We start from the raw sequence: 206,803 nt of genomic DNA on the forward strand, positions 1-206,803 counted from the left end.
GAATATTAAATGCAAAATCATTTACAATAAACATAGTGTAGTTTGACTTTTAATTACGATTGATCATAAAAGTACATAGCTACCTTACCAACATATGTTGTCTTACAACATCAATCCACATAAACGACATTGGATACGCGTCAACAGCTTGTGTAGTACAATATTGCGATCGTTTAAAATGCAAAACAAATCTTCTGTTCCGTCCACATTAGCATGTATATAAACTGTTAAACGTTCGTATTTTAGCGTAAACGCAAATGTGAAACTGTAAAGTATGATTTATCAGCGCGGATATAAACTAGCTCCATTAGGAGGTTCACTACAGGAAATACGTACCATTTTACAGCTCCAAGTGATAGCGCGAAAAGCGCTAAAATAATAAACAAGAGGCCCAGAGGGCCTGTATCGCTCACCTGGTTTGTAATGCCAAATAATTTTCTGAATACAGGTTCATTGTTTCTTTTCTGAAGGAATTTTAATATTAACCTCTAAATCCCCTATTGGGCCCCACCCCTCCTGCCCCCTGGGGGTCAGAGCCAAAATTTATACAAGTTCTGTTCCCCTTCCACAAAGAATGTTTGTGGCCAAATTTGGTTACAATCCATGCAGAACTCTATGAGAAGTAGCGATTGATAGAATTTACCTCTATTTCCCCTATTGGGCCCTGCCCCTCCTGCCCCCTGAGGGTCAGAGCCAAAATTTATACAAGTTCTGTTCTCCTACCCCCAAGGATGTTTGTGGCAAAATTTAGTTACAATCCATACAGAACTCTAGGACAATTAAGTAGCAATTTATAGAATTTACCTATAATTCCCCTATTGGGCCCCGCCCCTCCTGCCTGGGGGACCAGAGCCAAAATTTATACAAACTCAGTTCTTATTCTCCCAAGGATATTTCTGGCCAAATTTGGTTACATTCCATGTAGAACTCTATGACTAGTAGCGAATTAAAGGATTTACCTCTATTTCCCCTATTGGGCCCCACCCCTCCAGCCCCCGGGGGGCCAGAGCCAAAATTTATACAGGTTCTGTTCCCCTTCCCCCAAGGATGTTTCTGGCCAAATTTGGTTACAATCCATGCAGAACTCTACGACTAGTAGCAATTTATAGGATTTACCTCTATTTCCCCTATTGGGCCCCACCTCTCCTACCCCCAGGGGATCAGAGCCAAAATTTATAAAAGTCTGTTCCTCTTCCCCCAAGGATGTTTGTGGCCAAATTTGGTTACAATCCATGAAGAACTCTAGGACAAGTAGCATTTGATAGAATTTACCTCTATTTCCCCTATTGGGCCCCGCCCCTCCTGCCCCCTGAGGGTCAGAGCCAAAATTTATACAAGTTCTGTTCTCCTACCCCGAAGGATGTTTGTGGCCAAATTTAGTTACAATCCATACAAAACTCTAGGACAATTAAGTAGCAATTTATAGAATTTACCTATAATTCCCCTATTGGGCCCCGCTCCTCCTGCCCCGGGGACCAGAGCCAAAATTTATACAAACTAAGTTCTTATTCTCCCAAGGATATTTCTGGCCAAATTTGGTTACATTCCATGCAGAACTCTATGACTAGTAGCGAATTAAAGGATTTACCTCTATTTCCCCTATTGGGCCCCACCCCTCCAGCCCGGGGGGGGGGGGGGGGGGGGGGGGGTCAGAGCCAAAATTTATACAAGTTCTGTTCCCCTTTCCCCAAGGATGTTTCTGGCCAAATTTGGTTACAATCCATGCAGAACTCTACGACTAGTAGCGATTTAAAGGATTTACCTCTATTTCCCCTATTGGGCCCCGCCCCTCCTGCCCCCGGGGGGGGGGGGGGGGGGGGGGGGGGGGGGGGGTCAGAGCCAAAATTTATACAAGTTCTGTTCCCCTTCCCCCAAGGATGTTTGTGGCAAAATTTAGTTACAATCCATGTAGAACTCTATGACTAGTAGCGATTTAAAGGATTTACCTCTATTTCCCCTATTGGGCCCCGCCCCTCCTGCCCCCGGGGGGTCAGAGCCAAAATTTATACAAGTTCTGTTCCCCTTCCCCCAAGGATGTTTGTGGCAAAATTTAGTTACAATCGATGTAGAACTCTATGACAAGTAGCGATTTAAAGGATTTACCTCTATTTCCCCTATTTGGCCCCGCCCCTCCTGCCCCCGGGGGGTCAGAGCCAAAATTTATACAAGTTCTGTTCCCCTTCCCCCAAGGATGTTTCTGGCCAAATTTGGTTACAATCCATGTAGAACTCTAGGACAAGTAGTGATTTAAAGGATTTACCTCTATTTCCCCTCTTGGGCCCCGCCCCTCCTGGCCCCGGGGGGTCAGAGCCAAAATTTATACAAGTTCTGTACCCCTTCCCCCAAGGATGTTTGTGGCAAAATTTAGTTACAATCCATGTAGAACTCTATGACTAGTAGCGATTTAAAAGGATTTACCTCTATTTCCCCTATTGGGCCCCGCCCCTCCTGCCCCCGGGGGGTCAGAGCCAAAATTTATACAAGTTCTGTTCCCCTTCCCCCAAGGATGTTTCTGGCCAAATTTGGTTACAATCCGTGCAGAACTCTACGACTAGTAGCAATTTATAGGATTTACCTCTATTTCCCCTATTGGGCCCCGCCCCTCCTGCCCCCGGGGGGGTCAGAGCCAAAATTTATACAAGTTCTGTTCCCCTTCCCCCAAGGATGTTTCTGGCCAAATTTGGTTACAATCCATGCAGAACTCTACGACTAGTAGCAGTTTATAGGATTTACCTCTATTTCCCCTATTGGGCCCTGCACCTCCTGCCCCCGGGGGGTCAGAGCCAAAATTTATACAAGTTCTGTTCCCCTTCCCCCAAGGATGTTTGTGGCCAAATTTGGTTACAATCCATGTAGAACTCTATGACAAGTAGCGATTTAAAGGATTTACCTCTATTTCCCCTATTGGGCCCCGCCCCTCCTGCCCCCGGGGGGGGGTCAGAGCCAAAATTTATACAAGTTCTGTTCCCCTTCCCCCAAGGATGTTTGTGGCAAAATTTAGTTACAATCCATGTAGAACTCTATGACTAGTAGCGATTTAAAGGATTTACCTCTATTTCACCTATTGGGCCCCGCCCCTCCTGCCCCCGGGGGGTCAGAGCCAAAATTTATACAAGTTCTGTTCCCCTTCCCCCAAGGATGTTTGTGGCAAAATTTAGTTACAATCCATGTAGAACTCTATGACAAGTAGCGATTTAAAGGATTTACCTCTATTTCCCCTATTTGGCCCCGCCCCTCCTGCCCCCGGGGGGTCAGAGCAAAAATTTATACAAGTTCTGTTCCCCTTCCCCCAAGGATGTTTGTGGCCAAATTTTGTTACAATCCATGTAGAACTCTATGACAAGTAGTGATTTAAAGGATTTACCTCTATTTCCCCTCTTGGGCCCCGCCCCTCCTGGCCCCGGGGGGTCAGAGCCAAAATTTATACAAGTTCTGTACCCCTTCCCCCAAGGATGTTTGTGGCAAAATTTAGTTACAATCCATGTAGAACTCTATGACTAGTAGCGATTTAAAGGATTTACCTCTATTTCCCCTATTGGGCCCCGCCCCTCCTGCCCCCGGGGGGGTCAGAGCCAAAATTTATACAAGTTCTGTTCCCCTTCCCCCAAGGATGTTTCTGGCCAAATTTGGTTACAATCCATGTAGAACTCTATGACTAGTAGCGATTTAAAGGATTTACCTCTATTTCCCCTATTGGGCCCCGCCCCTCCTGCCCCCGGGGGGTCAGAGCCAAAATTTATACAAGTTCTGTTCCCCTTCCCCCAAGGATGTTTGTGGCCAAATTTGGTTACAATCCATGTAGAACTCTATGACAAGTAGCGATTTAAAGGATTTACCTATATTTCCCCTATTGGGCCCCGCCCCTCCTGCCCCCGGGGGGTCAGAGCCAAAATTTATACAAGTTCTGTTCCCCTTCCCCCAAGGATGTTTGTGGCAAAATTTAGTTACAATCCATGTAGAACTCTATGACAAGTAGCGATTTAAAGGATTTACCTCTATTTCCCCTATTTGGCCCCGCCCCTCCTGCCCCCGGGGGGTCAGAGCCAAAATTTATACAAGTTCTGTTCCCCTTCCCCCAAGGATGTTTCTGGCCAAATTTGGTTACAATCCATGTAGAACTCTATGACAAGTAGTGATTTAAAGGATTTACCTCTATTTCCCCTCTTGGGCCCCGCCCCTCCTGGCCCCGGGGGGTCAGAGCCAAAATTTATACAAGTTCTGTACCCCTTCCCCCAAGGATGTTTGTGGCAAAATTTAGTTACAATCCATGTAGAACTCTATGACTAGTAGCGATTTAAAGGATTTACCTCTATTTCCCCTATTGGGCCCCGCCCCTCCTGCCCCCGGGGGGTCAGAGCCAAAATTTATACAAGTTCTGTTCCCCTTCCCCCAAGGATGTTTGTGGCCAAATTTGGTTACAATCCATGTAGAACTCTATGTCTAGTAGCGATTTAAAGGATTTACCTCTATTTCCCCTATTGGGCCCCGCCCCTCCTGCCCCCGGGGGGTCAGAGCCAAAATTTATACAAGTTCTGTTCCCCTTCCCCCAAGGATGTTTGTGGCCAAATTTGGTTACAATCCATGTAGAACTCTATGACAAGTAGCGATTTAAAGGATTTACCTCTATTTCCCCTATTGGGCCCCGCCCCTCCTGCCCCCGGGGGGTCAGAGCCAAAATTTAAACAAGTTCTGTTCCCCTTCCTCCAAGGATGTTTGTGGCCAAATTTTGTTACATTCCATTCAGAACTCTATGACAAGTAGCGATTTAAAGGATTTACCTATATTTCCCCTATTGGGCCCCGCCCCTCCTGCCCCCGGGGTGTCAGAGCCAAAATTTATACAAGTTCTGTTCCCCTTCCCCCAAGGATGTTTGTGGCAAAATTTGGTTACAATCCATGCAGAACTCTATGACTAGTAGCGATTTAAAGGAAATGTTGACGGACAGACGGACGGACGGACGGACGACGGACGGACGGACGGACGGACGACGGACGACGGACGCCGCGCCATGACATAAGCTCACCGGCCCTTCGGGCCAGGTGAGCTAAAAACGAATAAAAATACGCATTCTAACGTACGTTTTGAAATGTCATTTTAGTACTTTCATTTGAAAAACGCAGTTAGAAGTTACAGTCCTCAATCTTTTTTCGAAATTATTTTTTTTTATTTCGGGAAGAAACGAAACAAATTGCGACACATTGACAAAATTAATTGGCGTTTGTGAATTGGTGTTGCACCATTGAAGAACAGACGAGCAAAATGGTGATCAGCGACGGAGAGATTGAAACAAAATATACAGCGAGGCGAAATAAAGAAAGACAGATATCAGATATTACATGGTCCCTATCATACACCCGGACTATCAGCAAATAATAAAGAAGAGTATATATATAAATAAAAAAAAAAATAGTTGAGTTCTTTTTTAGTTTTTACCAACAAAAGACCTTACGTTTACACTAGGTACTAGTTATAACATAGAGATAATTAAAAACACCTGTTGTGCTACACAAAACGTCAATATCGATGTGGTTTCATACGTATAACTCGGAAATTTAAAAAAAAAATCAATTTATTTTATCAATACTATGTAATCTATTTTGAAGCGAGACTGAATTGAATTACATGTACACTCTTTTTCTTAAACCAAATATATTTTCTAAAATCCCCAATTATGAAAAGTTTACACGCAGTTCAATCGACATTTTACGGAATTAATACAATCGATTGAAGTTCGACGTAGTTATGGTTTTTTTCACCCTGTAATTGATAAAATATGTAAATGAAAACATCCGATTTAAATATGTTCCACCGCCGACAGGCCATAAATGATACTCATCATTTGAACAATAATTGGCGTTTAATCGTGTTTAAATATGTCTAATTAACACAAAAATAATATAAAATATTTTATTTTGTTTTTGATGCATGCGCAATCAGAACTTCATTCTATATATAACATATTGCCACGGATTTTTTTTCAGGATGCAATTAATTATTTCTAATATTTTTATCTTGAAGTGAAATTAGAAGCTCAAACTTTCCAATGGCGGTAATGGTGTAAAGAAAGTAACATTGGTAACTGCAGAAAAATACCCAATCGTCTGATCCTGTTTTTCATAGTGAAAAAATACCATTTGTCAGCGTTGGAGCATTTTAAGCTATATTTGTTATATATAAACTATATAAACAAGTTCTGTACCCCTTCCCCCAAGGATGTTTGTGGCAAAATTTAGTTACAATCCATGTAGAACTCTATGACTAGTAGCGATTTAAAGAATTTACCTCTATTTCCCCTATTGGGCCCCGCCCCTCCTGCCCGCGGGGGGTCAGAGCCAAAATTTATACAAGTTCTGTTCCCCTTCCCCCAAGGATGTTTCTGGCCAAATTTGGTTACAATCCGTGCAGAACTCTACGACTAGTAGCAATTTATAGGATTTACCTCTATTTCCCCTATTGGGCCCCGCCCCACCTGCCCCCGGGGGGTCAGAGCCAAAATTTATACAAGTTCTCTTCCCCTTCCCCCAAGGATGTTTTCTGGCCAAATTTGGTTACAATCCACGCAGAACTCTACGACTAGTAGCAATTTATAGGATTTACCTCTATTTCCCCTATTGGGCCCTGCACCTCCTGCCCCCGGGGGGTCAGAGCCAAAATTTATACAAGTTCTGTTCCCCTTCCCCCAAGGATGTTTGTGGCCAAATTTGGTTACAATCCATGTAGAACTCTATGACAAGTAGCGATTTAAAGGATTTACCTCTATTTCCCCTATTGGGCCCGCCCCTCCTGCCCCCGGGGGGGGGTCAGAGCCAAAATTTATACAAGTTCTGTTCCCCTTCCCCCAAGGATGTTTGTGGCAAAATTTAGTTACAATCCATGTAGAACTCTATGACTAGTAGCGATTTAAAGGATTTACCTCTATTTCACCTATTGGGCCCCGCCCCTCCTGCCCCCGGGGGGTCAGAGCCAAAATTTATACAAGTTCTGTTCCCCTTCCCCCAAGGATGTTTGTGGCCAAATTTGGTTACAATCCATGTAGAACTCTATGACAAGTAGCGATTTAAAGGATTTACCTCTATTTCCCCTATTTGGCCCCGCCCCTCCTGCCCCCGGGGGGTCAGAGCCAAAATTTATACAAGTTCTGTTCCCCTTCCCCCAAGGATGTTTCTGGCCAAATTTGGTTACAATCCATGTAGAACTCTATGACAAGTAGTGATTTAAAGGATTTACCTCTATTTCCCCTCTTGGGCCCCGCCCCTCCTGGCCCCGGGGGGTCAGAGCCAAAATTTATACAAGTTCTGTACCCCTTCCCCCAAGGATGTTTGTGGCAAAATTTAGTTACAATCCATGTAGAACTCTATGACTAGTAGCGATTTAAAGGATTTACCTCTATTTCCCCTATTGGGCCCCGCCCCTCCTGCCCCCGGGGGGTCAGAGCCAAAATTTATACAAGTTCTGTTCCCCTTCCCCCAAGGATGTTTCTGGCCAAATTTGGTTACAATCCATGCAGAACTCTATGACAAGTAGCGATTTAAAGGATTTACCTCTATTTCCCCTATTTGGCCCCGCCCCTCCTGCCCCCGGGGGGTCAGAGCCAAAATTTATACAAGTTCTGTTCCCCTTCCCCCAAGGATGTTTGTGGCCAAATTTGGTTACAATCCATGTAGAACTCTATGACAAGTAGCGATTTAAAGGATTTACCTCTATTTCCCCTATTGGGCCCCGCCCCTCCTGCCCCCGGGGGGTCAGAGCCAAAATTTATACAAGTTCTGTTCCCCTTCCCCCAAGGATGTTTGTGGCCAAATTTTGTTACATTCCATTCAGAACTCTATGACAAGTAGCGATTTAAAGGATTTACCTATATTTCCCCTATTGGGCCCCGCCCCTCCTGCCCCCGGGGTGTCAGAGCCAAAATTTATACAAGTTCTGTTCCCCTTCCCCCAAGGATGTTTGTGGCAAAATTTGGTTACAATCCATGCAGAACTCTATGACTAGTAGCGATTTAAAGGAAATGTTGACGGACAGACGGACGGACGGACGACGGACGGACGACGGACGGACGACGGACGACGGACGCCGCGCCATGACATAAGCTCACCGGCCCTTCGGGCCAGGTGAGCTAAAAACGAATAAAAATACGCATTCTAACGTACGTTTTGAAATGTCATTTTAGTACTTTCATTTGAAAAACGCAGTTAGAAGTTACAGTCCTCAATCTTTTTTCGAAATTATTTTTTTTTATTTCGGGAAGAAACGAAACAAATTGCGACACATTGACAAAATTAATTGGCGTTTGTGAATTGGTGTTGCACCATTGAAGAACAGACGAGCAAAATGTGATCAGCGACGGAGAGATTGAAACAAAATATACAGCGAGGCGAAATAAAGAAAGACAGATATCAGATATTACATGGTCCCTATCATACACCCGGACTATCAGCAAATAATAAAGAAGAGTATATATAAATAAAAAAAAAATAGTTGAGTTCTTTTTTAGTTTTTACCAACAAAAGACCTTACGTTTACACTAGGTACTAGTTATAACATAGAGATAATTAAAAACACCTGTTGTGCTACACAAAACGTCAATATCGATGTGGTTTCATACGTATAACTCGGAAATTTAAAAAAAAAAATCAATTTATTTTATCAATACTATGTAATCTATTTTGAAGCGAGACTGAATTGAATTACATGTACACTCTTTTTCTTAAACCAAATATATTTTCTAAAATCCCCAATTATGAAAAGTTTACACGCAGTTCAATCGACATTTTACGGAATTAATACAATCGATTGAAGTTCGACGTAGTTATGGTTTTTTTCACCCTGTAATTGATAAAATATGTAAATGAAAACATCCGATTTAAATATGTTCCACCGCCGACAGGCCATAAATGATACTCATCATTTGAACAATAATTGGCGTTTAATCGTGTTTAAATATGTCTAATTAACACAAAAATAATATAAAATATTTTATTTTGTTTTTGGTGCATGCGCAATCAGAACTTCATTCTATATATAACATATTGCCACGGATTTTTTTTCAGGATGCAATTAATTATTTCTAATATTTTTATCTTGAAGTGAAATTAGAAGCTCAAACTTTCCAATGGCGGTAATGGTGTAAAGAAAGTAACATTGGTAACTGCAGAAAAATACCCAATCGTCTGATCCTGTTTTTCATAGTGAAAAAATACCATTTGTCAGCGTTGGAGCATTTTAAGCTATATTTGTTTGGAAAAATTATAAACTCAAGTCAGCAATGTTCATACGGACACAGGAGTAATCTCCCTTCGCTGTTTAGCTTTTAGTTGTACAGAAGTTATCTTTCTTGGAATGTTTGAACATTTTCTGAACTGTAATGAAAATATATTAAAATAGTGAAAAACAAAATATCAAACAAAGCAATTCCATCATTTACGTCCTCGATACTCCAGGGGTTCCGATCACTTATAGTGATCGTAAGTGATCGGAACCCCTGGCGTATCGAGGATGCACCTTTGAATGATATGTCAACGTATATTTTATCTTTCCTCCTCTTTTCCTCTCCTTCAAACATTCCATAAACAAGATATTTTGACAATTAATGTCACCATGTAGATTTAGTGTGTAGTTTTTTAATCCTATCCTCGGTATTCCAGTGGTTACTATCACTGTCATGTATCCACTCCTGGACTTTGTCGTAGCAAAACTGAATGCATTTCGGGAGAGAGAGAAAAAATGACCAGTCACAGGCAAACAGACTTCATTTAAAGCTTACAAAGAGCGAAACTTCAAAGCCATACAGTGTACCGTAGCTTGAGATAGTATGGCCCTAACACCAGACTTAGACATTGATGACAGCTAGATACATGTCTGGTGTATGGTGTACCGTTATTCAATCCTTTTGGTTTGTATTGGAGCGGAATTCAAAGACTAATTTTAATAAGATTGTGTGCATACAATGAGCAAACACCTGTCTCATCAACAGCTGCACACACAGATGCTCCAGGTTTGCTATATGACATAATCAAGTGATGGATGGAAGGAGCCTGTCGGTCATGTTTTTATTTCGACGGTGATTATGCACAGCTAAAAACTACTGAATAAGGAACTCTAGCCTACATATAATATGAATGATATATGAAATTAAGGTCCGTTTGATTTAACGTCCTAACCAGAGTGATTATAGAAGGACGACCCATGTTTAAGAGGCGGAAGAAGGCCGGAGTGCCCGTAGAAAAAACACCATTCAGCAATTCATGGCAAGAACCACACAAGAAATTCGAACTCGCGACCCATAAGCAAAAGATCGTGATGATTTATATGTTCCCTCTCTTCGTAGATAACCGATGTCAGTCACTTGGCGTTATATATCATTACGTTCCCCTTCCCTTACAGTGCTAACGTCGACATTGATGTGAAGTTACTTCTCTTTTGTCGGTTACATGTTATAGTTCCCTAACGTTCTACATTCATTTAGCGGTTTAGATTGATCGTCGCTATTTTATTATATTATATAATAACATGATATAATTCGAAATGTATACCATACGTAGCAATTTGTAAGTGTGAAAATGTTTCTGATTACGTCACATAAAGTATATATATATATATAATATCACAAGGATAATTAACATATACGGTTCAGTGCATGCGCAGCGACAGGATGAAACATGTCCATGATAAGTCGGCAAAAAAATCTAGACTTGCCCTTTCTTGGAATAACATTAGTAAAATTTCGTAAGATACTAAATAAATCGAGCGTACAAACTATAAAAGAAAAAATTCGTTAGACAATCTTTCATCTCCGTGGCAAGACAGAATAATACGTATACACTAACATATGACTCGGTTGTCTGTTCCGGAAACAACATCTTCACCGACGGATTCAGTTTAGTGTAATTTTGTAGCACCAGGGACCATGGCGGTTGGGACATACATCTTTAATGTCGTTCTCTTCTCCATTATTATTGCTGTTTGCTTCACAAATCCAGGTACTGTTGTTTTTATTATCATGTATTTACGGAAATTTTATTTACGGTTTGGGCTATATTGTAGCAATAATGAAAAAGAAATACAATGGGTATCAAACTTGCTGAAAACGTTTCCTATTGTCACTGGAAAGTTTCTTTATAAATATATAAGTAATTAATCGCTTATTACACAAAGAATTTTTTTTTTTTGAAGATTAATTCATAAGTTAAACGGCATTGCACTTCATCTGTTATAGCCATAGGCAATAGCGGTTATCGGAGGCAGTGTACCGTTGAAACCACGTCTACGATACACGGATACCATATTAATTAAATTAGATAATCGACAGCATTATACATGTAATTGGGTGTCATCCTCCAGAAATTCACCTAAACATCCACGGATTTGGATTTTCAGATTTTTTTTTTAATTCAAATTACTTTCCACGATGTTTATACATGTATATATTCTCGTGTCATTCCATAACATTTTAGCACATTTTATTCTCATGAAATTTCTTTTCGGTGTGCATGAATTATGTAATGTGTTATTATGTTTCGCATGAAAATTACTAGCATTTGTCAAAGTTATTTATATATTATGTACACAAACTGTCGTAACTAATTAATTTTTATGAATATGTTTATGTATTAATTGTACCATTGCTAAAAAATAAACATTAAAAAATAAACGATTATAATAATGATGATGATAAAGACGTTAATTTAATTTCTCAATTTTATGTGTATAATACTATATACTATGTGTAAAATCAGCTATGAGTTTACTTTAATGTGCGAAGTGTTTCCATCCAGTTTAACTCGACCAAGAGGCTCATATGAATGATAATTGCTTTCGCTGAAATTAACCTCTGTATAATTAGTTTCTTTGAAATAATAAAGCGTCCGTGTCAAGTTCATTTACGTAGTGTTTCACGGTGCGAGCAGTCAAAATCATTTGTTTATTTTATGTTAGAAATACAACACAACTTGCAGACGACAATGTACACAAGCATACCACAGGGACCGGTGCAGTCGTAATTTTCACCTTCGTCATGATTCTTATTTCTCAAAATAACACAGGGGCTAGTCACGAAATTGACCGATCGCCAGGTGTAATATAGCCACGCCTCGTGCTCACAAACGGACTATTCAATGTCGGAGCAAACATCGTAGCACACACAATACAAAATACAAAGTCACGTGCGGTTTGATTGACAGCTGGCGATCCGTCAATTACAGTATTTTGAATAATGCACAAATCTGCCATACGAATCGTGATTTTTTTTAGGATCAACTTGAGTTATGGAGATATAACATAAAGCATGTCATATGTGTATTATAAATAAACCGTGAAGCAGATTTATGAGAGTACACTCGGAAGTTTTTTTTTATATCTCAATAGTCAATAACAAAAAAACATATTCAAATTAATCCTCATAAACCCAATTCACTATAAAGTAAACTCTTCAAAAATGCAAATTCCTTCAAGGATACTTTTTTCAATGGAATCATGACGTCGTTGTCTCAGCCAATCAAAATAACAGACGAAACCCCATCCATAGATTTCAAGATTTTGCTCTTTGTTATGGTAACAAATTAAGGCACTGTTCATTATCAACACGTAAACTTAATTTGTATCTTTGAAAAAAACGGCACTTTTCAACCTAGCCTCGTACCTTTTTGTGAAACAAATAATATATTTTTACTGTCACGTGTAGATATGAAGTTTGATGGTGTTAGGTAATGACACATGTCTGAGCCACATTTCCGTTCACAGGCCTTGCATATCACCGGAAGTTGTCCCCATAAACACACTGATCGTACGTGTAAACTGTAAACAGCTTCTCTCAGATAAAGTGCGTTTCGGGTGGATAACATGCTTTAAGGCAGTTGGTAAAATGCATGATGTGCAGTGATATAATGTGCGTTGCGGATGGATATAACTTGTGTTTCGGTGGATAAAACGCTTGGCGGCCTTCGGTAAAATGATGTGCGGTGGTATAAGGTGCGTTGGGGATGGATACAGTGCTCTGCGGATGACAACAAAGAGGATGTGGAAGTCACTAACCATGAAGATTTTACATATTTCATTGCTTTGTAAACTACTTAATTTTGTAAATGTCCTAAGATATTACACTATTCTGTGGTTTATTTTTATGTTATAAAATCAAGTCAAAGAGACGAAACGTCGATTTTCCTACACGAATGTTACAGACATTTGTATCGTGTATGTAGGAACAGTATAATGCTAGTCTTCCTAAAACATTCTCAAAATATCATAAAAATACGTTTGTAAACCATAGTTGTTTTACAGAAGTTGTTAATTCGCTTTAAACTAGGCTTATGATCAGCGTGATGAACTAGACCTGAAAATAAAGCAATAGTCTTCATATCATATACATTGTAATATGATTTTAAGAATGGGTTCGTTTGTCTTAATTACTTCGTCTATAAAACTGTTCGTCTGTGACCTTGTGACCTTTGCTTCACACTTACCACATCCACATACATGAATCAAACATTGTATTATACACTGATACAGTAACGAGCTATTTCCTGGATTATCTTGAAGTGACTATTTGACCGGGAGAGTTTACGTACCGTCAGGATGTCATTCGGCTGTCTATACTGTCCCTAAAAACAACCATCCTTTCACTTTTCTAACAATTCTTGTTTTTGCTTCTTTTAAGGTCTTTTAGAATTATGAACTTCTGGTTCGCAAAGGTTATATATTTGCACTTCCATTGCATATCTACAAGATAGGATAGCTGTGCAAACCCTTACTCATGGTGATTCGGCTTGTGGTTGAATTCTAAATGAGAACTATTTGTACAAAAGTCAATGGTGCTTCGGGAAATGAATCATGAAATCAATGGTAGAAAATAGGTAAAAGTGTATCCTACGGTGGCTGATTTGTGCCATTTCGTCTTTTCGTCTTTTCGCCCCGAAAAGACGAGAATTAAGAAACCTTAATTTTCGTCTTTTCGCCCCGAAAAGACGAAATTTAACAACTTTAAATTTCGTCTTTTCGCCGCGAAAAGACGAAAAGACGAAAAGTCAAACACGAAAAGACGAAAGTGATACACGCTAATTAGCGACTTTGATTCTCGTCTTTTCGCCTTCAAAATTCTCGTCTTTTCGTCTTTTCGCCCCGAAAAGACGAAAATTAACAAACCTTAATTTTCGTCTTTTCGTCTTTTCGCCCCGAAAAGACGAAATTTAACAAACCTTAAATTTCGTCTTTTCGTCTTTTCGCCCCGAAAAGACGAAAATTAACAAACCTTAATTTTCGTCTTTTCGTCTTTTCGCCCCGAAAAGATGAAATTTAACAAACCTTAATTTTCGTCTTTTCGTCTTTTCGCCCCGAAAAGACGAAAATTAACAAACCTTAAATTTCGTCTTTTCGTCTTTTCGCCCCGAAAAGACGAAAATTAACAAACCTTAATTTTCGTCTTTTCGTCTTTTCGTCTTTTCGCCCCGAAAAGACGAAATTTAACAAACCTTAATTTTCGTCTTTTCGTCTTTTCGCCCCGAAAAGACGAAAATTAACAAACCTTAAATTTCGTCTTTTCGTCTTTTCGCCCCGAAAAGACGAAAATTAACAAACCTTAATTTTCGTCTTTTCGTCTTTTCGCCTTCCGGTCTGGTGTGGAAGTCATTTTGAAATCTTTTTATCTTAATATTGACTTAATTGTTCAATATAGAAGCATCAAAGTAGTTTATGATAACAATCGATTTATTAAATTGATAGTATTACAAGTATCTTCATCAATAACTAAGATTAGAAGTTTTAAAACAGAAGTCAACATGTTTGTTTACAGCAGTTACGTAGATTTCTCACACGTGGCATATGCCACGTGCCACTAACAGATTCATCATTCCGCAAATCCTTTAGCGTGATTGATACATTTTTTTTAAATTCATTAATATCTTATTTTTTTGTGTTCTAATCGCCCTTTTTAGCAATTACGCTTATCAAAACATTGCCGTGTATATGTAAGGACCATAATGAACTTAAGATGCTAAACATAGCATTTACAGGAGTTGCCTCCCCTACACAACTTGGGAAAAAAAAGTTGTCGGCGGGTATTATTTGAAAGCGTTTGAACCACGGATAAACTTGTTAACAAAATAATTTATGAAAGACAACTCGTGAAGACTTTGAGTTTAAAGGAAGGACTTGTACCAAGAAATTGCTCAAATACAGTTAATTATAACAGTCAATCAGTAGGTACAATGTACTGTGTATTATTTGAAAAGACATTTTGACTACATACATGACATGGTCTTCATCATAATTGTACATTAGAAATTACATTATAATCTCCGTCGTATATGATAGATGACAAAGTATATCTGTAATTTGTATTTTTTCGGGGCGAAAAGGCGAAAAGACGAAAAGACGAAAAGACGAAAATTAAGGTTTGTTAATTTTCGTCTTTTCGCCCCGAAAAGACGAAATTTTAGGTTTGTTAATTTTCGTCTTTTCGGGGCGAAAAGACGAAAAGACGAAATTTAAGGTTTGTTAATTTTCGTCTTTTCGGGGCGAAAAGACGAAAAGACGAAATTTAAAGTTTGTAATTTTCGTCTTTTCGGGGCGAAAAGACGAAAAGACGAAAATTAAGGTTTGTTAATTTTCGTCTTTTCGGGGCGAAAAGACGAAAAGACGAAATTTAAGGTTTGTAATTTTCGTCTTTTCGGGGCGAAAAGACGAAAAGACGAAAAGACGAGATTTTTGAAGGCGAAAAGACGAAAATTAAAGGCGCTAATTAGCGTGCTTCACTTTCGTCTTTTCGTGTTTGACTTTTCGTCTTTTCGTCTTTTCGCCGCGAAAAGACGAAATTTAAATTTGTTAATTTTCGTCTTTTCGGGGCGAAAAGACGAAAAGACGAGAATTAAGATATTTAATTTTCGTCTTTTCGGGGCGAAAAGACGAAAAGACGAAATGGCATAAATCAGCCACCGTAGTATCCTGTATGTACTTATGTATTCTAATACAAATACCCTTCGGCACAATTCATGGTAACTACAGAAAATGAAACAGATGCTCCACCGGTGACAGAGCATAAACACAATCATTTTGACAATAGTTAATGTTTTCCTTATGCTTTTGTTGTCTGCACAATCATACCGAATGCCATATTGTGCATATGCCTAGTATTATGGATTTTTTTCGGATGCAATAAATTATCTTAAACTATTTTATTCTGAAGTGAAAATAAGAAAACCGAATTTTTTCAATAATGGTAACAATATTAATTTAGGTAAGTTATCATTAGATGCACAGACAACAAAGAATTTCAATTTTGGATTTATGGTCACAGCTTTAATGAATATATACATATGGCGGCACGGTCCATCAATAGACCATAATGGCACGCCATCAAACAAATTCAATCAAAATTGCAACACAAATTAATTGATAGATTCTGGGAAACAGTAATCCACCAATTAAGATGGCCGCCGGTCCATCAATAGACCATAATGGCAAGCCATCAATCAAATAAATTGATTGATTCTGGGAAACCATCCTCAATCAATTAAACAATAAATTCAATCAATCAATCAATCAGATGTCAATAGTGATCAGTGATACTGGGAAACAGATATCAACTGATTCACGTCAATATAAACAGCATATATAATCAATATGATGTCAATCAATCAATATAAATCATTAATATGTACCGCGAAATCTGCAACACCAGAAACTGCACGGAAAATTCTGTCACTAACACAAAGTCCAATGAGTTGTGGAGTAGTCTTTTGATAAAAACAGTAGAACCATGGGCGATGTCCAGGAGCCGTGACGATCCTGTCTTCTACTACCATGGCTGAAACACAAAAAAGAAAACAACAGCAGAAACAAAAACCAACAATGGGAGGGATTTCAGGGAGGGTGAAGAAATTGAGTGTTCAAACCAATTTTTTTTCACATAAACTTAGCCTCTATCAAAGCTGTCATTGTACCAAGTTGTCTTCATTTAAAAAGGTGGAATAACTCGTCAGCAATTCTGACATAACTTTTTTAGGTATCACGCTACCAAATCAACAGGTGCCCTCCGATAACCGCACTATATGGTTTATTGCCATAAGTGCTATTACTTTTGTTACTGAAGTAAAATACTTATTCGTCAGCTCCATGTCTTAATTGATATATTCTGTATTTGCATATTACAGAGTTATGTGCCCTTGCGGGTAGGTCTTGATTGTGACGTCATATGCTTGCAAGCGCAACGTCATACTTTTCGGAGAAAACGACGTAAAATGCGCTCACAAACTCTGTAATATGCAAAGACGGAATATTCGTAGACGGTGTAGCACATTAACAATATAAATATACATTCCGAAAGTGATTTTTCATACTCGACATTTTCATACTGCTGATGGATCCTCGAGTCCCCAGTCCCCAAGCTTTCTCATCACAATTTTTAATACTATTTAGTGTTAAAAATGTATAAGAAAAAAAAGCAATGTGTGTCTAATAACCAATACATCTTCAATCAGAAGCCTTTAGATTATTTTCTTTTCTTCAGGGTTTTAGACATGTTCAAAGTTGAAGACTTCATATCTCTCCAGTTTGGATTGATTATGGTTATAGACAAGTGGTCGGAAATGACGAAACGTTTCGTCTGGTTTGTTTGGTGTAAAATAGACAGTTCAATCTAAGAGAACATTAAAATTTGCACATATATCAGACATAAACCAGTTCTAATGAAAGTGAGATTAGTTGGTTTTACTGTGATATGCCAGAAATGTTCAAACTCACTCGCTGTCCGCCATTACACATTGTGGTCGAACGCCTTGTATGCCTCGTGGAGTACTGCAACTATTTCCAGAACTACTCAAATCGCTCTTACAATAATGTATCTGTCTTATTAGGTAAATTGTCTTGCCAAAAAATCATCTCATCAACTCCTCAATGGTTATATATTTCATTTGTTTAACGTACGTGACTATGGCTCGGGTGTTGGTATAGCGTACATGTTATACCTTCTTAATGGTATTGCTATACCATTTGGAATTTCAACTGTATTAATCAAAATACTTAACAATGACAAAGAATTTGAGAATACTATATGTTATATGCTTCATACGGAATGTAGAACAAGGCATTTATGTCATATTTTGCCCCTTTAAAGGGACATGAACATTAAATAAGTTATTCTGTATGCTTAGATATGATTTTCAGATGTTTATTGAATATTTTATTATAATTATTGGTTATCTAAAACGATAGGAAAACGTGGGGAATACCTACCCCAAAAATGATAAAAATAGACCGTCATATTCTATTTTTGGAACACAAAACGAAAGCTGGTCGATAGCGAGGTTATAATGAACAACAAACTTGCTGACACGACAAGGAATATAAGTTTTCCACATTTAAAGATGATTTTCTAATTTACAATCGTTGACATATGAAGTAGAAGCCATATTTGTTAATATTCGTAATAAAACAATTAGTATTTAGCGTACTTGAGTGATAAGTCAAAAGTCAAACGAGACTTTTCATTCGACGGGGCACCGCGCAGGGAGGTTCCTGACTTATTGCACACATGTACATCACGCAAGTATGAAGTAGGAAGTTGCTTCCGCCTCTTGCATTGCAGCAATCCATTTATATTTACCTACTTTCCCAATCGTGCACGTTACTGACTCTTGTCGTAATCCGTTTTCTATCGGAATTCGTTTGGGTTCGCCTCACCCACGTTTTCGACACACCATTTTGTTTACGTTTATGTAATTTGTGCAGTGCATTGTGGGAGGTCACTAAAGTTCAACACTATTATATGCAGTCTGCGAAATTCGACCGGGCCGGTTCAAAATAAAGAAAGATGGAATTTCCATTATAACTATTTTATTTGACACATTTGCACAATAACTGATATATTTTACTTAGTAAGGTACAGTATCTGACACGTCTTAAATATGTATTTTACTCAATTCACGTGGTTTATTTAGGTTCATGTCCCTTTAAAATCTTACTCTAATAGCCTGAACCACTCAGGCACCGCGGCCCCTGGAGAAATGAACATGTCTTTATCAGGGTCAAATAAAACTTTGTGTAACTTTTGTATTTCTCTGCTTAAAGCGATGAAATAGGTATAATCTTCATGGTTAGTGACTTCTACAACCTCTTTACCTGTCATCCGCTGAGCACTGTATCCATTCGCAACGCACATTATACCACCGCACATCATTTTACCGACGACTACAAAGCATTTTATCCATCAGCTTTCACCTTACACATTTTATCAGCGTGCTGTTGTATTCACACAGGAGAAGCATCAACTTGTAGTCCAGAACATCATAAATGCGAGATTTCAACAGACAAATGTATTCCGAAAAAGTGGGTTTGTGACGGGGAACGGGACTGCAATTCCGGATCGGACGAACTGAGTTGTTAGTATAATTCATATTCTTTGTGATAGGGTACCTCATATTAATATGGCTAAATGGCGTCTCAGTAGTGACCAATAACCGCTATTTTTTCACATACATATATATATTTTTTTTATATTTTATATTTAATTTTTGCGCATTTTGATCAACCAGTTACATTCAACTTCGCATACGAGATTTGGAGATCGAAAAGAAATCATAGTTAGCTTGACTGATGTTTTTTTTTTATACTTGTGAAATCCTCTCGTAACCAAGTTATAGTTGGCTTCACAGAGATCGATAAAGCTAACTATGAAAATACGGAATATTAATGCACTATACTCTTCTTTACTTGAAACGAAGGTCAAGATGATTTATTCAGATAAACTTGATATAGAATCTACCCCACTAATGTATACTACAGGTACATGTACATTGTGCTTAGTCAGGCTTCTTACTACTTATATCCCCCACTTTAGATAATACAAAATAACAATTTTACTTTGTTTGTTTGTTTGTTTGATTTATTAACGTCCCATTAACAGCTATGGTCATGTAAGGACGGCCTCCCATGTATGCGGTGTGTTGCGTGTATGTTGTGCGAGGTGGGTGTCCTGGGAGACTGCGGTATGTTTGTGTTGTGTCTTCTTGTGTAGTGGTACTGTTGCCCTTTTTCACTGAAGCATGTCGCCGAAGACACCAAGCAACACACCTCACCCGGTCACATTATACTGACAACGTGCGAACCAGTCGTCCCACTCCATGTATGCTGAGCGCTAAGCAGGATCAGAAACTACCACTTTTATAGACTTTGGTGTGTCTCTGCCAGGGGACAGAACCCAGAGCCATTCTCACAGGGGCGAACGCTCAACTCAAGGCCAAAAGTGAGGCGGTGCCAAGGGAGGCATTAGGAAAGATAAAGTCAGTTAGGAAGAAAAGAAAGGATAAGATCCTAAATTTAGTCGCCTTTTACGATCATGCAATAGGGGCAGCAGGTACAATTCTAACGCCCTACCTGCAGGGCAGAACAATTTTACAAAGAAATGTTTGTTTTGCATTCTTTATTATAATTTTACAGAGAGTAAATAGTGTTTTGACATTTAAATTATACGTTTTTAGGTCCCAATAAAACCTGTACAGACAAACAGTTTATGTGTAAAACGAGCAGGATGTGTATCGCTGAAGCGTGGCGCTGTGATGGACAAAGTGATTGCATCGACAAATCTGACGAAGCTAACTGTGAGTACTCAAGACATCAATCGGGAACGTCCGACACTTTCCGTAAACGAGAAACTGAAAGTTCTCGACTGAGTTAAATAAACACAGAATTTTTAAACATTATCTTCGATTTGATAAGTTGCTGTATCGTATACACTGTATTTGCATATTAAACAGAGTTACGTGTATCGCTTCAGGTCGGTATTGATTATGATGTCATGAGTTTGTGTGCGTAACGTTATACTTTTCAAGAAAAACGACGTGAGTTTCGCTCACAAGATAATGACGTCACAATTGATGCCTACCCGCACGGGAGGTAAACTTGTAATGTCATATGCTAAGACGAAATACTTTTCCAACCAAGCATTAAGCAAAATAAATTCCTTGCATTTTAGTACCGACCGTAAATAACAAACAATTTTATAAATTGGACAAAAAAACTGTGCAGATGGTTCTGACAAAATTAGCTGTAAGTCCTAAATGTTTAATGCAGAATGTCTAAATACCGCTATAGAAAGGAGACATTGTCAAAGACGTAGTAAGAAAAAAATATTCATCAATAGATGGCTTAATTAACCCATTAACCCCTGAACATTTATAATGAACTGTTCAAACCTTTGAATTGGGAGAGTTGAAATGTGTCTAAAGGGCTAAATGAGTAAAATATCAAGATAATGTTTGTCAGTAAATGGTCTATGGAAGAAATCAAGGCAATGACTTGATAAGTTCGAATTATTGAAGCTAAATCGTATATTCCTCTCCAGCCATTATTGATAGTGACGTTTTGTGTTTTGCGAGCGTAACGTCATAACTTTCAAGGAAAACGAGCGAGACCAAATACGACGTGGGTTTTGCTCACAAAACAATGACTTCACAATCGATAGAGGTCTGCAAAGTCGAATACTTTTTTTCGGCATTCAACAAAATAATATGTGCATTTTAGTATCGGCAAATATCAAATAGTTTTAAATTTAAAAAAAAAATAGAAAAAGAGGTTATTCGCTTTTTATTTTCAATTTAGTAAACAAGTGGTAATTGAAATATTTAGGTCACAACAAGACCTGTACGGAAGACGAGTTTATGTGTAAGACCGACCAGAGTTGTATCTCTAAAACATGGAAATGTGATGGACAAAATGACTGTGCAGATGGTTCGGACGAAATTAGCTGTAAGTCCTAAATGTTTAATGCAGAATGTCTAAATACCGCTATAGAAAGGAGACATTGTCAAAGACGCAGTAAGAAAAAATATTCATCAATAGATGGCTTAACCCATTAACCCCTGAACATTTATAATGAACTGTTCAAACCTTTGAATTGAGAGAGTTCAAATGTGTCTAAAGGGGATAAATATCAAGATTATGCTTGTCAGTAAATGATCAATGGAAAATATCAAGGCTATCCAATTTATTATAATATCTAGAATTCTACTTTGCTTGAAGAAAGATTTTTTTTCAGTTGATATCGCCAAAATTGAATCACTGCCTCTTTAATTTCTCAGCCTTAAAAACTGCATCGCTGAAGGATTTATCTTACTTTACTACGGAAGGTCCGAGTCAAACATGGTTTATTGAAACAAAAAATCCTTTATTTATGTCCAGGTTCCTTAAATAAAACATGCCCGGATGAAGGATTTTTGTGCAAAACAAACCAAAAATGTATCCACAAAAACTGGCGATGTGACGGTGACAGAGACTGCGTTGACGGCTCGGATGAACTTAACTGTACGTACCTTTCGGTTTCTTTTATCACAAAATGGTACTCAGACATATATACGGAAGTTCATATCCAATGTTTATATTTTTCTAGGTTCAAATACAACCTGTGCTGCTGATCAGTTCATGTGTCAAACAAGCAAGAAATGTATGCCCAAGAGATGGCTATGTGATGGGGAATCGGATTGCCAAGATGGCTCAGACGAAATAAACTGTATGTATTTTCAATTTTTACCTGCCGCAGGTTTTATCACAATTTATAAAATACTATTTTCAAATTATCAATTAATATACGATCATAAAGTTTATCAATATACATGTAAGTATATGTATTGTAAGACAGGTATTTCAATTTTTACCTGCCGCAGGTTTTATCACAGGTTACAAAAATGTATGATCAAACAAAAAAAGTGTCTGTTTAGGGTTACCCGACCGACCCTTATTTTTTACCCCCGACACTAATGTTTTCCCCACTTTTCTATGAAAAAAATTTTCAAGTCGCGATTTCGATCTCATACGCCGGTTCCGGCCATTATTTTAAAGTGAAAAAACAAAAATCAACAAGAGGCCCATGGGCCATAACGGTCACCTGAGTTAGAATATATAATCAAACAAATAATGAAAATTAAATACATACAAACACTATATGCTGGGCCTTGAAGTTTGTCAGTGATTTATAAATTTGACTTTTTAGACTATGAAGAGTATTTGCTTCCAACAAACCTGTGAACTTAGAGGTTTTAATCATTTTTACCCTGTTTGGTCCTGCCCCTCTGGTCCCCCAGGGGGTCATCGAGGACGGATATGGATGTTGAAATGCTATATCTTAGGCTAATATATAATTCTAATCAAGTTTGACTAATTTCCTATGAAAATTGGGCAAATAATGTTCACAAATATGTTTTTCCTATATAAACTAAAGTAAACTTGACCCCTCCCCAGGGGGTAACGTGAGATCCCAAGGTCATATAAATCACAATTTTTATAAAACACCTTAAGACTTTTCCATCTATAATTATTTGATTCTACTATTTGCAGAATTTTAGAAGATTTTTGAAGTTTTAGCCTATTTGACCCTTTTTTAGCCCCGCCCCTCTGCCCCCAGGGAGTCAGTCAAAGAAAATTTGTTAATAGGATTCAATGGCCATCTCATACTGATAATTATGACAACATTTGACTCATTTCCTATTACAAATGACCAAATAATGCTCAAAAATGTGTTTTCCCAATATAAACTATAGTAAACTTAACCTCCTCCCCAAGGGGAAACTAGAGACCCCAGGGTCATATAAATCACAATTTTTGTAAAAGACCTTAAGCCCTTTCAATTTATGAAAAGTATTTGATTCTACCATTTCTATAATTTCAGAAGAAGATTTTTGAAGTTTAAGCCTATTTGACCCCTTTTGACCCCGTCCCTAAGGCTCCTGGGGGTCAGTCATAGAAAATTTGTCAATAGGATTAAACGGCCATCTCATACTGATAATTATGACAACATTTGACTCATTTCCTATTACAAATGACCAAATAATGATCAAAAATGTGTTTTCCTAATATAAACTATAGTAAACTTAACCTCCTCTCTAGGGGGAAACTAGAGACCCCAGGGTCACATAATTCACAATTTTTGTAAAGGACCTTAAGACCTTTCTATCTATAAAGAGTATTTGATTCTACCACATCTGTGAGTAGAGAAGAAGATTTTTGAAATTGTACTCAATTTTACCCCTTTTGGCCCCTCCTACAGCCCCCTGAGGGTGGGGACCATATAATTCACAATTTTGATTGGGCTTATGCCTTAGAAGGTTTGTGCAAAATTTCATTGAAATTGCTTCAGCAGTTTTGGAGAAGAAGTCGAAAATGTAAATTGTTTACGGACATACGACGCACGACGACGGACAAAAGGCGATTAGAATAGGTCACTTGAGACTTCGTTCGTCTCAGGTGACCTACTAACAAAAAACATGCCGACCTACCGACCCTACTTTTTTGCCAATGTAACCCTAAACAGACATGTTATTTTTTTTGCCTTAAATTAAGTTTATATTTGACCAAGATTGAAATTCCTGTACAGGTAATGTTACAACCGCGACCTGTTCTCCCAAGGAATTTATGTGTGAATCCAAACCGACACATTGTATCCTTAAAGCGTGGGCGTGTGATGGCGACCCAGACTGTCCGGATGGGTCAGACGAGAAAAACTGTAAGTAAAGTGTGGGGCATTGGATCGGATTCTAAAGTAGATAGTAAAATATTTGTATGCAAGTCCAGTAAAAAAAAAAAAAAAAAAATGTACTCATTTTACAGTCTCTGCAGACATACATATAACAAGTAACTCGGAGTTGTTAAAGGATATATTTTTTTTCAGAATTATTAAAACACAATAACTAATACACGTATACAATGTACACATGTAGTTATAAATAGTTATACTGCCAGTTACTTTAGAAATCAGTGATATCTTACACAAACAAAGCGCAAATTTGCGTGGAAACATAAAAAATGTATTTAGATAAAAGTCGTATTTAAAGTTGACAAACATATGTCGTTATTTTAGAGTATAGACTTCTGTAAAGTTACTGTTTACTACCACAGGCTCTCAGATAGTATGCTCCTCAAACGAGTTCCAGTGTAAAAACCGGATGGCCTGTGTCCTTCTGTCGTTTGTATGTAATGGAAACGCCGACTGTAAAGACGGATCGGACGAGTGGAACTGTGAGTAATGATTGGATAAAATTGTGATACACAAGCTCAGTGGATCAGTTTCGATTTTGTCTCCTTAACGGTCACCTGATATTGATAGAAATTAGTTATGTAATTTACTAGCCAACTGATTTGAACTTTTGTTCACGAAATAGGAACATACATGTACATCTAATAAGTCTACATAAAAAGCTTCACTAACCTCGGTGAATATAAGTTACTGTCGAATCAAGCTGATTTTCGAAGTCGTTCGAGATCTTTCAGTGTTAGTCTTCTCACAAATTTCCATTAAGCTCGGTTTATATTTACTAAAGTTATCGCGTTCACAGGGTCCAATAATAATTATTGGTTCATTCAAATCAAGCCGATTTTCGAACTCATCCGAGATCTTTTCAATGTTAGTCTACATATAAAGTTTCTTTAAGCTCAGTGAATATTTACTCAAGTTATCGCGTTCACAATTATCGGACGTCGTACGGCGCACGGCGGACGACGACGGACAAAAGACAAACTTTCTTAACTTTTGTATTTTTTACTGTGGATAACCTTAAATAATGGGGATTTTGCTGAAGTTTAGGAATGTTAGTGTTCATTCCACATTATCCATTGCAAGTTCGCATGTGTGGCCTTTAGAGAGTATACCTTAGCGTTTTCACAGAAGATGGTCCTCAGGTCATCTAGCAAGTTTGCATAGTTCACTCCAGTTTTTTGTACTTATCTCTGGTAACAGTCCAACACACTTAACAGCTTTTTCAGTCCAAAAACTGTAGTCATTACCATCTTGCCAGCAAATGGCTGGGTCTTTTTTTTTGGACTCGGTTCCATCAAAAATGAGACAGGCGGGTTTCACTTGCCCTCGTACATAATCAATAAGAAGGTCTAGGTTTCTATGAAATTCTTGATTCACACAACAGGTACAAAAGTTGTCACATGTTCGGAGAATCAGTTTAAATGTGACAACGAGACGTGTGTTGACGCCGCCATGAGATGTGATGGTACCAAGGACTGCTTCAACGGAAGGGACGAAACTGGCTGTCAACCTGAAGGTAAGGTGTCTACCTGAAGGTAAGGTATCTACCTGGAGGTAAGGTGTCTACCCGGAGGTAAGGTGTCTACCTGAAGGTAAGGTGTCTACCTGAAGGTAAGTGTCTACCTGAAGGTAAAATGTCTACCTAAAGGTTAGGTGTCTACCTGAAGGTAAGATGTCTACATAAAAGGTAAGTTGTATACCTGAAGGTAAGGTGTCTAACTGGAAGTAAGGTGTCTACCTGAAGGTAAGATGTCTACATAAAGGTAAGGTGTCTACCTGAAGGTAAGGTGTCTACCTGAAGGTAAGGTGTCTAACTGGAAGTAAGGTGTCTACCTAAAGGTAAGGTGTCTACCTAAAGGTAAGGTGTCTACCTGAAGGCAAGGTGTCTACCTGAAGGTAAGGTGTCTAACTGGAAGTAAGGTGTCTACCTAAAGGTAAGGTGTCTACTTGAAGGTAAGGAGTCTACCTGGAGGTAAGGGGTCTACCTGAAGGTAAGGGGTCTACCTGAAGGTAAGGTGTCTACCTGAAGGTAAGGAGTCTACCTGAAGGTAAGATGTCTACCTAAACGTAAGGTGTCTACCTGAAGGTAAGGTATTAATCTCATTACAATATACATGTAGATTCTTATTATCAATTCGTTTCATTGAGGATCTGACAACATCCTATTAGGGGTCACGTTTTGGTGACCTTGTGATTGGGCCAATTGGCCAATCATATTGCTACTTCCAGATTACTGTATGTAAAATTTTGTGAGCGAGATAGTTTGCATGAACTGTCAGAATCATTTTGTTGTGTACGTAGTCATCTCATGAACACAACATAGCAAAATTTATATGTGAAACGGAAAGAAATGTTCTTTTCTGTTGATATAGCAAGATGGAGGAAATGCATTTGAACTTCAGTGCAGGGAGTACCAGGGAGGGCAGTTACCACATTTTATCAGTTTGTGTTACTATTTCACTGTATTATCTATAGTTCTTCTAACGTGTTTTGTCTATGCTACAGTCACTGAAGTTCTCCTGGCGGACAGGAACAGTCTGAAGATGGTCACCCTTTACGGCAACTATAAAAAGGCGGTGTCTCGACGTATCTCCCACTCGGGGACACAACATGCCATGGTGGGTGTGGATTATGATTACGACGACGACTTGGTGTTCTGGACAGACAACTCACAGAGCAGTATATTTTGGTAAGGGAAACACAGAAAACATCTGGTATAAAATTGGTTTAATATATTTATTTTTGCAATGCTTACTCCGACGCAGAACAAATAACTTCCCAGATCATTATTTTAAAAAGCGGGATCACACGTAATTGTATATATACTCCATTTGTAGTATGTCCCCATCCATGATGTTCCAGGGGTTACTATCGCTGTCGTTATATCAACCCTTTGACAATGTCATAGCAAACATGAAGTCATTTCATGAGTAAAAATACCAATCACATGTCTACAGACTTCCTTACAGATTGCGAATGCCCAAATTCAAAGATATACAGTATACCGTTTTTCGAAGCTTTTTGATTTAAATCAAAGGATTAAACTACTGTCTTATCTGTTGGCACATACGGAGCCTCCAATTTAGTTATAACACAGTCTATCGGTAGATATAACGACAATGATAGTAACCCCTGGAATGAGTTTGCCCCTAAGAAGTTAAAAATATTACACCAAATGTTAAATGTAATTAGCTAAGCATATCACAAAATCTTGAACAAAAGTTTGAATGGTCTAATCTTTGCATTTTGTGATCAAATTATGTAAACCCAAAACCTTAATGTTTGTACCCAAAATGCGATATTTTTTATTGTAACAATGATGGAAATCGATCACTTGGTTAGGTCAAATCTGTTCACATGCCACTTATATTTTGGTCTCATTCCAAATTGGGCTGGTTTTGCTCTAATATAGAGATTAGGTGCCAACAAGACCGGAGAGCTTGCAGACGACACAAAATAAGATGTCAAATAGTAAATACAACCCTTAACAAATCAGCAATGTTTGAGGAGATATTAGAGAATTTCTGATATAATATCAAATCAAATCCTTCTAGTACAAATTAAAACAAGGACATAGTCATTCAGATCCTCCGCCAATGGAGATATCAAAGCTAAAGTAAGTTTGATTGTTGAGACTTATGTGTATGGAAAAAAAACAGGAAAAAGGAAGTTGAGCTAAAGAAAGATGGAGTATCATTCAAGTAGAGCGGGACTGCAATTGTTGAATCAGGTATACAGCCTTGACATTTATATTAGACTATATACACAAAGATGGGTGGAGTTTTGCAAAGTAACATTTACCATTTACCATGATATTTTCAGCAATGTTTCCATGGTACAAGAAAAAGTGCAAAAAAATGAAAACCTAAAAATAGCAAAAGGTACTACTAGACCATAAAAAGAATGTGTCTATGAAGTTTCGTGGAAATATCTCTGCTGGTTTTAGAGTTATGCTCCGGAAATGAACATGCTAAAAAAATATGATATTTTCAGCAATGTTTCTATGGTTACAGAACAAGAGCTGCTGGAGAACAGCAAAGCTCGCCTATTCAGAAGAAGTTGATGTTCAAGTATTTACTATTAAACATGGAAATATGACAAATTAACAGACTCAAAAAAAACCTAAAGGGCCCCAAATTGGTTGTATTGTCACGTTCAGCATCCATACACATTAGGAAAATAAAATCATAAACATTTATGATGACTTATTCTTAAACAATTGACAAAATAGAAACTTGCTCAAAAACTTTAACATGGAAATATGACAAATTAATAGACTCAAAAACCCCCTAAAGGGCCCCAAATTGGTTGTATTATCACGTTCAGCATCCATACACATTAGGAAAATAAAATCATAAACATTCATGATGACTTTAGCTTAAACAATAGACAAAATAGAAACTTGCTCAAAAACTTTAACATGGAAATATGACAAATTAACAGACTCATAAAACCCCTAAAGGGCCCCAAATTGGTTGTATTATCACGTTCAGCATCCATACACATTAGGAAAATAAAATCATAAACATTTATGATGACTTAAGCTTAAACAATTGACGAAACAGAAACTTGCTCAAAAACTTTAACATGAAATGGGACGCCAACGCTGACGCCGACGCCGACGCCGGGGTGACAACATTAGCTCCCCCTATTCTTCGAATAGGCAAGCTAAAAAGCACAAAAAGTGAAAACCTAAAAATAGCAAAAGGCACTACTAGACCTTAAGAACAATGTGTCTATGAAGTTTCATGGAAATATCTCTGCTGGTTTTAGAGTTGTACTTGCTCCGGAAACGATTCTTACACAAAAATCCGCCATTTTCAGCAATGTTTCCATGGTTACAGAAAAAAAATACAAAAAGCGAAAACCTTAAAATAGCAAAAGGCACTACTAGACCATAAGACTAATGTGCCTATGGAGTTCCGTGCATATATCTCAACCGGTTTTCCAGTTATGCTGCGGAAACGAACCTGGTACAAAAATATGATATTTTCAGCAATGTTTCCATGGTTACGGAAAAAGTGCAAAAAATGAAAACCTAAAAATAGCAAAAGGCACTACTAGACCATAAGAACAATGTGTCTATGAAGTTTCATGGAAATATCTCTGCTGGTTTTAGAGTTGTGCTCCGGAAACGATTCTTACACAAAAATCTGCCATTTCAGCAATGTTTCCATGGTTACAGAAAAAAGTACAAAAAGTGAAAACCTTAAAATAGCAAAAGGCACTACTAGACCATAAGACCAATGTGTCTATGAAGTTTCGTGGAAATGTCTCTTCTGGTTTTAGAGTTATGCTCCAGAAACGAACCTGGTACAAAAATATGATATTTTCAGCAATGTTTCCATGGTTACGGAAAAAAATGCAAAAAATGATAACCTAAAAATAGCAAAAGGCATTACTAGACCATAAGACCAATGTGAGTATGAAGTTTCGTGGAAATATCTAATTTTGGTTTTAGAGTTATGCTCCGGAAACCATTCGTACGGACGGACGGACGGACGGACGGAACCCATTTGTATATCCCCCGCCAACTTCGTTGGGCGGAGGATAAAAAATATCAACTTTGTCCTTGAAGTTCTCGTACAATAGGCAGTATACGCTTACACATTAATCATCGTTTAAACTGGGATAGAATTTTAACTAACTATAATTCACTAAAGTCAATGTTTTTGTTTCCTCGTTCAGTGCTAGATTTCTCAATGCCTCCTCTTCGGTTACTGACGAGAGAGTCGTGCAGGACTCAAATATAGATATACCCGACGGTATAGCGGTGGATTGGGTGAACAACCTGATTTACTGGACAGACACGGGCCGCAATGAGATATCAGTCTCAAACTATAATGCCACGATGAGAAAAGTATTGGTCAGTGAAGACCTAGATGAGCCGAGAGCGATAGTGGTCAATCCGTTTACTGGGTAAGGGTAAATAAAATATTGCTTTAAATGTATATGTAAGCGCTGACTCAGACATTTCGAGAACATATCCATAATCAATCAAATTCGGCCTTTATCAATACAGCGCGTGTCATTATTAAATAGTATATGTCTGCTCCTCCGTAACGCTTGGTCCAAATATATTTGTGTACTTTTATGTTTTTAAATTTTCTTTTAAGTTTGTATTAAATTACTTCTAATATTGTTTTACAAAGTATTACAAATATATACTGAATCACAATGTGTCGTATCTATCAAACAGGTGGATGTACTGGACCGACTGGGGAAGTCAAGCCAAGATAGACAGAGCCGGGATGGATGGTCAACAAAGGAGCACTATAGTATCAACCAACTTACAATGGCCTAATGGCATCACAATAGGTACATCCTCGATATCCATGGGGTTACTGTCGTACAGTTGATTATCACTACACTAGACATAAAAACAGCGAAATGAATCTTCTATGCTGATAAGGATTACACAGATAATCTTACATTTTTTTCTTGTTCTTGTTTCGAGGAAATACTGTTTTCTGTCGTTCCTTTTCAATAACGTTAACAAATAAAAACACGATTTCTCTATACTTGGTTACAAATAAAAGAAAAATAAGGAGTTTGTGGTCATCAATAGGCAAAAATGTGATCTTGTAATAAATGAAAACAATGCCGTTCTGCTATTTCTGTTTGCTAACTGGCAAATAAATGCATGTATCTGATGGAAGTAGCCTCAATAGGGTTTCTCTGAATTAGGTTCTAAAAGTGGGCAACGCAAACCCTTTGAATTCGTGATTTTGTTTATTGAAAATTTGGAGGAAGGAAACTGTAATTGATATACAGTTTAAGGTGTTATCTGTTTAACTTTTACAGATAGTTATGACGACCGACTCTACTGGATTGATGCAAAAACGAATACGGTTGAGTCGTCACTGACGGACGGAAGTGACAGGAGAGTTATCAGCAGTGGGGTTATAGGTCATGGCTTCGCTGTTACAACATCTGAAGTAAGTCAGAGTAATAGATGTATGTTCATTTAAATAACATCAGAAGAATACTGTCGTAACAGTAAAAATCATATTGGAGCTAAAATGATATTTAACAAATTAGGACAACTATTACAAATAAAACAGACATAGTTACAGTGGCGTAGGAAGATGAAACATAATGGGGGGGGGGGGCAAAGATCCTCAATATTTCTTAACACCCCCCTCCCTTCGCGAGCCCCCGCACCCACAAGAGATACTTTTTTTCATATATCATTACATATAATTCTTGTACATATCTATAGACAGTGGCGTCGCTAACATGAAATTAATGATAACGCAAATCAGCGTGCGAGTTTTGGGGGTCCTGAATATCCACTGGAAAACTATTACGAATTAGAATGGCTGAGATGTGTTTTACGATGTGTTTTGATGATTTTTAAAGTTACCTGCATTTAGAAGTGTCGTCATACCATTTTGCAACCAAGCTCGATCTGAACATACCGGATTCACACCAACGGCACATTGTTGTGTAACTCAAAATCATAATGAATTGATTGTCTTGCTGACATATAAACAAACTAATCTTTTAAGCAGCATTTTTTGAAATAGTATAATCCCTTGATGGACACTTTTTGTCTAGTTCGTGTGTATTGAATTTTCATTATTAAAGGTTCGAATATTACATGCTTGAACGTTTTAGGAAACGCGCCGCGAAGCGGAAAGTTTTCTAAAATGAAGTACAAAAATGTGCAGGAGGGCACTTTTTCTTTTCAAATGTGCATTTTAAGAACATTTTACTAAGCGAAAATGGAGTGGGGGAGGGCAAAAAGATATGTTTGCCCCCCACTCCATTTTCGCTTAGTAAAATGTGCATTTTAAGAACATTTTACTAAGCGAAAATGGAGTGGGGGAGGGCAAAAAGATTTGTTTGCCTCCCCCCCACCCCCGGCTCAGGTCACGAGGTATTAACAGAAGAGCATTATCAGAATTAAGATGTCAATAAGTTCAGCGGGCAACAAACTTTCGAATTCGTTCTGAATGATTCTTTTGTCGTTTAGTCATATGAATATCATGTTACTTGTAGTCATCAAGGAAAAATGAAACATTATGTTGAGTAGAAGTTAGTTGATACGAACTCCGATAACTCGATAACCTGACTTAATACGTTAATTTTTCTCAATATTCTTCTTTTCTTTTTTTTTAAATCGGGAAAGTCGAGTTCAGAAAAGAGTTCAGAAAACTTTGTATACTATATAATGTATCAGTGACAACCATCGTGTTTCATTTCTAGTTTAACATCTACATTACGTCATGGAGGGATAGAGGTGTTATTGGAGTTTCAAAAGTAGATGGTCACGTGACGAATTACATCAACGAGATGTCAGATTCCATCGTTCAGCCTATGGGAGTAAAAGTATACAACAAAGCCATGCAAAGACAAAGTAAGTTCTATTTTATCTTAATCATACAGTTTAACGACTTGAATAGGAACAGCTTTGATTTTCAGTTATGAACCATACTTTTAAATGTTAACTTTCACAAACCATTTGCTGATGTAAATTTACATATCCACCAAACAAATATTTTATGTACTAATATATAACTAAACTTAGCTCTTTAGAACTATAATTACATAATTTAACAAGAGGGCCATCGGCCTTAACGGTCATCTGAGTTCAGATACAGAATAAAACAAAGACATATGAACACTATATATTGGCCCATTAGGCCCTTGAAGTCTGTCAGTATTTTTATAAAGGAGGTGTTATAGACTGAAAATCCGCCCACGATAATTTTTTGATTTTTGAATTTAAATTAATTAATTGCATTAATACACATATGTCTATAATACTTAAAACCCGATTGGGCCATTATTAGGACTACAGCGCCTCCTACATTAACACTGGTAAATTTAAAGCCTCTTGGGCCTTTTACCTGGCATAAGTCATAGTAAAAACACTTAAATCATGTTTTTCTTATGATTAAAAATACCACATAAAATTGCCTTTTTAACGACATATCACACTTGGCTGTATCCAATATCATTTTATCTCAAATGGAACGTAAATATCAAATTTGACAAAAAATACGACTTTTTGAAGTTTTCAATTTTTCGTTTGAGCAACAGAATAAGTAAGGCACTGCTCGAGTACCCTAAAATTTTGATGTTTTAAAATTATATTCAGGTTATCATCGTTTCACCATAAACAGCTCAAATGGATGAATCACTGGATATGCCACGTTTTTTTTTAGGTTTATTTCGTCTACCCCCTGTATTTTCCATAATATCAAAGTACTGAGAGAGTACACTGTAATATTACCGACTTTACTGTAAGAGTAGAATGTGATGATGAGTTGCGTATTTCAACCAAACCTTGAAATTATCATCATTAACTCATGTTTATAATATTTTTTAGAAATTCTACTTATCCGTTTTGAAACAGTGGGACATATAATACTGACAGTTATGATTTAACATATATACAATGCCATGTTGCATTCCAGAAACTGTATAAGCATTAAGGTAATAAATATGACAGTATGTGTCCTTTGCTTATTGTTAACGGGAACCATCAATGTTGCCATCGTCTCAGGTAGGGTGTTAGAATTGCACCTGCTATACCCATTGCATGATCGTAAAAGGCGACTAAATTTGGTATCTTTTCTGCTAGCGTCAATCAGACATCAGACGAGGCGCTATGTCTCATTTTACCTTTAGTATCGCGAAATAATACCATCAAAAAGTTTGCCAGGTACTGATTACAAGTTATAAGTTTTTCCTCATCAAACATCCTTCATGAAAGTGCATGCTTTCTAGATTATCTAATGAAAGTTCTAGAAACGCTCTAAAAAGTTTTAGAACAGTTTTACAACTGTTCTAGAACAATTCTACAACTGTTCCAGAAGGGTTCTACAATGTTAAATGAGACTTTTTCAGAAATGTTCTAGAACTGCTCCAGTTTCTTAATTCCAGAATAGTTCTAGAATTGTTCTAGAACATTACTCTAGAACAATCTAGAACACTGTTCTAGAACAGTTTTAGAGAATCTTTCTAGAAAACGTTGTAGAATGATTCTATAATTCCTTTAGAATAATTCTAGAACACTTCTAGAACTCTTTCCGGAACCGTTCTGGAGCAGTTCTAGAACTGTTCTAGAAATCCTTGCATAGGTATAAGCAACACATTCCCACTCAGTCACATTATACTGACAACATGCGAATCAGTCGTCCTACTCCCTTAATGCTGAGCGCTAAGCAGGGTGTAACGTGTGTCTCGGCCAGGTGACAGAACCCAGAGCCTACCTCACAGGGGCGAGCTCTCAACCGAAGGCCAAACGTGAGGCGGTGTCAAGGAAGACGTTAGGAAATATAAATTAAGTTAGGAAGAAGAGATGCTATGATACGATCCTAAATTTAGTCGCCTTTTACGATCATGCAATAGGGGCAGTAGGTACAATTTTAACGCCCTACCTGCAGGACCGCGTTTTCATCGTTAGTTCATTTTAATGTCGTAACTTCATCTAACCCTAAGGGTCAGGATGACCTATAGTCACCATGCTTTGTCCATTGTCATGCGCTGTTCGCATTTCGTGGTTCGTATAAACTTTTCATCGAAACGACTTCTTCTCAACATCCGAAAGGCCCAAGAAACTGATATTAGGCATGTAGAATGCTGGAATGATTGACCACCAAGTTTGCGGAAATAAATTACCTTGACCTTCATTCAAGGTCACATAATTCAAAAAGACTAAATCTTTAAACGATTTCTTGTGAATAACTAATATACCTAGATACCTGATATAAGGCCTGTAGTATGCTGGCACGAAAGACTACCACGTTCATTTAATGTTACAAGGGTCAAATAGGCTAAAACCTTTAAACGACTTATTGTGAATAACTAAGAGGCATTGGAATCTGATATTGGGATTGTAGAATGATAGCTTAAACGACTACTTCTTGTGAATAGTTAAGAGGACTAGAGACCTGATATTGTACATATAGCATGTTGGGGTGAAGGGCAAATGTTCCTAAATCATCTTGCCCGATAGGTCAGGGTGACCTATAGTGATCGTACTTCGTGCGCCGTCGTTCATAAACTTTTCATTCAAACAACTTCTTCTCAATAACTGAAAGGCATTGATACATGTTAGACCTAACGTATTCTCAAATAAAGGGCTACAAAGATGTTTGTCAAATGAATGACCTTGACATTAATTGAAGATCACAGGGTTGAAATTGCCAAACATAAACGACTTCTTGACAAAAACTAAGACGCCTTGCAGTATGCTGGAATAAAGAGCTTCAGACAGGTCAAATGTATGAAAATCTTCAAACAGCTTTTCAATATATGAAAGCCTAAATAACTCAGATAGTGGGTCTTTAAAATTCTACATGATTTGTTTATTTGACCTACTTTCATAGTAACATTTTTTAACTATATCAGACACCAAGAACGTCAATTGAAGAGTTCCTAGCGCGCAAAATCTTATTTGGTGCCCCAAAAAAGTTGAGCAATTTCAGTCCACTGGATTCTTTCATTACTGTATAGTTTGACCATGTTTTATTGAGTGAATAATTGTCAGACATGGGCTGTTTGACTCACGAATGAAATCCTAGTTATCCATGACATGTTTATGACAGCAGAACAACAGTATTTCCTTTTGAGAAATATCTAAGGTCAACATATAAGTTACATCGATATACGTTTCGCTAAACGGAACATTTGCTTAGTAATAAGTAAATAAACCCATGAAGACAGAAATAGGAAATACTTCTGACGATTGGTGTAGGAAAATAAGTCATATTGACCTTATTTTGCTTTATGACACAATGTATTGTCTATTTCAATATATGACCCTAAAATTAATATTTTGTGATATATAGGCAAAACAAGTTTTTATTTGGATATGGATCAAATGTCAATATACATGTCAGTTTGACCGAACTTTGGTACACCAACTTACATGGGATACGTTTTACTCAACTATGACGTCGCTAATGCGGCTTTTGATATATGATAGAGCCGAGAGAAGTACAGCTTTCGTTTAACATTTTTATCACTCAGTACTCTCAGTACTTTGATATTGGGTAAGAAATAAAGGGGGTAGACGTACAAAAGTGCAAAAAAGTCGGCATATCCAGTGATTCATCGACACAATATTTTCATGGAGTCAATAAATGATATATGAAGATATTTTTGATTGCTAAAATTTTAGGGTACTCGGGGTTTGTCATTGTTATCTAAGGAATTAATTAAAAACTAATGAAATGAAATTTTTTTCATGAAAAATTAAGAGCACAACTGGAAATTGCAAGGAAATCCCAACAGATGTGATGAAGTATTGTATATCGTTAAAGCGAATAGTCGGGCAAGTGACTGTAAAATCGGTAAAAATGATATTAATATATCCGGTATAATTTCTTATGAATTAGAAAAATAAAACTTTCCGTCAAAATCGCTGTACATGCGAAGAAAATAATAATATCTATGGGAATCCTAAAAGTCCTCCCGACCGGCTATGAGTGCAGTTCAACCTTAACGCATGCGCAACACCCACCACTCTCCGTAGTAAACAAAACATGGCTACCGTAGTTTTGAACCAAAATGTTTCCGCAAAAACAACCAACTGACTCACCTAAAATGCGAAAGGAAAGGCAATGGAGCAGCGACAATCCCAACAACTGACTCGGTAAACATTACAACGCATGGACAGTGTTAATACAACTTGTTAAAGTGAAGAGAACAGTTCAAACGAGCACGCGGCTCCGGACCGCTACTGTACGTACCTAGGCCTACTACCCGGTACTCCCTGCTCAGCTGATAGTGAGTGAGTCTTCGTATTTTGATCATTATGTAAATAGTCCCTAGCAGTATTTTTTCATAAATGAGTGGTCACATATGGTCACATGTTTCATACCTGTTCCCCAATCGCGTAAAACGTAACCCTGGGGTAAATAGCGGTTCTTTAGTGGGGCCTCTTTAGGGGTAATGAATGCCCTGTATATTTATAAAATGTACCGTTGTAATGCATGTACAGTTAGAATGTAACCGCTAGTGCATTATCAAGCTAAGATTTGTTTCAATTAATCTATAATATTATGCTACCGGTCAATTCATACAGTTCTGATGTATATATTTATAGATTTTTAATTTGTAAATTTTTGTTCTGTACATGTTCTGGTAGTGTTATACACATACATTGTGTATAGGATTTACATTGTAGGTTAATTGGTAAAATTGTATTGTATATGTTCTGATATACACATATACATATGTACATGTAGGTTTTAGCTTGTTCTTTAGATATATTTGGAGGACACATACAGTATTATTACTGGTCATAATAATAAATAGTGTTTGTACATGTGTACATGACAAACTTTACAGAGTTGAAATGTACTGCAGCCATGTATCATTTATAATTATTCTGAATTTTTGTTGGAACTATAGATTCTTTTTTGAAACAATATTTGATTCTATCAAATGCATCAGTGAAACATTCACAACTTATAAAATGTTTTCTCTAAAATAAAAAAAACCCTGTAGAATGAACCTACATTTATTCATTTATATATATTTGAAATTAATCATTTCAATTTTTGTCACATTCAACAGATATAAAAAATTGTTGGTTCTTTTTTTCAGGCACCATGCATGCATAGTGACATGAATACATAAAGTTCATCCCTTGGACCTGTATACAAGTGTATGTATACAAATACATACAATTAGCATCATATGAAGACTGAAGAATGTTGATTTGAGTGCTCTTGAAAGTAAACTTTTCCAATATAGACCTAGAAGATCATGAACAGAACATTTAAACAGTATTAATTTATTAAATGTTCCTTTCAACTGTAATCATTAAATAAAATTATGATGCAATACTTTTTCATTGTTTAACTTTGTAGAAATATTTGTTTATATTAGTCCTCTAGATCCAGTGATTATAATTCTTGCATCCATATGCCTGCCCATTTGTTTGTCAGGGCTTGTGAGATAGCTTTTCAATTACTTTTAAAATATAAGGTTTTTTTTTTACATATAGCAATATAGATACCATTGTCTTAGGATTTCTAAATTCTACTTTACAAGAGAGTAGACTCAACATATAAATAAAACCATAAAACTAGCAAGTTATCTGAAATGTTAAAAATCTTTTTGTCTGAACCAAATTTCACATTTATTGTCTATGTGTAACTTGTACATAGACCATTTATGTATTAATACTGTAGTAACAGTGATTACAAACACATAGACTAAAATGTAGTATGTAGTACTATGTACATCTGTCTTTGATATGAGTTCTAAACAAAAAAGTGGTACCTATTGGGAAGTTGTGACTTGGGCGAAAGGTGAAATACAGAAGAAATAGCTACACATGGAAAAAAGAAAGATATACAGTACCATATGGATTCAAAGTTGCTCCAAAATCAATGAGACTAAATAACCAAAAAAAAAAGCCATGTAAACCCCAAATATGCAATGACCAGATCAATGATAAAGCACCCTTCCACTTCCAGTTATCTGTAGCTATTCTATATTTCAACCCCCCACTCAAGTTACAACTTCCCAACCTCATGATTCTTCTGTCTTTTAGCCCCCCCCCCCAACACACACATACCTGATTGATTGTCATGTTATTTCAGGTTCCTATTCAGGTATTATTCCTAAAAACCAAAAAGGGTATACACACTGTGTACTCTCAAAGGAGGGGAACCACTTCATTCAAAAATGAAATTTACAATTTCATCTTAATTTTGAAATTTTCAATTTAATTATTAATTACTGGACTATTAAAACAGTATAGAACCCCTCGGCTACAGACAAAGTACTGTGGTACACATTTCTCTTAATTAATTACTTTTTCTTCAACTCAATCATCTTTTTCTCCAGAGCACAAAAAAGAACAGGAAACAACAGAAAGGAAAGTAACATACATGCAGGCCTATATGTTTTCTGGAAATATATATGATGTGTTAATTCTCACAGCATAGGCCTACATGAATGTAAAGAATTAAATATTATCAATGTTTGAGAGAATTTCCTAGCTGTAATTCTATAGCAGCTACATGGAATGTACGTTTACATATATACATTGTACGATACATATACATCATAAAAGTTTCTTTCCTTCCAGCTGGACATTCATGTCATCTCTCTCCAGAACTCAAATATTGTTTACAAAAAAAAAAACAAAAAAAAAAAACCAGAGACATAGATAATTTAACTAAATCTCTGCAAAAAACTACACGAATAATTGAACACATATATTGTACTTGTAAAATATCTATGTATGAGCTAATTTATTTTCACATCTTTGACAGCTACATGCATGGACGTTCTATGGAACGTTTTCGTGTGGTTTTAAATGGGAAATTATGTTACGATTATTTGTATTTAACCTTCATGATTCGGTTGATGTAAAATACGACGAATGCGATGCTGCAATAATTGCCCCTTGCCGGGGCCCCATCTCTGCATCGGCCGAATATTTGTGTCGATTTCCATGTACAATATGCTTTTATCGAAAAATGATTACAAAGCATTGTCATTAATGTAAGAATACTTCATTTGCATCAAATGTATCATCTCAAAACAACAATTTGCATACCGCATTAGTGGTTTATCACACGAAACGAAACCGACACGACTGAGAAACACATGTCCATGTTGACATTTCCACGCAGCCTCGTTTTCAGTTTGGCGAATTTATATTTAGAACTGTGCTAAATTTACACGGGGCTTCCCCAAAATTTCAATGGTCAAAACTGGACACCGTAAGCAGAACTTGACCACCATTATGGTATACAATGACTTTTGGAAGGCCAAAGAACGCATTTAGACTGGTTTCCTTTGCCCGACTATTCACTTTAAAAAGATAATACGAAATGCTATGTTATTACACCAAATTAATTTATCTTTGGGTTTTGTATGCCTAAATATGATACATTAAATGCGCACAAGTAGGAATCGGACGTAAAACTTACAAAAGGTGGCGCTGTAGTCGCATGATTAATCTATTCATGGAATAAGTACTGTTCCGATACGTATTATGTGCCGATTGATGTATTCGCACCAAAAAATTAAAAATCGATTGTGGGCGGCCATGCAACACCTCCTTTGACTTTTTTGATCAATGAAGATATTTTGGTTCTATCAAATCTGTGAATTCAGAAGAAAGGTTTTTGAAATTTTAGCCATTTTGACCCCTTTTGGCCGCGCCCCTCTGGCCTGTGGGGATCAGCTAGGACCAATATTGATGTTAAAATACTATCTCAAGCTAATAATTCTAACCCAGTTTGATTTATTTCCTATGAAAACTAAGCAAAAATTGTTCATAAATGTGTTTTTCCTATATAAAATTTAGTAAATTTGACCCCCTCCCCAAGGGAAAATCTGAGATCCCAGGGCCATGAAATTCAAAATCCTTGTAAAGAGCCTTAAAACCTTTTAATCTATGAAGAGTATGTGGTTCCATCAAAACTATGAATTAAAAAGAAGATTTTTGAAATTTTAGCCATTTTGACCCCTTTTGGCCCCGCCCCTAAGGCCCCTGGGGGTCAGTCATGGAAAATTTGTTAATAGGATTCAATGGCCATTTCATAGAGATAATTCTGACAACTTTTGACTAATTTCCTATAACAAATGACCAAATAATACTCAAAAATGTGTTTTCCTTATATATACTATAGTAAACTGAACCCCCTCCCAAGGGGTGAACCTGAGACTTCAGGGTCATATAATTCACAATTTTTTTTAAGGGCCTTAAGAACTTTCCATCTATGAAGAGTATTTGATTCTTCCAGTTCCAGAATTTCAGGAGAAGATTTTTAAGTTTTAGCTAATTTGACCCCTTTTTAGCCTTGCCCCTAAGGCCCCTGAGGGTCAGTCATGGAAAATTTGTTAATAGGATACAATGGCCATTTCATTGGGATAATTCTGACAACGTTTGACTAATTTTCTATTACAAAATTCTGAAAAATGGGTTTTCCCTATAAAAACTATAGTAAACTTAACCCCCTCCCCAGGGGAAAACCCGAGACCCCAGGGTCATATAATTCTTTTTTGTTTTGTAAAGGACCTTAAGACCTTTCCATCTATTTTAGTCAATTTTAACCCCCTTTTGGCCCCTCACACAGCCCCCTGGGGGGTGGTGGTCATATAATTCACAATTTGCACTGGCCTTATGCCTAAGAAGGTTTGTGCAAGATTTCAATGAAATTGCTTCTGCGGTTTTGGAGGAGAAATCGAAAATGTAAATTGTTTTTCATCGCACGACGGACGTCGACGGTATGATACTGTTTCCAATAATTATAGGTGTTTGTCTTATATTTCCTGAGTTGACTTATACTATTTGCGATTTATTTGAAGAAACAAGTATATGCTACACGAACGAATTCGAATGCGAATACCTTTGTCTCCCTCGCCCTTCGAATACGAAACAACGATCAACTAACGTAAAGTACACCTGCGCATGTCCTGACGGACGCACGTGCCACACCTCGACCACAGAACCAGAAGTGAAAAGCACGTCGACTACAGGTAAAATTAAATAATGCTTATTGAAACATGTGAAATTTCAATTAGAGTTCATTTCCCAAGGATAAGTCCATATGCTACAGTATAAACTAGGACTGAGAAATAAACTGCTCATTGTTACATTATTGTTAAAGTACTCGTAAGACAACAATAACTTTTTTTTGAAAAACATGATGAATTATAAAAAAAAACTGTTTTCATGGTTCCTCGCGAAAAGTGCTGTAAACTTATTCTTACACAATCAAATTATTGTATTAGCGATCAAAGCCTTACAGAGTCACATTTTAGTGCAAAGTGTCGAGTACGAATTGTGCTAAAATATCATATCCGTTAAAATAATTACTCGTGCAGTATAAGAAAGTAATCATACGTTCATGATATGAAGAGATTGCATTTATTTTGTTTATTTCTACAAACCAGTTACGTCACCTACAAGTACTCCAGATGTCCTTACAAACGTCACCATGTCCATCTCTACGTCTACTCCCATATCAGTGACGTCATCAACCGTAGACCTCAGCAGTACCTCTTCGTCCAGTAAGTGATTCATGTGTATAACGAACAATACATATAAAGAATATAGTAATTCGAGCAAAGTTTTCTAAGTCAAAAATAACATTAAAAATCATGTCGTTTATTAGGATGTCTTTCCTTCCTCATTAAGACACGTATGCGGAAAAAATTAAGCTGCATATTATATCATACCTTTGCTTATTGTATAGTGATTTGCCAAATATCGCTTTTAAATCTAATTCAATCACATAACGTTTCATGCATACACTACTAACATATTCTGTAACCCATGAGAAGACGCACCATGCTTACATGTAATATAATCAATATGCTCTGGTCTAACGGCCAAACAAAATCCGTTAAATGGACACTTTTCGTGTTTCGCTAACTTTCATCACTGCTTAAATGGGGTAAGTTCTACCAATTTTTAAATATTTCTGAAAGGCATCTTTGACATTGCCTATCATTTGCATTGCAAACATATGATTTGAGAGCCCAAAATTATTATACATCGAACAACGTTCAGATAGTTGCTTTTAACACACATTCGGTAATCAAACAAGAAGTTGTAACGTTTTGCTAATTCGGGATCAAAGTTTTAACTTTAATTAATACTTTACAGTACGCATGACTAATACTTATTCATATAACTATTGATTATTTACATTTAACAATGTTTTACAAATCACTAATATTTTAAAACATGTGTGTGCAAATATCTTTATCGTTGTGAAGCGCTTTGTTGTTTTTGTTAGTTTCAGCAAATTGTATCTGGTGATGGAAATACACAAAGGTAATAAGAGTATGAAAGGCGGGTACCTGCTGGCGCATTTACATAAATTGTAAATGAATCAACTTCCATATAAAAAGTAGACACTAATTGGATTTTACGTGTTCACTTATTTTCGTTAAATACCTTTCTATATACATTTGTCGGTATAACATTATTATTTGGCCACTACAACTATGAATATTTTGTCACTGAATGTTGAGAAGCAAGTTAGTTTTTTATGTTCAAAACGTAAATGCCCACTTTTGTCGGTATGATATTGTTAAAGTCTAGTGAATTGTTATTATATTACATCACTATTAACATCTAAAAAGTCTATCCAGATATAAAATTAACAATTTATATACATGTGTTATTTCAAACAAATCCAGAAGCTAGAAGCAATCATTTTTAGTCTTGCTGCGTGAATAGGTTAAAAATGAATTCATGATGATAAAACTTACATGTAAATATGCCGACTCATCATGAGACTTTGTAAGAGGTTACTCTAGTAATTCTGTCATTTCCTGTAAACCTAGTACCTACTTTATGACAATTTTGTAATCGGTACATTATTTTACAATTGAAACGTAGCTTGACAATAGACATGAACCTAAATACAGCTTAATATTCTAACATTGCACGGCCATTTTAGAACAATTTAAATGTAAGACATTACAAACCATTCTTTTCACGAAAACGTTTTGCTTTTGAAACAGGTCTGACTTCTGAGTGTGCGGAGGGATATTTCAAATGCACCAACGCGGAGTGTATTCCTACTTCGTGGGTATGCGATGGCGAGACGGACTGTCGGACCGGGGAAGACGAAGATAACTGTAAGTCTAGCGTTCTCTTTTTCATAGAACTAATAGAATAGACTTCATCCAAAACACAATTAAGAAATCCAAACAAAATCGAAAAAGGTCCAAAAATCTAAAACATCTAAATACACGAACCTTAATAATGTGTCTCGGTCGATGAGAACTAGGAAAACCGATGATCTTCCCCATAGAAGCGAACGCTCACCTACAGACCAAAAATTCATAGTTGTCTTAAAGACACATCAGGAAAGCCACAAAAAAATGTTCAAAATTTAGAAGTTGTGCCGTCCGTTAACCTACCACCTCTACTATAACAGGAAACAAACGATTCTCTTGTATTTACAGGTAAACATAGATGCCAAGTTAGTGAATTCCGATGCCAATCTGACAACGCATGTATTACGAAACACTGGGTGTGTGATGGAAAATACGACTGCTATGATGGTTCCGACGAATATATGTGTAGTATGTATATTAAATACCACTATTACACTTTTCTTAATAGTGATTAAAACTGTTTACTGCGAAGAAAGTATTGCAAATGGGAAAAATCCTTATCATTTATGTAATCTGAATACTTCAATGCACGTAATCGTGTTTGACATCACTAAAATTATTGAGTTTTTACATATAAAAAAGTTTAATTTGCGGTATGAAATAATCGGATATTTTGATAGTATCTGCTCTGGTCACATTATTTTCATGTGTTTTTCTTTAAAGTACGAAGCAGAATTCATTATTGACAATATTTTTATATCACAAATTCACAAGAACTGAAGGTGTTTTCTGTTTGTTTTAGGGACATCAACAGCAGTGCCACAGGTCTGGAGTACGAATCCATTGTATGATGGATTTTTCTTTAATTCACTTTTGAAATAAAATATTGATCATATAAATATTTGCTATTTAAATTATTGTTATACTTGTACCATATATCAATGACTGACATGTATAAGTGATCGGCATAATGCAAAAAATATTCGACAGCCAATCCCGAGCGAAGATTAACATGAAGCATTGACCCAAGTTTCAGACCGACAGTCAATCCCGACCGAAGATGCAGCATTGCTCCAGGTGAACAAAACATCGACAGTCCATCCCGACCGAAGATGTAGCATTGCTCCAGGTGAACAAAACATCGACAGTCAATCCCGACCGAAGATGTAGCATTGCTCCAGGTGAACAAAACATCGACAGTCAATCCCGACAGAAGATGTAGCATTGCTCCAGGTGAACAAAACATCGACAGTCAATCCCGACAGAAGATGTAGCATTGCTCCAGGTGAACAAAACATTGAAAGATCGACAGTCATTCACGAGAGAAGATGCAGCATTGCTCCAGGTTAGCAAATCATCGACAGTCAATCCCGACCGAAGATGTAGCATTGCTCCAGGTGAACAAAACATCGACAGTCCATCCCGACCGAAGATGCAGCATTGCTCCAGGTGAACAAAAGATCGACAGTCATTCACGAGAGAAGATGCAGCATTGCTCCAGGTTAGCAAAACATCGACAGTCAATCCCGACCGAAGATGTAGCATTGCTCCAGGTGAACAAAACATCGACAGTCAATCCCGACAGAAGATGTAGCATTGCTCCAGGTGAACAAAACATCGACAGTCAATCCCGACAGAAGATGTAGCATTGCTCCAGGTGAACAAAACATCGACAGTCAATCCCGACCGAAGATGTAGCATTGCTCCAAGTGAACAAAACATCGACAGTCAATCCCGACCGAAGATGTAGCATTGCTCCAGGTGAACAAAACATCGACAGTCAATCCCGACAGAAGATGAAGCATTGCTCCAGGTGAACAAACCATCGACAGTCAATCCCGACCGGCGATGTAGCATTGCTCCAGGTGAACAAAACATCGACAGTCAATCCCGTCAGAAGATGAAGCATTGCTCCAGGTGAACAAACCATCGACAGTCAATCCCGACCGGCGATGTAGCATTGCTCCAGGTGAACAAAACATCGACAGTCAATCCCGTCAGAAGATGTAGCATTGCTCCATGTGAACAAAACATCGACAGTCCATCCCGACCGAAGATGTAGCATTGCTCCAGGTGAACAAAACATCGACAGTCAATCCCGACAGAAGATGTAGCATTGCTCCAGGTGAACAAAACATCGACAGTCAATCCCGACCGAAGATGTAGCATTGCTCCAGGTGAACAAAAGATCGACAGTCATTCACGAGAGAAGATGCAGCATTGCTCCAGGTTAGCAAATCATCGACAGTCAATCCCGACAGAAGATGTAGCATTGATCCAGGTTAGCAAAAGATCGACAGTCAATCCCGACAGAAGATGCATCATTGCTCCAGATTAGCAAATGATCGACAGTCAATCCTGATAGAAGATGCAGCATTGCTTTAGGTTAGCAAAAGAAGATACAGCATTGCTCCAGGTTAGCACAAGATCGACAGCAAATCCCGAGAGAAGATGCAGCATTGTTCCAGATAATGATAAGCACTAGATCGACAACCAATCCCGAGAGAAGATGCAGTATTGTTCAAGATTAAGCACTAGATCGACAACCAATGCCGAGAGAATGATGTAACATTGCTTCAGATAATGATAAGCACTAGATCGACAACTAATCCCGAGAGAAGAAGTAGTATTGCTCCATTAGATCGACAGCCAATCCATCATCCGTCAACATTTCCTTTTAACCACAAATAGTCAGAGTTCTGCATCAATTGTAACTAAATCTGACAATAAACATCTTTAAGGCAAAGGGATCAGTGTTAGTATAAATCTTACTTCTGGCTTACGTTTTAGTAAAAATGTATACGAGAATCCAGGTTATCGCCATTAAAGGATTGACATAAGGGCAATGATAAGGGACATCTGGGGTAACAATTTATGTTGTACTTCCACTGAGCAAAAATAGGACATTTAAAAAAACAGGGCAACGAAAATTGGTATCTGGGATGAACATGGGGTGCTGAACTTTTACAAAATAAAGCATAAGGGCCTACTTTTTAGAAACAAGAGGCCCGAGGATCTTAACGGTCATCTGACAACATTGACAACAGTAGTATAGGACATTTTTGAATTTGTCCACGATCTAAGTATTGGAAGTCTGTATACAACGTTTCATTAAGCTCGGTGAATATTTACTCAAATAATCGATTGCAAGAAAATGTTGTGACAGACGATGGATAAAAGAAAAATTTATATCAAGGGCAAAACATTGGACACGCAACTTTAAAATTGCAAAATTAGGTCACCGTGACCTACATGATAACGTGTAAGGATAACTTAAGGAAATGATTTGACATACTATCATGATAGAAGTCGCAGCACTGCTCTGGACTAGCACTTTAAAGTGAGAAAACTTGTTTCAAACTAGAAATAATATGTGGATTCTTGAATTCTGACATATACAAACATAATCTGGTAACTGTTCCTGTTTAAGGAACCGTAATGACCTATTTGGAGAAAATGTAAGAAATGTCAATAGCGATGTTATTTGTGTCAACTATACAGCATTACGAAGTGGGCATGATTTTCCAACAGTTCTTTCAGTTCTTGCTTTGTTTTACCAGGTTTATCAAAAACCACTGTTTTTATCAGAATACAATGTTTCAGGATTTTTTTTTCAGGATTTGATAAAGTTTTCGGAAAAATACTTGCTTCATGGTACAGTGTTTTTGTGTTTGTTTGTTTGATTTCCATTAATAACATTTTCACTGCAACCCTACTACATAACCTTAGCAGTGAACTGCCATCTGCTTACTTTGACGTTACAATTGTCAAGTCGGCAATCACGGAAAATGGCTGGTTTGTCCTTGAAGATAATAAAAGTATTCATTATTAATGCGAAATCTCTCTCGAGATTTTATTATAAAATTGTTGTCTTATGAAAATACAAGCATTAAACAACATTCAGTTAACAATTATTGGAGCATAAACGCCAACTAGACAACAGCAAATTCCACATGAAGCCCTTCATTAAATTTGCAGTTGTCCAGTTGGCATTCATACTCCAATAATTGTCAATTGAATGCAGTCCAATGCTTACTGGGTTATCAACAGCAATTAAGTACATGGTAACTGCCCAACCTGGTCTTGACTTCCTAACCAACATATAATGGTCCAATGTCAAGTTCCTAACTTTTTTTTGAAAATAACTCCAACAAGTTTTTACTGATCAACAGAATAGCAATATTTTTACTGCAAAATACAGATCATTATAAAAGGACTATGATTGCATACCAAGTTGAATTATCTTTTCTTCTTGTCTTTTTTATGCTGTTTCAACAAAGGGAGAACTGTTCTTTTCCAATTATCATGCCAACGAATTGCTTGAAAAGATTTCAGATTGCTTCGCATTTTCTTCAATGTTTTTTGGTCATCGGGGAAGGCTTCTAATAGTTCCTGAAATAGAAAAGAAGAATGAAAATAATATTAAATCAAACAAATCATACTTATTAGCTTCCATATGGTTATAGATAAAATTCTATATGATTTGTGACTTTATTTTGAGTATATATTACAGTAGGTTTTAAAACCTTCACACAAATGATATCTATTGCGACTGCAGACTGTTGACCTTACCTGTAATTGGGTACACAGTTCCTGACTGTTTTTAAAAATCAGGCCACTATGACCAGGTTTTACAAGCTCTGACAAACTGGAAGGTAAAACAAATAATAATTTGGGATGTGTCTAGATAAATCACGGCTACAAACATCATTTAATATACAAAGCACAGTCAACTCTCGATTTCGTAAAGTCAAAATGGTCAATTTTTCTGAGTACACAAGCTGATAATGTTTTTTTTTGTAGATTCTTTAATTTTGGTTAATACACATTAAGCAAAGTCTCTAATGTATCAAACACAGTGTATTTACAAAGACTATCTCACTTAAACATACTAAGAATAGCCCACATGTTCAGGGTCGAAATACGTGGACCCAGGTTTAACTGAATAATGTAGGCAACAATTAGTAAATTACCATACAGGTACTGTTCAATTTTTTTCCCTCAAGGAACTGGCTTTCTACCATGGAAACCCTTGCTGGTATATCCTAAAATGACCATAGCTGTACTATATTATCACAATAAAATAACTCAAATAAATAACTTAAAATTTAAGTGTATCTTTACAAGTCTGTTTCCCTTTCTGAAATCCTCTCAACTAAGAGATACATAACATGGCTACAAGCAAGATTCACTTACAAAAAACATCACTGAAATCAAACAAAGTCTGTGATATATGTGAAGACTAGTTGGGACGATAATCTTACCAAGGGTATTGGACAGCACAAACTGGAAGACCACAACCAAACATATCAACAACTTTCATAGGAAGGTCAAGGCCACTTGAAGATTTGTGAAGGCACACACCAAGGTCGGCGGATCCTGAAGGTCAAGTACAAATAAAGCTAAGTTAAGCCGTTTTTAAATGTTGAGTCTATTCCACTTTGTCAATTAATATGGTAGCTGTAGCATTTAATTGTCTGAAAATGACCTTTGCATAAAATTTTAATATTTCTGTGTTACCCTGGAATCAAGCCTTTAGTTTAGTGTAATGAGCTCAGAGACTCCAGACATACTTATATTCCAAGTTTGCCTGGTCCAGCTCTTTGTCAGAAAAAAATCCAGAAACACACAAAACCTTAATCATGACAACACTGCTGCTCCAATGAGAACACCTATCCCTATGATTTATACTGCCTTCCTCACACTACAGGGGACACAGAACCCATAGTAAAGCAAATCTGTTGAAACTTGTCTGGTTCAAATATTTAGTTTCCTCATCAATAAGCGTTTTAAGAGGAGTAGGATATCAATGCGGATTCTGCACAATTACATAAAGTATGTTTCTGACTCCCAAAAACCAGATTTCACTCTTCAGTTTAAAATGTCTATCAGCCATATGTTTTGACTCTTACAGATTTCTGAGAAATAGTAATTTGTCTTCTGAAACTGCTTAAAGTCAAGAGTAAACTCGATGTCTTGACAGGTGATTGGTATTCTATGAATCAAAGTACTGTGGGTACTGAAACACAATCTGGGTAGAATTGTACTCACCTAAAAGAACTGGATAGTCCTCTGCCTCCAGCCAAGGTAGACAGAAGTGTATATGTTTCCATGTCATGCTTTCAATTTCTTGGCTATAAAACTCTTTTTGTGGTCCCTTACCTAAACACCATATCAAGAGTGAAAGATTACCTGATGATCTATCGGATAATGTGCCAAAACAAATAAGCTCATTGATAAGGAATTTAGTTTTACCAAAGCACCATTGGTGTAAAATATTTTATAATTCTAAACATTTTCTTCAGGACGGTTTATGCAAGAATATTTGTTAAACATCCTAAGTGAATATTTCATGCGAGACATTGTGATGAAGAGCTGTACACCTTTATTGGACAAACTCACAGGTAGCAATAGTCTGACGAAAGTGACGGTATACACATTCCATTAATGAACGGCCTGGGCACAGTTTCATGAACATTCCTTAACTTTTCCATAGGAAAGCATTAAAGATTTAAAGGAAGGCTTCTTAGCTTAAGGGGGTTTCCTTAACTTCAGTAATGCTTTCCTATGGAGAATTTTAAGTTAAGGAATGTTCATGAAACTGGGCCCTGAAAACCTAGAGCAGCCATTTCATTAGCAGCACAAATCAATGTCTAAAGACAAAAGAATAAATAGGGCAGAATATTAATCAATTTGCTTCCATTTAATTGTATACAAACCTGTTATTACACATAATATATCTGGCATTCCTTTGTGTGGATCTTTTGAAGCCACAACTTCATATTCTGGAAAAGAGAAATCCACACTCACATTTTAAATGTGAAAAATAAACAAGAGTCCTAGAGGGTCTATATCACTCCCCTGGTTCATTTAGTAATTATCACCAAAACTCTTACTTACAGCTAGAAATAGCCAAATTGATCCCATTTGGCCCCGCCTCTCAGACCCCAGGGGGTCAGCCAGACCATTTGTACAAATTTGAATCCTCATCCCATAAGGATGCTATCAATGTAATATGAGTGCTATCTAATTATCAGTTTCAGAGAAGTCATTTATATGGAAATAGCCAAATTTGCCCCTTTTGGGCTCATCCTTCAGGCCCCCAGGGGATCAGTCAGACCATTTGTACAATTAGAGTCACATCCCAATATGGATATAACCAGTCAAATTTTGTTAAATTCTGACAAGGAGTACTAGTTATGAGGAAAAGTATCACATAAATTCACATTGGTCCTTTGGACAACGTGAGGTAACAAAAAGCCCAAAGAGCCAACATTGCTTACCTTGATATTACAGATATCTTATGAACTTAGTTTTAAACCTGGACAGTAGTGATATTTCAATTGGAAAGATAAATGAATATAAATATACAAATGTTTTACTTACTTTGCAAAGTTTTTAATAAAATTCCAAAATCTTCATCTTCTGTAAAATGAATGAAAAGAAAATGTTCAAAAATGAAACAGTAATCATAAAATCAACTAAAATTATTGTTATAATGTTTAAATTACAATATCCAAGCACTCCAGCCGATTCCTTACCAAAGAAATAAATAATGGGATTTTAAGTGGAGGGGTCTTATTACTGAAAGTAGGAATAAAATTTTTCAAATCACAGATTGGATTTTCAGCAAATGAAATCTAGAACTGTTGTCCAGTAGACCAGACTACATCCAACCCCATTTTGTAACAAAGTGGCGTGACTCTGAAAAAGGGGTAATGTATTGTGTTCCGATATATATGAGATTATACACACATTTATACTGTATAAGGATAATTGCTGCCAAGTTTCTTTAAAATACCTCCAGTAGTTAAGTTGGTCGTTGTACCTACAGACGGACGAACGAACAAACAACCTTTATCCAGTATCCCCCCATTTTTTACCGGATTAAAATAAAGTAACAGTGTGAATACATTTGTTTGAATGTTATTTGGCATCAACCACATGTTTCTCTTACAGAGGATTTTTTTCTTGTGAACAAGCTGAGATTTAAATATGTAGGTTCAATCTTTTACAATTGAATACACACGATTGTTTCACCCCTTTGTTTCCTCCACAGAATCTTTTGCTTCGGCAATTGGTGATTTTTTAAGGATATACCGTATTAACTAACTTAAAAGTTTTCAGAGAAAACCAAAATCTACTGACTAGACATTTGCATCTCTAGCTTGGAACACAAGATACAATATAACAGTACCAGCATTCCATTCCATGAAATCTATAGATGAATAAATATACAAACTCAGAACTTGCCTGTCCAGCTGGTGCTGCTCACTACAAGTGCGGGACGGTCATTTCGGTACTGGATTTTTCCAGACGCTGACCGGTATGTAAACACTGTAGAATCTTTTTCTCGCTCATTTCTGTAATAAAAGAAAAACCTTTCTTGTGTAATGAAGTACTGAATTGTTTCACAAGGAATAATGCATCCAAGAATATTGATGTTACAAGGATAATATATTATGATGATTCTAAAACTGAAACAGGAGCTTCATACTTTAATATATTAATTACAGCTTATTAATGCTAGTATTAGAGTTTCTGATATGAGCTTATTAAAAAATAAACAACAATACCATTTGTATATCATGAAAAAATAGTATAATGATATATTGATGAGGAAGTTTTCATGAAGATTTTATGAGTGAACTATATCTAAAGAAAAGGATTAATTATAAGAATCTATTTTCTGACAATTTGAACAAATTTTTTTTTTCCAAAGAAATAAAAATATCAAGTTATCACAATATCAGTCATTGATGATGATTCGGTACTACATGCAGTTAGATATCACGATACGATACAATTTGATATATCACTGTAGCACTTATTAATAACTACAATTCAGTTCCTAAGTTTGCATATTTTTTTTTATTCAAATCGCACATTTTTTTACTCAAATCTCAAATCTTACCTGCTACCAAATATAGGATAGGCCAAAGATAAACGACTAAACAGATCATGTCTCTCCTCCACTGTAGCTTCTTGAAAAATTTCAGCTGGTCTATCGTAGAGTGTCTCAGCACTGAAATAAAGGATGATTTCCTTTTAGATTTCTGACGGGATGATAGCCATTCGGGTAGATAGCATGCTGTGTTTAACACTTCCTTGTAGTTTATCACTAGCACTGTAGCATAAGTGTTTGTATTATTACATGGGTAGGGGGTGGTTTTTGCTCTGTCCTATCTTATTTGCTTTATGTCTCAAAACTTTTTTTTTTTTTTTTAACAGCAGATGTGTGACAATTATCAAGCAAAATATATAATTTTCAAAATAATCCCAATTGATGCGGATTTTTCGCAACATGTCTATATAACATTTACTCTATGAGTAAGTACGATGATTACCTTATACCCCAAGTTCTTAAATCTTCTCGCATTGCTTTTGTAACACAGATATTAGCTTTGGAAAATCTGCCAAATAGCTTCTCATACCTGAAACAAATTACCACTGGTTTATTACCAGATCAGATGTTTTTGGCCCAAGATAAAAAAAATGTCATACAATGACAGATAAATATACCAGCATTATAGGTATGCATATATTTTTTTTCTGTTAAAATAATAATAACACATTGTCAAACCCAAATAGGATATACAAATTCATAAAATGCTTTACTTTAAAAAGGGAGCTAATTCATCTGTTAAAATATGGCTGATAAATCTATGCAATACAAACTCTTTTGTCTGTAAACTTTTAAAAATTAAATCTCAATTATTTCAATGCTAAATAATATCTCCTCTGAAAACATCATGATCATCACAAATATGTGCACTGTCTATGATACTTTGAATCAAACAATGCCTTCGAGAAAAGTAAGTTGATGTTATAATGTTGTATTATGTATCAAAGCTATATCACATTAAAATCTCATATTTACCATTTAGAAAATTTCACCAGGGGATGGTTATTGCCGAGAGAAAGAGCCAGTATAGTAAATCCATAGTTATGCCAGTCTGTAATGAGAACACTGCCCCGCAGTAAACAAACAACCAGTGCAACAAACATTGTTGGAATGGACGGTGGATTCTGAAAACATGGGAAAATCACACTCTTAGTCTTAGAAAATTGAATGAAAAGTAAAACTGTGTATAAAGTTCACATTAATATCATTGGTATACAATTTGATGAAAAGCAAAACATGTATCATGTGGATCAATCTGATTAAAATCAGCTGTTTGATACTCCGCTTACTACGTGCTCCGCGGAGCACGTAGTAAGCGGAGTATCAAACAGCTGATTTTAATCAGATTGCATGTGGATACACTTACCATAATCAGAATACGGTAGTAAAATTCAATATTATAGAATCAAAGATGCTCAACCGCTGACAAATGGTATTTTTTCACTATCAAAAACAGGAGCAGACGATTTAGTATTTTTCTTCAGTTACAAAAGTTACTTACTTTACACTTTTACCACCATAGAAAAGTTTTGGCTACTAATTTTACTTTAAGTTAAAAGTATAAAAAAATAACTAATTGCATCCCGACAAAAACCTGTTGCACTACAGTAAAACCCCTCTAACTCGAACCCGGATTCCTCGAATACCCCCTATTCGTCGAAATGATCGTACTGTCCCGACCGTGTCCCTATATAATCTATGTAACGAAACCCCGGATAGCTCGAACAGCTATTCATCGAATACCCCTTATTCCTCGAACAGAAATATATCACTGTTTGAGCAAATACATAGTATGTACCCATGCATTCGTCGAACAGGTGTTCGGCCCTTGATAATTGTTTACCTGTGTCACACCTGACTGCACCGACCGTCACGACCTGTGTTTATACAAGTGTCGTATCAAGTCTTTCGGTGATTAATGGATTAACAGTGTCAGTATTACCTACCTTCACGATCGCCAGTCGTTGTTTGATGCAAACTTTATTTGAATATTTCAGAAAAGGCATTAAATAATTGATGTCTCTCTCGTAATAATCTTTGCTTAAATATGAAAATACGGAAGATGTTGATTCGTGTTAAATAGAAAGTACGCATTGTGAAATGACAAAAGAGTTGGAAGAAATCGCTGACGTCCGACTTCCTGTATAAGTTCAATATTTTTTTTAAATTTCTGTGTTCTTTTTCCAAAAGACATAAACGATACCAAAATTTGATAGTGCTAAGTACAAATCACATTGACCCATGTTCGATTTTATCAGTGCGTTCCGTATCTTTCCCCGCATATTGTATTTTCGTAACTTTCTTCGTGAACACGTGTAACCTAACGCTTTTACAAGGTAGACATAGGTATCGTTGTTTGTTCGTAACTATGCTGGTTAATAACTTTATAGTGTGTATTTATTTTGTAAATGTGTTAAATGATTTTTGTTAATTAAATCATCGAAATTGTACACATTGCCTGTTTTAACCAATATGGTACCACGTTTGACGATCGTTTACATTTGATTTACTTTGTCGTCAGTATTTTCAAACCCTCATTTTATGTAATACATATTTTTTTCAACTTGATATTGCTATCAAAAACACTTTCATAAAAAATCCAAAATGCTGAAATTACGGTAATTAAAATGTCATTGCAATGTATTGTTTGTCATAGGGAGACCGGACATTTTGACTGTCAACGGTCGATCATGACCAACCTCGGATGAGTCGAATACCCTGTATTCCTCGAATTATTGATATGGTCCCCTGCTGTTCGAGTTATAGGGGTTTTACTGTATATCCTTTCGGGTACATGAAATGAAGTACTGATTGCGCATGCACCAATGGCAAAATAAATTATTTTATATTATTTATTTTGTTAATTAGACATATATACACGATTAAACACCAATTATTGTTCAAATGATGAATATCATTTATGCCCTATCGGCGGTGGAGCATCTTTAAGGATAGAATACCGAGGCATATCTCTACCAATTTTAACAGCACAACTATAAATGTCAGGAATATAGTAAAGGTACCTACTGAATGCATTATTTGAGAATTATTAATTTAACTTTTTAGGATACACTAGAAAGATTTTCCAGACAGAGAGATGATCTGGGCGATTCCAAACTTTCAAATGAAACAATATAAATGTATAAATTATCTATGGTACCATTATAGAATACATCTTACCTGTATAAGTAAATAATTCGCCTTTGGAAGAAACAATAACTTTAATCCTAATGATGTGACCAACCATAAAACTTTCAACACATATGCCAAAAGAGTCGGAACATCTGTAAAATAAAGAAAGGTTACCAGCATATTAAACACATGATATCATATAATTTGATCATTTCCTTACAGTGAATATGAAAGCTAACCTACAGTTTATCATGAAAACAACAAACAGTTTAATTTACACTCATTAACATTCTCATCTAGACATCGATCCGAGTTACTTCCCTTCGTTTCACTGCTTCAGAACTGACAGAGAGAAACAAAGGGAAGTAACTCAACTCTAGTACTGTAGATCACAATGACATTCCGAAAAAAAATTACATGACATTATGCCCTATATGGAATGAGTTACTGATTGCGTTGATAACAAAGGCAAAACAAATAATTTCATATGTATATTTTGTGTTAATTTAGACATGCATATATACAATTAAACATCAATTATTGACTAAATGATAATTACAATTGTATTGTTTAATTATATATATGTTGGCAGTGGAGGATCTTTCAAGAGTATATTGAATAACCCAGTCGGTAGATACAGGTGTACATCTGCTGATCGTGAAAATGACAAATTTGCCAAACTCTATAATAAATGTTTAGACTGTAAAGAGTGTGTGCTGCATGCATGTTACTATTTTCGATTCTGTAATAGAAATAATCAAAACCATTTTTTATTTTTTTTAAAAAGCAGGTAAAATTCAATTCCATTTCAGTATTTACATGATATGTAGCTCAATTAATCTATTTTACATATATCTTAAACAATAACAAATATACATTTCTGAAGATTATTTTTTCTAAATTAATAAGTAACATTTCAACTCTTGCAACAAAATGAAAATTTTATGAAAATCCTAAAAAAGTCCTTAACTTTTTTAACAAACCTGTCCTAATTTCAAAACACTACTTAATTCATGCAGGGTAGACTATAAATTAAAGTGGTAGGCTGGTAGCCCCTTGTCAGGTGAACCTTAGAACATTTAGATTATCCAAGTGTATGCAAATCTTGCATCGATATCTTAGTTAATTTAAAATTTTATAAGAAGATATAGTAACATGCTTACATTTCACAAAGATTGGTGGCTCCCAGAGATAATGCCGATTTATCCTTCTGTTTATTTGTATATCCTCATGAAGCTTGGAGCCTAGATAAAAAAATTACAAATTTTTATAAAAATAAAGAATTAGTGCCACATCCTTACATTAATACATGTGTATAGCGGCATTGGACTGGGTCGATCATCGCGGTGACCAGGTAGCTCAGCGGTAGAGCATTCGGCTAGGAAAGAAGTCCCAGGTTCGAATCCCGGTCTGGCCGCTACATTTTCTCCTCTCTAGTTACACATGTATTTATAACTTTTGAGTGATTTATTATATATTTATATTGCAAATGGTGAATATAATGCACTTTGTTGGTAATAGTAATGTTTTAAAAGAACATCTTTTACAAGCATTTCAAACCTAATGATTCATGATGTTTAAATGCTTGACCGAATTTAGGGCTTACAGCCAAAAGCTTTTTAGTTAAAAAATAAACTTCGATCGACACCAAAAGACTGTCACGTAAACATCACATAACCAAGTGATGAGGCATGGACTAGCTGTATTTCGCTAAACCAAATAACTATAAAATAACTAAATAGGAAGATCATTTCAGTATTTATCAATATAGTTATATTTTTGTTATCGGGATGTTTACCAGAATATCCCACGAGATCGACTTCATAACCTTCTTTAGCAAACGATTTTGCATGGTACAACATTCGTGGACTCCTTCCTAAATCACCCAAGACAACTATGCAGACGGAATGTCTAGGTTTGGCAATATGGTTTAGCACTATATATAACAGAATAAAAATGATTGGCCATAATGTCAGTATAAAACCAACGAACAACATCTTCTTATCTCCAGCACGGCAAAGCCGCGAAAACTGCAGACGAAACTCCACGACGATCCACTTCCTGTTGTCGCTTATATCGTCATTTGCAAAGGTCATCAGTTTTTATATTGCAGTCGTCAAAATGTAACTTTTTACCTAAATTGTATTTTCCTTTCCTCGTGACTTTATTTTCAGTTTATATTAATTTAGTATTATAATTTCCTCTCGTAATAAAATGTTATTTACTTATTTTCTATGCGTTAAGCGGCCCAATGTGGTCTGTTTAGCTTGCACGTCTAAATCGACATTAGACAGGACTACTGCACAAATCAAAATTATTTGGTGGCTTCACAACAAGTTTCTTGAGTTCGCATATCATGGACGATGCAAATGATAGCGACAGTACCAGCTCTCTTGGGAATAATATGAGCAGTTCAGAGGGAGAATATTCTGTAAGTGCTGATTGGTGGTGACACAGCTTGCAGGTGCTTGAAGTTGTCTTAGAAAAAAATATAAATATTATAAAACATATCACATTTCTATGTAATTATTTTTTTGTTTAGTAATATGCTATTTTTATTATATATAAAATTATAAATGTATTATATTTTAAAGACAGGGCTTAATTATATAAGCACCAGGCCTGTGGTGGTATAAGCATGGATTTATAAGAGAATTTTTTCATCCTTGGTTTTAAAGGACTAAAGTGAAATGTTCATGACAGATTCTTTTGTCTGCTGTCATTTTGCTAAAACTTGCCTGAAATTGCAGTGCATCGTGTGTTCGTAAACAATTTACGTTTTTGACTTCTTCTCCAAAAACTGCTAAATTAAATTCAATGAAATTTTGCACACACCTTCTAACAAAGACCAATCAAAATTGTGAATTGTATGGTGCCGAAGGGGTCAAAATGGCTAAAATAAAAAAAAATCTTCTTCTCCACTTGCAGAGGTGGTAGAATCAAATACTGTTCATAGATTGAAAAGTCTCAAGACCTCTACCAAACTCGTGAATTTCATGGGGGTCTAAGATTTTCCCTTGGGGAGGATGTCAAATTTACTATAGTTTATTTAGGAAAAACACATTTATGAGCATTATTTGCTCAATTTGCATAGAAAATGATGAGTCAAACATGGTTATGAATTATTAGTCTGAGATAGCATTTTAACATCATATCTATATAGCTAGGTTCCTGCTGACCCCCAGGGTCCAGAGGGGCGGGACAGAAACAGGTCAGAATGGTTAAATTTCAAAATCTTTTTTGAAAATCATAGATTTACTATAGTTTATATGGGAAAACAGATTTATGAGCATTGTTTGCTAAAGTAACAGATATAATGGAACCAAATACTCTTCATACAAAATGTAGATTAAAAGGTTGAATCAATATCACCACTTTTACTGACTTTAAGAGCCTGATGGGCCTATCTAATATACACAGTGCTTATATGTCTTTGATTCATTCTGTATCTGAACTCAGGTGACCGTTAACGCCCATGGGCCTCATGTTTTCTTTTAGATGCCAGAAGATAGTACAGATTTTCCAAAGTTTGACGTGACATCGTGGAGTCCTAAGGCTGGAAGTGCTGGAGTAGACTACCTGTGTTTGGTTCCATTTGCTTCCCATTACAAACCAGAATATGAGCAGTCATCACACACTGGGAAGTTTAAGACAAACTGCTCTGAACGTATACATAGAAAACCATATTCAAGGACAAACAGACTTGATGAACAGCGTTTGCGAATGGCAGCTAACGAAAATGACTCCAAGTTGGTGTTAAGTTTATTAGAGAGTGGAATAGACACCTGTTGTTATGATGAAAAGAAACGTACACCATTGCACTTTGCAGCATCTCAGGGAAATGAAAATATTGTGAAAGCTTTATTGGACAGGGGAGCTAACCCAAATCAAAAAGATGCTGTTGGCAATACTCCCCTTCATTTGGCAGCATGTACAGGGAAGGTACCCATAGTGACACTTCTGTTAAAAGCTGGCACAGACTTACAATCAGTTGATCAGTATGGACGCACACCTTTAACAGTGGGAAAGTCACGTTTAAAGTTTCTCTCCGAGTCAAAAATGCATTCCTCACAGCAGGTGAAAGATGAGGCTTTAAAAGTGAGTAATCAATACTCTAAAAATCTTTCTGATAATTTTTATCTATTACGCTTGATGAAGGCTTGTTCAATTACTGTTAACAAAAATTAACCATGGAAATCTGTGTATCTTTTCTACTCTGATATACATGAATTTCCTTGTTACCGTAACAGTATAAAAATACCAAAAAAATATCAGTCAACTTCATAGAATTTTGATAAAAAAACAAATCTGTTACAGTAGTTCTTGACAACTTATTATTATGTAATTATCTCTTTTGAAGTTTAAATTAAAATCTGTTCACAGGTTTGTGATATGATGAAGACATATTTGAACTTGTCTGGGATGTCGGAAGATGTGACAGAACTGGACCGTTTATGTGACAAACTTAATGAAGTGTCAACAAGAGAGGATGTGAACCATATCAATATATTACTATCAGACTTTGCTGGACTAACACTACAAAAGAAAAACTCTTCATGACAAAGGGTTGTTCCAGCTACAGGGACAATGGTAGACACTTCTAATGTCGCTATACATATCACAGGACAGGAGAATTGAGTCGACTTCAAATATTGTACATTGATAATATTTCAATGATTAGAAATACTCATTAAGATAGGACATTATGTGATAAATGGAAGCCACTTGCAAAGAAGAGATTATTGTCAAAAAAAAACCTTTCAGAGAAGATGATAGTAGATATTGGGGTTGGATGAATATTGTTTGTCTGGGCGTCCATATATATACTTTTGTCAGTAACACATAGTAATTCGGCGAATAAGGTACCAGCTTTAGAAACATGATGTTTGTGATGAAAACTTTGTATAACTTCACAGATATGTAAACTTAACAATAGTTATGAAATATATCGTAAAAATGTCAGACATTTCATATGTATAATGTATAACATTATTGCTGGGCTAAGATCTGTGAATGTGTTATTAGACAAGCTGTTTATTGATGAAGTCATGTAACTGTTTCAGCGTAATCAGTGTAAGTACAAGATTAGACTCAATTCATGCTATGTTAACTTATCAGTAACGGTCCTTAACTGTGATTCTGTCGAATGATCTCCCCTTGAACAAACAACACCATATGATGGGTATGAGAGGAAATCACCTCTTCATCAAACAAATCTTTCTATCCCACCCAACTTACTCATCACCTAAACAATTCATTCAACCATGCTCTTGTTTCAGATAATGTGATAGCTTGTCATTGATTACTTTATAGTATATAACCACATAACTTTTTCAAACATATCTGTGTTAAGTGTTTCGGGTTTATACAAAAGTCAAGAGTTGTAACCCACCCCTCCAAAAATTATCTGGAGCCCTGCATGTGATGTGAGAGATATCAACCATCCTCTTCATTCCAACATTCCAACCTGATAAATTTAGGGGAAAGAAGTAAGCTCCCTTTTATGCTAACATCCAATACTTTTCTCACTAACCATATTTCCATCCCACATCCAAATATTATCTTCTCAGGGCAAAACAAAACATCTTGATCATAACTGAACACCCTAAATAGCCTTAATTAGCCACTGTAATAGGTGGAGCATTGTATACCAATTCCTATATAAAAAGGCCACAACATATGAATCAAGCGGTACATCAACATTCAAATATCGACAGCCCCTGAGAATGGATGTTTTTTCCCCCCCATATAATGAATTTTATTTGCACACCCTCAACTACAAATTTTAATTTAGCTGAGAAAAGTGTGTGAATAACAAAAAAAAGTTATGGTATTCGTTTTGATGCAAGAGGAATTTCTCCCATCATCAAAACAACCTACCAGATAGGTATAAAAAAAAAGTACCTACCACAGTATACATGTACAGTACGCACTAGTACTACACATGTATGTTTGTTTTACAATACCATCGACACACTCGGGTAATCAGATATCATAGAAAAGGCCAGCTCAGTGCTGTGAAGAAAATGTAGATTTATCATGAGGAAATTTTGGTATGGACGCTTTTCAAAACTAAATGGCCGAACCTTTACTCGGTATATACTATATGTATTGTGTGTTGTGAAATTAATGATATTAATCTGAAAAGGACCGAAAATTCACTGTACATAATGTATACGCACGTTACAGTGTATATTATATATGTTAAATAAAACTGAACTGATTGTGTGATTTGTCTTTTTCTTAATTAATGCATATCAAAAATTATGTGAATGTTTTTATTGAAAATATGGTACATGGATTGGCAAATTTAAGTGATACATTACACAGGTTATTTGTACAAATTATGTGCAATAAATGTGTGACGCAGTCGACGCTTTAGACAGGTTGATGCATAAAACACGTGAACTATATAAGAAACGTCGCTGATGGACTATGGATGCGATACATTAGACAGGTTGATATAATGTATAGGGTGACGCATAGACAGGTTTGACTTTACATTGTATCCAACATTGTTATAAGGAAACATTGTGGAACAACGGAATTACTTCGTTATATATGAATAGTTTGTTGTACACATTGTATTGATACATGTATACGATTTTCCGGACTAGTGAGTATAAACAACGTTAAGGAAATCCATTCCCTGACATTTCCTTCCGGATTGTGAGTTTTCCTGACTATCGGCGTCCGGATTATTGTGGGCCCACTGTATTATAGGAACTGGGAAATGAAAATAAATATGTTATAGCAATGGATTTGTCATAAATGTGTTCATTTAAACTTGTTTTGTTGTATACAATTTTTCAAACTCAAATTGATCAACATCTATTATCATGTACAGTGGCCGAGTGTTAACATATTATCACTATTATGTATGTACAGATGAAAACAAGTCTGAAAAAGTCACTTTATAATTACTAATATCACCTTTTATGAAAAATCAAATGGTAGACCACAACATGGTTTGGCCATGTGTAGTCTTTATACTGCATTGTAGATGTAAATATCATGTTTTTTAACAGTTCTGCAGCTGTTGCATAACACACAATGTAAAGTAAAAGATAATGTTTCTTTGGTTCTTATCAAATTTTTGGGTTGCTAGGTTGCCTGAAAACATGATACTGTATCAACAAGCAGCACAATGATAAATGTGGAAGGGTTCAAATCAGGTCTTCTAATCAATGCATTACATAATTGTAATTGAAACTGCAGCTAGGATGTTGATATAAATGTTCAATTTAATATACTAAAACTGGTCTAATAAAAAAGTTAGACTTTTTGGTTATTATGCCCCCCTCCTCTGTCCTGTATTAGAAATTTTCTCCACATGATTTCTCACAAACTGTTTTTGAGACTTAAGTATTAGGGAGAATGTCTAGAAGTGCCAATAACCATATTCAATGTAATTAACACCCCTCCCCTTTTCTGGAGAAGAAATTAAAGTGATATAAATGCCCCCATCCCATGAATTTAGTGATGTTTTACAACTTGTGATGCTTATGGCATCAGCATTTCATCCCATATTACATGAACTAACTTTCACGTGTAAAACGCGATTTAATAATGCATGCTTACTGTGACAGATTATTGTGCTCAATTTAATATATATATGACACAGTATTAAGTTATATTGCAATCTTTTATTGTTCTCTTTTATACATTACTGAAAATATGACAGAATGTATAACAGGTTTACCACCTACAGGACTATACCTATTGATAGGTTTTGTTTCACTAGCTATGTATATAGTCAATGTTCTGTCAACCTGCATCCTCGGAATCCCAGTGTATATAAACTCCACTCCGTAGGCTGATAAACGTGGGTAACCGACGATGGTCAGCCCGATGATTCAGGATTTAAACCCTTACTGGGGATGAAATGCTGCACATACAACCCAAACGACAGGTATTTTTCATCACAGGTAAATTGTATAGCTTAACTTTCATGCCCATGTTTGCTTTGTTAGGTAAAATGAAGCATACAATTCTATATGTATAATCTCTATGGTAACATACAGCCTTAACTCTGAATGTACAGTATTTCTTACAAGCATTAATACTAGCATACAGCTTTAACTCTAGCATACACTCTTAACTCTAGCATGCAGCCTTAACTTTAGCCTACAGCCTTTATTATTGCACAATACATTATCCCTATTTAATCTGTATGGTACCATGCAGCATTAACTCTAGCATACAGCCTTAATTATAATACAATACATTATCTATATTAAATCTGTAAGGTACCATGCAGCCTTAACTCTAGCATACAGCCTTAATTATAATACAATACATTATCTGTAATAAATCTGTATGGTACCATGCAGCCTTAACTCTGTCTTTGCATATTACAGAGTTAGTTCCCTTGCAGGTAGGTATCGATTGTTACGTCATGATTTTGTGAGCGCAATTCACATCGTTTTCTCCAAAACGTATGACGTTACGCTCCCAAACACATGACATCACAATCAATACCTACCTGCAAGTGCAGATAACTCTGTAATATGCAAATTCGGAATAATGTAGCATATACAGCAAGTAACAAACCTTAATTCTGACATGTAGCCTTAACTCTTAGTCTAACATACCTGGGTATGTTTTTACTTTCAAACTAAGGTAGCATACACACTTAATTCTCATGTACATCATTGGTATACTCGGTTAGGGAACATACAGCCTTAACTCTATCTGTTAATTTGATCTTCACTACTGAATATACAACAGGATGCTGTCAGTATAGCATTGTAATGGGATGATAATGATGCAATCCTTTGTCTGATGAGCGTGGCAGTGCATACATTGTACCTACTCATCGAAACATCACACACAAAATTTTCACTGGTTCTGTAACAATATCAGATTACATAAACCCAAAGAAACGGTCCAAGGTATGTTAAAAACAATCCTTAAACCTTACAACCCTTTGGAATTGACTCCTAAAGTTCCTATTTAATAAATGATATTGTTGTATGAATATTTAAACATACTGTACAGAAAGTTGGTCTGCACTGCTGATGGAAATCCATAAATTAGCAAACCCATCACAGATATATGATCTACACACAGGCAAATGGAGAATGAATAACAGCATCTCTAGATTTTGTGCCAAATCTACTTTTAACATTTCATGACTCATCTTATGGTTTATTTATTTAAATGCGACTTATTTACCAGTGCGACTTCATGTGTACGAAAAAAGAAAATTCGTAAAAAAGGCTTTTGCGACTTAAACACAGGTGCAACCTTTTTTTTGGAAGAGTCGCAAAAATTATCAACTCAATGTTATTACTACACTAATCATCACCCCCTAAATTGTTTCATCAAAATAAATTAAATGTTAATTTTCATAACGCGGTTCGTATTATGTTTCCTGCCTTTGTCCTAATTCCGGTGCGTTAGTTGACTTTCACTTCGGCAGACGGCTTAACAGCAAAATGAATCTTCACTGTGAACATAGATTATGCAGGTTGTTATGTTTGGTGTTGTAACCTTATCTTCCGCCATTGATATTAATTTTCATATGTTTTTATTGTTTTGAGGATTTTTTTTTTGTTTTGGGAAGGTAGTGGGCCTTTCACTCTATCACACATTTGTATAAGGTAACATACAACCTAAACTCTATCCTGTATAAGGAAATGGTTTTACATCGGCTAAAAAATCCATATTCAATAAATTACTGTATTGCAATTGAACTCATTTCTTTTCAGTGAATAAAATATTGTTTAGCTACACTAACTCTGTCACACATAATAAGTAATAGAATGTATCATACACTTATAATTTTATCATCACACATTTGAATGTGTAACATATCCTACAGCTTTCACTCTATCACATTTTCGTCCTTCACTCTATCACATATTTGTCCTTCTATCACATATTTGACCTTCATTCTATGACATATTCGTCCTTCACTCTATCACATTTTTGTCCTTCATTCTATCACATATTTGTCCTTCACTCTATCACATATTCTTCCTTCACTCTCCATCACATATTTCTGTAGCCCGAGATACTCTGGCCCTGACACCAGACTTAGACATTATGACTTAAGAAAGATGTCTGGTTTAGGGCCAGAGCGCAGTCCTATATCAAAACGTGGAATAAGCCGACACCGTTTGGTATCGGGCCAGGTCATCTCCGATTCAGACTGATCATTGAGAAGCACCACTAACCTTTGTCTATTCAATAAATGAATATCTAACCAAATATAGCAATCCCTCGATTTGCATACTACGAGAAAATGGCGACGACGACGAGGGAATTTTAAAGTTGCGGAAAAGAAACTACTGTGTTGACACAATAGAACGTGCATGCGTAATGAAATGGATTGTTATGAGTAGGTAAATTATGCAGTTGTTGAAAATACCAAGGTAAGTGACGATTCTCAGTGGTAATATTTTATAAGTAGTCTGAATCTGAGATGACCTGGCCCGATACCAAACGGTGTCGGCTTATTCCACGTTTTGATATAGGACTGCGCTCTGGCCCTAAACCAGACATTTATCTGTCATAATGTCTAAGTCTGGTGTCAGGGCCAGAGTATCTCGGGCTAATATTTCTCCTTCACTCAGTCAAATATTCATCCTTCACTATATCACATAGCACATGTTTTACATGATATATAAAATATAATCTCATTGATATATAAGACTATCAAGTCTTTCGTCCACAAGGCTCAGCATCTTTCAGCAGAGATCAGACATGTTCGTACTGAATATTGATCTTCCGTGTTCCGTCCTTGTGGAGAGGTTCGGGGAGATACTTCTGACAGAGGAGATGAAGTGAGTACGCTATTAAGAGCAGTACAAGGAATAGTAGAATTAGAATTCCGTCTATGACCAACACAAAGTAAACTGAAGTAGGATATGCCAACATGACTTGAACTGGTTATAATGCTCTGGAGTAGATGACCACACTACCAATTTTACTGGCAAAGGATTCTGGTCTTTTGGCAAAGCATTCACATGTTTAGACACATCAAGGAATCTTCAATACTATCCATCATCATATAATTCCAGAAAAAATATTTGATGGAATTCGTAAGGTGACAAATCTCGGGTCTGGGGTTGTGTTAATCTCGGCCATCAGGGAAAGTAGAAAATAAGGGCCTCTGGTTCTGCATCATCACCTGAAATTGCCAAATAGGTTATCATCACAAACTAGAAAAAAAATGTTTTCTATTTTAAAATGTATAATTTGGAATACCTGGTTCTTGAAACTTAAAATACAAGAGATAATGATATACTTTAGTTACCAAATAATAGTAACATTAGTGATTGATATTAAATTGAAGTAAGATACAAATTCAAATCAATTTCAAGGAAATGAAATGCATATTATACATTTTTCTGTGAAGCAGTTCTTAGAGATTGATACTGTAAATCAACTTGTATTGGCATGCGATTAATTCGCGTAATAAAAAATCACTAAGATAATTTGCTGCAAAAATTTTCCAAACAAATGCACTACAGTACAATATGAGTCTGAAACGCAAAACCAAGTCACCGTGAAAACAAGTTAGTGTATAGTAGTTATAACAATGAGAAAATAAACATTTAAACAATAAATTCTTGGTGTGTAAGGTCATACAACAAAGAGAAAACAGAAATATAAATATTCAAATATAAACACAGAATTTGTAATTTACCTTAAGCACATTTACAGCTGGTAAGATTATAGTCTGCACTCCAGTAACAGTTACATCTGTGTACACATATATAAATAACTTAGTGACTGCCGTCAATATAAACTATATGAGGGCACACTGTGTATCACATGGAGCCATCTGTTTCCTGGTAAGCAGGACCTGCACATGGCAGGGCCCTTCACTTGTCAATCTAATTAGGTGTATTGGTCAGACATATTTATAGTACACCCTATAGGTCATCTCTGCTAATTAGTTTGATACATCATATCATATCTGGTAATTATGCCACTGTATTGATGTAGTTAATGTTAATCATTATAGGATGAAGTAACTCGGCAGTTTGTATAATATTATATAACTGTGCCACTGAAGGTCAAGTTCAGGTCAAATCCTGTAATTATATTTCACTAGTCAAATCCTGTAACTATGCCAGTGGTCACATTCTGTAACTATATTCCACTGGTAAAATCCTGTAACTATGCCAGTGGTCACATTCTGTAACTATATTCCACTGGTAAAATCCTGTAACTATGCCAGTGGTCACATTCTGTAACTATATTCCACTGGTCAAATCCTGTAACTTTATTCCCCTGGTAAAATCCTGTAACTATGCCAATGGTCAAATCTTGTAATTCCTGTAACTATATTTCACTGGTAAAATCTAGCTACTATATATGATAATGGTCATGCCAATGGTCAAGTTTTGTAGATTTGCTGCAGTATGAATCCTGTAACAACACTGTTAAAATCCTCAAACAATGACATTGTCCAACCTTGTAATTTTACCATGCCATTGTTGTAACCAGCTTCCACATTAATGCAGATGAAAGTTAACACCTCCTGTCTCCTCTAGCACACAGCACATCCTGCCTCAGTTATAACCTACACCTCTTGTCTCTGTATACCTCGCTGCACTCCTGCCTAAAGTCTGCCCAGACCACACACTCACCACACAGTGTCAGTTGAAGGAGTGCAGCACTAGTACACCAACCATTGATTTCCTCCTGATTTTGAACCCCCACGGACAGACCAATAGTCACCCTACACTTGGGTCGGGACTCCCTGGCTAACCATATGATGATATATGTGCTTGTTTCACCAAGAATCATCCCCAATGTTTTGTGTATTGTCTGAATCTAATTATCTCCTTTGTGCCTCCAAGCTATAAGATCGTGTGTGCAGACTTCTGTTGGCTTCTCGGTGATGAATGGTCTCTTTCCTAATAATTGTTATGGTGATAAATTATGAAGAAGGATATAAAACAATTTACTTGGTATGAAACTGATATTGACTGTTCAAGGTATCTATTATTATTTTAAATCTGATTTAATGACTGACACATTATATGAGTGGTTAAGGCATCAATTTTATTAGCCTTGATTATCTCCAAGTTTAGAGTGTGAATTTTGTACATGAAGATAAGTTGCCATATTATCTATTGGTTAGAAATGTTCCCTGGGAACTCAGGCTTTCATCTCCAAACCATGGATATCTCACTTAAATGATCCCTGCTGATAAACAAAACCCAAACACCTGAAATTTTGAATTTCAACAAATTTTATTGCAAAAAAGCAAATGAATTTGGCATCAGGCAAAGCATATTTAAGCCATCTCCAAATTCCAACCTCCATCTCGTACCTTTCACTGATATTTTAATGAGAAGACGGATGACAGATTTTGGCTACAGAAAAAAGAAAAGTTAAGCCTAATCTCCTTGTCTGGGCCTTCAAGTTGTTTTCTTGTATGTTTATGATACACGCCGCATCTCTGAAATTGTCCCATATTCCGTAACTCATACACCCCTAAGACACATTTATACTCTTCTAAATCAAAGACTAGACCAGTCCATTATGAAATTTCAGGGGTGAATGAGTTGGAAAAGCCTGAAGTAGCACCCATTCATCTTGTAACAGTATAACAATAGGGTACAACAGCGAGCTGGTTTTACAAACAATTTGACTGTAACAGCTGTGTCAGACATGCATCACTGAACACAGTCCCTCGCATAATGATCGGACCAATAAAACGTAGGTTAAACTTACACTATACAGTAGACCTCAGTAATCTGAACATTAACACATACTTAGTCAATCATCATATTCATATGTATTTCCATCTTTATTGCAAGTTTTTCTGGACTATCAGCATCCACAGGCCCACTTCTAGTTTTTAGGGGGTTTTCCGGAAACAAAGTGCTTTACCTTTCACTAACAAAATACTTAAATGAATTGGGACAAAGTCATTTTCAATTTATCATTGCTCAATGCTTTTATTAAGTATATTTAAAAAGAATTATTGACTATTCCATATCGATCCTTTATTAATCATATTTGTATTTTTATAATAATTTTGCAGATTTTCTAAAATTTCCTTAAAACATCATTTAAGATTTATCTTTGTGGTTTTTAACAATATGTTTTATAATTTAATTTATATTGAATTTTTGAAACATTCATACAACATTGTTAAAATCAAAATCTGTGTCTTAATTATGTACAAGAAAGTTATAAGATAAATAGATAAATACAAACAGATTATTGACCATTTTTTCCATATCTGCTAAAGTCTTATTTTTGTTTGATATCAGTCTATTTGACCCTTTACCTATGGAAGGTTTCTGTAACACTTTATCTGTTATTGCTTTAATTAGGACAACTTCATTTACATTCTACTCATAAATTTTACTTTTAAGATGTTTACCATTTAAACGTCCACTACCTGTCTGAAATGGCTTTTAATTTTTAAAATTTGAATGTATTTATAACAAGATTGATAATTTTGTAGAGTCGCAAAAGTTAAAAGCTTACCGTTAATACTACACCTGTCATCACCTTCTGAACAATTAAATTTAAATAAATTAAATGTTAAATTTTATAATGCGAGTCATATTATGTTTCCCGCTGTTGTCCTAATTACCACACATTAGTTTTAAAATTATCACAGGGCCAGACGGCAAAACAGCAAAATGAATCTTCACTGTGAACATAGTTTATGCAGGAAATCTTGCATTTGTTTGGTATTGTAACATCATCTTAGGCCATCAATATATGTTTCCCTATATGTTATTAATGTTTTTAAGAAACTTTATTTTGTTTTGTTTTGGAAAGATAGTGGTATTATTTTTGTGAGGATCATACCCAACATACAAATAAATGAAGTTGACAATTCAACATCACTGCAATCATCAGCTGAACATTATTGCAATAATCAGCTGAACATCACTGCAATAACCAGCTGTACATTACTGCATTCATCAGCTGAACATTTCTGCAATAACCAGCTGAACATTACTGCAATAATCAGCGGAACATTACTGCAAAAATTTGCTGAGCATTACTGCAATACTCAATTCTATTGCAATAATCAGCTGAACATCACTGCAATAATCAGCTGTACATTACTGCATTCATCAGCTGAACATTACTGCAATAATCAGCTGTACATTACTGCATTAATCAGCTGAACATTACTGCATTAATCAGCTGAACATTACTGCAATAATCAGCTGTACATTACTGCAATAATCAGCTGTACATTACTGCATTCATCAGCTGAACATTACTGCAATAATCAGCTGTACATTACTGCATTAATCAGCTGAACATTACTGCAATACTCAATTCTATTGCAATAATCAGCTCTAACATTACTGCAATAATCTGCTTAGCATTACTGCATTTATCTGTTGAACATCACTGCAATAATCAATCAGCTGAGCATTATTGCAATTATCAGCTGAACATCCCTGCAATAATCAATAATCTGCTGAATTTACTGCAATAATCAGTTGAATATTACTGCAATTATCAGCTAAAAAATACTGCAATCATCAGCTGAACACTGCAATCATCTGCTTAACAGTACTGCAATAATTAAATGAACATTACTGCAATTATCAGCTGCAACGAAGAAACAATCATGAGCTTCAACATATACTGCAATTGTCAGCAGTAACTTTACCACAAACATTAACCACAATATTGCTTCAAACACATGTACTGTAACAGACTGCAATCACCTGTAAAAGCTGTAAAATAGGCATTAAATCTCATTTGATTTCAAACAAGAATAAATTTGAACAACAAACTTTTATAAAAACGTTATATACAAACCTAAAATGATGACTTCATATTCTCCAATGTTTCCTTGTAAATTTTCAAATATTTTCAGTAAGTTTAACAGTGTCATCAGGTAATTTTCTGCACACTGTACATGTGACAACCGGCATGCATTTTACCTGTTTAAACCTGGGGACACATCCTGAAAATTATCGAACAGACACTGATCCAGGAACAAAACACGCCAGCTCTCATATCCTAGAGAGAGAGGGAAAACCCCTGCTTATCAAATTTTTTTTTTCTTCTAATCTTTAATTTTTTTCCCAAAATGCCCAGCTTGATCAATATAATGCTTTTCAAAGAAATGCTTCACACAATATCTCCAAGAAGTATTGAGGCGAAAAGCAATGGCAAGAAAAAGTCAACTTTATAAAAATAGTTCATGCAAATCTACAGATCAAATTACATAGGGTAATAGAAAATTCTCTGCTGTATGTTTATTTTTTTCATTTTTTTTTCAAATTGTGTGTGTGCATTTTTTTTTTGCCAAGTGGTTAAGATGTCCTGACATAATTACCACAAGCCCTCCACTTCTGGATCACGAGTTCGAATCCCATGCAGGGCAGTTGCCAAGTACTGACCACTGGTCGGTGGTTGTTCTGCATTCAGGTACTCCGCTTTCCTCCGCTATCAAACCCTGGCTGTTAATACGACGTAAACTAAAATAAACCTAAAACAAACCAGATCAAAGGGGCAATGGAACTATTTGGAGTTTTCTAAAGATGAAAGTACATTGTACCTGCTTCAATATTTTGAAGGGTTGACATTATTTTATTTTTAATAAATCTTTTTCGTTACCGTGATAAACTGAACATTAATGAGAGGACTAAACTTTTAACACAACCAAGGGAGAACTTGAATGATTTGTGATACGGAATGACAAAACTCAATTTAAAGTTCCCTTCAAAGTTTCAATCGCAGGTATATGTACACAGTAAGATTTCTTTGACAAGCTCTGTCACCTACCTGTTACGTAACACGTGGCAGACATTTTTTCTGAGACGAGGGGGATATAGACTATCCCACATATATGACCAGGAAGTAGGCAAAGAGTATCTAGATCAAGTCATTTCGCCCCATTAAAATGCTATAGCACAGTGTTGTATGCTCAGCAGTGCCGAAGTCGACATTGAGCATCAAATTTCAACTTTCATTTCGAAGACAACTTGTACACTTGTACACCTTTATGTACTTAAGCTGCCTGGTCATTTGTTTGATAAAAGTGACAGGGGACACATCAAACTAGTCATAGAAACGTCACATATTTACTGGTTGTGTAACAATACTTTCCAGACAAAATAAAATGTTTTGAAATACTTGCACTTGGATGTCATAGGTATATACATGTGTATATATAGCACTCTCTCATTTTCTCCAATCAGATGTTAACAATGTACATGAACAGCCCTGATCCTTTAAATCTGAACTTGACACTTGATTTTGACAAAATGGCATTAAATAAGCTTTCAAATATTCAAACTGATGCTTTACTATTCAAGTTGAAAATCAATTTTGTTACATAATGCTAACAAACCTTTATCAATCTTATCAGCACACAGCAGTCAGATGAAGACCTTGATATGGGGGGGGGGGGGGCACAATAGTAAGTTGTCAAGGAGTGAAGGTAGGCTCCATACTGTAACTCTCTTGTCCAAATAGAAAATACATTTGTTTGGGTTTTGAAAGTTTAACATCCTATTAGCAGTCAGGGTCATGCCAGATTTGTTGGTGGAGGAAAGCTGGAGTACCCGGAGAAAAACCACTGAACAGTGAGTCATAAGTACCAGTACGTTAGGCAATTTTTTGATGACTGCCCAAACTTACTGGCTTTGTACAACCAGTTATAACTCATCTCCTTGGTACTTATGAAAATATCTCAATATTTATAACACAACTTTTACAGTATGCTCAAAATAGAAAATAAAGGACTGTTCTAAGCTTTTAACAAGACAAAAAACAAGAGGCCCATGGGCCTTAACGGACATCTGACTTTTGGCACAAAACAACATAGTCACAGTATACAGTAGGGGCTAACAATTAAGGCAATGCAAACATACCTCTTATTTGAAGCTGCAAGTTTCCAAAATTTTTCATGACTTTGATTTTAAAAGAACAAGGTAGCTCTTTATTCTAGTATGCTACAGGCCCAATATCACGGCCTCTTAGTTATTCACAAGAAGTTGTTTAAAGATTTTAGCCTATTTAACCCCTGTGACCTTGAATGAAGGTCAAGGCCATTCATTTGAACAATCTTGGTAGCCCTTCATCCCAGCATGTCACAGGCCAAATATGAGTACCTTGGGCCTTACGGTTCTTGAGAAGAAGTCATTTAAAGATTTTATCCTTTTTGACCCCATGACCTTGAAAGAAGTTCAAGGTCCTTCATTTGAACAAACTTGGTAACCCTTCATCCCAGTATGCCACAGGCCCGATTTCAGGTCTTTAGGCCTCCCAGTTATTCTCAAGAAGCTGTTTAACCTATTTGACCCCTGTTACCTTGAATGAAGGTCAAGGTCTATCATTCGAACAAACTAGGCCTTACGGTTCTTGAGAAGAAGTCGTTTAAAGATTTTATACTTTTTGACCCAATGACCTTGAATGAAGTTCAAGGTCATTCAAGGTCCTTCATTTGAATAAACTTGGTAACCCTTCATCCCAATCAAAGTTGTTTAAAAGATTTTAGCCTATTTGACCTCTGTGACCTTGAATGAAGGTCAAGGTCATTCATTTGAATAAATTTGGTAGCCCTTTATCCCAGCATGCTACAGGCTAAATATCCGTACCCTAGGCCTTTAGGTTATTACGTACGGCGGAGGCATATCGTGGACGGCGCACGGCGGACGACGACGAACAGTGCATAATGGCAATAGGTCATCCTGACCCTTCGGAAGAAGTACTTTAATGAAGCAAATATCATAAAATTGGTTCACTTCATATTCTGCAATGTCCAACGATGGAAGTATACAAAATTGATTCCACTTAGGTACTTGTATCAAAGTTTATTTGAGGTAAAAACTGGTGACAGCAAACATTCCCAGATACTTTGAAGTGCGTACTGTTATAATTTCTTCCTGTCCGGTTCTGTCTGTACAGTTTGGCACCCACATCCATCAAATTATTATGTAGTGATTAGATTGTTCAATTTTAAAAATGGAGTATATACTTGATACAATAGATATGATAGTTGTGTATTTTTACAGCTGCAGTTGCCATGGTTACCATCCTCAATTTTCGGCTTTTTTTGCTGAGTTTTCACTTAGAAACCACATAGAGTACATCCTTGAACAAACTTAATTTTTCTACCAAAAATGAATCTAAAGGGTCTACATGTTCTATGTGGTTTTTAGACAAAAACTATCAAAAAAATGACAAAATTTTCAAATTCATTGATTTTATGATTATTTCTGATGGTTATCATGGCAACTCTAAAGCTGTAGAAAACTTTCATTACAATTGGATCATGGATGTACTAAATGCTTCAAATACAACTTTATTTCTTAAAGGCCCACTACCTTTCCGAAATGGCTTTTAATTTTTAAAATGGGAATGTAAAACAAGATCGATAATTTTGTAGAGTCTTAAAAATTATTAACTAACCGTTAATACTACATTTATCATCACCTTCTGAACGATTCAATTAAAATAAATAGAATGTTTATTTTCATAACGCGGGTCGTATTATGTTTCTCGCCGATGTCCTAAATACCACGCGGTAGTTGACTATCACTGCGCCAGACGGCAAAACAGCGAATTGACTTTCCGCTGTTTTCATATATTACGTAGGAAATCTTGCATATGTTTGGTGTCGTAACCTTATTTTAGGTCATCGGTATGCATTTTCTGACGTTATTAATGTTTTTTAAGAAACCTTTATTTTTTGCCCCGGAAAGGTTATGGGCCTTTAAGAATGAGTTTAAAGAATTGATGGATTTGAGGGCCAAAAAAGGCCAAAATATGACCGAATTCTTAATCAATTAAATATCAAAGTATTGATCAAAACAATGGCTTGATTTAAAAATCTGCACTTCACAATAAAAAAATCAACACAACTAATCTGCTTGTAGTTTTTATTCCTGGATTAGTGATAAAACAATTCACGTACTGCTGATCTGCTTCTGTGGGCCTTTTGCTTTGATTTAGGAGTCAAGTCAACATTTCTAACATATTCGACCTTTTAACCTTTAATAAAGGCTAAGGTCCTTCATTTGAACAAATTTTGGAGATCTTCAATCTAGCAAAGTAATAGCAAACTGCTTGATTAAAATCATCTGTTAACGGCTTTATTAGCAAATAATTATGATTTATGATTTTAATCAGATTGGTTCACAGCATAAGGCCCAGAGGGCACTGATGGACTATGTATCATGTAATGTAACACATTTACAGAAAAATCAATTGATTTGTTCCAAAAGTGTATTGATTCCATGCCTTTACAAGGCACACATGGAAGTGTTGATACATAGAGCCTAGGCCCTCACTGAATAATAAATAAACAATACATGGGACCAATCTTACAATACACAGGCCTACAATATGGCTTAGACTCCAGACCAAGGTACCAAGTAAGGCTTTATGTTCATTACAAAATCTAATCATTAGTGAATTAAAGATGCATCCAATTATCTGTCTGTTCTAATTACAATAATATATGTTGTACAAATGTATTGGTTTCAGATTCCAGAAATATCCAATTATCCAGCACTCTCGACTCAGCACAGAGAAAATTTCCAACAAAATCTCTGAAGAAATTCCATCCATTACAATGACATCCAATTACTGGCCACTAACTCCTTGGAATCTATTAACTCTTGCAGTGAAGAATGATCACTGGTCATGACAATAGCTAGAAATAATTTCCTTTTGGGTCAAATTACAGACTAGCTTGTATTGTACAGTAGAGATTTCGCTGGTAATGAAGGCGTTGAAACAGTTGTGGGGTTTTACTGGTTTTACCATCAAAATAAATCTTTAGAATATTACACAATTTCTGTATAGACATATTTTTCTCTTAATATATTGCTAATCTAGAAACAAGACTTAACAGTCACCTGAGTTCGGATAAAGAATGAAACAAAGACAAATAAACACTTATAAATGCCCATCAGGCTCTTGAAATCAGTCAATTTGACCTTTTAATCTTTAAAGAGTATTTGATTCCATTACAACTGCTTCATGTTAAAACTGAGCAAATATTACTCATAAATGTGTTTTCCCTATATCTAAACTAAAGTAAATTTGACCCCTTCTCCAGGGACAATTCCGAGAGCCCAAGGCCACAAATATTATAAAGGGCATTGAGACCTTTTATTATATGAAGAGTATTTGGTTCCATGAAATCTTTGACTTCAGAAGAATTTTTTTTTAATTTTAGCCATTTTGACCCCGTTGGGCCCACCCCTCTGGCCCCTGGGAGTCAGCCAGGGACCTATATGGATGTGATGTTAATATACTACCTGGTATCCCATGCTCATTATTCCAACTGAGTTTGACTTATTTCTTATGAAAATTGAGCTAAAGTAAATTTGACCCCCGTCCAAGGGGCCAATCTGAGACCCAGGTCCTTGAAATTCACAATTTTTGTAGAGGTCCTTCAGACCTTCCAATATATGAAGAGTACAGTCAAACCTTGATGTATCGAAGTTCAAGGGACCGTCAGAAAAACTTCGAAACATCGAGACTTCGAATTATTCATGGTTGAAATTAGACCGATGTTTTTTTTACCATGACCAACTGTGGTAGTTGTCTAAACTTTATAATCATTGTTTTTACCACAAGCAAAACAAAATAAAAACGAAGTATGCAATTAATCACATGTATTGCTATCGTTAGCAACACATACGTATATTATAAACAAGACTTACATGTACTAGGCCTAACCCATGTACAAGTGTTCGTTTGGTGAATATTTAAGCGATGGTTAATGTTACGGAATGAATATAAAAATGAAAACACGTTGTAAAAACGAAACGAAAAAGGAGGAACCGAAAGCGCTACAACACCTACAAAATACTTCAATTTAGAATAATTAATTTTTCTTTGTTTTCATACCAAATCTGGCTTTCTGATTGGCCAATATTTTTTTTGCATACCACTATGAAAAAAAAATCCGAGAATGGCGCGAAACCCCGACGTTATCGTGACGTCACAATAGAGACATTGACGTTGCGTATTGATTCGGACAAAAGAGTCCCTTGAAAAACCACTGTAATGTTACATTTAAACATACTTCATTTTATCAAATAGAGTATAAAATTAATTATAAGTTTTGATGTCTCTATTTTTTAATTTTATCGGGTTATGAAAAGAAAAATTGTTTGCAAACTTTTGTGAGAATCCGCTACGCGGATTCACATAGTTTGCAAACAATTTTTTTTTCATACCCCGATAAAATTAAAAAATAGTGACATCAATGCTTAAATGATCGATTTGCTCCAGTATTTATGCCAAAGTTGAAAGACTGAAAGTTAATTTTAACACCCAATCAGACAGCTGGGATCGATTTCCGGTGATATTCGACGATTCTAATTGGCTGTTAAAATTAACTTTTGGTCTTCAAAGATGGCTACCGAAACACTGATCCCTGGACGTCTCGAACATAACTAGGGACATAGCATCGTTAATGTGATGAATTGGGATGTGACATGTATTAAAGTGAGTGCCAAACGTTTTCCTTTAACTTTAAAGGCATATTTGACCCCAAACCAACATGCAGAATTCTCATAATCGCTGTCGCCAGATTTGTACTACAATCCCCGACTTTTTAAGAGCAGTAGGTAGCTGACCATAAACAGGCGATCAGTCAGAATTTTGAGCCTGCGATTATGGTCAGTTTTAGCGGACTATGTGACAGCATGCCGCGGGGTATCGGCGAACACCTGATCTGTACAGGTAAATTTGTATTCGAATCATCGAGTGTCAGTTACCTATGATTCTATAACAAATGGTCCATGAAAAAAGTTCGATACATCCAGAACTTCGATTCATAAAACTTCGATTCATACATGGGTTAGTTAGTAATGTTATATAGTGAAGAAATTCGGGACCAGACAAAAAGTTCGATACAGCGAGAAATTTGATTCATCGAAGTTCGAATCATTGAGGTTTTACTGTATTTGATTCTACATCTGCAAGTAGAGAAGATGATTTTTGAAATTTTCACCATTTTGACTCTTTTTGGCCCTGCCCCTCTCGCCTCTGGCGGTCAGCTAGGACCTAGATCGATATGATGTTAAAATACTATCTCAGGCTGATAATTCTAACTAAGTTTGACGCATTATCTATGAAAATTGAGCAAAAAATGCTCATAAATGTTATTTTCCTATATAAGCTATAATAAATTTGACCCCCCTCCCCAGGGGACAATCTGAGACCCCAGGGCCATCAAATTCACAATTTTGGTAGAGGGCATTGGGACTTTTCAATCTATGAAAAGCATTTGATTCTACCACATCTGTGAGTGGAGAAGCTTTTTGAAATTTTAGCCATTCTGACTATTTCGTTTGCCCCGCCCCTCTGCCCCTGGGGGTCAGCAGGAACCTATATGGATGTGATGTTAACTTCTATCTTGGGCTGATAATTCTAACTAAGTTTGACTCATTTCCTATGAAAATTGACCAAATAATGCTCATATATGTGTTTTTCCAATATAAACTATAGTAAATTAGACCCACCCCCCCGGGGGAAAATCTGAGACCCCAGGCCCATAAAATTCACAATTTATGTAAAGGGCATTGTGACCTTTCAATCCATGAAGAGTATTTGATTCTATCACATCTGCGAGTGGAGAAGAAGATTTTTGAAATTTTAGTCAATGTTACCCGTTTTGGCCCATGGGGGTGGGGCCATATAATTCACAATTTTGATTGGCCTTATCCCTTAGAAGGTTTGTGCAAAATTTCATTAAATTTGCTTCAGCAGTTTTGGAGAAGAAGTCGAAAATGTAAATTGTTTACGAACATGCAACTCACGACAACAGACAAAAGGCGATTGTAAATCTGAGTTCTCAGAGAAAACAAAACCACCAAATAATGGCTATACATCTCTGTGTATCAAAAATATACAGTATCAAACAACTACTGCCTTGGTCCTCAAGATCTTGACACATCTAACAACCTCTCGCTTTGGGATCACCTCAGCATGACCTCTGGCCTTAATTTTCCAAGTTTCAAGGCCTAGAATCGGAACATTTCACGATGTACTAGTTGCAGTTTATACTTCCAAGAGATTCAACAACACTGATGATTTCATAGGCACTGATTGGCTCACCATAGGGGTCATGTTGAGGTGACCCCGAACAGGGTGTTGTTAGATCTTGTATTGGAGCAAATCGTAGAGCATCGTAGTGAAGCAGAATTATAAGTCTAATTTTAATAAGACTGTTTAATATCAAACTATGAAAAAAATATAAAAAGAAATAGATACAAAAATATAAAGAACAAGAGGCCCAGAGGGCCTGTATCGCTCACCTGGTTTTTTGTTAGTAATTATCACAAGACTCTGACAATTAGAAAAATAAGCAAAATTGACTCCCAAAGTTTAATTTTGAATCACAACCATACAATGATGCTATTGATACCATACAAATATGCTATCCAATACATAGGTTCAGAGACAAAGTAATTTATATGAAAATAGTAGCCTAATTGACCTTTTGACCTCGCATCTATTGCCGTCTAAGGCCCCGGGGGGTCAGCCCTATCATTTGTACAATTTCAAATCCCAACCCTATAAGGATGCTACCATTGCACTTTAAGTGCTCTTCCATTCTTAGTTGCAGAGAAGAAGTCGTTTATATGGAAATAGCTAAATTGACCCCTTTTGACCCCACCCTTCAGGCCCCCGGGGGGTCAGCCCCATCATTTGCAAAATTTTGAATCCAAACCCTATAAGGATGTAACCATTGCATTATGAGCGTAATCCCATGTTAAGTTGCAGAGAAAAAGTCATATATATATGGAAATTGACCACTTTTGACCCCGCCCCTCAGGCCCCCGGGGGGTCAGCCCTATCATTTGCACAATTTTGAATCCCCACACTATAAGGATACTACCATTGTATTATGGGTGCTATACCGTGCTTAGTTTCAGAGAAGAAGTCGTTTAAATGGAAATAGCCAAATTGGCCCTTTCGACCCCGCCCCTCAGGCCCCCTGGGGGTCAGCCCCATCATTTGCACAATTTGAATCCCCACCCTATAAAGATCCACCATTGCATTATGGGTGCTATACCATGCTTAGTTTCAGAGAAGAAGTCGTTTATATGGAAATAGCCAAATTGGCCCTTTTGACCCCGCCCTCAGGCCCCCGGGGGTCAGCCCCATCATTTGTACAATTTTGAATCCCCACCTATAAAGATACTACCATTGCATTATGAGTGCTATCCATGCTTAGTTTCAGAGAAGAAGTCGTTTATATGGAAATAGCCAAATTGACCCCTTTGACCCCGCCCTCAGGCCCCGGGGGTCAGCCCATCATTTGTACAATTTTGAATCCCACCCATAAGATGTACCATTGCATTATGGTGCTACCCATGCTTGTTCGAAGAAGTCGTTTATATGGAAATAGCCAAATTGACCCCTTTTGACCCCGCCCCTCAGGCCCCCGGGGGGTCAGCCCCATCATTTGTACAATTTTGAATCCCCACCCTATAAGGATGCTACCATTGCATTATGGGTGCTATCCCATGCTTGGTTTCAGAGAAGAAGTCGTTTATATGGAAATAGCCAAATTGACCCCTTTTGACCCCCGCCCCTCAGGCCCCCCGGGGGGTCAGCCCCATCATTTGTACAATTTTGAATCCCCACCCTATAAGGATGCTACCATTGCATTATGGGTGCTATCCCATGCTTGGTTTCAGAGAAGAAGTCGTTTATATGGAAATAGCCAAATTGACCCCATTTGGCCCCGCCCCTCAGGCCCCCGGGGGGTCAGCCCCATCATTTGTACAATTTTGAATCCCCACCCTATAAGGATGCTACCATTGCATTATGGGTGCTATCCCATGCTTGGTTTCAGAGAAGAAGTCGTTTATATGGAAATAGCCAAATTGACCCCTTTTGACCCCGCCCCTCAGGCCCCCGGGGGGTCAGCCCCATCATTTGTACAATTTTGAATCCCCACCCTATAACGATACTACCATTGCATTATGAGTGCTATCTCATGCTTAGTTTCAGAGAAGAAGTCGTTTATATGGAAATAGCCAAATTGACCCCATTTGACCCCGCCCCTCAGGCCCCCGGGGGGTCAGCCCCATCATTTGTACAATTTTGAATCCCCACCCTATAAGGATGCTACCATTGCATTATGGATGCTATCCCATGCTTGGTTTCAGAGAAGAAGTCGTTTATATGGAAATAGCCAAATTGACCCCTTTTGGCCCCGCCCCTCAGGCCCCCGGGGAGTCAGCCCCATCATTTGTACAATTTTGAATCCCCACCCTATAAGGATGCTACCATTGCATTATGGATGCTATCCCATGCTTGGTTTCAGAGAAGAAGTCGTTTATATGGAAATAGCCAAATTGACCCCTTTTGGCCCCGCCCCTCAGGCCCCTGGGGGGTCAGCCCCATCATTTGTACAATTTTGAATCCCCACCCTATAAGGATGCTACCATTGCATTATGGGTGCTATCCCATGCTTGGTTTCAGAGAAGAAGTCGTTTATATGGAAATAGCCAAATTGACCCCTTTTGGCCCCGCCCCTCAGGCCCCTGGGGTGTCAGCCCCATCATTTGTACAATTTTCAGTTAGTAGCCCATAAGGATGCTACCAGTCAAATTTTGTTGAAATCCGACCAGCGGTTATGGAGAAGAAGTCGATTGTTGACGGACGGACGGACGGGACGGACGGACGACGGACGGACGGACGGACGGACGACGGACGACGGACGCCGGACGCCACGGTATGGCATAAGCTCACCTTGGTCCTTCGGACCAGTGAGCTCATAAAATAGTTACCTGGAATATTCAAAATATATCTCCTCATTTAATTATCACACATGATATATCCATCACAACAAATAATCTCAAACGATAACAAATACACTTTTTTAATTTGATCAAACAGTTATACTTTCTTCAATTCAATCCCCACTTACCTTCATAAACTTTTCGCAGGTTGCACCATAACAAAATCATTATATATATATCCCTCCGACTGGCTTAATTGAATTAACACAAGAAATAATACATAAATAAAGCTACTCTCTTGCAGTTAAATTGTCTTTGTGATTTAATAATATATATTTTTTTAATTTTTCGAAATACACAAAATTTTATTGCAAATGAAAAGAAGTTCGTTAACAGCAGTTTGTTGAAGAGCAAAATATTTGACACACAGCAAATAACCCATTATATAGTCATCTGCACTGTAGTTTTGATCTCAGATAACTGAATTTGTAATCTGTGTAAATTCATGGCATATTTATATTGAACATTTACATATATTCTGTTTTTGTATATTACAGTGTTACCTCCCTTGTCTGTAGGTATCCATTATGACATCATTATTTGGGTCTTTTTTTTCTGAAAACGATGACTTTTATAATGAAACACATGACGTCACAATTGATACCAACATTCCAGAGAATATAAATCTGTAATATGAAAATACAGACAATATGATTCAGTTCTGGTATATGAAAATACATGTAGATAAAAAGGTGATATATTATATATAATGGTATATTTTAAAATGGTTTATACAATGATAAATAATTTCTATTCATTACCAGTACATGTTATATGTATAAGGATAGTTTTAGCAGTCACATATTTCCCTGTTCCCTGCTTTGGAAAGATTCTGCATATTTGGTAAAACAAGTTAAAATGATTAAGGTTTAAGACCCTGTTTAAACTAGTGAAATCAAGTATGCCTATATATCACTTCTTAGGTGTACTTGAACATAAACCTTAAGTATTCCTGTATCACAACTTAAATCACAGGTGCTAAATTTTTGTGCTGTCTTCTCTCTCCTTTTTAGATGACACAATATAAGGCACAGTACAGAATTATGTAATAGTTTTAGAAAACGCCATATCGACCAATGAATCAGCCAAGAACTGATAAAACATGCATAGTTAATATACTTTTTATAAATTTGTTTTTTACTTGAGGTCACATAGATGTTTAGCCTCAAATCTTAGTCGCTAAAAGTCTTGCCTGAGGAGATGGTCGTAGAACTAATGCCTGCTGGCGTTTGTAAGAGTAGCCAGGTGACATCTTAAAGTCAAACACCTGAAGGAGACGAGCTAAGACCGTCTTCATCTCCAACATGGCAAATCTATAACCAATACACATGTAGGGTCCGATACCAAACGGTAAGAATAGTCTGGATTCATTTTCAACATGTTTCATAAAGCGTTCAGGTTTAAACGAGTCGGGATCTTCCCAATTCAATCTGAAACGACACAAAGAGAATGGGCTCGTCAGCAAAATAGTTCATGTTAATTGATGAGCTGAAATGTTGAAAATACAATAAAATGTTTAAAAAATAATTCTGAAAAAAATACGAAAAAGAAATAAAATATCTGTAAGACTTCAAAACCAACGTCTCCATCTGAAATTGAACTTAGTGGCCATCTTTAATATATGGTAGTTATTGAGATGAATTGAGGTCATACAAGGTCAAGGATTCACCAACAATCATGTAAAGTATTAATTACAGCTTACCAGAATTTATCTATTGAGTCTCAGATCTATGAGCTATCTAAGAAATAGAAGATAAATGAAAAGATGATACTTTTCCCTGGTCACCAAAAAAGATATGTTACCATTTTACTTTCATTTAAACATCCTGAAACCATTTTAAACAAAGGAGCACCGCCCCCTTTAGGGAATTTAAACTAGGGACAGAAAAAACGTCATTACGTGATTATCACAGTAAAATTTATACTGTCAGGTAATTCAAATATATAGAAATAGTTTCTAGCGATTTACACTACTAGGGAATACAAATATATGTTTTTATGTCTGGATAATGTAACAGAAAACACCAGATGTGACTATGTTACATTAGTACCAGACAAAAGACACATTATTTCTTTGTCAATGTGTACATCAGTCACCCCCACCACCTCCTTCCCCTCCCCTCCTCTGATAATACCAGCACTTTATACATGTAAGATGCTGATCTGTAGCTCCATATTGTTGTCTTCTACTACATACAGACAGAAAAGGCCAAGCACCCTTATTGTACACAAAGAAAATCACGACACAGCCATAATTACATGTCTCGGTATGCTGCAAGCCGAACTATTATCTAGGTCTCATGTTAACAGTAAAAGTCCAGCTGGGCCTGTAGCTGTCTCATTTATACAGACAAGCCTAACTATTATCTAGGTCTCATGTTAACAGTAAAAGTCCAGCTGGGCCTGTAGCTGTCTCATTTATACAGACAAGCCGAACTATTATCTAGGTCTCATGTTAACAGTAAAAGTCCAGCTGGGCCTGTAGCTGTCTCATTTATACAGACAAGCTGAACTATTATCTAGGTCTCATGTTAACAGTAAAAGTCCAGCTGGGCCTGTAGCTGTCTCATTTATACAGACAAGCCTAACTATTATCTAGGTCTCATGTTAACAGTAAAAGTCCAGCTGGGCCTGTAGCTGTCTCATTTATACAGACAAGCCTAACTATTATCTAGGTCTCATGTTAACAGTAAAAGTCCAGTTGGGCCTGTAGCTGTCTCATTTATACAGACAAGCCTAACTATTATCTAGGTCTCATGTTAACAGTAAAAGTCCAGCTGGGCCTGTAGCTGTCTCATTTATACAGACAAGCTGAACTATTATCTAGGTCTCATGTTAACAGTAAAAGTCCAGCTGGGCCTGTAGCTGTCTCATTTATACAGACAAGCCTAACTATTATCTAGGTCTCATGTTAACAGTAAAAGTCCAGCTGGGCCTGTAGCTGTCTCATTTATACAGACAAGCCGAACTATTATCTAGGTCTCATGTTAACAGTAAAAGTCCAGCTGGGCCTGTAGCTGTCTCATTTATACAGACAAGCCGAACTATTATCTAGGTCTCATGTTAACAGTAAAAGTCCAGCTGGGCCTGTAGCTGTCTCATTTATACAGACAAGCCGAACTATTATCTAGGTCTCATGTTAACAGTAAAAGTCCAGCTGGGCCTGTAGCTGTCTCATTTATACAGACAAGCCTAACTATTATCTAGGTCTCATGTTAACAGTAAAAGTCCAGCTGGGCCTGTAGCTGTCTCATTTATACAGACAAGCCGAACTATTATCTAGGTCTCATGTTAACAGTAAGAGTCCAGCTGGGCCTGTAGCTGTCTCATTTATACAGACAAGCTGAACTATTATCTAGGTCTCATGTTAACAGTAAAAGTCCAGCTGGGCCTGTAGCTGTCTCATTTATACAGACAAGCTGAACTATTATCTAGGTCTCATGTTAACAGTAAAAGTCCAGCTGGGCCTGTAGCTGTCTCATTTATACAGACAAGCTGAACTATTATCTAGGTCTCATGTTAACAGTAAAAGTCCAGCTGGGCCTGTAGCTGTCTCATTTATACAGACAAGCTGAACTATTATCTTAAGGTCTCATGTTAACAGTAAAAGTCCAGCTGGGCCTGTAGCTGTCTCATTTATACAGACAAGCCGAACTATTATCTAGGTCTCATGTTAACAGTAAAAGTCCAGCTGGGCCTGTAGCTGTCTCATTTATACAGACAAGCTGAACTATTATCTAGGTCTCATGTTAACAGTAAAAGTCCAGCTGGGCCTGTAGCTGTCTCATTTATACAGACAAGCCTAACTATTATCTAGGTCTCATGTTAACAGTAAAAGTCCAGCTGGGCCTGTAGCTGTCTTATTTATACAGACATTTTAATGCGAATTTGGTTTTGCAGGTCTTCATTAATGCAGATTTAAAATGAGTAAAACATTTTCATTAAGATATGTTAGAATGCAAAGTTCCAATCAAAATGTGCATAATCAACTACTCAATATAAGTGTCAAACTCAAAGGAGGAGTTCCAGGACATTTTGTCAGCAAATTTTAGGGTCAAATTTCGACCCCGCTCCAAAATGAAGCCTTAAAATTTCCTAAAATTAATAATCCTATTCATTATGACTTATCTCATATTTTATAATGTTTCCAAAATCTTGGTTTTATTGCTTACTTCCTAAATTCATGCCACTTACCCCATTTCCAAAGTGGTGGAAAAAAGAACTGGAGTTTTACAGAAAATTCAACTACATATTCAGAAATAGGCAACCACAATATTAGGCTGGCCTAAAATGAGACACAACAATACTATACAAAGGGGTCAGTCTACAGCATATTTAAAGACCTTGACAACAGGTTACAGGAATAGTGATGCCTTTTCTCACAGACAACAAAGAAAATCCTACAATGTTAGTGCGTGAGGTCATGGATAGAGAAAGAGACAAGCTAGCAAATCTATCTCTCATTATAAGGAGAGGAGAGACGGGCTAACAATGGATGTTAATTAACTCAAAACATTAATTAGCAAAATATATGATCATAGTGTAATCAGACTCTATCTGAGATCTAATTATACCAGGAAGGTTACCATGGCAACTCCTAGATTTAATGATCAACAACAGGTCACATTTACCTCAACAAGCAGCCCGACAGCATTCAATATATTCAAAACAAGAGACCAATAAGGTCTGTTTTCCAAATTTGGATAATGTATTAATTATGGTAAAACACAACACTTCTACAGAAGAAAAATCTATAAATATTACTTGAACACAAATCTTCGGGCTGTGCAGGCGATATCTGCACTCCAATGAGATTCCAGTATTTTAATGGCATTCTGCTAATAACACGTTTCTTAATGTTTTCTCACCATCAACTTCTCAAAAGTAGCTGCTGTTTATGTATTAAGTGATACCTGGTATAATTTACCTTAGGTGGCAATGAACCATAACGTAAGAGAGCTGGTCAATACACAATTGCAACTTTAAAAATATTTAATCGAATATTTTAAAAGGCATTTTTGGACATATTGCTGTATAAAATTTTCAAAATTATTTTCTAAGTTCCGTTTATCACTCCATGAATATATAACTAAATTCATTTTGAAATGAAATGTTCTTGTAGTAGATGGTAGTTGTAAATTGATTGGTTTTGTTTCCGGTCCTTTATAGCTACAGTTCAGGTCATGTAAGGATAACCTGTATAAAGTCTCTGTGTCTGGTGAGTGAGTAATTCGGGAGACTGCAGAATCTTCAAGTTGTGTTTCCTTGTAATAATGAAACTCTCAGGGATCAATCTAAGTTTTGGGGGAAACTGCCCTTTTTTTAAATAGGGGAAAAGTTTGGCGAAATATAGGGGAATTTGAATCTTCCTATTTATGTCCAAAATTATATTCATTTTGACGAAAAAGTACAACTAACTTGTTTTTAGATTTAGTAAAGCAATTTTTAAGCTCAATAATGAAAAATTTCTGTTTATCATAAAATGTGCAGTAGCTATATGATAAATATGAAGAAATTTGCAAACAAAAGTATAAAAAATTAATAAAAAATAAGTCACAGGGAAAATTGTGTTACAAAAACGGTCATTTTTTAGCTTCAAATGGGGAATTTTTAAATCTTCAGGGGAATTTTAGGCCTGAGGGGAATTCATTCCTTAAGTGGAAATTTAACCCATAAACGGTAATAAATCAGAGCTAGATTGATCCCTGACTCCCATCTTTTTTATAGTGCTAAGACACTGAACGGCACACTTCACCTGGTCACATAGTAGCAACAAGTAAACCAGTCCTCCCATTTCCATTATGCTGGTTGCTGAGGCCAAAAAAAAGTCTGTTTTGGGTTACCTGACCAACCCAAATTTTTTACCCCACTTTTCTACGAAAAATTAAATAAATAAAAGTCTTAATTTCTATCTCAGACTCCGGTTCCCGCCATTACTTTAAAGTGAAAGACACTAAAAAAAATATATCCTGACCTACCGACCCTATTCTTTTTGCCAATGTAACCCTAAACGGACACATATTTTTTGGGGCCTAAGCAGGAGCAGAAATTACCACTTTTAGAAATGGCCAGGTACAAATGCTGAATACTCAATGCCAAAATTGAGGCTAGTCTAGCTGGTAGATGCCTTCTTAATTTGTAAACAGAAATAGAAAGCAAGCTATCCATAATAGTTTGTACAGGTCCTTAAATCTTCAACCTTGACTATGTATATGATCGATACTCCAAAGACTTTTTCATCAGGTTAATATAAGCTTATAGACCTAATAGTACTAAAGTATGGTACACTGAGTGACCTACATTAGATCCAGCCACTGGCCTTCAGCAGACTTTTAATTTGTCAGGCAGCCTGAGCTTTAATGAAGTTATTACGACATAAGTCACGTAATACCGCAGTGTGTTTCTGTAGTTTTGTAATTACCAAGCTGAAGCACATGTAAACACATATCTCAATTGAAACAAAGAGGTCAACATTCCCAAGCATAACAGGAAAGCATATTACAGTAATTGATGTAATCAATGATATGGTCTGTTTCGGTGTAATTTCTTTTATTATCATTTAAACCCACATTTCTATACTTAGACAAACACAACAGTCAATGCAGTTTTGTGAAAAACTGAACATTGCTTGGTTTCAGAGTTTATTTTAGGGGCAAGGTCAGAGGTCTGGAAAACCATTTATGACATGTCCATATGACATGGCTGGACAGGTTAGTTAGGTGATAAATCTGCATTTGTATATATCTTTAGCTATACAATATTTACTTGATTTCAAAGCAATTACCTTTTAGATTTTTAAAACAATCTCTGAAACTCAATTGTGGACAGACAGACACACACTGGGAAAGCCCTCAGAAGGTCAGTCCTTACAGATGAACATCTTCATAATCTTTTACACAAAGGATACTACAAGTGAAATATGAATGGTATCCAGTGCTAGGCTTGAGCATGCGGCATTTAAATCTTGCAAGCTCTGGCATCTATGTAGTTCATAGATATTATATCAAAGGTTTGTAGTAATGGTATACTTTTCTCAACAACTCAAATCGTGATACTTGTCTAATGATATACAAAATGTATTGTTAAGCCAATGGTCAGTCAAAAGGATTCTTCAGACGAAGAAAATTTTCTAAAATTTATTGATGTTCCAAAGACCAAAACATCATAACACGTCATACATAGCAACAATACCAACCATGCATGTGTTTTGATTTGACCACGGGTTTAATGTTAAGTTAATCACAACAAACAAACTCACAAATATGTACGATATTTATTGTCTGGGCAATGTTATATGTATTTTGTGTAATATTACATCATGCGAATATAACTTGGACCCTTCCAAATCACCTACCATCTGTAATTTTGTAAATGTAATAGGAGAGGATAAAATATAGCAGCCAAACCGCCAGGGCTCAAACGCGGGACCTCTGAAAACTAGCTGAATGCTCTACCCATGGAGCTACCTGGTCACAAATTCTCCTCTCCCTTTCCCATTATCCTTGCTCTCGACGACACTCAAGACCCATATACCACGATTGTGAGTATTTCAGTTGAGCAATACAAAAATGTAGCGGCCAGACCTGGGTTTGAACCCGATACCTCCGAACACTTGCCGCATGCTCAAGGGATTGAGCTAGACATGGTCACCGGTAATCAGACTTGTCTAGTTCCACTATTAGTTTTTTAGTCAGTTACTGACCCCCTATAAAGGCATAGAGGGTCAGTAAGATTTATAGGGGGCGAGGGCGTAGCCCGAGCCTCCTATACTTCTTACTGACCCTCTATGCCTTTATAGGGGGTCAGTAACTGACTATATAACGAATTTATCGCATCGAGGACCATTTATTTGTTTTATTTATTCTTGTTTCCTATTTGTTTGGTCAAGAATCTGAAATCAAACTTAAATCATACTTGTGCGAATGATAACAAACAATCGACACTTTTAAAATAATTGGTCTAGGCTACATATTTATCTATGTATTTCTTTCAAGAATTTTCAAATATACTATATAAGGAACCTGCAGAATAATAATGAATAATTCATAAATGAACAATAATTTCGACATTCCTATGTGCACAGTAACAGTTATGCCTACCTCAATACGACACCAGACCGTCTGTATATTGAAAGCATCACAAACAAGCAGACATGTTAACCCTACCGATTCTGGCGGAAGTCTACCGCTTTTGAGACTGATATTCCGCCTACCGCTTTAATATCCAAATATTCCGATTTCTGCAAAACATCGTCTTCATTTTTTTTTCTTCCGATTTCTGAATTTTTCATAGTCGGTTGGGGCTGCCATGGTGGCTTCAAAATGCATACCAGACTAAGTAGGCTGACTTGCTTCATAATTAAGTAAACAAAGGAGGTGTGAACACTCCCTGACCAACACCCACTGGTGCTAATTAGCAGCCTGGGGCTAGTTCCACCTTGGCTTGGTGGTGTCACTTGTGTCTGAGTGTAACGATGTGTGTTTCGTAGGCTTACCGGCCTTTCAATAAATTTTGTGCTTAAAACTAGTAAGCATAATTTCAAAAACAAACACTACTTATAATTGAAATGATTTACTCACGTTTTTAATGTAAAATAGGCATACAGTGTCTGCTGAAAATCATAAACTTTGCAATCGTAATGGCCGCCATTTTGGAATGGGGTGATTCTAATAAAGGATCCGGATTTTGGTATATTTTTTCAGGATATCATTAAAAAAAAGTAATTATTTTTTCAGGGTGATTATTTCTCTAGAATATTGGTGTAAATTTCAGAAACAAATATTTGTATTTTTTCTTGCATAAATCAAAAGAAAATGAGTCCAGTATGTATTAAAAAAAAAAGTGAAAAAAAAACAAAAACAAATAGACAAAATGTATAATTAAAAAAGGTGATAGGCCTAAATAGCATTGAAATAAAAGTATACAATGTATTTGTTGGCATTTTTCATCTTCTAAATTTAATGTAAGCCTTAATTAACATTTAAAAATACAAAATGAGCCACCAATGCAAGGCCTATGGTAATAATTAAAGTTAAATCATAATTTGTTAACAAAATATGTTTTTGTAATTATTTGGCATATTATTGATATTTATACATCTCTGACGCGTCACGAAAAATGCCGCGTGTAATGCTACCGCTTTTGAGTCAAAAATCTACCTCTTTTTGCTCACCAAAGGTTAACATGTCTGCAAACAAGAGTGACACAATCATCCATTTAACATTTTAAGCACAATCTCCTTGATCATCTGTGCATTCTCGCTGAGATAATCACTTAAAAGTTATGCCGATAAATTGATTGTAGAGCGAAGATTGATCTGTAGGTACGAACACCTCCATTTGTTTATAATCACAGTCTAGAAAACGCTTGAATTGTTACGTTTGACTTTCGCCGCGTCATCAACTTTCAAACTGGCGTAGGGGAAGCAACTCGTATTTAAAAAAATGCATTTCATGTAATTTGAAGAATTAAAACGATTAAAGTTATTTTTACACAAAAATTAACAATAAATATATAGTTTTACGGTAATGAAGTGGTATATTTATTTGAAGATAATGTGATTAAATTTTGAAGCGAGGGCGAGAGCCGCCATATTGCACCATAATAAAATTTACTGACCCCCTATAAAGTGATAGGGGGTCACCACGTGACGGCTCTCCGCCAATCATTCGGGGAAATTTTGTCCGAGGTGCGATAATATATGACAGTTCCCACATAGAATTACGTTGAACAAACTCCTATGTGATGATGAGTATTTATATGTGACCTTGCTCCTGGTGTTCCACGGTTATGTAAGAAATATCTTTGTGTTGCATCATTATTTCTTTAACCACTGATTGGACACTGTTTTCATTACATTAAACTCAAAAGCTTTTTTGAGATATGTGAATTTTCAAAAGAGATCCAAGAGGGATTTTGACAGCCAACATACAGTGATATATGTCAGTCAACGGAAACAAGGATCTTTTCTCTGCTTTTTTTTTTTTTTACCTCTTCCTTCAAAAATATTAAGTTTAAAAAAAATAAAGTCTGCATAGCAGCAATACAGTTTAATTGTCAAACTTCCTAGGACCACTTTCTGTTATGATGTTTTATGATTGTTCTAGACAGAAACAAACTTAATGGACCAAGCCAACCCTACAGGTTTATTTAAGAAAGACCTTTCTGTGAAAATATCAAAATTTCAAGATCTGATTTCCAAACCATTTACAAAATACAACTGGCAGAAATCAAGGGACAAAGATGAACATAATTTGAAATTTGATACAGATCCTCTCAGTACTTTCTGAGGAAACTTCAACTATGAAAACTAGCTGTCTGTAGGACATCTCATCTGATTAGTCCCAAAATGCCACATGCATAACAAGGCCCTAGGATATCCCATTCACCGGAAGGTAAGCCTAATCAATGGTAAATAGGTACTTAACCCACATCGTTCTTTTGGTATCTCGTATCTCAAAACCCCTATATGTAGGAAGTTTCCTTAAGTTAATTTCTGATAAATAGCAGTAACAAACTTCAACTACCAAACTCAAAGTCCCAATATTCAATATACATAACTAAGGTCCATGTGGGATCTACAGATGTGCATAAGTATGAAATTTGAAACAGATCACTTCAGTACTTTCTAAGAAGTAGCAGTAACAACAACTTCTTAGGCATGGATAGATGGACAGATGGAAGGAAGACAAACTATGGACGAAAGGCATTTTCCAAAGTGAGTAAAAATATTTACTCATTTTAGGTGGTCTTTATAGTCAGGTGCAACTGTACATACTAAGTTGTCTCTCAGACATAAATACACTGAACTGGGAACAACAAATATTTACAAGGCTCCAGAAACGGATACACTTTTCAAAGAGGTGGAATGGGGTAGTACATATACTTCTTACTACACAAGTGTTTATTTTGTGAAGCAGGCTTAATAATGTTTATCAGCTGAAATTCCTTTTGTTACAGCCTGTTTATTAGACTTGAAATCTTTTACATACCACATAAACATGAAAAATACTACATTACAATTGACCAATCGCCAGGCAGTATGTAGCCATGTCTCGTGGTTGCACACGCACATGCTTCCATTCAATGTCGCAGCAATCATCGTAACATATACACAATAAGAAATCCAAAGTCACGTGCTGTTTGATTGACAGCTGGCGATATTTCAATCATAAATTTGTTGCGTGTTCATTATAAACAAGTTTCACTGCGAAATGATATTGCTCTTCTGATTCGATACATAAAATGGATGATTTTATTATATTCTTTGATCTAACAGGGATATAATAAAGTGTAGAACTATATACAGGTATAAGTGTGTAAAGCAGACTAACCGATGTAAAGCTCACTTACAGATATAAAGCTGACTTACCGATGTAAAGCTCACTTACAGATATAAAGCAGACTAACCGATGTAATGCTCCGACATGAAGTCCAACTATGGTTCCTGCTGGAATATAGTAACCTTTTAAGGTGTCGTCTTTCTTGGCTCGGCGAAACATTGTCACAAGGGGTGGTAGTATCCTAAAACAAAATATGACAGATTTCACTGGTCAGAACAAATCATACTGCAGGATAAAAGCTAATGTCTAATTTACTAAAACTAAAAATTCATAATCACATCAGTTGGTAAATGCAAAGATAACATCAATGTATTATAAGGACATGCCAGGTTTGTTGGTGGAGGAAAACCAGCGTACCTATAGAAAATCACTGACCATCGGTCAGTAACTGGCAACTGCTTCACATGGGATTCAAGCTTAAATTGAGAACCAGAGGTGGAGGGCTTGCAGTGGCATAGCGCCCGTGCATATTTGCATGCTTGAGCATACAAAAAAACCAAGAGACCCATGGGCCTTAACGGTCACCTGAGTTAGAATATATAATGAAACAAATAATGAAACAAATTAAAGACATAAATACACTATATGCTGGGCCTTGAAGTTGGTCAGTGATATATAAATTTGACTCTTTAGACTATGAAGAGTATTTGCTTCCATCAAACCTGTGAACTAAGAGGTATTTTTTTTAAATTTTAATCATTTTGACCCTGTTTGATCCTGCCCCTCTGGTCCCCCAGGGGGGCGAGGACGGATATGGATGTTAAAATGCTATATCTTAGGCTAATAATTCTAATCAAGTTTGACTAATTTCCTACGAAAATTGGGCAAATAATGTTCACAAATATGTTTTTCCTATCTAAACTAAAGTAAACTTGACCCCTCCCCAGAGGGTAACGTGAGACCCCAAGGTCATATAATTCACAATTTTTATAAAACACCTTAAGACCTTTCCATCTATAATTATTTGATTATACTATATCCAGAAGTTTAGAAGATTTTTTGAAGATTTAGCTTATTTGACCCTTTTTTAGCCCCGCCCATCTGCCCCCTGTGGGTCGGCCAGGACCAATGTGGATATGATATTAAAATGCTATCTCAGGCTAATAATTCTAACCAAGTTTGACTCATTTCCTACGAAAATTGAGCAAAAAAAGCTCATTAATGTGTTTTTCCTATATAAACTATAGTAAACTTGACCCCCTCCCCAAGGGGAAACAGGAGTCCCAGGGTCATATAATTTCCAATTTCTATAAACAAACTTTAAGACCTTTTCATCTATAAAGTGTATTTGATTACACCATTTCCAGAATTTTAAAAGAATATTTTTGAAGTTTCAGCCTATTTGACCTTTTTTGGCCCCGCCCCTCTGCCCCCAGGGGGTCGACCTGGACCAATATGGATATGATATTAAAATGCTATCTCAGGCCTATAAATCTAACCAAATTTGACTCGTTCCCAATGAAAATTGAGCAAAAAATGCTCATAAATGTGTTTTCCCTATATAAACTATAGTAAACTTGACCCCCTCCCCAAGGGGAAACGTGAGACCCCAGGGTCATACAATTCACAATTTTTGTAAAGGACCTTAAGACCTTTCTATTTATGAAAAGTATTTGATTCTACCATTTCCAGAATTTCAGAAGAAGATTTTTGAAGATTTAGCCTATTTGACCCTTTTTTAGCCCCGCCCCTCTGCCCCCAGGGGGTCGGCCAGGACCGTTGTGGATATGATATTAAAATGCTATCTCAGGCTAATAATTCTAACCAAGTTTGACTCGTTTCCAATGAAAATTAAGCAAAACATGCTCATAAATGTGTTTTCCCTATATAAACTATAGTAAACTTGACCCCCTCCCCAGGGGGAAACGTGAGACCCCAGGGTCATATAATTCACAATTTTTGTAAAGGACCTTAGTTTTAGCATATTTGACCCCTTTTGGCCCCACCCCTCAGGCCCCTGGGGGTCAGTCATAGAAAATTTGTTAATAGAATTAAATGGACATCTCATACTGATAATTCTGACAACAATTGACTCATTTCCTATTACAAATGACCAAATAATACGCAAAAATGTGTTTTCCCAATATAAACTATAGTAAACTTAACCCCCTCCCCAGGGGGAAATTAAGAGACCCCAGGGTCATATAATTCACAGTTTTTGTAAAGGACCTTAAGACCTTTCTATCTATGAAGAGTATTTGATTCTACCACATCTGGGGGTTGGGGACCACATAATTCACAATTTTGATTGGCCTTATGCCTTAGAAGGTTTGTGCAAAATTTCATTGAAATTGCTTCAGCAGTTTTGGAGAAGAAGTCGAAAATGTAAATTGTTTACGGACATACGACGCACGACGGACGACGCACGACGACGGACAAAAGGCGATTAGTCTCAGGTGACCTAATAATCTAACTAACATTTGTGAACAGTCAAAAAAAAAAAAAAAAAAGAGGCCCAGTGGGCCTGTATCGCTCACCTGGTTTGTAATGCCAAGTAATGTTCTGAATACAGGAACATTGTTTCATTTCTGAAGGAATTAAAAGATTTACCTGTAAATTCCCTGTTGGGCTCTACTCTTTATGCTCCAGGGGGTCAGAGCCAAAATTTATACAAACTCTGTTCCCTTTCCCCAAAGGATGTTTCTGGCAAAATTTGCTAAGAATCAATGCAGAACTCTATGACTAGAAGCAATTTAAAGGATTTACCTCTATTTTCCCTATTGGGCCCCGCCCCTCCTACCCCCGGGGGGTCACAGCCAAAATTTATACAAACTCTGTTCCCCTTTCCCCAAGGATGTTTCTGGCCAAACTTGATTAGAATCCATGCAGAACTCTATGACTAGTAGCAATTTAAAGGATTTAAACACCTATACACTATTGGGCCCCGCCCCTCCTATCCCCGGGGGGTTCAGAGCCAAAATTTATACAAACTCTATTCCCCTTCCCCTGAGGATGTTTCTGGCCACATTTGGTTAGAATCCATGTAGAACTCTATGACCAGTAGCAATTTAAAGGATTTACCTTTATTTCCCTTATTGAACCCCTGCCCCTCCTGCCCCCGGGGGGTCAGAGCCAAAATTTATACAAACTCTGTTCCCCTTTCCCCAAGGATGTTTCTGGCCACATTTGGTTAGAATCCATGTAGAACTCTATGACTAGTAGTGGTTTAAAGGATTTACCTCTATTTCCCTTATTGGGCCCCTGCCCCTCCTGCCCCCGGGGGGTCAGAGCCAAAATGTAAACAAACTCTGTTCCCCTTCCTCCAGGATGTTTCTAGCCAAATTTGGTTAGAATCCATGCGGAACTCTATGACAAGTAGCGTTTTAAAGGAAATGTTGACGGACGGACGGATGACGGACGACGCACCATGACATAAGCTCACCGGCCCTTTGGGCCAGGTGAGCTAAAAATTACACACACAATATTTGTAAACATGTAACGATACAGAATATAAATATAAATGATGTACAAATACATGTGATATGACTGACTGTATGCCTAACACAAGTTTGTGCACATTTGTAAGACTTATAGTGAAGATTGGTCATTCCAGAAATGTATCAGAATACCAAGTTGTTAAATGTGGTTATGTTTGAATCATGTCGAAAAAAAATATTAGACTTCTTCGCCAAAATCCCTCAAGCAAATGTGGATTTTGAATCGGCAAACACTTACAATCACCAAAATAAACAAATTCGCATGAAAAGTTAGAAATATCCTAATAAAAAAAATAATGATGTTAAAATGATAGCAAAACATCTCAAAACGGTACTTACAAAATGATAATCCATGATTTCCGGTGTATTGCCCACGACTTTGTTTTTTGTCGAATATGAACAGGAAGTGGATTTAGAAAATATTTTTTGGTGTTGTTTTGATAAATAGAGATCTGAATAGACCAGAATAGGTAGAGAACTTGTCATAAATACTATGTTTATTTTTTAGTGTTCGAGGACTGGTCCATTCTTACGCAAATTCCGCCATTTTGACAATGGTCTTTGACCTGCTGTCGTAAACAAACCAACATGTGAACTTAATTTCAATTTTGTTGAAAATATTCATCATAAGTCTGTCCTAAGTTAAAATAACACAAAATTCAACCATTGCTTACTATTTTAATTTTCACAGCCAAAATCCGTGGTTTTTTCCAAGCACTGATCAGGGGAGTCAAGTATAGGACGATTATGTGTATATAAAATCATCTCTGTTCTAATTTTGTGTATAATTTTTCCATGTTTATCACCTAAATATCGTGACCTCCATTTAGCCATTCATATATATGTTAATAGTTACCATAGAGGTAAAATAATTATTACATTGTAACAATATCCCCTCAGCTTCTGAGGGGCTATCGCCCCCCTGCACCCCCAAGCATGCAGGTCTGAATATGTCGTTGATGACACAGGTGAGGTATTGTACTAATTACCTGAGAGTTTCCTTGATGACACAGGTGAGGTATTGTACTAATTACCCGAGTGTTTCCTTGATGACACAGGTGAGATATGGTACTGATTACCTGAGATTTTCCTTGATGACACAGGTGAGGTATTTTATGAATTACCTGTGTTTTTCCTTGATGACACAGTGGAGGTATTGTACTAATTACCCGAGTGTTTCCTTGATGACACAGATGAGGTATTGTATTAATTACATGAGTGTTTCCTTGATGACACAGGTGAGGTATTGTACTAATTACCTGAGAATTTCCTTGATGACACAGGTGAGGTATTGTTCTAATTACCTTAGAAATATCTTGATGACACAGGTGAGGTATTGTACTAATTACCTGAGAATTTCCTTGATGATCCAGGTGAGGTATTGTACTAATTACCTGAATGTTTCGTTGATGGCACAGGTAAGGTATTGTTCTAATTTCCTGAGAGTTTCCTTGATGACACAGGTGAGGTATTGTACTAATTACCTGAGCGTTTCCTGGATGACACAGGTGAGGTATTGTACTAATTACCTGAATGTTTCGTTGATGACACAGGTAAGGTATTGTACTAATTATCTGAGAGTTTCCTTGATGACACAGGTGAGATATTGTAATAATTACCTGAGAGTTTCCTTGATGACACAGGTGAGGTATTTGAGCTGGTCCAGAGTTTCGTTGTTGATAACACCATTGTTTTCCTTCAGTACTTGGTTGACCTCGTCTCTGACCTTGACCTGGATGTCTGGATACTGTGCTAGTTGTAGGAGAGTCCAGGTCATACCAATACTGGTCGTCTATATAACACAATGATTAAGATCTTTAATTAACATTTTTTCTTTTCGAATACAAAATCTGACTTCCTGTTTGTTAGATGAAAATTTTTTCATACTTTTATGAAAATCTAGAATTATGTCAGTATGACATGAAAAGCCGCTGCAACAACAAATTTTGATTGCTTCATCTTAAAAACAATCTATCATACAGATCCAATGTTACCTACGAAACACATGTGTGATGAATACCCCGCTAAAACATGTGTGTCGAATACCCCGCTAAAACATGTGTGATGAATACCCCGCTAAAACATGTGCCTTATTTTCTATAAGTTTATTACAAATCTACCGCCAGTGACCAAAATAAGGCCATTGTCTGAAGCAACATACCGACCAGGAAACACGATAATAATACACAGAAAAAATGCAAAAAAAAATCCCATTTCTATTTGTAAACTGCAGAAATATCAAGTAATGATCATAATAATAAACTTGTATCAGTTAAAGCTAGAACTGAATATAAGATATGAAATCATTTTGAAAATGTTGTGGTCTCACAATACGACCTTGACAGCATCTTGTTTTTATTTTGTTACAAGTTTTGATGACTGATTAAACATCAACATGCGCACTGCCACATCTGATGTCATATAGATAAGTTTGGTTCAAGAATTCATTTTCAACTTAGTTATGAGGCTAATGCAGTTAGTACAGTAAGATCCTTTGATAATTTTAATTCTTTATTTTATGACTTTATATTGAAACAGTCACAGAGATTTTATCATAAATACGTCATCAATACATATCATATAAAGTTTCAATTTAAAGCCACACTATACGTAACTATCAACAAAAAGTCAAGTTAGATTTGCCCCCGATATTGTAATATTTGTAGATTTAGTTGAAATTAAGTTATATCAAAGAAAATGTTTAATGATTTCTTAATAACTTTGGTGCAGTTGTTCAAAGTCGACACTTCTAAATGTGCCTTCATTTCAAACTGGTTACCATAGAAGTTACGATTATTGCCGAACAGAAGTTGGAAAGTTCATGACCTGTTCTCAGAGAGTTTGGGCAGACCTTACGTAGTTACGGTAGTCACATGACGTTCTCGGCAATGACATTACAATGTCGGCTAACTTCGGCTTGTTTGACTAAATGCGACCCACCTAGCGATGTTCAATATTTATTTGATTTTTATCAAAATTTTCCAAATCATTCTCGCTTATCTTGACTTCGACTTAGTCCTATCTATACATGATTTACAACAGGATTTGTTTTCAACATTCTTCTAAATCATGGAAAAAATGAGAAAGATACGGATATTGCGATTTTCAAAGAAAACTTAAAAATTGCGTTATATCTTTGGTCAATGATCTTAAAACTTACCTCAAATCCAGCAAACAGGAACCCAATCACCTCCCCAAACAAATCTTTATCAGACATAGCGCCGCCCTCCTGGTCACGGGCGGCCAATAACGATGACAGTAGGTCCTTCCCAAAATCTGAACAGCCAACCGTATCACAAGAATATTAAAAGTGGCCAATCATTTTACAAACAGAAAGAACTATGTAGAGTTTGAGCTCTTTTTGGCCCCCAAATTTTCAAACCTGTCATTAAGTGATCAAATTATTGAATTTCAAATATCTGGTACATCCCTGATAAATTAGTATGATAGTTATATATCAATGCAATTGTAGTTGTTATAGTAACCATCCCAAATACGTTTTGTTGCGTAGCAGATTCTCACAGAAGTTTGCAAACAAAATTTATTTCATACCCCATTGAATTAAAAAATAGTGATATCATAATGCTTATAATCAATTTTCCAGAATACTTGATGAAATAAAATACATTTATCAGTACATGTACAATTCCATTGATTTCTGAGATTTTATTTTTCTGAATCAATATGCAACGTCAATGTTTCTATTGTGACATCATGATAACATTGGGTTTTCGTACAATTCATGGATTATTTTTCATTGTGGTACGAAAAAAAGAATCGGTCAATCAGAAAGTCAGATTTGGTATAAAAAATTAAAAGAAAAATGAATTATTACCTTTTTTCGCCATTATCTGTTTCTTCTGTTGTAACACCTTGTCTGCCAGATCACTGATTATCTCAGAATCATGCCAAACCTGTCTGTTCCTCTTGGTAGGAAACCATTTGGAAAATGGCAATAAATCTAGAAAACTTCAAAAACAGAAAATTCATTTGATTATCAACAAAATCAGAAAACTTTAACTAATCCATCGAATTATTAGAAGAAAAGACATATTTTATGATTTCAGCCAATCAGAGCTGTCTCGAATTCTTGGATGCTTTATCCAGAAATGAAGAATAAGCTCTCAAAAATTTTCCCAACATGAAGTACTTTGTGTATGAATGAAGATTTGTTGCAAAACAGTAACAGGCATATTCATTGCAAAAACAACATTGTGAAATGTTTACACATGGAAATCGAGAAAATTAAACACTTGCATGCAAAAACAGTATACAATAATCATACATCCTGACTTTCAAAAACAGTAATTTCTGAAGGTGGTGGGATGATGTTTTTCTGAATGATGCATGTAAGTTGTTTAAAAAGTATTACCTAAAAGAAGCTGAGGGGCCCAGTCTTTTCAGTGGTTGAACGAGTGGAGCCTCTGGGTTCTCGATGGTGTGCATGTCATAGCCAAATCCACACTTACAGATCACGTCACTTGTCTAAGCACAAATACACAATTTAATTTTTATCAAGACAAAACATTCATCCTGTTACCTTAAGCAAATACTATGTAACTCAATGAAACTAGACAAATCAATGAAGTGTAGGACGTAAACCCGAAAAAAACAACAACAAAAAACATTTTTTTTCTTGGTGTAGATCATAGGTCAAAATGTTGACCACTAGTTGCCTACTTTTAGTGAATGACACACTGCCTCACTTACGTAAATCTATGACCCAAATATGTAGTTGCAGCACTTAGTATATATACATTGGGTATCTTTTTTTCCTTGATTACCACCAGCCTACAGGTGACTCTAAGACCCAAACAAGAGGCCCAAGAGGCCTTGACGGTCACCTGAGTGCTGATACAGAAAGAGCATTGCAAAGTTGGTTAAAATCTGTAAAAAGTATTTACAAATTAGAATCAACTTTAAAGTTGAACCTTCGTACTAGAATTTTTATTTTTTGTTTTTCATTTTGATAGCTAGTGTATTATGTTACCAAACCTTATGCTTAAAATTCCAATTTGCTTTGCCAACGTTAAACAACAAAACCAAACTAGAAGTCAGTCAGTGTCAGTGATTTTATAAATTTCACTTTTAAATCTATGAAGATTATTTGGTTCCATCAAACCTGTGAATTCGTGTGGTGAAAATGGATTTCACTAGGCTTTGTTAATTTGTAATTGTAATGTAAAATGTTAGAATAATTACGTCAGTTTACGTGTGTATACTAGACAGATTATACATTGTAAATATCATCAGTTACAAGCTAGACTTACGTCAGTGTACGTGTGTATACTGGACAGATTATACATTGTAAATCTCATCGGTTATAATTATATGTAAAATAGATTAATATGATATGTAATAATAATATTATCGTGTATTTGGAATTTCTAGATATTGTCTTCATGATGTGAGGATGGCTATCGTACGCGATTACGTTTTTTAGACATTCCCGCAAACTGTTGTCAGTTTGTATATTTACTTGATGACGTCATACTTCCGGTTGTTATCGGGAGCTATTTTTAGTATTATAAGTTGCTAAGGATCGTGCTTTTGTAAATAGTAGTTATTTTGGAAATGGTAAATTATTACATAGGAATATGTACAGTTAAATCTTTATATTGCATTTGTTGTTGTTGTTGCTATTGTGGCACGTGAATTCTACTATAAAAAGCAGCTGTAACGGTTTTCGAGGTTCAGAACAGCAGACAGCGTAAGGGAGGCAACTCGTATAGAAAGGTAACTTTAGGCATTTTTTCATAAGTACTTCGGTACTATTTTATTAGTATATTTCGAGTTGCCGATTAGTTAATAAGCTTTAAGCATTTGTTAGGAATTATTAGATATTTATTTAGGTTTAGTTTAGCAAGGATAAATGTGTGAAATACGTAAGGTATAAGCACATATGATAGTTTTCGGATAGGTTAGGAATACAAAATTATTAGATAGGATAATCGTGGAGTACGTAATGTACAAGCGAAATGATAGGTATATATAGTAGTTCAGTGTGGAGTACGTAATGTACAAGCGAAATGATAGGTATATATAGTAGTTCAGTGTGGAGTACGTAATGTACAAACGAAATGATAGGTATATATAGTAGTTCAGTGTGGAGTACGTAATGTACAAGCGAAATGATAGGTATATATAGTAGTTCAGTGTGGAGTATGTAATGTACAAGCGAAATGATAGGTATACATAGTAGTTCAGTGTGGAGTATGTAATGTACAAGCGAAATGATAGGTATACATAGTAGTTCAGTGTGGAGTACGTAATGTACAAGCGAAATGATAGGTATATATAGTAGTTCAGTGTGGAGTACGTAATGTACAAGCGAAATGATAGGTATACATAGTAGTTCAGTGTGGAGTATGTAATGTACAAGCGAAATGATAGGTATACATAGTAGTTCAGTGTGGAGTACGTAATGTACAAGCGAAATTATAGGTATATATAGTAGTTCAGTGTGGAGTACGTAATGTACAAGCGAAATGATAGGTATATATAGTAGTTCAGTGTGGAGTACGTAATGTACAAGCGAAATGATAGGTATACATAGTAGTTCAGTGTGGAGTACGTAATGTACAAGCGAAATTATAGGTATATATAGTAGTTCAGTGTGGAGTACGTAATGTACAAGCGAAATGATAGGTATACATAGTAGTTCAGTGTGGAGTACGTAATGTACAAGCACATTTTAGGGATTCTTTAGACAGTAGGTTAGTTAGTTTATTATAGGATAAGCTGTATAGCGATTTGTTAGATTTTTCATAGTGGTACGTTTTATAAGTATCAACTAGAATATATCTATATATATCATTAATAGCTGTTCTGTTCCGTACTATGGTGTGTATGGTATGAGCTGAGGATATTTTGTATGTTCATATTAATGTCTATATTGTTTGACATTTGATATGCGTAATAAACCAAATCAATTTTACAAAGTTGTCGATCTTTCCATCCACCTCGCAAAACTACAAAAGTAAAAATACAACAATTCGGAAGAAGATTTTTGAAATTTTAGCCATTTTGACCCATTTTGGCCCCACCCCTCTGGTCCCTGGGGGTCAGCCAGGACCAGTATGGATATGATGTTAAAATACTATCTGCTAATAATGCTAACAAAGCTTGGCTCATTTCCTATTACAAATGACCAAATAATGCTCAAAAATGCGTTTTTCCCTATATAAACTATAGTAAACTTGACCCCCTCCCCAGGGGGGAACGTGACACCCCAGAGTCATATAATTCACAATTTTTGTAAAGGATCATAAGATCTATGAAGAGTATTTGATTCTACCATTTCTGCAATTTCAGAAGAAGATTTTTTAAGTTTTAGCATATTTGACCCCTTTTGGCCCCACCCCTCAGGCCCCTGAGTGTCAGTCATGGAAAAATTGTTAATAGGATTCAATGGCCATCTCATACTGATAATTCTGACAACATTTGACTTATGTCCTGTTACAATTTGACCAAATAATGCTCAAAAATGTGTTTTCCCTATATCCTTTCGACGGCCGGCAGGATTCGAACTTAACTCAATTTTGATAGTAGGTTATTACAAATGCCATCTATGAAAGCAGTTTGCATCTAGATTTCGGTTTGATGCCATTTTCACGATGATAACAAACAGTACACACTACAAACAAGCAAAAACAGTCACCGGAAGTCACCTAAAGGTCACCACGCACGGGTCATGGGAGGCAGAAACCTGCGCGTGGGACTTGTTTTTTTTTTTTTTTTGGGGGGGGGGAAATCGGTGCTATTTTCCCCTTCCTTTTCCCTTTCTCTCTATTTTCTATTACTTTGATATCTCTTCTATCGTTTAAGATCATCTGCCTGTCTGTATCTTGATAATTAAGCTCACAACGACAGGTTTCCGGGCACACACTAAAATCTGGATTTCAGACCTCAATTTTTGACTTATTTGGGCATGTTCAAAGGTGATTTGTGACGTCACTAATGCAATGACCGCATCAATATTGTCATGCTATATAGGGATGAACATCTCCTTTTCAAAAAACTAGTATTTAGTTTTCAACGGTCTCAGTGGGGCTCCAGAAGGGTGCATGAAATGGGGCAAATGAATAATTACGCATAAATACGTTACCGCCGTCCAAAGGATATAGTGATGTCCGGAATATGGAAAATCTCCCGGTTTTCGAGTCGAAATCATAATAAAACATTGTGTAGACACATTTTATGAAATAAAAATAAGTTTCTAGCCGATTTTGAGTTTTTCTGTATATCCTTTCGATGGCCGGCAGGATTCGAACTTGACTCAATTTTGATAGTAGGTTATTACAAATGCCATCTATGAAAGCAGTTTGCATCTAGATTTCGGTTTGATGCCATTTTCACGATGATAACAAACAGTACACACTACAAACAAGCAAAAACAGTCACCGGAAGTCCCCTAAAGGTCACCACGCACGGGTCATGAGAGGCAGAAACCTGCACGTGGGACTTGTTTTTTTTTTTTTTTTTTTTTTTTTGGGGGGGGGAAATCGGTGCTATTTTCCCCTTCCTTTTCCCTTTCTCTCTATTTTCTATTACTTTGATATCTTTTCCCTTTCTCTCTATTTTCTATTACTTTGATATCTCTTCTATCGTTTAAGATCATCTGCCTGTCTGTATCTTGATAATTAAGCTCACAACGACAGGTTTCCGGGCACACACTAAAATCCGGATTTCAGACCTCAATTTTTGACTTATTTGGGCATGTTCAAAGTTGATTTGTGACGTCACTAATGCAATGACCGCATCAATATTGTCATGCTATATAGGGATGAACATCTCCTTTTCAAAAAACTAGTATTTAGTTTTCAACGGTCTCAGTGGGGCTCCAGAAGGGTGCATGAAATGGGGCAAATGAATAATTACGCATAAATACGTTACGGCCGTCCAAAGGATATAAACTATAGTAAAATTGACCCCCTCCCCAGGAAGGAACGTGAGACCCTAGGGTCATATAATTCACAATTTTTGTAAAGGACCTTAAGACCTTTCAATCTATGAAGAGTATTTGATTCTACCATTTCTGGAATTTCAGAAGAAGATTTTTGAAGTTTTAGTCTATTAGACCCCTTTTGGCCCCATCCCTCAGGCCCCTGGGGGGCTGGGACCATATAATTCACAATTTTGGTTGACCTTTGGCTATGGAAGGTTTCTGCAAAATTTCAACAAATTTGGTTCAGTAGTTCTGGAGGAGAAGTCAAAAAAGTAAATTGTCTGTCGCCATATGACGCACGACAACGACGACGGACAAAAGGCGATTAGAATAGGTCACTTGAAACTTTGTCTCAGGCGACCTAATTAACAGTAGGTATAGGGAATACAACAAAATACCTACAGAGAGAGAATCTCAGTGTGATATAGAGATTTGGCCAAGGATTGTCAAAATATTCTATCAATATATCCCAAGAAAGACTTGCTCCATCTCAGTTATCTCCCTTGTTGAGAAGTTAGAAAGCACAAGCACCGAACATGCAGAGATCGTAAAATTTTCCTTCATACCAGCTAACATTATCTTCACAAATATATAAGTCATCATGGAGATGGTTACAGGAGTGACTAATGTTACTAAAACAGTTATTGTAATCATATATTGAAAACTTCAAGTATGAAATGATTATAAAACTATTCTGTGAACAAACTGAGCAAAATCTTGGTCACTTACAAGTTTGGCTAAGTCTGTTTGTATGTTTACATCGCCACACGTTTGTCCATTCTGGATCTGCATGCTATTTGTCCAGAGATGAATCAAGGCATCAGCTCTTTCTTGGAATACAGGTATCATTCCTGAATAAATAAATATGTTACAATATCAGCTACATTTAATAAGCATTGACAGATCTTTCTCACATATTTGACAGGGATGTCCCGCAGGTCCTAGGAAAAAGATAACTGTTTTTTACCAGGGTAAGGAAAAGATAGCTTACACGCGTTTGACAATGACCTCATTGGTACATGTGGAGACTAATGTCAAGGACGCCATTAATTCTTGAGGCTATGAAAATAATTTGTAATCAGATATTTTCAAATATGGGATAAAATTAATCAAACATCAAACGTCAAGTAGACAGGGATATCTCAACCAAAGGGAAAAATTTGGCTGGTCAACTCGAGGCTTAAGATAATAAGATTATATTAGACTTCAACTCTCTGAACAGCGTTAAAAGAGGAATTTCATGTTGATATCCTGACAGCAGTTTCATCAACATTCCTGAAATTCTTTATAGGAAAGCACTACAGAATTTAAGAGAAAATGCATGAGTTTAAGGGAATATCTTATTTACCTTGTATGAGTTTGAGGGAAAACCCCGGGTTACAGATCTTCCTCACAATATGATGATGTTCTCCACTCAACACAAACAGGGGGTTTCTCAGCAAATCTGCCAGTGGACTGAAATATTCAAACAGTGTTGGACTAATGTCAAAAAAAACTTCCAAACTATATATCTAACAAGAAGCCAATGGGCCTTAATGCTCATCTGACTATTAGCACAACACAACGTAGTCATTTAAAGATTTTAGAATATTTGACCTCTGTGACCTTGAATGAAGATCAAGGTCATTCATTTGAACAAACTTGGTAGCTCTTCATCCCAGCATGTCACAGGCTCAATATCAAGTCTTTAGGCCTCCAAGTTATTCTCAAGAAGTCGTTTAAAGGTTTTAACCTATTTGACCCCTGTGACCTTGAAAGAAGGTCAAGGTCATTCATTTGAACAAGCTTGGTAGCCCTTCATCTCAGCATGCTGCAGGCCCAATATGAGTATCATGGGCCTTTTGGTTCTTGAGAAGAAGTCGTTTAAATATTTTTGCCTTTCTGACCTCTGTGACCTTGAATGAAGGTCAAGGTCATTCATTTGAACAAATTTGTTAGCCCTTCATCCCAGCATGCTACAGGTCAAATATTAGTACCCTGGGCCTTTCGGTTATTGAGAAGAAGTCGTTTCAATGAAAAGTTTACACACACGCACGACAATGGACAGTGCTGATAACAATAGGTCATCCTCTTTAGGTCAAATGACCTAACAAATGCTGGCAGGGAGCAAAATCGTAATTATAAATTTGGTTTGATATATTAGATTGATGTCTGATTAACAGCCAGGATCATTTAAGAACAACCTACTCAATATGCAATGAGTTGCATGAGGGAATTTATGTACCATGTTTTGTGTGGTTTGGAGAGACTGCATCTGTGTCTCCTTGTAACTATGAAACTCTTACCCTTTTTATAGTGCTATATCACTGAAGCATCCAAAGAAACAGCACACACACCCTTGTCATATTATACTGACAACGTGCAAATCAGTCCTTCTAGAGCTGGCATCATTACAAATGATACTGATGTATTGATGATTCTCGTCTTCCGATACAATATCAACTCCTATTTTCCGAAATCGATGCAATGACCGAAATTGTGTGATTTCAAATACCGACGAATGGTGTGTTATTTTCAACGGCATACCAACTGTATATATATTGTAAGGTTCCTGATCATTTTAACTCAATGAATTTTTCACAATTACCACAAATTATATATGAAATACTTAGCAAGAGTTCTTGAGTGACATGCGTTGTTATCATTTATAGAACCAATTGTGTAACACACAAAATGACCATTCTGGATTTCATCTTTTCTTAAAAAACCATTGTTTTGATATATATCGCTACATTGTGATATTTTCCTTTTATATCAATGACAGCTCTTAATTCCTTCTTCTCCCTATAACTGATTAAAGATGCTCCACCACCGACAGAGCATGAATGATATTTATTATTTAAACAATAATTGCTGTTTAATCGTGTATAAATGTGCCTAATTAACACAAAAAATAATATAAAATAATTTATTTCGCCGTTGGTGCATGCGCAATCATTACTTCATTCCATATAGGATAAAGTGCTACGGAATTTTTTCGGGATGCAATTAATTATTTTTCATCTTTTTAACTTGAAGTAAAATTAGAAGCTCAAACTTTTCAATGGTAGTAATGGTGTAAAGTAAGTAACTTTTGTAACTGAAGAAATATACTAGATCGTCTGCTCCCGTTTTTGATAGTGAAAAAATACCATTTGTCAGCGGTGGAGCATCTTTAAGGGAATATGGAGTCATAGAGTCACAGAGACTCCCAAAAGTGTACCAGGAGCCAAGCATCCAAGACTAGGACTGCAGTGAGTGGAATGGAATGATAAACACCTGCTGAAAACCATACATTATCTATACTGCAAATGCATTTATTTTAGTGCAGTCAAATTTTATCAGAAACCTGTAAATTATAAATTAATAATACAGGTATGAATTAATGCAATTTGGTGGTTAAATACCAGAAATAGCCTATCACAAAATTCAGTGATGTTGATGAATTAGGGCTTCAAAGATAGCACGAAAAGTGCTAAAAATATTACTTTTCATAGGGCCTAAGTGGCCAAGTTAAGGTGTTCGGGCATATTACCACAAACCCTCCATATATGGATCATGAGTTTGAATCCCTTGTGTGGTAATTGCCAGGCACTGACCACTGGTCAGGGTTTTACTACGGGTACTCCGGCTTTCCTCAACCTCAGAAACCTGGCATGTCCTTAAATGACCAGTGCTGTTAATAGGACGTTAATAAGTATTCAAACCAAAACAAAACCATTTATTTCAATGTAGCACTTAACACCAATGCAGACAGGTAAATGAACATAAGCGTAGAGTATTAAGGAGGATGAGATTATGATAATATAAACAAACATACCCATTTGATAAGTCTCCGACTCTGTCATAATATCTACTGTTCGTGATGAGAATATGCTGGAAAATTTCTGGATCTGCCACCAAAACTCGCTCTTGTCCTCCAAAGAAATAAAATCGGATGATCTTGGAGTCCAGCTTTTTCATCCACCTTATGCCAAAACAGACAAAAGTAAGATTCAATATAAAGTAAAACAGTGTATATTGATACAAATAAGAATTCGCCAAAATAAAATGTCGCAAAAATTATCCTACTGCAAGTCATATTTAACACAACATTTACTGTACAAAATTTAGTCGCTATGTAAAAGCCGATAGGTACAGAACATGAAATCATGTCATTGCGAAATAAGTTGTTTTACAGTATATTACCTTATACAGTTGGTCATGGCCTCATATCGTCGAGCCTCGAGCATGTTACCAAAGAAAGGTACATAAGGTGTTCCAGGTAACTATGAGGAAGGGAAACAACAAACTGATTCAGCTAGCTTGTCATTAAAGAATATCGCACAACGTTAAACGTCAAAAGGCATGTCAATGCCTCTGAAGGTGATATGGTAGAAGGTGCAAGATGTAAGTTTTATTTATATGTTGAAATGGTCAAAATTCATTGCGTTACTGAGGAAGAGAAACGAAAAACTGATTCAGCTAGCATGTCATTAAGATTATTATCTGATGATTGAAATGGTTGAAGGTGCAAAGCATATACATCTTAGTTTATTGTTAAAATAGTCAAACTTCATTACGTCAAAGTCTGCTCGACTGTTATAAAACTTGGAGTATGCAAGTATTCAAGTATTTGAAAATACTTTTTGATGCATTGTACAAATTTTGGTTAGGAACACAAATCAACATCAAATTAAGCACAGTCTTAAAATAATACGAGTTGAAGTTAATTGAGGTTTAATTGCATTTGTCAATGAAAGGAAAAAGACATTTTGTAGTTTAAGAAATCATCGTATTTAATGGTATTTTTCAAGTCTAAATATTTTCTTCTTAATTGTGCTATTGCATATGTGCTTAGAAGTTTGTAGATCAACATTGCTACAATTTAAAACATATATCATATAATTTACAAATGCCTTATCTACATGTACATGTTATTTACAAAAATCTTGACAATGTTTGTAACGGGTGATTATATTTACCTTTCTGAGCGGAGACAGGAGCGGTTTGACGAGAATCTTATACATGTACCAGGTGACGACAGCAGGGCTGACATAAAGTACCACATTCCACCAGAACCCAGAATGACGTGCCATTTCAAATCCAAGTCTCCACCTTACAAATTCCACCCGAAATTATAATACCTCCAGACTGTTTTGGCTTTAACAGAATGTGACGCTTAGTTGAATTGAAAGTATAGAAATTACTTCAAAAGATATAAATGAGTGGTTTCCAAGGTATTACACCTGTATTATATTGGTATACTTGCATTGAAATTTTAGTAAAGTTTATCAAAATTTAAACTTCAATCAGCTGGCTTTAGTCAATATACGCTCATAAATATTATGTAACGTATAGTAAGCTAAAATAAAAACTGAACTAAAATTAATCTGAAATGAGTTATGTAGCGGAATTGGACTGGGTCGATCAACGGTTACCAGGTAGCTCAGTCGGTAGAGAACTCGGCTAGTGTACGATCGGTCCCGGGTTTGAATCCCGGTCTGGTCGCTATATTTTCTCCTCTCCTGTTACAGTTAAACTATAGCCAACAATTAATTTTTTTTTTATTTTATTTTAATCCCAGTGGACAGATATCATCTCATGGAAACTGTTAAATAACATACCCCAATATTTACTGACAGTATGAAATTATTTAAGAATAAGACTTGACGTACATACACTTCAGCTTTTGATGCAGTGTAAAAAAATTCAAACATGATAAATATTGATGTTACATTACACATTTACATGTATTTACTGTAATCCAATATTATTAGTTATACAGTTTGTTAGTGACCTAACCCGGAAAAACATTGGGTCTAAAATCAACTTGTATCGGGCGAGGCGAAGCCGAGCCTAATACATGTTTATTTTAGACCCAATATTTTTCTGTATTAGCTCACTAACAAACGGTGTCACAAATTTATCCTGTCGAAGACCCTTTCAATGAAGTAACTGCAAAATGCATTAATATGTACTGAGTATGGAAACCAAAATGACTTAAAACAATTTTCACCTCATTGAAGTCTTGAATGCATTGTCATGGTCCATTTCTGTTAAATAATCCTAAAAAAGTGTTGCCAATTTGGTTTGCTTTGAAAGTGGTCATCAGCACCATCATTCAAACATTTTGTAACCACCTCTTTGAATGCCGTCGTCATGGAGCGTTACTTAACCGCCATCTTGTTACAAATGACGTTAGGGGGAAAGAATGATAACTCTATCGTCCAAACCCGATACGATTTCTACTAACCTGATTTGACTATATATATATATCTTGGATATCACGTGACGTCTTTTTTTCCAATTGGAAAAGATTTTTGTCAGAGGCGGGATACAATATTAGATTACAGCGCTAAGAGACTTCAATGTAATGTTTCAAAAGTGTCTATTCCAACAATTACAATAATGTTAGTGGTTACTGAATCATAATTACGTCGTGTCAACATTGCTCATCAGAATTTTCTCAATATTGCACATTTACTATTTTTCTATAAGATACACCTCTAACATTGTTGGAATACATAAACACCATTTAAACCTCAAATCTGGTTTTAGAAAAAAATACAATAGCTATGTACATTATTAGTAGTACAAACTGAATTATATTTTTTCCAAAACCAGAAGCAGACGCCTGTGCTTTAATGATATCCGAACATTCGGTTGGTGGCACAATATTCCGTTCGTTTGCCTGTGCATTTTTTGTGAGTAATCTACCTGTATGCATTCACTGCGTTGCCATTTGCATTACGTTGTTCCAAAGTCCACAAAAACAATAAAAAGAACACCTGTTATGTTGCTGTCAGGTACCCGGAAGTACACATCCCTTGTATAAAACATGAATCGAAGCGCATAAGAAAATCCGGAAAAAAATAATACGATTTGACTAGTTGGACCTAGTTGTTCGTTTCTTAATATTAAAGACGGGATTTTACATTGTTTTCAAACAAGCCTAAGCAAAGCCCTCACAGGCCTGTATCAAAAACTGCAGGTCCGTCAAGATTTATACTTGAAATAATGACTTTAACAAATGGTCGAACCGGTTGTTCCGAGTATATTTAAAACGATGGAAAATTATCAAAAGTTTAAATATTTGGATGGAAATCATTTTAAGCTTTACATGAAACATTTACTATTTCTATTTCATTTCTATTTTTGTTAACCTTGCATAATATATGAGGGCATATATATATGCATGTGCACGTACAAGTCACGTATTTCGTCTGTCTGTATAGTCCAATATACATGTATGATAGTCAGTTTGACATTAATAACAGTTCTGAATGTATAAAAACAGACTGACAACTAGATTATGTACATGTATACAATCCGACAGACTACCGTTATTAAAGTTTTCCCGCCAAAATTAATTAAAGTTGCACGCAGTCTTCATATATTAGTGTAATGAGCGTGCATATTGTTTTCAGGTTGTTGTTTTTTTATTGAAAATTTCAACTGAATTTTGTATACAAAATGTTTATAGTCGAGTTGGGTTTCACTAGAATCTTACTACTTAATGTTTTTGGTTTGGGAAAATCATGTGCTATTATATAAACATTAGCAGTTGTTAGTTCATCCAGCCAATGTACATCTTGGTGTTCATAGTAAAAAGAGGTCATCGGAATATAGGTATCATGACGTGTATGTAGACTTATAATAATTAACTTCCGTGATCCTGGCAACATGCCTCCGCGGCCATTTGATTTTTTTACTTGAGTTTTTATGGGATGTACTGATTCCGAACTTTAAAAAAATGTGTTGTATACGCAAATCATCCAAATCATAAATATTGAAGCTATGTATCCAGGCCAGTCTAGGTATTACAATCGTCTGTTTTAAAATGTCAATATATATAACGAATACATACAGGTCAGTCATTTTAAAAAGAACTATACATGTACTTCTTGAATGACTTTGACAAGTTGAAATAATCTTCGCTAGCTAAGGCTTCTGATTACTACTGACTACTGTTCGTGGAATGTATTGTATAACTCTTAGCTAGCAAAGATGTGGTGCTTGCAGAAAATCCATCGTTAAACATCGCCCTAATACAAAAGCAGGACGGGATGGACCATTGTAACGAACATTTTATGATCCAATGTACATGAATTCTTCTATACAGAAACATCTATACATAATCTAATATATATGTTTCTGTTCAATAGTAGTGAACTCTCTGAATTTCCTTTTTTTAAAAGCTTTAGCGGATCCACTACGTTCACATTGGTAAATCATCCTATTCTAAAGAACAGATATATTGGGACTTAAATACTCATTTTATACTGTTTCAGTCTTAATATAGATTTTTTTCTATGATGCTTTTTCGTCGACTTGAAAGGCAATTTTGATGAACTTTCGAGAACTTCTTGTAATATGGCACTGTCGACACAATTCCAGATTTCTGTATAAAGAAACAGCTATGTACTTTCCCATGAGAATGGTTACAACTAAAAATCACATTTGCTTTGATAAGATTGTTCTTACGTACCCGACCTACAGTACCTTTCTAAAGACGACACCATTATCTGTCTAAAAGTCTTTTGAGCTACAATATTGCAGCTAATATTATCTGTGCTCTAGAGTGGTTGGTATAGTCTATAAGGAGGCAAAGAATATTTTATGTATATTTCAAAACACAATATAACTATAAAGACTCATCGTCGGTTACTACCGGTAACTTATCATCAACCTACGATGGGTTGGGATAAGGAGCGTAGCACTTGGGGAGTTCTGAGAGTGATGATCGAGTATACTTTCCCGAAACAGGTCTATCAACATACATGGTACGTATAATTACATTCGTACAGGAGTCCCTTTCTTAAGAGGGGGATAAGTTGTTAATCAGGTGTCTCAGCGTCGATTCCAACAGTAACCACCAACAAACAAACCCAAAACAGTGTATGGAGTGGCAACATGTCCGTATATGATAAAGTGGATCCTTGACTGTTACCGAATACTGTAAGCCAACTCATTTTTGTGGCGACTTCATTTCGCGTTTTCATGACTAAGGACCATTTCACGTTTTCATACCCAAGGACCATTTCGAGTGTTCATGACTAAGGACCATTTCACGTTTTCACGATTAAAGACCATTTCACATTTGCATGACTAAGGACCACTTCGCGATTAACTGTTATAGGATTCAAATATCTACTCAAAACCATTTTTATGATTTCTTCTTGCTTGCGAAAGGAAATAGAAAATAAGCTGGTTTATAGTGCATTAGAACCAAATCTCAGTTTGGAGAGTCTACTGGAAGCCCATGTGTATATCTTAATATGTCTAGATTCTTGCTTACAATTTCCTTTCGTTAATAGTTCCTATTGCCCTGTAAGTCGAATACAAGAGGCAAAGAGGGCTTGTATCACACACATAATTAATTCTGTAAATATGGCAAAATCCCATACGCTGTCAATATGACAGAATATGACACTACAATTTGTCTGCTTTGAGTACTTAATGACAAGCAGATCTTCAAAGGAAATCCCTTGGATTCCCTTATAAGCAACCTCCTCAACCCTAGGGGATCACACATTATTATGCAATTTTAAACTCTGATTCCATTTCACCACAATTGTCGCTGACAAAATCTGGTTGATATCGACCACTATTGGATCCCAGTTTTGCCCAATCTCACCATTAATGGAGAATCTGCTCCTGTTCCCTAGTGTCAATTGCACTCTATCCTTAGATCTCTGACACTTCAACGAAAGAAGAAGGATGTTCCTGATCAAATCTGGTTAAATCCATCATGTACTTTATAACTACAAGCAATTTAAAGGAAATGCAAACAGAAAAGTGACACAGTCAGGTGAGCTAACAAAAGAACAACAAACAATGCCATTTTTTCAGACATATTTCATTTCACTGCCAACAATGTTACAAACATCACAAGCTGGTATCCTGATAAGAATGATTTGTCTTAATTCCATTTCATCACAAATGTCGCTGACCAAATCTGGTTGATATCGACCACTATTGGATCCCAGTTTGGCCCAATGTCACCATTAATGGAGAATCTGCTCCTGTTCCCTAGTGTCAATTGCACTCCATCCTTAGATCTCTGACACTTCAACAAAAGAAGAAGGATGTTCATGATCAAATCTGGTTAAATCCATCATGTACTTTATAACTAGAAGCAATTTAAAGGAAATGCTGACAGAGAAGTGACACAGTCAGGTGAGCTAACAAAAGAACAACAAACAATGCCATTTTTTCAGACATATTTCATTTCACTGCCAACAATGTTACAAACATCACAAGCTGGTATCCTGATAAGAATGATTTGATGATGATGATGATGACAAGAATACTGATGAAATAAAACAAGTGATGAAACAACAGTGATGCTACTGACAATATAAAATCTTCTCACATATTTGATATTAAAGGTAAATGACAATTGGTCGGTGCATTTAAATCCAACAGAAATAATCTGCAACATTAAGACTTGGACACATTCTCAGATCTGATTTATCTATATATGGCGTCTGTTAGTGACTGATTAACAGGTGAATTCAATGTCAATTAACATTCGTAGATTGTAGTAGCTGTCTGCCAGTTTTCTTTAAAACTGTTTCAAAAGTCATGATTCTGATTAAAATGAATAACATATATACTTCTAAACTGAATATGGATACACAAATCACATTTCTTTACACATAAGTAAAAATTTATTTACATCCACATGATTCAGAATAATACTTCAAATATCTTTTGATATCTTCTCACAGACAAGACTTCATTGATGTTGCACATACACATAACAGTACACATATGGAATTCCTTAAGTTCTTCAGTCTATTACAATGATTTCCTTACATACATCATTTACTGCGATGAAAATGCTGTATTATCTAACTGAATGAAAGTATTTATCAAATGTAGATGAGACTTTGACCATTATGACATCATGTTTTCAAGGAAGAGCATGACGAATCTTCAGATTTTGAAGATTACATGCTGATCCATAAGGTGATATTTTCGCACAGACAACAGTAAAAAGTTGTATTCATTGTAAGCCACCAATTTCAAAATGGTTATAGTCAACGAGCATTGCATGCTATATTTACATCCATTTTGTACAGGAACAGTTTTTGAGTTTCAGTATTTTTACACCAAAAAAATGTCCTCAGTATGTGCGTCGTATTGCACCCGTCTGCATTTTGTAGGCATCAAACCTGGGCTCCGGCTGTCGTGTTGTAGCAATGTTGCCGATGATCATCCCTGACTGCTGAGGGACAGATGTCATGTACACATTAGGAGGGACACTGATGAGGCCAGTAGCTACAGGCTGTGTGAAACTCGCTGGCCGTGCCTCCTGCTGCATGGTCACTCCTCCTGACCACCGGTCTTGTTGTTGTGGTGCTACACGCTGGTCCATATTACTGTGTGTACTGTGTGTGCTCCAGTTGTTGTCCATCTTACTACGATTATCGGTACCTGATCCCCACTGACGGTTCTGGCTCTGTGGTGCATTTCCTGTAATTAAACCAAAGTTATATATAAATATTCAATTACAATTTTATGTGCATTCAGAATAAATTTTTCATATTCATCCATTGAAAACATTGAAAACACCTTATATATATAAATATTCAATTACAAGTTTATGCGCATTCAGAATAAAATTTTCATATTCATCCATTGAAAACATTGAAAACACCTTACATAATCCTTTCGGATTTACAAAAGGGCATAACTAGAAAAAAAATGTTTTGAGGTTTACTCTCCTCCAGAAAATTGTTTCGGTAAAGTACTATAGACTTTAGACGCATCACAAAATCTGTTTATCGGAAATTCCAACATAAATTCAAGAATATACTAGAGACTAAATGATAATTTTTGTACTGCTATCAAGCATAAGTTATCACTTTAGGAAGTCCATTGATCAATTGAGTAATTTCTATTTGATGAGAATTAGTGTAAATATTTTGCATGAAGACATATAATTCACAGGGTAATGAATACTAGTATTACAAACTTACCTAAAAGGCCTGCGCCACTGTTGTGACCGCCAAAGCTCTTGTTGCCACCACGGTTACGGTCGTCCTGAACAACATTAGAGTAGTTACCATGACTACCACTACCACCATGACCACCCTGCCAATTGTCGCGTCCACCACCAGACATGTTGTTCTGTCCTCTAACCACCACCCGAGAATCTCCCTGCTGGCGGTTATCTGAAAAACATCATCATAAAATCATATAAACGTTTATGAACAATAAATATATATTACAATGAACAAGAAATCAATTTGAAATCAAATTATTTCTGTACATTATGTATGTAGGCTGATGTAGCTATTGTGATGATGAAGTCAACGAGAACACTGTTCAGAACTGTTCTTATAAATAGCAAGAGATTTGGATCAGACCTGAGTTTCCACTTAATTTTACACAAAATAATTTGTGAAGCACAATTTATGGTAGCAGTATTTAGGTTCATTAGATACAATCAATCAATAGCAGTCAATTCATATCTCAACAAGTATTGGAAATTCTGTCTTGGCATATTCTTGATTACCTCCCTTACAGATAGGTATATATTGTGATGTCATTAATTTGTGAGCGAATTCACACTGTTTTCTCTGAAGAATATGACATAATGCACGCAAACACAAGACATCACAATCAATAACTACCCGCAAGGGCAGATAACTCTGAATATGCAAAATACAGACTACTGAATTATGATTATGTACGAAGACTCTAGTCAGATCCTGAAATGTCTTAAATACAGACTACTGAATTATGATTGTGTACGAAGACTCTAGTCAGATGCTGAAATGTCTTACCCCTGTCTGATTTCCAGTCTGCCCTGTTATCGTTGTGTCGTGGAGATGTCCCCCTCATGTTGTGGCCTCCGCCTCCTCCAACACCCCCCATGTTACGGTTATCTCTCTGGTTGTCTCGCATGTTTCCACCTCGACGATCATCCTGTCCCATGTCCATATTACCCCGCCTATCATCCCTCACATGGTCCCGTGACTGGTTACGGTTGAAACCTGTGTCTCGTCGGTCGTCGCGCATATTGTTTCTTTCATGTGACCTGTTTGCATTGTCATGTGCCTGACCGTGGTTCACATTCCTGTCATTGTATGATCTGCAATCAATATTCATACTTCATAATTTAGATTCATACACTGATGACAAGTGTGCAATATGTTAATAACATGCAATGTATTATTGTTAATTTACATCTTCAAGCCTGAGATTCAGTAGAAATACATGGTATAATGGCCCTAAAGAAGATTTTTAATTACAGTCAAGAAGGTTACCAATCACAGTCAATCAAATTCAGGCAAATTTTGGAACTATCAAAGAGTCAAATAGATGGTTCCTCCAAATAAGAGATAACATATTTTAAGTGTACTGTTTGCAAGCATGATTCTCTTTTCTTCCAAATCAGCAATATTTTCAAAGAAAACCGATTGTCAAAACCCACCTTCCAAATCTGTCATCAGTGCGGCGATCTTCCCTCTGATCATCACGGAAGTTATCGTCACCCCGGCCACCACTTCGTCTGTTCTCCTCAAACTGTCGGGTATTTCCACCCCTATTGTCATTACTACGATTTTCCTGTACACGGTTCACCTCCCGACGGTCGTACCGCTCCACCTTCCTCTCAAAGTTACCACCACCAGAAGCCCCACTACCAGATCCACGGTCATTGAAGCGATTATTGTTGTCACGGTTTGGTCGATTGTCTCTAGGATTCTTATCTCGTGAATCGTTTTCGTTAAATCTGTTGCTGTAAAACCGTATGAAAAACAACATATCAGACTGATATGATTGAAGAATCAAACAATTATTAGGACCGCATCTTTGCACATTCTTGGAAGCATGACTATCTTTGTGTATTATTCAAATATAAGAGACAAAGGCACTCTTGATATATCATGTTTTTAAAGCGAGAATTTTTAAAAAATGGAAAATCTAGCCATAATGGACTTCTGAATTGAGCACTTACTATATAGTGACTAAGACAAGGATGGGTGCGAGGTGGGACATGTAAATCTTATAATTGTTGAAGAGATAAATCATTCATGTCCAGTTGTGATTTTAATTCAATAATATTCATCAGATACTTACGCACGCTTAGGCTGTGACCAATCATTGTCTCTGGTACCGCGTGACTCGTAAGTACGCTTCAGTGCTGCTCGTCGCTGCTCTGCCTCGGCCAACCTATACAGAAACCAATCTATATTGTAATGTTTGTGTTTCATACTGATTTTATTTTAAAGTTTGATTAAATTTAATTAATTCAACATTTTATTTATAGCCAGGATCATTTAAGGATGTGCAAGGTTTGCAGGTGGATGAAAGCCGGAGTATCCAGCGAAAAACCACCAACTAGGGGCCAGTACCTGGTAGGTGCCCCATATGGGATTCAAACTCTCAACCCAGAAGTGGAGGGCTTATGACAACATGTCAGTAAATATTAACCACTCGACCACATTACTTTTTAAGATTAAGGCAATATGCATAAAGTTCCACTATTGTAATCAGACAAAAATCATCAGTTTAATTTGTTTTCTAATAGGTATAGAAAGCTACTCTTGAATGAAATGAAGTACCTTAATTGTTCAAGCCTTCTCTTTTCTTCTCGTTCTCTCTCTAGACGTTCACGTTCCAATTGCTCTGCACGAAGTCGTTCAAGTCTTTGAGTTTCCAATCGTTCTCTTTCAAGAAGCTCCCTTTCTTTCCTGGAAAAATGTTCATATAATCAGATATTAAAATGCTGATAAATACAAGTTAAGCAACATGTCATTGAGAACAACCTGTGAAGTAACTTGTATATCAAACCTTTGAAACAGAAAACATTGAAGTTTTTAACATGTAAAAAATAAAACAGGATCTACTCATCATGGAATGATTGGATAGCCTTTGAATGAATAAGAAATTTTCCTCAATTTTTCTAAACTTCTGGGGTCCGCTATAGTAGAAACTCCCCCATTGTTGTACATGAAAGCAATCTTGATATAAAGTGCATCTATTTTTTACAAAAGGCTATCAATTTGTAGAGATTTGACAAATAATTTACCGAAGTCGTTCACGTTCCCTGGCAAGTCGAATGGCTTCAGCACGTTGTTTCATATGAACATCACGTTGACGACGCTTCTCAAACTCGATCTCCTGCTTCTTTATCCTCTCCTCCTCTCTCAGCTTTCTCTCACGCTGACGTAGACGTTCACGCTCTCTCTCCTCCTACACAAGTAAACAAAACGAGAGTATTTAGTTGAAATTCAGATTTAATTAATGTTAACTATTCATTTTCATTCTATAACTTATAAAATACTGACATTATTTCAGTTTCAATGTCGCAATATCATAATAATGTAACACATCACTTAGACGGGAGCAGCTGAACTTGAAAATGCTTGAAAAATACTTCAAAGAACTGTACACTATACCGCCCTCCTCCTCCCTAATTTTGACATGCAAAAGTGGCACTTTGTTCAAATGAGATATGAAATCAGGCTTCTGAAAAACCCTTAAAGTCTCATATATTGAAATGCTTTTTAAAAAACCCTACCTGTATCTTATCAAAAGACAGAGCATCTTTTGTGTCATCTTTCTTTGCAGAATCTCCTTCTTTACCCGAAGTTGACCCTGCCTTGCCTGGAGATTTTTGGTCCGAGGATGTTTTTGATTTAGAGGGAGACTTTGACACACGACTGGATGACCGGTCACGGCTACTGACTCTCACTACAGGCTCGCCTTTGGATTTGTCCATCACAACGGTTCTGGATTTCTCTGTTTAAAACAAACACAATTTTTCATCATCTAAAATCATTGTTTTAATATGACAGTTCTGGAGCCATCAAAAAGAGGAGTTTAATATCAATTCTTACATTTAAAATCTTTATATAATTAATCTTTTGAGAGTATGACTCATCTATAAACAATACGTTATAATAGTAATCCATTTATTCTAAATTCATCAAATGAGAACTGATCTTGAAAACTGAATTTGTTCACTGCTATAATACGTCTCAAAACTTGTGTCATACCTGATCCAGCAGAACGTCTGCCTGAGTCACGTCTAGAGCTACTTGAGTGTCGGTCATCACGAGAGCTTGACGATTTATGATCTCTCCTGGAGTCTCTCTTTGTATCTCTTTTGTCGTCCTTCTTATCATCCGACTTCTTATCGCTGTCTCTTTTATCTTGGTAAATAAATGAAAACAAGCAGAAACTTCAAAGTATTATTCAAATAAAACCTGTGTATTTTTTTCATTTCTATAAACATTTCATGTGTAAACAACCTTGACTATCATGAAAACTTGTGAGCAAAAATTTTTGAAAATACTGAAAATTTTATTTATGATTAGAAGGGACTAATTTTAAAGGTAGGTTTCGCCCAACCAAATAATTATTTTTTTGTGAAATGCGATAAGCGGAAGAAAAGATGAAAAAAACATATTAAAATATCTCAATTTAATTTCTTTATGTGTTTGAGATTGAACAAATGTGTCTTGAATACAAAATTGAAGGAAATCCTTGATTTATTACGGTGTCCGTCAGACAAAATAATATGCAAATGAAGCTGCGATGGATTGTGTTGTCGAAGTTTGGCGCATGCGCATTGTCACGCACTAAAAGTAAACAAAATGGCTGAACGAAAGTGTGTGCGATGAAAAAAATATATCTGAATCGGCAACAAAGTGGAGGAAATTATAATGGATTCGGTAGCACCCTAGGATATCTATAGGGAATTAAATTCAGAAATGGCATGTAACAATAAAAGAAACAGAAGCCACATCTCAAGCGGAACTTGCCGGGATCTGTTGGGACTCGTGTAACGGCATTGCACGTGGTGAGTTAAATTTCAACACATATGCCAGCGCACAAACAGCCGCAGACTAACTACATGTATATTTGGTGTACAAAGTTAGCGAGCGTATGTAAGTAACATGAAGTGTTTTAGATTATATGATATGTATAAACAGTCCCTCGCACTTCGATTTGTTGTTGTTGTTTTTTTAACTAAACATGCCGTGGCAAGACTGTCACTTCTATCTGACATTTTGTTGCACGCTTCCGTTTGTTGCTGCGGCCTCGTTTTGGAAAAAAATACGTCATGTTCTATGTAAAGCTTGACTTCGCTCTATTTTTAGAGAAGTATTTTCCTGGTCAAGCTAGGCAACTGACCACCCATATTGTTCGCTGTATGCATTGAAAATGATCTGAAGATTATATCTATGTATAGGATAAATTTCAATTTCGTAGTCTTTATATTTCATTGGGCGAAACCTACCCTTAATGTAATAGAGACAATATAATAAATGATTACCTCTGTCATCTTTCCTGGAGTAGTGCTATGTTTTTATTGATTGTAGATATATAAGATATTTGACTACCTCTGTCATCTTTCCTGGAGTAGTGCTATGTTTTACTGATTGTAGATTTATAAGATATTTGACTACCTCTGTCATCTTTCCTGGAGTAGTGCTATGTTTTACTGATTGTAGATTTATAAGATATTATATTTGACTACCTCTGTCATCTTTCCTGGAGTAGTGCTATGTTTTACTGATTGTAGATTTATAAGATATTTGACTACCTCTGTCATCTTTCCTGGAGTAGTGCTATGTTTTACTGATTGTAGATTTATAAGATATTTGATTACCTCTATCGTCTTTTTGTGGAGTAGTGCTATGTTTTACTGATTGTAGATTTATAAGATATTTGATTACCTCCATCATCTTTTCGTGGAGTAGTGCTATGTTTTAGTAATTGTAGATATATAAGATATTTGATTACCTCCATCATCTTTTCGTGGAGTAGTGCTATGTTTTAGTAATTGTAGATATATAAGATATTTGATTACTTCGATCGTCTTTTTGTGGAGTAGTGCCATGTTTTAGTAATTGTAGATATATAAGATATTTGATTACCTCGATCGTCTTTTTGTGGAGTAGTGCCATGTTTTAGTAATTGTAGATATATAAGATATTTGATTACCTCGATCGTCTTTTCGTGGAGTAGTGCTATGTTTTAGTAATTGTAGATATATAAGATATTTGATTACCTCGATCGTCTTTTCGTGGAGTAGTGTATGTTTTAGTAATTGTAGATATATAAGATATTTGATTACCTCGATCGTCTTTTCGTGGAGTAGTGCTATGTTTTAGTAATTGTAGATAAATAAGATGTTTAATTACCTCGATCGTCTTTTCGTGGAGTAGTGCTATGTTTTACTGATTGTAGATTTATAAGATATTTGATTACCTCCATCATCTTTTCGTGGAGTAGTGCTATGTTTTAGTAATTATAGATATATAAGATATTTGATTACCTCCATCATCTTTTCGTGGAGTAGTGCTATGTTTTAGTAATTGTAGATATATAAGATATTTGATTACCTCGATCGTCTTTTTGTGGAGTAGTGCCATGTTTTAGTAATTGTAGATATATAAGATATTTGATTACCTCGATCGTCTTTTTGTGGAGTAGTGCTATGTTTTAGTAATTGTAGATATATAAGATATTTGATTACCTCGATCGTCTTTTCGTGGAGTAGTGCTATGTTTTAGTAATTGTAGATATATAAGATATTTGATTACCTCGATCGTCTTTTCGTGGAGTAGTGCTATGTTTTAGTAATTGTAGATATATAAGATATTTGATTACCTCGATCATCTTTTCGTGGAGTAGTGCTATGTTTTAGTAATTGTAGATATATAAGATGTTTAATTACCTCGATCGTCTTTTCGTGGAGTTGTGCTATGTTTTAGTAATTGTAGATAAATAAGATGTTTGATTACCTCGATCGTCTTTTCGTGGAGTTGTGCTATGTTTTAGTAATTGTAGATATACAAGATATTTGATTACCTCGATCGTCTTTTCGTGGAGTAGTGCTATGTTTTAGTAATTGTAGATATATAAGATGTTTAATTACCTCGATCGTCTTTTCGTGGAGTTGTGCTACCTTTCTTGTCAGGACTCCTAGCCTCTGGTTTCTTGGCAGCAGCTCCAGCAGTTGTAGGTGCTCCTTTCACAGGTGCCCCGGGCTCATTCTTGGCCTAATCACACAAAGATTATAAATCAATAAAGATGTTCTAATTACCAAATTATACACAGATAATGAAAGCTTTGGTTTTCCTTTATTATCTTATACAGCAAAACGTAGGATTGCATGTCTTCATGTTACAAATTATCTTTTTCATTCCTCATAATCATATATCAAATTTTGAAAGCAGATTTGAGTTTACCCAGGTATGTGACAACTTGTACAAACAAGTTACAATCAATATTTATCATACAAATACACATGGTTGTATATTAAAATTGGAAATTCTTTATAATTATGAACTGTTTGTTGCTTTAATAACAAAACAGTAATCATACTGAATGCTACAAAAGATATCAATGAACAAAATGAAGCCTGTTTATATACCCTTTCCACAGAAATCATTTTGCCATGGAGCTCAGTACGATGAAGATGCTGGATACATTTAGTAGCCTCATCAGCTGTAGACATGGTAACAAATCCATAGCATTTGGAGCCTGGACTTCTAGCATTGGTGACCACCTTAGCTCCCACCACCTGTAGTAGATATTATAAAGGAATTATTAAACAATTATTTTAGATGATATGAAGCTCTCAAACAATTATCTATTCAAACAAAGCTTTTTCTTATCAAGAATTGAAATTCTAAATGCACAATAAAAGCTTTTTGTGCACTGCTATTAGGCCATGGGCTAGGAGGGTCCCACATGCACCCCCCCCCCAACCTCCGAACCAATATTTTTCTTAACCCTTATGACCCACTGATCACAAATCAAAATGTTAACATTGCATAAGTTGGGATGAACTTCCGGTTATGACGTCATCAAGATGGCCGCTATCTCAAATTTCACTAAAAAAACGAAAAATAGTCATAACATTGACATTTTTCAACTGAAGAAGACAAATGAGGTATCAAAATGACCACAATAGAACACTAAAAACATATCAGGACCACATAACCAAATATATGTAGTGATTTTTACGCAGGAAGTGAAAAAATAGGATTTTAAGCTCAAAAATGGTAATTTTTTAGTAAATTTTTCATATTTTGCTTGACGCAGCAAAAACGTTTTCCACCGCAAACTATTATTTCTAATTAGTTTTTTGTCCACTTATAAATCAGTTTAAACAAAAACAATAAAAAAAACAATGCTAACATTGTATAAGTTCCGGTTATGACGTCATCAAGATGGCCGCCATCACGAATTTCACTAAAAATGAAAAATATTCATAACATTGACATTTTTCAACTGAAGTAGACAAATGAGGTATCAAAATGACCACAATAGAACAACAAATACATATCAGGACCAAATCATCCAATATATGTAGCGATTTGTACGTAGGAAATGAAAAATAAGATTTTAAGCTCAAAAATGGTAATATTTCAACAAATTTTTCATATTTGTCTTCATGCAGCAAAAATGTTTCCCAACAATTATTATTGATCGTAATCAGTTATTTCTTGTAAATCAGTAAAAACAACAACAAAATATACAGAAACGCAAAAGAGAATTATTGTTATACCATCATTTGGTTTACAAAGCATCACCGTTTGCGTATACAGATCATATGATAGTGTATTTTTCCCAAACCGCCGAGACTACAGTTTCCTGGTGTCTTAGAATTTCCTGAATATAATAGTGGCTATTGAAAATTTAAATCTTAACAAAGAATTTTAGGTTGGCCGAATATCTAAGTGGGACTTCAAAATAATTCACTTTCATGTTCGAAATGTTGTACACTAGTAGCGTCTCAAACTGAATTATTAAAATGCCAACCAACTAATAGCTATATGGTATCAAATTAAAACTGAGGTAATTCTGTCATACTGTAAATACCATGACACTTTCCGAAACGTTTTGTGCCTTTTAGAATGAGCACATCCAGTGTTATTTCCTGTGTATAACGTCAGAAATTCAAAATGTCAGATGGTTACTTAACAGTGTCACATATTTCTTTCACTAGTTCTTTGTCTTCGATAGCGATGAGCTGATGTGACATTACATTACCGGGTTGCCATCGTGGTTGTAGCTTGTCAACCGTCCATGGCCAGAGTTAACATAAGAAACATCAGTGTCAGGGATGTAGGAGCTCTTCCTGTTTCCAACCTAGTGATTCAAATATCGTATATGATGTTCCAGACTATCAGATCCACATTCTACGAAGGTTTGAGCTGGTTCTCCTTATTTCGTATGAAGCACAATTCCTCATTCTTGTGAACCTTCAGTGACCATAGATGGCACAGGTGGATTCTTTGAGGTCATAAATGAGGTCTGCAGTGAAGATCTACTATTTGCCAAGTCTGAAAAGCACTGTACAAAATTTTATTTCTGGAGAGTCTTCAATGGTCTCTTTACGCATACACCAGATGTGACACAACCAGCACCTTCAAGCGAGTGGGAAAAGTCAGACCAATGAAAAACATTTAACATTAATGGCCTCATTAATGACCTCGATGATATCACCTGTGCCATTTATGGGCGCACGAGGTCCACTAGATTAATGAATGGTACTTCATACAAATTATGGAGCTATGTGCTAAGGAGAACAAATTCCACCATTCGAATAATGTGGATCTAGTGTAGTTTCCATTATGCCGAAGAAGTCTGGAACAGTATATACGATATGTTAGAATCTGAGGGAGATCCCACATCTCTGAACCTATTGTTCCTGATATGAACTCTGGCCAAGGATGGGTTATGAAAGATGACAGGCTAGAACAACACTGGTAATGTACTGTCACATCAGCTCATCGACATTGAAGACAACGCAATGGCTCTCGACGAATTTGATACTGATATCTCGATTATTCTGATAATTTGGACTACCAGCTACCAGACATGCCGAGTCTCTTCAGTGGATGGAGCAGTGAGGCGAGAAAGCACGTACGATGATAATAGATAATAATAAGAACCAGTGAAAGAAATATGTGACACTTTAGTAACCATCTAACATTTTGCCTATGCTATGCATAGGAAATAAACAATGAATGTTCTCATTTTCAAAGACACAAACGTTCTGGAAAATGATATAAACAGAAACACAGGCTTAGGTTACATTTGTTACTCTATCAGTAGGTGTTGTGCTGTAATAATTATTTTTGAGATGCTAGTTAGCGTCAGTGGCTTCGAGTTCGAAAAATAGCATATGCCCATTATACGCACCTGGTGATGTTTTCTAAACCTAATGAGGGTATAACAATAATTATCTTTTGCATTTCTATATATTATCATTTTTGTTGGTGTTTTCATTGATTTATTGATTGATAAGATATCAAATAACTGATTACGAATAATAATTTGTTGTTGGGGAAACATTTTTGCTGCATGAAGACAAATATGAAAAATTTGCTGAAAAATTGCCATTTTTGAGTTTAAAATCTTATTTTTTCATTTCCAACGTACAAATTGCTACATATATTGGATGTTTTGGTCCTGATATGTACTTGTTGTTCTATTGTGGTCATTTTGATACCTCATTTGTCTGCTTCAGTTGAAAAATGTCAATGTTATGAATATTTTTCATTTTTAGTGAAATATGTGATGGCGGCCATCTTGATGATGTCATAATCGGAACTTATACAATGCTAACATTGCTTTTATTTCTTGTTTTTGTTTAAACTGATTTATAAGTGGGCAAAAAACTAATTAGAAATAATAGTTTGCGGTTGGAAAACGTTTTTGCTGCGTCAAGCAAAATATGAAAAAATTACTAAAAAATTATCATTTTTGAGCTTAAAATCCTATTTTTTCACTTCCTGCGTAAAAATCACTACATATAATTGGTTATTTGGTCCTGATATGTTTTTAGTGTTCTATTGTGGTCATTTTGATACCTCATTTGTCTACTTCGGTTGAAAAATGTCAATGTTATGACTATTTTTCATTTTTTAGTGAAATTTGAGATGGCGGCCATCTTGATAACGTCATAACCGGAAGTTCATCCCAACTTATGCAATGTTAACATTTTGATTTGTGATCAGTGGGTCATAAGGGTTAAGAAAAATATTGGTTCGGAGGTTTGGGAGGGGGGGGGGGGGTGCATGTGGGACCCTCCTAGCCCATGGCCTATATATGATCCAACTTTCAAGAAACTACAATATATATATCAAACTAATCCATGGTGAATTGTTGATGCATAGTTTAATTAAGACACAGAACCACTATTTATCTATGACATTCAGCATGTAAAGACAGACACAGTTCATCATTACACATAATTAATATTATTCCTGATATGTGATTTTAAAGTTTTAAATTTTATTGGCAGTCTTCAAAACTCAGAATAAGATTGTGTAATCAAATTTTAATATTGCCACACACCTTGCCATGCTTGCTGAAGAGTGCCTTGAGGTCTGTGGCTCGCGTTGAGGAAGAAAGTCCGCTCACCCACAGGTTACGGCCAGCACCACTACCTCCTGTTGGGTAAAACATGTCACGGTTAGGGTGTTCTTAACACAGGAAGTCAAACAAGGACATACATTCAGGTATATGTACAAACAAATTGATGATGTCATTATCAAACAACTTAATAGTCTGTGAGATAAATATTTGATTATATAGTGAGTAACTACTAAACATTTGGAACTTTTCATTTCTTGACAATCTTACAAAGTTTCTTAAAGATGATACTCATCATTTGAACAATAATTGAGGTTTAATCCTGCATATATATGTCTAATTAACACAAAAAATAATATAAGATCTTTTATTTTGCTTTTGGTGCATGGGCAATCAGTACTTCATGCCATATAGGAAATTGTGCCACAGAATTTTTTCGGGATGCTATTATTTGTAACAGTTTTATCTTGAAGTAAAATGGGAAGCTCCAACTTTTCAATGGTGGCAATGGTCTAAAGTAAGTAACTTTTGTAACTTAAGAAAAATACTAAATTGTCTGCTCCTGTTTTTGATAGAGAAACAATATTGTTGGTCAGCGATGGATCATCTTTAATATATACCAATTGGAATTTTTTTTTGAGTTATGTGGATTTTTGTATATCAGATAATTTTCATATCTAAAACAATTGCTGACTAGTATTAATGGTAGGGTTTATGAAGCTATAAACAGGTGTCTTAAAACTCATTTAAATCAGTTTTATATATATATTGCATTACAATGTTTCATTACCAAGGTACAATATTTTGTAAAAGTGTCATTTCATTCTTTATAATCAGAAGAGCATTATTTTGTTAAAACAATACCAGTATTTTGTCATCAAATAGCCTGGTATTACCATACTATTTTAATCTGAATCTAGATAACAACTTACCCTTCTCTTCTTTCTTTGGATCTTTTGGCGCAGTACTGCTGGAAAAGCAGCAACAAGAAGATGAGAAGGCAAAAGTAACAATATCACTACACAGAAATCAATTAATACATAGATATAATCAGACATGGATTTTATTCACCAGTAATGTATTATTTGTAATTTATTTCTTACAACCAATCATTTTACATGCATCATAATTCATAATTTTTCTTACAAAACTTACCTTTCAGTAGTTAACCTTATAATACATATCAGCCTTAATCATTTCCATGTTTATCTACTGTTATGCAATTTACTATCACGTAATCAAAGCAAACAGCTTACAATGATGAGAACCTCCTATAGGGTTAGATTATTATACAACATAATGGGATGTAGATCATACCTCTACCGATGATTTCTACCAGATTCTTATTTACACAGTGAAATACAGATGGCCTCTATGAATGATTTGAAACGCATTCTCATTTAAAGTGATCCTTTTTCACAGGATGTCAGGAAAGCTCTTTGATCAATGCCAATCCTTTGATGATACACACTATGATTGTTACCAAAGTTTTAGATCTATCTAAGTTAAATACACTAAGATGTGCATGCACACAAGTGTTGAAATCTCCCAGCAATAAGTATGTAGTGAACTCCCGAAAATGATGTCATGTCATTTGATAAAAATTTGTGAAGTTGCAATGACCGGTCTGTCAGGGGTTTGTGTAAAACAGCTTCCAAACAAAATATCTCCAGGTTTGCTGGCCGATAGACTCTATAACTATGATAGATGATGCCACATAATGTATTAGGGAATAAGTAGGTCTGATGCATACAAAAGACAAACAAGATGTTGCTTTTTTCGTTCAATTTCTTGAAAAATGTCTGACTGGATAGCATGGCAGGCTAGTCTCTCAGCATCACAACAGAATGTAAAGACAAGCACTCGCTACCTTTGGTCCAACCTTTGTACACAATACAAAGCAAAGAAAAGAAATGCAAGGAATAAAGAAGAGATTTTTCTAAATAATATAAAATTATGTACATGTAAATGGGACATACAAACCAGACCGACCTCTTAGCAGTGCTGGAAGAAGAAGCTGGTTTGCTGGTGTCATTTTCTTCCTTCGTATCCGCTGGTTTTTTCTCTCCTTTGGTGTCTTTTCCAGCTGATGAATCTTCCTTTGCCTCAGTATCAGGCGTCACAGACTCCACCTTAGCCTCTCCTTCTTTGACACCAGATTCCTCCTTCCCCTCTTCCTTCTTTTCCTCTACTTTAGCTGCATCTGTTGTTGACAAATCTTTCTTTTCCTGGCTGGCTTTCTCAGAACTAAAAAGGTCTGCGTCAAGATCATTTTGTGTGTCGTCCACATGGACATCCAGCGACTCGTTCTCCTCGGTCTGTAAGCCCTGCGACGTGTCCATTTTGATCTTATCTTCCACAGTGAGTGCCACTAAAGGAACTACAGTTGCCGGGTCTGGTGGAGCACTGACATCCTCTTTCTTCACCACCACGTTGGACGCTGGAGCTTTTTCACTAGGGGTTGCTGCCTTTGCTGGTTCCTCCTTGGGTTTAACATCCTTGACTACAGGTTTGATGTCCTTGACTGGGGGCTTTGCTGGTGTTATTTGCTCGGTTTTCACGACAGGTGTAGAAACATCAGTTCCCTCGCTGGTTTCCATAGGGGTTTCTTCTTCAGTCTTAGCAGGAACACTTTTTTCAGGTGCTAAAGAAATTCAATTTAGAACTTATATAAAGTGAACTGTAAGTAAAGAACTACTTTGCTTTTGAATGCCATTTAGTCAAATGATGAAGATTGTCTCGTTTCTGTTGTATATAATTACGATACGTAAAAAGAAAGCTTGATGGCAATATAGGTTTTTATTTACCAAAATAAGAAGGTGACTGCCTTAGTAATTAGAAGCAAACACTGTTTCTTCAAAAATAAGCTAGCTTTGCCTGAGACATAAAGATTATAAAACTTCAATTTTTACTTTGACCTCTCCGAAGCAAATCTCAATGTCAGTTACATAATTTTTTGTGCTTAGTGTCAGGAGTCCATATTTTCTCAATAGAAAAGTTTTATAATCTTTAAGATCAATTGCAGGCAACAAAATCAGATGTTAAAGTACAGTACAGCCTATAGCTATTTTTGCAGTAACAATGTCAGCTTTTAATCTATACTTAAAAGTGAAAATTTAGCTCAGGGCCTTCACAGCTGGTTTGCTAGGTATTCATCATTTGTCTATTTCTTCTTAATGCAGTCTTGATCTGGGGTGGTGAACGATCAGATGTTGAAGAATTAGTTTCATTCCCCGGAGCAAATGATGGCTTAATTAAAAGTTGTTGTCTCAGGTCTCCAACGTAATCATCAAACATCAGTTCAAATGTCACCACAGTCTTGTTTATTAATGAAGACGAAATTTCCTTCTTTCGTAACATTTTCTACAAAGTTTTTATCTCCATGTAGTTAGTGTGTGTGTAGTCATCCCACCTAGGAGCGACATTGAATTCAATTAAAGTTGATCCATCATAATTTTCATGAAGGAAACTCCATATGAGGGTGATCTTTCTTCCATAGACTTTTCTGCACTGTTCCTTGATTAGATATACATAAGCAAATTTTTTCACCATAGACCTTTCCTGCTTCATCAGAAATACATCAGCAAATCTTTTCACCATAGACCTTTCCTCCTTCATCAGTTTATCTGTATTCTTTGATTGTATAAATTTCAGTTCACCTCCAATAAAACTAATGTAATTTCAGGGAAGGAATCTCAATGTGGCACAATTTCTATTCTTTGATTCCTTCCGTTGAATTTCACTTTTTCAAGTCATTTAAGATGTGATTTTCTCCAGTGTTTTCTTTGACAAAGAGACTTCTGTTTAACCTAAATAAATCAGTTTTGAACTCCAGATATTCAAGACTTTTCCCAGCAGATGAAGTGGTAACATTTTGAAGAAACTGTTCTGGGACGTCTTCCTTTGTTGTGTATTCCACTGGAGAGCTTTTCAGCAATGCCGTTTTCTAATTTTTGAAATTGGCAGCAAATCATCTTGAATTCTAGCTTTTTACAATACAAGATAATCCTTATGATAGTTGAGATATTCAGTATAGATGTATCTAAATTCAGTCTATTGGCACAACTGAAAAAAATCTAAATAGTCCACGTGATTCGGCATTGTCTTTTACTCACAATTTTCCTTTCTTCCAGTTTTAAAGTTGAAAAACAGTGCAGGGCAGAGTTGAAAAAAGATTTTCTAACTCCAACATGAATATTTTTGATGATGATCTTGGAAACATTCCCTTTCAAAAGTTTTTTTCCTCCAAATTACATTACTGGATTGATTTCCTTCATCCAAACATGAATATTTTTTAGGATGATTTATCTTGGGAACATTCTCTTTCGAAAGTTTTTTTCCCTAAAACAGTTTACTTGTATCCGACAAAACTGTGTAAGTGTCATCTTCAAATCACTTTCAGAATCTTCACACATACCGGTATGTTTTCCTGTCATTTCCAGATTTCCACAGATTTTTAGCTAGGTAAAGTTTGTGCGCAACCAAAAAGATAACTTTGATGAAACATTAATTCAGCTGTCACTGCTTACTTTTTTCCATATATGTTGTTCAGCTCTGTGGAGATTTGTTCTGCAGATCCAGTGAATATTTCACCCAGCAGAGTTTCCATCAACTGGACACATGTCTCCTGATAGATTTGCTATTCCTGGAATGATTATGGTATTTCTGAGGCAGTATCCTTCTGGTCTTATCCTGTGGCTCCTAAAATGATGATCCAGTTGGTTTTAATCGACTCCTCTGTATGAATGCTCAGACTGGCAGTACCATACTCCACCACCACCACCACATATTACTGTTGATACAAAGCATGCATATCGCTGATAATCCGCTGATAATCCGTCCTCTTCATTATCAGATGTGATCTGGCTGTGAGCTTGTTGACCCTGAGCTATTAACCTTAACTATACGGAACACAATACAAACTAATTTATAGTCAAGGCAGTCACATTATCATAACAAACAAAACACACCGCAAATTAAGTTGTGTACCCGATCTCTTTGTTTTATGGTTTGACTTGATTAAGGGCGGATAACCTGTCTATGTTTACATACCACGTTGTTTATTTTGGCTTCAATTTTTGTTTTAGTAAACACCAAATGAACCAAAAGGCTTTACCTGTATCTGCAGCTGCTGTGGGTTCCGATGACTGTTTCTCAGCTTCCTGCAGAGAAAACAAATATGAAATGTATTTTCCAAACTCTTAAACTATTCTTGTGCTTACATTCTTGATAAGAGGGGATAAAGTTCCCAGAGAAAATCATTGGACCTATAGCTGATTCATTGGAATCAACCAAAATGGGTTTGGAAATCAACCTACTGTACTAACATTGCCCAAATTTGTTTTTCTTATTAATTTTTTCTACATCTACAACAAAATAATGTAAAAAGTAACACCTATCTTGATTATAGTCCACTCACGCACATCATTGTATTATTACATCCAATTTGTGAAACAATGATCTGTTATATTTCCATAAACTGAAAGAGCCAAGCTATATATTAATAGCTTAGTTTACAGTAAGAAAAGACTTAAACCTGAATGTCCTTGAAAAGGATCTCACTAGCTGGATACAATATCGTACCTTGTTTGCTTGTGTATTTGAATCCTCTACCATCTCTTCATCATGTGTACCAGTCTCTGGTGTTCCCAGCTCCTTCAATACAAAAAGTATTTACTAATGTGCATTATGTTCATATTAAACAAATGATAATTAATCTAATAATGTACTGACATTGATTTCTGTTTATCTATATGCAATAGAGAGCAGGATTTCCTATAGTAAAACCAGAGGCTTGCCGAGGGTTTTGCAACATTTTGTGATCCCGAGGGTAGAATATCCCTATCCTTCATATCCACTTATGAAAGAGTATTTCTAATTCATACCTCAACGTTTTATTGCAATTTTACAACTATAATATCCTGTCATTTTGAAAGAAATTTGAAGAAATGCACGACTGAAAGTCTATACATGAAAAATTACGTGATATTTTCAACACAAATTCTGTTGTTAACATCTTTTAGAGTAAAAAGTCAAATTTGTGAAAAAAAAATGTTAAAATTTTACTGAGGAAATAGTGACTTTGTTGACGCTGTGACGTCACAAGGCTTTACCCATGCAATACAGCCTCAGGCAACATGAGTGTATTGCTCTAGACCAGCCAGTATTACATATGTAGGTATGAAAGAAATATATTTTATGTACTGTAAACCAATATTCTTTCATGACAATTAAATTTTGCGATATTCGAAGAAAAGAATTCGCGGATCGAAAATTTTTAATAGAAATTCCTATCAATATATATGCTGTAGATGGTAATTTGCAGAAATAAGCTTTTGCAAATGTAACCCGCAACTGAATTCATACTATTTACCTGGTCTATGATCTGCATTTCAGATTCCAGAAGCTCCATATCTGCATCATCGATGTTACCAATTTCCTCGTCCAAATCTATGTCTTCCTCCAACAACGGGTCCTCTGCCATTTCTTCTTCATCACCGCCATCCTGTAATATGAATAAAGATCACTTTACAATATATGACATACATATACTATATTTCAAAGCAAATGACTTGTTGACAAGTAACATTATTTAACGCTCTGGTGATTTTGTGTGACATTTCCCCACAATGAAATTCTTTTTGAAGTATATTAAGTAGACATCTTTCCACAATGAAATTTAAGTGTTAATAGTTTAGTGGGTGCAGAGTTTTTAGCATACATAAAGTAGTTTTAATATTTCATGTGAATGACATATCAGATAACTGTTTGAAACAATGTTTATGCATTCCTACTACATTTATCATAAATTGCATTGAAAGTATATATATTTGTTCCTATGATTTCAAACCAAAACAACATATATATATATATATGTATATATATTAATATGTGTACATGCTATTACTCCTTAAAATTACCAGAACAATCCATTCTGATCCTCCTCCAATATACAGATCTTGAATCAATTCACTCTCAGTGGTAGCCATTATTTTGTTATCTAATCACTGACACCAGTACAACTATTTATCTGATATATGCATCAGTCCTTCAGTACAAGAAACTGTCTGTGTATGAAGCCTTCAGCAACTATAACCCATCTATACAGGCTACCCAGCTGTGACACCTTGTCCCTCTATAGGACCATGATAAATGGAGCAGAAACGCTCCCTGTAAAATAGCCATATTTCATTTGACAAGCCATAGATAATGTGTCCATTCATAACAAAAAAAAAAGTGTACTAAAAATTGAAGATAAGTTGGGGTTTTTTTGTGTGTGTCTGTGTTTGAAAACAATTATGAATCAATTTTAATGTCACTTGTCTGTTTCCAGTGTAATAACTTGGTCATGCTTCACTGACCATCAGGATTCAATTATTTTTTCTTTCAGTAAGATAAAAATAAACATCCTGGAGGCTTGTGCTGTAACATTTGTGATTTCTGCTCATGTAACCAAGTAGTAATGGTCATGATACTACAGGGTACTGGTCAATTCAAAATGTTCACTCTCAGTATGTGTAAATTAACCAGCACTCTGATATCAAAATAAACCCAAAATAGAATTTCTATCCTTCAGCATATTCACACCGAAGTTATCAAAATTTCCAGAATTATTTCAAATACATGTGTACCGGGTACCATTGCATTCATGTGGTTTGTCCAATATATCTGGTATTTTATGACTTATAACAGAACCAGTTTACAGAAGATCTTTTTCTGCTCTGTTCTTTATAGTATCTTGTGAAATATACCATGAACTGTCTTAAATGATCCTAATTTAAATAGGTGTAACCTGAACTGAATGACTGTGCCCAACTTCCCCATTCAATAGGCGTGACCAAGTCTGTATGCATGAGTTACACTGTACACCTCTCTTGAATGTGTATACATACATCAAAAATCCTCACATAACAATGTTGGAAGCCCTGTTTAACAGTGATACATACACAAAGCAAATATCAGATTTTCTTTACAGATATTCTGGATATTGCAAGACCACATAAACAATAAACTTGGTTTATTTTTGTTAAACATTCTAGATCTATTGACAGCTTGTACCACTCAAGAATGTATCAGGTTTTAAGCCAGAGTAACTGGAGAAAAACCCACCAAATTAGTTTACAATCGGTACTTAGGAATAGCCCCCTCCCTTCCCCATAGGGTTCAAATTAGCATCTAAGAAAACGATGGATATTGGCAGAATGTCAGGACAACTAATTAACTACATGGCCATGAAATGTTGCGAATGTATATAATACAATAATGTCCACTGTTATTTGTAAGACTGATCCAAATACACTTTATACCCCACATACACTAAGGCATGAACCAAATCAGTATAAAGCTACAACAACAATAAGAAGAAAACTTTTACTAATGTGGCACCTTAATCATTCATTAAGTTTTATCTTCTGAATTTTTAAGAAACAGCCAAGATCAAATATGTTATGTAATCACTGCAACCTAAATTCCTCTATACACATCCATCTGAGCTGTAAAGTGCCTAGAGGAATAGAGTAGTTATACCGGTAATTCCTGTTCCCATGGTCCCACAGTGCAGCAGGGTTTCATCATGATTCAGCAAAGATGTGTTAGCGATTCACAATACACTACTGAGCCCCTTAAATTATAATTACTCTAGACTAGTTCATAGCAAACAGATTTGTCTTGTTGTAATCTCAATCAATAATGTATGACAGTTGTTAAATCCGTCAATAATGTACAGGTCTGATTTCTTTTCTCTTCGGTACAAGTCACATATTTTCAATGGACCATTGAAAAGAAAACTGCAAAAAGACATTCTTGAGCAAAACTAAAATCAATTGAGCTGATTATTATCATCAACATGTGGGATAAAACAGTCAATATATCTCAAGCTCCCAGCTATCAACTGCCAGTATATCTTCTTCAATATCTCACAATATATCACAGCATTGTATATTTAAATAAATCAAAGATTTAAAGTAACAGCTGCAAAAACCTTTCAAACATGGCACAGTAACATGAAACTAAAACTTGAAATAGCCAAGTAACAAATGTAATTTTCCCAGTTTGCCTGGTAATGTCAATAGTCTGTAACATATGGTTTTCTAAAATCTATAAATTTGCTCTATCTTTAGATGATGACCTCCAAATGAATGGTACAACATAATAATGCTTAAAACTAGAGTCCCAGAGGGCCTGTATCGCTCACCTGGTTTTTTGTTAGTAATTATCACAAGACTCTGCCAATAAGAAAAATAAGCAAAATTGACTCCCAAAGTTTAATTTTGAATCACAACCATACAATGATGCTATTGATACCATACAAATATGCTATCCAATACATAGATTCAGAGACAAAGTAATTTATATGAAAATAGTAGCCTAATTGACCTTTTTGACCTCGCATCTATTGCCGTTTAAGGCCCCGGGGGTCAGCCCTATCATTTGTACAATTTCAAATCCCAACCCTATTAGGATGCTACCATTGCATTATAAGTGCTCTTCCATTCTTAGTTGCAGAGAAGAAGTCGTTTATATGGAAATAGCCAAATTGACCCCTTTTGACCCCATCCTTCAGGCCCCCGGGGGGTCAGCCCCATCATTTGCAAAATTTTGAATCCAAACCCTATAAGGATGTAACCATTGCATTATGAGCGCAATCCCATGTTAAGTTGCAGAGAAAAAGTCATTTATATGGAAATTGACCACTTTTGACCCCGCCCCTCAGGCCCCCGGGGGTCAGCCCTATCATTTGCTCAATTTGGAATCCCCACCCTACAAGAATGCTACCATTGCATTATGGGTGCTATACCATGCTTAGTTGCAGAGAAGAAGTCATTTATATGGAAATAGCCAAATTGACCCCTTTTGACCCCGCCCCTCAGGCCCCCGGGGGTCAGCCCTATCATTTGCATAATTTTGAATCCCCACACTATAAGGATGCTACCATTGCATTATGGGTGCTATACCATGCTTAGTTTCAGAGAAGAAGTCGTTTATATGGAAATAGCCAAATTGACCCCTTTTGACCCCTTTTGACCCCGCCCCTCAGGCCCCCCCGGGGGGTCAGCCCTATCATTTGCACAATTTTGAATCCCCACCCTATAAGGATGCTACCATTGCATTATGGGTGCTATACCATGCTTAGTTTCAGAGAAGAAGTTGTTTATATGGAAATAGCCAAATTGACCCCATTTGACCCCGCCCCTCAGGCCCCCGGGGGGTCAGCCCCATCATTTGTACAATTTTGAATCCCCACCCTATAAGGATGCTACCATTGCATTATGGGTGCTATCCCATGCTTGGTTTCAGAGAAGAAGTCATTTATATGGAAATAGCCAAATTGACCCCTTTTGGCCCCGCCCCTCAGGCCCCCGGGGGGTCAGCCCCATCATTTGTACAATTTTCAGTAAGTAGCCCATAAGGATGCTACAAATTTTGTTGAAAGTGTCAAATTTTGTTGAAATCCGACCAGCGGTTATGGAGAAGAAGTCGATTGTTGACGGACGCCTGACGCCGGACGCTGCGGTATCCCATAAGCTCACCTCGGTCCTTTGGACCAGGTGAGCTAATAATGCTTAAATTTAGTTGGGCTGATCGAACTTAATGGAACATATTTTCAAGGGTCAAATTTCATCAATAACTAAATATCACAATCAGGACTCATCAGGATTTTACCCCACAAATAAACTAGTCAAACTTGTCTATAACAACCACTGAAGATGAGACAGAGAAACAGTCACTATAGACAGGTTGTCCTAATAGACAGGTTGAGACTTTCGTGTCAACCAGTAAATATAAAAAGACTGAAATATATTACTAGTGCACAATAGACCTGTTATATATATTTGTATATAATTAATACCATGCATTATTTAAAGTGAACAGTCGGGCAAGGATAGCTAAAGTCGGTAAAAATGGTGTGAATGTATCCAGTTAATTTCTTTGAAATAGAAAAATAAAATCTCTCGTCAAAAATTTGTCTGCGTACGAAGAAATTAATTAAAGTATAGGGATCCAAAACTCTCCTCTCGGCTGACTATGTCCGTGGTTACATTTCCACGCAGCCTCGCTTTCAATGCTTTCAACTTTTTTATTTCAGTGGTCAGAACTGGGAAACGTAAGCAGAACTTGACCGTCGTATTAATATGTGAGAACTTTTGGAAGGCTAATGAACACATTTAGACTGCTTTTTTTGCCGACTATTCACTTTAAGACCAATTTTTCTAGTATGTTAATTAATATATTTTTGTGATTTGTGTTGGTTTCTTTTTCCTTTCTTTTTTTAAATATTTGGAATCCAATGGGGCTTTCATATACGACTGATGTATTAATACAAATGCATAGTAGAAATATTTTGCTATAAAGATAATCATTACCTAATTACTGACATGGCCTTAAATTATCTGTGTGAGATTCATTTCAAACAATGTGCGTGTATTACATTTTTTAAACACATTTCTCGCGGGCAAGTCATATGTAACGTTGCTGTGTAACAGTTGACATATAAATCTTGGGACATGAAAGATCAATTTGGAGGTGTTTTCTCACAAGATATAGTTTCAAAATTATTAAAATCACAATGAAGGTTTATTTGTTTGTTTGATTAATTAACGTCCTTTTAACAGCTATGGTCATGTTAGGACAGCCTCCCAAGTATGCAGTGTTTTGCAAGTATGTTGTGCGAGGTGGGTGTTTTGGGAGACTGTGGTATGTTAATGTTGTATCTTCTTGTATAGTGGAACTGTTGCCCTTTTTATAGTGCTATATCACTGAAGCATGCCGCCGAAGACACCAAGCAACACACCCCACCCAGTCACATTATACTGACAACGGGCGAACCAGTCGTCCCACTCCCGTTATGCTGAGCGCTAAGCAGGAGCAGAAACTACCACTTTTATAGACTTTGGTGTGTCTCGACCAGGGGACAGAACCCAGAGCCTACCTCACAGAGGCGCATTAAGACTAAAGGCCAAAAGTGAGGTGGTGTCAAGGGAGACATTAGGAAGAATAAAGTAATTTAGGAAGAAATAAAGGAAGGTACAAATTTCAACTTTCAGTATCATTTTTTCCAAGTGATGAGATAATTTTTTATTGAAAAACACATTCACATTGAGAATACCCAGAAATACCGGGTGATACAATCATAAAGATGGTAAATTTATGTTTTTAAAAGAGGTAAAGTACCAGACATTTCTTAGTTCTGTAACAATATTAAAAATCCACAATGAATACAGTCTGCGACTTTAAGCACTAGTCTGATGCCAATGACTGGTAATTTCACAGCCAGACTACTGCCAATTGTAACGAACTAGTACGATTGGACTAGTAGCTCCCCCATTCGAATACTACATTTACAAGATTGTGTTGTATTTTCAACACATTTTGAGTGCATTCTTTATGTCATTATTTCAGTTCGGATGCATCATTTTGTGAGAATTTGTGTTCACGAAATTTAAAGCATCCAGACTGTAATTTGGGTAAAAAAATGTAAACTGATCATGACTGAATTTGAAATACTAAAGCAAAACGGCTGTATATTTAATTTGGACTAGTGATTAAATAATCGGACTAGTAAAATTTTGGGGTTTACAAGTCCAAATGACTAGCAGCGAAAAAAATTAGAGTCACAGACTGTGAATAACAACACTTTTAATAAATCGGCAAGTTTTATTTTTATTACTTTATCACCTTATGAGTTATGGCTGCTGTAGTGAAACAAGGGTTTGATCAAGTTATCACAAGCTTTGCGAGTGACCTTTTCATGCCCACAATGCTCATCATCAAACATAATTTCAGTCTTTGATAGACATAAGAGGTCATTAGAACTTTCATCCTCAAGGCGGTAACTGTATCTGTTTCATCCTCAAGGCGGTAACTGTATCTGTACCTCATATGTTATGCCAAAGCCCTATATACAGGGAAGTGATTATATTCAACAAAACTGCATGACTGCTTCAAGTGTATGCAACTTTTATCTATTTGCCACGGGATCTTATTTTGTAAAAAGAATTAGATTTGTCTGCAAGATATAAATGCTACAGTTGCCATATATAAAATAGACGAGACAGACCTGTGTAATAGTACTTTATATCTCTCAGGGACGGAGGGAAACAAAATTGATTTTCAAATGTATAGGCCTCAATCAAATAGGAAGACTATTGCATATTTATATACCATTTCATGTATGATGCTTATTCTTGTATTGAAAGTTAGATCACTTCCATCAACTGGTTTCCATGCAACTCAATCATAATGCCTCATCCCAACATTTTTTCAACAATAAGTTCAAATGAATTGGAATTGATAACTAAATGTACAACTCACCTCTTTTGACTTTACTTTAGCACTTGCTCCTTTAAAAAGAAAACGAAAAATTTGTAAAGAACAAATAATCCATTTACATACAGTAATATATATTGACCTGCAAAACCAAATCTTAACCATATATCTGCATATTGTAATAGTTTAAAGGCTCACTACTTTCGGAAACAGCTTTTGATTTTTAAAATGGGAATGCAAAACGAGACTGATAATTTTGTAGAGTCGCAAAAGTAACCAGCTTACCATTAATAATACACTTATCATCACGATCACCTTCTGAACAATTTAATTAAAATAATCTAATTTATATACTTTTCATAACGCAAGTCGTCTTATGTTTCCCACTGTCGTCCTAATTACCGCTCATTAGTTGATAATCGCTGCACCAGGCGGCAAAAAACCATATGAATCTTCACTGTTAACATATATTATGCAGGGAATCTTGCATTTGTTTGGTATTGAAACCTCATCTTAGACTATCGATATATATTTTCTCAGTGGTGGCGAAATGTCGTCTGTCCGGTACAAATATGTCCGACTTTTGTATAACTGTTTCCGGTTTAGGCCGTGTGTAAAAAAGTCAAAGCACTCGTGGGATTCATAAGATGCCTTATCTCATTTTAGGATTGAATCTTGCTTTGGTCGATTTCATGGGGTGATGAATTGAGTTGCTCTTGAAACAAATTGAATGAACTGCAAAGCAGTTCATGTTGAATTTGTTTCAAGAGCAACTCAATTCATCACCCCATGAAATCGACCAAAGCAAGATTCAATCCTTATATTTCAATTCAATTGTATTAGATTTTTGTTGATTTTTGTTAAAAAATTGCGAGTTTCTGTGCTTGTACAAGTCTACAACGAGAGACGTAAGAAAATAGTGCTTCACTAGAATACAACTAATTAAAAATAAATAGCGAAAATATTACAATTTGTCATACATTTATTTAGAAACAACTTATTATCAATGTAATCCAGATGAAACATAAACCATTTACAACAGATTTAGAAATGATTGCAAAAATCGCCCGCCGAAGATGCGGAAAGATAATGTCTATATGGTTGTGATACGGTTGTCTCCCGCTTCGATTCAAAATGGAGAGACACTGTAACGTGATGGGAAGGGAAAGGTTCTAGTGGTTTATGTAGCCTTTAGCCTTGATACAAGTTAAACAACTAATTAAAGGTAAATCAACACTCTTTGACTTTTATATAGTATTTCTTATTGCCGTTTAGGCTTCGTCATTTGTTTGTAACTGAGACGTTCTAGCGTAGTTTCGACACACGTCACACAGGGACATGGCACATTTTATTTTGCTTCGGTAGGCAATGTTGCTGACTCGAACGATACACAAGAGTCACGGAGTCAGTAAAACGAGAGTTCATAAAAATGCTTTTAAAATTGTAGAAATCTGTCCGTAATATTTGCATCTTTTTAAACCACCCTGTTTAGATCAATGCCTATGCCTAGTAGGAAACTTCTTAGGCAAAAGTAGGTCTAGATAAAATATTTTCTTGCACGAAAACCAAAGTTATGATACTCAAGTTCATACCCAAGTTCATGAGCAAATGAAACCAGATTTTTTAAGTAGTTTCATTGAGTCCAACTTCAGTGAAAATTGAAATATTGCTCTTTAAAGTTTGTTAATGATCTCAAAGACACTAATTTCTTATTGTGGCAATAATTTAAAGTAACTATATTCTGATCTTTTCAAATATTTCTGATAACTATTCATGCATAATATATATTAAGACATTGACACACGCACGGAGTACGGTAGACTGCCGATGTTTTAGATATCTGCAAGATAATTCACAGTTTCAGGTTAAGGTTGTCAATATAACAAAACAAACACAATGCGATTTTAATATGTATTTTTTCTAAATACAACACTTCTTCGTGCAAGCATATATTGGGAATATTTTGCATTGAAATTTATGGCTCAAGGACATCGTTTTTCCCTTCTTTTTTTGATGCGCACAATATACTGATAGTAGATTTTTTCCAGCATTTTCAGCCCTAAAAAGTTCTTGCAAAAGTATATTGGTGGACAAGTTACACAAATTCTTGGCTCCCTCTCGAAGCTTCTAGTAAAGAGGTTTCCATACTTATTGTAAAACCAAGCATTACATTAATGGCTTATTTTCATGTTCAAAAGTATTGACTTAAATTTGGTCTGGTAAAAATTTGTTCGGTCTGGTGAACTGTCTTTGATGACCAGACCGATTTTCCAATAAAGAAAATATCAATTTCGCCATCACTGTTTTCTTATATTATGATTGTTTTTAAGATTTGTTTTGTTTTTGTTTTTGTAAAGTAGCAGGCCCTTTATGTCTTACATGAATAAATCAAGAAAACTTTTGTGGTTCAAATTTTCCTTAAATGTATAAGATATTGAGAAAGACTTACTGGGTGGTGTTTTCTTTTGTGTAACTGCAGGAGCTGGCCTTTTTGGTGAATCAGTTCCTGGCTCAAATACAAACTCATTTGGATCCTCTCCTTCATCTTCTAAGGCCTGCATCAGAGAACCATGTTTAAGTTAAAAATCTACTGTGACTTGACATTCAACAAATTTTCAGGTACAATAGAAAATTTTCCTAACCCACAAATTTATTTATAGAACTAAAAAATTTTGGTTAACAAAAATGAATTGTATTGAAAAGCTTCTTTTGCCTTCACTTTTAACTTATATTTTTGTACGCTTGAACTCACATTTTATTTTTTGTAGTAAGCAAGCCGCCATATTTTATCAAAATGATACTGAAAGGATGCATCATACTTATCCACTAAAATACTTTAGTATCTTAATTACTAAAAGACCAAGTTTTACTTGTACTATAGTATATAAACTGTAAGTACACATTGATGTTATCTTCGTAAAAGCTTTAATTATTAATGTTATCTTGTGACTTCATCTGACATCACTGTAAGCATCAAAGAAATGGAGCTTAAACTAAAAATATGTCTGTTAGACATTAAGTGCTCGCTAACTTCTTTCTAAAACCTTAATTACCAGGGCCCAGTTGTTCAAAGGCTGATTAGGCTAATCACAGTTTAACGATAATTTTCAAATCAAGACAAAACTATTTCTGGTAATAGAAATTTTACGAAATTTTATAAGATATTTAAGAACTCTGTTCTTTACTTACTTGCGTTATTTAATGAAGAAATGATTACAACTTTTGCAGTTAATGAGAAATGAAAATTTCACTAATCATGTGATTAAGCTAATCATGCTTTGAATAACCGGGCCCTGTACAATATATATATACATCTATACGGCAGCTTGCTCAGATATTTTGCAGGTACAAAAATTTAGCATGTTTAATAAATAACCCGTAGATATATACCAACAAGTCCATATGAAATATCATCGATCTCTCATTACCCTTGAGACTATTGCAAGGAGATGGTTTACATCCTTGATGTATTGTAATAAATACTTTCCTTTACTTCATCAGAACTTTAAATGTGGGCCTACCATTTCATTATGAATATTTAATATACAAGGAAAAAGGAAGATATTTTAGCAAGTTATAATTTACAGCAATAGCTGTTTTTTGGCAAATTTAAAGATGCTCCATCGCCGACAGAGCATAAATGATATTCATCATTTAAACAATAATTGGTGTTAAGTCGTGTGTTTATATGCCTTATTAACACAAAAATAATACAAAATAATTTATTTTGCCTTTGGTGCATGCACAATCAGTAATTCATTCCATATAGGATATAGTGCAACAGAATTTTTTCGGGATGCAATTAATTATTTTTCATATTTTTAACTTTGAAGATTTAGTAAAAGTTTGCGGGGAGAAGCTAAATGAATATCAAAGCCTGCAAAAAGTTATTAGAATCGGGAAGAAACCAGAGGCAAAGGAAGCGACAGAGAAAAGCCGGCCAATACTCATTTGTTTGAAATCTCCAGAAACCAAAAAGAAAATTCACAGGAATATTGCGAAACTTTGAGTCACACCTACTTCTCGAAAATTCAAATGAAGAATGATCTTACTGAATGCCAATGCGAAAATGAGAGAAGAGGCTGAATGCAAGAACGCTGAACAAACGGAAGATTATGTGTATAGAGTCCGTGGTCCACCATGGAACAGGAGAATTACGAGACTTCCAAAACAAGATGTATAAGCACAGAACATCCAACATTTGAAAACTTTTATTTATTAATAGCAATGATCAATTTCATAATGTACATTTTAGATATGGAAATACAGGCAAATTGCCTGCTTCCATAAATATCTTATCTTATCTTACAGTAAAATTAGAAGCTCAAACTTTTCAATGGGTGTTATGGTGTAGAGTAAGTAACTTTTGTGACTGAAGAAAATACTAAATCGTCTGCTCCTGTTTTAGATAGTGAAAAAATATCATTTGTCAGCGATGGATCATCTTTAAGGGACATAAAATGTTAAATTAGAGGCCTGACAATTGCCTTCTATTTTTTGCGTCAGATGAAATTTTCCTTAATCTCAGTCAGATTGGCAGACCAGTAAGTCTAGTGTCATGGGTTAGAGCCCAGCTTGTGTCAATTTATCATAATCGTTTTTCAGACAAACAGGTGTTATGCCAGTGAAATCAAATATACCATCATTTGTTAGATAAGTATTAGAGGGAAACAGTATTGAGCGTCCGATGTTCAGTTGCTGTTCTCAACCGATTGTCCATCACTAGGACGAAACAACTTGAAGCAAAAGGGATTTTGGGGCGAAACGACTAGTACTTATTCGATTATGGTTTCAGTGAATCCAAGTCATCCACTTCCTAATCGCATTATCACCGCATTTACTGTAATGATATATGGAGTAAGAATAAAGTTTAACATAAAACTGGTCTATGAAAACGTACATCTTGAGTTGATGGATTAAACATAAGAAAACAAACGAAAAAACGTGGTTGGTAGGCCTATAGTTCGGCATTCGGCTACCAACTAATCCCCGATTCCGGCCTCATATTCTACCTTTTGTAATCTTTCTGTTAAAACTGCTTTTACACCTGTCTTGTCAAGTCCGCGATTTTCTAATTCTCTTCTTAAATCGACGACGCGCAATTCTTTCAGTTTTTTCGCACCACCTTCTTGGGACGCCATTGTGGTAGCTATTGCCCGGATGTTCCTCGCATCGCCGATATCACCCTCACCAAAACGTTTGCCACTGTAGACACCTAGCTATCAGTGTTAAGTTTGTTTTTGACACGGTTAGTTTACAACATGGCTTCCAAGAAGAGAAATGCCAGTTCATCTGCTTTCGTCGATAGGTAAATATACCATAAATGCACCAGAAAATCCATCTAAGGCAAATAAAATGATCGGGATTAACTTTTCAAGTTTGGCCCTTTATAAATTTATTCACTACAACTTCTGAACGTGTTTAAATAAAGTTCTAGGAGTTTACCTGCTGCATCAGTAAGAATAGATACACTGATAACCTTACATAGAATTCATGATATGAGAACTAATATCCTTGATACAGTCTTTCTGAGTCAAAAGAAACACCCATGTGAAGTTTGATAAATTTCACGATGTCTAATAATTGCTTTAAGGATGGAAATTTAGAAATGTCGTAAACTTTCATTAAAAAGTAGACATCTCATTAAATGATGGCCCACTTCAGAAACTATATACACGTATAAGAAGGTAAGCTTCACAACTGCAAGCTACATCAAAGGTTGCAACGATCAAAGGAAAATCAGTCGTCACCCGACGCCACAGTCCGTGCACAAACACAAAAGCGCTTGTGACATATTTGTCCAAAACCCAGAGCGGCAAATCCTTCTCACTTATAAATCCTTGTATAAAGGTAGTTCAGGATAAAAACCTAGCAGGAAAGATATCAGTCAGTCAAAAGGTAATATCTTTTTTGTTACAACAGTAGCTAAAAAAAAACCTGACCAATCACAGACCCGCAGAGACTTCCAGTATTGCTATGACATATTCCGGGGATGGATATAACAACAATGATAGCAATCCCTGGAGATACTCTTGTCCTGACACCAGACTTAGACAGATATGACAGATAGATGTCTGGTCACATGTAGGGCCAGAGCGCACTGCTATATAAAAATGTGGAACTTGACCTCACAGTTTGGTATCGGGCCAATATTCAGACTGCTTACAAAATGTTAAATACTACTGAGAAGCGCCACTTTGTTTAACTTTGTCTTATGTAGCAATCGGTCGAGATTTGAAGCGATTTGCATATTATGAGAAAATGGCAACAACAGGGAGCAATATTTTAAGTTGCGGAAAAGAAAAGACTATATTGACGCAAAAGAATGTGCATGTGTGATGAAACGGATTGCTATGGGTAGAAAAATTATTCATATTCAATTATATCATCACATCCATGTTACATAGCTGGCCAGATTTTCTTTGACCTGTACAGATAGTGAAAACATTTTTTTTAATATCCACATTTGATTATAATTCATCAGTATATGTATTTCTTCATTTCTTTGAATTTCTTGATAAAAAAATCTTTAAAAATGTTTTAGAAATGATCCACTTTTCCTGTTTTATGAATACATATATGTGTGCACCTACTTCCTCCAATATCTATATTAACTTATATTTGTTTTCAGCATTGATGTTTTACTGAAGACACTTGAAGACATAGAAAGGAAAAATGTTCACATGCAGAAGCTCTGCTGTGCAAGAAAAAGCCTGTTCAGACCTTGGTATGTATAGCACTGGTAGGGTAGAATGATATTGATCATATCTGTGAGTAAGGTTTTCAGGGCTTGAATTTTACATTTTTTGTCACTTGCTAATTATAGCAAGTGTCTTAAATTTGTACTTGCTAAAATATGTTTTACTTATAAATAAATATCCGTACTCAAATTACAGTTTTGTTATATATACAATCGTTTATTTTTGCATGATGATGTGAGGTTTATCAACAACATTATACAGTAATAAGAACTGTGTACCCATATTTTCCATTAAAACAATTGTTCACAATCGTTGTCATTTTCACAGTTGTCACTGATAAAAACCACTTGCTAAAATAAGCAAGTGCATATATTTTCACCTGCTATTTTTGTACATTTGTATATCTACTTGCAAAAAGCAAGTAAAACAGTCTGAAATTCGAACCCAGGTTTTGAAATTTAGGATTTAAAGTGTAATCTGTCAAAACCGACATTTGTCTAATCTAGAACCTTGGCTATTCTGGCTTAACTTTTTCCATACTTTGTATTCCTTCCAGATTCTGTAACTTTAAATGTTAAGTCTAACACGTCAAAACAATTTTAATATTTGATAGGCCACGGAAAAGGGATTGTGACAAAGACACAGCTGGCAAAGATGGTGACAATGTCCAATCTAATGACCAAGGTCAAGGTAAGATGGAGGAGTTGTTGGTTGACTGAATTCCAGTAAAATATAAAACCAAATAATATATTTGTCATTGAGATGAAACAATACACTGATGTCGAGATACCATATGTATTGTGGTATTTGGCAGTGATATTGTCATGCTTTGTTAAATTGTGTTTCTTTGATATTTAATATTTACTAAACACAATGTATTATATACACAATATGTTGTTCCAAAGATTTAATTTGACAATTTCCACAGTGATCATGTCAGCATATCGAATCGACTATCACTTCGTCATAGAAACATCCTTTTTTGGGGATGTGGATGTGGCGCAGTGGTAGAAGGCGCAGGTATGTTTGGCTAGGCGATTGGGTGCCGTAGATCGTGAGTTCGAGGCCCGGATAGGGCACGAGTCAATAAATTGTCATGCTTTGTTAAATTGTGTTTCTTTGACATCTATATATATAGATATGCTTATCATTTCAAATAAACTACAATATGTTTAATTGCTTTAAGGAATCAAAATATAACATTGTGTATTCATTCAAACACAAATGTAAAAAGTGAAACTTATTTTATTTTAAACTAACAAATGTATATATTATAATACTTTAATTAAACTACCCTCCATGACAAGACTTTCAAACTGTTCTATCATTTCTTACTATTATTTTTAGATTAATGATCCTAAACGACTGATCATTGTAATTGTAATATTATTTGAATTTATAGTATCGTATCTAAAACAAGAAGGATGTATAGCGAAATTGTATTGTTAATAAAATATCGCAATACATCTCTATCATGATTAATCATTACACCCTTATTATATCACTGAATAAATGTCCCCAGCTCTATATATATTATATAAGCGATTTCCCATTTTGAGACACATTTTCGACCACTTACTTTGGATCTAAATCTAAAGTAATTGCAGACTGAAATATGATTTCTAAATACTTACTGATTGATATTTTTGATTTCTTTTGCAAATTGATTTATGGCTCACTTTAAACAGAAAAAAATATGAATGTTTAAAATTGATACCATTAATCATGTTATGCATTCTGGGTGGGTATAATTAGTGGGTCAAATAATTGTACACAAAGGTTATTGCATGGCTTTTGATTATCTCCCCTTTTCAACATTATGTGTCCAGCCATTCATGGCCATGTAATCTTGATAGGCCATCAGTTGGATTTCGTGTGGACTCAACTGCGTGAGATTTATTGCCCAAACTTTTCTTTTCTGAGAGGTTCACTTGTTGCAAATGTGTAGTCAATGTTGTCATAGGTTTGAAGCAATTTGTAGCATGTTCACAAAGTGTAGAAAAATCTACAAAATTAATGTTAACTCACCAGATTCCATCTACAGTATAACTTGTCAAAACTGGACCTTGTCTAATCCAGATCCCTGTGTATACCAGCATCATTGTATGGCATTTCTTCGTATATAGTAATGAAAACCAGTTAATCCCGATACCCTGGCTATGCTGGCCAAATATGGTGGTCCTGATTACATCAGTCCTGTAGCACCTCCTATCAACACTTTAATATCAGTGATATTACACTGTGATTGTATTATTTTATTCTTGCACTGAGCAGATACCTTGACACCTGCTGAAAAGTCTGAAATAGCGTTGATGGACAAGATGTTGAACAAGGCACAGAAAGCCATGGAAGTACAGCAAAGAGTAAGTACTGCGTTGAGTTTGGTCATGTAGGGATGTACCATGTTTGTTGATGGAGGAAAGCTGGATTTGTTGGTGTAGGAAAGCTGCACTACTCAGAGAAAAACCACCAACCAATGCCTGGCCCACATGGAATTCAAACACATGACCCAGAGGTGGAGGGCTTGTGGTAATCCCCTAAAATTTTGATAATAAGCCATGGATTATTCTTTTATGGTAGGAAATCCCAGGCTTATACTCAGGACCGGCCTGTCTTATATGATAGACTTACTTATGAGACTGGTTTAAATATTCAAGTTAAACCAACAAAAAAACCATTAGGTACATGAATAAATTTAAATATAATTAGTATTGGACCTTGTGAACATGATAACTTGAGTAAATATGAACTGAGCTTAATGAATCTTTGTATGTAGACTAACATTGGAAAGATCTTGAACAAGTTTGAAAATCAGCATGATTTGTACTGTAGACTAACATTGGAAAGATCTTGAACAAGTTTGAAAATCAGCATGATTTGACTTTAATTTTCGGAATTATTGCCCTTTGCACTAATAATTATTATTGGACCTTATGAACGCGATAACTTGAGTAAATATGAACAGAGCTTAATGAAATTTTGTATGTAGACTCACATTAGAAAGATCTTGGACGAGTATAAAAATCAGTGTGATTTGACCGTAATTTAGGGAGTAATTGCCCTTTGCAAAATAATTATTATTGGAACTTGTGAACGCGATAACTTGAGTAAATATAAACTGAGATTAATGACTCTTTGTATGTAGACTAACATTGAAAAGATCTCAGACGAGTTTGAAAATCAGCATGATTTGACTTAAAGTTTTGGAGTTATTGCCCTTGCACTAATAATAATTATTGGACCTTGTGAATGCAATAACTTGAGTAAATATGAAAAGAGCTTAATGAAATTTTGTATGTAGACTAACATTAGAAAGAACTTGGACAACTATGAAAATACGTGTGATTTGACTGTAATTTACAGAGTTATTTCCCTTTGCAAAAATAATTATTATTGGACCTTGTGAACACGATTACTGGAGTAAATATAAACTGAGCTTTATAAAAAAAACTTTTTGTGTAGACTAACATTGGAAAGATCTGGGAGGAGTTTGAAATTCAGTATGATTCGACAATAACTTATAGAGTTATTGCCCTTTGCACTAAAAATATTATTGCATTGGATAGATATTTGACAAGTTCGAAAATTGACCTGATTCGATGTGACTTACGGAATTATTGCCCTTTGCAATTATAATTATTGAATCTTGTGAACATGATAACTTGAGTAAATATGATCCTGACTTAATGAAACATTGTATGTAGACCTATTAGATGTATGTTCCTATTTCATGAACAAAAGACATCAGTTGGCTAGTAAATTATATTACTAATTTGTATCAAATATCAGGTGACCGTTTCTTTTGACCAAATCAAGTTAGTCCCCAAAAATTTGCATTGCATAGGAAAACGCCAAATTTAAACACACCAAAATACAACCACCCTATTTTGGTACAAAAATGCCAAATTTCCCGACGCCAACATATCCCAATTTAGACAGTAATTCTTTATTTTGTTTTATTAGAATTTTTTTTTTATTTTATTATGTTGCTGACAAATAAGGAGTTGATATAATGAAATGTATCTTTTCTTATCAAAGATTAAAGAATCTGGACGGAAACAAAGACCAACCCAACACAAGAAACACGATAATGAGAACACAAAACCGGGATCAGTAAAAACTCAGGATCTTGTAAAATCTGATCCTGTAGCACCTCCAATCAACAATCTTACTAGAAAACCAGGAAATGAAAAAATTACAAATCCAGGGAAAGGAACTAACTCTAAACTTCTGGGGGATCAATTTGCTTCTAAATCTGTAACTACACGCCAAAATCCAGGTCAAAGTCTACAGGGTAGGTCTGGTGGGAGAGGTTCTTCAGGTGCAGGAATGCGAGGAGGGAAGAAAGTGAAGGCTGCTCATCTAACGGCACCATTCCAAACAAATCCACGCCTGGCGGTGCCAAAACGGCATGTAGAAAAGCGTATATCTTCTGGAGCAAAGTGTAAAACAGTTATACCAAAATCATCATCTGTCGTATCCAAGAAATCAACTATTTCTGAACAGAATTCTCATATACAAAAACACACCGGAAAGGATGATCCTAAAATTGTAAAAGATGAGGACCTTCCAGAGGAAACATCAGACTCAATGGATGAAGATAGGGTTTGTGATGACAGAATGTCAGCTCACAATAGTAGTATAGAATCAGATCATTCAAAAGAACAGGAAGAAGAGACACCTCTGGTTACAAAGAACTCTATAGAAGGATCTAGTGTGACACAGGACCTCAGTAACCTCAAAATAACAGCAGATACTGACGTCAAGGAAAAGGAAGACAGATTTTGTCTATTAACTGATGGGTTTGTATCTTACTTTGGTTACATTAGTTTAACATTCTGTTAACAGCCAGTGTCATTTAAGGTCCTGCCAGATTTGTTAGTTGAGGTGAACCAACTGATCCGTGGTCAGTATCTGGCAATTGCCCCATGTGGGATTCGAAATCAGATGGTGGAGGGCCTGTGGTACTGTCTTCACTTCTCAACCACCATTTATATCTTACAAACTTAAAGTAACTATGAACTCCTATATAAAGTCACCAGGCTTCAGTATAGGATTGATTTATGAATTGCTTATGTTTTAGATTTGTTAAATATTTCAAAAAATGAATACTCTAAATTTTGCTATGGTTCTGGCCCTTCTTTGTTATTCATGAGTTAGTAAATGAATATGCAATCAACAGCCACCAAGTACAAGACTAAAACAGACTGTATATTTAATTTAGTGAATTTGGCTTTAGTTAAAGAGTCCAGTTTTTTTTGTAAGTTATTTGAGATGTAGAAGTTATATATTGTGACCATTATTTTCAGTTCTAAGTATAGATTAGGCCAAAAAAATATATGTCTGTTTAGGGTTACATTGGCAAAAAAAATAGGGTCGGTAGGTCAGGAGGATTTTTTTAGTGTCTTTCACTTTTGAAAAATGGCCGCCAGAACCGGAGTCCGAGATCGAAATCCCGACTTTTAATAAAAAAAAATTCGTCGAAAAGTGGGGAAAAAATTAGGGTCGGGGTAAAAAATTCTGTATTGACTGCTTCCAATTGTGTTCATCAAAATAAGATTGATGTATTAAAAATCATGCAATGAAACATATATTTTATTTATTTAGAAAAAAGCTCTCCATACCTGGGAAACTCCGAAGATTGTATGCCAATAATGTCAGATTACGAGAGAAGATCAAACTTCAGGGGATCACACAAAAGGTGGACGTCTGTACCAGTCGCCAGCAGTTTGTGTCCAAAGTCGAGTCAATGGTAACTTATATGTGAAACTTGGAAACAGCATGCATGGAACAAAATTAGATTATATATACACTGTAGAAGTATATTATTTGAAAAAAAAATATTTGATTCAATTACAACTTCTCACCTTGAAATGGTGGTGGTGACCGGCGGCCAGAATATGTATAATGTTGTTGTTTGGACATCTTGTTTTGTACTTATCTCTTTCTTCATGGATCAACCATCCAAAAGGTCTAAAGTTGTGAACACAGGGAATTTAGATAAAAATTAAACACAAAATAATTTTCTATGGGTGACTATGTTGAAATAATGGATTAAACTTGAAGGGTTTAAAGCTTTATCTTTTATTTTTTCAGTTTGAGCTGAATGAAGCCCAGAGTGTAGGAAGGAAAGTGTCGGTCTTAACCAACATCTACACAAACCTTCTACAGATACTCAGCGACCTAGACCTACGTGACACAGGTCAGATTTATATCAAACCATGAAATCATAATTAATGAGTCCAAATAATAATCATTTATTATTTTGTCATCTTGAACTCAATTGGGACAGTGCAATCCGTATTGAGATAGAAGTGTAGATTTTTTCATTGTTAAATTTCAAGAATTTGTTTCAGTTGAAAAGAAAACAGCAAATTGAAATAAATATATCACATTGTTCTGTTCTTTTAAAATTAGTATCAATTGTATCTAAATTGCCCATCTTTTGTAATAATAATATAAATTGATGTTAATTTCTTGAATGATAAATATTAAATTAAAGATGCTCCACTGCCGACAGACAATTGGTGTTTAATCGTGTATATATATGTCTGATTAACACAAACAATAATATAAAATATTTTATTTTATATTTGGTGCATGCACAGTCAGAACTTCATTCTATATAGAACATAGTGGCATGGAATTTTTTCGGGGTGCAATTAATTATTTCTAATACTTTTATCTTAAAGTAAAATTAGAAGCTCAAACTTTCCAATGGTGGTAATGGTGTAAGTGAAGAAAAATACCAAATCGTCTGATCCTGTTTTTGATGGTGAAAAAATACCAGCGGTGGAGCATCTTTAGATTGTCAGATTTACATGACCGAGTTTAAGTTTATACAATAATGTAATAGAATTATAGAAATACTGATGTATTGGCACATTGATTAGATATGAAGGATTTATCTTTATGAATGATAAATATTCCTGGTACTGAATTAAATATTCTCCAAACTTTTTCTTTTCTTGAAATTTTAGAATAAAAAATCTTTCTATCATAATTGTGGTAATGTATACTGTTTTCATAATGAGGTAAAAACGGTATAAAGCTAGTATATTGATAATCCAAAATAAAAGGCCAAAATAAATTCAAAGTAAAATCAAAATCATTTCTATGGAATATATATTTAGCCACTATATCTTCAGTCCAAAATAACACTAACACAACGTGTTCGTCTACATGTTTGTTTACATCTATTTTGCGCAGGTATGAAATGTCTCGGCCCGTTTGATGTATACGACGGGTTATTTCGACCCAACATGCTATGTGCACTAAATCAACCCCAGTGTTTAAACAATGGTTATAACCACAAGATACTTTATCAGATAGACTCATATAGCCATAAATATAACACTGACGTGTCAAAAGGGGATATTATATGCAATCACATGCATGGTGGAAACGTCGGATATATCAGCTTTTTGAGGTGGCAATCAAAATTGCGATCGAAAAGTTTGACAATCGACAAAGGATATGTTATTGTTTTGAGACAACTCATACCTCAAACTATGCTGTAAACATAGTGCCTATCACATCAATCTAATAAAATAAAATACAGATTCCCCTTATCATTACGTTTGATAAAAGGATAAGAGAAAATCCTACTAGGTGCCACGTCCATGTGATCCTTGATAAAGGCTAATCAAATTGCTGCCTGCAAAATCTTGACACTGACGAAGTCATCTCGCCCCAAAAGCACAACATAGCTTACCGTATATGTATACTGGGACGAGATTTTACACTTGATGCAGCAAGTTGCAGAACCTACATGTGATCGTGAGTACACGTGGTATAAAGGTCACCTGAACATGACATGACCCCCCCATGGAACGCTGTCAGATCCTCTATTCACCGGAGTGGTCATAAGGATCTGTATTCTAATCAGATTGCCTATCACATATTACTGTTCACAGCCTTGGTTACTTAGTGACCACCAATTTCTCTACGGCAGGTTGCTCCCATTCTGACTTAGAATTGAGGAGCTTGTCAGCAACTGATCCATGTATAGCAACTGCCTCTGAAACTTGTCGTTCGAGTAGCTTGGAGAAGGTCTTGATGACTTCACACTAGAAGTTTCTAATGTCACCTTCATCTCCTGGGTGTTCTTCGAGCAAGTGCGTAGCCAGAGCATTAGAGAGATTACAGCTCTCAACTTGGCACCTGTGTTCCTGGAACAGGGTATAGGCATTCAGGCTGGTTTCACCAATGTACTCAGCCAATGTGTTGTGCTTGGCACAGATTTTGCATGTGGCTTTGTACAGCGCACCGGACCAGAAATGTAATGACCCACCACTAGAACCAGGGTTGCTTTGACATAACACACACGTTGACACTCATCACCAAAATGTAGTGTCGGTACGAACAAATTGCTGCTTGATCGTCTGCCCGCCAGTTTCAACCACTCTGATATTCACGCCAAGTCAGGGCCCCTGTACTGCTGTCGCCCCTTGTACACGTCTGGCAAGTTCTGCACCAGGAGTTGATGTTACGAAAATTACGGTGTCAGCTGGTCGAAACCACGATGCCTTTTTCATGTTCTTCCTAGTCATGCGCTCATTTTCCTTCCAAGATCTATGCCGATATAGGGGCGTATCACCACGCTCGCTCGCGGATACCTAATTGGCATAGCCTCTGAGGGCAGCAATGATAACATTGGCCCTAAAATACTCTGGGTATCCTGAGATCAGAATCATTTCTGCAAGATCCTCCATAAGCTCTTGGTGCAATTCTGGTACTAAAGATGGTCTGGTTATACGCAATTGACGTATGCCGTCCTGAATTAGGGATCGGCGTTTCACGGACACAAGGAGTGCACTGCGATTGAGGATGAATTGTGAGCTGAAAACCTCTTTCTTGTAGAACTTCCAGTCCACAGACCCATCAGCTTCGCGAATTTGGACCTGTGTACTGTATTAAATTACTTTTTGACAATTTTGACATGTTCACGATAAAAATCAATTGACACCTATCCTATTGTTTTCTTTTGATCAGCAAATTCCTGGTCCTGTTATGACGTGTTGAGAGCAAAAAATCTTGTCGAGTTCATATTGACTGTATTCTACAAAACTGAGGAAGAACGTTTGAAATTTAATCCAGGTATGTTTCTTTGGTTATAATATTTCATATATATTTATCATACTTCATATATACATATTACATTATATTTTAGATTACCAATGATATCTTTATTCATTTTCAGTCAAAGAAAATGTTTTGTTGGCAATTATTTTATTTTGCAAATGTATTACATAATGTAGATATTGTTTTTAGTTCAGAACTGCTAAAAAACATGTATTTTTTAATGAATGTAATGTCTTAATTAGTTACTTAGGATACCATGTTATAGTTTATACTCGAAGTCTAATACCTTATGGGTATCTGTTTTATTACTAACTCAGGATACCGTGTTATAGTCTTAAAGTCTAATATCGTTTTTACATGCTAGATGTGCTATCAGGCATCTCCAGTGAGGGGAGACAACCCAGGGTTACAATTACATCGCCAGAGCCTTCTGTTACTTCACAATTTTGGTCACCAACTTTTCTCAAAATGGGTAAATATTATTTGTTCATTATCAACAAAACCTTAAATTTTAATGAATTTTTGATGAATAATAACTAGTTTAGATAATTAAAGTATTGCAAATAGTTTCACCTAAGTTAAAATAATGATGTTGCGAATGGAGGCAATTTATTACCAGTAATTATTTTCCATGATGAACAGCTACAGTGTATATAATGTTGATAAACAATATTGTTAAAACAGATTCACAGTTCTCATTCAGTCTGTAGCTATAAAGTCAGATACTACATTTGACAGATAGTTCTATAGCTGAATTGATCATTGCTGACCATATTGCTGTAGATTGGTTGGTAGTGTTAGGAAGTCCTTGGTTTGAACCTTGGTATGACTATTGACTATGTTTTCTTTCTTTCTATCATGATATCATGCATCAATTATCTTTTAAACGACTGGTTCGCATTCCTTTCAGATCCATATGTTTACAATGTTTTGTCAAGGCCACATAGCTGCTTGCAGTACAAGAACTCAAAAGACCTTGACAGATACATGGCTCTTGTTTTCCAAATCCAATTTGAACAACTACAGCTGAGACTTTTGGAAACCATAGCAACAGAAGTGTTACCATCATTGAGATGTAGAAACTACAAACCTGGGTGAGAGCATCCTTAATCTTTAGGGATTACTATCACTTATCCTTGATTTCCAGGGATTTATATCACTGTCATAATATCCACCCCTGGACTACTAGCAAAACTAGTTCAGGGAAAAAAACCTGACTATTCACATGTCTACATAGACTTTTTGTAAAGCTTTAAGAAAGTGGCACCCAACCTCAAAGACATAATTCAATTCTTTTGATGTACATCAATGGACCAAACTACCTGTCGTCTTTTGTCACACTAAGAGCCTTCACCTTTACTATGACATGTTCCAGAAGTATAACGACAGCGATAGTTATCCCTGGAATGTTGGGGATAACTATCACTATGATATTCACCCTCGGACAACATCATTTAAAAACTGGAGGCTCAGTGTACTGCAACTTATGTACAAAATGAGAGAATGGATTTTAGTCCTTTGATGACCATATCATGAAAATTCAGAAATCAAATAATGGTACACTGTATTGACTTTGAAGTTTACTTCCATATGGAAATCTGAAATTCTCTCTGCAGGCCTTTAATTGATCAGTTTTTATGATGGTGGGCTATTTAAATCGCTCAATGTCCGTGGTCCATCCGTCCATCCGTCTGTCTGCCAGTCCTTCTGTCCCTCCTTCCTTCCGTTAACAATACTTGTTACCGCTATTTATCAGAAAGTGTTGAAGGGATCATTCTCAAATTTCACATGTAGTTCCCCAAGGGCCCTAGTTGTATGTAGTGCATTTTGGGACCAATCATTCAACAAGATGGCTACCAGGTAAGGTCACACCGTTAAATTTGTGGATATCCCTGTCCAGGGTAAGAGAATAAATTCCATCCATGGTCACAATGCCAGTACTTGGATATTTTACATGCTTGGAGACGCGCACCATCGGCGATCCACAGTTGATTGCACTATGCTGTACTACACATAGAAGTGTGGTGTAGTGTAATGAACCTCTGTAATAACCCAATAACAATCGACTGATTATTCATCTTAATCTTGCTGCAATTATTGTGTCCGATGGTCATACATGTATGTTCATAGGGACTTGGCACATATTTTCAACCAATGATCAATATATATACAGTATATATACCAGGTAGATATGTATTGACTGTTGGTTCAAAGTTTGAGCCAAGTCCCTGTGGTTCTGTTGGCCCTTGTTGACTCTGTTTTATATATCCTCCACTACATGTACAAGTAGATAAATGCTCATCTGCTCCTAATTATCTGTTTCTTTTTGTATTTCAGTGAGACTGTGTGGATTTTCAGATCTCTGTATTCTATACTGACCTCAAACATGTCTTTTCCTGTGATCGTCAAGGATACCATACAGGAACTAGAGGAATCTCCGGAAAATACATGAACATTTTGAGTCTGTAAAAAACATCCTATAATTTTGTACTAATACGGTGTGATCTTAATATCACTCGTTAAAATTTTATTTTCCTTTTACAATGATTGAATTCATATATGTTTTTAAGAATTCACTATCTATTTTTGGCAGCTTCCGCCTGAGTGACCCTGTCTGCAAACATATTTAGGTGCAATCAAATTTAAGAAGCGCTATGAAGAATTCTCACATTTGTAATAATTGCTACATCATTAAAATATAACAATGTCAATTTAAGCAATCACATTTTAGTGTCAAATTTCTGGTTCCAAAATAAGAATGTTGCAAGTAGCTTGATAGAGGATATGACATCCCATTTGGGGGCAAGTTCTGGTGACCTATCTGATTGACCAATCAAATTACATTCTCTGGAATCTTGATGGTGCATTATTTCAGGCAATGAAATAGTTTGCAAAAACTGCAGTGACAAAATGTCATTTTCAGCTAATATAGCCAGTTTGAGAGCATTTGAAGGTCACTAGAACATGACCCCTAATGGGATGTTGTAGTATCCTCTATAAAACACAGTGAGAAAAAGGATATGTATATTACCCGAGTTTCCTCTGCATAACGGATCATTGCATATGATTTGTATATACATCTGTATATTTTAAGTGTATATATATATGTACAATACATTAGTGTATTTCCATTAGTGATATTTATATTACCAATTTATTAAGATTTACAATGGTTGAAAGACTTTAGTCAAGTTGTTGAACTTTCCATGATTATTACAAAATAAATCATGTTGAATATAACAAAATTTTGCATGATTTATCTTTTACTGTATATGATGAAGGCAGGTGGTGCATCAAAAGAGAATTTTTCACCTCTTTGATGGCAAGACAGGGAAATTATCAAATTAAGGGGCAAGACTATCATGCTATACTTGTTGAGTGTTTGACAGCTAAAGAATCTTGCGCAGAGTGGGATATTGTTTCATTATCAAGCTGGTGAATGATTATTTTTCTTTGAAGCTGATGTATTTTCAGTTGACATTGCATAAATGCACAACATTATCCCACCACAGGCAAGAATCTTGTATTCCTATTGGTTAAAATGACGTCATGTGATATCCAAGATATATTTGTGTCAGGTTATGAGATACCTTATTGGGTTGGACAATAGAGTTGTCGTTCTTTGCCCCTAACCTCGTCGGCAGCAAGTTGGAGGCCAAGAAATGCTTCACACAGATGGCAGTGAGAGTTTACACTAATGACGCTATCAAAAGAAAGGACGATCGGCTAGAATTATTTCTACGTTTGTAAGAGTAACAGAATGGACCATAACAATGTACTGTATTGGAGCCATTCAGTGAGGAAAATATTTCATAAAATCTGCATCATTTGATTGATATTTTAAAGTTATTTAATATATTATTGATATATTTCAAGACCCTTCAAGGCCTCATGCACCTGATACAAGTTACGTTTGGACCGAATATTCTTCCGTATTAGATCACTAACAACTGTGTACTAACTAATAATGTTGATATGATACATAGGAACGTTATTGGTGATGGTAAGCGTGCTCAAAATACCAAGATATCAAAATTGAAGAATCACAAGAAGTCGATAGGACCATAGAGGCCCTGTTGAAATTGAATCTTTTCATGATTAAATACATTTGTAGATACAAAAATAATTCTAAACTAGCTGCCTTTCACTCTTTTAGATTGAAGTTTTGAATTTCTGCCAATAAAAACATGAACACAAACCAATGCCAAATATGATATTTTATTCACATTACAACTATGAGATAATATTGTGTATTCAGTCCACCATTGCAACAAACCTCTTATGAAGATTTTTTGTACATGTATTTACATTACATAATAATTTACAAATATAATAAGTATCACAGTATTTTGTCTACAATAAGTAGAGGATCTTTCTTTTTTTAATTAAAAACTTTTTTTTAATGAGCAAGAAAACGTAATAATATTGAAATATATTTCAATTTTTATTGTTTGACTATTTGAGAAATAACTGATATATTTCTCTATAATAGAGTTCATTTGAATCCAGGTACTGGATTGATTATAACATATAAAAGAACACACATGATTCAGAAAAAAAATTAATGAGTTTCCATCGAAGGAAAATGATGTGCAGTGCAAAACTGTCGATCGAAGCAGCATGCCATGATACATAAACTGACAGTGTTTATTGGGTGATTTGGATATAAGTTAGCAAGAATTCAGCCCAGGGCACCCTGAATACTGATAAGGAAAAATGTCAACAGACAACATTTGAAACAGTTCTTTAGTTACTGGTAACCCTGCAGCTTCAGGGTTGTTGGGTATCTGGTTCGCACGGTCACACATTTGTCTCTATCAATGAAAATGCTGTTTTTCTTGGTAGAAATTTCCTTTTCTAAAGCCATCCTGTTGTCTTGAAGATCCTTTCGTGAGTTCTCAGAGTTGTTCAGTCTCTCTGTCAGTGCATCAATGGATTGACTGATCTCATTTACTTCACCAACCAATCTACAACAGAAATAAAATCAAATTATTTCAAATTCATGTAAGCATCACAATAAAATTGCAAAACCACTATAGTAATCTTAACTTGGTCTTTATTTTTCTTGGTTGATGAAGATTTTTTGTGTTTGACTTACTTGTATTGCACTGGATCTCGGCAGAGCTCGACTCCAGGCCTGAACGTCCTGTTGTCCAGTCGGGTCTGGGACACCTTCATCGGGTTCTCCTTATCCCTGATAGATTTCCTTAGCATATCTATGTTCTTTTCCATTTGAGCAATTTCATCACAAATCTGAAACAAAGAATATTTAGGTATTACAGAACTGTTGAATCAACTGGTGAGCGTCCCATTATTAATAATGTAAATTGGATTCACATCGATGACCAGTTAATACATGTAAACATTTGTCCACATAAATCTGGTAATTTGATAAAGACCAGCCAGGCTTCAGGATCATGAAATAATCTTAGACTTAAGTTCATCCAATCAAATATGATGTAACATTTTGTAACATCATTGTTGATTGGCTAAGTCTAACTTTAAGATTGTTTTTAGACTTATGACTATTCATGATCTTGGGGCCTGATACCACTCTTATCATATTTTTTGTACCTTTTGGAGGTTCTCCTCCATCTTTGTCTTAGCATCTTCCAGCTCTTCAATTCTCTTCTGGAAGTTGAGGTCAACGGTGTCGCATTGTTCTCTCATGTCCCGGGAAGTATCTTCCAGGATATTATCGATCAGCTGTCTGAGTTGGATGGAGGCCATCCTTTCATGTTCAGCCTTGACAATATTATCGTGTGTGTACTGTGCCCAAGACTCGGGTGTTGACTGACTGTTTCAAAATAATTCAAGTTTATTATTTATATTGTATTAAAAAGAATGTAATATTTTATGAAAATAGTAGCTACAGGCTATATATGAAATCCATTCATAAAATTTTAACAATTCAAATCTGTATGGAAATTTGATTACTTCCTTTGTATTGAAAATAAGCAAATCTGTATGGAAATTTGATTACTTCCTTTGTATTGAAAATAAGCCCACTTTAGGGTTCTGAATACCATCATATTGATCAATTTATAATGGATTTTGGGAGTTTTCTTACATTTCCTCAAACTTTGCAGCTCCAGAATAAAATTGTTTGTTTGTGTGTCCATTTCTCAGAGCACCAGAGCATGTGTCAATTTCTAGGGCATCTTTCTTATCACTCCAGTCCATTTCGAGGTTCTGTTTTGCTTCTCTGTTCAGTCTATAAAATAGATTTGTATACATTTTGTTATAAGTAATTTTTATTTGTGTTCATACTAAATCCAAATCTCTGATAGGCAGATTCTTTTTCTTTATATACTATGAAGAAAAAATCTGAGAATGGCGCGACATCCGACTTATTCATGACATCACAATAGAGACGTCGACGTTGCGTTTTGATTTAGAAAAAATAATCCATTGGGAAAAAGCAATAGAATCGTACATTTAAACGTATTTTACGTTATAAAGAAGTCTGAAAAATTAATTATAAGCATTGATATAACTATGCAGATTCACACAGTTTGCAAACAAAATTTATTTCATACCTCTGTGAAGTTAAAAAATAGTAACATCAATGCTTAAATAAATTTGAATGAAAAAGGGACCATAAAGAGAAAGAAAACTTGATCAGACTTCTAAAAAATTGAAATACAGATAATAAGATTGATATCTTAGTCCATTAATTAAATGTTAACCTTAAATATAAGGTACATGTACCAGGTAGGCCTAGTACACGCTTTATTTCAATTCTTAGTCAATTAAATTTGACCATGATTCATTACATTTACCAAAATTAAAACTATGTTCAGTGAATGATTAATGGTGGGTATGTTGAACTTTTCAAAAACCACAATTATTCCTCACCCTACTTACTTAATTTGTTTTTCAGCTTGGTCTGTAGTTTTCCTTAATAAATCTTGTACATTGTTGATCATTTCTACCTCCTGTAAATGAAATAATCAAACTTATCTAAGCATCATAATTCAAACATGTTTGGACTTTAAGAAGATACTTAATCTAATCCTGTGCATTTAAATATACAATTATCATTAAAGCACTAGTGTGTTGGTATTGAAGCAATCTATAAAACTGTCTTTTGATACTTGGCTTTTATTTGATGTCAGAAAAAGGAGATAATAACCACTTGATTTGTGGAAAAGATGAAGATAATAAATAAAACCTTAATATTAACAGTAGGCCTACATAGTTATTGTAAATTGAAATTTAAACTTCACACAATCAATTAACTTGTTTTTGTGAATAGATTGCTTTTGTTGTGTACCTTTAAAAGGGCCAATTCAACGCTGTCCTGGACCAGATCAACTCCTGTGCGCCTCTGACGACAGTTAAGATTATCCGTCGAGATATGGAGAGGGATTTCTGTTGCTCTAGTAGCATTTTCCAGACGTTTTTTCTGCTCTAGTAGTACATCTGTTTCAGCGATTACATCCCGAATCTCCCTTTCTAATTCGAATTTCCAGAAGTTAATGTCCTGAATTCGTTCTCCTAATTTTTTCGTGACCTCCGCCTGTGTTTTGTTGGTGGTTGCTTCCGTTTCGTTGGCACACCTTTTAGACTCATGTCGGATCCTTTCTGCATTATCACGGTCGACGAAAGAATGATAGTATTTTCCATAATTGCTTTCATGCCACTCGTTTGGTGAATACTTCGAAGCCCTGAATCCCATCGTAGATATCCCCATATCATTCCCAGTGTTACCAGTGTAAGTGGTCTCCATCTCGGCTCTTTGCGGTGGAGGCTGCAAATTAGGCCTTTCAGGGAGCATTTCCCTGCTCTGAAGAGTTGCATCAGTTGCCATTGTGTTCGCGGTTCTTCTTTCAACCCCTCCTGTTAGCTGTTTGGGTTTCAGTCGAACACGTTATCAACACCCAAACACTTGCTAACACAACCGTTGTAGGTTGTTGCTATGGAGCGGTCTGTTTCCTGTTGCACGTCACGTGATAGAGACGAGGGGCGGTAACTCTTAACAAACACGTGCTGTTTCCGGCGGATCCAGTAAACATTGAGCATACGGTAACGCTATTGACAATAAAATTGAATATACGAAATATCTTTTGAATGTAAAACGAGAGTTAATTTTATTTGGGTATTACTTCGAGCGTCTTATGTGTGTGAAATTGATATCGGAGATTTAGATAGTACGTAACTGGACATGCACATAACCTACTGTAAATATCTAAAATATTTAAAATTTAAACTGCTCTCGACACCTTGTGTTTTGGAAATAAAACTGCAAACGTTTATTCCCTTTGAATTAAACCTTAACATCCATTAAATCTTAACATCCAATATCAAATTGAAATAATTCATTTTAATTCTATTAATTAAATTGTAACTAAAATGAGAATTTTTATAAGGAATACATTTTAAGTAGAAAAAAAAAAGAACAAAATAATTCCTGCTATAAATACAGATCATCATTTGTTTGAAAAGGTACACGCTTTCACAATGAAATTAAGTGTTTTTGTTTCGTTTTAATCCAAATTTGCATTGAAATTAGTATATACCTGTATGTATGTTTTTCAGTTATTAATTTAAGATTGACTCACTTTTATATTTTAAATCTAATTGATTAAGAGCATTTTCATCATTGCAAGGCCTTTCCAGCCCGACCAATGTTTAGTATGGAACTTTTCAACGAGCCCGTAAAAACAAATAACGTTCTGAAAAGATAACTTACATGCAGATGCAATTTTTCTTTTCTTTTATTATGCCTTCATTAAACATGAAACTTAGAAAGTTTAATTCAGAAAGTTCCATGTGTATTTGATAGGGAAAGAAAGGTTAAAAAATTCATCCTATAGATATTGCATGCACCAATCTGGTGAATGGATTAGATAAAATTTATCACAAATACGCCGCCTAATATCAGAAACATATATACATCTCAGAAACATATATTACACGTATATATATGTTTTTCTGCTTATATATTGCATGGACATGGGGCCTTTTCTAATTCTTTCCATTTCTTATACTTCCATTCAGGTATCACACCCGTCTGTAAATGTTGATGTCAATCTTCCATTCCACATCTTTTAAAGATGAGACAAAATGTAGATGGTGACAAGAGGCCCAGAGGGCCTATATCGCTCACCTGGTTTTTTGTTAGTAATTATCACAAGACTCTGAGTCTCTGACAATTGGAAAAATAAGCAAAATTGACTCCCAAAGTTTAATTTTGAATCACAACCATACAATGATGCTATTGATACCATACAAATATGCTATCCAATACATAGGTTCAGAGACAAAGTAATTTATATGAAAGTAGTAGCCTAATTGACCTTTTTGACCTCGCATCTATTGCCGTCTAAGGCCCTGGGGGTCAGCCCTATCATTTGTACAATTTCAAATCCCAACCCTATAAGGATGCTACCATTGCATTATAAGTGCTCTTCCATTCTTAGTTGCAGAGAAGAAGTCGTTTATATGGAAATAGCTAAATAAACCCCTTTTGACCCCACCCATCGGGCCCCCGGGGGTTCAGCCCCATCATTTGCAAAATTTTGAATCCAAACCCTATAAGGATGTAACCATTGCATTATGAGCGTAATCCCATGTTAAGTTGCAGTCATTTATATGGAAATTGACCACTTTTGACCCCGCCCCTCAGGCCCCCGGGGGTCAGCCCTATCATTTGCACAATTTTGAATCCCCACCCTATAAGGATGCTACCATTGCATTATGGGTGCTATACCATGCTAATTTGCAGAGAAGAAGTCATTTATATGGAAATAGCCAAATTGACCCCTTTTGACCCCGCCCCTCAGGCCCCCGGGGGGTCAGCCCTATCATTTGCACAATTTGAATCCCCACCCTATAACGATGCTACCATTGCATTATGGGTGCTATACCACACTTAGTTTCAGAGAAGAAGTCGTTTATATGAAAATAGCCAAATTGCCCCTTTTGACCCCGCCCCTCAGGCCCCCGGGGGGTCAGGCCCATCATTTGTACAATTTTGAATCCCCCACCCTATAAGAATGCTACCATTGCATTAAGGGTGCTATACCATGCTTGGTTTCAGAGAAGAAGTCGTTTATATGGAAATAGCCAAATTGCCCCTTTGACCCGCCCCTCAGGCCCCCGGGGGGTCAGCCCATCATTTGTACAATTTTGAATCCCCACCCTATAACGATGCTACCATTGCATTAAGGGTGCTATCCATGCTTAGTTTCAGAGAAGAAGTCGTTTTATGGAAATAGCCAAATTGACCCCGCCCCTCTGGCCCCGGGGGGTCAGCCCCATCATTTGTACAATTTTGAATCCCCATCCTATAAGGATGCTACCATTGCATTATGGGTGCTATCCCATGCTTGGTTTCAGAGAAGAAGTCGTTTATATGGAAATAGCCAAATTAACCCCTTTTTGCCCCGCCCCTCAGGCCCCCGGAGGATCAGCCCCATCATTTGTACAATTTTCAATTAGTAGCCCATAAGGATGCTACCAGTCAAATTTTGTTGAAATCCGACCAGCGGTTATGGAGAAGAAGTTGATTGTTGACGGAGGATGGACGGCGAACGACGGACGACGGACGCTGCGGTATCCCATAAGCTCACCTCGGTCCTTCAGACCAGGTGAGCTAATAATCTGTAGAGCACATGGTACACTGTAATTGATGTATGAATGTCATGATGGGAGTACCACCTTATCCAATAAATATCTTCACAAAATAAATACATAAGAACATTACAGTGTAACTTGTGTTAGAAAATTGATGACCCAACAAATGGAGTGGATTAAAACAACATGTTTATTACACATGCCAAGAGATCCTGGCAGAAGTAACGGACAAAGTCATCTGTATAGAAAACATGCTACACTGAAACAAGTCACGGACAGTTACATCCATGTATAATGTACACATGAAATCATGAGTGACGAGCGACCGAAAATAAGCGAAATGTACAGATAATTTTTCATAAGGAGGTGCTTCTCTACAAAATACACCAGATATAAACGGAACCAACAAAACTGTTTTCTACTGGCACACCAACGACAATAAATACAGGACGGGTCGGCTTCCTATTTACAGCTCTTCCCTTTGTGTTTTACCTTATAGTGCAGCTAGTTTCGTGTGCTGGAAAGCATCAACATTGTATCAAGACAGACCGAAACATACAATATACATTAGGAGCAAGCAAGGTGTCACAAAATACTGCGCTTCAAAAAGTTTTTAAATCTTACAGAAACTTAGTGCCAGCCTATCACTTGAAGTATGTAATATCAGAAAAAGGAAATCCCCCTCCTCATCCCTCCATTCCCCTCTAACTTTAATTCATTTATTAAACACCTGGTAGCAAGAAAACTGTTCATCTATTTGAGCACAGCTGTTGATAGGCACAAAGGAAATCTACATACATTATGTCGTAAAACAAAGATATCTTTCCAGCATTTCTTAAGATATAGAACATGAAACATTTAACAACAAATTCATTAACCATGGACTAAGAGCATTTGGACATTTCCACCATCTGGTGATGAAGTACTCAAAAAAATGACATCCCTTATACAACTTTAGCTCCATTTTCTCTAATCTGTCAAGATACAGTGTTTTTTTTTTCTTGAAATCATACCTGGTATATACAATGTACCCTAAAAGGAGGTAACCACCGAGTTAAAATATAGACAGTCAATGTTACTAAAACATTCTTTAGGGATTTCTATATATATAAAAACCCTAAATATAACATAATGGTATTTCTCAAGAAAGAAATGACCAACATACATATAATAATGTATATTCAACAGAGAGACAACTGAAATATGTAGTATGTTTTCATGCATCTAAAATGTCTCTTACCTTTCACACACATTCCCACGCACACATATAACAGACAGGAACAAAAAATTTGGGTGTGTCAAGTGTTATGTGAAAAATGTGCTGAATCGCGATATTTGAAGAATTCAATCTTTCCTTGACAATTCTCCTATCTTATTTATTCTGTAATGCTACCTGTCCCTAGCTGCCATTGTCAGTATAATATACTAATGCTTTGAATTTATACGGTACTTTACATTATTAATCCTATACAAGAGATTTAAGAATTTTACACCTTCCCAAGAAAATGCCAAAGCAATTTTCAGCTTAAAAGATATAAATACTGGTAATTCTTATAACAATTAATGCAAAAGTCTTTCAGGGCACAAACTATTTGTGGAACATGATACAAGTATATTGCAATATTAAATTCATCAAAATTCTATAAAGCTAGGAGCAGGATTTGTCAAAATTAATATAATAAATGCCTAACATCCTGACAATAGAAATTCTCCATATTTCTTTCCAAATTCTTAAACAATCTGGCTTATAATGATTTAATGACAAATATAGGTTCCCCAAAAATGAAGTTGGTAAGAGAGAAAATACCTTCCATTTATACAGCTGAATCTTAAAAAAGGCAAACAATCTAAATATGTATTAGATAAGAAACAATTTGCTGTGAGCTGCCTGCAAAACTTGTATCTTTTTATTTTTGTTTTAAATGAACAAGATACAAGTATGTGTAATTATTTAAAAAAAAAAAACGGCGGATGGAAGAGGACTACATGAAATAAAATGAAATCAAGAACATAACATTTTCTTTCGTAAAAAGAAAAAGGATAAATTCTATGTAAAAACAAAACAAGTGCACTCAGACTTCAAAAATCTCATCCACACATCACAAAGAAAAATTGGTATCCAAACAAATATTCAACAAGAAGCACTATTTTGACAATATTATACATATATATAAATATATATACTCACGGGGTTCTTAATTTTGAAGAATATCTCTGTTTATTGCAGGTAACAATAACTCAGGACATTCAATATATATATAAATATATATATTTTAATATTCAATAACATTTACATGTATTTAACTAAACATTTTAAAAATATGTTTTCAGTAGCATTAAATCTAAGTTTAACTTGTACAACTTTCTCTGTGATAATTATATGTCTAGCAAAACTTTCTTGAAAAATTAAAACGTGATTCTTCTGATTTTTCAACACCTGCTTCAGATTTAATCTGACATCCATTTTTTTAATTCCACTTTTCAAGTACACAATTTGTAAACTTTCTTTTCAAAACATTGTCTTTTGTGTTGCAACACCATAACTATGTATCATACATGAAAGTTGTACATCACAATATCGCAAAAGCTATACACACAATTTAAATACACAATTTCTTTTTCCTAACACATGAATTGTATGCTTAAGAAGATTCCCTTCAGTAAAAAGACAACATATTTTATTTACATAATTAGCAGAAGTATTTATTAAGACAAAATTAAAATACCAGGGCATTTATCATACAATTAATACACAGAGGGGGAGAGAGATGATCTACAATGAAGAAACCTGATTTCTGCCTCCGTCAGACGGTATTATATTAATTAAAACTAAACAAAAAGATGAAAAAAAAACCTGACATTATGTTTAAACAATATTAACTATCCAATAGATTAATATAGTACTTACAGCTCTAACCATGATTTCATATAAAATGAGAAATCACGATTCATTTCAATCTCCATCCAACACTAAAGTTGAATAAATACTGACAACTTAGCTTCATCATGATTTCAAGTTCTAGATAACAAAGTCCTTCATCTATTATTAATTATAAATGAAAATAGCCATCAAACATTCATTTACAAACATATTTCATTGAACATCACAGTTGACAGTATCTTGCCTGCTGCAACAAATACAGATATTTGATTTCACGATAACACCAAGTTTATCCCAATTTCTACTTTTAATTAAAGAGAGTTTCATAAAGTATTTATCCTGAGTTTCACTAAATATGATACTTTGATTTCAGTGGACTTTTCACATTGATTATTTACCTATCTTTATATATAAATATGCCCTAATTTTCTTTTCTTGATCTGCACATCTCTTTGTATTCACAGAATAATGATATATTGTACTTTGATAAATTGAGTTGTAATGCATATACGCTGAATGGAAAAACAATCCTCCTTTGAAATTGTCTTGGAGAGAAGGTATTGAGAGACAGTGTTACAATCAATCAAATATGGACTTTTTTTAGAATAACCTGTGGGGTGGTTAAGATGTATGAACATGTAAACATTTGATGTTTTGGTGAAGTTCAGTGCCAAAATATGATTTCATGATGGAATCTCAGAATACAAGCCTCGCAGCTCTAGCTCTGATTATACTGAAGCTCTTGATATCTACCAAACAGTTTCTAAAAATGGCCATTTTCAGAGCTATAAATCTCAATCATGGGTGATATTATTACAAAACATCTAGCAATCAAAATGATACAATCAGCAAAAGCCATGTATTAAAATTTGCATTGGTACTTCTTTATACTTCTTGCCAGCTTAAGGTCGCGCATGTATGACAATTAATGACCACTTACCATGTACATATTCTTATTTTTTTTATTTATCATTTCATTTATCCATGGATGAAAAAGAAGGGTTTAAATTGCTGATTTTGTATTTAGATTTTTTTCAACAATTCTCATACCAGGTACAAGAAATACTTTACATTGGGGTTTTCTTATCAGTATCAATATAGATAATTTATAACTTATTCCTAGGACCTTTGAAGACATGAATACTCACTCTACCACCCCGTACAAATATTTCTGGAAAACCTCAACTTTCCCACTCATTGCAATACTGTCCATCCTAAATAATTTTGAAATACCCCAACTATCCCTAAAGAGCGATTTTGAAATGGCCAAACCCACACATGGCCATCACAAGGGCTAAATTCTACATAGCACAGGAAGAAACTCATCTAAATGGCAGAAGTTCAATGTGAGAAGGTAAACAAAATGAATGTGTGACTATGATTGATGAATGATTTGCCCTGATCATGAATCACATTGTATATATTCATATCATCATTAGATATTGGTTTGTTCAGTATGACACCTCTGTGCAGCTAACAGTGAAGAGAGAAAATGACTGTATTGTAACTGAACAGATAATAGAACCGACATTGTCCTTGGTTTATTATGCAATTCTAATTATTCTTAACCATTTTCTCTCATGTGTTGAACAGCAGGTAAGTATTGTTTATGATGGACCCCGAAGTAATAATTATCATTCACAGATAGTCACGATAAAACACCCTTAATTTCCTAAATTAATATGATCAATTTTGAGACTTGTACAGACAGTAGTAACTACATGGGCCTGCAGGTATTCAGTATTAAAAAGTTATATACCTAGAAGTAGAAATTTTACAAAGATCTACTATTCAAACACTTAATACATCAGTTGGAGAAAAGAAATTTGATTCACTTTGAACACTGTACTAAGTTATTTGCAAATGAAACACCCTGATACAGGATAAACTGTGAAGTTATCGCAAGATTTGTTTAATTTAAAATCCTATACATACAACATAACCATTTAAAACAATTTTTTGAATTCAAAGAAAATTCTTGAATGATCAATTGCTGAATTTAAGGTTCTAGAAAACAATAGTATTAAATGTTTTGAAACAGAAAGGATGTATTCAAAAGGACGATACTCAGAAAATTATTTCATTAAACTAATACGAGTTCATTGCAAGTCACTCCCAATGGGCTATTATCCAGATGAACTTTACTAAGTTGTTACTCTCTCTCTTACTCTGGCTCCTCTTTCACCTCAAGTTTCACACTTTTTGCCTCTTTTTCCACTCCATCTTGCTCTTGGTAGTCTTCTAATGGTCGCTTAGATGCCATCGAAACTGGTACGTTGGACAATGTGGTAACCTAATGAGAAAACAATTTGGATAAGTTGACTTCTAAAAATATTTGAAATCATTAATTCAGTGATACATAATCTTATCCCACAATATTTTTGGATATCTTACTTATCTTACTCAAAGGCTTGCAAATATTTATTTGAATTATTCCTTCCTTCAGCTTAGCATGAAGGGTGGTGAGATGAGAGCAAACCTCTATACATGTATATAGTATTGCACCGTTTTTGGTGAGTTGATGTTGGAGTTACCTCTATACACAGGATTCCGCTTAATTGAATAAGTCAATTTCCAGAAGAAAATATGCAAATAACCGGAGTATTTGAATAGGCAGAGATGACATTTTGCACCTTGTTTGACCTCACACATATGTATTAAATTATTTACACTTAAAACGAACAACAAGTTATTATTTTCGAAGTTGTAAATCAATTTTAATTGTTTAATAACAAAAAATATTCCAATATTAGATTCTTGTTTACGTTAGATCGACACGTGAATATTTGAGAAACAGCTAAACGATTGATATCAAATGCAATAACTAAACAGGATTGAATTTGTGTCTACAATTCTGAACCTAAATAGGTCTAATAAACAAATTTACGTACGTTTGCCTGGCAAAATGAACTTACGATCGTGATTAAACTTCAAAGTGCCGATCAACTAGTAGTGTTGTTTTTACACATGTGTATGAATTCAAAAATGGCGGCAGGTGATGAAGCCATGCGTTCACTGGACCTAAATGTGTTTTGAGAATTCTCTCTGTATTGTTGATCTATACGGCGAATAGCTTGATAACATTTCAGAAATTAATGCATATTCAAGTAGCAATGAAACAAAGTATCTTTTGTATCCTACACACTGTACGAAACTTGCGGTAGTCATTGCACGCTGACTTTGCATGCTTTCATGTCTCGTTCAACGAGACGCATGATTCGCACATGTCTGTCGTAGTCAAAAAGACTCTGGTTGAACGAGACTACTCATGAATGGCGATTGTTGTAAGGAAGCATAGTTTCTCCAACCGATCGCGAACTAAGGTACGTTACGTTAATAAATAAACTTATTTGAAAGTGCAAATGCTTTAATTAGATGTTTGAGTCAGTGATTATACTAAAGTTATGATCAACCGCTGCTGATGTTAATCGTAACAGCGTCGAATACCTTCGCAGATTCATGCATAAAATAACAAGCCATACGATAACGTTTATCTGTCACCATGATGATTTCTAGTAAAAGCGAAGTATCTTGAAACTTATGTCGGCGAATTTCGCTTAAAATGTATTGCAAAATTGAAAAATATTCGATTTTATTTTTAGAATTTCCCAAATATTTTATTCAAATAACCAGAGGTCATGTAAAAGTCTATGCAAATGCACATCATGTAAAAGTCTATGCAAATGCACAGAGTTGAAAAACAAAGATAAAGAAGGAAAAAATCGGGACCGCAGAATTTTATGCAAATAACCGAAATATTCAAATAACTGTTATTCGATTATGTGGAGTCCTCTGTACATGTATATAGTATTGCACTGTTTTTGGTGAGTTGATGTTGGAGTTAGCTCTATACATGTATATAGTATTGCACTGTTTGAGTTGATGTTGGAGTTAAAGTTATGAGAGAATGATTGATGAACAACAAGCTATGGTTTGATTTAGATTATAAACAACAACAATTTATAAAAGTTCATGTAGAAAGCCTTATTCTTTTTATCCTAGTAGGTAATTAATAGCACCCTAGTCTTCATAAGTAAAACCAAACTGAACACAGACCTGGTACTTTTGACTATGGAATCAAGATGTTTAAATGCCTTTCGACACGTGTAGCCCCTACTAAACCTATAGACAGTTTGTCTTATTGTACTTACCAAAAGCTGCGGCTGTGACAATGCTGCCTGCTGTTGCTGAGAGGCTGTGGTTGTCACTAGCTGCATACCGGTCTGAGGGATGATAGCAATGCCAGGACGCTGAACCGTTGAGAAGGTGCTGATTGTTGGCTGTGACAAAATGGCTGTAGTTGGCAACCCGTTGCCCTGGTGTGTTGCCAAGGACGATAGCTGCTGCTGCTGCTGACTCGTCAAGCCAGGTATGGAAGCAGTGGTATTACGCACTAATGTGAGAGGTTTTATTGTTGCTTGGCCCCCAGCCGTCACAACAGCTTGAATTTTATCTGCAAAGAAAACAATGTTTTATCAAAACAATAAATGTCAAACAGAATACTGTGAACTAAATGTCAAACAGAATTTTGTTACAGCAAGCACCTAATTGGCCTAATATCAAGCCTGGTCCATTATGGTTTTTGAGATTTCAGCTTATGACCACACGACTTCAACTAAAGGTAAAAGTTATTCAAACCTTGTTTGAAGGCCAAAGGCACTGTTTCACCAGTCAGGATATTTTAATGCTCAGTTGCATGTCTCTGGGACTATAGTACAATTTATTTTAAATTTGAAAACAGACGTTGAATGAAGCCAAAGAAAAGTACTTTATTTGAAATAAATTTGTGTCGTCTGAGAACTGCACTTATTACCAATGGGACAGCTCAGCCAAAAAACCATCTTATTTTGACAATTCCATCACATTTTTCAGTTGAGTTTTAGCAAATCAGATTTAAGTTGTATACACTTTACGAAAGACACACAATATAAATTACAATTAAATTGATTACTGTGTTGTAATCTCTATTGACACAGACTGCATGCTATTCAAAGAGTTGGTTATATACATATGACACCAGGGTTATTTAGTTCTTGTTTCTGACTCAATAAGACATGTATGATTTGCTGACAGTGACATGTTTTATCGCCAAATGTATCCAATGGAGACGATCCCATCCAAACCTAAAGAGTTCTTATTTTGATTTATTTTGATTTATAGAGCAATATCGTCAAAGCAAGATCTTAGGCTGAGCTGACCCATGCAAGTGTTGCATATCATAGTGTAATCAACCGTTGGTCTTCAATGATGAGAATGCAAAAGTCATCAAATATTACACAAGCCAAGGAATACGTCATTCATTCTATGAAGGTCAAATTCATATACACTACCAGACTTGGTAACCCTTCTGTTCATCTCAGCATGCTTAAAGTTAAATATTACGAATATAGCCTTCTTGATGTTTTGAAATCATTGACATTTCTGGATTAAGATTGTTCAAAATGTATGACTGCCATTTACTGATGACAGTAAAAGGTTAATGCGTATAACAGCTAAACAGCTTTGGCATTTCTGGGAATTCCATGTCAAATTAACATAAATGTCTTACATTTGTCTCTGTTTCAATACGTAAACATCACATCCCAACCTTTTTTCACTGATCAATACTAAAATAAGCTTTCTCTTACAACTTCAATAATACTAAACATTATGCTTGTATCTGTGAAATAAGAAATTCATCAAACTCTCAACAAAAAAATTGATATATCATTTATAGATACATTATGGAGTTTGTTTAACATATATTTAAAGAATATTTATAGCTGTAGCTTCTCATGCAAGATTTTATATTGGTTGTAGTGTAATACCTAGTGTGCCGTGTTCCTTCTTGATTTCCATATGTGTGCCATTGGTAAGCCCGCTGTTTGTATGACCCGCAGGGCCGTTGAGGACAAGCTGTGTGGCATTAGTTACTATCACTTTTGGCTTTGTAATCATGGTTGGTAACTGATGAACTGCTGAAGTACCTGATGAACTTAAAGTTGTTGTTATGTTAACTGAAAAGAAAAAGAATTTTAGTTCAATGAATAGTTCCTAATTGCATATTCCAAACCCTTCATCATACAATGAACAGAACTTGCATAACAATTTTACCACAATGCATATACATTATGTCCTTTGATATGACAAACAATAATTTGAAGCCTTATCCCATCATTTCAGAACTCCAGTTAAAAAGCAGGTACAGTAAAACCTCTGAATAAAGACCACCTGTGTATAGAGACCACTTGGTTATAGAAACCATTTATCCCTTGGCTTGTCTTTATAGACAGGTTTGACTGTATTGCTTGTAATGACTGAAGACATATATTTGTGAAGTGTTTTTTTAATGCAAACATTATTACCAGCTTTACATATATATGAAGTATTACCAGTTCACATTAGACAAATAATGTAGTAGTCTAGACATGAGATCTACTGACCTCCTGGTGAGCTAGGTGCTGACTGACTAATCCTACAAAGGTCAGCAGCGGCCTGAGCTGCCAGTATCTGTGGGTGTGTGACTATGGTACCAGCCGGATGAATGTCTCCTTCATTTGGACCTTCAGGTATAGGACTGCCCTCTCTAGACATACTGTCAGGCGTGAAATTACCTGCCATGTGACTCGGTGAGGCTGGTGCTGACCTACATACAAATACAAACAAACATGATTTATTTGTCTTAAGTAAATTATTTTAATATTGAACACAAAAGTTTTTTTCTCTAGAAAAGTGTATTTTCCAAAGTATTTCTCATCCCTATCAACACTTGATGGATAGCAATACAAGCATGAAAGCATGTGCATTTTTTTAAAATAATAACCTTTTATTACCAGACAAACTACAAATGTTTCCTTTCCCGTCTCCTAAACCTCACAAGAACAATGAGATTCTGCCATTAGCATTTAAGCACGATTCCTGCAATGATTCTTCAAGTACCAGAAACAATCTTCCATGGTAACCAATTCAAGCTGACAAGTTGTTAAAAAAGAACGTTTTAATTTTTAAAATGATTGAATGTCTATAAGGTATTATCATATCAAATAAGGAGGAATATTGCAAATGAAATTTTATATAAATATGTTCGGTTTATTTACCTGGTAGACAATCCACCAAATGGTGTTCTGAAACAAGGCACGCCCCTCTGCCGCCGTCTCCTGAATGCTTGTGCTGTAAGTTTAGCTTCTGAAGCTGGGTCGATTCGCCAGAAGGATCCTTTACCAGGTTCCTCTTGTGATCGGGGAACTTTTACAAAATATCTATTGAGTGATAGGTTGTGTCTAATTGAATTCTGAAAAGAGAAGACAATAAATCGTTTAAAAGAAATAACCTTGATCTTCACTTTCAACAACACTTTGTCATTTCTAAGTGATTGAACTACTAAAGATGTTTGCTACTACGTAACTACTGTATTCTAACGATACTATTATAAGAAATATCATTAGAACATCTTAAAATCCTTTTCTGTTGGAATTCAGTACTTAGATTTATCAATGAAGTATCTTGGCATTTCCCCAAACTGAAAGAAAGCAGGATTCTTAAAAAAAAAACTTTTGAAAAACATGAACCGCGACTCATTTTTAATAGTTTTTGTCTTGGTGGAAAAAAAACCTTTACTCGTTAAGAAAATTTTAGAAGTAAATCTAACCTGCCATCCTTTATCCGCTGTTCGGTAATAAGGATAATTTTTTGTAATATACGCATAAATGCCACTGAGTGTTAACTGTTTGTCTTGTGCCGAGGTGATAGCTTGTACAATTAACTGGGCGTATGAGTAAGGCGGTTTGGAGTCGTCCCTCGGGCTACTGCTAGCACTATCTGTGGGGGTGGGGATACTATCTCTCTCTTCTCTGGGGTTAGCTTGTGCACTCAATGCTGCCATCTGAATATCAGCAACAAAGCTTGGTCTAGCGCCTCCTCGAGGACTTGTGGGACACGAATTAGCAGCACTGGAATGAACAATAAACATGAACTGTACCATCGTAAATATTCCAATTAATAGTTTTCCAAGACGTATTTGCACCGACGAATTAGCAGCACTGGAATGAACAATAAACATGAATTGTACCATCGTAAATATTCCAAGTAATAGTTTTCCAAGACGTATTTGCACTTGTTAAGTACTTTTTCTGCATTTGACTTGATAATATTTTCCTCTCTATCTATCTATCACTCAAATCACTGAAAATAAATTTTACAAAATACCTCTTCAGAATTGTCACATGTATAATAGTGGATGTATTAATGAGCTACTGAAAATTTGCTTATTGACACACAGTTAAGTGCAAAATTTCACACATGGCAGACAAATGATCATTATCAAGAACAAGAGATCACAGAGGGATCTTGGCGTCCACCAAAGAATGATCTATGTTTGATAATGGAAAGAGGGATCTTTTCCCTGCTTTTCAAACTTTTTCAAACATACTACATATGAAATTTAATACAGATCGCTTCATTACTTTCTGAGAAACAGTGGTGAAATCCAAGATGGTGGCCGCTTGGCCATCTTGTTGACAGACTAGTCCAAAAGGTACTATGCACAACTAGGGCCCAAGGGGAACCTATGCATGGAATTTGAGAGATATCCCTTCAGTGATTTCTGACAAATAGCGGTAACTATCAAAATCCAAGATGGCGGCCAGGTGGCCATCTTGTTGACCGATAAATGCAATATGCACAACTAAGGCCCTAGGGGAAGCTACTTGTGAAATTTGAGAATGATCCCTTCAGTACTTTCTGAGAAATAGCGGTAACAAACTTTAGTTATCTAAATCCAAGAAGCTGGCTGTCGGCCATCTTGTTGACCTATCAGTCCCAAAATCTTTATGCCCAACTAGGGGCTAAGGGAAACCTACTTATGGAATTTGAGAGAGATCTCTTCAATACTTTCTAAGAAATAGTGGTAACAAACTTCAACTACCAAAATCCAAGATGGCAGCCGGTCGGCCATCTTGTTGACCCATCAGTCTCAAATTGCTATATGCACAACTAAGGCCCTCGGAGAACCTACATATGAAATTTGAGAAAGATCCCTTCAGTACTTTATGAGAATTAGCGGTATAACAAACTTTAACTATCAAAATCCTAGATGGCCGCCGGTCGGCCATCTTGTTGACCGATCAGTCTCAAATTGCATTATGCACAACTAGGGCCCTAGGAGAACCTACATATGAAATTTGAGAAAGATCCCTTCAGCACTTTCTGAGAAATAGCAGTAACAAACTTTAACTATCAAAATCCAAGATGGCCACCGGTCGGCCATCTTGTTGACCGATCAGTTTAAAATTGCAATATGCACAACTAGGGCCCTAGGGGAACCTACATACAAATTTGAAAAAGATCCCTTCAGTACTTTCTGAGAAATAGCGGTAACAAACTTTAACTATCAAAATCCAAGATGGCCGCCCGTCGGCCATCTTGTTGACCGATCAGTCTCAAATTGCAATATGCACAACTGAGGCCCTAGGGGAACCTACAAATAAAATTTGAGAAAGATCCCTTCACGACTTTCTGAGAAATAGCGGTAACAAACTTTAACAATCAAAATCCAAGATGGCCACCGGTCGGCCATCTTGTTGACCGATCAGTCTCAAATTGCAATATGCACAACTAGGGCCCTAGGGGAACCTACATATGAAATTTGAAAAAGATCCCTTTTGTACTTTCTGAGAAATAGCGGTAACAAGAATTGTTAACGGACGGACGGACGGACGGATGGACCACGGACGAAAGACGATTTGAATAGCCTACTATCTGATGATGGTGGGCTAAAAATATCTGTAAATTGTCTGCCATAGCCTACCATCTGATGATGGTGGGCTAAAAATATCTGTAAATGGTCTGCCAATTTCAAATAATTAAGCTGAATTTCATGTCTCATGGCATTCAGCTTACTGTTGATACCTTAGAAATAAATTTTGATTTTACTTTGAATTTATTTTGGCCTTTTATTTCAGATTATTAATGTACTAGGTTTACCATATACCATTTTTACCTCATTATGATTTTGATGCCTTCAAATCAATAATGAAATCTTTATTATAATTAGTATGTTATATCACTCCCATGAAGATGCAGTGGTTTCATTATCTTTCAGGAGAGGCGGTACAATTGCAATTTCAGGGGGTACTTTTCTATACCATCTGTATGCTATCTAATGTAATTTAGCCCAAATCAGGCGGTACCACAGCCAGGTTCAACCAACAAAAAGCACCGGGTACCGCCTGATATTGAAACCCCTGAAGATGAGACATTACTGCCAGTAAATACCTTATTGTTCCAGTAGGTGATGGACAGGGACTAAATGCATGCTCCACTGACTCAGGGATATTTATTTTCAATGGAGGCAAATTCTTTTTCTTAGGTGGAGATTCTGGTTGTGGTGGTGGCGGTGCAGGCACATTGTCTTCAACAAGTGCCTGAAATGCTATTCTAATATTTGTACTTGGGAACCGCAGCACACATCTGTATGGAAGAACAAAAGGAAAATAACAATTATAAATTTGGTAAATTAATTGCAAAATGTAGATTGGCATAATAAGCATCACATCATTAATATCGAAGAAACATGAAAAATTACCCAAAATATCAATGACACGAACATTTCTCCTGGCATACTGACAAATATCTTCTATCTCACCTATACATTGTCATAGTTCAAAAGTCATGACAGTCAGAGGCAAAAATGAAACACTGAACTTTACTTAATGTACAATTAATGAATGTGTCCATGAAGATATTCAGAATATAATTAAAGGGGTACATGTTCATCAAGTTATCTATTTGGTACCAGAATTTTCAAGTAAATTAAGTTGAAATCTACCCTAATTTATAGTCATGATTTTGACCTGAAACATCAAATACACTGTCACAGTAATAATTCTACTCATTAATTTTCTTTGTTTAAGTGAGTATAAAAAAGCTGATTTAGTTACTTATAAAACCCAGAGCATCATTTGTGTCAGCTGTTAGTAATGCATGTTTCTTGTTAAAACAGTGATACATGTGTGTTGCTGCCAAAAGTTTGTTTCCAAACATATAGTGTGTAACATTGACTTTTTAAATTTAGATAAGGTCACCTCCCTTCACTTTTCATGATCATCATAAAGACAAAAATGATCAACCGGTTCATGCCTACTGTTTTTTTACTTTAAAATTTTAAATAATTAACAGCGTTCTTACACAGACATTTTATTCTTGGCTGGTTTATTTGTGTAATCCAAGTTTTTAAACATGATCACCAATGGTGAGTTGGTGGCTGCCTTTATCTTTGTTTCATCCACGCAACAGTAATTTACCAGCTTTATTATCATGATTATGATCCAGTTATAAAATAGTTTTAAATGTCAGGAGAAAAAATGAGAAATGTGTATCAATAGGAAAAACCCTGATAACCATAATATAAAATCAGGTCCCATTTTCTGTTATGCACTCTATGTTAAAAATGAGTTAATATTATAAATTTGCTTTAGAATTAAAAAAAAATTACTTAAGTTTGTTTTTCGAGAAATTGGGCCTGTAGTATACTGTCTCAGCATCTTATAACTGATATAAACAATTATGTATATATAATATACAATGTAATTTATTTGAAAAATTAAAAAAAAAATAGTCTTACAATTAATCATTTTTACACAAATCTAGTGCTGTAGCTAATATAATTATGTTACATTATCTGTAACACTGTCCTCTTTAAAATAACACAAGACCTTTGTTTCCCTAACATGTAAATATTCTTTTATATGACTATACCGTATTTAGCCGTTGAGCTAAAATTAATATTTAATAAAAATCATGTCCAGACAATGATCAGACTTTAGCCCATATATCCATGGAAAAACCTGTTGTAAACAAATGCAAAATCGTCATAATTATTTCTAGTAATGAGCCTTGTAATACTTTATTTCTACCAGTACATGTGTACAGCTTGCAAACACAACAGGCCATTTCGCCGGTCTGACTTGTCTTCCTGTTAATAAAGAACTCTAATTTATTTAAAATTGTGTGATGTGTCCTGCAGAACGAATAGATGAATTTCAAATGCCATACACAATCATGTGCATAAATAGCGAATACCAGATGTAAAATGCCTCGGGAGAGTGTATTTTTTAAATTAGAAATATGAAATACGTAGAAAACATAAACAAAATAAAGCAGCCATTTTGTTTACATAGCCGCCATGTTTATTCGAGCACATGGTAACATAAAAATGCTAATAATAATGAAATTGCACAAAATGTCACAAACAAATGTATGTAATTTCGATTCTTCACCCATAATTAGTATTCGACGCCTAGATAATTAAGTCGTTTATGTCGTAGTACCGGCAAAAAAATGGTATAGACACAAGAGAGAAACCGGGGGCCCTCATACGGGGAGTGACATTGTTTTGATAACAATCCACCACGCTACTTACGTCCTTGGCAGTTGCAGAGGGGGTGCTCCTTTCCTTTGAAATATTCCGTCAATAAATATACCATTTTTACCTCCACATCTCATGAAAAAATTAGGATGTTCATAGCAAATTTCTAAATGAACTCTGGAAATGAAGCTCGAATGTCCCATGTTTACGTCTACCTCTCCTTTACTGCTATTCCGACCTATCGTGACGCGAGCTTGCCGCATCAAATATTCAAAGTCTCTTCCTTCCAATCGAGCAATTGCAGGTTCTTTTGGTTCTGGGGTCCATCCTACTCTTGCAGGACTTGCCGGTGCAGACTTAAGGGCTAACAATGCCCAAGCGTCATTGTCCGAAGGCTGTTGCACAGCAGACATCACGAGGCGTCCAACGCTCCAAAATGGCAGATCGTAGAGGAAAAACAACGTACCTCGTCCCTGGGTGTTTACATCACAAATTTTCCCACAGTGCACCGCGATGAAATTATTTTATGGTCTGGTGAGAACGAGGTAGATTCGCAGTGGAAAACACTCAAGCAAACATACGTGCCTTGATGACTTCGAATCAAAATAAATTAGTAGAACGATAATTTTGAAAATAATAAATAGAAATGTAAAATATATCCCGCAGTTCTATGAAGGATTTTACTTTTGCTAACCTTCCTTTTCATTGGCATTTAGAGACTAATTGATAAAAGACAAGTGTTTGAAAAGTTTACTGTATTTTTGTTGGTTTTATTATTCAACTCAATGTAAACATTTACGTAGATGGAGTACAGCATTTCCTTTTCACGTCATTACATGCTCGGACGAGTCTCCGTTTAGACCTACATGTGTAGGCCTATAATTTGGTTTCTAGGTCAACATAATTTATGACCTAATATCGGGGATGTGTATATTTATACAATATAACTTGCATAAATTTAACAGCTAAAGTAATGATTAAAATAGAAACATGCCTTCTTTGACCCATTTAACTATTCAGCAGGTATCTGTCGTATCATAATCATAACAAATATATATATACACGGAATACCATTAGGGATGTATAACTACTCGTATGTGAAATACCATTAGGGATGTAACTGTTATCTACTCGTATACGGAATACCATTAGGGATGTGTACTCGTATAGGGAATACCGTTTGCCGGATATCTACTCGCATACAGAGTACCATTAGGGATGTATCTACTTGTACATACCGAATACCATTACCTAGGATGTCATGATCTACACGTATAGGGAATACCATTAGGGACGTATCTACTCGCATACGGAATACCATTAGGGATGTATACTCACACTATACGGAATACCATTAGGGATGTATATGCAATCATGCAGATTATCATGAGATTTATCTTTGATCTTGAGACTTTTGCAGTTTAGATTGTGCTATAAATGGATATACATTTGTACGTGACAGCCTATACGTTTGACATATTTCCCGCCAAAAACTACTATGGCTGCATGGTCAACTACATCAACCACGTCTGGTTTGTTGATGTAGTCTGGTTTGTTGATGTAGTCTGGTTTGTTGATGTTATGCAACAATTTCAATTCCAGTCGAGCGCTTTTAAAAAGTTATATGTGTCAAACTGACTCGGCGAAAATCTGTTGCTAGTTTTTCTTCAGTGATCTATAGAAAACCATCAGGTTTAGCTGTGAAAATCATTCAAAACGTTACATATCTCTGGTAACTCTAGATCAAAAAACATCTTAGCAGAAGTTGCTAAAACCTTTCTTATTTCTTTAGCAAAAAAGAAATGTTTTTAACAGAACACACCTAGTGCCCAACAAAGTCGCCCTTTGTCTTTTAAAAATTATGATATCTACAATAGCGCATAGGGCAAAATTTGCAATGCTTTTAATTGCTAAAAGTAAACTTAAGAAAATAATAAAAGAACATTTTCATACTCTTCCATATTTCCCTCTCTATTCCTCAAGGCCATTATTTTTCCAGTGTAACAGTTGGAATGACAAATGTTTAGGAACTTAAATTCCACCTTGAATTATATGGATTTGATAGCTCAGGTATTTAGAATGAAAAAAAATTAAATTACAAATTTATTTTCTTTCTTCAGCCAAAAAAACTGGCTTAGCAAAAAAACTAAAATGATTAATTTTTATTTTAGCACATAGTGTCTTCCATTAGCAAAATGCCCAAAATGCTATCCATAGAGTGAGCACAGCATATGGCGTCTTATAAACATACGTTATGACACAGAATGTATGTGCATTGTAAAATTCTTGTTTTTCTTATGCCTATTGCATGTTTAGATTAATCGAAATACCTACATAAATCACTTTACATTTACTAATAACACCGTGAAATTAACTTGTAGACCAAAACCTGGCTTCTTCGAGTGGTCTCACGGACCATTTCACTTCACTGTAGATGTAAATATAATGATTTTTTGGCAGTATTACTTATGAAATCTATGAATTAATATGGTAAGTATTTCTACTTACTGAATATTGTTAATTTTTGGTGGTGAATGCATAGTATCAACAGCCCTGTCCTGAAAGAGTAGGATGGACTCCGGAACCAAAAGAACCTACAAATGCTCGATTGGAAGGAAGAGACTTTGAATATTTGATGCGACAAACTCGCGTCACGATAGGTCGGAATAGCAGTAAAGGAAAAAAGTAAAAAGTATAACGGAATAGGCCAGTGTCTATAGAGTCAGTAGCCCTTATCCTTAATACTTTTTACAGCAACTTTATATCATAACCTGCAAGCGTCTGTTGATTACCACAGGCGTTTGGCTCTATAGATATACGGATACATATCTATATATGTGTAATACCGTGTTATGCACATATATGATATATATATAGAGAGAGGGGGGGGGGGGGGGGGAGTTTAGTTTTTTTAGTTTGTAGCGGCAGAGCACTCGGCTAGTGTTCGGAGGGTCCCGGGTTCGAATTCCGGTCTGACCGCTACATTTTCTCCTCTCCTGTTACAGAATTGGCGACCAACTAAATAACCCATGGTGGTGGTGTTTGGAAGGGTCTCGTATGTCTTCGAGGGCGAAGACTTCGAGAAAGGTGGAAGGAATGTAGCGGTATTGGACTTGGTCGATCATCTGTGACCAGGTAGCTCAGTCGGTAGAGCACTCAGGAACACAGGGGGCCAACTCAATGGAAATGGACGTTGTCATACATTTTTTGTATTTGGAGGATGGACTGATGAGTATATATGACAGGCCTTTGGATTTTTTCCAAAAAAATACGAGATTTGAAAAATAATTTAAAGCGAACAGTCGGGCAAGGATGGCTAAAGTCGGTAAAAATGGTGTGAATGTATCCAGTATAATTTCTTATGAAATGGAAAAATAAAACATCTCGTCAAAATCTGTCTGCGTACGAAGAAATTAATTTAAAGTATGGTAATTCTAAAACGTCCTCCCGGCTCTTTATGTCCGTGGTTACATTTCCACGCAGCCTCGCTTTCAATGCTTTCAACTTTTCTTTACTTTAATGGTCAGAACTGGGAAACTAAGCAGAACTTGACCGTCGTATTAATATGTGAGAACTTTTGGAAGGCCAATGAACGCATTTAGACTGGTTTTCTTTGCCCGACTATTCACTTTAATATATGATATTGTTATCGGGATATTTACTATAATGTTTTATAGTAAATATCCCGATTTTAAAAAAAAAAATTTTCAAATCTCGTATTTTTTAAAAAAAAATCACATGACTGTCATATATACTCATCAGAGTATAAAATACAAAAAATGAATGACAACATCCATTTTCAGTGAGTTGGCCTCCTTTGCTCAGGAAGTGTTCGGAGGGTCCCGGGTTCGAATCCCGGTATGGCCGCTACATTTTCTCCTCAAGTTTAACGTCCTATTACCAGCCAGGGTTATCTAAGGACGTGCCAGGTATGTTGGTGGAGGAAATCCAGAGTATCCGGAGAAAAACCACCGACCAGCGGTCAGTACATGGCAACTGTCCCACATGGGATTCGAACACGCATCCATAGGTGTCGGGATATCTTAACCACTCGGCCACTGCGGCCCCTATCGGAGAGGGAGATACTCAGAGAGAGGTTTTCGTAGATAACATCAGAGAGAGGTTTTCGTAGATAACATTGGGTTGTCAAACGAAATTGCGCTTCGTGGTTTGGCAAATAGTGCCCAGTCTTACATTGTTTTATCATATTCTTCCTCTTATTGTGTCTTGTTCTGTTGAAGGAAATCTTACATTACACGTTTTCGACTACCGCTTACAAACATGCAAAATTACGATATTTTTGTTGGAAATGCTGATCAATATTTTATTCTTGTCTTTCTGAATGGCATTTTATCGGAATATCAGCGCCCTTTGTGGACATTTTTGTGATAAATGATTAGTTGTATTGTAGTATTTTTAATAACATTAATAAGAAATGAAAAGGATTTGTAAGTGAATACATGTATACATCCTTAGAATTATATTTACTTTCTTTTTCTTTTCTTTATTCTCTCTCCTTTTTTATTTTATTTTTTTCGTCAACTACTGATTTTGAAAATGATTATTATAGTGAAATTACTATTAAATTCTTATTTACCTTCAATCAAATACCAGGAAAAAAAACCCATCACAATCAAGTAGTCGATGGTCTCATATGAATTATTTTCACATTATACTGTGATGTATACTGATGTATAAAATTAAATAATTATATGCTACACAATGCAAAAGACCGGATAGGCCGTGTGTAATGAAGAACTGAAACACACAACAGAAGGGAAATAACTCTAAAACTTGTTTGGACAAGCAAGATTGGTCTTCTCTTGGAGTCATTGTTAGAGATAGGTGGCGCCCTCGCTTTGTCGCCATGTCTGTATCCCTTAGCGACGTGTAAATTTCAAAGCACTGTATTTGTTGGAGCTGTACACTCACAGCAAATACAACAGCAAATATGGCAAAATGCTATGATGGACCGCGTTTGGAATTGGACTATGTCATTGGATATAGTAAGTTATTATTCCTTTTTCGTTCTGTGATGTTTCTTTTCTTGTGTAAGGATAGAAATTGTGCAAAATGTTTTGCGTGTACTAGGCCTGCATGTCCACCACATTAAAAATGGCAATATCCACGCGTGTTTATATCGTTACTGTTGTTACCGTTTTTCCCCCCACAAAGAATAGATTGGACAATAGACTTTGATAATAATATTTTGTATTTAGTCCACTCCAGATTCAATCAAACTATCAATATGGATCGTTCTTTCATAATTAAAGTAATAATAATGAGCTTCTTCAGCTTGTTCAAGTCTTGAGTTTTGGTTGTGAATCTGTTGTTCACTTACACGTTCTTGCATATTCTATTTCATTGCCTTTATTTTATGATAGTTGCATGCTGTGAGTGATTGGTATCACATATGTTTGATTATGATTACAAAAAAGTCTGCATTTTGGTTGTTATCTGAATTTATCTATAGATTAAATACATCACTACTGGCAAGCGACCATTTGTCGCCGGGTACCACATTCTCGCCATCGCATGTGTACTTGTATGATCACACACGAATTTTCAGACCATTTTTGGTGGAAATCAGCATGGTAGTATCTTCTATCAGAAGATGGCTTAGTGACTAAATTTGCATGTTAATTGTGCAGATACAGATACGATGGCGAGATTATGGTACCCGGCGAGAACTGGTCACCTGCTAGCTGCGATGACATAGCTCTGAAAGACGGACAGAAGATTTCTGACAGATGGTCGTCATCAGAGCTACGATTCCATCTCATTGACTGTAGTGTTGCAAAATTTCCAGCGGTGAAAATGTTACATTTCACGTGTGTCATGTAATTTTGTAATTAAATTCAACAATATCAAACATTTTTAACATAAAATGACTATTTATTTACCCAACTCCATGTCTAAAATATGTTTTGAAGCACTTTTGAATGGCTCAAATCTCTGACACTACTCACTTGGCCGCCATGATGCTTCTTGTTAGATAATCTCGCACTCCAAATATGGCAACTACATTAAATTATTTTGCACTATCAACAAGCTTTAGAAAACACTTTCGTTTCTTATGATTCCTAAACAAACACGCTTCCAGTCATGATCAGCCACGCTGGTCAAGCCAAGCGTGAGTGTAATTGTGTAAACACGCGTCGTGTCAATGTACAGGTAAGTCACAATTTGTAAAGTGACACTAATTAGGAAGCAAGACTTGAGAGGATTATTAAACAATTCATAACTAACAGTCATTGTTGTGAGTATGTTCTCATAGGCCTGCATATACCGATTGCGATATGTGCAGGTAAACCTGTGATACAACAAACCACAAGTGAATTTCAATTGTTTGTATACCGTAATTGTATGGTATATTGACGTAATTGATTTTTTTTAAATTAAATTTTTAAAATTATGACTGAAATTAAATTCGAGATAGCGACTATTCTTTTTGTGGAATATCCGTTCTAGGGACCAGGAATTTACTTTGACTCAACCAGAGTTTCGAGTCATTGAAATTCGAGTCATCCGATTTTAAAATACATATACAAAGAAGGAAAAAAAACGGGACTTCAAAATTAATTCGACTCAAACGGAATTCCGAGTCAAGCAATTTTGAGATAACGAGTTTCGACTGTAGTACCATATATGGCATGACCTACAAATTTTCACTATGAAAGAATAATGTCCCAAGTTTTTAACATGAACTTAAAAAATCTTTTTTGCTAAATTCTAAATAATACTCATATTTGTTCAGTTTCACCATGTTAATTCTTAGTTTGTTGGCTTTTTAAAACTTTTAAACATTTTTACCTGTTGAGTGTTTCATTTCATCACGGTTTCCGGTAAATCAAACATGGCGGCGTATTTGAACAGAATTATACATGTGTTGTGTTTGTCTTGGATTTTACCACTAATAGTTGATGAAACATTATAATTGAAAGGTTTGTGAATTGAATATTGCTCATAGTTGTCAGAACAATACAGTTACATAGGGATATTACCTGAAAAAATAGATTTTTATCAGTCTCAAAGCGCCCGATATGGATCACATCGGGGCTTGCAATACTAGTGGCAACGGGATGGAATTCATACCCTGTCGGGAGCGGAGTGGAGGCAGAGTATGATTATTCGTTGTAGTCACCTGACAGTATATATATATTAATTTATAGCATAAATGCACCCTAACTATTCAGCCACTGATTTCCATAATCTACACTTTGCATTTATTAAGATTGAAAATAATTTTCAGAGGTCATTTTCAAAGCTGCTCAAATAATACATTTCTAGAAACTCTATGCTCTGTCCTTATAGACTTCTATTACCAAAATTCAATACAGACTTAAAATACCTACCAGAAGATTTTTGTATAGATCTACTATGGGACTAATCATTCACATACCACATGATAGCAATGGTGCGGGACTATTGTTACTATTATGTATAGAATGATTATATACATAAAGATGATATCCCACACTAATGTCATTTCAGCAGAAAAATGAAAAAAGTGACATTTCATGACCACTGGTAATACTAGCCCCCCACAAATGTTATCAGGTAACAAGTGGTACATGAATTAGTTCCATTGTTTGTCAAAAAGATAAGTTCTTGTTTTTTTTTTTTATGTTAATAAATTTTGTTACACTAAATGAAACTTCTGTTTTCATCATTGCCTGTGTGAATAGCATGTGTATCATTATACAGTCAAAACCTAATGATTTCAAATTTTATCCTAAGGTGGGATTCCAAATGGCCTCAAGGTTCATCCTGACAGACAACATCTTATCTACTCACTCGGGAACACTGTCATCATCGAAAACATTGAAACAAAAAAACAGCAAACTCTTATGGGACATTCAGGCGATGTGTCATGTCTGACCGTCTCAAACACAGGCAATTACATCGCTTCTGGTCAAGTCATTCACATGGGTTTTAAGGTTAGTAATCAATCATGTAAAAAAAAAAACTATTTCTTATACATCATTTAATTCAGGTTTTAAGCAGTCACAATAAAGACAAAGTAAACTGAGTTTTATTTCCATTCATAAAAAAATTAGTATCTAGTATGTGAATTAAAGATAAAGCTGGATAATGGCTAATGCATTGAAAATACGTAATTCCTGTGGGTTTATCTTGATCATGTGTGTCTTGATATATTTCAATGTAGGATTTTTCTTTTCATTCTTATCAGCTCTGTGACTATCATGGTCACCATCACTACTTGGATGTCTTCACTGATTCTAACCAATTCATACATAGGCTTCAAAGTTACAATTCAACATTACCTATTTTTTATCAGTCAAAAGCATTTTATTCAGATTCTTCAACTAAAATGGTAAAAAAATATACATTTTTTTACAGGCTGATATTATCATATGGGATTACCAGAAAAAAGAACTGTATGCTCGGCTACAACTGCACAAAGTGAAAATTGAAGGTTTGGTATTTTCACCAAATGATACCTATCTTCTCTCTTTAGGAGGTCAAGATGATGGATCGTAAGTTTTTGTGGATTGATCTTCTTGTTATCTTCCCCTAAATTTAGCCCAGCTGTCAAAGCCAACTATTTGGTAGCTTTTAACTCCGTATATATTAATATTAGCAGTTTTGATGAAACATGCAGAGATGTCAAATGATGCTATTGATGATCACTTTCTATGTCCACAACACAAAGCATAAATTAACATACTTTTTTTTTCTGGATAATTAAGTCCTCAAATTTTCATAGTTGTAATTGTCACTTGACTGACATATACAGTGGACCCGCGATAATCTGGACGCGGATAGTCCGGAAAACTTACAATCCGGACGGAAATGTCAGGGAACGGAACGTTATTTATACTCACTAGTCCGGAAATTCGGATTCGGAATCCGGAACTCCATTTTGGGAACGGAATGTAACTTTCATTAATAAATTCCCGCAATAATACGGACAATTTGTTGTGGCAATGTGCCGTGAAAATCCAAGGCCAGCTACAGTCATGTCTAAAATACACACTGCCAAATGACACTAGTGTGTGTTGTCATAACGACGTCTGCCAGGTCATAGCCATGGGCGTTTACCTGAACACCTTTCACACGGGTACATGCAGTCATGTAACGGTTCATTGGTTTTCTATATGGGATCAAACTTCAGTGTTGTAATTGTGATACGCAATATAGTTTTAGCCACATGCTTTTAAAAATACAGTTTGAACTTTGGTACGGGTACGTATGCTGTCGATACTTTACTGGTTTCGCATGCAGAATATATCGCTCTGAGTTTCGGATACAATAACGTGAGATACTATACTCACAAAATTAATAAGTATTTTAAATGTATGTGAATCTATACAAATTTATCATCTATGGTATAAGATATAAAGGCTACGGCACATGCCATTTACACGTGTGCGACATTGTGCACGAAGTTAGACGTGAACGGGTGCGTGGTTGTTACACACGACTGTAAGTCAGAAAGCAAAGACTTGTGGAAATGGTCAATAAAAATACACAATATACAAAATAACAAGTATATTAGTTCTTAAAATGTTCACAACTATTTGTTATCATAGTTTTTATGCAAAGAACGTAGATGATATTGATCCTCGGTTAGGGATTTTAAAAAATTTGCCGTACGACAGATCAAGAGTGGGATACGTGGCAATATGCATACATAGTACACAATTAATGATGGCTTTCGGTTTTGTATTTTGATAAAGAAATACGTTTATATAATATTGTTAACATAATAATATAAAAAGATACGCATAAAACATAACAAACGAAATATTTATTATAATACACATATACGTATATTACATAAAAGCCTATCATCGATTACAAAGTAAAAGGGAGTAACTCTTACGTGACAATTTAATTTACTAAGAACACAATTTCGGCAGTCCGGAAAACTTGTAATCCGGACGGTTTAGGCTGGGAACGAAGGTGTCCGGATTATCGAGGGTCCACTGTATATGTATTGTGATGATGAATTGCAAACTTAAGTTACATGCTTTTTTATCTATAATCTTAATACAGAGTGGTGGTATGGGACGTCAAAACTAAAGATGCAATCTGTGGTTCACCAGCTCAACTTGAAAGTGCCGGAATTACTGCAGCTGTCGCATATCATGAAACAGATGAAAACTGTTTTTTCACATGTGGAGAGTAAGTATGAGATCTGTCAATTTCATGGGACATAGTGAAAAATCTTTATTTTTTAAGAAAGAAAGTAATGGGTCAATCCTTGCTGCATTTCAAACATATCTAATATATTATAAACAGAATGATTTATTCAGTAAATTTATTGGCTAACACTGATGACTTATAGGTATAATATGTATGAAAGATGTAATACTCCAGGTTCATTTCTCCATTAACTAAGTATTTTTTGTTGGATTTCAACCAAATTTGGCATATTGCTTTATATCAATGAGATCTAGGAAGTGTTTGATACTGGTCAAAAACCGTCAATATTTGCAAGTATTATGGGACTTTAAAATAGTCAAAACAGATCTATGGTTTAATTTCGCTCATATTTATCCTCCGATTCTATCAAATTACCGGGGGTATGTATATTGCTTTATATCAAGGAAATCTCGGATGGGTGTGATACTGCATGGTCAAATTCCGTCAATACTTACAAGAGTTATGGGACTTGATACCTTCACCTACTTATTACCAACACACAATATTTTCAACTGTAAATAACTATTTTTTGTGATTTTTTAAAACTGCTGTGCAGGCGACACATCCACTTACCGTCGAATTCTTGTTCAATTCTGAATGCTGAATTCAAATGATCCAATAGTCCACAAAAATTAGCCATGTCAAAAGCTACATGTCATATTTAAAATATGACATGTAGCTTTTGACAAGGCTATAAGATAATCATAATAAAATGGGAACATTTGATCATTGTTATTATTTTGGGTTATGTGTTTTAGTGGTACTTTGAGAGTTTGGGAACTGGATGTAAAGAACAGAAAAATAAAGCCAACAGATGTAAACATTGGTCAAATGAACAGAGTCTGCAAGTGCATACAGGTAAGTTGAAATTACAAATAACACAAATTAGCAGTCAGCCCAGCATGGTCATACTAGTCAAAATTTATGACTGTGATATTTTTCATAGAACTTGGTAGCCATTTTTACCATTTTACTACACATGTATTTAGAAAGTCAGCCATGCATATAAATGTTCATGCAAGATGTGGGGTTTTTACAAGGATCACAAACTAGGTTGATTATCACCCCATTGGTCTGTCAAATTAATATACACTGTATCATACATGTATATATTTGTAGAGATACAAACAGTTATTTTTGAAATTGTATCTTTTACAATTTCAGTATTTTCAAAAGAAAAATTGCTTTGTTATACAAATTTCAGATGAAAGATAACTACCTACTATGTGGTACCACCACAGGAGATATACTGGGAGTAAACATAGGATCCAAACTTCTCCAGTTTCTTGGCCCCGGAGGGCCAAACATTAAAACACAGAAAAACTTTAGTTGCGGAGTTACTGCCCTTGCACACATCAAGGATAATCAGATGTTGATTGGATCTGGAGAGGGAGAGGTTGCACTAGTCTCCTACCACCTTAATAAGAAAAATAATTGGGTGTTTAAAAAAGAAAGGTATAGTAATTTTCCTTGTCAACTATTATCACTATAGCTGAAATGTCACAGCAAATATACTTGTGTAGATTTACAGTACATGGGGGCAAAAATCAAATATCATTACAGCCGTGCTACCCCAACTGAGAACGATGCGTGTATATAAACCCCTACCGCTCTACCGCTGACTTGTATCAATGTATTGAATGAGTGTAGCTAGTTATTTATAGACTCGAGTACTGTCGCCAATCCACAGGTAAATCGCGGGCGCTCTGCCTATATTAGCTGTACCAAACACAATCGTAATTGTTACAAATACCGTAAAAACTTGTGTTACTTACACACCAGTGTACTTTGCACATGCATTTTCTCTTAGGGATGAAAATGCTGAAAAAATCTACTATCGGTATATTTTCCGCATTTAAAAATTTGGGGGAAAACGATGTCCGGGGAACCACAAATTCAATGTTATAAAGGTGGTAATTTCATTGCAAAACATTCACAGTAAATGCTTGACAACTTGCACAAAGAAGTGTTGTATTTAGAAGAAATATCATATTATAATTGCATTGTGTTTGTTTTCTTTTATTGGCCACTGCCGTAACTGAAACAGTGAAATATATCTTGCAGAACATGTCAAAAACATCGGCAGTCCGCCGTACTCCGTACATGTCAATGTCTGGAAATATTACACATTAATTGTTATCAGAACTATTTGAAAATATTATAATCTAGTTACTTAAAATTGCCACAATAAGTTATTAGTGTGTTTGAGATCATAAACAGACTTTAAAGAGCAATCGGATAGCAGATACGTTGGCTTGGAATAAACATGCACATTGTGAGTGAACTCACTGCATTTTGTAGGTAACCAGATCCAAGCTGATGGCTAATTATACAAAACAATACGGTTAAAAATGCCACTAACCTTGTAGCTTGTTAGTTTTGCTGTAATAATATTACAAACCACTTATTGAAAATCCTAAATATAGGACAGTTTAGGACCCATCTTATAAATCCCACGTGTGTTTTGACTTTTTGCACACGGCCTGCAGCCGGGACACATGACGGTTCCATACGTAATGAGCATTGCTAGATCTATAAGGAGTTTCATTACATATGCAATTTTACCAGAAATATGAAGATTGTTAAAATATCTAAAGTAAAGACATACTAGTCAAGTGAATGTTGATGTAATTTGAAGAATATTTGTTTTGTTTTTAAGTAGATACAGACGCATTGTTGATGATATATAGATCGGTAAGCTAACTAGCCATTCAGTTTCGTTAAGCTGGAGGAGAGGCCCGAGCGTAGCATCCAGTACCAATTTACCTGTGGATTTGGCGACAGTACTCGAGTCTATAAATAACACGGCTACAGTACACTCATTCAACACATCGATACAAGTCAGCGGTAGAGCGGTAGGGGTTTATATACACGCATCGTTCTCAGTTGGGGTAGCACGGCTGTAAGAACACAAACTTTCAGAAAATACAACCATATACCTGTAATGATAAATCAATAGAAAGGTAATAGTGGTGGAAGTTTTCTTTTGTATCATAACGTTATTTAAATGTCAAATGCACTTTTTTCTTACCCAGAAATTGGTTTGATAAAAATGTTTCGAAAGAGAAAGTTGGTGTGGCAGCCATTGCATTGAGGGGCAAAGGACATCAGGTAAAATGACACAATTGACTAGTATTTCTGTATTAAATAATTTTCTGATGTTGTAAACAGGTCTATATCATTACCATACGTCGAAAGTAGACCACTGAAAGTTTTTTGACAAACATCAAAGAACTAATGTAGGCATAGCTTAAATTGTTGTTTGATCCATTATTTTTTTTTATTTCTAGATTTAGAAATGAATTTAATGAAGGCAAAAGACGAAAAAAAAAAAAATCATGTTCAATCAAGGACTTTTGCAGTTTTTTACAAAAAATTACATGGTTTTAATACATGTACATATATTAGGGATACATTTGAAATGTCTTAAATCTTGTTTTATATTTGTTTTTACAGTTTTTCGTTGGCTTGACCAACTCCCAGATCTACAGGTTTAACCTTTCAGACTCTGAATTGGAAGGTAACCTCATCAAAACATGCCACAACAGTTCTGTAACAGATATTGCTTTCCCAGCGTAAGTTTGTATTAATATAACATTTTGTTTCTCTGTTTTCTATGTGTACGCAATTTTTCAGTTTCATGACCAAAACTTTCATTTGAAGGGACATGTTGGCAAAGTAAATACAATGTCCCAACATATTACCAAAATCTCCCCTCTTCTGGTTCCCATGTTCAAAATATATGTTGGGCAGTTGCCAGCTAGGTTCTGGCAGCAGATCGGTGGTTTTTCTCCGGGTACTCCAGTTTTCCTCCATTTTCTAAACTTGCCACATTCTTAAATGATTCGGCCATTAAAGTTAACCAAACAAACAAAAGCCTCTGTTGCGTAAAACTCAAAAATATTACTTTAGTTCTGACAGGTGGTCAATTGACCGCTCTTTGATTGCATTTCAGTTTGATAAAACTTCCTTATTCTATGTTTCTGAATTTGTGTCTGGATGATCAATCCTTATTCCTGCCGATAGAAAACAATATTTCCAATCATATGCAACTCAAGACATTAAGACTGATCTCACGAGAGCTGAGTAATATAAAATTATGATGTATCTGGTCTTCGACTAGTAATATATATATAAATTGTTATTTACAGAAGAACAAGTGAACTGTTTGTGACATCCCAATTGGGACAGATCCGCTTTTGGCTGATGAATGGCAAGGAAATTCTAAGACAAGAAGTAGCTAACATGACCTGTACCTCTGTGGCTTTGACTCAAGATGGCAGGATGGTCTATAGCGGTAAGTGTAAAGAAAACTAGAACTGTCGCCAGAGTGGACGACTAATACCCCCCGATGCACAAATTTAGAAATAACTCCATTATTAGTGGACATTGCAGGGCCCTATATGGTTTACTCAACTTCCCTTTATGTCAGGGTTCTGTGTACCAACTTTTATCAAAATCTGCCAAGTAGTTTAGGAGGAGTTTGCCGGACAAAGTTATGTCTTTAGACAGACAGACAAACAGACTACCCGATTCCAGTATAATGACCAATTAAAACGTTTATCTCTGTGGAAATGAATCTTTACTTACAGGACTAGCATTTTAATTTGTGAGCAGACCAACACTTGTTTAAACTACTACAGCCTTTTATTTAAAGTTTTCGACTTCAATTGAATCTGATTATTCTTATATTCTAGCATGGAATGATGGGAAAATCCGAGGTTATAGTTTCAAAAGAGATAAGTCTGGACTTCATCTCGACCCCAAGTTTACCATACATGACGCCCACAGTAACGGCGTAACGGCTCTGGCATGTACATCCGACGGTCACTGCATCATCAGTGGAGGCGGTGAAGGTCAAGTCAGGATCTGGAGGGTCAGTGACGACTACTGCACGACTCAACTCGAACACAATATGATGGAACACAAGGGATCCGTGTCTGCCATTAGGATTAGCAAGCACGACAACATGTGTGTATCCTCTAGCTTCGACGGAACGACAATCATCTGGAACCTTGAGTGAGTGTTACAAGTTGTTAATGATCAATTTCGAGCTTTTAATAGGAGGGACATGTTCTATGATAAATCTACTGACCTGTTAATTTGCTTTATGCATAAAAAGTGTATTACATTCCTCAGCAGTATGACATCACAATGATTTTAATGTCATAAAGACGATACATATTGACTGATCTGAAGATGCATGTTGAACCCTAAAAATGTCTATTAAGAAAAAGTGTCCTAGGCATAAGTGTCCTTAAGAAATGGCATGCAAAAAAAGTGTGTTTATGCACTTGAAATTTGTAGCTTAAATTTTACAATAACTGATAATTGTTAAATCATTAAGGTAAGGTCAGATATTAGATAATTTTAAATGATTGTGACAATTCAGTTTACGAAAATTAAATAATTGATTTGTATGTTTTCAGGAGAAAGAACCGCTCTCAGATTGTGTTTGCGAACACGTTGTTCAAGTGTGTGGTGTACAACAGAGAGGAGAACCAGATCGTGACGAGTGGAACCGACAGGAAGTTAGTCTACTGGGACGTCCTGGATGGCTCAAGGATTCGTGTCCTTGATGGCTCAGAAAGTGGCTCCATCAATGCCATGGACATCACAGCAGATGGCTCTGTCATCGCTACTGGTGGGGATGACAAAATCCTCAAGGTCAGTTTATATTACACATGTATTAATTCCTGTAAGATTTTCTCCCTACAGACCTCAGGATCTGGAATCACAAAATGATCTTGAACTGAAGTTTTTGCCCAACTAAATGATGTTTTCTTTTTTTCTTTTTATACTGGCGTCTTCAATATGTCAAATCTTCAGACTGATTTAGACAAAGTCTGTTTCACGATCCTAGGCCGAGGTCTAGTTAACCATGATTATGTTTCCTGCCTTTTTTGTCTATTATATCAAACACTATAATTTATGGAGTCTTTTTCACAGTTCCCATAGTTAAAACCCTGAATTACTCAAGTGGTATATTTTTACCATACATTAATTTAATTTGGTTCAAAAATGTGATAATGAATATATTAGCTTAGTTTCTGTAATGGTTTTAAGGCGTAACCTGGTTATGCCCCAGATAATCCACCACATTATATTTTTATATGTAAATGACATAGTATTGTTTCATTTTATATTATTAATTCCTACCCATAATACAGATTTATATTGATTTTCTTCTTACAGTTGTGGAATTACGACACAGGAGAGGTGATATCTGTTGGACTCGGACACAGTGGAAACATCCAAAGGATCAAGATTTCACCTGACAACTCTCATATTGTTAGTGTTAGTGCAGACGGCGCCATCTTGGTCTGGAAGTTCCCTCGAGATCTCATCTAAAGTAGAATTTATAGCAATTTCAAGTGCTTCACATGAATAAATAAAACCCACCAAAGGACAAGAGACAAGCAAAGAGATTCTGTGGATATTGACAAAAATAAAGGGAACATCCTAGAAAATTTTAACATATGAAATGCCACACAAGTTTACTGCCTAGCCCGCTATGTAATGTGTAAGATGCCATTTCACCCAAAGTAATGTATGTTGGATTTGCAATAAGCTATAAGCAGTTCCATTTACACTGGGATAAGAGAGAGATATACCACAAATTCCTTACACAGACTTTGAAATGACTTTTGACATTTTAGAATGAATTTTATATGTTTGTTCATTTAGTACACCTTTATTGAAACTTTCTGCTCATAGACATTTTCCATGGTATAATATGTCAGATAATGACTATAAAAGATATGTTTGTTTTGTCAAATTTATACACTTCAAATTTGTATTTTTTTCTTCCCAAGTCGGACATGGATGTACATTTGTATATTATTATTATTATTATGTTTCACCTACCAGAAAAGAGATCAATGAAATATTGTTAATCTTTATAAAGAAAAAGCAAAGAATTCAGAGCTACATTAATCTGAATTTATCATGTGTAGGTAAAATGTACATATATGTTTCTCAGGCTACAACTAGAGATTTAGTGATTGTTATCTGAGGTATGAACCTCCTTCTGAATATAAAGCATTTGTAACTGTTCACTGTTATCATTTCATAAGGCTGTATCAATTTCATCAGTTTTCACGCTAACTTCTGCGGGGAAAACCTAAAAACTCGCCCCAATTTTGTTTATACATTGTATATACATTACATAAAAACAATAATTCAATACTGATTTTTAAATCCTACAGATACGGTAACTAACGTACTTTGTATGTAGGCAGAAATTTGAGGACAAATTTCAGTGGTAAGTAGCCGGAAGCAGTTAAACCATAGGCCAAGAAACAAATATTTTCTGACCTATATGGATGTAGATAATTTTCCTAAATGACTTTTTAGTTCAATTAAAATGTGATCCATTAAAGAATTTGTGATACAGTTTATTTATATTATACACTATGTCATGTATATTTTGCCAAATGTACATTAAACTTAACCATTATTCATGTGTATGAGTTATTTATCACAAAGAATACTAGGGTACCACAAATAAAGGGAACTGTGATCACAGTACAGAGTTATTAATTCATTTTCTCAATCTCAACCAAGGTCATAATATAAAGCTACATACTGTAATCCAGCTTTCTTCTTTGTGCAATTTTCTTTTTGCCAATTTCGCAATCAAAACGTATTTGTGATTGTTAATTTCACTAATTAGTTATTGATAGGAATTTCCATTCAATTTTTAGATCCGTGAATGTTAATCTTTGCAAGCTTGTTTGAAATAGAAATTGCGAAATTAAGAAGTCACAAAATTATATATAAGTTAAGTTTATAGTACCGTACACTGAAAAGGTTAATTAAACTTGTTTGATACAGCGCATCTTTTCGTATATGATCAGGTGACCTATAAGTATTCATGACAAGGAACAAAAATGATGGCGCTGGGTCACACCCAAATTCCAATGAATCTTGTTAATGGTATTCACACAAATACCTTTAGCATATTTAGATTTTTCAACATAAAACATGGAGGCCATGGAATTCTACCTCTCTGAATGTACAGTATAATAGAAATACAGTTCTGGATATGCCGTTTACCCATCTTATCTCAAAGCATTTGGTTTATAGTTAATTGAATTTGTGGAATAATGGTAACAAACTATAAATAATTATTTCAAAATAACGAGCAAAACTCAGAACCAATACATGAAAGAGAAATCTTTGGAATATTATTTGGTGCTTTTCTTAGAATTTACACAACCCCACAGGGACCTGGCACGAAAATGTTTAAAACAATAATATACATATATATGTATACTGTTAGTTTAAAAAAATCGTGCCAGGTCCCTGTGCACAACCGTGCATGCAGGGACCACAGGTAACCATTGTATGGCATTTGAGGAAGATCATTTTTCACACGATGAAAATACAGACAAGTTTCAAAAGTCAGAATTCAAGACATCATCCATAATCCTGTCAAAACCAATCAGTGGAATAGGAACAGAAAAATCAGAAGAATACAATATGCCTTCCTTCATTTAACTCATTCCCCCAAAGACACATTTGAGCTGTTCTGATTCAAAAGCTTTAAGAGTTTATGACTATTCAGGGGCCAATAAGTTAGAGGTAACGTCAGATTTAACAAACATGTTAAAAAAGACTATTTAAAACGCCTGTATAAGTTTCAAATCAATTTTTCTTTATTTTTAATTTTTTTTACACTAACATCTCATGCATTACTTGCACTTGTTAAACTTTCATTAACATATTTTGCTTCTAAATTAAATTTCAACACACACTCCCTATTCTGACAAATACATGTAAATAAAGCACTAATGCATTGACTTATCATTGAAATATATGGTGTTTTTGATGGCCAAATCTACAACAGTTGGCACCTCAGTAGAATATATAACTTTATTGAAGTACCTCGTACATAGATTTACAATATTTATCGCACCTCGGACAGAAATGTCCCCAAATGATTGGCGGAGAGCCGTCACGTGGTGACCCTCTATCACTTTATAGGGGGTCAGTAAATTTTATTATGGTGCAATATGGCGGCTCTCGCCCTCGCTTCAAAATTTAAACACATTCTCTTCAACTTAATATACCACTTCATTACCGTAAAACTATATATTACTTGTTAATTTTTGTGTAAAAATAACTTAAAGCGTTTTAATACTTCAAATTACATGAAATGCATTTTTTTTAAATACGAGTTGCTTCCCCTACGCCAGTTTGAAAGTTGATGACGCGGCGAAAATCAAACGTAACAATTCAAGCGTTTTCTAGACTGTGATTATAAACAAATGGAGGTGTTTGTACCTACAGATCAATCCTCACTCTACAATCAATTTATCGGCATAACTTTTAAGCGATTATTTCACCGAGAATGCACAGATAATCAAGGAGATTGTGCTTAAAATGTTAGATGGATGTTTGTGTCACTCTTGTTTGTGTTGCTTTCAATATACAGACGGTCTGGTTTCGTATTGAGGTAGGCCTACTCGGTACTGTGCACATAGGAATGTCGAAATTATTGTTGATTTCAGTTTTATTCTGCAGGTTCCTTATACAGTATATTTGAAAATTTTTGAAAGAAATGCATAAATATAAATATATGTAGCCTAGGCCATTTATTTCAAAAGTGGCGATTGTTTGTTATCATTCACCAGTATGATGTTTGATTTCAGATTCTTGACGAAACAAATAGGACACAAAGAATTAATGAAACAAATAAATGGTCCTCGATGCGATAAATTCGTTATATAGTCAGTTACTGACCCCCTATAAAGGCATAGAGGGTCAGTAAGATGTATAGGAGGCTCGGGCTACGCCCTCGCCCCCTATAAATCTTACTGACCCTCTATGCCTTTATATGGGGTCAGTAACTGACTATATAACTTATAATATGGGGCAATGATTCCAACATTGTGGACAAAAAATATAATGTAATGGATATCACATCATCCTATAATTGCTCTACATGTACATGTGGTATTAGTTTAACAAATCAGGAAAACTGTTAAAATGGTTTATATGTATGATGACATAAACCTTAACAGCTTTGCCACTTCAGCCTCCAAGCATAGCATGGTTTTTTGTCCCATCAACATTTAAAATAATTCCACAACCTGCCATGTTTTGTAAGTGGAGGAAGTCAAAAGAACATAGACAAAAATCAGAGGTGAACAACATTAGTAGCTCTTCAACTCTGACAGGACACTACAGCCCAATGGATTATCACACATGGGAAGTTCATTCAAAGGAAACATTGGTATTGAACAGCATGACAATGGATTATCTTTGGGCAGTTGGTAGGCATTATTTCATAACATAATGTAAAAAGATTACATATGTTGGTGTCGAGTAACATACATCTAGCAACCACATGTAACATACCCCAGAAATAACAACAAAACATCCCTTTCGATCAACACATACACAACTAACAATAAATACACTTATCTTAACACAATCAATTCAAAGTAAATCACGATGAAATAGTGTAATAATGAAGAGATGTACATGGATTTCACAAGGAAAAAAAGAAAAATGAAGTATCATTAAAACATTTACAGTATTCTATTAAATAATATCACAGTTAAGACACAGTCATACAGATGGGATAGACAGTCATACAGATGAGTTAGACAGTCATACTGATGAGTTAGACAGAGTCATACAGACGAGATAGACACAGTCATACAGATGAGTTAGACACAGTCATACAGATGAGTTAGACCCAGTCATACTTATGAGTAATACACAGTCATACTTATGAGTAAGACACAGTCATACATATGAGTAAGACACAGTCATACAGATGACTAAGACACAGTCATACAGATGAGTAATACACAGTCATACTTATGAGTAAGACACAGTCATACAGATGAGTTAGACACAGTCATACTTATGAGTAAGACACAGTCATACTTATGAGTAATACACAGTCATACAGATGAGTTAGACACAGTCATACAGATGAGTAAGACACAGTCATACAGATGAGTAAGACACAGTCATACATATGAGTAAGACAACAGTCATACTTATGAGTAAGACACAGTCATACTATATGAGTAAGACACAGTCATACAGATGAGTAAGACACAGTCATACAGATGAGTAAGACACAGTCATACTTATGAGTAAGACACAGTCATACTTATGAGTAAGACACAGTCATACAGATGAGTAAGACACAGTCATACAGATGAGTAAGACACAGTCATACTTATGAGTAAGACACAGTCATACTTATGAGTTAGACACAGTCATACTTATGAGTTAGACACAGTCATACTTATGAGTTAGACACAGTCATACAGATGAGTAAGACACAGTCATACTTATGAGTTAGACACAGTCATACAGATGAGTAATACACAGTCATACTTATGAGTAAGACACAGTCATACAGATGAGTAATACACAGTCATACTTATGAGTAATACACAGTCATACTTATGAGTAATACACAGTCATACTTATGAGTTAGACACAGTCATACATATGAGTAATACACAGTCATACTTATGAGTTAGACACACATAGTAGACCAGTCATACTTATGAGTAAGACACAGTCATACTTATGAGTAAGACACAGTCATACTTATGAGTAAGACACAGTCATACAGATGAGTAATACACAGTCATACATACTTATGAGTAAGACACAGTCATACATATGAGTAAGACACAGTCATACTTATGAGTAATACACAGTCATACTTATGAGTAAGACACAGTCATACTTATGAGTAAGACACAGTCATACTTATGAGTTAGACACAGTCATACTTATGAGTAAGACACAGTCATACTTATGAGTAAGACACAGTCATACAGATGAGTAAGACACAGTCATACTTATGAGTAAGACACAGTCATACTTATGAGTAAGACA

The 206,803-nt window shown here is 35.8% G+C and overlaps 9 protein-coding genes and 1 long non-coding RNA gene across 19 annotated transcripts; 4 read left to right on the forward strand and 6 right to left on the reverse strand.

The window, feature by feature from the left end:
- Window positions 1–10,753: 10,753 nt before the first annotated feature.
- On the forward strand, window positions 10,754–44,975 carry LOC138323685 (very low-density lipoprotein receptor-like). 5 transcript variants are annotated; one of them, XM_069268467.1, is made up of 19 exons: window positions 10,759–10,979; window positions 19,245–19,367; window positions 20,466–20,585; window positions 21,613–21,732; window positions 22,165–22,287; window positions 22,373–22,492; window positions 24,353–24,481; window positions 24,874–24,993; window positions 25,896–26,027; window positions 27,017–27,200; window positions 30,200–30,430; window positions 30,711–30,829; window positions 31,316–31,449; window positions 32,723–32,873; window positions 41,807–41,977; window positions 42,395–42,511; window positions 43,976–44,092; window positions 44,423–44,542; window positions 44,877–44,975. In XM_069268467.1, the coding sequence occupies exons 1-19, from the start codon at window positions 10,907–10,909 to the stop codon at window positions 44,954–44,956; spliced, it is 2,484 nt and encodes an 827-aa protein (XP_069124568.1). In that variant the 5' UTR covers window positions 10,759–10,906; the 3' UTR covers window positions 44,957–44,975. The 5 variants fall into 5 exon arrangements, 4 of the variants coding, with proteins under 4 accessions (XP_069124572.1, XP_069124568.1, XP_069124571.1 ...); XM_069268469.1 differs by lacking the exon at window positions 10,759–10,979 and adding an exon at window positions 12,832–12,850; XR_011208584.1 differs by lacking the exon at window positions 44,877–44,975 and having other exon boundaries at window positions 10,763–10,979; window positions 43,243–44,092; window positions 44,423–44,454.
- A 3,256-nt stretch (window positions 44,976–48,231) lies between these two features.
- On the reverse strand, window positions 48,232–58,222 carry LOC138323686 (chitobiosyldiphosphodolichol beta-mannosyltransferase-like). The gene is made up of 13 exons (XM_069268472.1): window positions 57,910–58,222; window positions 57,275–57,355; window positions 56,160–56,263; window positions 53,955–54,103; window positions 53,422–53,508; window positions 52,989–53,099; window positions 52,328–52,437; window positions 51,461–51,499; window positions 50,794–50,859; window positions 50,126–50,236; window positions 49,339–49,453; window positions 48,647–48,722; window positions 48,232–48,466 (listed from the first exon to the last, which is right to left on the reverse strand). Exons 1-13 carry the CDS (start codon window positions 58,205–58,207, stop codon window positions 48,314–48,316), a joined length of 1,500 nt encoding a protein of 499 aa, XP_069124573.1. The 5' UTR covers window positions 58,208–58,222; the 3' UTR covers window positions 48,232–48,313.
- A 58-nt stretch (window positions 58,223–58,280) lies between these two features.
- On the forward strand, window positions 58,281–62,335 carry LOC138323687 (ankyrin repeat domain-containing protein 54-like). The gene is made up of 3 exons (XM_069268473.1): window positions 58,281–58,542; window positions 59,610–60,209; window positions 60,495–62,335. Exons 1-3 carry the CDS (start codon window positions 58,468–58,470, stop codon window positions 60,669–60,671), a joined length of 852 nt encoding a protein of 283 aa, XP_069124574.1. The 5' UTR covers window positions 58,281–58,467; the 3' UTR covers window positions 60,672–62,335.
- Window positions 62,336–63,737: 1,402 nt separating this feature from the next.
- LOC138323688 (uncharacterized) lies at window positions 63,738–71,257 on the reverse strand. Its single transcript, XR_011208585.1, has 2 exons — window positions 67,768–71,257; window positions 63,738–67,248 (listed from the first exon to the last, which is right to left on the reverse strand). It is a non-coding gene; the product is annotated as an uncharacterized lncRNA (long non-coding RNA).
- Window positions 71,258–82,912: 11,655 nt separating this feature from the next.
- LOC138323689 (uncharacterized) lies at window positions 82,913–113,372 on the reverse strand. Of its 5 annotated transcripts, none has more exons than XM_069268474.1 (12): window positions 113,254–113,372; window positions 111,519–111,696; window positions 110,743–110,822; window positions 110,375–110,521; window positions 107,924–108,030; window positions 107,305–107,426; window positions 102,001–102,113; window positions 101,464–101,597; window positions 100,789–100,904; window positions 99,248–99,420; window positions 94,259–94,372; window positions 82,913–84,279 (listed from the first exon to the last, which is right to left on the reverse strand). In XM_069268474.1, exons 2-12 carry the CDS (start codon window positions 111,630–111,632, stop codon window positions 84,015–84,017), a joined length of 1,485 nt encoding a protein of 494 aa, XP_069124575.1. In that variant the 5' UTR covers window positions 111,633–111,696; window positions 113,254–113,372; the 3' UTR covers window positions 82,913–84,014. The 5 variants fall into 5 exon arrangements, with proteins under 5 accessions (XP_069124575.1, XP_069124576.1, XP_069124577.1 ...); XM_069268475.1 differs by having other exon boundaries at window positions 111,519–111,714; window positions 113,254–113,348; XM_069268476.1 differs by lacking the exon at window positions 113,254–113,372 and adding an exon at window positions 112,553–113,104.
- A 3,375-nt stretch (window positions 113,373–116,747) lies between these two features.
- On the reverse strand, window positions 116,748–148,333 carry LOC138323691 (scaffold attachment factor B2-like). Of its 2 annotated transcripts, none has more exons than XM_069268481.1 (20): window positions 148,176–148,333; window positions 145,613–145,718; window positions 143,209–143,237; window positions 136,271–136,402; window positions 135,481–135,552; window positions 135,014–135,059; window positions 131,890–132,541; window positions 130,830–130,864; window positions 129,880–129,974; window positions 125,942–126,091; window positions 125,444–125,567; window positions 122,553–122,708; window positions 122,075–122,295; window positions 121,583–121,746; window positions 121,116–121,244; window positions 120,631–120,723; window positions 119,984–120,289; window positions 119,334–119,641; window positions 118,524–118,718; window positions 116,748–118,017 (listed from the first exon to the last, which is right to left on the reverse strand). In XM_069268481.1, the coding sequence occupies exons 1-20, from the start codon at window positions 148,302–148,304 to the stop codon at window positions 117,668–117,670; spliced, it is 3,492 nt and encodes a 1,163-aa protein (XP_069124582.1). In that variant the 5' UTR covers window positions 148,305–148,333; the 3' UTR covers window positions 116,748–117,667. The 2 variants fall into 2 exon arrangements, with proteins under 2 accessions (XP_069124582.1, XP_069124580.1); XM_069268479.1 differs by having other exon boundaries at window positions 130,830–130,867.
- A 55-nt stretch (window positions 148,334–148,388) lies between these two features.
- LOC138323692 (uncharacterized) lies at window positions 148,389–163,270 on the forward strand. Its single transcript, XM_069268482.1, has 11 exons — window positions 148,389–148,471; window positions 149,795–149,890; window positions 150,478–150,554; window positions 152,139–152,227; window positions 153,903–154,666; window positions 155,472–155,616; window positions 155,961–156,066; window positions 158,859–158,963; window positions 159,313–159,420; window positions 159,859–160,042; window positions 161,286–163,270. Exons 1-11 carry the CDS (start codon window positions 148,425–148,427, stop codon window positions 161,398–161,400), a joined length of 1,836 nt encoding a protein of 611 aa, XP_069124583.1. The 5' UTR covers window positions 148,389–148,424; the 3' UTR covers window positions 161,401–163,270.
- Window positions 163,151–166,889, reverse strand: LOC138323693 (tektin-4-like). The gene is made up of 6 exons (XM_069268483.1): window positions 166,225–166,889; window positions 165,816–165,886; window positions 165,019–165,162; window positions 164,523–164,745; window positions 164,047–164,201; window positions 163,151–163,915 (listed from the first exon to the last, which is right to left on the reverse strand). The coding sequence occupies exons 1-6, from the start codon at window positions 166,759–166,761 to the stop codon at window positions 163,699–163,701; spliced, it is 1,347 nt and encodes a 448-aa protein (XP_069124584.1). The 5' UTR covers window positions 166,762–166,889; the 3' UTR covers window positions 163,151–163,698.
- A 2,812-nt stretch (window positions 166,890–169,701) lies between these two features.
- LOC138323694 (forkhead box protein K2-like) lies at window positions 169,702–185,231 on the reverse strand. Its single transcript, XM_069268484.1, has 8 exons — window positions 184,808–185,231; window positions 182,662–182,856; window positions 180,038–180,338; window positions 179,487–179,680; window positions 178,833–179,035; window positions 178,218–178,406; window positions 176,562–176,863; window positions 169,702–174,703 (listed from the first exon to the last, which is right to left on the reverse strand). Exons 1-8 carry the CDS (start codon window positions 185,164–185,166, stop codon window positions 174,575–174,577), a joined length of 1,872 nt encoding a protein of 623 aa, XP_069124585.1. The 5' UTR covers window positions 185,167–185,231; the 3' UTR covers window positions 169,702–174,574.
- Window positions 185,232–189,601: 4,370 nt separating this feature from the next.
- LOC138323695 (cilia- and flagella-associated protein 52-like) lies at window positions 189,602–202,385 on the forward strand. The gene is made up of 12 exons (XM_069268485.1): window positions 189,602–189,759; window positions 192,494–192,693; window positions 193,118–193,254; window positions 194,777–194,905; window positions 195,685–195,784; window positions 196,131–196,381; window positions 197,962–198,037; window positions 198,383–198,501; window positions 199,078–199,223; window positions 199,624–199,945; window positions 200,356–200,593; window positions 201,122–202,385. The coding sequence occupies exons 1-12, from the start codon at window positions 189,705–189,707 to the stop codon at window positions 201,275–201,277; spliced, it is 1,929 nt and encodes a 642-aa protein (XP_069124586.1). The 5' UTR covers window positions 189,602–189,704; the 3' UTR covers window positions 201,278–202,385.
- The last annotated feature ends 4,418 nt before the right edge of the window (window positions 202,386–206,803 follow it).

Source organism: Argopecten irradians, chromosome 5 (assembly GCF_041381155.1).
Source record: "Argopecten irradians isolate NY chromosome 5, Ai_NY, whole genome shotgun sequence".
Lineage (NCBI taxonomy): Eukaryota > Metazoa > Mollusca > Bivalvia > Pectinida > Pectinidae > Argopecten > Argopecten irradians.

Excerpts from the sequence above, each read along its gene's own strand:
- LOC138323685 (XM_069268467.1), top strand. The coding sequence starts at position 10,907 with ATGGCGGTTGGGACATACATCTTTAATGTCGTTCTCTTCTCCATTATT. Across the intron at positions 32,874-41,806 it reads CAAAGCCATGCAAAGACAAA|AAACAAGTATATGCTACACG; the intron begins GTAAGTTCTATT and ends ATTTATTTGAAG. Across the intron at positions 44,543-44,876 it reads TTCCGACGAATATATGTGTA|GGACATCAACAGCAGTGCCA; the intron begins GTATGTATATTA and ends TGTTTGTTTTAG.
- LOC138323686 (XM_069268472.1), bottom strand. The coding sequence starts at position 58,207 with ATGACCTTTGCAAATGACGATATAAGCGACAACAGGAAGTGGATCGTC. Across the intron at positions 56,264-57,274 it reads GCCACCAATCTTTGTGAAAT|ATGTTCCGACTCTTTTGGCA; the intron begins GTAAGCATGTTA and ends TTTATTTTACAG. Across the intron at positions 48,467-48,646 it reads AACTGTGTACCCAATTACAG|GAACTATTAGAAGCCTTCCC; the intron begins GTAAGGTCAACA and ends TTTCTATTTCAG.
- LOC138323687 (XM_069268473.1), top strand. The coding sequence starts at position 58,468 with ATGGACGATGCAAATGATAGCGACAGTACCAGCTCTCTTGGGAATAAT. Across the intron at positions 58,543-59,609 it reads GTTCAGAGGGAGAATATTCT|ATGCCAGAAGATAGTACAGA; the intron begins GTAAGTGCTGAT and ends GTTTTCTTTTAG. Across the intron at positions 60,210-60,494 it reads TGAAAGATGAGGCTTTAAAA|GTTTGTGATATGATGAAGAC; the intron begins GTGAGTAATCAA and ends ATCTGTTCACAG.
- LOC138323689 (XM_069268474.1), bottom strand. The coding sequence starts at position 111,632 with ATGGCACGTCATTCTGGGTTCTGGTGGAATGTGGTACTTTATGTCAGC. Across the intron at positions 99,421-100,788 it reads TCCTGTTTGCTGGATTTGAG|ACGACCAGTATTGGTATGAC; the intron begins GTAAGTTTTAAG and ends TGTGTTATATAG. Across the intron at positions 94,373-99,247 it reads GTCATCAAGGAAACTCTCAG|GATACTACCACCCCTTGTGA; the intron begins GTAATTATTACA and ends ATTTTGTTTTAG.
- LOC138323691 (XM_069268479.1), bottom strand. The coding sequence starts at position 148,304 with ATGGCGTCCCAAGAAGGTGGTGCGAAAAAACTGAAAGAATTGCGCGTC. Across the intron at positions 122,709-125,443 it reads TCCACGAAAAGACGATCGAG|ATAAAAGAGACAGCGATAAG; the intron begins GTAATTAAACAT and ends TTATTTACCAAG. Across the intron at positions 121,747-122,074 it reads TGTCTTTTGATAAGATACAG|GAGGAGAGAGAGCGTGAACG; the intron begins GTAGGGTTTTTT and ends TTACTTGTGTAG.
- LOC138323692 (XM_069268482.1), top strand. The coding sequence starts at position 148,425 with ATGGCTTCCAAGAAGAGAAATGCCAGTTCATCTGCTTTCGTCGATAG. Across the intron at positions 150,555-152,138 it reads ATCTAATGACCAAGGTCAAG|ATACCTTGACACCTGCTGAA; the intron begins GTAAGATGGAGG and ends TGCACTGAGCAG. Across the intron at positions 160,043-161,285 it reads TGTAGAAACTACAAACCTGG|TGAGACTGTGTGGATTTTCA; the intron begins GTGAGAGCATCC and ends TTTGTATTTCAG.
- LOC138323693 (XM_069268483.1), bottom strand. The coding sequence starts at position 166,761 with ATGGCAACTGATGCAACTCTTCAGAGCAGGGAAATGCTCCCTGAAAGG. Across the intron at positions 165,887-166,224 it reads TTGAATTGGCCCTTTTAAAG|GAGGTAGAAATGATCAACAA; the intron begins GTACACAACAAA and ends TTTCATTTACAG. Across the intron at positions 165,163-165,815 it reads CAAGCTGAAAAACAAATTAA|ACTGAACAGAGAAGCAAAAC; the intron begins GTAAGTAGGGTG and ends TCTATTTTATAG.
- LOC138323694 (XM_069268484.1), bottom strand. The coding sequence starts at position 185,166 with ATGTCTGCTGTGCAACAGCCTTCGGACAATGACGCTTGGGCATTGTTA. Across the intron at positions 182,857-184,807 it reads CCTCTGCAACTGCCAAGGAC|ATGTGTGCTGCGGTTCCCAA; the intron begins GTAAGTAGCGTG and ends TCTTCCATACAG. Across the intron at positions 179,681-180,037 it reads CAGCGGATAAAGGATGGCAG|AATTCAATTAGACACAACCT; the intron begins GTTAGATTTACT and ends TTCTCTTTTCAG.
- LOC138323695 (XM_069268485.1), top strand. The coding sequence starts at position 189,705 with ATGGCAAAATGCTATGATGGACCGCGTTTGGAATTGGACTATGTCATT. Across the intron at positions 198,038-198,382 it reads TGAGGGGCAAAGGACATCAG|TTTTTCGTTGGCTTGACCAA; the intron begins GTAAAATGACAC and ends TTGTTTTTACAG. Across the intron at positions 199,224-199,623 it reads TGGCAGGATGGTCTATAGCG|CATGGAATGATGGGAAAATC; the intron begins GTAAGTGTAAAG and ends CTTATATTCTAG.